This window comes from Macaca fascicularis, chromosome 11, assembly GCF_037993035.2.
Source record: "Macaca fascicularis isolate 582-1 chromosome 11, T2T-MFA8v1.1".
In the NCBI taxonomy this organism is placed as follows: domain Eukaryota; kingdom Metazoa; phylum Chordata; class Mammalia; order Primates; family Cercopithecidae; genus Macaca; species Macaca fascicularis.
Genome location: NC_088385.1, coordinates 51,883,086 through 52,171,443, shown reverse-complemented (window position 1 = coordinate 52,171,443; position 288,358 = coordinate 51,883,086). Strand labels below are relative to the sequence as shown.

Below are 288,358 nucleotides of genomic sequence, written 5' to 3'. Positions count from 1 at the left end.
ATTTCTACCAGTTCTAATTATTATAAATATCTTTATCAGTTTTTCAATAACATTCTATCATGGCTTGGCTAATAAAATTGATGGATTTTTACATATAATATTCATAGACACTAACAGAACTGTTATTATAGCCATAGTTGTGATAAATTGTTTTTGAAGATGCATATTTGAAGGGAGGCTGTATGGTTAAATACTGTTCTACAAGTCCAGATCCAGATCTGTCTGTAATACAGCCTCAGAAAATATTGATTTTAAATTAAGTATGACATTTAATCTTTTCTATCAAAACAAAAGACCATATAAAAACAAAAAGGAAGATAGAGGTTGGACTTCTGAAAACAAATGAATAAAAAAGTGACAGTAACTCTTAGACAAAATTGGGTGATATTTGGAAAGTAACTTATTCATGAATTAGTGAATTTAGGTGTCATCTTTTAAATATTAGTTTATAAATCTGACTTTTTTTGGTAAACAATCTTAGCTGATGAGACAGATTGTGAAGAAAATCAAATTGCATTTATAATGTATCATTTGTGTTTCATTGTCCTTAGACAATGCTGTGTGTGAGAGGACATCAAATTTCACTATTTTCTCTCCTACATCAAACTGATGGGATCTCAGGGTAGCCACAGACATGGCTAATGGCTGGATCCAGTAGGCCACAATTATCCCCTCAAATCCAGTTGATAGAACTTCAAATAGTAAGTTATTTTACATAAAGAAAATATTCAAGAACCATATGAAACGTTTCATTCTTTCAGTCAGACAGAGCACCTGATCACTTGCTTTTGGAAATTATAACTATTTGTCACAAGCTCTAATGTGGGGCTGTGAGGAGCCATTGTTAATAATCCGTTATTTTAATTAAGTTGTCTGTAACATATTTGAGGTTGCATGACCCTGGTACAGCATGGTTTAGGCCAAAATCCTTTGTGTTGGACTGAGGGGAGGTGGAGGTGTCCTTTTGCAACACCCTTTTTTTTCCTTTTGAGATAGAGTCTTGCTCTGTCACTGAGGCTGGAGTGTAATGGTGCAATCATAGCTCACTGCAGCCTTGAACTCCTGGGCTCAAGTGATCCTCCCGCCTCAGCTCCCTGAGTAGCTAGTACTATAGACACTCATCACCACACTCAGCTAATTATTTATTTATTTATTGTTCGAGATAAGCTTTCACTCTGTCACCCAGGCTGGAGTACAGTGGCCATGAGCACGGCCCACTGCAGCCTTTCTCTCCTGGGCTCAAGTGATCCTCCCGCTTCAGCCTCCTGAGTAGCTGATATTACCGATGTGCACCACCATACCTGGGTGAAGTTTTTTTTTTAAGTTTTTGTAGAGGTGGGGTCTTGCTATGTTGTCCAGGCTGCTCTTGAACTCCTGGGCTCAAGCAATCCTTCCACTCTGGCCTCCCAAAGTTCTGGGATTATTGGCATGAGCCACTGTGCCAACCCAACTAATTTTTAAAAGTTTTTTTTTTTGTAGAGATGGGGTCTCTTATGTTGTCCAGCCTAGTCTCAAATTCCTCCCCTCAAGTGATCCTCCTACCTCAGCCTCCCAAAACATTGGTATTACAGGTATGAGCCACTCCACCCAGCCTCATTTTCTTTCCCTGATAGAGGACATCTAAATATAAATCAGAGAACCATATACAAATCTCCAATTATCAATCTGTTAGCACTTGCCAAAAAAATCTGCCTGTTTTCTGGTCATGTTGGTTATACTTAATTAAACTTGATTAAAAAAATATTGAGCCTATTCTAAGTGTAAGGCACTATGGAGGATGCAACTATAATAAAATGTATAATATGACAATGACAACTTGATTTTTAGGTCTTTACCATTTCCAGAGTACTGGCACATTCATCATCTCCTTTGATCTTCTCAATGACTCTTACCCCTTACAGCTAGAAAACTGAGGCCCAGGGGGTCACGTGACTCACAGCAATTTACATGGGTCATTGGTGACAGAACTCACAGTAGAACCTACCTCCTGCACCTTCCTAACAGAGTTTTCTCCATTATTCTTATCTGTGCCCAACTTGCAACATAGTAATTGATTTATTGCCATCCATTCTTTATTGATGAACACTGTGTGCTGGAGAACATCAGTGTACGAAGGATTTCCTGGCTGCTGAGCCGCTCTTAATACTGGACATGAAAGATGCTACCTGCCAAGTAAACCTGACCCAGGCTGTGAGAGGTTTACGACATTAACAGGTGCACATTCAAGTCATCATCAATCACTGTAACAGTGCTGCTTTTGTGTTTTTAACCTTGCTCTGAAGTGTGATGCCTTTGTTAACACTCGATTTTGAATGGAAGGAAAAGAATATTTCCCTCCTGAAGAGCATGGTCACTTTATAAACTGCATCGTAGGACAAGACAGAACCCACTCCTTCCTTGACTTTGTGTGAAATCCCCTCCCTCAGATTAGAGAGTCTTATCTAATTGCAGCGAATCTCAACATTTGGCTTCTTTTTAGCATTTATTGTATCTGATGAATAAAAATCAAATTATTAATGAGGGACACACAGCCCAGCATTAGCGCTTGAAAAAAAATAGCCATTCTTTTCCAAGATGAGTGGTCAGGTGGATCTGTCTGACTGAAAGATTAAAAGGTTTCAAACCTTGAATTCCACAATACTCGCCTTTTTCACTCCCTTATCTAATCCATCAGTAAGTCCTCATGGCTCTATCTCCAAAATCGATCTCTTCTGCCCATTAGTGTCTCTCCCTCCCCTCACACCCGCTGAATCTAAGCTACCAATACTTCTAGCCTGCCCTTCTCTGGTAGAAGCCCATACCACCCAACAGTTTCCTATTTCTTTCTGCTCTTGTCCCTATGACTGTCCAGCCCCTACACAGTGACCAGAGAAATGTTTTTAAAATTGTACATCAGGCCACTTCCTGTTTGAAATCTCACGGTTTCCCATTGACATTAAAATAAAATCTAGACTCCTTACCTTGGCCCTGTCCGCCTCCAGCCCTCGTGGCCTTCACTTCTCCCTTGGTGCATGCTGCTGCAGCCACACACATGTGTAGAATATGTTCAGCTCCTTCCCATCTGTGGTAGGCTGAAAAAACCCACTCTTCTCCCCCACAAATATATCCATGTTCTAATCCCTGGAACTTGTGACTGTTATATGGCAAAAAAGTCTTTGCAGTATGATGACATGAAGCATCTTGAGATTGGGAGATAGATCATCCTGAATTATCTAGTGGTCCCTAAATGCCATCACAAGTATCCCTATAAGAGAGAGGCAGAGGGAGACTAGCTGGACACACAGAGGAGAAGATTTGAAAATGCTGGCTTTGAAAATCAGAGTGATGCGGCCACTAGCCAAGAAATGCTGGTGTCACCAGAAGCTGAGAGAGGCAAGGAATGAATTCTACCCCTAGAGCCTCTGGAGAAAGTGTGGCCCTGCAAACACCTTGATTTCCAACTTCTGGCCTCCAGAACTAGGATGGAATGAATTTCTGTTGTTTTAAACCACCAAGTTTGTGATAATTTGTTTCTGTAGCCACAGGAAACTATCATATCATCTTAGGATTTTTATGATTCCTCTACCTACAATATATTTCTATGAAACCTTACATCTGCATCTTGTTCTTTAGGACTTAGCTAAAACATCACCTCTTCAGGGCGAGCTCCCCTGACATTGGCACTAAGGTAGCTCACTCCACCCAGACATTCTTTATCACATTGTCTGTTTTTTTCATCATCTTCTTTTGGGAATTATTTATTTATTTTTCGACTTGCTCATTATTCCAGCATATAAAACAATGTCTAACATGTAGTAGATGCTTACTAAATATTTGTTAAGGAAAGGAAGAAAAGAAGGAAAAAGTATTACTAATTGCCTAGTGATAAAGAAAATATTTAACAGACATCTGGGCTTTTGAAAAACCTTTGGCTTTTATGATGAATGTCTTCTACTACAGATAGAGTTGCCTATATGCAATCTTAGAAAATGAAATACAAGGTTGCATTTGAATTTCAGATAAATGCAAATATTTTTACTTTGAGTATTTCCTACAGAATAAGTATGTTCCACCAAATATTGCATGGAATATACTTATACTAAAAAATATTTTTTATATGAAATTCAAATTTAGCTGGTCATCTTAGTTTGTTTCTCTTCCCCCTCCCCTTCATCTGGCAACCCTAACTGAGGATCACTATGGCTCTCTGTCATAAACAGAGATTGCTATCCTGTAAGCAGATGAAGGGATAAAGTAAACAAATCCTTCCTTTGAAAGTTTTTTCTCATGCAATTATTCTTCAAAATCTTAGAGTTATATACACATCAGTAAGTTTATCCTCCTCTCTGAAGGAGCACATCCCTGGCTGGGCACATGTTGGGGAGGAAAATAAAGTCCTGGCACCTCTGGCCAGGGCAGGCCCTGCTCACTGTGAGAGATAAGAGAAGTCACCTTGTTGCTGTGCGAGTGAGAGCCCATGCATCAGGGTTCGGTGGTGCTCAGCCTGCCAGATCCACCAATACAGAGGGTGGCCTGGTAACTGTCCTTTCTGACCAGTCAGACTTCTTCCCATGGGGAGAAGTCAGGGGTTAGAGGGGTAGGCATTCACTCTTTGGCACTGCCCTATGACAGGGAAAGTACATTGACTTCTCTTAGGGTCAAAGCAAGAATATGAAAAGGGGAGCATAATAACTTCTTTCTAAAATGCTGCTGCAGGTATTTACAGAACAAAGTTGTCAGTACTATTGATAGACGTGACCAACCTTTAAGGCTGCCAACATGAGAGATTTCCTGTAGAACCGAAGGGTTTCCACTGGGCAGCAAAAGTCTTTGAAGACCTAATAAAGCATAGTCTATGAGTTGTGTTTACCTTAAAGTCCCTTAGAAATCTAAAAATAGGAAGTTCAATGTTGAAAGCCTGCCCACCAGTAAGGAAACAGGTTGCTAGCCATCCATATGCACAGCCCCAAACTCCATGCCTCAGTTTACTTGCAGGAGTACAACAGGGGCTCAGTGCTACTCAGTTCTTACCAGTGAGTTCACCCATCACAATACAGGAAAACCTTCTAGGAGAAGAAATTCAAATAATGACTAAAAATTTAAATCCATCTCTAGGTATAATATTCCTTTCTTATTATATCACAAACAAAATTCCCCTCAATCATGCCAGGAGAAAGGGAAATAAGTGTCTTCATGAGGCCCCTCTCTCATTTTCCACAATTTTTTCTTGGAATTTTGTTTTAAATAAGACCACAGTCTTATTTAAAAAGACAGTCTCCTTTTTATTCAGCACCAACTTAGAATAAGTTTTGTGATTCTTTTGTTTTCGAAAATACATTAATTTCACATTTTAAAGAAGAGACTGAGCCCTAGTGGCTATGAATAGAATTTAAGTGTGCTTTTCAAAGACAAATTTCAAGAGCTGAGCTCGAGGTAAATTCACTCTTCTCGATCACTGTTTAATACAGTCACGTGTTTGCTTAACGACGGGCATGTGTTTTGAAGAATGTGTTTTTAGGTGATTTTGTCATCATGTGAACATCCTAGAGTGTCTTTACGCAAACCTAGATGGGATAGCCTACTGTACACCTAGGTTAGATGGTATGTATAAGCCTATTGCCCGTAGGCTATAAACCTGTATAGCAGGTTACTGTACTCAATGCTGTAGGCAGTCGTAACACCATGGGAAGTATTTGTGTATCTAAACATATCTGAACATTGAAAAGGTACAGTAAAAATACAGGATTATAATCTTATGGCATCAATATCGTATATGTGGTCCGTTATTGACGGAAACAATGATATGTGGTGCATGACTGTATTTCCAATAGGTAATTTGCCCAAATCTATCCGATGCCTTACAGAAATAAATGTAAATATAGTGGATAAATCTGTGCAATTGGGTTATTTCATTTGCTTTTAAAAGCCATAAGATCTGGATCAACTTGTGTGCAAGAAGATTCTCAAGTTTAGCTTCACAATGCCTATTATGTGCTTCCCTTTTGTAAATTTCTAGCAATATTTAAGACCCTTTAGAGTTGCATACATTTGAAAACTCTCTTTGATGTATAATCAATAAATTAAAAGATGGGTGAGGCCAAGCATGGTGACTCACACCTGTAATCCCAGCACTTTGGGAGGCTGAAGTGGGAGGATGGCTTGAGGCCAGGAGTTTGAGGTTATGGTGAGCTATGATCACCCCACTGCACTCCATCCTGGATAGCAGAGCAACACCCTGTCTCTGAAAAAAAAAAAAAAAAAAAAAAAGAATTAATTGTAAAAAGGTAATCTCATACATTTAAGATTTTTATTATTAAAAATACATATGTTCATTGTAAAAATTTCAAAGTGTATCAAGTAAAATATAGAAATTTTCTTTTCTTTTATTCACTCCAATTCTGCACTCCAAAGATACGCATGATTAACAATTTGATGAATGTCCTTTCAGATTTGTTTTGCTATGCACATAGAAACATATATGCAACTATATTTTAATTTACTTTAATCTTTATTATGAAACATTTCAAACTTTAAGAAATAGAATAATATAATGAGCCAGTATATACGTATCACCCAACTTCCACTGTAATCAAATCATGGTCAATCATGCGTCATCCACATTCCCACCCATTTTCTTCCATCCCTCACTGGATTATTTGTAAGGAAATCTAAGACATAATAACATTTCATTAGTAAATACTTTAGTATTTGTGTTTAAAAGATAAAAACTTTTAAAAATCATTATCACACTTAAATTTTTAAAAATTACTCTTAAATAACCTCAAATACTCAGTGTTCAAATTTTTCCTATATATAGATATATTTTTTACAAAAATGGAACTATACTAGACATGGTACTATATAACTTGCAGAAAAATTTAAACTTTACAAAAATATTAGGCCAAAGAAATTGTTGGGATCCAATGAGACTCTTAAGCTTATGTTTTATACCCCTCCTATTAATTGATAAAATCTTTTATCTGAGGCCTGGCTTAAGACTTCCTTTGTAAACAGCTAATAATATTGAACATCTTTTCATGTGCTTACTTACCATCTGTATCTTATAAATGAAATGTCTGTTTATGTCTTTGCCTGTTTTCTAATTAGATTGTTTGGGTTTATTTATTTATTTTTTCTTTCTGCTGTGGAATTTTGAGAGTTCTTTATATATTCTAGATATGAGTCCTTTGTCAGATATGTGGTTTGCAAATATTTTCTCCCAGGCTGGAGCTTGCCTTTTCATTCTTTTAACAGGCTCATTGCCTAAAAACATAGCAAATATTTTTAACTTTGATAAACTCTAATTTATTAATTTTTTTTTTTTTTTTTTTGAGACAGAGTCTTGCTCTGTCACACAGGCTGGAGTGCAGTAGTGCAATCTTGGCTCACTGCAAGCTCTGCCTCCCAGGTTCACATCATTCTCCTGCCTCAGCCTCCCAAGCAGCTGGGACTATAGGTGCCCGCCACTAAGCCCAGCTAATTTTCTGTATTTTTAGTAGAAATGGTGTTTCACCATGTTAGCCAGGATGGTCTTGATCTCCTGACCTCGTGATCTGCCCGCCTCGGCCTCCCAAAGTGCTGGGATTACAGGCGTGAGCCACCACGCCCGGCCTAATTTATTAATGTTTCCTTTTATAGATCATGCTTTTGATGTCATGTCTAAAAAATCATCATGACATATTCGATCCCAAAGATTTCTCCTATGTTGTCTTCTAAAAGTTTTACAGTTTTATGTTTTCATTTAAATTTATGATTCATTTTAAGTTTTGCATAAAGCATGAGACTTAGGTCGAAGTTCATTTTTGCTATGCATATCCATTTGCCTCAGTAGCATTGGTTGAAGAGACTACCTATTCTTTTGTTTGAGACACAGTCTTGTTCTGTTGACCAGGCTGGAGTGCAGTGGCATGACCTCAGCTCACTGCAACCTCCGTCTCCCAGGCTCAAACAATTCTCCTGCCTCAGCCTCCCTAGTAGCTGGGATTACAGGTATGTGCCACCACACCCAGCTACTTTTTGTATTTTTAGTAGAGATGGGGTTTCACTATGTTGGCCAGGCTGGTCTTGAACTCCTGACCTCAGGTAATCCGCCCGCCTCAGCCTCCCAAAGTGCTGGGATTACAGGCATGAGCCACCGCACCTGGCCAAGACTACCTATTCTTCATTGAATTGCTTTTGAACCTTTGTCTAAAATCAGTTGGCTGTTTCAGTACGCAGTTATTTCCTGGTTCTCTATTTGGTCCCACTTGTTTATGCTTCTATCCCTCCACCGATATCACATAGCCTTGGTTACTGTAGCTATATAGTATATCTTGAAATTGGGTAGATTTATTATTCTAGTTTCGTCTTATTTTGAAATCATTGTAACTATTCCATTTCCTTTGCCTCTCTGTATACATTTTTAAATAATCTGGTTTACAGCTGTAAAAAATCCTGCAGGAATTTTGATAGGAATTGTGTTAAACCTGTGTGATAGATAATTTTTTGTGCAACATGACTAGGTCATAGGATGCCCAGAAATCTGATTAAACATTATTTCTTGGTGTGTCTGTGGGGATTTTTCCATGAGAGATTAGCATTTGAGTCAGCAGACAGAGTAAAGCGTATAGCCCTCCCTAATGTGAGTGGGCGTCATCCATTATTGAGGGGCTGAATAGAACAAAAAGGTGGAGGAGGGGAGAATTCTCTCTGCTTGACTGCTTAAGCTGGGACATCAGTCTTTTCTGGGTCTGGAAATTATACCATTGGCCTTCCAGTTCTCAGGCCTTCAAACTTGGCTTAAAACTTCCACAATCAACCCTCCAAGTTCTCAGGCTTTTGGACTCTACCTGAACTAAACTAGAGCATTGGCTTCCCTGAGTCTCTAGCTTGCTGATGACAGATCATAGAGCTTGCCATCCTCTGTAATCACCTGAGACAATTACTCATAATAAATCCACATATATATATATACATACATATATATATCTCAGAGAGATTGCAGATTTAGTTCCAGACTATCATAATAGAGCAAAAATTGCAACGAAGCAAGTCACACAAATTTTTTGGTTTCCCAGTGCATATAAAATTATGTTTATACTATATCATAATCTGTTAAGTGTGTGATAACATTACGTCAAAATCATGTACATGCCTTAACTTAAAAATACTTCATTGCTAAAAATTGCTCACAATTATGTGAGCCTTCAGTGAGCCCTTCGTTGCCATTTGAACAGTGTTCACAGCATCTTCACCAGGAATAGATTCCATCTCAAGAAACCACTTTCTTCACTCATCCATAAGAAACAACTTCTCATTCATTCTAATTTGATCATGAAATTGTAGCAATTCAGTCACATCTTCGGGCTTCACTTTTAATTCAATTTCTCTTGTTCTTTCTACCACATCTGCAGTTACTTCCTCCATTGATGTCTTGAACCTCTCAAAGTCATCCATGAGGTTGGAATCAACTTCTTATAAACTCCTTTTCGTGATGATATTTTGACGTCCTCTCATAAATCATGGATATTCTTAGTGGTATCTAGAATAGTGAATCCTTTCCAGAAGGTTTTCAATTTACTTTGCCCAGATTCATCTAAGGAATCACTAGCTATGACAGCTATAGCATTAGAGAATGTATTTCTTAAATAATAAGACTTGAAGGTTGAAATGACTCCTTGATCCATGGGCTGCAGAAAAGATGTGTTTACAGGCTTAAAAACAACATTCATCTCTGTGTTACATCTCCATCAGAGGTCTTGAGTGAAAACTGCATTGACAATGAGCAATAATATATTGAAAACAATCTTTTTCTGAGCAGTAGGTTTCAACAGTAAGCTTAAAACATTCAGTAAAACCATTCTATAAACAGAAGTGCTGTCATCCAGGCTTTGTTCTTCCATTTATACAGCATAGACAGAGTAGATTTAGCATAATTATTAAGGGCTCTTGGATTTTCAAAATGGCCAATGAATATTGGTTTCAACTTAAAGTCACCAGCTGCATTAGGCCCTAACAAGAGAGTCAGCCTGTCTTTGGAAGCTTTGAAGCCAGGCATTGATTTCTCTTCTCTAGCTATGAAAGTCCTAGATGAAATCTTCTAACATAGGGCTGGTTCAGCTTCCTTGAAAATCCATTGCATGTTGCTTATCTGAAATGCTTGAGACCAGAAGTGTTTTGGATTTTGATTTTTTTGGATTTTTTGAATATTGTATTTACGTAACTGAAAATCCATTGTTCAGTATAGCCACCTTCATCAATGATCATAGCTAGATTTTCTGAATAACTTGATGCAGTTTCTCCATTAGCACTTGCTGCTTCACCTTGTACTTTTACATTAAGAAGATGGCTTCTTTCCTTAAACTGCATGAGTCAACCTCTGCTACCTTCCAACTTTTCTTCTGCCACTTCCTCACCTCCCTCACCCTTCACAGAATTGAGGAGAGTTAGTCCTTGCTCTGGACTAGAGTTTGGCTTAAGGGAATGTTGTGGCTGGTGTGATCTTCTGTCCAGATCACTGAAGCTTTCTCCCTATCAGCAATAAGACTGTTTGACTTTCTTCTCATTTGTGAGTTCACTGGAGTAGCACTTTTAATTTCCTTTCATAACTTTTCCTTTGCTCTCACAACTTGGCTGTTTGGCAAAGAGGCCGAGCTTTTGGCCAGTCTCAGCTTTCTACATGCCTTCCTCACTAAGCTTAGTCATTTCTAACTTTTGATTTAAAGTAAGAGACACGCAACACTTCCTTTCACTTGAATACTTAGAGGCCATTGTAGGGTTATTAATTGGCCTAATGTCAATATTGTTGTGTGTCAGGAAACAGGGAGGCCTGAGGAGAGGGAGAGGGCTAAGGGAACAGCTGGTTGGTGGAGCAGTCAGGACATACACAGCATGTATCAATTAAGTTCCCTGTCTTATATGGGTGTGCCTTGTGGCACCCCAAAACAATTACAATAGTAACATCAAAGATTGCGGATCACAGATCATCATAACAGGTATAATAATAATGAAAAAGTTTAAAATATTGTGAGAATTACCAAAAGTAACACAGAGACATGATGTGAGTACATGCTGTTGAAAAAATTATGCTGATAGACTTGCTCAATGCAGCATTGCCACAAACCTTCAGTTTGTAAAAAACACAATATCTGCTAAGCACAATAAAGTGAAGTGCAATAAAATAAAAATAAAAAGATGGATGCCTGTAGGTAATATATACATATGTGTGTAATATATTTTATTATATATAAAGGGACTTATGGGAAATAGACTCATATAAGCATCTGTAATATATAATAAACACAAATATATATTTATGTATAATATGCATATTATATGTATGCAACTTCTATATGTTACACGACCTACATAATAGTTTGGGGAGAATTGAAATTTTTGCAATGTTGAGTATTTCAGTGTATAAGCAAGATATGTCACTCCATTTATTTTGGTCTTTGATTTCTTTCATGAGCATTTTAAAATTTTCATAATACAAGTACTGGGCATGTGTGGCTACATTTACACCTGTCATTTTTTTTTTAGTGCTTTTTTATTTTCACATGCTACCTGCTTGCCATAACACCAAAGTGTCATTTCTTGAGCATCTGTAAGTGATAGTATATTTTAAATTTTGGTTTTTGTGTGTTCATTGCCAGTTTGTGGAAACACAGGTTGCATATTGCTTATCTGAAATGCTTGAGACCAGAAGTGTTTTGGATTTTGATTGTTTTGGATTTTTTTAATGTTACATTTACATAATGAGATATCTTAGGGATGGAACCCAAGTCTGAAAATAAAATTTATTTATGTCTCTTATACATGTAGCCTGAAGGTAATTTTATACATTAATTTTAATAATTTTGTGAACGAAACAAAGTTTGTGTTAGGTACTTATATGTTAGATACTTATATATGGAATTTTCCACATGTAAGTGGCATCATATCGGTGCTCAAAAAGTTTTGGATTTGGAGCATTTCTGATTTCAGATTTTCAGATTAGGAATCCTCAACCTGTCTACTCTCAAGAAATCTCAATACAACATCTTAGAACTAATAAATGAGTTCAGCAAGGTTTTAGGATACAAGATCAACATGCAAAATACTGTATTGTATTTTTTTACAGGTTATCTACATGCAAAAAAAGAAATTGGACTTTACTTTGCACCATTTCAAAGATTAAGTCAAAATGAATCAAAGACCTAAATATAAGAGATAAAACTATAAAACCATTAGAAACTCTTAGGAAAAATAGGAAAAAGTCTTCATGATATGGCATTTATTTGACAAAGATTTCTTGTATATGACACCAGCTGCACAGCTCATGAAATTTTAAAAAGATAAACTGGACTTCAGGAAAATTAAAAATTTCCATGCATCAACAGAGTGAAAAGATAATCCATGGAATGGGAGAAAATATTTGCAAATCATATATCTGAACAAGGGTTAACATCTAAAATGTATAAAGAATTCCTACAATTCAACAACAAAAATACCCAAACAACTTTTTAAAAAATAGGCAAAGGACTTGCTATGATTTGGATATGGTTTGTTTGGTCCTGCCAAGTCTCATGTTGAAATTTCATCCCCAATACTGGAGGTGGGCCCAGTGGGAGGTGTTTGGATCATGGGAGAAGATTCCTCATGAATGGCTTGGTGCCATTCTCACGGGAGTGAGTGAGTTCTCATTCTTATTTTCCACAAGCACTGGTTGTTAAAAAGAGCCTGCACCTTCTCCTTTCTACTTTCTCCATGTGACCTCTGCATGCTGGCTCCCCTTCGCCTTCCACCATGAGTGAAAGCAGCATGAGACGCCCACCAGAAGCTGAGCAGATGCTGGCACCTTGCTTCTTACATAGCCTTCGAAACCATAAGACAAATAAACCTCCTTTTGAAATAATTTGTCAAGCCTGAATTTATAAAGAAAAAAGGTTTATTTGGATTATGGTTCTGAAGGCTATATAAGCAGCATCAATATATGTTCTCTTGTCCCTCTGAAGATATTAATATGAAAATTTAAAAGGCTCTTTATGCCCTATTAGCTATATTTGCATAAGTGATGACTTTTGAGTTTATTTGCTATATATGTGTGTGCATCTATATATATATATATATATATATATATATACTTTTGAGTTTTATATATATACATATATAAAACAGGGTTTCACTATGTTGCCCAGGCTGATCTTGAACTCCTGGGCTCAAGGGATCCTCCCACTTCAGCCTCCCAAATTGCTGACATTATAGGTGTGAGCCACCCCTCCTGGCCTGCAACTGTTCAACTTAATGATTTTTTTTTACTTTATGGTGGTGCAAAAGCAATATGGTTTCTACGGACTGTATATTCAATGCATACTATTTATGTCAAATGTTTGCACAGGCTGTTGAAGTGACTGAATCTGGCCAAACATTCTGAGCATTCTGGAGGAATTTTTAACAGTCTAAATGCTATCTGGAACATCGATGCAGCATGGGAAGAAGTCACACAGCAATGCATGAACAGCATTTGGAAGAAAGTTTTGAAGACATATGTGAACACATTCAAAGTGTTAACAGAGATCCTGCTGTATTCATAAGCTTGTTGGCACTGAGGCTGAAGAACTTTCCAATGAGAAGCTGGAGAAAGAAAGAAGTAAAAAAGTTGAGGCAGAGATAGAAGAAATTGTACCTGAGGCACCAAGAAAGTTCACAGCAAAGAAATTGGCAGAGGTGTTTTCTACTATCAGCAGTGGTGTGTGAATGTTAGGACAAATGGGCGACAATTACAATTGCTATCACACACATATTGTTCCATCGTCTCTCCTGTTCTTTGCCAACTTTATTACCTTGTCTGTTTTCCCTATTAATCCAGGAGCCCCATGGGAGTAAAAAGGATGCTCTGGCTTGCAATGAAGAAATACATAATGAAAAGAAAAAACGTATTGTCAAAACTTGGTATCTGCCTGAAGAACACTTTGCCTTCTAAACCATAAACAGGTGTCAGTGTCCCAGTGCCTTCTGCCAGCTATTCTCAAGACTCACCAGAAGAGAGAAATTGATGACTCTGTAGCTATAGCATTCCCATTATCAGCAATTAATTTTAGTTTAATGCTTCGAACATTCTTCAGGCTCAGTGTGCTTTCATCTATACACATTAATGGTGAGTATCCTAACAATAATTCTGTTTTCACTTTCAGTATAGTATTCAATAAATTACATGAGATATGTAAAGTGTCATACTTTATTATAAAATAGGTTTTGTGGAGGCCATTATCCTTAGCAAACTAAGGCAGGAACAGAAAACCAAATACAGCATGTTCTCACTTATAAGTGGGAGCTAAATGATGAGAACTCATGGACACAAAGACGGGAACAACAGACACTGGGGCCCACTTGAGGATGGAGGGTGGGAGGAAGGAGAGGATCAGAAAAAAATAACAATTGCGTACTTAATACCTGGGTGATAAAATAATCTGTACAACAAACCCCCATAACACGAGTTTACTTATAAAATAGGCTTTGTGTTAAATGATTTTGCCCAACTGTAGACTAATGTAAGTATTCTGAGAACATTTCAGGTAGACTAGGCTAAGCTATGAAGGTCAGTAGGTGTGTTACTGGACATTATGCTAAATGAAATAAGCCATTTACAAAAATATAAATACTATATGATTTCTTTTATGCAAAGTACCTAGAGTAGTCAAAATCAGAGAGACAGAAACTATCATGTTTGTTGCAGGGGCTGGGAGGAGGGAAAATGGGGTCTTTTGTTGTGGGTATGATTTTCAATTTTACAAGAAAATAGTCCTGGAGATTGGTTGCTCAAGGATGTGAAAGTATTTAACACTATTTTGAAAGGTACATTTAAAAATTAAGATAGTAAATACTATGCTATATGTATTTTGCCACAATTTAAAAATTTTAAAGAAATACTTATATGCTAGTTAAATATACAAAATAATTGACAACTAGGAATGGGAAATAAAAATCGTATATTTTAGCATGTTAGTTAACGTGGCTCCAGTGCTTAAACATCATAGCTTCCTGTCATCCAGGTCAAAAAAGGAAATATGATAGGTTTCATAACCGTCTTACTAGAAGGGGAAAAGAATGTAGTTATTTGCAAGAGGTATGCTTTTCCTCAGCATGAAGTCCTTATTACTCATTCCCTTGTAGGTGGCATCAGTTATTTTGTTTGTTTAATATTGTTTGTTGTACTGTTCACTGAAAACTTTTAGGATTTTTCTGCTTATCTTTGATACACAAATTTTTACTATGATGTATCTAGTTTGGGTCTTTTTTCATTTACCCAGGCTCTGGTAGACACTATCAATCTGAAACTATATGATTCAGGGGGAATTTTCTTCTATTATTCTTTTGATTATTTCCTCTTCTTGATTCTTTCCGTTCTCCTATTTTTCCACTCCTGCTTTTCTGCAATGTCTACCATACTTATATTGGAGTTTCTTGAGTTTTTTTGCCACATCTCTTTACTGTCTTCCTTTTGCTTTATAAGCTGAAAAATTTCTTAATAATTTTCAATATTCCCACTTTTTAATTGGGTCTTTAGTTATCTCATTTTTCTGTGAACAATTTAGATGTTATTTATCTATTTACCTTGATGGTTCAATTTTTATATTTATGTTTATATTTGTAAGATGCCCAAGTGGTTATTTTTTATATCAAAGTCTTCTCATTTTGTGAACATAATGTCTTATCTTGTCCCTCAGAAGATATTAATCTGACATTTTGAAAGACTCTTTGTGACCTATTAACTCTATTTTTATAGGTGTTGACTTTGGAGTTTATTTGATGTGCCTCTTTGAAGGTGTTGCTTTTCTTAAATGTTTAGTGATTCTTAGTTGTGTGTACATCTTTGGGCTTGAGGTTCCTTGTTCTCCTTTTTTTGGCTACTACTTTATATATTGTGTACCATTAGTATAGATTTATAGTTGTTTTTTATGCTTTTAAGTCTTGTAGAAGAATAAAAATGGAGTTGTGAACCAAATTGTGATAATACTGGTTTTTGTATTTTTTGATGTATTCACCTTTACCAAAGAACTGTATATTTTTATATGGTTTTTTTGTAACTGTCTAGCATGCTTTTATTTCAACTTGAAGGAATCACTTTAGTATTTCTTTTAGGGCAGTTCTGGTGGAAATGAGCTTCCTCATTTGTTTATCTGGAAATGTCTCAATTTCTCCCACATTTTTGAAGAATAGTTTTGCAAGATGTAAAATTATTGGTTGACAGTTTTTTTCCTCTCAGTACTTTAAATACATCATCCTGTTGCTCTTTGGGTTGCATGGTTTCTGCCAAGAAATCTACTGATAATCTTATTGTGGATACCTTGTGTGTGACAAGTTGCTTTTTTCTTGATGCTTTCAAGAATCTCTCTGTCTTTGTCTTTTGACAGCTTGATTATAATGTGTCTTGGTGAGCTTACACTACTTGGAGTTTGTTCAGCTTCTTGTATTTGTATATCTATTTATTTCTTCAAATGTGGAGAACTTTTGGCCATTATTTCTTCAAATAAGCTTTCTGTCTCTTTCTGTCTCTTCACCTTCTGAGATTCTCATAGTGTATATTTTGGTTGGCTTGATGGTTCATAATCGTTTAGGCTCTGTTCACTTTTCTTCTTCTTCTTTTTTTTTTTTTCTTTTTGCTTCTCAGACCTGATAATTTCAAATGACTTGTCTTTGAGTTCACTGATTTTTTTTTCTTCTGCCTGAGTCTTCCATTGAAGCCTTTTCGTGAATTTTTAAATTCAGGTATTGTGTTTATCAGGTATTGTGATTTCTGTTTTGTTCTTTTAAAATAATTTTTATCTTTATGTTGAAATTCTTACTTTGTTCCTGTGTCATTTTCCTGATTTTGTTTAGTTTTCTATTTATGTTCATTGGCCACATGTAGGTTGTTTTAAAATTTTCGTCAAGTAAGTCTGAGGCCTATGATTCTTCAGGGACTGTTTTTGGAGATTTATTATTTTTCTTTTGAATTGGCCGTATTCACCTGTTTCTTTGTATGCATTGTAATCTTCTATTGAAAATTGGGGATTTGAGAAGACAGCACCTCTCCCAGTCTTTGCAGATTGGCTCCAGGCAAGGGGAAGCCCTTCATTAATTGGTCCAGTATGAAGGCTCTGAATCTTTTCTGGGAATTCCTTCCCTGGTCTTCCATGTGTGCTTTCTCCTCCAATTCCCCCATCTGCGTGGCTGCTTTTATTTTATTTTATTTATTTATTTATTTATTTTTTGAGACAGAGTCTTGCTCTGTCACCAGACTGGAGTGCAGTGGCGAGATGTCGGCTCACTGCAGCCTCCGCCTCCCAGGTTCAAGTGATTCTCCTGCCTCAGCCTTCCGAGTAGCTGGGACTACAGATGTGTGCCACCATGCCTGGCTATTTTTTTGTATTTTAGTAGAGACGGGGTTTCACCATGTTGGTCAGACTGGTCTCAAACTCCTGACCTCAGGTGATCCACCCACCTCGCCCTTCCAAAGTGCTGGGATTACAGGTGTGAGCCACTGTGCTTGGCTGGCTGCTTTTAAATGTCTTAATTTCTCTGAGTCTCAACTCTGCTTCTCAGGGCCTTAGACGTTCTGTTGTATTTCCTTGCCCATCATCTCTTGCCCCAGGTACCTGTAGGTCTGTAGTCCTCCTGCAGTTATCACATGCCAAAGTGCCCATTCCTGCTTCCAGGATCCTCCAAGCTGATATCTAAACTATGACACCGTTTTCATTCACTCTCCAAGTCACACAAGACATAAACCAGTCACCCATGCATCCCTCAGACAAGCCAGAATGTTGTAATCAAGTTCCACCCATTTTCTTTGGTCCCAAGGGAGGAAGAACCAGGAGTTGAGTGGTTTCCTCCTAAGCAAGCTACATTGCATGAGGGAGAGCATAGGGAGAGGGAGAGCATAGGGAAAGGGTGAGCAAAAATGCCATGAAATTTCTTACCCTTTTGAGTGTGGCTTTTTCTTGGCTTAGTATTTCCTTGTTTTCTACAACTTCTTAACTAGTTTCCCAAAGCTATTTTTGTCTATATGTTATTTGATGTCTCCAGGGAGGAACAAGGACCTAGAGCTTACTAGTCCACTATCTTGTGGATCTCCTGTATAGCTCTCCTGTCTTTTGATCTAGGTAAAATTCCACCTAAGACATATAGCTTCAGATTGATAGTGCCCACCAAATATCTTTTCTGGAAATATGCCACAAAAATTGAATAAATAAATTCATATAACTTAAAAGGAAAGTAGATAGATTATGGAAAATGATGTATTTATCCTTCAAAGAGTTGAATGAAAGAAATTAAGATTTTCTTGAAGACAGTGCTCAGAGTAAGTGCAAAGAGGTGCTAAAGAAACGGTGAATGGTAGTGGTTTAAGTAGCTAGATACCTGGGGGAATAAACATTTTAAAAGGACCCCCAAATAACCTTTAGTTAAACAGAAAATAGTAAGATAATATTTAGTGACTGTGTTGTAACATTTGGAGATTAAAATAATTAATTGGCACTTAGGAGTTTTTATTTTGCAAAATAGGCTTTTCAGCCATTAGAAGTATGCTCATTTGCAAGAAAAAGAGTATCATCTAACAGTGGCTTAAATAAAAATGGTTACCTTTTCTCATACAAGAAATCTGGAGATAGAAAGATTCGGGTATTGGTTCAGCAGTTCAGTGATGCCAGGGCCAGTGTGTTGGCATTCTTCTGGCCTTATCCTCATGGTTGCAAATTGGTTCCTGCTGTCCCCAGTCAAAGCAGGAAGAAGAGGGATTTGGCAGCAGTTATGAGCCTTTATCAGAAAAGCGTGGATTTCCCAGGAATCCCCAGGAGACTTCTGGTTACAGTCCATTGGCTGTAGAGTGGTCACATGGGCTTCTCTATCTACAAGGGAGACTGAGAAGGTGAGTTTTTATATTTTTCAGCTTGTTCTGTGGAAGGTGGCAAGAGAAGAGGGTGGGAATTGCTTCAGCTAAGCAGATCCAATAGTGTTTGCCACAGGGGTATTTAATGACTAAAATCCCACTTGGTTCTCAGGTAAGTACGCAAGAAATTCTATGCTTTAACCTTATCACAGCCTTCCTTAGTCTCCAGAGTATTCTGAGAGATAGGCACATATACAAAGTGTGCTCCTTGGTGTATATTTTAAGATAATGTTTTGTATTTTGCAAAAGAAGCAAATATAACCTCTACCATATTATAGTTTTAATAAGTTTATGGCCTTGTCATTAACTCATTCAACCAATATTTATTAGACTTTATCTCTATGATAGTAATCGTAGTTGATACTGAGATTTCAGAGATGAAAAAGATCCCTAGCTTCAAGTAGTTCATAGCCCAAGAGTGAAATACTTTGATATAAATAGTCATATACATATAATTATAATTTATCAAAAGAGCACTGAAGAGCATATATAGTGATATGTATCTTCAGCTCTCTATACATATCCTTAGTCTGGGGACAATCATTCGAGATTGTGGATCTTGATAGGAGATCCAGGAAGATCCGTTTAGAGATAATTCAAAGCTTCTTAAGCAAATGTCACTTTGTAATGACACTACCTTTATTTGATCTCTATATTGTCCCTGCAGTAGTTGAAGCCTGTAGTTTTTTTTGTTTTGTTTTTGTTTTTGTTTTTGTTTTTGAGACACAGTCTCGCTCTGTTGCCCAGGCTGGAGTGCAGTGGCGCGATCTCGGCTCACTGCAAGCTCCGCCTCCCGGGTTCAAGCCATTCTCCTGCCTCAGGCCTGTATATGGTTAATATATGGTTAATATATGGTTAGCTTACTCAGCTTGAAAATAATACAGCAGTTTGAGTTTAGGCATGGGTATTATTCTTGAAAGCTAAGAATGTGATCAGCATTTAGCTTTACATCTTAAAGGGATTGTTGAGTTTCTGCACCTGGTTCACTTGACATGCCTGAGCTCTGAGTAAGAATAAGAATCAGAATGCACCTGGCTTCCATAATAAAGAAAGCAGTAAGAGGTACCCTATTTTAAGGCCACTGAGATGAGCTGTTCCCAACCAGATGACATAGAGTGATTTCCTCTTCACTTTTCTGCTTTCAGCAGGTTCAAAACTGTCTGGAATCATGAAAATCTTTAATTCCTCTTCTTAGCTAGGAATCTTCTCCTATTTTCTCCATTGGATTACACAAACCAGGACATGGCACTAAAGCTTGCTTTTCTTTACCTATATGTTGTGACTCCATGTCTCTGAGGAAAGCTCCCTCATTTAGGACTGAAGTCCACACATTCAAACACATGTAGTTGTACGGTCTGTGAGCTAAGAATGGTGTTTTACATTTTTCACTGGTTGAAAAGAACAAAAGGAGGATATTATTTTTTGACCTGTGAAAATGTTATGAAATTCAGATTTCAGTGTCTGTAACTAAACATTTATCGAGGTATAGTATGCTAGGTTGTTCTTGTATCACTATCAAGAACTATCTCAGACTGTGTGATTTATAAGAAAAGAGACTTAATGAGCTCCCAGTTCTGCAGGGTGCACAGGGAGCATGGTAGCATCTGCTTGTGGGGAGGCCTCAGGAAGCTCCCAATAGTGGCAGAAGGCAAAGGGAAGCAGGCATATCACATGGTGAGAAGAAAGAAAGAGAGAAAGTAGGGGTAGAGTGGGGAGGTGCCACTCTTCACTTTTCTGCTTTCAGCAGCTTACAAAACTGCCTAGAATCATGAGAATCACTTTTAAATGACCAGAATCTCATGTGAACTCAGTGGGAGGTCACTTACCACCAAGTGGGTGGTCACTTATCACCAAGAGGATGGCCCAAGCCATTTCCTGAGGGATCCACTCCTATGATCCAAACACCTTCCACCAGGCCTCACCTCTAACACTGAGGATTACATTTCAACATGAGATCTGGGCAGGGACAAATATCCAAACTGCATCATTTTGTCCCTGGGCCCTCCCAAAGCTCATGTCTTTCTCACATTGCAAAATAAATCGTGCCTTCTTAACAGTCCCCACAAAGTCTTATTTCAGCATTAACTCAAAAGTCCAGCGTCCCATCTGAGACAAGGCAAATCCCTTCTACCTATGAGTCTGTAAGATCAAAAACAAGTTAGTTACTCCCAAGATACAATGGGGGGATAGGCATTGCATAAACATTCCCATTCCAAAAGGGAGAAATTGGCCAAAAGAAAGGGGCTACAGGCCCGTCAAAGTTCGAAACCCAGCAGGGCAGTCACTAAATCTTAAAGCTCCAAAATCTCCTTTGACCCCATGTCCCACATCCAGGACGCACTGATGCAAGGGGTGGGCTCCCAAGTCCTCTGGCAGCTCTGCCCCTGTGACTTTGCAGAGTTTAGCCTCCAAGGCTGCGCTCATGGGCTGGGGTTGAATACAATGCCCGTACCTTTTCCAGGCTCAGGGTGCAAGCAGCTGGTGGATCTACCGTTCTCAGGTCTGGAGGATGGTGGACCCCTTCTCACAGCTCCACTAGAAATGCCCCAGTGGGGACTCTGCGTGGGGCCTCCAATCCACGTTTCCCCTTGGCATTGCCCTAGTAGAGTTCTCTGTGAAGGTTCTGCCCCTGTAGCAGGCTTCTGCATGGACACCGAAGCTTTTCCATTTATCCTCTGAAATCTGGGCAGAGGCTCCCAAGCCTCAACTCTTGTACTCTGTGCACCCACTGGCTTAACACCACATGGAAGCCTTATGGTTTTACCCTCTGGAGCAGCTGATCTGCATCTGGGGCCCTTTGAGCCAAGGCTGGAGCTGGAGCATCCAGGATGCAGTGAACAATGTCCCAAGGCTGCGCAGGGCGGTAAGGCCCTTGGCCTGGACCCTGACGCCATTCAGTTCTCCTAAGCCTCAGGGCCTGAGATGGGAGGGGCTGCCTCAAAGATCTTCGAAATGCCTTTGAAGCCTTTTTTCCCATTGTCTTGGCTATTAACATGTGATTCCTTTTCAGTTGTGCAAATTTCTCCAGCAAGTAATTGCTTCACAGCCTGCTTGAAATTCTCTCCAGAAAAAGCTTTTTCTTTCTTTATCACATGGTTAGGCAGCAATTTTCCCAAACATTTATGTTCTTCTTCCTGTTTAAATATAAGTTCTAACTTGAAGTCATTCTTTTGTTCCCACATCAGAGAGTAGGTTGTCAGAAGCAGCCAGGCCACCTCTTGAAGGCTTTGCTGTTTATAAATTTCTTCCACCAGATATCCTAAATCATCATTATGAAGTTTAAACTTCCGTGGATCCCTAGGGCATGAACAGAATGCAACCAAGTTTTTTGTTAAGGCATAACATGTGTGATCTTTGCTCCAGTTCCCAATAAATTCCTAATTTCCATCTGAGACTTCAGCAGCCTAGATTTCACTGTCCACATCACTATCAGCAATTTGGTCACAACCATTTGGCTAGTCTCAAAGAAGTTTCAAACTTTCCCTCCTCTTCCTGTCTTCTGAGCCCTACAAACACTTCCAACCTCTGTTATCCATTTCCAAAGTTGCTTCCACATTTTCAGGTATCTTTATAGCAGTGTCCCACTCCTTGGTACCAATTTTCTGTATTAGTCCATTCTTGCATTCCCATAAGGAAATATCTGAGACTGGGTAATTTGTAAGAAAAGAGGTTTAATCGACTCATGGTTCTGCAGGCTCTACAGGAAGCAGCAGCATCTGCTTCTGGGGGCGGGGTGGGGCAGGGCTCAAAAAACTTTCAATCATGGCAGAAAGCTAAGGGGGAGTAGGCACATCACATAGGAAGAACAGAGAAAAAGAGAGAGAAAGTGGGTGGGGGGAGGTGCCACACACTTTCAAACAACCCAAATCTCATGTGTATTCAGAGAGCTCGCCTATCACCAAGAGAATGACCCAAGCCATTTCCTGAGGGATCCACTCCCATGATCCAAACACCTCCCACCAGGCCCCACCTCCAACACTGGAGATTACATTTCAACATGAGATTTGGGTGGGGACAAATATCCAAACTATATTACATAGCCATGTTCATTGATTTACATACCATCTATGGCTGAGAGTTGAGTAGCTGCAACAGAGGCTGTAGCATCTACAAAGCCTAAAATATTTACTATCTGGCCCTTTACAGAAAAATTTTGCCATCTTCTGATTTAGAAGAAAAGTTACCACCTCTAGATATAGAAAAAAAATCTAGGCTGGGCACGGTGGCTCATGCCTGTAATCCCAGCACTTTGGGAGGCCAAGGTGGGTGGATCATGAGGTCAGGAGATCGAGACCATCCTGCCTAACAAAGTGAAACCCCGTCTCTATTAAAAATACAAAAAAAAAAAAAATAGCCAGGCATGGCGGCAGGCACCTGTAGTCCCAGCTACTCGGGAGGCTGAGGCAGGAGGCAGGAGAATGGTGTGAACCCGGGAGGTGGAGCTTGCAGTGAGCCGAGATCATGCCACTGCACTCCAGCCTGGGCGACAGAGTGAGACTCTGTCTCAAAAAAATAAAAAAATAAATAAATCTATAACTGCACTAATATTCTGCAGCAACAAAATTGGGATTGCATATCACCTGTCAATCTACTAATGTATGGGGGAATTGACACCATCACACAGCACAGTGGTGATCAAACATTTTTAGCAGTGGGAGCCGTTTTTCAAAGAATTTTACTATTTTATCCATCCAGTATGAATTGTATGTATATGTAAAATATATGTACACACATATTCTGGACTGGTTTCTAGGGTCCCTCTGGGGGTCTCTAAAGTCCTGTGGCTGTGGGATTGTCTCTGCAGTCTCAGCCCCTTACAGTCTATGTTCTTAGTTAGAAGTACTCTGTCATTGCAAGGAGGAGCACTACAGGGTCCAGCAGGCATCGTTCCCACCTCCATAAATGGCACTGATTATCCCCACAAACCAATAATATCCAGGTCAATCTTGACAACTATTCTTCTCCTTTATTCTCACATTCAATTCACCACCAAGTTCCATTAGTTCTGTCTCCTAAGTATCCCACCTAAGTGTCCTTATCTTTCTCTTCCCATGGCCACCTCCCTGCTCAATGTTCCTAGCACCTGAACTCTTGGAAAAGTCTTTCAATGATATCATTAGTCACTCTTGATCCTCCTGAAACACTGTTTGTAAAGCAACCAGAGTAGGCCTTTTAAAAAGGTCTGCTGTGAGATTCCCTGGTTCCAAACTCTTAGTATCTTCCCAATGACTGTCTCTTCAGGCCCATCTCTTATGTCTGTCTCTGCCATACCCAACCATGCTGGGCTCCTTTCAGTTCTACCTCAGGGACTTTATGCATGCTATTCCTTCCCTTCATACCCGACTTGCCTTTTTATTCTTTGGGTCTTGGTTTCCATTTATGAAATGAAATACTGAGTACATATTGTGTTCCAGATACTGCATTAAGAGCTCAGAATACAGATACGGAGAAGAGAGACATAGTCCTTCCCATGAACCTTATGATCTAATAGGGGATACAGGCATTAAACAAATAATCCTCAACTAAGGAATTAATAAGCATTGTGATAAGTACTAGGAAGCTGAAATACAGGGAGATTTCAGAGAGTGAAACAGGGTTATGACCTAATCTTGGGGGCATAGGGAAACCTCTGTGGAAGCTGTTTAAGCTGAACTACTAGAATTCCAAGCCAAGGGTAAACCATGCACAAAGGTCCTGAGGCTGGAAAAAATGGAAGGAAGCCCAGCTCTAGAATATGAAGAGTGAGAGAGATAATGGTTTATAATAAGTTGAAGACCAAAGGAGGGCCCAGATCACATGCCCTGTTAAACATTTTGGCCCTTAAGAATTTAGGCTTAAGTATCCCTTCCTCCAGGAAGCCTCCCTTCACTGTCCTAACTAGAAGAGGCAACCAGGCCCATCCCCAGTTCTGCCATCACACACATATTGTTCCATTGTCTCTCCTCCTTTGCTGGCCTTATTGCCTTGTCTGTTTTCCCTGCTAGTCCAAGAGCTCCATGAGAGTAAGAACGTGTCTGTCCCCTTCCTCTCTATTTCCTCTGTGCCTAGCATGGTGCCTGGAATATAATAGGAACTCAGTAAATACATGTTAAATTAACGAATGAACCTTCTTTTCTGTCCAAGGATGGACTCTTCTTGTGCTCCGCAGAAGAGGCCTTCCTCATGGATTATTCTCCTCAGTCATTGCCATAGCCTCCCCACTACTCTCCTGACTTTCCATTCTCCTGTCTCTCAGTTCATCCTCCTCCCCGCTGCCTGAACTACTATCTTAAAGTAAACTTAGTAAAAAACCTCTGTATCCTCAAATATCATTGCTCTTCAGTGCCCATAGAATAAAATACAAATTCCTCTGCTGCCAAGCCCAGACTTCTTCCCCACCATCAATTGGACCTGGCCTATCTTTCTAGCCTCATCTGCTCCTCATTTCACATATCCTGAGCTCCAGTCATAGTAGACTTCCCATAGATCTTCAAATGTACCCCACTCTGGTTATTGTGCCAACTGATAATGCACTTCTTGCTCTTCTCTGCTTGTCAACTTCTGGCTCATTCTGTGTCCCCCATCTGAGTCCCAGAATTCTGCTCTTTATTCTGTTTCCATCACCCTGTGGTTCTCAAAGTGTGAGAGAAAACTTGTTAGATGTGGGGATTCTCAGCCCCACAGACTTGCTCAAAAACTCCAGGGCTGGGGTGATCTGTGGTTGAACAAGCCTTGTAGGTGGTTCCAGTCCACACTAAAGTTTGAAAGTCACTGCCATACCTTATTGTTGTATTTTTTGTTTAGGATTTTAGACCACATTAAGTACTAGTGTTACAGGATCTCTAGGGTGTCGATCTTTCTGGCCAGAAACCTCTGTGGCTGCGGCGCCTTTCCCCAAGTTCTTGTCTTGTGTCCAGGAAGAATGAGGTACAGACAAATGAAGAGAGAAGAAGAAGAAGAGGAAGAGGAAGAGGAGGAGGAGGAGAAGGAGGAGGAAGAGGAGTTTTGTTTAGTGTTAGAGCAGCTCAGAGGAGTGGGTCGCTCCTCTCTATAGGCAGGTCATTCCCTTGAGTGTTCTGCTCTCAGCGGAGAGGAGACCCTGCAGAGCGTGGCTCCTGTCTGCAGGAAAGTCATTTGGATATCTCTGCAGGTCTCTGAAGCTCACCGCTGCTTACAGTGGAGACGGTACTCCTCTCTGCAGCTGATTGTCTCCTTGTCTTTCTGTCCTTTGCTCTCTTCATCCTCTCTGACCATCCTCTGTTCTGCTCTGCTTGAGCCCAGGGTTTTTGTGGACTTCAGAGGGGAGGAAGTGTGTGCCAATTGGTCCATGGGCAGCCATGGGCGGGAAGGAAGAGTCATCATGAGTGCTCACTCTGGTCTGCAGGATTGGCAGCCCAGCCCCATACCTTCAGGCCCCCCTAGCCCAGAGGTGGGGCCTTACTGGGGACCTTCCCTCTTCCGCCCAGGAATCAATCTGCCTCCCATTGCCATACATGGCCCCTGGGTTCGGTCCCAACACCTACTCAGAGGTTGGAGCAGGTGTCAGGAGCAGAGAGAGGCCAGGCAGTGGGAGCAGACACCCCCGAGCATGCATGGATGGGGGGGTCCTTCCTGGGGCCCCCAGGGGTGCAGACTGCATAGAGGCCTGGGTCCTGTGCCTAGAAGGGCAGCCGCAGCTGCACCCGGGAAGGCAGATCCTGCCTGCTCCCGGTCCTACCCCAAGAGCACAGGGAGGCTCAGATCCACAGCTGCAGTTTGGGCGGCTGTAGCCCTGCTGAGGAAGGCGAGGCTCCTGCCTCCTCCATAGAGCAGGAGGCCCGGGTCTGCAGCCTCAGTTTGGGCAGCTGCAGTGGCACCCAATGAGCTCCCACTCCAACTCAGAAGGGGCAGGGCTCCCACAGGCTCCGTGGAGTGTGCCTCCGGAGCTGTGCCTCCCTGCTGTAGCCAGCGTGATCGCAGCAGCCACTGCCATCACTAGGTATTTGTTTTTGTCAGTATCTTTTATTTAGAATGTAAGTAGCCTGAAGGCAAGAGCCAGATCTTAATCCGTTTTGTTTTGACCACAGCGCAATAAAGTGACACACTAGTGTGTGCTGGGTGGCTGATGCCACCCTTTCTAACATAATTTAACGTTCCCTCCTCTCCAGTTAATTTCTTTTATTTCTTTGGAAAGGAAGAGATATAATATGATATACATCAACAGTAACTCATCTGCAACATGATCGATGATGAATCCTGGACTCGAATCTTAAGAACCTGAGAAGATGTGTACTGGCAGAGACTGAATTGTGGAACTGCTTGCCCTGTTGGACTTCGGATTTATCACAGTGCTTTTTGGACTTTCATGTAGATATAAATCACCTGGGGATCTGTTTAAAATGTCGTTTCCTGGCCCAGCAGGGCTTGTGAAGGGGCCTGAGAGTCTGCATTTCTCACAAGCTCCCAGGTACTGGGAGGTCTGATTGGGCCCTGAAGACATTTTATAAATGACCTATCTTCTTGCGAACTAATGTTGCAGCTTCTTCTGGCACAGGGAGAGTTAGTGTGTGGTAAACTTCTTTGTTGTATTTGTATTCGTGCATGGATCGGAGGTCCTAGACAATAGTTCTCAGTCCTGGGCGCACATCTGAATCATCTGTACGTGCTCTAAAGAAACAGCACTTGCCTGGGCTCGGCTCTCTGAAAGTTGGGTTTAATGAACTACTGCTGTAGGCAATAAAGTAAAACAGGTGCAGAAATCGCTGTTATATTCTACACAGCAGATCTATGACAAGGGTGAAATTTATAATCTAAATGATACAATGATAAAATGCATATGAAGAAGGACTTAAAATTAAAATGATTAAAAGGAAATAAGCAAATCTTGATTTTGATATAAAATATGAAGAGCTACCTTCTCAAGATGAAATCAAAGAGTAGGGTTGCTCTGAATGCACCTTTCTCTAGAAACACTCGTGTGTCTAAGTAAGTTGTTACTTGGAAGGAGAGTAGAAACTTGTGCCTAGTTACCTGGATGATTAGGTTGGCCATCTTTATTCCTGTAGTAACGGCACATTTTCCAAAATTAAGCCATAGTTGATTGGATTATTGTTCCAATTTTTTATTCTCTCCTGTGTTATAGAATTGCAGGACAACCATGTCCTGGCAAAGTGACTTTGCAGTGCCTCCCACAACGTGGGGAGAGTAGATTTCCTTATCTGATTGATGTTGGGCTGAGCCAATGGAATATCATAATGCAAGGAGAGACTTTAAATGTTCTCGAGTGGTTTTGTTTGGCTTCTAGTACTGTTGCCATTTTACAATAAAATTATACCCAGGGTAGCAGAGGTTCTGATTCAGAAGTTCTGGGGTGCAGCTCAGGTATCTGCACTTGTTAAATATTTAACATAGGTAATTCGCTGACCGCTTGGTTTAAAGGACTAGAAAGTAAAACAGATAACATAGATGCATTTTGTCCAATACGTTTACATTCTCTTAATCAACTAAACATCTCGAATACATCATCTTATCTATAATTGCTATGATGGAGTCGACACCATTTAATTGTGGAATGACATTGTGGTTAGTTTTTCATAAAGTCACAGTATTCCATTGAAAGCTTTTTTTTAATTTTGAGAATGTAATATTTTCTTTTGCTTTTTTGTTGTTTGAATTGTTGTTTCTTTCATGGAATGGTGGTGATAGTGGGTTAGCTACTTTTTTTAACTTGGGAAAATTAAAAGTTGGAAATCTTATGTCTGTGTCCAATTTTGATGGGATGTAGGAGTAAGTGCAGAATTTTTATAGTACAAGAACCCAAAACTAGGGAACCACCTTTACAATCTATTAACTTCATTCAGTGTGGATCAATCAAACATAGAAAAAGATTAGCTGATGATTAAACTAACTTGCATGTAAGGATCTTTCCTAGTGTCTGGTAGCATAAGTGAAATATGCCTGAAAGGAAATCCATACTAATTAGGTCCTATACATTAGGACCATATTTTCCTATCAGTTTTTGTTGTGAACTACATCTTAAGTCGGTGAAATTTCTCTGCAGAAATCAAAGATGGAGAAATAGATTTTAGCTAAGCAAATGTAATGTTTACAGCAGATTCCACCTAATTACATAAAAATGTCAAAAACATTTCTCCAAATAGTGTTAGGAGATGTTCGAAAGTAATAAGTTGTTAATTCCTTTTTCTGGGGTTTCTAGCTGACTGTTAAAATAGTGGTAATATCACTGATATATTTTCAATGTTAAAAAAAGATTGGCAACATCTTCACAAATATGCAGTACTGCAAAATGGAGACAAATTATACCAGCTGGCCATGAATAGGTTGTCCTGTTTATTGTGTGGAGGGGCATTCACTCGCTCAAACCCAGGAGGCAGCTGTGGTGTGGCAGAAAGCACACTGCACAGGGCCCAGTCCTGGCTTTGTCTGTGGCCACCTGTGTGACCTTGAACAATTTGTTTAATGTTTCTGGGCCTCAGTTTATCAGTGAAAGGAAGGGTTTAGATTAGGTGGTTTTTCAGCATTTTACCAGATCAGAAATTCTGTAATTTTTTTTTACATTCATATAAAAACATCTTGAGATAAAGGGGAAAAAATAAGGTGAGTTTGGCTGAGTTATTGCTCACCACTTCCTCTGTAAGAGAGTGCGTTTGGGATGATGGAACATAGCCACAGGAGGGTTAATTCACTTTCCCCAAATCATACATCTATTTAGTGGAAATGTATTTATTTAGTGTAAGGACTTATTGAAATTATTTTTACCCTTTTCACATGGATTATGACATTCAGGAGAATTTTTTTGATTTACAATTAAAATGAGCCGTAGCTAAACACTAAGTGCCCTGGCTTTAAACACTAAGTGCCCTGACTTTAAAAAGTATTTAAATCCTCCCTTTAAAAGATAAACAAAGACCAGAAAGTTGGGAAGCTGCACCCCTTGTGTTTTCTCCATTCCTACTCTACCTGCACTTGAGTATATGTGGGATTGAGTAGAAAAGGCACATCATCTTTTCTCCCATCACTTTTTACTCACATTCATTATAATACAGGAATTCTCTCAGACCTGTACAACATTGCCCAGATGAAACCTTGCTATTCTCAGTTTTCAGATCAGGAGAATGAAGTACAGAAGTGTTAATTAACGTTCTCAAGGACACACAGAAAATTACAATTAAGGCCAGGATTAGACTCTAGGCTTCCTGACTTCCATGCCTTTCTTTCATTAGGCTGTTTTTCTTTCATGGTGTCAGTTTAGATTACCCATTCTTTTGAAGGACTTGGGGACTCTTAGGAAATGCGTCATTAATAATCACAGCATCCCTGGACGTGGGCACAGGTGGCATTCCCAGGTAACAGATGAAGGGTTTTGAGCAGGATGTTGGGGAGGTTAAAGCATAAATTAATAGGACAATAAATGAAGGTGTGAGGACAGCCTGGGCTGTTACCCACAATCTAGCCAGCACTTTAGCACTGGGATTCCCTTTTCCCCCTGAGCTGCCTACTCCAGATGACCACCAAGCATTTGTTTTTAATCTAGTGCTGTCCCTGGGACTAATTTTCAAGGACATAAAGAATTTGTCGCTTGTTTTGATTTTTTTTTTTTTTTTTTTTTTTTTTTTTTGCTTAGAAACAGCAGATTTCAGTGTAGTTTGTAAGAGTTTCTTTGAACGGTACTGCACAGATAGTATTTAAATGTTTCCCCAACACTAATTGAAATAATGTTTTATTACACTGCACATTTTCTAAATCTCACACTAATTAAATGTATATTGTATTTCATTATTACCAACAAAAACTATCTGTGCTCAAGATTTATGGTTATGTACTGCAGTGGATGACGACTGTATTAGCATTTCAATTGCAAATACATTTCAGAGGCTTAGAGCTTATCTTGAAATTTAATTGCATCTGAAAACCTGGCGCAGCCTGTTCTTACACAGACCAGCCTGGGTCCCCCACTGTGGCTCCCGGCTCCTTTTTCTGGAACAGTTGCCAGGAGAGTGGAGTGAGGAGTGGAAGTCAGTAAAAGGAGGTAAGTAAAAGGAGGATGGATGGGGGAGAGTGGAATGCCATCCTTTTCTCGGAGCCTGTCCACCAATCATTGGAATCTATCTGAAAATTTCTCTCTGCCTAATGAATACAGTGAGTGGACAGAGGCTTGGTTCCCAGCACTCCATTAGCAAGCCAGCCAGGTACTGGCTGCTATCAAAACTGGCATCCTCTTTCTTTTTTTTTTTTTTTTTTTTTTTTTTTTAAGTTTTTAAAGCAAAGATTTTTAGCATTTGGTTTGTTTTTAGTTGATCTCAGCTGTGGAGTTTCAAGATATGCAGGTATTTGTTGACTTAGAAGTAGACGGATGACCCTTGAAGGTAACTGGACTTTTCCTGCCGGCTTGTCCGCTCAGCTTTCCAAAGGGAAGGCAGGGAACATTAATTGACAGCTACTCTGGCTAGTGGCCTGACAACTCAGGTAGGTGACATTTCTGCTTTGTGAGTTTTTATTGAACTCTGCCCAGGAGCATGAAAGAGCAGTTTTCCAAAGAAAAAAAAACAAGAGAATTTACCTTTTTAATTTTAATTTTAATTTTACTAGGAAGGACTTGGTAATAGACTAGGAATTCTTTTGTCTTATTCTGAACATTAAAAAGCAAAGAATATTGAAAGAAAACCTTAGTCTATATGAAACTAACCGAAAGAATTGCTTTGAAAATAGCCCTGTTGAATTCAGGAAACCAACACACACCTCCTTAAGTAAATGGAACCTAAGAGCTGGTACATAATGTGAGTTTGTGATTGTAAACTGAGAAGTCTTCAGGAACCAAGATTCCTGTTCTTTTCATCTCTCATCCACACTAGGCTTCGTCTCTGTCTCTCCACAGCGGATTTCATTTCTACATCATTTAGGGCATCTGCTTTACCCTCTGCTTCTCACTGTGGCCTGGTCCTCTCTGCCCGCCCATTCATCCACACAGTCTCCAAACAATCCCAGCCTTGACAGTCTAGATGGCTACTCAGTTCCAGTGACCACTACCAACTACTACAGTTTTATGGTCTCAGTTTGAATTAATAACAGAGACTCTAATTGACTCACTTGGGTCAGATTTCCAGCCCAAGTCAAATCAGTTTTGATGGCTGTGGTAGCACCAGGACCACTAGATACATTACTCATTTTTGCAGAGTCTATGAGAGTGGCATTGCCAAAGAAGAGAGTGTTGGCTGGGCACCAAGGCACCCATCCCAACTGTGATGCAGTAGGACCCAAGGCTTTACATATATACATATGTATGTGTATATATGTGTTTATATACATGGAAATGGCTTATTGACAAGCATTATCATTTGTGAAAGATGGCTGATATAAAATAGTTGAATTCAATTGTTCTTAAGCATTAGAAGATATAAATATCCTTGGAAAGCCTATTACAAATGCAGATGCCAGGGCTCCCGTCAGAGATCCTGATTGAGTAGTATGGCATGCAGGAATCTGTACTGCTTAATAAGCCCTTCAGGTGAATCTGATGAAAATGATCTACCTACCGCCTTTTGAGAAGCACAGGTTTCTCAGCTATTCTTAACATGCATTCAGGTATAATAAGTGATCAGTGGTGAAGAATTTCTTTGATGATACTTATGGTAGCCAACAAGGACTTCTGACTCCCCCATAGCACTGGAACAGGTTAGGGAGCAACAATGAACTGCTTCCTACATCTAAGCTTCAACTGGGATTTAGTAATATGCATGTATAAACAGTTCAGGAGCCTATTCAGAGAACCCCCAAGTGTTTTCGTTTCACTAGATCTAGTTTCTGTCTGAAAAATAAAAGGTAAGTTAATTATGAAATAACACGGTCGTACTAATAATGCCATAGCAGTCAGCATTACAGTGAAACATGCCAGAATTGATTACATTAGCTTGCCTGGGAGGATTGATACTAAACTGTCAGGAGTGACATGAAAGAAGTTTCTGTGCTATTAGTCCCACCTCACAGGAGCATTATTACAGAAGATAATTTAATTTCTTTCATCTTTGTTTCCAGGGTTTCATACCTTGCTGGAAATGCTAATTTTAAAGAGCACAGATTTGTAGTTTTTCATCCCCAAAGTTAAAAATACACTTCACATTTGCAAGCTTGCTGTTTCACGTGTGTTTCAGAAACCAGCAAACCAGCAAAGTTTCAGGTTTGCTGTTGGGGCAAATATCTACTTCACAGAGCTCAGGGTTCAGCATGTTTTATTCGGTGGGAAAAACAAAGCAGCTCAGGAAGAATGAAATTAAAAAGAAATTGAAGGCAGGGCACCATGGCTTATGCCTGTAATCCCAGCCCTTTGGGAGGGTGAGGTGGGCGAATCACTTGAGGTCAGGAGTTCGAGACCAGCCTGGCCAACATGGTGAAACCCTGTCTCTATTAACAATACAAAAATTTGGCCAGGCACGGTGGCACATGCCTGTAATCCCAGCTACTCAGGGGGCTGAGGCACAACAATCTCTTGAACACAGGAGGCAGAGGTTGCAGTGAGCCAAGATTGCGCCACTTCACTTCAGACTCCATCTCAAAAAAAAAAAAAAGAGAGATAGAAAAGAAAAGAAAATTAAGATATGAGGTTTGTACAGCCCGTACATCATCATCTTTCCACATGAAGCACAGAGGGTGGTTTTCCAGGCACACACAGGCACGTGGCACCTGTGTTCATTTAAATGATTACACATTCAACCAAATTTGAATGTGTGATGTGCAATCATTTGAATCGCTCATTATACATTAAAATAAACTAACACAAACACAACTTCGTTCTCTGCTGCTTTTGAGAAACTAAGTAAATTAAATGAAATGAAGGTGATGCTAGGCTGCAAGATTTGACATACAAAAGAATCAGAAAATTCAGAATTATGTCTGACCACCATCAGATAACTTTCAGCCCTGGTGTGTAATTAGAAAAGCAGCAAAAGGAAGGACTGTATCTACTCCCTGCCTTGGATCACCATGCCTCAGACCCCCAGACCACTTGTTTCACACTGGGCTTTGGGTGCTAGTCAAGGGATCATGTAGCATAAAGGGAAAGAGGAGAGAAAAGCAATTAAAAAGGCAAGTGAAAGGAGAGAATGTAGTCCTCAGGGAAGTGCTTACATTTCCCCCAGTTCTCCCGTTATGATTGCCTATAGTCACTCTCTGCTCCTTTTAAAAAAAATTTTATGGTCAATGTTTAAGCCACTTGTGTGGGCTCTGATTGCTCAATCCACTAAAACTGTTTTCACAGTTTAATCATCTTGCTAAATCCAAATGTCCTGTCTTTGTTGACCTGTCAGCATTTGAAGTGGTTGACCTCCCCACTCCTTCCTGAAACGCCTTCTTCTCTTGGCTTCCAAGATAACACACTCTTCTAGCTTTCCTCCTCCTTTTCTCATAACCATTCCTTCTGAGTCCCCTCCTCCCGCTCCTCCCCTGATCAATATCTAATGACTGGCAAATGTGAGAGCTTGGTTTTGGATGGGCTGCTTTTCTCTCTTTCAGTGATCATGTCTAGGCTTACACATGCATACAGATGAATCAAAATGTATATGTCTGGGTCTAAAAGCAGCCCTAAACTCCACATTTATATATTTAATGCTTACTTGATGTCCTCATCTGGGAGTCTTACAAACATCTGAAACTTAAATGTTTTTTGTTTTTAATTTTTGTGGGTACATAGTAGTTGTATATATTTATGGTGTACATGAGATGTTTTGATACTGGCATTCAATGTGAAATAAGCACATCATGGAGAATGGGGTATCCATCCTCTCAAGCATTATTTTTTGAGTTAAAAAGAATCCAATTACACTCTTTATGTAATTTTAAAATGTGCAGTTATTTACTACAATGTAACTCTGTTGTGCTATCAAATAGTAAGTCTTGTTTTTTGTGTGTCCATTAACGATCCCCATCTTCCCTCTTCTCTAATCCCCCACTACCCTTGCCCTAGTAACCATCCTTCTACTCTTTATGTCCATGAATTCAGTTGTCTTTATTTTTAGATCCCACAGATAAATGAGAACATGCAATGTTTGTCTTCCTGTACCTGGCTTATTTCACTTAACCTAATAATCTTCAGTTCCATCCATGTTGTTGCAAAAGACTGGATCTCATTTATTTTTATGGCTGAAGAGTACTCTATGTACCACATTTTCTTTATCCATTCATCTGTTGATGGACACAGGTTGCTTCCAAATCTCAGCTATTGTGAACAGTACTGCAACCAACACAGGAGTGCAGATCTCTCTTCCATGTGCTGATTTCCTTTCTTTTGAGTATACACTCAGCAGTGGGATTGCTGGATCATATGGTAGCTCAAGTTTTATTTTTTTGAGGAAACTCCAAACTGTTCTCTGTAGTGTTTCTACTAATTTACATTCTCACCAGCAGTGTAAAAAGTTCCCTTTTCTTCACATCCTCTCCAGCATTTGTTATTGCCTGCCTTTTGAATATAAGCCATTTTAACTAGGGTTAGATGATGTCTCATTGCAGTTTTGATTTGCATTTCTCTGAAGAGAGATCTGAAATATAACATGGTGAAAACAGAACTCTGCATTCTTAATTTTTTTTAACACTGACCTCTTCTACTTAATATCATCTCCATCTCCCTGGTTGCTCAGGCAAACAAAAAAAAAGTAAGTTATTCTCACTCCCCATCTTTTTCTTGATTTACCCTGCATCCAATTCACTGGCAAGTCCACTGAAGACTGCTATGTCCAAAATGTTTCCCAAATCTATCAGGTACCAACCACCACTATTCCTCTCCTTGATTAGTTTGATAACAGGCTTCTCTGCATCTCAGTAGCCAGAATGTTCTTTTCCCCCAATTTTCTCTATCTTCACCCTTGTCAATCTACCATCATATTTTTTCTGGCTACTACAGTTGTCTCTTAACTGATCTCCTAACTCAGCAACCTAAGGTGTTCTCTAAGAATACAAATCAGATTTGATACTTCTTGAAGGAAATTCCTATTACATTTAGAATAAAATTCAAAATTATGACCTACAAAGCCTTAAAAAACCTATTCCTAATTTCTATGACCACATTTCTATAATTCCTAATCTCATAGAATGTTCTTTTAAAAACTTAAATCAGATTTTGTTGTTCCTCAGATTAAAAACTGCCAAAGTCTAGTAATCCTTACCACATTGTACAATGTAATGTCTGTTAAAGTTTTTTGGCTCCAAGTAATGGAAAAACTGACTAATAATGCCTTGAACAAAAAGGGATTTATTTTTCTCACAGAACAAGAAATCCTGAGTAAGCAATTAGTGGTATTGGTGCAGCTGTGTAATGATTCCATGAAGTACTCAGATGGTTTCTTTTTTCTCCCAGCATGTTCGCATTTCACCTTATGTTTGTTGCCTCATGGTCCCAAGACAGTTTTTACAGCTCCAGACATCACATCTACATCATCCATGTTTAAGATAAGAAAAAGGTGGAGGAGATAAGTGCTGTACCAGCAAACTCATTTCTGTTCCAGGCCTTTTTCATTTATCATTTCTTTAAGCTGGAATGTGCTTTCCCCAGATTTTCCTATGATTTTCTTCTTGTAACTATTTAGGTCATGGCACAAATGTCATCTCAAATAAATGAGTTACTAATCCAAAGTAGCACCTCCTTGTTCCATGTCACTATCTGTTTTTCATTTTTGGTTGTTTTTCTTATAGAAATCTGTATATTAGTTTGCTAGGGCAGTTGTAACAAAGTATCACAGGCTGAGTGGCTGAAACAATTGAAATTTATCGTTTCACAGTTCTGGAGCCTAGAAGTCTGAGATCAAGAGGTTGGCAGGGTTGGTACCTTATGAGGGCTGTGGAGGAAAGATCTGTTCCAGGCCTCTCTCTTTGGCTTATAGATAGCTGTTTCCTCCTTCTGTAAGTTTATCTTCCCTTTGTTGAGTTTCTGTGTCCAAATTCCTTCCTCTTATAATAATACCAGTCTTACTAGACTCCACCAAATGACTTCATTTTAACTCGATGTCCTCTGTGAAGACCCTACATCCAAATAACGTCACAATCTGAGGTACTGTGGTTAGCATTTCCAAAAGTGAATTTAGGGGGAGGGTACAATTCAACCCATAAAAAACACAGTAAATATGTGCTGAATGAATGAATGGATTTTAATAATAGCCACCATTTACTGAGTGTTCACAGAGTGCAAAGCACTACATGAAGTGCTTTATCCTATCTCCTTTAATTCTCACAATGACCTAATGAAGTAGGTACTGTATTTCCTTTTACTAATGAAATCTTAACCAGAGATAATAGTGAGTAGTGTATAGAGAGAGCAGGAAGGTAGCATACTGCAGGCGGAAAGATCATAAAGGTGGGATGTCTGCAGCAAAATGGTGATGAAAATGTCCTTTGAGACATCTTCATTATCTTTGGTCATACTGAATCATGACTAGACAGGAAGACTAAAATAGAGAGTTTTGACAGGGGTTGGCAAACTCTTTTCTGTAAAGGGCCAGATGGTACATATTTTAGGCATCCAAGTCATGTGGTCTGCCATGGCTACTCAACTCTGCCACTGTAGTGTGGCAGCAGCCATAGATAATAATGACTGTGGCTGTGTTCCAATAAAACTTAAAGCCATACCACAGATATGTTGCAGGTTTGGTTTTAGACCACCACAATAAACAAATATTGCAAACAAGCAAGTTACACACACTTTTGGGTTCCCAGTGCATATAAAGTTCTGTTTATTCTATACTGTAATCTACTAATTGTGCAATAGCATTATGTCTAAACATTGTAAAAACCTTAAATTAAAAATACTTTATTGCTTAAATATTGCTAACAATCATCTGTGTCTTCAGAAAGTCATAATCTTTTTGCTGCGGAAGTTCTCACCTCAGTATAGAGGGCTGCTGAGTGACCAGGGCAGTAGTTGCTGAAGGTTGGGGTAGTTGTGGCAAGTTCTTAGAACGAGACAACAATGAACTTTGTTGCCATCAATGGATTCTTTCTTTCACGAATGATTTCTCTGTAGCATGCGATGCTGTTTCACAGCATTTTACCCATAGTAGAACTTCTTTGAAAATTGGGGTCAATCCTCTCAAACACTGCTGCTGCTTTATTCACTAACTTGTGTAATATTCTAAATTCTTTGTGGTCATTTCAACAATGCTGACAGTATCTTCATCAGGAGTAGATTCCATTCCAAGAAACACTTTCTTTGCAGGTCCATAAGAAGCAACTTAAGATGAGTTGAATGTGGGCTCATAAGGACACTGCCTAAGGGGAAGAGGATGGGGCTGATGGGAAGCTCCATCTCATTCGGAGTCCAGACCTGAAGAAAGAAGAATCCCAGACTACGGTGGGGCAAGAAGATAGTGAGAATGGGGGGAAAAAAAATCAGAATGAGTCCTTAAGGTCTGTAATCAGGAGGAAATACAAGAAACTCATCAAAGGCTAATAAAAGCAAAGCAACTCATTCCTTCAAGTTTGATCATGAGACTAGAGCAATTCAGTCACATCTTTAGGCTCCAATTTGAATTCTAGTTCCTTTGCTATTTCTACCATGTCTGCAATTACCTACTCCACTGAGATCCTGAATCCCGCAAAGTCATCAATAAGAGTTGGAATCAACTTTTTCCAAACTTCTTTACTTCTCTCACTCTTCACAGAATTGAAGAGATTTAGGGCCTTGCTCTGGGTTAGGCTTTGTCTTAAGGAAATGTTGTGACTAGTTTGGTCTTCTTTTGAGACCATTAAGACTTTCTCCATATCAGCAATAAGACTGTTTAGCTTTCTTATTATTCATGTGTTTGCTGGAGTAGCACTTTCAGTCTCCTTCCAGAACTTTTCCTTTGCATCTGCAACTTGGCCGTTTGGCACAAGAGGCCTAGTTTTTGTTGTTTCTTGGCTCTTGATATGCCTTCTTCACTAAGCTCATTTCTAACTTTTGATTTTAAGTGTGAGATATGTGACTGTCATTCATTTGAACATCTAGAGGCCACTGTAGGGTTAATTGGCCTAACTTTAATATTTTTGTAATTCAGGAAATAGGCCCCAAAAGAGGGAGAGAGATGAGAGAACAGCCAGTCACTGGAGCAATCATAAGACACACACACTTACAATGAAGATTGCCATCTTCTATGGGTGTGGCTTGTAGTGACCCCAAAATAATAACATCAAATTATTAAATAGTAGCATCAACAATCACTGATCTTTGATCACTGAATGAAAAAGTTTGAAATATTATGAAGATTATCAAAATGTGACACAGACACACAAAGTGAACACATGCTTTTGGAAAAATGGAAAAATGGCTCCAACAAGACTTGCTCAATGCAGGCTTGCCATAAATTTGTTAAAAATGCAATATCTGTAAAGTGCAATAAAGCGAGGCACAATAAAGTGTGTCCCTGTATTTCCAAAAGTTGGTGGTTAGCTGGATTTGGCTTATGGGATGTAGTTTTCTGAAGCCTGAAAAGTCCTATGGACATTTTCACTTTGATATTCTTTCCTTTCATTTTCCTAAAAGTAAATTGATTTTGTTGATTTAGAAAAGTCATGCTGACCTGCTGTCTTTTTGATGGGCAGCATTTGCTTCCCTGTTTTGGATAAGGTTGTGCTAAACTCAAAGACTAATAGAGATGGTTAGGACATCCACATATGTCCTCCAGAATGTTCTGTCCTCTGGGAAATTCTGCTTTGTCACCTAGTGTTAAAGCAGGAGCTCATTTCTTCAGTGACAAGGGAGAAGAGCTGCAGGGGTAGAAGAGAGATCAATGGGACAGGAGTGCACAACCTGTCAATCCTGAGTTTCTTTCCTGGCTCAGGGATGGACAAACATGTGGCTTTGGTGCCAGCTATTCCAATTCTCTGTGACTTGTTTTCTTCCTGATGATGTAGAAAAACATATTTTATTTAAAGACATAATTCACCTTATAGGTAATCTAGATAAAAATACTTGCTAAGTAAACCAGGAAAAAGTGGCCTAATTTAGGGGTGCTAAAGAATTCACTCTTGTTGCCTAAACATTTATATTTTCAATTTGTGAGTCCCTTTGCTTTTATCAGCCTTTGATGAGTTTCTTGTATTTCCTCCTGATTACAGACCTTAAGGACTCATTCTGATTTTTTTTTCCCTTCTCACTATCTTCTTGCCCCACCGTAGTCTGGGGATTCTTCTTTCTTCAAGTCTGGACTCAGAATGAGATGGAGTTTCCCATCAGCCCCACCCTCTACCCCTTAGGCATGTCCTTATGAGCCCACATTCAACTCATCTTAAGTAGTTTACTACCAGAGCAATCTGTGAACAAAGAAGGGATAACAGAAGTGAACATGGGAGTTATCTGAGGTTTGATACTCCTCTGTGTCTTCATTTTCTAAGTACGAAAACATTTTTTTTAATTACAAGAGTAAGAAATGAACCTCTGTTTTTGGTACTTTGGTAGACTAGCTATCCTGAAAAGCCACCTAATACAGAACTCCTAGGAATGCTAGGTAAAATACAACAAACATCCTTTCAATACATAGCTGAAATTGTAGGACTATAAGAGAAATCTCCAGGAGACCAAAACAAAGAAGGAACTGGAAACCTGTGTAGCAATTTCATCCTGAAGCACTGGCTTCTGAGGGACGTTTGTCAGTTTTAATAACCAAGTGGGCTCCCTTACAATTGCTGAACAGTAGGAAAGAGGTGGGCTTTAGATGCACTGAGGGTAGAAGGTTGGTTCTCTAAAGCCAGGACCTCAAGGGATACATCTGAAATAAAAGTGTGGAGTAGAAAAAAAATGCAGCAGTCTGCAAAGGGAAATAACAAAGACACTTGTTATTTGCTCTAGGTTGGGGGGAAAAATGTCTTCTCTGATGTAATCAGGGCCTTCCCATATGTGGGTTTGGGGTTGGATTTACACTACCTGAATGTCTAGGAAATCCTAGTTGGGGAATCAAAGTGGTTCTTGTTTGGGGGACCCCAGGGTACCAGGCAAAAGCAAATACACATCCTCCATGCAGGCTTGTTCCCACACTCAGTCTCTGCAGCATTCTTATAGGTTAAATCCCTAATGTGACTTCTGAGTCCAAAATTTCAAAACACAGAGGACATGAACAATTTTGTGTAAAAATGTTAGCAGAAACAAGCAAAAGCAAAAGTAGATCCCCAATACTTGATATTGGAGTTATTAGATACAGAATATAACCATCATTAGTGGTATAGTGTGTTGTTATTCATACATATGATGGAAGGTTCTGTTAATTAGGAAGGTGTAATTCTAAACTCATGAACCTAATATACTAGGTCAAAAGCATAAAGCAAAATTTTATAAAACTCAGGTAGAAAGTGTAAACCCACCACCAAAGTGAAAGAAGACTTTCACACAAATCTCTTGTTAGATCATATACCCCCAAATTTAGTAAGATCATGAGTTAAACTGCAAAATAAGTAAGATCGAGCTGTTGCACATATGTGGAAGCCTGTACCCAGCAATTAGGGAAATACATTACTTTTTATTTTGGTAAAATATACACATAAGGCCAGGCGCGGTGGCTTACGCCTGTAATCCCAGCACTTTGGGAGGCCAAGGCAGGCGGATCATGAGGTCAGGAGATCGAGACCATCCTGGCTAACACAGTGAAACCCGATCTCTACTAAAAATACAAAAAAAAAATTAGCCGGGTGTGGTGGCAGGCACCTGTAGTCCTAGCTACTCAGGAGGCTGAGGCAGGAGAATGATGTAACCCAGGAGGCGGAGCTTGCAGTGAGCTGAGATCGTGCCACTGCACTCCAGCCTGGGCAACAGAGCAAGACTCTGTCTCAAAAAAAAAAAAAAGAAAAATATATATATATATACACACACACACAGACACATAAAATTTACCATCTATATTATTATTATTATTATTATTATCATCATTATTTTAGACAGAGTCTCATTCTGTCACCCAGGTTGGAGTACAGTGACATGTTCACAGCTCACTGCAACCTCTGCCTCCCGGGTTCAAGCCGTTCTCATGCTTTACCTTCCCAAGTAGCTGGGATTACAGGCACACCACCATGCTCAGTTAATTTTTTTGGATTTTTAATAGAAATAGGGTTTCACCATGTCGGCCAGGCTAGTCTCGAACTCCTGACCTCAGGTGATCCACCTGCCTAGGCTTCCCTAAGTGCTGGTATTATAGGCATGAGCCACCGTGCCTGGCCTATCTTAATTATTTTTAAATGTACTGTTTCAGTTGTGTAAAGTACATTCACATTGTTGTACAGCCAGTCTCCAGAACTCTTCTCATCTTGCAAAATGTAAACTCTTATACCCATTAAGAAAATAACTCCATGTTGGGCTCAGTGGTGCATGCCTATTGTCGCAGCTTTGAGTCCAAAGTTTGAGGTCAGCCTGGATGACATAGACTCATCCCTAAAAAAAAAAACCGAGGGGCACACCCAAGATGGACGAATAGGAACAGCTCCAGCTCCCAGCGTGAGTAACACAGAAGACAGGTGATTTCTGCATTTTCAACTGAGGTACCGGGTTCATCTCACTGGGGTGTGTCAGACAGTTGGCGCTGGTCCGTGGGTGCAGCCCAACCAGCGAGAGTTGAAGCAGGGCGAGGCAGCGCCTCACCTGGGAAACACAAGGGGGAAGGGAATTCTTTTTTCTAGCCAAAGGAAATCGAGACACACAACACCTGGAAAATCGGAAAACTCCCACCCTAATACTGCGCTTTACTAAGGGTCTTAGCAAACGGCACACTAGAAGATTATATCCCACACCTGGCCTGGAGGGTCCCATGCCCATGGAGCCTCCCTTATTGCTAGCACAGCAGTCTAAGATCTAACTGCAAAATGGCAGCGAGGCTGGGGGAGGGGTGCCCGCCATTGCTGAGGCTTCAGTAGGTAAACAAAGCCCCCAAGAAGCTCGAAATGGGTGGAGCCCACCACAGCTCAAGGAGGCTGGCCTGCCTCTGTAGACTCCTCCTCTGGGGACAGGGCATAGCTAAACAAAAAGCAGCAGAAACCTCGGCAGAGGTAAATGCCCCTGTCTGATGGTTTTGAAGAGAGCAGTGGCTCTCCCAGCATGGAGGTTGAAATCTGAGAATGGACAGAGTGCCTGCTCAAGTGGGTCCCTGACCCCTGAGTAGCCTAACTGGGAGACATCCCCAACTAGGTGCAGACCGACAGCTCACATCTCACACGGCTGGGTACACCCCTGAGACGAAGCTTCCAGAACAAGAATCAGACAGCAACACTTGCTGTTTAGCAATATTCTATCTTCTGCAGCCTCCACTGCTGATACCCAGGCAAACAGGGTCTGCAGTGGGCCTCAAGCAAACTCCAACAGACCTACAGCTGAGGGTCCTGACTGTTAGAAGGAAAACTAACAAACAGAAGGACACCCACACCAAAACCCCATCAGTATGTCACCATCATCAAAGACCAAAGGCAGATAAAACCACAAAGATGGGGAAAAAGCAGTGCAGAAAAGATGGAAATTCAGAAAATCAGAGTGCATCTCTCCCTCCAAAGGAATGCAGCTCATCACCAGCAATGGAACAAAGTTGGATGGAGAATGACTTTGACGAGCTGAGAGAAGAAGGCTTCAGTCGATCAAACTTCTCAGAGCTAAAGGAGGAACTATGTAACCAGTGCAAAGAAACTAAAAACCTTGAAGAAAGAATGGATGAATGGATAACTAGAATAATCAACGCAGAGAAGACCTTAAAAGAACTGATAGAGATGAAAACCATAACACGAGAACTACGTGACAAATGCACAAGCTTCAGTAACCAACCCGATCAAATGGAAGAGTATCAGCGATTGAAGATCAAATGCATGAAATGAAGCGAGAAGTGTAGACAAAAAAGAGTAAAAAGAAATGAACAAAGCCTCTAAGAAATGCGGGATTATGTGAAAAGACCAAATCTATGTCTGATTGGTGTGTCTGAAAGTGACGGGGAAAACGGAACCAAGTTGGAAAACACTCTGCAGGATATCATCCAAGAGAACTTCCCCAACCTAGTAAGGCAGGCCAACATCTAAATTTAGGAAATACAGATAATGCTACAAAAATTCTCCTCGAGAAGAGCAACTCCAAGACACATAATTGTCAGATTCACCAAAGTTGAAATGAAGGAAAAAATGTTAAGGGCAGCTAGAGAGAAAGGTTGGGTTACCCACAAAGGGGAGCCTATCAGACTAACAGCAGATCTCTCAGCAGAAACCCTCCAAGCCAGAAGAGACTAGGGGCCAGTATTCAACATTCTTAAAGAAAAAGAATTTTCAACCCAGAATTTCATATCCAGCCAAACTAAGTTTCATAAGTGAAGGAGAAATAAAATCCTTTACAGACAAGCAAATGCTTAGAGATTTTGTCACCACCAGGCCTGCCCTACAAGAGATCCTGAAGGAAGCACTAAACATGGAAAGGAACAACAGGTACCAGCCATTGCAAAAACATGCCAAAATGTAAAGTCCATCGATGATAGGAAGAAACTGCATCAACTAACAAGCAAAATAACTAGCTAATATCATCATGACAGGATCAAGTTCACACATAACAATATTAACCTTAAATGTAAATGGACTAAATGGTCCAATTAAAAGACACAGACTGGCAAATTGGATAAAGAGTCAAGACTCATCAGTTTGCTATGTTCAGGAGACCGATCTCACATGCAGAGACACACATAGGCTCAAAACGAAGGGATGGAGGAAGATCTACCAAGTAAATGGAAACCAAAACAAAGCAGGGGTTGCAATCCTACTCTCTATAAAACAGACTTTAAACCATCAAAGATAAAAAGAGACAAAGAAGGCCATTACATAATAGTAAAGGGATCAATTCATCAGGAAGAGCTAACTATCCTAAATACATATGCACCCAATACAGGAGCACCCAGATTCATAAAGCAAGTCCTTAGAGACTTACAGAGAGACTTAGACTCCCACACAATAATAATGGGAGACTTTAACACCCCACTGTCAACATTAGACAGATCAACGAGACAGAAAGTTAACAAGGATATCCAGGAATTGAACTCAACTCTGCACCAAGTGGACCTAATAGACATCTACAGAACTCTCCACCCCAAATCAACAGAATATACATTCTTCTCAGCACCACATCACACTTATTCCAAAATTGACCACATAGTTGGAAGTAAAGCACTCCTCAGCAAATGTAAAAGAACAGAAATTATAACAAACTGTCTCTCAGACCAGAGTGCAATCAAACTAGAACTCAGGACTAAGAAACTCAATCAAAACCACTCAACTACATGGAAACTGAACAACCTGCTCCTGAATGACTACTGGGTACATAACGAAATGAAGGCAGAATAAAGATGTTCTTTGAAACTAATGAGAACAAAGATACAACATACCAGAATCTCTGGGACACATTTAAGCAGTGTGTAGAGGGAAATTTATAGCACTAAATGCCCACAAGAGAAAGCAGGAAAGATCTAAAATTGACACCCTAACATCACAATTAAAAGAACTAGAGAAGCAAGAGCAAACACATTCAAAAGCTAGCAGAAGGCAAGAAATAACTAAGATCAGAGCAGAACTGAAGGAGATAGAGACACAAAACACCCTCCAAAAAATCAATGAATCCAGGAGCTGGTTTTTTGAAAAGATCAACAAAATTGATAGACCGCTAGCAAGACTAATAAAGAAGAGAAGAGAGAAAAATCAAATAGATGCAATAAAAAATTGATAAAGGGGATATCACCACTGACCCCACAGAAATACAAACTACCATCATAGAATACTAGAAACACCTCTACACAAATAAACTAGAAAACCTAGAAGAAATGGAGAATTTCCTGGACACTTACACTCTCCCAAGACTAAACCAGGAAGAAGTTCAATCCCTGAATAGACCAATAGCAGGCTCTGAAATGGAGACAATAATTAATAGCCTACCAACCAAAAAAAGTCCAGGACCAGACGGATTCACAGCCGAATTCTGCCAGAGGTATAAGGAGGAGTTGGTACCATTCCTTCTGAAACTATTCCAATCAATAGAAAAAGAGGGAATCCTCCCCAACTCATTTTACGAGGCCAACATCATTCTGATACCAAAGCCTGACAGAGATACAACAAAAAAAGAGAATTTTAGACCAATATCCCTGATGAACATTGATGCAAAAATCCTCAGTAAAATACTGGCAAACCGAATACAGCAGCACATCCAAAAGCTTATGCACCATGATCAAGTGGGCTTCATCCCTGGGATGCAAAGCTGGTTCAACATACACAAATCAATAAACATAATCCAGCATATAAACAGAACCAAAGACAAAAACCACATGATTATCTCAATAGATGCAGAAAAGGTCTTTGACAAAATTCAACAGCCCTTCATGCTAAAAACTCTCAATAAATTGGGTATTGATGGAACGTATCTCAAAAGAGTAAGAGGTATTTATGAAAAACCCACAGCCAATATCATCCTGAATGGGCAAAAACTGGAAGCGTTCCCTTTGAAAACTGGCACAAGACAGGGATGCCCTCTCTCACCACTCCTATTCAACATAGTGTTGGAAGTTCTGGCTAGGGCAATCAGGCAAGAGAAAGAAATCAAGAGTATTGAGTTAGGAAAAGAAGAAGTCAAATTGTCCCTCTTTGCAGATGACATGATTGTATATTTAGAAAACCCTATAGTCTCAGCCCAAAATCTCCTTAAGCTGATAAGCAATTTCAACAAAGTCTCAGGATACAAAATCAATGTGTAAAAATCACAAGCATTCTTATACACCAGTAACAGACAAACAGAGAGCCAAATCATGAATGAACTCCCATTCACAATAACTTCAAGGAGAGTAAAATACCTAGGAATCCAACTTACAAGGGATGTAAAGGACCTCTTCAAGGAGAACTACAAACCACTGCTCAGTGAAATCAAAGAGGACACAAACAAATGGAAGAACATACCATGCTCATGGATAGGAAGAATCAATGTCGTGAAAACGGCCATACTGCCCAAGGTAATTTATAGATTCAATGCCATCCCCATCAAGCTACCAATGACTTTCTTCACAGAATTGGAAAAAAACTGCTTTAAAGTTCATATGGAACCAAAAAAGAGCCTGCATTGCCAAGACAATATTAAGTCAAAAGAACAAAGCTGGAGGCATCACACCACCTGACTTCAAACTATACTACAAGGCTACAGTAACCAAAACAGCATGGTACTGGTACCAAAAGAGAGATATAGACTGATGGAACAGAACAGAGTCCTCAGAAATAATACCACACATCTACAGCCATCTGATCTTTGACAAACCTCAGAAAAACAAGAAATGGGGAAAGGATTCCCTATTTAATAAATGGTGCTGGGAAAATTGGCTAGCCATAAGTAGAAAGCTGAAACTGGATCCTTTCTTTACTCCTTATACGAAAATTAATTCAAGATGGACTAGAGACTTAAATGTTAGACCTAATACCATAAAAACCATACAAGAAAACCTAGGTAATACTATTCAGGACATAGGCATGGGCAAGGATTTCATGTCTAAAACACCAAACGCAATGGCAACAAAAGCCAAAATTGACAAATGGGATCTAATTAAACTAAAGAGCTTCTGCACAGCAAAAGAAACTACCATCAGAGTGAACAGGCAACCTACAGAATGGGAGAAAATTTTTGCAATCTACTCATCTGACAAAGGGCTAATATCTAGAACTTATAAAGAACTCAATCAAATTTACAAGAAAAAAGCAAACAACCCCATCAAAAAGTGGGCAAAAGATATGAAAGACACTTCTCAAAAGAAGACATTCATACAGCCAACAGACACATGAAAAAATGCTCATCATCACTGGCCATCAGAGAAATGCAGATCAAAACCACAATGAGATACCATCTCACACCAGTTAGAATGGCAATCATTAAAAAATCAGGAAACAACAGGTGCTGGAGAGGATGTGGAGAAATAGGAACACTATTACACTGTTGATGGGACTGTAAACTAGTTCAACCATTGTGGAAAACAGTGTGGCGATTCCTCAAGGATCTAGAACTAGAAATACCATTTGACCCAGCCATCCCATTACTGGGTATATACTCAAAGGATTATAAGTCATGGTGCTATACAGACACATGCACATGTATGTTTATTGCGGCACTATTCACAATAGCAAAGACTTGGAATCAACCCAAATGTCCATCAGTGACAGATTGGATTAAGAAAATGTGGCATATATACACTGTGGAATACCATGCAGCCATAAAAAAGGATGAGTTTGTGTCCTTTGTAGGGACATGGATGCAGCTGGAAACCATCATTCTCAGCAAACTATCACAAGAACAGAAAACCAAAGATCGCATGTTCTCACTCATAGGTGGGAACTGAACAATGAGATCACTTGCACACAGGAAGGGGATCATCACACACCGGGTCCTATTGTGGGGAGGGGTGGGGAAGGGATAGCGTTAGGAGATATACCTAATGTAAATGATGAGTTAATGGGGGCAGCACACCAACATGGCACATGTATACATATGTAACAAACCTGCACATTGTGCACATGTATCCTAGAACTTAAAGTATAATTTAAAAAAACCCCACCAAAACAATCTCCCATTCCCGCTTCCCCGAGCTTCTGTTAACACACTTCTTTCTGTCTCTATGATTTTGATGACTCTTGGAGCCTCATTTGAGTGGAATCATATCCCTGTGTGATTTGTACTTTTATGACTGGCTTATTTCACTTAGGTTCATCCATGTGGTAGCATGTGTCAGAATTTCCTTCCTTTCTAAGGCTGAATATTCCATTATGTATATTTACCACATTTTTTTATCCATTTACCATTGATGGACAGTTGTGTTGCTTCCACATTTGACTGTTATGAATAATGTTGCTATGAACACGGGTGTACAACATGTATTTGAGTCCCTACTGTCAGTTCTTTTGGGTATATACCTAGAAGTGAAATTGGTGGATCATATGTTCATTCTATTTTTAATTTTTTGAGGAATGGCCGTACTGTTTTCTACAGTGGCTGTGCCATCTTACATTCCCACCAGCAATACCCAAGGGTTCCTATTTCTTCGCATCCTTAACAATATTTATTATTTTTGTTATTTGTTTTTTTAATGGTAGCTATCCTAATGGGTGTTGGGTAGTATCCCATTGTGGTTTTGATTTGCATTTCTCCAATGATTAGTGATGATGAGCATTTAAAAAATGTATTTATTGGACATTTTGTATATTTTTAAGAGAAATAGCTAGTCAAGTCTTTTGTCTATTTAAAATTGTTTCGTGGGTTATTTTTCTGTTGTAAACTTGTAGGAGTTATTTATATATTCTGGATATTACTCTCTTATCAGGCATATGATTTGCAAATATTTTCTCCATCATGTGGGTTGCCTTTTTATGCTGTTAATACTGTCCTTTGGTGTACAAAAGTTTTAAATTTTGATGTAATCCATTTAGTCTTTTTTCTTTTGTTGTCTGTGCCTTTTGGTGTCATATGTAATAAATCATTGTCAGACTCAATGTCATGAGACTTTTTTCCTATGTTTTCTTCTAAGAGTTTATTGTTTTAGCTCTTACACTTAAGTCTTTGATCCGTTGTGAGTTAATCTTTGTGTAGGGTGTTATTTAAGGATCCAACTTCATTATTTTCTTGTAGATACTCAGTTTTCACAATTACTCTTTGTTGAAAAGCCTGTCTTTTCCCCCCATTTAATCAGGAATTGATACCCTTGTTGAAAATCATTTGACCATTCATAAGAAGGTTTATTTCTGGCTCTTTCTATTCCATTGGTCTATATGTCTATTTTGATTAATTACTGTAAGCTTGTGGTATTTTGAAATCAGGAAGTGTGAGACCTCCAACTTTGTTCTTTTTCAAGGCTGTCTTGGTTATTTGTGGTCCACTGAAGTTTTATATGAATTTTAGGATGGATTTTTCTATGTCTGCAAAAATTGTTGGGATTTTAATAGAAGTTGCATTGAATTTATAGGTTTCTTTAGGTTATAGTGACATCTTTACAAACTTAAGCCTTCCACTCCATGAGCATGAGATGTCTTTCCACTTATTGGTGTCTTTTTTAGTTCAGTAACATTTTATAGTTTTTCAATGTATAATATTTTGCCTATTTGGTTACATTTATTCCTAGGTATTTTATTCTTTTTAATGTTATTGTAAGTGGAATTGTTTTCTTAATTCTGCTTTAGATTTTTCTTTGTGTGTAGAAACACAACTGATTTTTGTGTTTTGATTTGTGTATCTGCAACTTTGCTGAATTCATTTATTGGTTCTAACATTTTGGGGTGTGTGGAATCCTTAGGAATTTTTACATATAAGATCATATTGTCTGTGAAGAGAGATAATTTGGCTTCCTCCTTTCCAACTTGGATGCCTTTTATTTCTCTCTCTTTTTTTTTCCTAATTGCTCTATCTAGGACTTCTAGTGTTATGTTGACTAGAAGTGGCAATGTGAGCATCCTTCTCTTGTTCCCGAACTTAGAGGAAAAGCTTTTAATCTTTTACTATAGACTATGATGCAGCCATAGGCTTTCAATATATGACCTTCATTATGCTGAGGTAGCTTCCTTCTATTCCTAGTTTGTTGAGTATTTACATCATGAAGCAGTAATGAATTTTGTCAAATGCTTTTTCTATATCAATTGAGATGATCATATGGTTGGTTTGTTTTTTTCATCTTTGTTCTCTTAATGTGTTGCATTACATTGACTGATTTTCATATGATAAGATATCCTTTGCATTCCAGGAATAAAACCCACTTGATCATGATGTACAGTCTTTTTAATGTGCTGCTGAATTCTGTTTGCTAGTATTTTGAGGATTTTTGCATCATTATTAATTAAAGATATTGGTCTGTAGTTCTTTTCTTGTAGTGCCTTTGGATTTTGTATCAGGTTGATGTTGGGCTCATAGAATGAGTTTGGAAGTATTCCCTCCTCTTTAATTTTTGGAAGAGTTTGAGGAAGATTGGCATTAGTTTTTCTTCAAATGTATTGTAGAATGAACCGGTAAAATTTCCTGGTCCTGGGCTTTTCTTAGATGAGAGGTTTTTCATTACTGAGTCAATCTCCTTACTAGTTATAGATATGTTAATATTTTCTATTTCCTCACAATTCTGTCTTGTTAGGTTGTGTGTTTCTAAAATTTGTCCATTTCATCTATGATATTCAATCTGTTGGCATATAATTGTTCATAGTATTCTCATTATCTTTTTATTCTGTCTGTAAAAATTGGTAGGAATGTCCCCTTTTTCATTTCTGATTTTACTTATTTGAGTCTTTATTATTTCTTCTGCTAGTTTTGGGTTTAGTTTGGTCTTTTTTCTGGTTCCTCATTAAGGCATAAATTTAGGTTGTTCATTTAAATCTTTTTTTTCTATGTAAGATGATTTTAAAGTAAACATGAATTTGTCAGAGTTCAATATAATTAGAAAATCTTTGTCTTATTTGAAGGCTTTTTTATTTAAAAAATTTTTAGTTGACACAAAATTGTACAATTTATGAGATACAAAGTGATATTTTGATACATGTATACCGTGTGTAATCATCAAATCAGGGTAATTAGCATATCCATTACTTCAAACATTTATGTTTACTGTTTTATACTTTCTAATTCTCTGTCACAATTCTCTACCTTGTTATTTTTTAAAACATTAATTGCAGTTGTTTCAGGGTCTATATCTGTTAATTTCATTATTTAGATCTCCTCTAAGTCTGTTTCTATTGTCTTTTTTGGTTGGAATTTGGTCAATTCTCATCTTTTTTTAACTCTTATTTTAAAAAAGTTATTTCAATAGTTTTGGGGGAACAGGTAGTATTTGGATACAGGGATAAATTCTTTAGTGTTGATTTATGAGGTTTTGGTGCACCAGACATCCAAACAGTGTACATTGTACCCAATGTGTAGTCTTTTATCCCTCACCCCCAGCTTCCACCCTTCCCCTTGAGTCCCCAGAGTCCATTATACCATTCTTACGCCTTTGCATCCTCAGAGCTTAGCTCCTGCTTATAAGTGAGAATATTCAATATCTGGTTTTTCATTCCTGAGTTATTCAACTTAGAATAATGGTCTCCAACTCCATGCAGGTTGCTGTGAATGCCATTATTTTGTCATTTTATGGATGAGTATTATTCTATGGTGTATATATACTGTGTTTTCTTTATCCACTCACTGATTGATGGCATTTAGGCTGGTTCCATATTTTGGAAATTGCAAATAGTATTGCTATAAACATGCATGTGCAAGTGTCTTTTTCATATAATGACTCCTTTTCCTCTGGGGGTATACACAGTAGTGGGATTGCCAGATCAAATGGTAGTTCTACCTTTAGTTCTTTAAGGAGTCTCTACGCTATGTTCTATAGTGGTTGTACTAGTTTATGTTTCCACCAGCAGTTTAAAAGTGTTCCCTTTTCACCAAATCCCTGCCAAAATCTATTAATTTTTATATTATGGCGATTCTTGCAGGAGTAAGGTGGTACTGCATTGTGGTTTAGATTTGCATTTCCCTGATCATTGGTGATGTTGAGCATTTTTTCTTATGTTTGTTGGTCACTTTTATATCTTCTTTTGAGAATTGTCTATTCATGTCCTTATCCCACTTTTTGATGGGATTATTTTTTTTTTATGATTTGTTTGAGTTCCTTGTAGATTCTGGATATTAGTCCTTCGTTGGATGCACAGTTTGTGAATATTTTCTCCTACTCAGCAGGTTGTCTGTTTGCTGATTATTTCTTTTGCTGTGCAGAACCTTTTTAGTTTAACTATGTCCTATCTATTTGTCTTTGTTTTTGTCCCATTTGCTTCTGGGTTCTTGGTCATGAAGTCTTTGTCTAAGCCAGTGTCTAGAAGAGTTTTTTCTGACGTTAACTTCTAGAATTTTTATGATTTCAGGTCTTAGATTTAAGTCTTTGATCCATCTTGAGTTGATTTTTGTATAAGGTGAGAGATGGGATCCAGTTTCATTTTTCTATATGTGGCTTGCTAATTTTCCCAGCACCATTTGTTGAACAGTGTGTCCTTTTCCCGCTTCATGTTTTTGTTTGGTTTGTTGAAGATCAGCTGACTATAAGTATTTGACTTTGTTTCTGGGTTCTCTATTCTGTTCCATTGGTTTATGTGCCTATTTTTATACCAGTACCATACTGTTTTGGTGCTTCCCATTTCATTTCTAATTGAACTTATTTGGTTCTTCTCTCTTAGTTTCTTGGTTAATCTCACTAGTGGCTTATCAATTTTGTTTATCTTTTCAAAGAACCAGCTTTTTGTTTCATCTATCTTTTGTATTTTTTTTTTGTTTCAATTTCATTTAATTCTGCTCTGATCTTGGTTATTTCTTTTCTTCTCTTGGTTTGGGTTTCATTTGTTCTTGTTTCTCTAGTTCCTTGAGGTGTGACCTTAGATTGTCTGTGCTTGCTCTTTCAGACTTTTTGATGTAGGCATTTAAGGCTATGAACTTTCCTCTTAGCACCACTTTTGCAGTATCTCAGAGGTTTTGATAGGTTGTGTTACTATTATTGTTCAGTTCAAAGAATCTTTTAATTTTCATCTTGACTGTATTGTTGACCCAAAGATCATTGAGGAGCACATTATTTAATTTCCATGTATTTGTGTAGTTTTGAGGGTACCTTTGGAGTTAATTTGAAATTTTATTTCATTGTGATCTGAGAAAGTACTTGATATAATTTTTATTTTCTTAAATTTATTGAGATTTGTTTTGTGATATAAGAATAACAACTCCTGCATACTTTTGGTTTCCATCTGCATGGAATATCTTTTTCCACCCCTTTACTTTAAGTTTATGTGTGTCCTTACATGTTAGGTGAGTCTCTTGAAGATAGCAGATACTTGGTTGGTGGATTTTTACCCATTCTGCCATTCTGTATTTTTTAAGTGGAGCATTTAGGCCACTTACATCATGCTAATTGTTGCCTGAATACCTTGTGTTTTTTCATTGTGTTGTTGTTTTATAGGCCCTGTGAGATATATGCTTTAAAGAGGTTGTATATTGGTGTATTTCAAGGTTTTGTTTCAAGATTTAGATTTCCTTTTAGCATTTCTTGTAGTGCTCACTTGATAGCAGTGAATTCTCTCAGCATTTGTTCGTCTGAAAAAGACTTTATCTCCCCTTCATTTATGAAGCTTAGTTTTGCTGGATACAAAATTTTGGGGTTGATAATTATTTTGTTTAAAGAGGCTAAAGATAGGACCCTTTGAGCTTGTAGGCTTTCTGCTGAGAAAACTTCTGTTTATCTGATAGGTTTTCCTTTATGTTACCTGGATGCTTTTGCCTCACAGCTCTTAAGATCTTTCCCTTTTTATTGATTTTAGATAATCTGATGACTATGTGCCTAGGTGATGATCTTTTTGCAATAAATTTCCCAGGTGTTCATTGAGCTTCTTGTATTTAGATGTCTAGATCTCTAGCAAGGTCAGAGAAGTTTTCCTCGATTATTACCTCAAATAAGTTTTCCAGACTTTTAGATTTCTCTTCCTTCTCAGAAACAGCAATTAATCTTATGTTTGGTTGCTTAACATAATGGCAAATTTCTTGGAGGCTTTGTTCATCTAAAACAATTTTTTTCTTTGTTTTTGTCAGATTGGGTCAATTCAAAAGCCTTGTCTTCAAGTTCTGGAGTTCTTTTACTTGTTCTAGTCTATTGTTGAAATTTTCCAGGTGTATTTTGTATTTCTCTAAGTGTGTCTTTCATTTCCAGAAATTGTGATTGTTTTTTCTTTATGATATCTATTTGTCTGGGGAGTGTTTTATTCAAAGCCTGTATTTTTAAAAAAAATTGTTTAAGTTGTTTTTCACAATTCTCTGGTACCTCCTTGAGTAGTTTAATAATCAACCTTTTGAATTCTTTATCTGGCAATTAAGATTTCTTCTTGGTTTGGATTCATTGCTGGAGAGCTAGTGTGATCTTTTGGGGGGTGTTATAGAAACTTGTTTTGCCATATTACCAGAATTACTTTTATGGTTCCTTGTCATTTGGGTAGACTGTTTCAGTGGAAATATCTAGAACTCAAGGACTGCTGTTCAGATTCTTTTGTCCCATGGGGTGGTCCCTTGATGTGGTGCTCTCCCCTTTCCCCTAGGGATGGGCTTCCTGAGAGCAAGACTGCAGTGATTGTTATTGCTCTTCTGAGTCTAGCAACCCAGTGGGGCTACTGGGCTCTGGGCTGAGGCTGGGGAATATCTGCAAAGAATCTTGTGATGTGATCTGTCTTCAGGTCTACCAGCCATGGATACTAGCACGTGCTCTGGTGGAGGTGGCAGGGGAGTGAAGTGTGAAATGGATTCTGTGAGTCCTTGTTTGTAGTTTTGTTTCATGCATTGGTTTTCTTACATGCTGGTTATGCTGGCAGTGACATAATTACATGGACAGACTCAGAACCTCTGGTTAGCCAGGATGTTGCAGGCAGTGGAATTAGCTGTTGTTTTCTCCTTCTTTGGAGCATCCCCATTGTTCTGTTAAGAGTTGCTGTAATGTCTTGAGTTGGTTGGCCTCCAGTCAGGAGGTGGTGCTTTCAAGAGAGTATCAGCTGCAGTAGTAGAAGGGGGATGTAAGTTTGCCCTAAGTTGTCCAGGATAAGTATTCAGGTTTGCCAGGCAATGGGAGGGGCCATAGAGCTTCCAAGAGTTTGTCTTTTGTCTTTGGCTACCAGGGCAGGTAGAGAAAAACCATCAGGTGGAGGCAAGGTTAGGTGGTTCCGAGCTCAGACTCTCCTTGGGCCAGGGTTGCTGCAGCCATTGTGTGAGATGGAGGGGTGGTTCTCAGGTCAATGGAGTTATGTTCCAAGGGGGATTATAGCTGCCCTTCCTGCATCATACAGGTTGCGAGGGAAGTGAGGGAAGCTGGCAGTGACAGGCCTGACCCAGCTCCCACACAGCCAGCAAGGCCAGTCTTACTCCCACCATGCCCTGCCAACAGTGCTGAGTTTATATCCAGGTAGCTGGTGGATAGGGCTGAGATCTTGCCCCAGGCTACAAGCCTCCTAACTGAGAAAGCAAGCAGGCCTTTCAGACCATGACCCTACCTGCCTACCTCCACCATCAGTTGCAGCTTCTGTGCTTGTACCTGCACTTGATTCATCCCCTGGATTCTGCTCAGGAAAACTAGTGCTCAGTTGAAATTATTACAAAGTTCAGCAAGAAGCTTCTTTCACCCTGTGGCCTCTCCCTAATTTTCTGGCTACCTTCCCCAAGGATCCCTGTGAGATAAAGTCAGGGATGGCTTCCTTAGGCTCAAGCTAGGGACTGGGAGTGCCTACAGAGCTCTTCTCACGGCTTCTTCTACCTTTAAATTTCACTCGGTTCCCTAAATCTATTTCAGCTCTAGGTGAGGTTAAATCCTTCTCCCTTGATCTGGATTTTCTGGTTCCCCAGTAGGGGACGTGTGTTTGAAGGCAGACTTATCCCCTCTCATGCTTTGAGAACTCACAGTTTTTCAGCTGTCTCATGGAGTTTACAGTGGCATGCCACTTTTTTCAAAGGGCCTATTTGAAGCCTTTTAAACAGTAATTCTTACACTGACCACAAAACTTGTCATGTGGCAGACTCTTTCTAGAAGAAACTAGAATGTCATCCTGTGTGCAGTTTCCTGCACCAGCCCAAACCACATGAGCCCAGGTAGGAGCTCTCTGTGTCCATCTGCTTTTCTGCAGACCCCTGTGGCTGCCCTGTTACAGGTCTTCTCTGCTGTTTCCAGCTTGTTTTCATTGAAAGCCCAAGATTTTGGATCTCTTTTCTTCTTTTCAGTGTTGTCTTGCTTTATTTTTAATCTTTGCTTCCTTCTCCTTTGCCAGGGAACACCTGTCCCTCCAGAGTTGCATCAGCACACTTGTCTTCACTGACAAAAGAGTTCTCGATCTCGCACGCATATTTTCCATCATGAATTATGAAGATAGTATGGTCTGATCCCACAGTGAACCTCTGGACATTTCATTAGCATTGAGAAGACTGCCCTGACCGAGGCTCATGATTTCCTCTCTCTTTCTCAGTGGGGCTTCCTGATACAGTGACAAACATATAAGAATCTTCCCTTTTTTTCATCATTTTCAATGTGCTTTCAGGTTTGCCCAGGTCTATATATAAGAAGTTGACAGGTTTTAGGGTCTCTTGTGCTCTCGAAGATCTTCTTTTATGTTATCATCCTTCTCCCACTCTACCAGAAAACATGCCATGTCTATATCACAGTAATTATGAATATCCTCCTCCTTTTGAGGAAGTGAGATAGCCTTACTGGGTGTCCTGACTGGGCCCTTGGCTGCACAAGTCCCAGGTAGCTGCAGCAGCAGCAGCAGGCCAGAGGCATGAATCAGGACCATTTCTAGGCACCTAGCTGGAGGTTGCCATTTTCTCTTTCTTCATTTTGAGTATATATTTTTGAATCTACAAATTTCCCTAGTAACACTGCTTTTGCTGCCTCCCATAGATTTTGGTATGTTGTGTTTTCATTTTCATTTGTCTCAAGATATTTTCTAATTTCACCTTTATTTTTTGACCCAATAGTTGTATAAGAAAGTATTGTTTAATTTCTGCATATTTGTAAATTTCCCCCTTTTTTTTTCTGCTATTGATTTCTAGTTTCATTCCAGAGTGGTTGGAAGAGATAACCTGTATGATTGCTGTCTTTTTAAATTTATTAAGGCTTATTTCATGCCCTAACATGTCATTTATTCTGGATAATGTTCCAAATATGCTTGAGAAAAAAATGTGGTTTTTTGCTTTGCTGGATAAAATATTCTATGTATGTTTGTTAGGTCCAGTTGGTCTTTCATGTTGTTCAATACCTCTGTGTCCTTATATTCTGTCATACATGCTGTCTAGCTCTTCTATCATTAATAAAAAGTGGGATATTAAAGTGTCATACTATAATTATAGAGCTATTTCTCCTTTTAATTCTGTCAATGTTTACTTAATATATTTAGGACCTCTGAAGTTTGCTATATATATGTTTATAATTGTTATATCTTCTAGATGAATCAACCCTTTTATCATTACATAATATCAACCTTTGTGTCTTGTAACAGTTTTTGGCTTAAAGCCTATTTTGTCTGATATTAGTTTAGCCATCCTTTCTTTGGTTATTATTTTTATAGTGTATCTTTTTCCATCTTTCAACCTAAGCATGTCCTTAGATCTAAAGTGAGTCTCTTGTGGACAGTATATAGTAGAATCATGTTTTTAAAAATTTAATTGGCCAATCTGTGTCTTTCGATTGGGAAGTTTAACCTATTTACATTTAAAGTTATTGCTGATAGGGCAAGACTCACTATTGGTATTTTGTTTTCTTTCTGTGAGTCTTATAGTTTTTCTTTGTCCCTCATTTCCTTCCTTCTTGCCTTAATTTATGTTTAATTATTTTTGTAGTGACATATTTTTGATTACCTTCTCATTTCACTTTGTGTATATTCTATAGATATTTTCTTTCTGGTAACCATGGGGATTCCCTAAAATATTCTAAAATTGTACTAAGTTTAAAACTGATACCAACTTAAGTTGCATATAAAAATGTTACTCTTTTAGAGCTATACCTCCTTTATGTTATTAACATAACACATTACATTTTAATTTTTTTTTTTTGAGATAGTCTCTCTCTGCTGCCCAGGCTGGAGTGAAGGGGTTAGATCTTGGCTCAGTGTAACCTCCACCTCCCAGGCTCAAGCAATCCCCCCTCCTCAGTCTCCACATCTAGCTGATGATGATGATGATGATTATTATTATTTTTGTATTTAGAGACAGAGTTTCACTGTGTTGTCCAGGCTGGTCTCAAACTCCTGGACTCAAGTGATTCATCTGCCTTGGCTTCCCAAAGTGCTGGGATTACAGGTGTGGGCCACCGTGCCCAGACCTATTGTGTAGCATTAATGTAGATTTATTTTTTATGCTTTTGCTTTTATATCCTGTAAAGGAAGAAAAAGTAAAATTATAAACCAAAATTACAATACTGGTTTTGGTATTTGTTCATGTGTTTGCCAAGGAAATTTATATTTTTATGTGGTTTTGAATTACTGTCTAGTATGCTTTCATTTAAACTAGAAGAAATCACTGTAGCATTTCTTGTGGGGCAGGTCTGGTGGAAATAAATTTCCTTATTTGCTTTTCTGGAAATTTCTTAATTTCTCTCACATTTTTTGAAGAATAGTTTTGTCAGATATAGAATTATTGGTGAAGTTTTTTTCTCTTTCAACACTTTAAATATACCATCCTACTGCCTTTTGGCTTGCATGGTTTCTGCTGAGAAATCTGATAATCTTATTGAGGATCCCTTGTATATGACAATTTGCTTTTTTCTTGCTTCTTTCAAGAATCTCTTTTAAACATTTTCTTTTAAAATTTTTGTGAGTACATAGTAGATATATATATATATATATATGTGTGTGTGTGTGTGTGTGTGTGTGTGTGCGTGATATATGGGATATTTGGGCATTTGGGGATATTTTGATACAGGTATACAGCGTGTGATAATCACATCAGGGCAAAAGGGGGATCTGTCACTTCAAGCATTTATCCTTTGTATTACAAACAATCAAATTATACTCTTAGTTATTTTTAAATGTACAATTATTGACTATAGCCAACCGATTGTGCTATCAAATGCTAGGTCTTATTCATTCTTTCTAAGTACTTTTGTACTCATTAACCATCCCCACTTCTCCCCCCTCCCTACCTCCTTTCCCAGCTTCTGGTAGTCATTCTTCAAGAATCTGTCTTTGTCTTTTGATAGCTTGATTATAATGTGTCTCAGTGTTGTTTTCTTTGGTTTTATTCTACTTGGAGCTTGTTCAGCTTCTTGTATATCTATGTATTTCCTCAAATTTGGGAAGTTTTTGGCCATTATTTCTTCAAATAAACTCCCTACCTCATTCTTTCTATTCTCCTGAGATTCCTTTAATGTATATTTTGGTTGGCTTGATGGTAGCCCATAGTCCCTTAGGCTCCATTCACTTTCTTCTTTTTTCTTTTGCTACTCAGGCTTCATAATTTCAAATAACCTGTCTTCAGGTTTGCTGATTCTTTCTTCTTCCTGTTTTTATTTGCTGATGAACCCTTCTAATATATTTTCTCAATTCAGTGTTTGTCTTGCAGCTCCAGAATTTGTTTGGTTATTTAAAAAATTTCTATTTGAATTTATTTGTGACAGTTGTTTTAAAGTCGTTGTCTAGCAAGTCCAAAGCCTGTATTTCTTTAGGGTTGGTTTTGGAAATTTCTTTTCCTTTGAATGAGTCATATTTCTGTTTCTCTGTATGACTTGTGCTTTTGCTTTTGTTGAAAATTAGACATTTGAAAAACGGCCACCTTTCCTAGTCTTTGCTGACTGCCTCTGTGAGGGAGATGGTATACCTTCTCATAAGGCCAGTGTGAAGGCCTAAGTTCTCAGATCTTTCGTCAGCGAGCATATTCTCTGGGTCTGTTTGCATGCTTGCCTCCCACCCCAACTTCATTCTCCTGTATATACAGCTGCTTTTAACTGTCTTAATTTCCTTAAAAATCTCATCCCTGCTTCTTCTCAGGGCCGGGAACTCTTGCATTATTCTTTCTGCAATCTCTTATCTCCAGATGTTTCATGAGTCACAAGTCTCCCTGCAGTCTTCACATGCCATGGTACCCACCACTGCCATCAATGTCTTCCAACCTGGTATCCAAATGATGCTGAAATTTCTGTCTGAACTCTGGGTTAGATTATACAGAAATCATTTCCATGGTCAGCCCACAGAGAGGTCAGAATATTTCAAACAAGTTTCACAATTTTCCTTTCATCCTGCAAGAGGGAACCAGAAAATGGGCCACTTCTTCCCAACAATGCCATGCCAGAGAGAGGGTAGGGCCACGTTGAGCTAAAATGCCACAATATTACTGCCATTTTGAGTATGGCTTTTTTTTTTCTTTTTTCTTTTTTTTTTTTTTGATTGGGCATTTACTTGTTTGCTGCAGATCTTCGGTCTCCAGGGCTCCTATAAAGCTATTTTAGTCATTAGTTGTTTATTATATATTTCCTTGGAAGAATGAGAGTCTGGCCATGTGCAGTGGCTCACGCCTGCAATACTAGCACTTTGCGAGGCCAAGCCAGGCAGATCATCTGAGGTCAGGAGTTTGAGACCAGCCTGGCCAACATGGTGAAACCCTGTCTCTACTAAAAATACAAAAAAAAAAAAAAAAAAAAAAATAGCCCGGCATGGTGGCACATGCCTGTAATCCCAGCTACTCAGGAGGCTGAGGGAGGAGAATTGCTTGAACCTGGGAGGTGGAGGTTCAGTGAGCTGAGATCGTGCCATTGCACTTCAGCCTGGGTGACAGAGTAAGACTCTGTCTCAAAAAGTAAGTAAGTAAGTAAGTAAGTAAATAAATAAATGCCTGGGACTTCCTATCCTATCATCTTGCCGATGTCCTCAGGAAACATATTCTTAAGCACACACGAAATCTTTACAAAAACAGATTATATGGCAGTTCAAAACTCAAGCCTCAATAAATGTCAAAAAATCAGTGTTACAGTATACAGAAACTTTTCTTGCTTTAATGCATTTAAGGTTAGACTTGATAATATAAGGACTGTCCTACAAAATTCAAATCACACAACAAAGCAACTATTAGGTAAAAAAGAAATTAGGCTCAATTAAATTACCTTTAAAAAATTAAAATGGCATGAAGACATTGCATATTGAAAAGCAAAAGAAGGAAAATTCTAAAATACTTTTAATAATAGCAACAACAAAAAACTCTACATATAAAAGCTTATAGGTTGCAGCTAAAATAGGATTTAGAGGAAAATTAATGGTCTTAAATGTCAACATTGGAAAATTAATGAGCCAAACAATACTACCTATCTTGAGCACATAAAACAATGCTGGCCACATAATAGACACACAAATATTTGTTGAATGAATTATTGAATAAATCTAACTTAAGAAATTCGATAAAGGAAAACATGGAGTTGGCCCCAAAGAAAGTAGAAGGAAAAAGAAAGTAACAGAAAATAAAAAAGATATTATTGAAATATAAAATATATAATGGAGTCAGTAAAGTCAGAAGTTAGTTGTTCCAAAAATCTAATTTCATAGATAAACTTATAACACATATAGCAGTCAACTGGGAGGCAGAGATTGCAGTGAGCCAAGATCATGCCACTGTGCCCCAGCCTGGGCAACAGAACAAGACACTGTCACAAAAAAAAAAAAAAAAAAAAAAAAAAAAAAGCAATTAAATCATATCTTGAATACTCTGGTAATTATTGTCTTCAGGTAAGCTGAATGAAAATGAGAGTCAGTATTTATCTTTTGAGAATTTGTTTAAAGGACCAAATTCAAATGCCCTCATGTCCAGATAGACTCCCTTTTACCATTCTCCCATGGACAAGGAGTAACAGGGCATCAATATGATAGCCTTGTTTGAATTGCCTCCTGCTTAGGTTTGTCTCCAATTGGACAGACCAGATGGGAATTAGTCCATGAGAACCACACCGCAGATGAGTTTGGGAGTTTGTTCAATGTAGTGTTTTGATATGGGGATTGAGAAATTCAGAGTCCCAGATCCATTTCATTGGCCTTTTGCATTGGCCTCTGTGTGACCTGTGATTAAGCACTGGCATCAGCCCACTCTAGTAGGCTATTTAACTGCATCCTGGACTGTGACTCACTTCAGTGGTGGGCTGGCAGCTGGAGAAGTAGCAGCATCTATACTCAAGACACACTGGTGATGCTTCCTCACAGTCCTCACAGCTCACCATCAGGACTTCTGACTACTCAGCCATTGTTCCAAACCAAGTTTACCCATCTTGATTTGGTGTCTTGAGCAATCAACTGTCATTCTTATTTTAACATTATGCTACTTTCCTGGATATGCTTCCTAAATCTTTTGGCTAGAAAATCTATTATCAGGGTAGATGAGGCATTTATTCATTAATTCAACAAGTATTTATTGAACATCTCTCTTCCAGGTGTGCTATAAATACTGAATAAATACACAATGTTCCCTGTTCGAAAGACATATCTTTAATAGAATTACTCCCTGCATATGGCTTACAGGATCAATATGGGTCATGTTTTTGCAATGGGCCTCTAGATGACACCAGGATTTATAGTTGTAATCACTTTTTGCACACTAGTCACACTACTACAAGTTGAATATCCCTTATTTGATATCCTTGGGACCAGAAGTGTTAAAAATTACAGATTTTTTTTGAATTTTGAAATATTTACGTATACATAATGGGATATCTTGGGGATGGGGTCCAGGTCTAAACACAAAATTTGTATTTCACATACAATTGATACACATAGCCTGAAGGTAATTTTATTTTCTTTTGGGGATGCTGAACAAAGTGTGTATATGGTGCCTGCATTTTGTCTGTGACCTGCCACATCAAGTCAGATGTGGAATTTTCCATTCATGGCATCACATTGGTGCTCAAAAAGTTTCTGATTTTGGAGCATTTTGGATTTCAGATTTTTGGATTAGGGATGCTCAATCTGTATTGCTGATCACATTTCCTTTTCGGGGACTCCAGGATTTCCAGGAGAAACAGCTTGGAATGAAATATATACATGTGTGTATATATTTTACACACACACACACACACACACACACACGTGCTGAATGTGGTAGGATACACAAAAGAAACCACAGCAGGCCTTATCACACTATGTAGCCCAGGACGGACAACTGGGAAATGAGGAAGACCGAGAGCTCAGTGGGCATTGGGCAGGATGAGGCAGCTTGCCTGAGCAGAAGCACCAGCACAGATCTTACATCAGAGACAGAGCTTTACTAGAGTTTGGCATTGACCAGAAAATGGATTTCACGTGCATAGAGAGTGGAAAGACTGCATTGGTCTTTTTTGCTACCCTCATGCTGGAAGTTTTACTAGCCAACTTAAATGTAAATGCCATGATTGGCTCTGGCCCAAATTTTTATAAAGCAGTAGTTCTCAGAACTATTTTACACTCTTAAAAAGTTTTGAGGTTGGGTGCCGTGGCTCACACCTGTAATTCTAATACTTTGGGAGGCCAAGGCGGGTGGATTGCCTGAGCTCAGAAGTTTGAGACCAGCCTGGGCAACATGGTAAACCCCGTCTCTACCAAAAATATAAAACATTAGCTAGGTGTGGCGGTGTACACCTGTAATCCCAGCTACTAGGGAGGCTGAGGCAGGAGAATTGCTAGAACCCGGGAGGCAGAGGTTGCAGTGAGCCTAGATTACGCCACTGCACTCCAGTCTGGGCGACAGAGCGAGACTCCGTCTCTTAAAAAAAAAAAAAAGTTTTGAGAGCCCACAAAAACCTTTGTTTGTGTGAATCATACTTAGGAATATTTACTGTATTAGAAATGAAAACAGAACGTTAAAAATTAATTTTAAAATAAGAATAAGTCCATTGCATGTAAAACATAAAATGTAATGAAAAAGAATGTACTTTTCAAAATAATCTAGTGAGAAGAGTGGCATTGTTTTATATTTTTAATGTCTGGCTTAATAGCAAGCAGTTAGATGCTCACACCTGCTCCTGCATTCAGTCTTTGCCCATGTTCCACGTCATGGAGCATCTGGAAACTCCACTCTATGCTGTTGAGAGAATGACAGTGAAAAAGGCAAATCTTGTCTTTGTGTTATTAGGAAAATAGTTTTGCCTTTGTGGACCTCTTGAAAAGGCCTTAGACCCTCCCAGGGGAATCTAGACCACACTTTGAGAACACTGTTCTAGAATCTCATGGCTGACAAGGTGCTTTCAACATATGTCAACCTTGTCAGTCTTTTCCACACAGGTTTCACTGAAGACAGAGGAAGGTAAAGGTATAACCCTGGGGCCTAGATGAAGCAGCTTACTCTAAGTGTGGAATTTCTTTTCTTTTCTTTTTTTTTTTTGGACAGAGTTTCACTCTTGTGGCGCAATCTCAGCTCACAGCAACCTCTGCCTCCCAGGTTCAAGCGATTCTCCTGCCTCAGCCGCCCTAGTAGCCGAGATTACAGGTGCCCGCCACTACACGTGGCTAATTTTTTGTAATTTTAGTAGAGACAGGGTTTCATCATTTTGGCCAGGCTGGTCATTAGCTCCTGACCTCAGATGATCCACCAGCCTCAGCCTCCCAAAGTGCTGGGATTACAGATGTGAGCCACGATGCCCAGCCAGAATTTATTTAAAGGTTGTTATTTTATATTAAACATTCATCTGGATTTTGCATGCAATTTCAAAATATATCTGTGTTTGTTTTAATATGACCATTTCTCCTTTAATCATTGAAACACTCACCTCCAAGAGGATTGCTCATGTTGATCCTGTGGTTTCTTATACGTCCTGAATCCAGCGTGAGAAGCATAGACATTAGGGACTTCATAATGACGCCAAGTAGTGGAAACTAGCCCCATTGTTATGGATTAGGAAGTTAGAGGCTAGAGAGGTTAAATACCTTTGTGGAAATAAAGATCAGCCAAATGAGAACAAGCAAAGGCTATTCAGAGCTTGCTATCGCAAGGGAGTCAGCTACTGTCACTTGTGTTTTGACAGAGACTCAAAGGCAGGCAGGGGAGTAGGAAGGCTTCAGCTATGCCCCGATTGGTGGCTGCTGGCATGGGGAAGCTATAGGCAGCTAAGCAGAAGTGGGCATTCTATGTTATGGTTAGGGGAGCATATTTGGCTTTCTCTGGTTGGTCCTAGGGTGCAAGCAGGAACCGGAATTAGGGAAGCTGTTATTCATCAATTCCTGGTCATATTGCACCAGTTGTTACAGAGGTGTTTAGCTTCCTGGATGGTCACTAGACATAGCATTCTGACCTCCTACAAGTCTGACGTGCAGTAGGCTGGCTTTCTGGGCTGATTGTAGATAAAGGGGTTAGTTTTCTGGGCAGGTTGCTGCAGGCTGAGGATCGGTGTTCTGTTTTTATATATGCTCTGGCCATTGTCCATTTATATATTCAGTTTCTTAACTTGCTAAAATTTATGAAGCTGGCAAGTGGCAGATCCAGGACTTGAATCAAGGTCCTCTATTTCTAAATCTTATGTCCTTTCCTGTATCACAGGCAGGCTGCCTTGAACCTTGAACCAGGTAAAACAACCATCAATGCTGTCTTTGCCCCAGACCTTGCCTTCATCATTTTTTTTCTTTTCAGTGAGTTTGTGTTGTACTCTAAATGTACTTGTCCACCCTATTTAAAACATGGCATATTTTTGGTGATGCTAACTATATTCTTAAGATTCTTAGAAGATTAAAACCTTCAGTTTTTATCCCAAAGTTTCCTTTCCTCCTCATCATTTACAATATGCAGGGTAGGTGGGAAAGAAGGGGAGTACATTTGCCCCAGGCTCTGGTTCACAGATGACAAAGATGTGGTTTAGTTTGGGTAGCATGGCCTGGTCAAAGAGTTCCTAAGAAACTGTTTGGAGGACTGACACCAAGATATATGTTTGTAACAGACTGGTCATCCAGGCAGAAACTGGGCTGCACTGAGGGGTGGTTTATGAGCAGGACACTGGTATGCCCTCTTTTTTACTATTAGGTGCAGCAGCTAAAGTGGGGGAATTCATAGTAAGCAATTAGTTGCCCATGACTGGATATGTTAAGAAAGACAAGCTTTGGAAGACAGTAATATAATATTGTGGAATTATCCAGGCTGACAAACTGCCAAGGGTTGGAGCCCTGAATACAATAGGAAAACCTAGGGAAAAAGCTCTGAAGAGACATCCAGGGATCCATTCCTTTTATAATAGGGAGTGCCATAATCATGTATTAGGAATTACACTGTTCACATTGAACAGGTAATAGAGCTTTAAGAGATGATATGGAAGAATATTGTCTGGGAAAAAAAGTTCTATTCTAGGCTTTCAGTGCATTTTCCAAATCAAAACGAGGAAGGTAATGCAATGATTTAACCTTATGAAGGAGACTGAAGAAGAGGTTTCAAGAACGCATTAACCTGCCTCATTATTAATGAAGGGTGAGTGTGAATGTGATAGTTCTCTCTGGGGTTCCATGAGAGCTCCTGGGGTTGTATTTGCCCCACCATCACCAATAGAAAAGAGCAATTTAAACAATTTCCTGGGAGCTGCTCCTTACATATGTTTGCTTTTCAGTCTTTTGGGGAGCAATCGAAATGCAATGTTTTTTCTTAGTTATACCCAGAGGTTTTCCACAGAGCCAGAAGTGAGGGCCAAGGAGCCTTCTGTTAATTGTTGGAGTCTCCAGAGAGATTTCCCCCTTTGTTTAATTGACTTTTATTTCCCTGGATTCTTTGCACTGCCTCCCTCCTTCCTCTTCTATTCCAGTCCTGGGAAAAGGGTTGCTGTAAGATTGTGATCTTGAAGCTAGAGCCCTGCAATAGTGAATATTGATTGTCCCAAAGGAACCAAAATATGTGAAGGTAAAATTTGATTTGATTTAAAGACAAAGTAGGGGAGAAAAGGCCCAGCGGTGGGGTCAGTCCGGGAATTTTGTTGCGGCCAGTGCTATCGCTTGTTCCCAGGGCTGTAGCTTGTTCTGTACCACAGAGCAGGGCCTCTTACCTGCAGCTTCCTCTTAGGTGACTGACAGCGATTTATCACTCTGACTCACCTCAAGCGACAATGACAAGAAAGTAATGGCAGGGTATTTTGTAACATAAATGTGCGTATCCACCCTGAACAATATTAGGAATCATGGTCTACTTGCTTGAGTTGGGGTGTGAAGTGGTTCTAATTAGAAGAACTAGGTTTGATTATGGCCAAAAACAGGTGAAATGATGAGAAATGAAGGGTAGGACCGATCTCAGGGGTATCTTCCAGTAGGTAAAGTGACAAAAATCATTCCAGCATTGCAAAGGATCCCACGTGCTGAACTGTTTTCGGGAATGAGGCAAGGGGTTTAAAGGGCCACCTGCCTTATGTGTGTTTTCGGCTGGGAAATGGAAATGCTGTTAAGAGCATTTGTAAAATCTGTTTCATAACCAAAGGAAAACATCTCCCCAAGTGAAATGAAACTGTCACAGCCACAGCAGGTTTTTCTAGGATTTCCCCTTCATTTATGCTTGAATGCTCCATGGAATCTGAAGGCTCAGGGTGGGGTCCATTCTTCTTCTCCCCTCAGGAATGCTGCAAGGCAGCCTCCCTATTGTGAGAACTGCCGCCAAACTCCTTGAATCTTAAGGTGAGGAGGCTCAAAGAGCACATCAGAAAAGAGAGCTTAGGAGAGAAGGCAGATGAGTCCTCACCAGGGACAAAGATCACATTCTTGCCTATAGCATTCCGTTCTGAAGTTCTCCACAGGTTCCCCATTGCTTATCAATGGCAAAACTCATCGTGTTGGGTTCACAGCTTAATTCCCAGTGATCCAATCTACATTTCTCCAGGATTTATCTGTCGTCATGACCAACCTCCCTCCTGACCAACCCCAGTATGATCCAAGGGCAGGAGTTTGCCAAAGTAATGCACTCGAGTATTTGTCCGACTGCCCAGCAAACATCCACTGCCATTGTATTGATCATAATGTGGAAATAAGCAAAGACCATCCACATTAGAAGGAAAGGCTATTTATTCAGAGTATGCTATAGCAAAGGGAGTCATCCACTGTCACTCATGTTTTGACAAAGACTCAAAGGCAGGCAGAAAGAGTGGGAAGGCTTCTGCTACGCCTGATTGGAGGCCGCTGATGTGGGAAGCTGTAGGTAGCTAACTAGAAGCGGATATCCTATGTGATGATTAGCAGGGCATATTTGGCTTTCTCTGGTTGGTCCTAAGGTATGAGCAGGGACCAAAATTAGGGAAGCTGTCAGTTATTCATCAGGTCCTGGTAATATTGGGCCAATTGTTACAGAAGTTATTCTTTAGTTTCCTGGATTGTAACTGGAGAGAGCACTCTGACTTTCTGTTAGTATAACCTACTGCAGGCTGGCTCCCTGGGGTGACTATTGCAGATAGCAGGGGCAGGGTGTAGGTAGAGTTCTGCTTCTACATATGGTCTGGCCATCGTCCATTTACATATTGTCTCAGTAATGAAGGGGTGACAGGGAACACAACCTAAACGGTCCTGGGAAAGGTGTCCTACAGAGAGAAGGCAGCAAGAGAAAGAGGTTTCTAGTTTTGCCAGTTACGTGCTCTGGGTCACTATTGGTCATATAACAACTATTTTAGAAAGGAAATGAATGGAATATGCTACATTTATAAATGCTATGGCAGATATTTTAACACATTTCATTAACCTAGTAGGTGAAACCGAACATTATTCAAAAGTCTGGTAAAAAGTGGTAAAATTTGCTAGATTGACAAAAAGAATAGGATTTGGCTGAGTTTAATAACTACCTTTTCTAACCTGTAACCTTAATACACTGAATATAATTTTTAAAAATCCAAAGCAAATCTCTGAAGTGAAGCCTGTGAAAAACCGACATAAAAGCATACATTTATCTAAGGGATACACAACTGGCCACTAGTAAATAGCAGATATATATTTGTTCTCTTCCTTAAAAACATTAAGACAATATAGAATAGACCATACTATTGTTTGTAAAAATGAATTTATTAAAATGCTCATAATTATAAAAGAATATTAAAATGCACAGAAATGAACATTAATTACAAACTTTACATCTTATGCCACAATGTATGAAAAGCATCATGAATAGTTCTACTTCACTTAAGCTGCTCATACATTTTTACCTCCTCAAACATAATTATGAACATAAAATGGTACAAGAAGTGTTTCAACAAGAGTACATTCTGACCCCCTATTGTGAATTAATGTTTTATGAAATTCAAGACACACATGCAATAAAAAAGGGAAGACTTTGGTGACAGTTTACAAGATGGCCTTGTTTATTTTTAAAATAAAAATGATAGCTTTCCCTTTCTAACGACATACAGCTAAATTATCTGAGGGATGTTTAATGAAAAATCCCCTGAGTATTTGGCCTAATGTTTCAATATGCTAAAATTCACAGGCAATACAAAAGGATATAAAGCTCAGTTTCTCTAGTGGTTAACACTGGACAGGCTGAGGGCCAGATTCTCCCTCTTCACAGGTCCACTGCCACACCCATCAATTTCCCCAGGGCTGCTGCCTCTGAAGCCACTTACAGATGCAGCCACCATTGTCGGCAGACACAGCTCCCTGCTTTTCTTCATCACTGCAAGTCAGCCCTGGACTCACTAACACTGTGGATGGCATGGGGAAACGACCCTGCATCTCCACTACAACTTTGCTCTTTTGGGCATCTTAACAGTGTCAGATATTACATTTGGTGCTTTTAAATATGTAGAGGGTTTTGTTCCCTCCTGTCCACAGCAGCGCATGTAATCTATGAAGAGGATTTTCTCTGCTGGGGCTATGAAAACAAATGCACATTTCTTTTAAGTTCTATCATACATACAGGAGATAAGGTAAAAACATTTCCTTTTCTATGCTGACATACATGGCGAGTAACTGCCAAATTTAAACACAAGGAGATAGCCACACACTTCAGAGAAGAGGTAATAGAGAGGAAGTGACACCCGCTTCTAGAAGCAGTATCTCAGAAGTGAAGAGAGGAACAGTGGCACTCCCATCTTGGCTGCGAATGAGAAAGAGTTTCCTTCAGTGGGAAGAAATTCATTTCTCCATCTCTGTGCAGTCAGACCTCATGTGGCCTGTTTTGAACTCTGACTACATCATTAACATGATCAAGAGAGACAGTGAAATGGTGTCCCTGATCCATTAAGACAATTCAAAAGCTGAGAATACTGCTTTGATGGATCCTACATAAATACTTAAAAATCATTCATGGCAGGTATTTGAAATCAGGACCTAGAGTTAAGCTGCTTTTTTGTAAAAAGCCTCTAAAATCTGAGTTTCCTGTTGCTGCTAGGATTCTGATAGGTTGGCTCCTCTGGCATTTAACAGCATCCCAGTGAGGCCCATGCAGCATGACCACGATGCAAATCACCTCCCTCTCCTGCACCCAGCACTGACCTGTTACCAGTAGGGGTGAGAGGGCCTGGCTCCCTGTCTTTTCCAGAGTGCCCAGGAGGCCCGACACTTACAAGGCAATAACGTGAAGTAGACTGCTAGGCTGAACAAAAGTGAGGGGGCAAGACGTGCATGGCAGGACAGGAGTGCAGCAGGAAGTAATCTCCAGATAATGGTAGGGTTTGTGACCAAACCATTTTCCTTTATTACTCTTAACTGCCTGATTGACTCTAGAGGAGGCCAAAAAATCAGATCTAATCTAGAGTCTCTTTACTTGATGATGAATAATCTTGGTATATTCCTGTCTCTAGTACAATCGGACAGTTACACCAAATTACTGGGCCCAGAATAACAGGATGGAGGATGCAAGGAAGCCACATTCTTTATGGCAGAGACTTTGGTGTGTTGATCACTTTGGCATATAGAAATAAGCCAAGTCCTACAGACTCCTTGACAAAAGGCACTCCCCACCCAGTGACCACAATGGGGGCACTTGCTGTTTCTGCCCATGCACACAGTCATGCCACAATGGCTGTGTAGTGAGCCATTCGCAAAGGCAGCTGGTGATGTGTAATACTGCACCTTCTGTATCTAATGAATAAAAGTCAACTGGTAGAAAATTGATGGGCTTATCTTTTCCAGACAATTACGTTGATAAAAATGTAATTTTAATCATGTGATATCACTGTTTTCCAAGAAACTACACATCTTTAGAAAAGATAAATTAATTATGCAGATCAACATGAGTTAAAATGCTGTTTGAATCTGTAACTTTCCCTACTTTTGTCATTTTATTCCCTTGAGATCTGCAAAGCAGTCAACATTGATTAGGCACGGGACCTCCTAGAAGGGCTCCTGGAAGATAAAAAGTGTCATTGTGGATTAGGACAAATACGCTTCAAAACCTTGCTATCTTCATTCCAACGTACTACAAGTATTTTTTTGAGATGGAAAGACATGTTCAAATGAAGACTGAAACTATTTCCTCTGATTAACTGAGGTTTCCTTTCTGGAGGTATTGATAATACACCTAACTATTGTGAATCCTTGAGTCTAGTTAGCTATTTTTAATCACAGGAAAGCTATTAAATCTATAATGATGGTACTGCAAGGAAAAGATGACCCTGGAACAGTTCTAGCAAAGTGAAGAAATAAAACATGGCCTGAAAATAAAGGAGATCATGCGCCTGAGATCATGCGCCTGAGAATAGAAATCAAAGTAATCAAATAGAAAAAAAAGAATCCATTCTACTTTAGAAGGGGTGGTTTTTAAGCACACTAAGGGACTTTTTCTGTAAAATTCCAATTTATCAGAAAAAGGTAACATTTAGGTTTTCCAGGTGATAAGTTTTATGCCCTTCATGATCTAAGTTTTACATTTTCCAGTTTCTGCATCGCTAGCTGAAACTGAAAAATAATACAGGTGGAAATGGCAATAGTTAAGACTCGTATTTGCCAAAGTGATTTAACTTAAACATTCTCATTAGTGATTCCTAATATATTTTGACAGAGCTAAATTCCTTAAAGTGCTTCTCAGAACATAAAGCTCTTATTCTAATTTTGGTCGTAAATTGTTATCTACTGCTTCTATCATCCGTTCAGCTATCACCCCCATATTTTTCGTCATATCTTTGAGGTGATTCTCATGAAGAAGCTTTTGGGTTAGGTATTTTTCTCTCTGGATCTTGCTCTTCGTGCGTTTTGATACATCGGGAATTGCATATGAAATGAAAAATTTCACAGAGTAGATGACGTGCTGGGGGAGAGAAGAAGAAAAATATCACTCACAAAGAAATGGAGGAGAACACCGAGTTCCTTTCATTCTTGCTTCTCATTATGGCAGTTTAACTGGACAAGGCAGTGGATATTTTACACACACATCCAACCACTAATGCCATCGTGTCTAATCAATAGTGTGGCTCTGTCTAGCAGTTACTGTTACTTTCTACAGATAAATAATACTATGTGATATGTAGAAAAGTGTATACACACACATATAATGGTTATAAAGGATAAAGAAAAAATAAATACCCCAAAAAACCACCATTAAACTTAAAAACTAGAATGTTGATAATGCTGTTGTATTTTGTGTCTCTTTTTCTAATGGCCCTGCACTTCTGCTAAAGTCAATGCTATCATATCTGTACAAGTGTATGTGTATCATTCTCATTTATTTTTTAAAAAGTTTGACAAAATATGTATATAGACCCCCAAAATATAGTCTTGCTTGACTTCACCTTTATGATCTGCATGCAGTCTTTTGGAAATTATTTTCTTTTGTTTTGGATCAGGTTCTCACTCTGTCACCCAGGCTGGAGTGCAGTGGCGTGATCATAGCTCACTGAAGCCTCCTACTCCTGGGTTCAAGTGATCCATGTGCATGCCACCATGCCTGGCTACTTTTAAAATTTCTTTGTAGAGACAGGGTCCCGCTATGTTGCCCAGGCTGGTCTCAAACTCCTGTCCTCAAGCAATCCTCCCAACTTGGCCTTCCAAAGCACTAGGATTACAGGCTTGGGCCACCACACCAGGCTGCTTTTTGTTCAAAAGTATTGCCTAAAATTCATCAATGTTGGCCGGGCGCGGTGGCTCACGCCTGTAATCCCAGCACTTTGGGAGGCTGAGGAGGGTGGATCACCTGAGGTCGGGAGTTCAAGACCAGCCTGACCAACATGGAGAAACCCCATCTCTACTAAAAATACAAAAATTAGCCAGGCATGGTGGCGCATGCCTGTAATCCCAGCTACTCGAGAGGCTGAGGCAGGAGAATCACTTGAACCTGGGAGGCGGAGGTTGCAGTGAGCTGAGATCGCGCCATTGCACTCCAGCCTGGGCAAAAAGAGTGAAACTCCGTCTCAAAAAAAAAAAAAAAAAAAAAAAGATTTATCAATGTTATTCTATAAAACTTATAAAACTAGTCCATTAATTTTCACTGCTGTGTAATATTCTTCTGTGTGAATACACTATAATTTATTTGTTCCCCTATGAACAGGCATTGAGATTGTTTCCAGTTTTCGTTTTAGGAACAAGGCTGCTGTGAACATTACTGTGCTGGAATCCTAGAGCATTATCTGCAAATTTCTCAAGAGTGTGGACCTAAGAGTGGGACTGCTGAGACTCTTGTCATGTGAATGTTCCATTTTATAAGAGGATATCAAAACATTTTCCAAAGCAGGTATACCAACTTACACTCCCACAGCAGTGACAGTTTCAGTTGCTCTACATCCTTGCCAGCACTTGGTATCATCAAACTTTTTTTTTTTTCTTTTTTTGAGACAGAGTCTCACTGTCATCCAGGCTTGAATGCAGTGGTGCGATCTTGGCCCACTGCAGCCTCCATCTCCCGGGTTCAAGCGATTCTCCTGCCTCAGCCACCTGAGTAGCTGGGATTACAGGTACCTGCCACCACGCCCAGCTAATTAGCTAATTTTGGGTTTTGCCATGTTGCTCAGGCTGGATCAGACTTTTTTTTTTTTTTAAAAATCAACTTAGTGATTATGAAATGGACTTTCCCTTTGGTCTTACTCTGCATTTCCCTGATTACCAATGAGGCTAAATACCTTTTCATTTTTTAATTTATCAATAAAAAATCTCTGACCTAGCAAGGGGAGAGAGATAATATAAGCATAATTAAAAACAAATTATTCATGGTGTTAAAAAGTGATGAGTACTATGAAGAGATTCTTCTGCAGATTAGTCTGGATATGCCTAAGTGAGCAAACACTTTGAGGTGAGGGAACAAGCCCTGCAGATACCAGAAGGAAAGACATTCTAGGCAAAGGGAATAGCTAATGCAGAGCTGGTTTGGAGGAAACCTCCAGAGTGCATTCAAGAAAAGGCAAAGATGGTGCGGAGTAGGTGAGGAGGAGAGAAATGATGTCTGAGGGGCACTGGGGCATGGCTGGATCCATGAGGCCTTGTGTGCCACTGTGAGGACTCTGGCTCTGACTCTGAGTAAGAGAGGAAGACAAGAGCAAGCCCAGCTAGGAGACTCTGGTCCTAATCCAGGCAAAAAAATGACAGTGGCTCTGACCTGGTGGTAGCAGCATAGTTGGTCTGAAGTGCTCACTGATATATTTTCAAAGGAAAAGCCAACCAGATTGGATATAGCATAAGGGTTCCAAGGACTCTAACCTGAGCAGTATTGAGATGGAGTTGCCATAATCAAGAGGGAAATACTGTGGATGGGAGAGATTTTGGGCTGGGTTGGGAGAACATTTGGAGTGAATGGAGGAAAATATAGGCATGTGGGGCAGTAGATGTGAGACATCTCTGTTAGGCATTCAAGCAGACAGAAAGAAAGAATCCAGGTAGGCCATTGGATTCATGGGTGGAGTTCAGGAGAGGTGTGCTCTGGAAACAACCATTTTAAGGTCCTTTTAGCATACAGATGGTATTTAGAGCCAACAGACTCCAGGAGATCATCAAGAGGCCAAGGAGAGAGAAAAGAAGACAACCAAGGGATGAGTCCCAGGATCACTAAAGAATAAAGTACTGGCATAGAACCTGAGGTGGAATGGCCAGGGATGCAGGAGGAAAGCGTATTTTCCTAGGAGCCCAGTGAGGAGGAGTTTCCAGGGGTAAGTGATGAGGAAAATCTGAAGTCAGATTTTCTGTGAAATTTTGACTCAGATTTTTGCTGAGTCAAAAGTTGCTAAGTCAGGTGAGGGGAGGGTGGAGAAGTGGTGGCTGCTGGTAACTGGCAAGAGCAGCTTCAGTGAAGTGGAGGGGGTGAAAGCATGACAGAAAGACAGAGGAATCAAGGACAGCATGAGTATTGGCAACTCATTCAACGGCGCTGGCCACAAAGAGGAGAAGAGAAGTGAAGCAGGACTGGCGAGGTAAGGACGGAGAGAATTTTGAGATGTGAGAGATATTAGTGTGTTTAGTGATAATGGAAATTATATAGCAAAGGGACAAAGGTTGATGCTGTAGGAAAGAGTTCTTTCATCTGTTTCTGAGGTAGGGAATATTTATAGATATGTGGAATTTCTCTGTTATGTCACCCTTGCATTTCCAGGTTAAAGCCTGGTGGTGTGATGTTATCTTTTTAAAATATATCTCTAGATTCAGATTTGTACATTTTTAAAAAATTTTGCATAAAGGTATACAACATGATGTTGTAAGACACATGTACGTAGTGAGTCCTCAACATCATCGACAGGTTCTTGGAAACTGCAACTCCAGGTCCTCGAACAACATCATTTCCTTCAATGTTGTTTCATTACAGCATTGATGAGGAAAAACACTGGTTTTGGTAGATGTTGTTATCTTAAAGTCATGGTTTCCAAGAGCCTAATGAGGATGTTAAGTGAGGACTTACTCTATAGTGGAACAAATTAACATGTCCATCATCTCACTTTACACATCTTAGATCTTTGCATCTATGTAATGAACAGGGTTGGCTTTATTTTCCTTTCTCTCTTCTTGTCTGATTTTAGGATTTAGGCTACTCTTAGCCTCACCAAATGAGTTGGAGAGTATTTCCTCTTTCTGATACTGAAGGCATTTGTATAGGATTGAAATGATCTGTTTTAAAAAGTTTCGTATCACTCTCCAATAAAAACCACACGGTCTGGTGTTTTCATTGCAGAAAGATTTCAAACTTCTGCTGTAATTTAAGGTTTATAGCTACCTTCTTTAGCATTCTGGAGATAGACTACTCTCTTGGCTTCCGTTGTTACTGTTAAAAAGTCTACTCCCATTCTCGCTTTAGTTTTCTCTGTTAGTCATCAGTTTTTTTCCTCTGGTTACTTCCAAGGTTGTATTTTTGGTGTGCTGCATTTTCCTTCTAATATGTGTAAGTGGATTTCTTTATTCTGCTTGATACATGTCATGCTTTCTGATCTGTGAACTCTTTCATCTCTTTAATCCATTTTCTGCTTCTTTCATTTTTTTAAGTTAGTATTTCTCATTCTTCCATATCACTTAGCATTTTTTTTTCATATTTTCTATTTTCTTATCTCCCTGCGATGTGTCAGGAGTAATTTTTTCAGACCTATCTTCCAATTCACAAATTCTTTCTTCAGAGTTGCCTAAACTTCTGTTTCATCCATGTTATTTCTTTTTTTCATTTCACCAAAGATTTAATTTCTAGAAGTTCCATTTAGTTTTTTCAAAATTGCCTTATAATTTTTTTTTTAGTTTCTTGCTCTTTTAAAATTCTACCCAAAATTATTTAAATATTTTCACATACAGTTAATTTATATTCCTTATCTGACAGTTCAAACAAACCCTTGAGGTTACTGAGAGTCCAAATCAGTTGTTTCTCACACGTTTTTTTTTTTTTTTTTAATCACCTCTTGTTATTGACCATCTTTGTTTGTGTGCTCATATTTGATTAGCTTGATCTGAGAAAAACCTGGGGTCTAAACTGAGGACACTTTTCTCCAGAAAAGAAACACACTTCTTTCTACTGAGACAAATGCAGCCCTGTTTTGGGTCTCTGGCTTATCCAGGAATCTCAAGCTCAGTTTTTCCACTTCCCTTCTGAACCAAAGCATGATCTCCTTGAGCTTCAGATGGAGGCACTGATGTGTACCAGCTTGCTCTCTGAGCCCTCCAGCACTACAGGGAATTTCTGTTATATCACCCTTGCATAACATAACCCTGCTCACTGCCCTATTACAGCCCATCATTTAGGCTGGGTGCAGTGGCTCATGCCTGTAATCCCAGCACTTTGGGAGGCCGAGGAGGGCGGACCACTTGAGGTCAGGAGTTCAAGACCAGCCTGGCCAATATGGTGAAACCCCGTCTCTACTAAAAATATACAATTAGCCAGGCATGGTAGCATGCACCTGTAGTCCCAGGTACTTGGGAGGCTGAGGCAGGAGAATCGGTTAAACCCGGGTGGCAGAAGTTGCAGTGAGCTAAGATCATGGCACCGCACTCCAGCCTGTGTGACAGAGTGAGACTCCGTCTCTTAAAAAAAAAAGAAAAGCCCATCACCTAATTTTCCCTCTCTCTGTAGATTCTCTTCCCTTCCAGTGAGCTCAGAAATGCAAAGGAATTATCAAGCTGGCTCTAGAAGTTTTGCAGTGGGGATGGGCCACTGCATATGTAAAGACAATTAAATGATCTACCACAATATCAAAAGCAGAGGGCCAATCACTTCATCAACTACATGTTTGAATAGAAGCTTGTGACTCCTGCTGATATATCACATACTGTACTTGAGAAAGCCACTTACGATGGTGAACTAACCATGAGTTACTTGTCTTCCCTGTTTAATGTTTGGTAGCTACTTGAAAAAAAAAAAAAAAAAAAAAACTAGTATAAGTACCAAAAAGCCAGGGAGTCTACCCCACTTCTTCTCTGCTGAGTGGTTTTATTCAGAGCAAATGAAATCCACCTGCCTCAGCCCCTCTTGCTGCTAAGAAAACCACATGCTATAGTTCTGGTCAATGAGATGTAGGTGGAAGTCCATGGTAGGGGCTTCTGGCAAAGCATTCTTTCCTGACAAAAAGGACTGGATATGGTTAGCATTGCCCTTCTTCCTGCTTTGCATGTAATTTGTTATCTGGAATTTCAGCAGCCATAAGGGGACACATATATGAGAGCAAATCCAAGAACTGGATATACTGCTTCCATCAGTGAACTGGTATTGACTGATTCAGGAGCAACCACATACTTTCGTGAGCTCTGTTATGTGGGTTGGAGGGAGGGGAATCAACCTTATTTAAGCCACCATAGACTGCGTTTTCTGTTTCTTGCAGCTTAAATACAATCCTATCGACCATACCAATTAAGTAACCTCTGATACTTTATAATTTGGCAGTAGTTAATTCACTCTGCATAGGAAGCATAGTTGGCTACATCAATTACAAATTTATAGTTGCCTTAGTCATTTTTCAGAGCTGGTCAATTTCAAACTCTCCCAGCAGTAAAAGTTTCTCACAGGCAGAGATCACATCATCTTACTCATCTTGAATAAGCCCTTTCACAGCCCAACATGCTGCCCAGTGCCCTAAATTTTAAAAAGTTAGTAAAGAATGATATTGAATCCCTTTTGCATATAACATGCTTTTAAAGTTTAAAAGCAGATAATGCTCTCGTTAATGAAGTTGTTTGAATATTTTCAGGTCAAAACCGATTAACATATTTCCTAAAATATTAGCAAGTGATAAGAAGGTATCATACATGTTAAGTATGGAGTTGGCAACATTTAATGGAAGGTCTGCAAAGACACATCCTTATAAACTGTTTGAAAGCATACTTTTCCTACCTCCATGACAATGATGAAAGCCAGCTTGGCTGCAATCACATGCCAATAGTAGATGTTGTGTTTATACTCCTGGGGGTGTCCAGGTGGGTATCGGAAATCACGATACCTGAAAACGAAATGGAGACATATTGGGAGACAAATCTTTTTGACTGAATACTGTCAACAAAGGCCCCATTTAGAAAGAAGTCATGGCCAGGTGCAGTGGCTCATGCCTGTAATCCTAGCACTTTGGGAGGCCGAGGCATGTGGATCGCACAGAAGTGCGAGACCAGCCTGGCCAATGTGGCGAAACCCCATCTCTACTAAAAATACAAAAATTAGCCAGGCGTGGTGGCACGCGCTTGTAATCCCAGCTATTCCGGTGGCTGAGGCATGAGAATTGCTTGAACCCAGGAGGTGGAGGTTGCAGGGAGCTGATATGGCGTCACTGCACTCCTGTCTGGGCAACAGAGCAGGACTCTGTCTCAAAAAATTAAAAAAAAAAAAAGTAGAGGTCATATTTGATTCAATGCTCTTTTAAACTGGACATCACATACATTTTCTCTTAAAGCTCAATTTGGTAACAAAGCCCCAAAATAACTACAGTTATATCTCATTTAATATTTAATCAGAGAATGATGGTAATAACAGGGTCCATCTTTGTAGAAAATAACCCATCTTTATAAAAGAACTAAAGTTTTAAATTTTTTCTCCCAACATTTATCCCTGTTTTCTCAAAACAATTCCTGTTTAAGGGATCATGTTTATAAATTTATTTATATAATGGTATCATCAAGGTTCATTCAGCTATGGGACTCTCTCTCCTCATACAGAGTACTATCTGCTTGCTATAATTTTTTACTTAATTCTTGTCAGATATCAACTGTTAACTGCTGTTGGTGTATCTTCCTCAGGTAGTACATATCTAATTTTATGCCTGTAAGCTATTAAACCTAGAAGAGTTTAATTTCTGATTAGAATTGTGGAAAGTAAGAATAAGGAGATTCAATACAGAATTGTAAAGAGGCTCCACTAGGTGTAACACAAACATTTATTTTGGGCTTATTTCTGGTTTCCTGGTTGCATTATTGAGAATTTGAGTTAGTGAGGGCTTTGAGGAGTTGGACTAAATAAACTTTAAAGCCTCTTGTTTTAGGTGAAACTCTATGATCCAGGAAAAAAGGTCAATGACCTACGGTTCACAAACTATCAATTGGTAATTTACCTGGTACATACTGTCCACTGTTGAACTCACCAGCCATTAAAATCGATGGAGAGAGTTTTGGAATATTTTTAGATAATACTGTTCAGCTGAGTATTTACATCTCTTCTCTCTGTATGCCCCTGTTATGTGAGGTGCTAGTTTGCCATCATTCAATATCTTCAGATTGTGCTTGAATAACACAACAGTATTAACAACTGAATTATCTTTGTTCTGGGACCTCTTGAAGTTTCTCTATTTCTATGACTTTTCTTTGGAATCAATCTCCCTGTAATCCTTTGAAACTCTCATCTTTAAATCTTTATGGTTTGGTCTGAAAGTTCTACCCCTAGTCTTCATTAACTTTTTAATAAATATACATACATATACATTTTCTGAGTTTCACTCAAGAGAAAGCTATGGGGAAAAAATGTCTCTAGCAGCTTGATTTAAATGACACCAAAGCACCCAGTTGATCCTGAAGTTATAAAGAAATAAAAATTAAATAATTAAAAAATGACACCAAACAGAATTAAGTCACAAGAAAACCCCTTTTAAAGATGAAGTGCGTTTTTAAACAAGTAAAGCAGAACTTGCCTGCATGTGGTATGGTTACCCAGCTCAGAGTATGGGTTTCCCTTGCTTTTGTTTTTGAAGTCTGCAACTTTGAAGATGGAGAGAGTGTTGTTGATGTACCCTTCCATGGTGTAGGAAGTGTGGTCCCCATAGGGAGGGACGGAGAAGGACCAGTAGTACACTAGGCGGGGGATCATGTCCGATGTGAAAGCAATGATCATGGCCTATTTTGGGAGAAAAACAACAAAAAGTGAAAATGAAGTTATGGTTTTTTGTTTGTTTTTTGCTTTTGAGATGGAGTCTTGCTCTTGTTGCTCAGGCTGGAGTGCAATGGCACGATCTTGGCTCACTGCAACGGCACAATCTTGGCTCACTGCAACCTCCGCCTCCTGGGTTCAAGCAATTCTCCTGCCTCAGCCTTCTGAGTAGCTGGGATTACAGGCACATGCCAACAAGCCCGGCTAAGTTTTATACTTTTAGTAGAGACAGAGTTTTGTCATGTTGGCCAGGCCAGTCTTGAACTCCTGGCCTCAGGTGATCCGCTTGCCTCAGCCTCCCAAAGTGCTGGGATTACAGGCATGAGCCACCCCCTCCGGCCGAAGTTACAGTTTTTATAGGTCAGGTTAACAAATATGGCAGATTTACTATTTTCATCATGTTGATTTTTTTTTTTTAAAGATTCAGAAATCTTAGTTCTTTCTTAACTGCAAAATATATGCAGATAGTGAGATAGGATCTTGCTCTGTTGTCCAGGCTGGAGTGCACTGGCATGATCATAGCTCACTGTAACCTCAAACTCCTTGGCTCAAGTGATCCTCCTGAGTAGTTAGAATTACAGGTGCACTCCACTCTGCCTGGCTAATCTTTAAACATTTTTTGTAGAGATGGGTTCTTACTATGTTGTCTAGCCTAGTCTGGAACTCCTGGCCTCAAGCAATTCTCTCAGCCTCTCTGAGTGCTGGCATTATAGGCATGAGCCACTGACCTCAGCCTAGAAGACTTGCACAGGTAATCAGAGTCAATGTTATGAAAATAATCCAGCTTTATATAATTGATTTTAGCACTTGCTTTTCATAAACACAATGTAAACTGCATGTTTTCCTGGATCTAAATTTAAATAATGACCTCTAAAGTTCACTTTTTTCCTGTATAGTATTTTGACTTGTTTAGATAAGTCAAACCATGACCTGATTTGCTTTAAACCCTCGGTACATGGTTATGTTCGTTGCTTCATTAGAGTGCGAGCATTTATTAATTTTAGCAAAATTTGGGTAGCAGAAAGAATTATACTGGGGTTGTCCCATTCATAGTCAAATAATAATGTCTGTTTAGTTTGATCTAGTATCTAAGTCTCTCAACTTCAAAAAGATTAAGTGGATGAAGTTATGAAAATTATAAATTAAACAACAACATACAGAAAATTTAGTATGTTCCTAGATAAAAGGAGTAAATATGGGCCAATCATAAACCTGTGTGTCAGAGAGACATGTATTAGGAGGTAAAGCTATTATGAATTACATGAATTTTCTCTAAAATTCTTTAATTTGGGCTTTAAACTCTCCAGTTTGTAAAACTGGTTTGAACGAAGGAGAAAGGATTTGACTTTAAACCAAATTCTATGTGAATAAAATAGCTAAATGATTGTCATTGATGAGGCAGAAAAGCAGACGTGTTTTTGGCTTAACATGATTTTTAATAGTATTCATTTGAACGTATGGTTTAGACACAGTGAGACCACAAACCAAATCTCAGGCAAAGCAAGAAAAAACAATTAAGGGGCTTTTCTATTGTAAAATTTCCCTCACTAGAACCAGCTTTGTCATTTCCTCTGATGTGAAAAATGCATATATATGAGTGTGTTTCTGCCTGTCAGTACTGGGGAGCCACAAGAATATTTTACCTTTTTTCCCTCAGATTTCAATAGATTAAATTTTGCTATTATCATTTAACTCAACTATATCTTTTTATAGAATCACTGGCAGATGTGCATCAGGAAGCTACAAAAAATTCCAACACAAAAGATAATTTTATTGTCTTCTGACAAGATACTTTTCTTCCTGAATTGAGCTGCTCTGAGACACATGCTGCAAGAGTACAAATAAATGCAGTGTGCTTCATTTCCCATGCTGTTCTGCACACAGTTTTCCATTTATATAAAAATAAATTAAAATTGGTCTTCAATAACAGATGCTCTGGCATGATACAACAATGTCAATTCAGCTTATTTATTGAACCAGCAGCTTTAAAATGAATGATTTTATACCAAATTCCTGCTTGATGCCCATTCTCATCCTGGTGGTTATTCTCTTTTGGTAGACAGTAGGTTGTGAGATACACACTGGGTGTTTGAGGGAATAAGACACACATTTAATACTTGCACACACATAAACAGATGCCTATGTATGTGGATGTATAACTGCTATCTTGGAAGCATAACAAATCCTAATATGGAAAAAGGGATTGCCCATAGTTTAATCAATGTCACAAATCTCATAAGCAGTTTTCCTAGGTTAAGTGATAAGAAAAAGCCATTATTGGATAAGAACCAATAGCACCAATTAGCCGGCATGAGTGTCTATACACACACACAAACTGAGTCGCCTTGGAAACAGCCAATCCTCCATCTGTGCTCATGGAGTGGAGCCATGGCATGGATGCTGGGAAAAGGTACCTAATACAATCAATCCAGAATGCTTGAGGAATAGGGAGAGTTTGAGTCAACTGAATTTTCTGGTTGGTTGAAGGTCAAATAAAAACCCTTTTAGTTTCAAACTTTGTTGCTGAAAATTTTCTTAAAGCACACAAGTCCACGTTCTTGCCCAGCTCAGTGTACTAGAGCATACTGAACATGACAGATTCATTGTTTTATGACCGAGGAACTTGAAAGGCATCACGGCCATTTTTCTAAACATCAGTCTTCATTTTGCAGCACCGTAGATGTTGAAGGTGTGGGGTACCTGGGTGAAAGGAAACTGACATACTCTGGTAGTTGGTTTTTGTGTGCGATTTGCAACTTTCTCCAAATAGTACAGATAGCATGCAATTCAGATATATTTAAGGTTCTGCGGTAGGGATGACAGCTAGGTTCCAGATAACTTGTTTTATTGTATAAAACTGTAACCATATCCAGACAGTGACTACTTTTGGAATTCTTTTGCCTCCAATTGGGGTACCTGTCAGAGTCCTCAGAGTCACTGTTAATAACAATGATGAGTAATGAAGATGATAAAATAACAGCAGCTAACATTCAATAGAAATGAGGCTTCATGCATTAACTCAACGAATTCCCTAATATTGTGGTTGGTATGTACTATTCTTATGATATGCGGTAGGGAAGTAATAATTTTACAAATAATAAAATGGGGCTCTGGAGTGGTAAGGCCTGGCTCAAGATCATGCAGCTACAGTACTGGAAACTGGAGCTCGAGTCTACCTGACTCTAGAGCCCACAATGCTCAGTAACTTCCCTCATCCAGAGCCTAACCTACAGGCACTGCCAACGTCTCCTACAGGCACTGCCAACTTCTGTTGTTTTGGCTGGGGACTCAGGGAAGATGTGGCTTAAGAAAACAAAACTGGGGAATCACTTTGTTAGGGAGGTTCACCTGGGAGTGAGACTGTCAGTGAAATATGGGAGGAAATGGCCCTAGTTTTGGGACACTTCTTGGGAAGGTGTTCCGCTAATGGGATGGCATGAAAATTGCATTGCCTGAGAACTCCCTTGTGGCTGTACATAAAAATGACATGTTCAGATGGCCCATAATCAATGAATACAGGCTGTAAACAACTGAGTTCTGTCCCCTCACAGCTGTGATATATACAGGGCACGAGGCTGCTTCAGCCAATGATCAGAGCATGGCGAGCAAAGACCTAAGGGTGGGATGGGAAAGGTGATGAAACCTACCCACCTCCCTCCTTTAAGAATTGCTGCTCTGGAGTCAAGGAAGGTAATCAGGAGTGCACACACTGTTTATACTTCACCATCAGAGTTAATATTTTAGGTTGATGCTTTGGAATATGTAGTAAAACAAGGTAGAATGATCTTATTTTAGGGTCCTCAAACTCTAAATGAACAGATTTCTATCCACATTATAAAAAAGCATTTTCTGATAACTCTTTTTATAGTTATGTGAGGATTAAAAGTGTTAGTACTTATCATTACCATATTTCATATTGAATAAAAACTTTAGCAAATGAGCAATAACAGTACCTGTGTAGGCGGTCTTGACAGTTAAAAATAATTATATACAAAATGAAAATACATTTAACAAGTGGTTATATAGAGCAACTATATCGTTTATGTGGATGACAGACTTAGCATCTTCCTCCCATTTTAAAAAACACTAAACATTTGATTCCTTAGGTAGCAAATCTAATGCATCTTCAAGGTCTTTACCCTGTAAAGCTTAGGTCTACTCACATTGGTCACCACAGCCAGAATTGCTATTCCTTGCATGATGGGCTGCCATGCTCCAATGTCCTGGGCTTTCTCTGGTACCAGGCGTCTAAACTGGGTGGTCAGTTTCCATGCGTCCACTCTTATTTCCAATATATTGTTCACGAGAGCCAACAGAGGGGCCAGTGGAAAAGAGGCCACAAATAAGGTGACGAACCCAAACTGAATAACTGTCAATGGAATGGACACACATCATGGAGTGGTGGTGGATGGAAGGACAACATATTTTTCTTTACTCTTGAAAGAGAAAGGCAAACGAACTAAATCCCAGAGAGAAAACACATCTGTGGTAAATAATAATTTAGTGTTCAACAGTGAAAGAATTCAAACAAAACACAAATATAAAATCTCTGGAAAGAAGACTAATTATAGCCTGTTTCTTTCACATGTATACACTTAATAGGACCAATATATTTAGACATCTTTAGTCAACCAGAATTATTTGCTGGTAATAAACTTGAGACATCATAAGCATATTATTCATTCTCAGTGTTGAAATAGAATGTTGGAAGATGATTTGTGGTTTAGGATTTTTTTTTTTTTTTTAAGAAAAAAGAAATATTGTGGCATTATCTAACAAGTTAAAGAGAAAAAGAAATGGACCCATGGGAAGGCTATGCTTAGAGAATGTTGGAAGAAATATGCTGAGAACAAGCAAATGAGTGAGCTCCCCTGAGTCGCAAATGCAAGTGCAGTGCATTCAGAGAATTTGATAGTATTAGAAATATATGTGATAAAAGTGTCTTAAGTTATAATATCCTCAAGATTCTTGATCTTGAAGTTAGTTGTGGTCCTTGTGGTCATAATAAGTCAAAATTTGAGTGGTGGCTTAGAAGTTCTTTTCTCCTTGTTTGTTGACACGGCCTTATTATAAATGGGGCAGCAGAGATTTTTGGGGTGATACCATGGAGGGGAAGAAGAAAATATCCAAAAAAGGAAACTCAGTTTTAGACCCTGCCCGCCTAACTGGCAGACCTTCAGAGGAAACATATACAGAAATGTAACTAAGACTGTGGATGGGAGGAAAACGGAGAGCCCCATTAGGCCTCGTGCTCAGACAGGGGGCAGGGACGACTCTGGTCAGGAAGGGCGAGGATGTCGAGGGTGTGGCGAGGCAAGCAGAACTGGCATTTGCTTCTGGTCTGACAGGCAAAGGGCATGTTGCAGAAGAGCAGACAGGGCTAGAAGGATCCAGTAAGTCCCACAGGCCAGGCAGGAGCACTCTCATGCAGAGAAGTGAGCCAGGCAAGGACCAGAGTTAGTGATGCTACAGAGTCATGAGCAGCAGCAATAAGCAATGGTATCAACATCTCTGTCTATGACTCACCCAATCCTAAATAACTCATCAGCCCTCAGGGCATGCAAGTAATAGCCATGTGTGGAGTCAGCCAGTCAACTGTGGTAAACTAGCAGGTGTGTGTCCTACGGAAAGGGACAGCTCATAGCTGCCATGTTGGAATGAGGGCTCCATGTTGCCAGATCTCCTGATTGTTCAAGAGAAGCCAGAGATTAGGATTATGTTATCAGTAAACCTAGTTAAAAATCCAAAAGAGAAAAGATACCACTTATAATGACAACAAAAGCATAGACTATTTAGAAATAAATTAATGAGAAATGTAAGACTACTATGATAATTGACTTAAGAAAAAACAAATAATGATGAATGAATGAATGGTAGGATGTGCCATACTCTTGATTGGGCAAACTTGAATGCAGGGATGTATCAAAAATTTTCCACAAAATAATTTAGAATTCTAATATAAATTCTGTTAATAATCCCAAATGGATTTAACAAAAAAAGCTGACAGGTCAGCCGGGTGTGGCAGCTAATCCCTGTAATCCTAGCACTTTGGGAGGCTGAGGAGGGAGGATTATTTGAGCCCAGGAGTTTGAGACCAGCCTAGGCAACATAGCAAGACCCTGTCTCTACAAGAAATACAAAAATTAGCTGGGCATGGTGGTACAAGCCTGTAGTCTCAGCTACCCAGGAGGCTGAGGTGGGAAGATTGCTTTAGTTGAGGGGGCGGAGGTTGCAGTGAGCCCAGATTGTGCCACTGCACTCCAGCCTGGGCAACAGGGCGAGACTCTGTCTTTCAAAGAAAGATAAGAAAAAAAGCTGAAAAGTGATACTGAAGTTCTTCAAGAAATATAAACAGGTAAAATAATGAACAGGGATGTTTGCATAGACAGGAACATTCTGAAAAAATAAAATGGGATAGCTCTGGGAGATATTAAAGTATATTATAATGCTGTGGTAATTGAAACAGTTTAGAACTAGTACATGAGTAGATAGTATGAATTAAATAGGGTGAATTTTAAGAGGAGATGCAAATATTCATGGGTTTTAATATATTATAAAGTGATGCTTTGAAGCAGTGGATGCAAGTATTGGCACAGCTAGCTAAGTCATGGGAAAAATTGGTATGGGGCCATCACTTTTGACACCAAAATAAATTCCACATGGATTAAAAACAAAACACCAGAAAAAGCCCATGTAATTTGTTCTGATATTCAAGTGAGAAAAATTTTATAAGCAACTTTTGAAACCAAGAATAACAACAACAAAAAGTCAATGCAAAACACCCACTATGAAAACAAAACAACCCTGCCTGCAACTTTTTCAGAATCCTATACTGCTCTCTAATGCTTTCTCTGCTTGCTTCTACATGTTACAGTTGAGTTTTCTGAAGGAAGTATCCATCTTCACAACAAGTGGCAGAGTAACTAGTCCCTGAAGGCCCGCACCCTGCTGAGGCCCTCACCACTGCACTGGACCTACTCTTGCTAACTTTGCCGGTGGCTGCATGTTCATAAGCTAAGGCTCCTTTTTGGTCCTGATTTTTGTGATTTCTTGTGACATGGTCATAAGAAATTTATGGCCAAGATTTATGTGACATGGCCAAACAGTCACCCTGCTGTGGAATATTTATTTCCCCTTGATTTCCTTTTTACTTAATTTTAAAAAGTCAAAATATATATTGAAAAACAAAAAAACTAAAAAAACCCTGCCTAGCTATAGCACTGCTTCCACTTCCTGCCCCAGGTCTAGCAATTAGGAGTGTGTGGGTGCTGGCTCTCTTCCTTTCTTCCCCCTCTGGATTTTCCATTATGCCCCTTTTCCTTCATGACCAAATTCCTCTGAAGCAACATTATCTCCCAAGCCTTCTCTGGGTTGACACAACCCTGCTGGATTTCTTCCCACTGCTCTGCTCTTCTTTTCCCCTGTGGGCCTCCCTCCCTCTTCACTCTTCAAATGTCCCTTTCCCCCAGGGCCTCTTCATCAATTCTCTGTCCATCTCTCTTTATATTCCTGCTAGGCATGCCTGATTCACCCTCATGGCCTCACCCATGGCTCATCTGAGCTCCTGACTGTGGTGTCCAACTTTCTAATAGACATTGCCTTTCAGATGTTTTCACGCTAAAAATATCCAACACTGAGCCATTTCCTAGAGAACAGCTCCTCTCCTTATGTTCTGCCCTGCATATATGGTCTCCTGGAAGTTATCTTAATTTAATTCCTCATCTGCTATGCAATTCACCTCTTTAACACTTACCTAACTCCATCTCCCTCTCTCTACTCCTATGCCCACTATTTAGGCACCTGTCACTTGTTGTCCGGGTTACCTGCTGTAGCCTCCTAAATCATCTCCCTCCCACCACAAGTCTCATCCAAAATATTATCTTCCATTCTGCTGCCTGATTCATCATATTCCACATAAATGTTATGCAGTTCTCTTGTTTACAAATATTCCAGTGGATCCCAATTTCTTTAAGAATAAAGTTCAAGTCCCCTGGCTAAGCACACCAGACCCATCATGACATGGCCCCTGCCTACCTGATATTCCCACTTGTCAATCCTTTGTTCACTTGCCATTCTTTGACCAAGCTGTTGTACTTTTAAATATGTCCACCTTTCCACACAAAATGTCCATTCTCTTCACCATACTTCAGATAACTAACTTCCATTCACCCTTCAAAATCCAGTTCAAATATCACCTGCTCAAGGAAGTCTGATTAGCATTCTCCTTCCTAACCATGTGCCAAGTGCTGAGCTCCATGAGGGGAGGGACCAGATGCCCTGGTATGCCCAGCGGCTGAGAGTGTTTGGCACAGCAGGTGCTCAATGTTTAATGAATGAATGAGTGAATGAATGAATGAACAAATGAAGAGCTGGAGGCCTGCAAATCCTCCCAATTACCTAGTTGCCCTTTTGGAAAGCTCATCCTGCAAAGGTTAGGAGACTTCATGGCAGGTGATGGGCTCGAACCAAGCAGAGATGAGAGCATGAAGGGAAGAAGGCCTGAGTCCTGGAGAGTGCAGCGGAGGCATCGGTGGGTTCAGCACAGGAGGGAGAAAAAGAAAGGGGCACAAGGAGCTGCTGAAGAATAGCTGATATTCATTACAGTACAATTACATGGAGAAAATAATATATGAAGGTCATTGTTTTAGCAGATTTTAAAACATTAACTTGGAGACAGATGAAAGTGAGATCAAGGCACCATGGCAAGGGTGGAAGAGACAGTGCCAGACACAAACAGGGCCCACTCATCACTTCACTGCACTCCGTTTATGGCACCTGCCTACCAGGAAGGCCTTATCAAGTTCTCAGGACACCTGTGTCTGCAGTACATTACTGAGTACAAAACAGTATTTATGGCTTCCAGGTTTGAATACAGACGACTACGTTTATGTTGTGTGTACTCGGAGTCAGCAACACTCTTAGAGAAGCAATTTGGGTTAACAGCTCACAGTTACTCCAATAATCTCAAAGGATGGTGGGAAATTCACTAAATAAAAAACGTTTCACTCAAACAGGTCATACAGAACTTGGTGAGAAGTGAGTGAGGAATGTTAATGTGAAATCAACTAAAAGTTAGATATGTGTGTCGGAGCTCCAAGTTCAAGTTGCTTAAATGTTTATAAGTACAAGGTTCCAGGCACTGGCGCTCTAGCAGAGGACGTGGCAGCTGCCTCCATCAGGCTCAGTGCAACGGGGACAGAGGCAGGACAGAGTGCATACCGCCACAGCAGGTAGCAGGCACTGGTAACGCCTAGAAGTAAAGAGCAGCAAAGCTGCCTGAAAAGTTCAGGGGCCCGGCTGAGGCTCAGCAGGACTTGTCAGGTAGGAAAGAAGGAAAGAGAGTTGAGGCTGGGTGCCAGGCCAAGCAAGGGTGGAGGCTCCAGGCTGGCTTTCTGGAATATGTTTCCCTTAAGCAGTAAGAGCCACAATTTAAAAGGTAGATGGTGGTGTCATTAAGGAATATGGGGAAATGGGAAGGAGGGGATTGTGTAGTGGTGAGACCAATACCAAAGGCGCTCAATGTTTATTTTTAGAGAAATGAAAACAATTCAAAAGGCACTTGGAAATTCTGTCTCTCACAGACTAGAAGGACAAAACACAGATTTCACTCTCCTGTTGCCCACACAGTAACAGACTGCCTACTCCCAGAAATTCAGAAATCAAGTTTTCTAAGTCATTAGGTGCTATTTAGATAACAGGAAAACAACCTAATAAACTTAAAAATCTGTCTATAATAGCTGTTATTCTATACTTTCTTGTAGGGCAGGATGAGGCAGAATTATTTAGTTGATAACTATTTTAAAGAGCCTATGAAACTTTAAAAGTCCTATCAACTTCTCCCCAAAGCACATGACCATATAACTTTCTCTTCTGATGTCATTTATTTGACTATCAACTAAAGAAAAAACACTTTTTAAAAATAACAAATGACATTCTACCCCAGGATTCTTTTTAATGCTGTTAATAGTTCCAATAAGAAACATTTACAATTACGACTCATTTTTGAATAACAGGTCTTACAGTCCTTCTGAAAATAAGCAGAATAATAACTCAGGACAGCTTCCACATATGTACTGCAGCTACACCCTTAATAAAACCTGGTCAGAAAACATAACAAAGCAAAAATGAAATTCAAATCAGGCTCTGGGCTGCTGCAAAGTACTGCTGACTAAAGAAGCCACAAGATGAACCTTTTGCTCATTGAAGGAAGCAGATGTGTTTCCATGTATAATGTGTATTTTTAAAAGCAATTATTTTATATAGAGAATGTGATTTAATAAAAACCACCTTCTAACTGCAGACTTGTAAACAGGAACCACAAAGCGGTGTCTTTGCCAATATGCAAAGCCCTATGCATAAATGCAAAGCCTGTCAACAAAAATGATGCGTTTCTTTTTCTATTCCCCTAAGCTTAAAAAAATTGTAATTCAGTGTAATGGTTAGCTGAAAGGGCACAGATACAAAACATGTAAATTGTTAGCCATCTATTAGATATAAGCGTGTCATGCATAATACAAAAGGTGATGTTTCCTATGGAAATCTATTTTGAGATGCTTCCGTTTAAAGGCAACCGAGAGGTCAAAATCAAGTTCCACTGGAAAGAATTAAGAGCCCAAGCAAATAATATAAAAATGGACCAAGGCATTTAGGAAAGAGAGGACCTGTACTAAATCTTAATTCCAGACCAGCACAATGGTTTCAAATTCAGGCCAGTTATGAGTCATGAAGTCACTCAAGGAACCAAGTAGAAACCACTGGCGAGAAGAAATAGATAGGCTGTCAAAGGCAGGCATGAGATGTGAAAGTGGGCATCCTGGGACCATTCCTGCCATGAAGCTGCATGCTCCTGCAGGCTTGCTTAAATGACTCAGTTCAGAAGTGTACTGGCCAACAGCTGTGCCTGCATGGACTGAATCACACCTAATTATAGTTGCTGAGTTCATTCTCAGACAACATGATTAGAATGCTTTAAGAATTCATGGTAAAGATGGCTGGGCCCAGTGGCTCATGTGTGTAATCCCAGCACTTTGGGAGGCTGAGGTGGGTGGATCATTTGAGCCCAGGAGTTTGAGACCAGCCTGGCCAACATGGTGAAACCCTGTCAGTACTAAAAGTCCAAAAATTAGCTGGGTGTGGCGGACTGTAATCCCGGTTACTCGGGAGGCTGAGGCAGGAGAATCGCTTGAACCTGGGAGGCGGAGGTTGCAGTGAGCCACGATTGTACCACTGCACTCCAGCCTGGGCTACAGAGCGAGACTCTGTCTCAAAAAAAAAAAAAAAAAAAAAAAACCAAAAAAAAAGAATTAATGGTAAAGATGTACCTCAATGAATATTGCATTCCACTGCCCACTAATAAATTTCTAGCTTTGTACAATATAAATATTGACAAAGACACACATGACCACCCTATCTGAAAGCCTGATTGTATAATTTTGTCTAGTGGAGAAAAACATACTCTTCAATATGCTAAATGTTAATATGGCTCCATAACAGATGCTTTTGGGATCCACAACATACTCCAACATATTTTATATCACTAAAAACTTCACTAAGAACTTACTCATTTCAAGATATTCATAAAATAATCCCAGTTTGCCCATAGGCTGCAGATGGTAGTCCTGTTCCCATCGTGGGGTTATCTTTTCTGATCCAGAAACTCTGTGAAATCGCCCAATTAGATTCATGATCCAGCTGCCAAAAAAAAAAAAATTTTATAAATTAGAATGAATATTATCAGGCCAAGGTCATAAAAATATTTTGCTGCTATCTTAAAGCTGCACCAGTAATCTTCCCAATAAACTATTTTTTGTTTGCATGCTAAATTTGTTTCTATTTCTGCCTCCTTATTCCAAAATATTTTGAAAAATAGGACTACATACCTAGGTTTATCAAAGCTGCTGCTGCTACTATTTTTTTCTCCTACCTTTTTCCTATGGGCGGCTTAATTTTTAAAAGGCAGGTTCCTACATTTGATGAACTTCAGTTGTTTGTTTTTGCATTTCCCCCTTATCATTCAAAATGGCCTTGCCAGTATGAAAATCACCAGAGAAAACAAGATATAGTATGCGAGCTGGTGGTAAGTGCTGTGGAGAAAACTAAGTAGGGCAGGGAATGCTTGCATTTGTGTCTAGGGAGGTGGCCGGTGAAGGCCTCCTTCAGAATGATGTGTGATTAAGGATTTGAAGGAGACAAAGGAAGGGGAAACCTGGGGGAAGAAGTCCCAGGCAGAGGGAATGGTGATGACAGAGATCCTGAGGCAGGAGCAGGCCTCCATGATTCACAGACAGCACACAGGGTAGGGATAAGAGACCACTGTCAGGATCTGGGCGTTTTTTTTCCTCCGAGGGAAGTGAGGAGCCACTGGAGGGCACCAAGTAGGAAAGTGACATAATCTGACTTTAGATAAAATAGGTCCAATTCCTATTTTAAGCTGAATCATTTAAGGACCAGAGGAGTGAAATGCCTCCTTCAGGTCATAGTGCAGAGCTAGGAGAAAACAGCCTGGACTGCGTCCCAGCGCTTTGTCCACCCCTGGATTCTGCCCGCTGAGCTGCCCACTGTCTCTTTTTTATGTCATGTGTTTTCCCTCTCTCAAAAGCCTTGTGGCTGAGATAAGTGCTTCTCCCCTTTTATGGCAATTTGTCTGGAAAAGAAATCTGAGTTGGCAGTAAAATGAGGTGTGCACCTGTGGCATAAAGAACTGCTGTCCCCTCAAGCAACTGCCGGCTTGTGGTTTACCTGTGGAGTCATCAAAAGAAGCATGACAACAACTCCAAATACAGATCTAACATCTGGATACACTGGGTGATTAAACATGTGGGTGTGGCCTTCAAACTCTGATAATGGGAAGGCATCCCATGATGGTTAAGGACAGTTACTTCAAGAAAACCAGGCAGACCCTCATCCTCTCCATCATGTGTGCACACGTGCACACCCAGCCAGCATAAGACAGACAGTACAAATGGCTCACTCTGCTGGGTTTCCCACTGCTACTGATCTCAGGGCTCACTTCTCACTGACTGCTACTGAAGCTTTACTCAGGGCAAATTATCTCTACTACAGGAGACATCTCTGACCTCACAATCTTTCCCCACTTCTTTCTCTTCGATGATGTTAGACAGGCAGCAGGAGGCTGTGGAAAGTGGAGGAGATATGAGTTCAGACACCCCTGAATCTGAATCCAAACTCTATTTCTTAGCTGGTTAACTTTGGTAAAAAATAAATAAATAAATAAAATGGGGTGATAAAACCTACACTGCCCAGGGCTGCTGTCAGGATTAAATGATTCAAAATAGGTAATGGATGTAGCATGTTTCCTAACACATCAAAACCTGCTGTATGGGATTTTCTGTTGAGCAATACAGGCTGCACTGGCTGAGGCCAAGTGTAAATAAGGACTATGTTACGTAGACTCTTGGCTCAGTTATCCAGGCCACCTGGATCAGTGGTTCCCCATTCAGCACATACAAGCACGGCGTGGAATGCTTATGAGTAGTGCAGCTTCCTATGCTCCCAACCAAAAGGTCTGAGATAAGCTCCAGAATCTGCAGTTTTATAGTCATTCCAAGGGGGGTGTGACTCAGGTAGCACCAAGGACCACACATGTCCATCACCCTTCATGACACCTAACTCTAAGGTCACTGGGTGTGGTTTCTATTGGTTTATCCTTTGCTCTGCCTCCCACACTTCTAGTCTCAGGCTTTTGCTGAATCCTTTCCATGCCCTCAAAGAAGCAGGTCTTTTTCTATCTGGGCTCTAAATCACATCAAAATTCAGATTCAGGATGAAACTTCTGTCCTGGCAACTACTTGTGTCATCTGGCACTTCCTTCTCATATCAGGTCATCTTAGAAGTCTTTCTTACTAGCTTTCATTTCTGACTTACAGACGCTGAGCCTCTTGTTTGGTTTCCCTGAGTTTAACCACTCATGTTTGGGTTTTCTATAGGTCTGTGTTTCTAGTGCAGGGACCTCAATCTTGACTTCACATGAGAATCACCCACAGAACTTTTAGAAAAATATACACACCACATATTTTTTCCCTGGCGAAGGCTAGAAGCAGGTGTTACAAAATAATTTCCATAGGAATTTACCATGTGTATTGTCATAGCCACATCATCAGTTGTGCTTTACTAGGTCCTTATTTTGTGCAAAACATGGTGAGAAGCATTTTACATCTCACTTCCTCTTCACCTCCATTATCACATTTAATCTACATGCTGGAGATAATCATTTCTGTTTCAGACATTCTACAGTATTCCCACTTGCTAATTTTGAAATACAAGCATCCTTTACTATCTGAATCTATTTTATGTGTGAGTTTACTGTTTCTGAACTTAGAGAGTAAGTGTAGATAGTGAGGGACACCTATATTTAGGACTCTGATTGCCTATAGCTCATCTTCTCTCCAAATCCTATCTTCAGAAGGGACATTTTCTCCTAAAACAGTTCTTTTTTCTTATTATACAAATAAGTATACTTATTAAAATAAAAAGAGGTATTTAAGTTACAATATACATGTATAAATGTATATAAAGGAAAATTATAGCCATCTACTATTTAAATACCAAAAAATGATGCTCTGGGCATTTTGCATCCTTAATTCTATTATCTCTGACATTTTATTATAAAAATTTCTCCAGAGTGAGCTATTTAACACAGGAATTATACTAGTCTTTTATTAATAACAGAATAAAATCCCCAAGAATGCCTTAAATATCAAAACACTAAGTGGAGCTGGGAAGGCCAAAGGGCTCTGAGCCTGCTCTCTGGGTCTCACTGACAACTCTGTAATTTACTGATGTGATGTATCTGAAGCATATAAGGCATTCATTCATTCACTCAGCTGCTTCACTGGGTCCCTGTCACATGCCAGGTACCGGGGAGGCCCCAAAAGGAACCTAGATCCCTAAGCCAGATACGCTCCTTTCCTTGTTCCAAGAATCCTAGTCAAGGGGTAGGGGCCCAAAGGCGGGCGGGGGAGGAAGGAAGAGGGTACATGTGTGGTAAAATACATTACTCCAGGTTTCTCTTGACTACTTACATGATGTGAAAACAACTGCTGACTTATAAGGCTTTTCTCTACTTTTGGTATAGTTTTGGATAGAAAAGATAACTGGTATCGTTTTTTTTTTTTTTTGAGATGGAGTTTCGCTCTTGTTGCCTAGGCTGGAGTGCAATGGTGCAACCTCGGCTCACCACAACCTCCGCCTCCAGGTTCAAGTGATTCTCCTGCCTCAGTCTCCCGAGTAACTGGGATTATAGGCATGCACCAACATGCCTGGCTAATTTTGTATTTTTAGCAGAGACAGGGTTTCTCCATGTTGGTCAGGCTGGTCTTGAACTCCCGACCTCGGGTGATCTGCCCACCTCGGCCTCCCAAAGTGCTGGGATTACAGATCTGAACCATGGCGCGTGGCTGATATATCTTTGATAAATTAGGATTTTGTATAACAAAGGTAATAAAACCGGCACCTATACAAAGAGAAGCAGCACAGTCACTCTCTAATTTGGCTAACACTCAGTATTCCCAGTTTCCAAACAAGAAAACATAGGAGGAGAAATTTGAGGCAAAGTTCATATCACTAATTTTCAACAATGAGCTTACTTGAAGTGAAAGTATAAACCACGGATAGTATAATTGATCCTTTAAAATATTTCATGTGAACAAATTTCATTTCATATGAATTTCTCAATACCAGCTTAGGAAATAGCTGCTAAAAACCAATGTTACCGAAACACAGTGTTAAATAATTAACCTACTTTTTTCAGAAAACACTTTTTAATCTCAGAATGAAGACTTTCCTCAATTTTATAATTTGTTTTCATTTAGAAACACAGTACTATTTATGCATGACCTACTTTTACTTATCTGGAAAAATCTGAATATGAGCTCAATGAAAGTGAGGGTTGTTTTCTGTAGAGAAGGATAAAAAAAAAAAAAAAAAGAATTTCACAGCTAAAACCAGAATCCCTTTCTGGGTGGAGGAAGAGGAAGGAGAGAGATCTTTGTTTAGAGAAAGACCCTGAAAGTTTCCATTGAAGATAGAGAATAAGACCTGGTAAAGAAATCTGGAAGGATGCACTGAAACCCAGAGTGAGTTAACTGCTCAACAAAGAGAATGAACAGAAACTTGGTGACTGGGGAGAAAAACGCCAGGAGTAGGAGAAGAAAGAGAGAGAAGTTGTATGTGATGGAGGGGAGAGGGCAACACGGCAGGAGGTGAGAGCCTATAAAGAGGGTGATAAATTTTAAAAAATTCCCAGGTATATAGTGGGATAAACGACTTCTTATAAAGGTGGAGGCTTTTTGTTTCTAAACAAAAGAAAGGAAGAGGTGGTAGGGGAGATGAGGAGAGGAGGGGGACAGGGGGTAGAAGACAGGAGGTGGGAGAGGTGACTACAGAAGACAGTCACAAACATGAAACTTTGCTGGCTTTGAGATGGAGAAGAGGTCACAAGGAGGTCACAAGGCAGGGAGCATAGATGGTGGCCTCCAGAAGCCAGGAAAGGCAAAGAGATTCACCTCAGAGTCCTTGGAAAGGAACACAACCCCACCAACACCTTGATTTTAGTCCAGTGAGACTTCTGACCCCCAGGACCATAAGATATTACATGTTGTTTTTACCCCATTAATCTTGGGGTAATTTGTTATTGCAGCAATAGAAGACCAAAACAAAAAGCTCCCTGAAATTTGCAGAAATTGCAGATGGTGTTGGACTTTACACTTTGATAGCGGAGGGGGCCTAAGTGAAAGTTGTAAACGGCAATGAAATCTTAGTTAACATCTTAAGTAAAACTATTCTGTTGTGCTCATTTTTAGGAAAACAGTAAGTCAAAACCTTTGTGGTTATTATTCTAGACAATTATTTCTTAAAACATTATGTATCCCAGTGCCTTAGGATCATGAGAGAACCTCTGTTCTTAAAAGTCTGGACTCATGGGATCCTGGATTTGAATCCCACAGTAGCCTCTTAATGCTAATGTGAAACTGGGTAAATCATTTAACCTCTTTAAACCACAGATCTTCATTAGCAGAAAGGAGAAAAAAATAAGAATAGTTTGGTAGATGAAATGATATATATATATATATATCATTTTTTTAATATATATGTAGCACTTAATATAGTGACTGGAATTCACACTGACTTTTAAATGCATAATATATAGGAAAGAGAGAAGGATGTGAGAAATTGTGGAAATACACAGGTCACAGCTCTAGCCAGTGCTGTCGCTCAAAGGGCTGCTATTAGTCAGTAACCAACAATAGCCCAGTAGGTATAAACTGCAGCAGATGGGGATTTACATTAAATATAAAGAAGGTTTTAAAATACAATTATTAGATCCTGGATACATTTACACTGTTGGTTGGACTATGTTGTCTGGAGACCCTTAACGACAGTAGCTTCTGATCCATTTAGAGGTGGACATGCAGCTATGTGGCTATGGAGGCAAATGATTTGTGTGGCTGGGCTGTTCTATTCCTCGTCCTTTTACCCATGGCTATACAAGTTAACACTCACGGCAATAATACTTCTTGTATGTTATTCCAGATTGCTTTTCCTCCCATGATTATTGTCAGCTGAGTTGTCAGTTCAAGAAGACAGCCACCTGGGTCACACTGGAAGGTTAAAAAGAAAATACCATTTAAATATTCAATGGATCTAACTTGAAATATAGGCATCCTATTTTTCTGATATTTGTTCTGCTTAGGCTAAAAAATAAATCTAGGAATTTACAACAAAGAACTATTCATTTGGGGAACTGAGAGAAAACTCAGCTTAAATTGGCAAGATAATACAATTCTATATTCATACCTCTTCATTTCTGTATTTTCCCAACCAATAAACTGGGTCTCCTGGATAGCCTACAAATTTGCCCTTAAAGAATGCTATGTAGAAGCATGAAGAGTAGTAGTTGACAAACTGGAATAAGAACATCTTCATGGTGAGGCTGTTCTCATAATCAGTCTGGGTCCTTGGGAGTTCTGTAGTTAAAAGAAAGAAAAATAAGATTTTAAAACTGTGAAGAGCTTTGAGACTCTAATAAAAAATACTGATACATGAGTTAACACGTTAAAAAAATACAATTCACACTGTTTCCATTTAAGCTGTTTTGAATACCTTAATACAGCCACTGCGTTAATTCCAAGTTTGCACAGTGTTATGAGTTCTCCCTCACAGTAGGAATACAATAGCCCACATGTTCCCCTCCCCCACAAAAAAATCAACTGCTCCTTAAAATTTACAAGTACAGTGTTATCAACTAAGAACTGCCATAGGTATAATTGACAGAAAATTAGTTTTGAACTGCCTGCTAAATGATATTCTCTTGTTTTCCTGAATTGCAATAAGGTGTGTCTGTTGAAGAAAACAAGCAAACCAAGGTACAACTTGCTAGAGGCATTTGGGAAAGACAAAATAGGTCATCCTCCTAGTGTGGAGTTTGAATCAGTTCGATCATTTTAGATGACCACCGAGCAGGCCATTCAGAGAACGACTCAGACGTATGCAGTATGGCAAGCACTTAACTTGGCCACTAAGCAGCTGCCTGGGATACAAGCCAGAGAGAAGAAACACATTAAAAAATCAAGGCCTGATGAGAATTATATTAATATGAACAGCACGGGGGAAGACACGTAGCAGTGTGATAGCTTGTCCTCTCAGCAACAGAGGAACATATTTGTCACTGCAACCATGACCCTATTCCACTTATTTGCAATAAAGAGACTATTTACTTTCAACAATAGAGTACATGATCTAATGTAATTGAAAATATTATTCAGCACTGATCTGTTTACACAGAGTTTGGACATTATAATGATTGTCTTTGCTTTGTCCCTTTTACTAATGGAAAGCTGTAGCTAATTTATTTCCATACATGCTAGAGAAAATATGTTTACACTCGAAAATTTCTAAAAATTGTAACCTACTGGAATTGAAAAGCCTAAAAGATAACAGTCTCTATTTTTGGCAGGTTCTAAAAATATGTCAGCAGTTACCTAAGCTATAGTAGGACCTTACCGAAGTTAGTAATCATAATTGCCACTTTTTCATATATAGTGTTCAGAATCATGATAATTATAAAGCTGATGATGGAGGCCGTGATGGACGTGGCTGTCTGTGGAGTCAGGTACTTCTGGATTGGGTCTGTTCCATTAATGTTCTTGGGAAGTTTTGCAGAAAATACAATGAACACTGAGAGCCTATAGACAATTATCCCAATAACTGAAGCGATGATCAATAGGATCTGAAAGCACAATAAACACAGTAGCATGAGACTCACCAATAACTGCACTTGTACTGTTAAAAACTGACCTCACACTTTGCGTGTGTAAAGTGATGTAAATCTCAAATAAGTGATACCAAGTGATGTAAACCTCAAATAAGTGATACCAAGGGGGTAGAAAGTCTGGCATGTTAAATTTTTAAAAAAGAAAAAAGAATGATGGAAGTGAAAAGAAGGCGCATACACATATGTAAAACGTTAACAAGAGGAGAAACTGGGTGCAGGGGGTGGTGACAGGGAACTGGAAACTATTTTCTGTGCAATTTTTTTGTAAACCTAAAATCACTCCAAAAAAAGTCTATTTTAAAAAGAGTATCTTCACACAGCATAAAAATGGAACAACTAGTAGCATAATCTGGTAGAAGAAAAAAATGTCTGAGTGTAGAACCAGAGAAAACATCCCCTCTACAATTACTATTTAGGTTGTAAGTTAACGTTTTTTGGTCACTCATACTCCATTAAGGAGATACATTTCCTTGCAACAGAGAAGCTATCACCAATTGAAGTGTCAGCAGGTGCTAGCGTTTGTCTTAATCACTGTAGCAGGGGAGAGTCTGAGCACAGCCAGTGAAGCTGGCACAGAGGTGCCCTGAGCTAACTGTTGCTACTGGCAGCAGGTCTCTGCTGATAAAAGCTTCACACACTTTTCACTCTCAGATCTCATGACCTTAAACTGGCAGTCATTTGTACTTGCATTTCCACAAGATTCACGCCACTAGACCACTGTATTTTTGCATAATCCCCAGTAAGAGAGATTTTCACTTTCTCAGTAAGCAGATTTCCCACCACTGAACGATGCACATTGAAGGTCCCATGAATTTTCCTTACTTGATACACGGTACTAGACACTATTGGAGAGGCATCTTTAAACCGTTTTCCCTACATCTACTTTCTCCAGAACCATGCACTCAAGGTGTATGACTGCTCATGATGACAGAAAAGTTTCAGAGAAGGGAAACTGAGGACCAAGCAAACCATATCTTGTTGACAGTAACAGAGGCCAGCTGTCACTTGTGGAGAGCAGTAAAGGGAGTGATTACAGGATGGTCCTGGGGCTAGACTCCTCTATTTGAATACTAGCTCTACTGGGGCTTCAATATCCTCTCCTGTGTATTAGGAATACTGTGGCACCTAACTTATGGAATTGTTGAGGATTCAATGAGTTACTTCAGGTAAAAACAGAGTATTAAGCTCAGGTACATGAAAAGCACTATATAAGTATTAGCTATGATTATGGCAACCAAAATTAAGTGTTTAAAAAGATGTTTTTCTTGCTCTTTAAGAAATCTGCTTGTAGAGAAGGCATTACATTTCTCCTGTGATCTATTTCCTTTCACAACACTTGTGAGATGAATAAGATTTGTGTGTGTGTATATCTAAAGATTAGTTAAGGCTGAGAAAAAAATTAAAAAGATGAATCAAGTCATCCTCTCAGCACAATATATACAGGGTGTTTAAATATTATGTATTTTTAAAAATTACCTCCATAATTTTTATTATTAAGTAATGATAAAGATAACATGCTTTAAGTGCTTTCTGTTCACCTTAGCACATGTATATTTGTTTAATCTCATAACAGGCTTGTGAGGAAGGTAGTATATTCTCTCTCTCTTACTGATGAGAAAACAGAGGCTCAAAGACATTAAGCAATTTGTCCAAGATTAGATAACTAGTAAGTAAAAGAACTGGGGTCTCCTAAGATTCCATAGACACTCACCTCTCCACGGCACTGCCTCCCACACAGTTTATGAAATGAATTCTAATTCATCCCAGAGCTTTTACAAACTTGTTAAGTTCCCATATTTCTTTGGGGTGCTTCCCATACTTCAGTGTTTCTTCATAGGGGCAGGAAGCTTTTTATTCTTTTTCCTCAAGTTTATAACTTACTTCTGATTCTAACATTAATACTTTTCTGACCATAACTTTAGTATATATGGTCACTGTGGACAATCTGAAAGTCTCTTGTAGTGGACACTGATTGCTTTTGCTAGCCTGGGTCTGTTCCCCATCCTAGAAGAGAACCCAGATTTTGCTTCAGGGGAAATAACTCCTCTGTTTTTAGCCCTGGGGTTTCGGTGGGCTTGCCCTAATGTGCTCCAGAGGTACAACCTGATTGCTTGAGACAAACAGGTAACATCCCACTGGCCTCAGCAGTTGATCCAGGGATTGACACATAACTCAGTAACAGCCACTGAGACGTGAGGAGACATCTGTTAGTGCCCATGGGAAAGAGAAGCTTCACCTATCAATAGAGAAAGCCACTAAAAAAAGACCTCTCGGCTGGGCGCGGTGGCTCACGCCTGTAATCACAGCACTTCGGGGGGCTGAGGCGGGCCAATCATGATGTCAGGAGTTCCAGGTCAGTTTGGCCAACATGGTGAAACCCCGTCTCTACTAAAAACACAAAAATTAGCTGGGCGTGGTGGCAGGTGCCTGTAATCCCAGCTACTCGGGAGGCTGAGGCAGGAGAACCGCTTGAACACGGGAGGCGGAGGTTGTGGTGAGCTGAGACGGCGGCATTGCACTCCAACCTGGGCGACAGAGCGAGAATCCGTCTCAAACAAACAAAGAACCTCTCTTTGCTTGGAAGATGTGACATTTGAAATGCTGCAGCCATTCTGCTACCACAAGGAAGTGTCCAGACCCACCAAGCCCAGGAGGCCAGTTGACACAGGATGAAGGGAACAAAACACAGCCCTTGATAATATCTGGTCTGCAGTATCTGGATTTGACTGGAGCCAAACCTCAGGCTTGGAATTTTCAGTTTCAGAAAATAAATAGCTGGAAAGAAAAAAATCCCACTTTCCCCTCTTTTGCTGTTGTTTAAACCAACTGAAGACCGATTTTCTGCCAACCGTAACTGAAAGATTCCTAACAAAAATGACATTAAATAGGAAAAAATTTATCTACTATCTACATGTGGGCACAGTTCCTTCAGGATTATGTATGCATTGTATGCATATTTAAAACCACTTTACATATTTATCCTTCCCTTAAACGTATCATAAACCATAAGCATTTTTATATGCCTTAAAATATTTTCATGACCGTACTTTCTCATGGCCGCACAACATTCCACTGTTTGAAGGGTGAGAAGTAGAATATTTTGGTTGATATATATGTTTATGTGTATATAAATACATACATAAAATATTATAAGTATGTGAAAAAACCTTACTGACCTTTACTGACCATTTTCAAACATTTCCTGATTGAAAGTCCTAAGAGCTAAATTAGTGGATTAAAGCATATGAATATTCTCGAAACTTGAAACACAACTGCTAAGCTGCCTTCTAGGAAGCTGGAGCAGTACAGAATTACAATAGTCTTGTATCGGAGTAGCTGACTGTTGCACTTCATCGTCACACTGAGGGCCCTATCATTCAAGAGGTGAAAAATCATATCTCATTTTAATGTGAATGGATTTAATCACTATTAAGATTTGGCATTTTGTAATGCTCACTGGTCATTATATTTTTTTTCTTTTGTAAATGCATATTTATGTTCTGTCTCTTTAGCCGCTGAGATCTTTGGGGTTATGTTCTAGGTGATCTGGCCTCTATGTATTAAAGGTAGTGACCTCTTGTTTGCCCTATTGTTAACAAATATATCTTCTGGTATTTTGTTTACATTTAGGATACTTTTGATGTATGGAAATATTTAAATGTTTTCCTCTGAAACTTTTTCTATTGCTAGTAAGTTTAGAAAATCTTTTTACATCTAAAGCTCATATATTCATCAAATTTATTTGTAGTTTTAAACTTTTTTTTTTAAGTACTTTAATTTCTAGGGTACATGTGCACAACGTGCAGGTTTGTTACATAGGTATACATGTGCCATGTTGGTGTGCTGCACCCATCAACTCATCATTCACATTAGGTATTTCTCCTAATGCTATGCCTCCCCCAGCCCCCAACCGCCTGACAGGCCCCAGTGTGTGATGTTCCCCACCCTGTGTCCAAGTGATCTCATTGTTCAATTCCCACCTATGAGTGCGAACATGTGGTGTTTCATTTTCTGTCCTTGTGATAGTTTGCTCAGAATGATGGTTTCCAGCTTCATCCACGTCCCTGCAAATGACGTGAACTCATCCTTTTTTATGGCTGCCTACTATTCCATGGTGTTTATGTGCCCCATTTTCTTAATCCAGTCTATCATTGATGGACATTTGGGTTGGTTCCAAGTCTTACTATTGTGAATAGTGCCACAATAAACGTGTGCATATTTTTATAGTCGTATGATTTATAATCCTTTGGGTATATATCCAGTAACAGGACTGCTGGGTCAAATGGTAATTCTAGTTCTAGATCCTTGAGGAATCGCCACACTGTCTTCCACAATGGTTGAACCAATTTACACTCCCACCAACAGTGTAAAAGCGTTCCTATTTCTCCACATCCTCTCCAGCATCTGTTGTTTCCTGACTTTTCAATGATTGCCATTGTAACTGGTATCTCATTGTGGTTTTGATTTGCATTTCTCTGATGACCAATGATGATGAACATTTTTTCATGTGTCTGTTGGCTGCATAGATGTTTTCTTTTGAAAAGTGTGTGTTCGTGTGCTTTGCCCACTTTTTGATGGGGTTTTTTCTTGTAAATTTGTTTGAGTTCTTTGTAGATTCTGGATATTAGCCCTTTGTCAGATGGGTAGATTGCAAAAATTTTCTTCAATTCTGTAGGCTTCCTGTTCACTCTGATGGTAGTTTATTTTGCTGTGCAGAAGTTTGTTAGTTTAATTAAATCCCATTTGTCTATTTTGGCTTTTGTTGCCATTGTTTTTGGTGTTTTAGTCACGAAGTCCTTGGCCATGCCTATGTTCTGAGTGGTATTGCCTAGGTTTTCTTCTAGGGTTTTTATGGTTTAGGTCTAACATTTAAGTCTTTAATCCATTTTGAATTAATTTTTGTATAAGGTGTAAGGAAGGGATCCAGTTTCAGCTTTCTACATATGGCTAGCCAATTTTCCCAGCACCAGTTATTAAATAGGGAATCCTTTCTCCATTTCTTGTTTTTGTCAGGTTTGTCAAAGATCAGATGGTTGTAGATGTGTTGCATTACTTCTGAGGCCTCTGTTTTGTTCCATTGGTCTATATATCTATTTTGGTAACAGTACCATGCTATTTTGGTTACTGTAGCCTTGTAGTATAGTTTGAAGTCAGGTAGCGTGATGCCTCCAGCTTTGTTCTTTTGGCTTAGGATTGTCTTGGCAATGCGGGCTCTTTTTTGGTTCCATATGAACTTTAAAGTTTTTTCCAATTCTGTGAAGAAAGTCATTGGTAGCTTAATGGGGATGGCATTGAATCTATAAATTATCTTGGGCAGTATGGCCATTTTCAGGATATTAATTCTTCCTATCCGTGAGCATAGAATATTCTTCCATTTGTTTGTGTTCTCTTTTATTTTGGGCAGTGGTTTGTAGTTCTCCTTGAAGTGGTCCTTTACATCCCTTGTAAATTGAATTCCTAGGTATTTTATTCTCTTTGTAGCAATTGTGAATGGGAGTTCACTCATTATTTAGCTGTTTTGTCTGTTAATGGTGTATAGGAATGCTTGTGATTTTTGCACATTGATTTTGTGTCCTGAGACTTTGCTGACGTTGCTTATCAGCTTAAGGAGATTTTGGGCTGAGATAATGGGGTTTTCTAAAAATATATAATCATGTCATCTGCAAACAGGGACAATTTGGCTTCCTCTTTTCCTAACTGAATAACCTGTATTTCTTTCTCTTACTGGACTACCGTGACCAGAACTTCCAACGCTATGTTGAATGGGAGTGGTGAGACAGGGTATCCTTGTCTTGTGCTGGTTTTCAAAGGGAATGCTTCCAGTTTTTGCCCATTCAGTATGACATTGGCTGTGTGTTTGTCATAAATAGCTCTTATTGGGAAATGTTCCATAAATACCTAGTTTATTGAGAATTTTTAGCACGAAGGGCTGTTGAATTTTGTTGAAGGTGTTTTCTGTATCTATTGAGATAATCATGTGGTTTTTGTCATTGGTTCTGTTTATGTGATGGATTACGTTTATTGATTTGCATATGTTGAACAAGCCTTGCATCCCAGGGATGAAGCCAACTTGATTATGGTGGATAAGCTTTTTGATGTGCTGCTGGATTCGGTTTGCCAGTATTTTATTGAGGATTTTTGCATTGATGTTCATCAGGGATATTGGTCTAAAATTCTCTTTTCTTGGTTGTGTCTCTGCCAGGCTTTGGTATCAGACTGATGTTGGCCTCATAAAATGAGTTAGGGAGGATTCCCTTTTCTTCTATTGATTGGAATAGTTTCAGAAGGAATGGTACCAGCTCCTCTTTGTTCCTCTGGTAGAATTCGGCTGTGAATCCGTCTGGTCCTGGACTTTTTTTGGTTGTTAGGCTATTAATTATTGTCTCAATTTCAGAGCCTGTGATTGGTCTATTCAGAGATTCAATTTCTTCCTGGTTTAGTCTTGGGAGAGTGTTTGTGTCCAGGAATTTATTCATTTCTTCTAGATTTTCTAGTTTATTTACACAGAGGTTTTTATAGTATTCTCGGATGGTAGTTTGTATTTCTGTGGGATTGGTGGTGATATCCCCTTTATCATTTTTTTATTGCATCTATTTGATTCTTCTCTCTTTTCTTATTAGTCTTGCTAGAGGTCTATCAATTTTGTTGATCTTTTCAAAAAATCAGCTCCTGGATTCACTGATTTTTTGAAGGGTTTTTTGTGTCTCTATCTCTTTCAGTTCTGCTCTGATCTTAGTTATTTCTTGCCTTCTGCTAGCTTTTGAATTTGTTTGCTCTTGCTTCTCTAGTTCTTTTGTGATGTTAGGATGTTGATTTTAGATCTTTCCTGCTTTCTCTTGTGGGCATTTAGTGCTATAAATTTCCCTCTACACACTGCTTTAAATGTGTCCCAGAGATTCTGGTATATTGTGTCTTTGTTCTCACTGGTTTCAAAGAACATCTTTATTTCTGCCTTCATTTGTTATTTACTCAGTAGTCATTCAGGAGCAAGTTGGTCAGTTTCCATGTAGTTGAGCAGTTTTGAGTAAGTTTCTTAATCCTGAGTTCTAATTTGATTGCACTGTGCTCTGAGAGACTGTTTGTCGTGATTTCTGTTCTTTTACATTTGCTGAGGAATGCTTACTTCCAATTAAGTGGTCAATTTTAAAATAAGTGTGATGTGGTGCTAAGAAGAATGTATATTCTGTTGATTTGGGGGTGGAGAGTTCTGTAGATGTCTATTAGGTCTGCTTGTTGCAGAGCTGAGTTCAGATCCTGGATATCCTTGTTAACCTTCTGTCTCATTGATCTAATATTGACAGTGGGGTGTTAAAGTCTCCCATTATTATTGTGTGGGAGTCTAAATCGCTTTATAGGTCTGTAAGGACTGGCTTTATGAACCTGGGTGCTCCTGTGTTGGGTGCATATATATTTAGGATAGTTAGCTCTTCTTGCTGAATTGATCCCTTTACCATTATGTAATGGCCTATTTTGTCTTTCTTTTCATCGTTATTGGTTTAAAGTCTGTTTTATCAGAGACTAGGATTGCAATCCCTGCTTTTTTTTGCTTTCCATTTGCTTGATAGATCTTCCTCCATCCCTTATTTTGGGCCTACGTGCATCTTTGCAAGTGAGATGGGTCTCCTGAATTCAGCACATTGATGGGTCTTGACTGTTTATCAAATTTGCCAGTCTGTGTCTTTTAATTGGAGCATTTAGCCCATTTACATTTAAGGTTAATATTGTTATGTGTGAATTTGATACTGTCATTATGACGTTCCCTGGTTATTTTGCCCATTAATTAATGCAGTTTCTTCATAGCATCGATGGTCTTTACAATTTGGCATGTTTTTGCAGTGGCTAGTACTGGTCGTTCATATTTAGTGCTTCCTTCAGGAGCTCTTGTAAGGCAGGTCTGGTGGTGACAAAATCTCTCAGCATTTGCTTGTCTGTAAAGGATTTTATTTCTCCTTCACTTATGAAGCTTAGTTTGGCTGGATAGGAAATTCTGAGTTGAAAATTCTTTTCTTTAAGAATGTTGAATATTGGCCCCCTAGGGTTTCTGCCAAGAGATGTGCTGTTAGTTTGATGGGCTTCCCTTTGTGGGTAACTCAACCTTTCTCTCTGGCTGCCCTTAACACTTTTTCCTTCATTTCAACCTTGGTGAATCTGAAAATTATGTGTCTTGAGGTTGCTCTTCTCGAGGAGTATCTTTGTGGAGTTCTCTGTATTTCCTGAATTTGAATGTTGGCCTGCCTTGCTAGTTGGGGAATTTCTCCTGGATAACATCCTGAAGAGTATTTTCCAACTTGGTTCCATTCTCTCCATCACTTTCAGGTACACCTGTCAAACGTAGATTTGGTCTTTTCACATAGACCCATCTTTCTTGGAGGCTTTGTTTCTAAAACTCTTTTTCCTCTAACCTTGTTTTCTTGTTTTATTTCATTAATTTGATCTTCAATCACTGATACCCTTTCTTCCACCTTATCGAATCAGCTATTGAAGCTTGTGCATGCGTCACAAAGTTCTCATGCCATGGTTTTCAGCTCCATCAGGTCATTTAGGTTTTCTCTACACAGTTTATTCTAGTTAGCCATTTGTCTCACTTTTTTTCAAGGTTTTTAGCTTCCTTGCGATGGGTTAGAACATTATCTTTTAGCTCACAGAAGTTTGTTATTACTGACCTTCTGAAGCCTACTTCCGTCAACTCGTCAAAGTCATTCTCCTTCCAGCTTTGTTCTGTTGCTGGCGAGGAGCTGCAATCCTTTGGAGGAGAAGAGGCGTTCTGGTTTTTAGAATTTTCAGCTTTTCTGCTCTGGTTTCTCCCCATCTTTGTGGTTTTATCTACCTTTGGTCTTTGATGTTGGTGACCTACAGATGAGATTTTGGTGTAGGTGACGTTTTTGTTGATGTTGATGCTGTTCCTTTCTGTTTGTTAGTTTTCCTTCTAACAGTAAGGTCCCTCAGCTGCAGGTCTGTTGGAGTTTGCTGGAGTTCCACTCCAGACCCCGTTTGCCTGGGTATCACCAGCAGAGGCTGCAGAACAGCAAATACTGCTGCCTGATCCTTCCTCTGGAAGCTTCGTCCCAGAGGGGCAACTGCCTATGTGAGGTGTCTGTCGCCCCAACTGGTAGCTGTCTCCCAGTTAGGCTCCACGGGGGTCAGGGACCCACTTGAGGAGGCAGTCTGTCCATTCTCAGAGCTCAAACACCGTGCTGGGAGAACCACTGCTCTCTTCAGAGCTGTCAGACAGGGATGTTTAAGTCTGCAGAAGTTGTCTGCTGCCTTTTGTTCAGCTATGCCCTGTCCACAGAGGTGGAGCCTAGAGGCATTAGGTCTTGTTGAGCTGCAGTTGGCTCCGCCCAGTTTGAGCTTCCTGGCCACTTTGTTTACCTACTAAAGCCTCAGCAATGGCGGATGCCCCTCCCCCAGCCAGGCTGCCACCTTCCAGATGGATCTCAGACTGCTGTGCTAGCAGTAGGCAAGGTTCCGTGGGCGTGGGACCCACCAAGCCAGGCAGGGGAGAGAATCACTTTGTCTGCAGGTTGCTAAGACCTTGGGAAAAGTGCAGTATTTGGGTGGGGGGTGTCCTGTTCGTCCAGGTAATCTGTCACAGCTTCCCTTGGCTAGGAAAGGGAAATCCCCTGACCCCTTGCACTTCCCAGGTGAGGTGATGCCCTGCCCTGCTTCAGCTCCCCCTCTGTGGGCTGCACCCACTGTCCAACCAAATCCAATGAGATGAACAAGGTACCTCAGTTGGAAATGCAGATATCACCGGTCTTCTGCGTCGATCAAGCTGGGAGCTGCAGACCCAAGCTGTTCCTATTCAGCCATCTTGGCAACTCCCTTTTTAACTTTTTTTTTGAGATGAGTCTTGCTCTGTCACCCAGGCTGGAGCACAGTGGTGCAATCTCGGCTCCCTGCAACCTCCACCTCCTGGACTCAAGCAATTTGCCTGGCTTCAGTCTCCCAAGAAGCTGAGATTATAGGTGCACGCCTGGCTAATTTTTGCATTTTTAGTAAAGAGGAGGTTTCGCCATGTTGGCCAGGCTGATCTCGAACTCCTGAGCTCAGGTGATCTGCTGCCTTGGCCTCCCAAAGTGCTGGGATTACAGGCATGAGCCACCGCTCCTGGCCTTTAATTTTTTTAAATGTTTTTGAAATTTATTATAGTGTATGTTTTAAAGTAAGACTTTAATGTTTACTGTCTCCCCAAATTGCTAACAAGTATTCCATTACCATTTATTGCATAATCTCCACTAGTCTGATGGATTTATAATGCCTCTTTTCTGACATATTACATTTTTATTGCTATCAAGGGCTATTTCTAGGCTTCATGTGCTATTCTTGAATCTGGCTGTTCTTGAGCCAATTAAAACTCACACTAAATTATTACTTCACTAATATGATTCCATCAATAAGCCCAAAAGTAACTTAATAAGTACTGATACTTTACCAAAAATGTGTTTCTATCTAGAATCATTCATTTAATCATTCATTCAGATTCTTTACAACTTTCAATAGTTTTTATGTTTTCTTTGATAGTTCCTATTATCTTTTTGTTAAGGGTATTCCTAGACATTTTATTTTCTTTGCGATGGAGTCTTGCTCTGTCACCCAGTCGAGTGCAGTGGCATGATTTTTGCTCATTGCAACCTCCGTCTTCTGGGTTCAAGTGATTCTCATGCCTCAGCCTCCCGAGTAGCTGGGACTACAGGTGTGTGCCAACACACCTGGCTAATTTTTGTATTTTTAGTAGTGACAAAGTTTCATCATGTTAGCCAGGCTGGTTTTGACTCCTGACCTCAGGTGATCTGCCCGCCTCGGCCTCCCAAAGTGCTGGGATTAGAGGCGTGAGCCACCCTCCTCGGCCAACATTTTGATTGTTGCTGTTGGAAAATTTTAGAATTCTTAATGCTTTCCATTTGGTCTTTACCAGAAACTGGAAAATCCGGAATCACTGATTTAAACAGATGAGGTGAAAAGAACTAGAAGAACCACTGTGAACAGATAAGGTATCTTGAACCTTGGGAGTTGCTCCATGTGACGGCTAAAATAGTTCTCTGGAAACATCTGTCTATCTGTCTCTCTCTCTGAGACCATACAGTTTCTAGGTTCAGCACTTAGTTTCCTCAACATTTAAAATTAGATATTAAAAAATCTGTTACATAATGAAAACATTTTTAATCATTCAAAACATTTTTGTGATAGAATTACCCAGAAAAAGACAGCACTTGCACAGAGGGTTATCCGTATACATTTTCCCCAGGCAGTAAAGGGAATACGTTCTTCTTCCTAATTACAAAAACAAAAAAGTTTAGTCAATCAAGGGATTACGGTAATAAAATTATTTTTCTCCTGACTGGCCAATAAATCTTAGACTTAATTTTAAAAAATTAGTTTGCAAGCATAGTCTCCTTACTCATAATTGCACTTTTTTGTTAATAATTTCAAAGTCATACATCACAAAACACGTGCAGTGTTCATTTTAATAAGTTTTTGGAACATGCAAGCATGAATAAACTGTTTATTGGCCATGACCCGAGCTCAGGAATCTGGGTGTCTGATGGTGCCACGCTGCAAAGCTAAATTCTGGGCTTGTCTTAGGTTTTAGAAATCGCTGATGATAGCGCAGAGCCCAGGCAGGACAAAAAGTTTACTAGATGTCTGTAATACTAGGTATCCCCTATGTGTTTCTTGGTTGGGCTTTATATATTAATTTTGAATGATAAATTTTTAGAGGATTTCCATTTTATAGTTCATAAAAATATATTTAAGTTCTTAAGAGTAGAAATCAACCCTCTACATGATTTACCTGTATTGTAAGAGCAGCCTAATAATAGCTGCAAATACTTACAGAGTATTTAACTCTGTGCCACGCACTATTCTAAGTAGCTTCCATACATTAACTCAATCCTTAGCTGCAATCATGAGGAAACAACTGTATTATTCCCATTTTATAGATGAGGTCACTGAGGCACAGAGAAGTTAACTAATTTGTCCAACATCACCCAACTAGTAAGTTGCTATGTTCAGACATGAACTCTGGCATCAGAGACTTCACCATCACCCTACAGGCCTCTCTAAACAAAGGGAGGGTATGTGGGCAACAAAAGTGAAATGAGGAACAACCATAAAGAAAAAGGGACCTTCACTTGCAACGTTTTAGCAAGCAATATTTCAAGGGAAATTTAACTTATAAGCTGGCAATTTTAACTATAAAACTGGCAGGTTTAAATGACCAAATTATCTTTTCTTCAGTATTTTTCCCATGTTGCTGGTATTATAAGATTTTTTAGTGCTCAAATGACTTCATAAACATCTAATTTTGTTTAAGTTTTGGCTTTCATTTCTGAATATACAATCTTTCAACAACATATGCTTTGACCCCGTTCTCTCTAGTAAACAGCAGGAACTATTCATAATGGGGATTCTTTGGAGCTTGTTACACTGTGAAAGACAAATGTCACTTTCTACTGGTAATTGAACCTCGTTTTTTTCCCATTTGCAAAAGGAAGAGATTGAACTGTTCCCTCTGGTTCCTTTTAGTGCCAACATTTTGTAAATCTGTGATTCAATTTATAAAACCTATAGTTGGGAACATTTTCAGACATTCTTGGTAAAAGCATTTTCTTTCCAAGAGCTATTCGTATTCAGAACCTACTGTTCTTATGCTGATGACTGCAAGTACAATCAGCTCAAAGTTTTCTGCCTTGATGGAAAAGAGCAAGAATGCAGATGATTTAAAAATCATCTTTCAGGGACTTTGGAATATTTATACGGACAGAATACAGTATTTTATTTTTGGAGCAGTGATAGCAGCAGCAAATCTACCTTTCCATTGACATAAAATACCTAGCACAGTACCTGAACAGAGTTGGACCTCACAAAATACTTTCCTTCTTCCTCCATCCTTTCTCCAACTTTAGGATAAAGGCCACACTACTTTCTGCACATCCCAACCAGAAGGTGGAGCAGTGACTGAGGCTCACTGCAAGATAAAGGGGCAGCTGGTCTAGGATGAATAAGGGGCTGGAATAATGAAAGTATATGTGAAAAATTGAGAATCAACTATAAAAACCAATGCCTCTTTCCTTATGTCACAGTAAAAATTATTTTTTTGTATTTTTACTGTTTTTATGAAAGAATGGGCCCCATTTATCTCCTGTGGCTACTGTTCTAAGCAGTGCTTCCTCACCTTGGCTGCACATCAGAATCACCAAAAGAGCTTTAAAAAAATCCCTGTGCTCAGAATACCCCCAGGTTACCAAGTACCAGAGTATGTAGTGATGGAACTCAGGCATCAATAGTTTTTAAGCTCCCCCAAGTGATTCTAATGTGCGGCCAAGGAGGAGAACCACAGCACTAAGTAGATTAAATTGCACCTAAATACGACCCTCCTTACCTGAGTAATCTCATTTATCACTACGTGAGTACATCGTGCTTCATATTCTGGTCGGGCTTGTTCTTCCTGCTGTAACTCAACAGTATCCCATTCATACTCAAGTTCTGCCTGGCGTCGCTTCCAAAACTCCAAAAACAAGGTAACTAACAGAGAGACAGAACAGCTCGTGTGGATTTTCGATGATGATTAATGTTTCAGAAATCTGTACTGAATAATATTAATTATCTATTATACTGGCCTGCTTTCACACTGCTATAAAGAACTACCTGGACTGGGTAATATATAAAGGAAAGCAGTTTAATTGACTTACAGTTCTGCATGGCTGGGGAGGCCTCAGGAAACGTACAATCATGGTGTAAGACAAAGGGGAAGCAAAACACATCTTACATGGCAATAGGAGAGAGAGAGCAAGGCGGAAAGTGCCACAGCTTTAAACCATCAGATATCATGAGAACTCACTCACTATCATGAGAACAGGATGCGGGAAATCCACCCCCATGATCCAATCACCTCCTACCAGGCCCCTCCCGTGACACGTGGGGATTACAATTTGACATGAGATTTGGGTGGGGACGCAGAGCCAAATCATATCATCCATAATACTTCTGTATATGGCAAATCAAATCTAAATTATAGGAGATACTACTATTTAAAAGGGAAAAACATGATTTTAAAGAAAATGTTGGTAATTTACAACATTATGAAATAGACTATAGATTCCGGGAAAGGCAATGTGATGGTCAGAAGACATGTGAGTATGTCTGACACTGAAGCATATGTTCCAGCACCTTATTGCCAACTAAAACACAAAAAATGGTCACAGTTCCAAAGGAGCTCATGGTCCATCCTTAATCTGCTTTTCCCCACACCCTCCTTCTTGTACTCTCCTTTCCTTCCTAAGGGCCTAAAAAAGAAGAGGATTTATATGGGATGTCCCAAATAAATTAATATTCACTCATACGGAAAACTGATGTTTTTCTCAATCTTATGTAAAGTATGACTAAAATAATTTTTTTAGGAATCAGAATTTTTAACTTTAAATACTAAATAAAACATTAAATGTTAATTGAAAAATGCAGTTTCAGGGTAAATACCCTATGCCCTTCTTTTAATCAGACTGCTAACCCTAAGTCCTTCCTATAAAGAAATTCTGTAATTACCACTCTTCTATTTACAAACATTCGTTGAGTGTCTACTATCAGCTGGGAATAAAGAGAAAACAAGACACAGTCCCTGCTTCAAGGAGCTCCTAGGCGTTTGGGAATTATACTGTCCTTGAAGTGACAGGTATAGTTGCTTATTAAGAGGGATATGATAAAGGTAAGCACGGGTTGCTCTGGGCACATAGAGCCAGAACATTTAACTGGGTGTTTCCGGGAAAGACATCCCAGAGGAGGGGACCACTGTGATGAGTCCTGAGATGCCTCAGAGCTGATTAGGTGAAAGCGGTGGTGGGTGGAACACTAAGGCCACCTGCGAGCTGCACATGCAAAGGCAAGGTGGCCAGAGAGCCAGGTACTTTCCCAAAACTGCAAATAATCTGGTAGTAAGCGAAAGGTGTGATGGAGGTGGGGCAGCCAGGTAAGAGCTCTGCAGGGGCACATCACAAAGGGTTTGCTGTGCTTTGAAAGGAGTTTAGAGAGTTTAACGTACAGGTGGAGAAGCCTTTGAAGGTAGTCTAGAGTGAGACTAGGGGCAGGGAGACCTACTGGCAGGTACCTGATGTGGCAGGATCCCTGAGGGATGTTGAGCAGGTAGACAGATGAATGCTGGTATGACAGAAGGATGCTATCCAGGTTTCTGGCTCAGACAATATCCTAAATTCTAGTGGCATTCCTTGGAAATAGGAAGTGTGTTAAGAAGGTCAAGTGTGTGGTTTGGTTATGATCAGATGCAATGCGTGTGGACTACTCAAGAAGAAATGTCCAGTAGACAGGTAAAAGTCTACAACGTAGGAGGAAGATCTGGGTTGAGCTGGACTTTCACTGTTTTAAGTGGCAACTGGGGCCATGAGAGAAGGAGATTATTAAATGAGGGGCAGGGTAATCACACCCTGGCTGCATGTAAGAAGGACCAGGGAGCTTTTACAGAATACCGAGCTCAGGTGCCACCCTGTAAATTATGATTTTTGGTCTGGAATGGGGCCTGAACACAGTTGCTTTGCTTTTTGTTTTGTTTTGTTTTTAAGGTTTAATACGCAGTCAGGGTGGAGACTCACTGAAGTAGAGAGTGAAGAGAGCCAGAATGAAATCCTGCAGACCCTGCAGCGGGCAGCCTGAAATGCAGGAGGCAGTCTTGGGATGCACCTGTAAGGAGCAAGAATCCAACACCCCCCAATGGCAAAGACAACTGAACATGTTTAAAAGCACTCACTTCCCAGCAGTGTTTGTTTTGACTACTACTTTTCCAGTAAGTTAGAGTAGAAATAACCTGGATGTTGGAATCAGGATCAAACTGTTGAGTGTTTTATACAGAGGGTGATGGCTACTGAGAAACAACCCAGACATTTGTGCTTCTGTACCTGCCCAAGGGGAAATGAAGTGAGTATTGGCTTCTTTGTCAATGGGATGGAACTCTAGAGGGCACCATGTTCTTTTGTGGACTGAGCTGTGACTGGGTGGTCTTGCTGCCCAACTGAGCCATGCTGGTCTCAGGTGGCAGATTCTCCCCAAAGAGACCCTGTTGGGAGGAAGGAGCCACCCATGAACCAACCCTCCTTAGGCTGCATATGAAGCAGTATAACATACACCACCCACTTACTAAAGCCCCCCAAGGTTCTGCATCTCCTTGATAAAACTCCCATACACCTCAATCAACAGAGGACCCTACTTTTTAATCTACCAAGAATCCTACTGCCAGCATTGCATATGCCCCCACCCCTGAAGCTCCCTCCACTCTGTCTCCCTTTCTGTAACTTTGAAATCATTCCAGTGGTCATGTGCATTCTCTCAGAAAGAGCACACTTTATTCCCTATGTCAACCCTTCTTCTGCCCTTGAAAATATTAATACATAGCACTCATGCATCCCGACCTGTATCTGCTTCAAGGTCTACTGTCTATCATACCCACTGGAATGTCACCTTCACATGTGCAGGGATTTAGTTTTCTTCATAGCAGAAGCGCTGGGACATAGTAGGCATGTAATGAATGAATGCACTGAATGGACAAACTGAAGGAAACCAGCGAGAAACTGGAGGACCCCCCGACCTGGGGAATCATCCACTCAGAGGTCCCAGCTGACTCCAACTGCTCACCTCTACACATAACCATCCACTCTCCTTATATCCTGCTACGCTAGTCTATTTGGGCCTTCAGTACCTCCTGCACAGATGTACCTTGATTTATTATGCTTTACGGATAGTGTTTTTATCTTCTTATGAATTGATGGTTTGTGGCAACCCCACATTGAGCCTGTATCAATGCCATTTTTCCAACAACATGTACCCACTTTGTGTCACAGTTTAGTAATTCTCACATTTCAAATTTTTCATGATTACTGTATCTTTTATAGTGGTCTGTGATAAGTGCTCTTTGATGTTACTATTGTAATTGTTTTGGGGCAACATGAAGTGCACCTATATAAGATAGCAAAATTAACAAATGTGTGTGTTCTGACTATTCCACTGATTGGCTGCTCCCCCATCTCTCTGCCTCTCTTCTGGCCTCTCTATTCCTTGAGATGCAACAATAGTTGCATCTAACTGCTAACCCAACAATAGTTCCATCTGATGCCACAGTGAAATTAGGCCAATTAATACCCCTACAATGGCTTCAAGGTGTTCAAGTGAAACAAGACTCACACATCTCTCACTTTAAGTAAAAACTAGAAATTATTAAGTTTAGTGAGGAAGGCGTATCGAAAGCTAGGCCTCTTGTGCCAGTTTGCCAAGCTGTGAGTGCAAAGGAAAAGTTCTTGAGGGATATGAAAAGTGCTACTCCAGTGAACACACAAATGATAAAAAAGTGAAACAACCTTATTGCTGATAAGGAGAGAGTTTTAATGATCTGGATAGAAGACCAAACCAGCCACAATATTCCCTTCAACCACAGCCTAATTCAGAGCAAGGCCGGAACTCTCTTCCATTCTGTGAAGGCTGAGAGAGGTGAGGAAGCTGCAGAAGAAAAGTTTGAAGCTAGCAGAGGTTGGCTCATGAGGTTTAAGGAAAGAAATCATCTCCATAGCATAGAAGTGCAAGGTGAAGTAGCAAGTGCTAACATGCAAGCAGAACAAGTTATCCAGAAGATCTAGCTAAGATCCTTGATGAAGGTGGCTACACAACAGACTTTCAAGGTAGATGAAATAGCCTCCCACTGAAGAAGATGTCATCTGGGACTTTCACAGCTAGAGCGGAGAAGTCAATGCCTGGCTTCAGAACTTCCAAGGACAGGCTCACTCTCTCGTTAGGGGCTAATGCAGTTGGTGACTTCATGTTGAAGCCAATGCTCATAGATCATTCCAAAAACCCTAGGGCCTCTAAGAATTATGTGAAATCTACTCTGCCTGTACTCTAAATGGAACAACAGAGCCTAGATGACAGCACATCTGTTTATAACATGGTGTGCTGAATTATTTCAAGCCCGTTGTTCACAAAAAATTACCTTTAAAAAAATTACTGCTCATTGGCAATGTATCCACTCACCCAAGAACTCTGATGGAGATGTACAGAGATTAATATGGTTTTCATGGCTATGAACACAGCACCCATTCTGCAGCCCATAGATCAAGGAGTCATTTCAACTTTCATATTTTATTATTTAAGAAATACATTTAGTAAGGCTACAGCTGCCATAGATAGTAATTATTTGGCTAGACATTGGCAAAATAAACAGAAATCTTCTGGAAAAGATTCAGCATTCTTGATGCCATTTAAGAGCATTCATAATTCATGGGAGGAGGTCAAGATGTCAACATTAACAGGAGTTTAGGAGAAGTTGATTCTAACCCTCATGGATGACTTTGAGAAGTTCAAAACTTCAGTGGAGGAAGTCATTGCAGATGTGGTAGAAAGAGCAAGAGGAACTAGAAATGGAGTCTGAAGATGTGACTGAACTGCTGTAGTCTCATGATCAGACTTGAAGGAATGAGAAGTTGCTTTTTATGCAAAGAAAGTGGTTTCCTGAGATGGAATCTACTCCTGGGAAGATGTTGTCATTACTGAAATGACAACAAAGGATTTAGAATATTATACAAACTTAGCTGATAAAGCTGCAGCAGGGTTTGAGAGGACTGACTCCAATTTTCAAAGAAGTTCTACTATGGGTAAAATACTACCATACAGCATCACATGCTAGATAACTCTTTTGTGAAAAAAGAGTGCACTAATGTGGCAAACTTTATTGTTGTCTTATTTTAAGAAATTGGCATAGCCACCTAAACCTTCAGCAACCACCCTGCTAATCAGTGAGCAGCCATCAACACCGAGACAAGACCTCCCCCAGCAAAAAGATGAACATTCTCTAAAGGCTCAGATGATTGTCAGCATTTTAGTAACAAAGTATTTTTAAAGTATGTACATTTTTTGACAATGCTATGCACACTCACTAGACTACAGTATGGTAAAACCGTAACTTTGATATGCACTGAGAAACAAACAATTTGTGTGGCTCCCTTTACTGTGATATTCACTTTCTTGTGGTGGTCTGGAACCTAACCCACAGTATCTCTGAGGTATTCCTGTACCCAGCAAGAGGCCAGGATAACCCCAGATGGAGAATATACCATGAAGCATTGACAGTTTACTGGTGAGATCAAGCTTGAGCACCCTGACTGTGGGGAGGGGTGCAGGGTCAACAGCTGAAGGAATTATCATGTGTACTCTTCTACCTTACAGACTGCAAACATACTCTTCCAGCAGAACCATTTTTTAAGGATGCTGTGACTAAGCACATTAAAATCTTGTTGCACTTTGACACTTACAGGCATAAATGAAAAACTGGTACTTATAAGCCTGTTAAAATTAGGCTGGAAGACTGGTGGTTTCTTATTTCTGTGCTAGAAAGAAGGGTCTGCACCTGTGTCACATGAGGTAGAACCAATGAGACTAAACTGACAGTTTCTAACCCATTCTCATTTTTTTTTTCACAGCATCAAACAAAATAATGCAATTATATCAGTAAAAACCAAATTTCTGCATCTTTCTAAAAGCTTGCTGCAACTTCATTAATATACACTGTATTTTGTCATCAATCTAAAGACTAATAGCCAAATTATTGGCAGAACTCTTCATGCTTGTCACTTTCTGTCTATGGGGCTTTAGATAATTGGCCCCTGAGTGTCATCTTTAGATAGCTCACTCCCTGAATGTAATCTTCTTCATCTTTAAAACTGGAGTGTGATAGCCACTCATTTACTCAGTACCTATCTAGCATCTATCTCACATCTATCCTATATCAACTAGGAGATAATTCATGAACACATTCTTAACTTTTCTCACAAAGAGCAACATAAGCAATTCTAGTCGGTGCTATAAGGGAAGAACAGTGGATGCCCTCTTCTCTCCTCCCTGAACTTGAACATATGCTTCTGTTTACCAAATTCTGAACTATAGGAAGCAGTTCTGCCTGGGAAGTGATAGGATTGCAATGCAAGCAAGACATAGCCTGGTGAGAAATAATGAGCTGTTAGCAAATCTTCAGCCTTGAAGGAAAACCCCTGGGAGTTGCAGCAATGGGAGAGTGTTTTAGTTCCTTATTTCACTCAGCCTCAGATTCTGCGGGGTCTATGGAAGGCACTGCTAACCTAATAGTCACCCAGTGTTTTGGAGTACTCCTGGGCCACATCAGTGCTGACTCACAATGCTGTGTGTCCCAGATTGAGGGCACCAGGTCCTGGGGTGACCGTGCATGATCACAGACAGAAATTTCTGTTCTGTATCTTTTGCTCTCTCCCCCTGCAATAAGACATCTGACAGAACTCCAGCAGGGAGCACTGCACTTCTGTTCTCTGGCAAACCAGAGGTGCTGATTAGACACAGTTAAAACTCTTACATCAATATATAATGAGAAAAGAGAAAGGTTGTCTGGAACTTGGAGATCAGTAACAGCTCTTCCTTTTAATCGGGATATTATTATATCTAAACAAAATATGCATCAGATGAAGAAGATGTCCATATACCCAAAAAGATTTCAGAGCAGTAAAGTGTTAGTGGTGTTATATCCTGCATTGTCTAAGGACAAGACACATTCTGGTAGATGGAAATGTTCTGGTTGCTGTAAGGGTTTGCTGCTGAAGGTCTAGGATGTTTTAACAGGCCTCGAAACTATTTAGGCCTCATAACCCACAGAGGCACAGGAGTTAGATTAACTCGCTCAGCTTTTATTGCAACTTTTTTTCTTTTAGATGGAGTCTCACTCTGTCGCCCAGGCTGCAGTGCAGTAGTGATCTTGGCTCACTGTAACTTCTGTCTCCCGGATTCAAGAAATTCTCGTGCCTCAGCCTCCAGCTGGGATTACAGGTGTGCACCATCACACCTGTCTAATTTTTGTATTTTTAGTAGAGGCGGGGTTTCACCATGTTGGCCAGGCTGGTCTCAAACTCCTGACCTCAGTGATCCACCTGCCTCAGCTTCCCAAAGTGCTGAGATTGCAGGCGTGAGCCACCACACCCAGTCGTTTATTCCAACTTCCTAATTCAAAGGCTAGAAACTCTCTTGCAGCTAGGGTTCCAGATCTGATTTTTAAAAATGCCTGTCAGAAGCATCTGCATGTCACTTAAGTCAGAAACTGGGCTGAATGGAGTCAGGGTGGTGGTAGCAGGAGCTGCATTATTTTGCTGGTGTGGACCCAGCAGAAGCAGCACAGGTCTGAAAGTAACAGTCACAGCAGCTGTTTTCTGATCCCCAAGTGCAGCTAGTTAGGCTTCCTGATTCCCCAGGTCCTTAGTGAGCCAGATGACTGGTGGTTTTCTGGAAATAACTAGGCCTAGTTTAGAACTCACCCCTCAAAGGTGAAAATTAAACATTGCAGTCATGCAGCCAAGAGTCTGATCCAGGGAGAATCAGGTATAAGTAGGCAAGATGCAACAAGGAAGGGAGTGGGCAGGATGCGTTTAGAACTTTTAACTTCAACCATGGGTTGGTGTTTAGGACTCTATGAATCAGTATGAACAGGTGGGCTGCCTTGTCCTAAAAGGATGGACATTTTTAAGGTAAGTATATGATTTATATTATATTGATTACAAAAGGTTTTCTACTCTCAACTTTTATAATTTCTAGGGAGCAGAAAAATACTCTAAGTGCCATATGCATCTGGGCACAAAAGAGATGCTGCAGGAACATAATGGTGGTGATATGAATAACTTCATATGAGGCTATAGCCTGTTTGGTTCTGCAATTTCAGAATTTCTGTAAAGTGGTTCACAGCAGTAGTTCTCAAAGCAGAAGTAACACAAAGGAAAGCCACACAAAGCACTTAAAAAGTTTATCATATATATCCTTAAAGATACACATATGATGCTACAGGCAGTGCTGAAATACTTTCTGCGTTCTAAAATCAGATAAAATAAAATCAGCACTAATGTGTACGTCAGTTCTATAACCATGGTGTAGTTAATGATCAGAGAAGGGAAAGTTAGCTAGGAAATTTGAGGTTTGTCTTTCTAGTGTCAAAGTTAACATTTTTTGTTTTATTTCAAATGTCTTCTTTAACTGGGGCTATCAGCATCCATTAGTATATGGAGTTCAGTAGATGTGTTAGTATGTTATACATTATGATTCAATGCTGAGAGTACAGTTAATAGTTAAAAGTGCTGACCCACGTGTTCAGTACCTAAAGCTCTTACTGGGGAGGGGCGGAGGGTAGGCAGGGGGCGTATTACAGTGCAGGAGCACAGAGGATCTTAATACATAAATTCAATCTTTATTCTTCTATGTGTCAAATATTAGCCAGAGTTTGGTCTCCAGCCAAAACATGCTAAATGGCCAAATGCCAGTGTAACTGATTGGGACGTCTGGTCACCTTACAGTGCACTTTATCTGTTGAGTGGCAACGAGTGTCTCTAAAAAGTGAGCAAAATAATCGGATTGTCCGTTCTGTGACCCATTTGGTAATTCTTCATAGGTACAATCACTACCAAAGAGAAATACTGCTGAGGACACTGTAAATAACTGATTCTGTGAGATACATACGTTGATGTGTCGTCCTTTAAAGAATAAGAAACTTGGTTCAGTTTTTTCCTCCGCCTTCCTATAACCTGAATTCTGCTGTTTCTCATACTTACACAATGAAATTGGAAATGCATCTAATTTTGAAAATGGATATTTTTCTTCTATGTTAGAACATTTAGATCAATTAAACATTTAAAGTTTGCATTTAAAGAAAATAACTGCCTCATTGTATTAATGATGCTATGCCAAAGTAAATAATATAGTGTTAAAGTTACCATATGGGAATTAGATCCTGTAGAATTATATCTGTTCTAGTTAGTAAGTAGAGTTTCTTATTATTATACAAGTAGCAGATACTCATTAAATATCTGCTCACACAGAAGTGTATGAGGAAGAAAGCTCACCCATAATCACTGTGTTGCTGCCTCCTCCTGACCTCCACTCCCATAAAAGTTAGGTTGTATCACACTGTGAGGGCTGTTGCAATAATGGCTTCCAACAAATCATGCCTCCTACATCCAAGCCACTGAGTAGTACTCCCACCGTTCCACATTGATGCTGGTTTGGCCATACGACTTACTTTGGCTGATGGGACATTAGCTAACTTGGTGCAACAATAGGCTTAAAAATGCATATGCACTGAAGCTTGTCCTCTCTTCTCTTTGGAACCCTGACACCAAGAATCCTGGGCTAGCCTATTTGAAGATGAGACACCATGTAGAGTAGAGAAACCTTCCCAGCTGAGCCCCACAGACCAAACGAGGTTTCTAGTTGCAAGATTGTCTATCCCAGTGGAGCTGCCAGCTTACTAGAGTCAGCTGAGCCAGCCCGTGCCTAAAGAACCTCTCAGCTGACCCAGAGAATGATGAGAAATAATAAACATGGGAAATAAGGTTTGTTGTTTTAAGCTGATATATTTTCATGCAGATTTTAATATAGTAAAAGCTAACTGATACAATGTCCTCAGTTATAAATGGAATTCTAGGGGAGTTGAAGCCTGGGCAATACAAGGTCCTAAAATTGGGTTACTTTGATAGCCTACATAAAACTGGATAATACTATCAAATTGAGTGCATGAAAAAAATAATAACTTACCCCATACTCCCATAAATACTGCAAAGACCAGGGTTCCAAAACTGTCAAAGATGCACAATTTCTGGAAAATATAAATGACATAGAAATGAGTCATATCCTCCACTTATTAGATTCAGTAAATATGAAATGCTTTGTCTATTCTACAGTCTTTAAGTTCTTTTCAAAGTTGATGCCTAGTTTAACAATCATCTATGATCATACCCATTCAATGTATCTATTACATACTTATAGTGAAATTTGATTCTTTTAAAAGCAAACAATCTTTGCTGTATTAACCAGTGTCTTTTCCAATGAAACTTTGCATATCCCAAAAAGGAAATAGATATAGTTCCTAGAATTCCACTGAGTTGAAAGCCTCTATTGGGCTTGAATAACAGCCTCTTATGAGCTGTCATAATGGATTTGAGGAAGTAGTATGGCTGTACGAATACAATGACCCCTAAGCAACTTTTAGATTTATGATTTGTATCTTATCATCATCCCAGCCTGGTCAGAGGGTAAGTTTCAGAATTCCTGTTTTTCCTGTTAAGAGACATACAAAGCTGAGGTTTATCTCGAGGTGGCTCTCCTCCAGGAGAGCTCTGTTTTCTTAAACCCAATGATAGCTTTTCTACCATCATTGACAGATGCTTCTAGTGGAATAAAGGATGCACAGGTGCTTTTGCTAACATTACAGTGAATACAATGATCATGAATGATCATAACATATCTGGCCAAAGAAGGCTTTATTCACTAGTTCTGCTAAGTTTTATCTCTTTGCTAGTATATAAGTAGCCTATCTCCCTCTATGAGTTCCTGGAAAATATTTTAATTAGTTACTAATTTTTCATTAATGAGCAATTTTACATTTCCTAAAAAAATACTATAAAGATAATGGAAAAAGTGACAAGCATATTATATTTACTTTATGACAGATCATATAAAAGGACAGGGACTGGGTAGAAAAAGAAGCTATAGGTAAAAAAAAAAAAAAAAAAAGCCTTTTCAAATGTTAAAGAAGACTCAAAGCTGCTTTGAAGTAGAAAGTCTACTTTGTTTTAGGTGATTTTTTTTGGTTGCTCTTTATACTCAAATAAAGTGGATAAAACTTCATCTACGTAAAAACATTACTTTTGTTATTTTCATAAAAGAACAGCTACATTCTCATCCATCTGATTTTCAAGGCCCCCTCAATCATCCACACTGATTGTGATGAGAAAAAGCAAGCATAATCCTTAATTGTCTGTCATCCAATTATTCTTCTACAAAACCTCAAGGAAGACAGAATAAATGCATGCCTGCTCTGGGGAACAATGCTTTCCACTTACTCCTCTAGTCCAGGTATTCCACAGACCACATATTTCAAATCTTTTACCTTTGACTCTCATGGAACCATCTTCTCCAAGTTAATTTTTAATGCTATGCCTTATCCTTTATTGTAAAACTGTAAGAAAGGTCCCATAAAAAACAGTTCTGCATGTTGTAATGCTATTATTGAAGATTCTGTCCAATGCTACTTCCATTTTAGGAATCAAGGCAATCTTCTAAGTATTTGACAACACTCTACTTGCCTTGACACTTCTGCTCACCTACTCCAAAAAGAAAATCCCATCTGTGAATTCTTAGCCCTACTCTTTTGAGAAAACGTCAATGGAAACACTTCTGTCAGTGCTAGAGGGAAAAATGGGAGCATTACGAAAGAGGAAGTGTACTGCCAATGTCAAGATCACTCCAGCTGCCTTGCTGAAGGTGAGGGACATGCCTAGCACTCCTATGCGGGAATTAGGCCTGAATGAAGTTAGTATTTTTGCCACATGTGTGAGAATCCTGGACCCTTGAGAAAGAATAAGATAGCTGACTTCTTTGCTCTGTCTTCCATGAACTATGTGGAAGCAGGAAGTAAGGGAAAAAGGAAGCAAGGAGCTTATTTGGTAAGAAGCCTAGCTTAGCTTGCTAGGCAGGATGGCACAGAGAGGGCAAGACAGCTGTGCTGAGAGCAGTCTGAATCAGCATACTGCTTTACTCACATAGAGCAGGAAAGAAAAGAAAGAGCTGCATATGTAGGCATGATGATTTTAAGCAGAGAAACCAATTAGAATCTTGGGGGGAAGAATGACAATTTGTTATGCTTTCTTCCTGGAAAGAAGCAAAGTCAAAATTTTATAACTAAATGTGTTTTTATGAACAAAATATTAGAACTTACCATGTTTCCCCTTTATCCTACCAGCTAGAAAGCTAAGAATCTTATTTAATAATAATAAAAAAAAACAGTATGAATCCTTATTATCTGCATAATTGTTTCCTGATTTCTTTGGTCCTGATTTTATATTTCTATTTTTAATTTGCTAAAAGGTAAGCATATCTGTAAATTAGTACTCTCTTTCCAAAAGAAAGACATATAAATACATAAATATATGAAGGAAAAAACAATTCACAAACAGAGAAGCCAGAAAAAGTGCTCTTTTTCTTTTTCAAACCCTTTTTTTTTCCATTTCGTCCTCTTACTTGTATTATGTTTCCTTCCCTTTGTAAATCATTCTGACCAGACTCAAGGGATCCTTGAGGAAACTGGAATAGAATTAAAGATTCATTTCTTTTTTTCAAAACAATAAAAAATGCACACGGGGCATATTTGAAAGTCATGTGCTTAAGGATGGGTAGTTGGAGCAGAAGAAAGAAGAAGAGGTGGGTGTGGGGAGTGTGAAGGAGAGAACTTCTTAAGGAAAATGAAACTTCCACTTGCATCTTTGTAGATGACAATCTGCCTCTGGTATTATCATTGGCATCTGCCTTAAAGCCAGTACTTCGGGATGCAGTTAACTAGTGCCCTTTAGCCTATGAGTCAGCATCACTGGAAGCAGCTTCCTTCTTACTAGCTTCAAGTCTTTTACTCTATGTGATCTACAACACATATTTATAGTCTAGAGTTTGTGTTGGTTTGGAAGAGGGGGCTTAATTTCTAAATTAAGTATAAAAATCCATCTGTTGACAACACCCTGCAATCAGCTTAACTAAGTAGTGAAACAATTTTTCAAACATAGAGCTGGATCTGAGTAAAGTGCCTGCAATGTCAGCTGGCAAAGAATATGGTAATGATGAGAAATGCAGATTTGTTATAAATTTCTGACTCTGCAGTTACTAGGTGGGTGACTTTGGGTAGATTATTTGATCTCCCACATCCCCAGTATTTTACACTGTAAAATGGAGATAATGCCTGTTCCACCTATCTCACAGGGTTGTTGTGTATGTTAAAAGTGGTAAGTATAAAAACTATGCAAAGTCTGATATAGAAAGTGGCATCAGTATAACAGTAATACATTCTGCAAAAATCTGACTTACATGGAGTAGGCCACAATGTTCTAGGGCCACTAATGATTCCTAAACTCTCATGGCAGAACAAGGGGATAAAGAGAAGATCATCAGAGGAAAGCGTAGGTCAGAATTGTAAGGAAAATGCTCTGAAGTAAGCTGACCATCTTTCTTTCTGTCCAGATTTCCAGCCTGCTTTCAGTAAGCTCCCTCCACTCTTGATGCTTGTCCTAAACCTCAGGACCATCTGCATGTATAAGGAGAGCCAGATGTGTTTTCTGGCAATGTTTTAAGACAAATACCTTTTATCACATGTAAAACCTTTCTCATGCATAGTTATAGTCTAAGTCTGACCATCAGGGTGTTTACAATCTAAGCACAGTTTTGGCATATGTTGAAAGGGGGAAAACAGAAGTACAGATTTCAGGTTTCCACTTACTTGAATTAAGGAAAATACTTATAAAGGTTGAGTATCCCAAATCCAAAGCTTTTTGAGTACTGACACAATGTTCAAAGGAAATGTTCAAGGCAGCATTTCAGATTTTGGATTTTTGGATTAGGGATGCTCAACGAGTAAGTCTAAGGCAAATATTCCAAAATCCAAAACACTTTGGATCCCAAGCATTTCAGATAACAAATACTCAACCTGTAGTAAATCTATTAAAAAGTATTTATATGATAAAATGGGTTTGAGATTTCTGCTTTGATTACTTGAAATACTCAAATAGTTTAGATTCCATCATTATCTCACTGACACTCTATGAGATTTTATCTAAGGTCTTAAATCACAATTTTATTATTTGTAAAAGAGGAATAAAGCATTGTATATTAATGTACAAAATGTTTGAAAGGTTAGTTGAAAAATATCTGTCTGAATTCCTAAGAGGAAAAAAGATATAATATCTAAATTTTATCTAAATTATCATTAGAAAAAAAAAATCTTTCATTAGGTGTAAATATTGGGAATAGCAAAATTACCTTTGAGGACTCGCAAGTAATATTGAGTTTCCAGAATGGACAAAGCCTATCACACTGAGGACACATTATGATCTTGCCGCCAATATCAGGATGACAAACTTCTTTGCTAAAAAGAGAGAAATAAAACTTAATTTTAAAAAATTTAATCAATTTAAGGGAGCATGGTAAAATCCAATATCCATTCACAATAAGAAACAAAACTAAACCAGTCTTGTAAAACTAGAAACAGAAGTGAACTTCATTAACCCGATAAAGGCTTGTTACATAAAACTCATTAAAAATTATAGTAAGTGGTAAAATGCTGAAAGTATTTCCTTTAGATCAGGAATAAAGCAAAAGATTCTTCTATCACTGTTTCTTTTCAGTTGGAGGTCTCTGCCAGCATCGTATGTCAAGTAAAATAAGGCCACAAGGATAAGCCAGGAAGAAAGAGAACTGTTATTACTAACAGATTACATGACTATCTATATGGATGACTCAATAGACCCTAAAGATAAATTATTAGAATTAATAAGTTGAGTAAAGGCCGGGTGCAGTGGCTCATACCTGTAATCCCAGCACTTTGGGAGGCTGAGGCGGGTGGATCACCTGAGGTCAGGAGTTCAAGACCAGCCTGGCCAACATGGTGAAACCCTGTCTCTACTAAAAATATAAAAATCAGCACAGCATGGTGGTGCATGCCTGTAATCCCAGCTACTAGAGAGGCTGAGGCAGGAGAATGGCTTGAACCCAGGAGGTGAGCTGAGATCATGCCACTGCACTCCAGCCTGGGTAACAGAGTGAGATTCTGTCTCAGAAAACAAAGCAAAAATAAGTTGAGTAAAATTTGCTGGATGCAAAATCAATATACAAAATACAGGGACACAAAAAGGAATTATGTCCCCATACACCTGTAATTATTAGGAAATAATTCTTTAAAAATACCATTTTAATAGTGTAAAAAATATAAAGTGTTCAGGAATAAATCTAATTCAAAATACGTTAAGATTTATAGGGAGAAAATAGAATTTTTATGAAATGCATTAAAGAAGGCCTACACTATCATATTCACAATTTGAATAATCAATTTGTAATAATCAATTTGTAATTTGTAATAATCAATGTTTGTAATTTGTAATAATCAATATTTAAAGATATTAGTTCTCTCCCATTTAAGCTATAAATTCACTGGAAGAGCAGAGACTCAGAACAGTCAAAATACTTCTGAAGACAAAGGCATTATGGGAGAGGTTAAGAAAAACTGACCAACAGAAGAAAATAAAGAGGTCAGAAACAGACCTCTTGCCTATATAAAAACTGATATATACCAGAGCTGGCCAAGCAAATTAGTAAAGTGAGAACTGACATTTCAATAAAACGGGTCTGGTACAACAGGATGTCCGTATGAATAAACATAAAATTGAACCCCTAATGGTATTTTATATACATCAATCCAGGTAGAAAATGAGAATGCCAACGTACCAACTTACTAGGAAAAAAAAAAATCTAGATAACCTCAGAGTAAGGAGAATCTCATAAACAAGAAACCAAAAAGCATAAACCACAAAGAAAAATATTGATACATTCAAGATATTTTCAAAGAATGTAATTAAAAAAATAACATTAAAGGGAGAAAAATATAAGCCACAAATTGGTAAAAGTTTTGCAGATATAAAAATGACAAACGATTATTTGTCAGAGTATTTAAAGAACTCCTATAAATTAATACAAAAACAAAACAAAACAAAAACAAAAACAAAAAAACAACCCAAGTAACAATGCGTGCTGCTCCCTCTAGGAGAAGCCATTCAGATAGGCTAGACTTGTATGTGACGAGGACTGGGGTTGTGCAGTTAGGTGGTCTTGCAAATAACTAAGGAAAAACAAACAGGAATGGGAAGTTTTCCTAGAATAGCTGAGTAAAGATCTTGGAAAACCCTCTCCCTCCATAAAAGCAATGAGAACACAGGCAAAAATTGTCAAAATCAGCCTTTGCTGAACTCTGGAAATTAACCAACTGCTGATGTCATCTGAGGAGCATTTATTTGAGGAAAACTGGCTAAATCTCTATAAGGATGAGGCCTGTGGCATTTTAACCTGACTGATTCCCATCCCCATCTCCCTAGCTTCATGGTAGCCTTAAAAACCAACAGGCTTGTAACTACAGACTGTGAAAAACAGCAGCCTAGCAGCCACTGAAGAGGGAAGAAGTAGTCTAAAGCTACCCAAAAAAACCCATCCTCAGAGAAGTCTTACTATCTGACCTGTCTAGCAGCTCCCCTGAGAAGCTCCATGCTCAGGATTTCTCATTCTTTTTTTTTTTCTTTTTTATTATACTTTAAGTTCTGGGGTACATGTGCACAACGTACAGGTTTATTACATATGTATACATGAGCCATGTTGGTGTGCTGCTCCCACTAACTCGTCATTGACATTAGGTATTTCTCCTAATGCTATCCCTCCCCGCTCCCCCGACCCCACAACAGGCCCTGGTGTGTGATGTTCCCCTTCCTGTGTCCAAGTGTTCTCATTGTTCAGTTCCCACCTATGAGTGAGAACATGAGGTGTTTCGTTTTCTGTTCTACAAAGGACATGAACTCATCCTTTTTTATGGCTGCATAGTATTCCATGGTGTATATGGGCCACATTTTCTTAATCCAGTCTGTCGCTGATGGACATTTGGGTTGGTTCCAAGTCTTTGCTATTGTGAATAGTGCCGCAATAAACATACGTGTGCATGTGTCTTTATAGCAGCATGGTTTATAATCCTTTGGGTATATACCCAGTAATGGGATGGCTGGGTCAAATGGTATTTCCAGTTCTAGATCCTTGAGGAATCGCCACACTGTCTTCCACAATGGTTGAACTAGTTTACAGTCCCACCAACAGTGTAAAAGTGTTCCTATTTCTCCACATCCTCTCCAGCACCTGTTGTTTCCTGACTTTTTAATGATTGCCATTCTAACTGGTGTGAGATGATATCTCATGGTGGTTTTGATCTGCATTTCTCTGATGGCTAGTGATGATGAGCATTTTTTCATGTGTCTGCTGGCTGCATAAATGTCTTCTTTTGAGAAGTGTGTGTTCATATCCTTTGCCCACTTTTTGATGGGGTTATTTTTTTCTCGTAAATTTTTTTGAGTTCTTTGTAGGTTCTGGATATTAGCCCTTTGTCAGATGAGTAGATTGCAAAAATTTTCTCCCATTCTGTAGGTTGCCTGTTCACTCTGATGGTAGTTTCTTTTGCTGTGCAGAAACTCTTTAGTTTAATTAGATCCCATTTGTCAATTTCGGCTTTTGTTGCCATTGCTTTTGGTGTTTTAGACATAAAGTCCTTGCCCATGCCTATGTACTGAATGGTATTGCCTAGGTTTTCTTCTAGGGTTTTTATGGTTTTAGGTCTAACATTTAAGTCTCTAATCCATCTTGAATTAATTTTTCTATAAGGTGTAAGGAAGGGATCCAGTTGCAGCTTTCTACTTATGGCTAGCCAGTTTTCCCAGCACCATTTATTAAATAGGGAATCCTTTCCCCATTTCTTGTTTTTGTCAGGTTTCCATTTCTTGTTTTTGTCAGGTTTGTCAAAGATCTGTTCTGTTCCATTGGTCTATATCTCTGTTTTGGTACCAGTACCATGCTGTTTTGGTTACTGTAGCCTTGTAGTATAGTTTGAAGTCAGGTAGCGTGATGCTTCCAGCTTTGTTCTTTTGGCTTAGGACTGTTTTGGCAATGCAGGCTCTTTTTTGGTTCCATATGAACTTTAAAGCAGTTTTTTCCAATTCTGTGAAGAAAGTCATTGGTAGCTTAATGGGGATGGCATTGAATCTATAAATTACCTTGGGCAGTATGGCCATTTTCACGATATTGATTATTCCTATCCATAAGCATGGAACGCTCTTCCATTTGTTTGTGTCCTCGTTTATTTCATTGAGCAGTGGTTTGTAGTTCTCCTTGAAGAGGTCCTTCACATGCCTTGTAAGTTGGATTCCTAGGTATTTTATTCTCTTTGAAGCAATTGTGAATGGGATTTCACTCATGATTTGGCTCTCTGTTATTGGGGTATATGAATGTTTTGTCATTCTTTTCAAACCTCATACTCAGAGCTCATATTGTGAACAGCACTATCACCAAAGTGTCTGTTGAAAGCGATTGGCAAGAATTATTTCACATTGTAGCTGCCTGAGGCAGTGATACCAGTAGAGGTTAACAAGTGGTCAACGAAAGAACTTAAAAGGAAAAATTAGGAAATGAGATGTGCACAGCGGGCTCTAGAAAGTTCCAACATATTTCTGAGATTGCAGAAGGCCATGCACATGTGTAGGATAGTGCACATGGCCAAGAAAGACCTGAGAAAACCTTAATCCCTCACCTCTGACTGACTTTGAGGTTCTGCATTGGCAAGAAGGAAAAGCTAAGGAAGAACTGAAAACTACCTGCTAGAGCATTAAACACATTCCTCAATACACATGCACACAGAGCCATGAGGCAAAGGCAGAGAAACGAAAATTACTGGTAGTAGGCATTTAATGCAATTACTAGCTAATCCAATCATTAGCTAACAACAAATCTTATTGAACACAGACTGCAATGGTCACACATGACAAAGACAAGTAGTTCAGGAAAGTAACTAAACAAAGGGAAGCAGCAGTAGCAGTGATAATAATAAACAGAAGCAACAACAAACTCTGAAGAGGGAAAATATCTGATTTCCAGATTTGCTACATTATAATACTTAAAATGCCCAGTTCTCAACGTAAAATTACAAGACACACCAAGAAACTGAAAAGTATGGTCCTAACACAGGAAAAAGCAGCAGGTAAAACTGTCCCTGAGGACACCCAGATATTGCATTTATTACATGAAGACTTTTTATATTTAGCAATTATACGTATTTGGAGAACTAAAGGAAATCTTGCCTAAATAATTAAAGGAAGCATGACAAAAAGAATATCAATAGAGATAGGAATTACTAAAAATAACCAATTAGTGGCTCAAGCCTGTAATCCCAGCACTTCGGGAGGCTGAGACGGGCGGATCACGAGGTCAGGAGATCGAGACCATCCGTGCTAACACGGTGAAACCCCGTCTCTACTAAAAAAAAAAATACAAAAAACTAGCCGGGTGAGGTGGTGGGCGCCTGTAGTCCCAGCTACTCAGGAGGCTGAGGCAGGAGAATGGCGTGAACCCGGGAGGCGGAGCTTGCAGTGAGCTAAGATCCGGCCACTGCACTCCAGCCTGGGCGACAGAGCGAGACTCTGTCTCAAAAAAAAAAAAAAAAAAAAAAAAAAAAAACAATTAGCAAAGTACAATAACTAAAATAAAAAACTCATTAGAAGGGCTCCTCGGCAGATATGAAATAGCAGAAGAATCAGCAAACTGAAAGCTAGGTCTATTAAGATTATCCAGTCTGAGAAATGGAACAAAAAAGGAAAGAGGACAAAGGAACACAGTCTCAGAAATTAGTGGGACACCATCAAATATACCAACACATACATTATAGAAGTCCCAGAGAAAAAAGGAGAGAAACAGAAATAATAATCAGTGGCTGAAAACTTCCCACATTTAATGAAAACACTATTTTGCACATCCAGCAAACTCAACAAATTCCATGTAGGATAAACTCAAAGAGATCTAAACCGAGGAGTATCATATTCAAAGTGTCTAAAGACAAAGACAAAGAAAACATGGCAAAGAATGGTGACAGCAGAAAGAGAAAAGTGATTCATCACATATAAAGGGTCCTCAGTAAGATTAACAGCTAACTTTTCACAGAAACCACGGAGGCCAGAGGCAGTGGGATGATACATTCAAAGTGCTTAAAGAATGACTGTCAACCGAGTATTCTATTTCCAGCAAACCCATCCTTCAAAAATGGAGAAATTAAGACATTCCCAGATAAAATCTGAAAGAATCTGTTGTTGGCACAGACTTGCTGTATTAGTCCATTTTCACACTGCTGATAAAGACATACCTGAGACTGGTTCATCTAAAAATAAAAAGAGGTTTAACAGACTCACAGTTCCACATGGCCGGGAAGGCCTCACAATCATGTAAGAGGGCAAAAGGCATGTCTTATATGGAGGCAGGCAAGAAAGAATGAGAGCCAAGTGAAATGGGTTTCCCATTATAAAACCATCAGATCTTGTGAAACTTATTCACTACCATGAGAACAATATGGGGAAAACCACACCCATGATTCAATTATCTCCCACCAGGTCACTCCTACAATATGTGGGAATTACAGGAGCTACAATTTGAGATGAGATTTGAGTGAGGACACAGCCAAACCATATCACCTGCCCTAGACAGATTACACCTTATTTATTTTATTTTTTTTGAGACACAGTCTCATGCTCTGTCACCCAGGCTAGAGTGCAGTGGCCTGACTTCAGCTCATTGCAACCTCTGCCTCCTGGGTTCAAGCAATTCCCCTGCCTCAGCCTCCTGAGTAGTTGGGACCACAGGCATGTGCCACCACACCTGGCTAATTTTTTGTATTTTTAGTAGAGATGGGGTTTTACTGTGTTAGCTAAGATGGTCTTGAACTCCTGACCTCATGATCCACTGGCCTCAGCCTCCCAAAGTGCTGGGATTACAGGCATGAGCCACTGTGCCCAGCCCAGGTTAAACACCTTTAAGCCCAAAACCTGAATTTGAAATGCTCCAAAATCCAAAACTTTTCAAGTGCTGACATAATACTCAAGGAAAATCTTCACTGGAGCATTTTGGATTTGGGATACTCAAATGGTAAGTATAATGCAAATTTTCCAAAATCTGAAAAAAAATCTGAAATCTGAAACGCTTCTGGTCCTAAGCATTACGGACAAGAAACACTTAACATATACTAAGAGAGTCCTTCAGGCTTAAATAGACACTTGACAGTAACTCAAATCCACCTCAAGAAATAAAAAGCAGTAATAGAGCTAACTACATATATAAATATAAAAAGCAGTGTAAGCATATTTTTATATGTCACTATTTTCTTCTATCTTATTTAAAAGACACAAAGCAACAATTATGAAACTGTTGGTGAGCTTATAATGCATTGAGTTGTAATTTGCATGATGATAATACCACAAAGGAGTAGAGAAGGAACAGATCTATACCAAAGTAAAGTTTTTGTATACTATTTGAAATTAAAATTTCAAATAATATTTAACTATATTATTTTAAATTGTTGTTAATTATAATCCCCAGAGAAGCCACTAAAAAACAATAAAGAAACAACAATGGAATTAGAATGACATACTAGAAATATTTAACACACAAAAAAGTAGTAATGAAGGAATAGAAAAACAAGGGACAAAAGACACATGAAAAACAAATAGCAAAATCGCAGATGTAACTCCTACTTCATGAGTAATTACATTAAATATACATGAACTAAATATTAAAATCAAAAGCCAACAAATGGAAATAAATGAAACAGAGGACAGAAAAGTTAAAAAAAACAACAAAACAAAGTTGGTTCCTTGAAAAGATAACAAAATTGGCAAACTTAGCTAGGCCGATAAAGATAAAAGAGAAGACTCAAATGGTTAAAATCAGAAATGAAAGGGGAAACATTACTGTTACTCCTACAAAAACAAAAAGGATTATAAGGGGATACTATGCATAATTATAAGCCAACAAATTAGACAACCTAGATAAAATGGATGAATTCCTAGAAAAATATGAACTACTTAAGCTAGCTCAAGCAACAATAGAAAACTTGAATAGACCTATTTTCAACAAATAAAGAGAATGGACTAGCAGAAAAAAAAAATTCCTGCAAAGAAAAGCCCAGTCTCAGATGGCTTCACTGATGAGAAGAATTAACACCAATGTTTCATAATCTCTTTTAAAAGCAAAGAGGGAACACTTCTCAACTCATGCTATGTGACTAGTATTGTGATGATACCAAAACCAAAGACAACATAAGAAAACTAGAGACCTAATATCTCTTGCAAATATAGATGGAAAATCTCCAATAAAATACTAAAAAACCAAATCCTGCAACATATAATAAGTACCACATACTATGACCAGGTGGGATCTATCCAGGAATGCAAGGAGGATTCAAAGTACAAAAATCATCAATTCTTGTAACATACCATATTAATAGAATAATGAACAAAAACTACACACAAGATAATGTCAATAGACACAGAAAGAGCATCTGGCAAAATCCAACACCCTTCCATGATTAAAAACACTCAAAAACTAGGAATAGAATTTTCCTAACCTGATAAAGAGTATCAACAAAAAAACTCACAGCTAATATCATACTTAATGGTCAAAGACTGAATGCTTTCCTCTTAAGATCATTATATAGGAGGATCTAGTCAGGACAACTAAGTAAGAAAAAATAAAGGCCTCCAAATTGGAAAGGAAGAAGTAAAACTACCTCTGTTCACAGACAGCATAACATTGTATATAAAAATCCTAAGGAATCCACCCAAAATACTATTAGAGCAAATAAGCCAGTTTAGCAAGGTTGCAGGACACACATAAAAATCAGTATATTAAAAAAAGCAATTACATTTCTATACACTACAATAGGTAATCCAAAAATTAAGGAAACAATTTATAATACCATCAAAAGAACAATGTTCTTAGAATAAATTTAAGAGAAAAAAGAAGTATGAGACTTATACACTGAAACTATAAAATATTGTTGACAGAAATGAAAGACCTAAATAAATGAAAAGACATCCTGTGTTCATGGATTAAAAGACTTAATATTATTAAGACGGCAATACTCTCCAAACTGACCTATGGAATCAACATTATTCTTATCAAAATTCCAGGTGGATTTTTTTTTTTTTTTCAGAAATAGAGAAGCTGATCCTAAAATTCACATGGAAATGCAAAAGACCCAGAATAGCCAAAACAATCTTGAAAAAGAAAAATGAAAATGTGAAGTTTCCAATTTCAAAACTGACTACAAAGTTACAGTGATCAATAAAGTGTAGTACTTGCATCAAATGCAGACATGTAGATCAACGGAAAACAACTGAGAGTCTATAAACAAACTCTTAAATTTTTGGCCAACTGCTTTTCAACAAGGGTGCCAAGATAATTCAACAGAGAACAGTCTTTTCAAAAATGGTGCTGGTATACCAGATATACACATAGAAAATGACAGAGTAGGACTCTATCTCATACCAGGTACAAAAATTAAAATAAATCATAGACCTACATCCATAAAACTCTTAGAAGATAAATGTTAAAAAAAACTTCATGACTTTGGATTCCGAATGGTTTCTAAGACATGACACCAAGAGCACAAATAACAGAATAAAAGGTAAACTAGAGGTCATCAAAATTAAACATAATTTTGTTTCAAAGAATACTATTAAGAAAGTGAAAACACAATCCACAGAATAGGAGAAAATATTTTCAATGTATCTGCTGTGGTTTGAATATGTCTCTTCCAATTTAGGTATTGCCAGTGTGGTAGTATTAACTGGTGGAGACTTTAACAAGCGATTAGGCCATGAGGGCTTGTACCTCATGAATGGTATTAAGTGCCCTTATAAAAAGAGTTGATGAAAGAAGTTCTCCCCACTTGCCCTTATGCCTTCTGCTATGTGAAGACGCAGCATTCCTCTCCTCCAGAGGATGCAGCCCTCACCAGACACCACATGCTGGCAACTTGATTTTGGAATTTCCAGTCTCTGTAACTATGAAAAATAAATTTCTATTCTTTAAAAATTACCTGGTCTGTGGTCCTGCGTTACAGCGGCACAAAACAGACTAAGACAATATACAATAAGGGACTTCTATCCCAAATATATAAAAAATGCTTACAACTCAACAATAGAAAGACAACACAATTAAAATAGGCAAAGGATTTGAACGAACATTTCTCCAAAGAAGCTATACAAATGACAAACACATGAGAAGATGCTCACCATCAGTAGGCATTAGAGAAAACAAAGTCAAAACTGCAATGACATACCACTTCATAACAACTAGAATGGCTTTTTTTTTTTTTTAAGTGCTGATGAGGATGTGAAGACATTAGTATCCTCATACACTGCAGTCAGAATATGCAGTCACTTTGGAAAATACTATGGCAGCTCCTCAAAATGTTAAACCTACAGTTACTGTATATTCCAACAATTCCATTCTTCGTTATATTCTCAAGAGATATGAAACCATGTGTCCCCACCAACACTTGTCCATGAATGTTCATAGCAGAATTATTCATAATAGCCAATGAGTAGAAACAACCAAAATGTCTATCAATGAATAAACAATGCAGTTTATACATATAATGGGATGTTATTTGGCCACAAAAAAGGAATGAAGTACTGATACATGCTACAACATGGATGAACCTCAAAGAGTAGGTGAAATGAAAGAAGACAGTCACAAAAGGCCTTATACTGTATAGTTCCACTTTTATGAAATGTTCAGAACAGGCAAATCCATAGAAACAGGAAGTAGATTGGTGGTTGCCAGGGGCCAAGGGAAAGGGTTTAGGGAGTGAGTGCTAATGGGCACTGGTTTCTTTTGAGGGCAATAAAAATGTTCTAGAATTAGATGGTGGTGATCACAACTTGGTGAATGCACTTAAAATACCTGAATTGTTTACAAATTTTTAATATTTTATTACATACTGAGTAGATTCACAAGAATAGAAAACATTTAAAATATTTAAATGCTTTTATGAAATGTCCAGAATAGGTAAATCCCTAGAAACAGAAAACAAATAGATTAGTGGTTGCCAGGGGCTAAGGGAAAGGGGCACACCTGAATTGTGCACTTTAAAAAGGGCATTTTATGGTATATAAATAATATCTGTATATAGCTGTTATTTTTAAAAGGGGCATAAGGGCTGGGCACAGTGGCTCACACCTGTAATCTCAGCACTTTGGGAGGTCGAGGCAGGCGGATCACTTGAGGTCAGGAGTTTGAGACCAGCCTGGCCAACATGGTGAAACCCTGTCTCTACTAAAAATACAAAAATTAGCTGGGTTTGGTGGCAGGCGCCTGTAATCCCAGCTACTTAGGAGGCTGAGGCAGGAGCATCGCTTGAACCCGGGAGGTGGAGGTTGCAGTGAGCTGAGATCATGCCACTGCACGCCAGCCTGGGTGACACAGCAAGACTCTGCCTCAAAAAAAAAAGAAAAAAAAAAAAAAAGAGGGGCATCAGCTTCAAATGGGCATTTGATAGAAACTATAAAAGTAACTGAAAATATTTATAATGTATATATTTTACAGATATCTCATAAATAATTAAAGTCAAATAGTTTTGAGCACAGGCAGTATATCCCCAAGAACTTCCCTCCATTTTCTGCAAATTAATCTGTGTGAAATGCTAGGAAATATGTGGTGTAACTATCACGGTGATTTCGTAAAACGAGTTTTAACAAGAACAACCCATGAGGACCTTATAAAAATGCAACTTTTGCACTTTGAAATGTATTTTTGAGATTTTTTTTTTTTAAAACTAGAACAATGTACAAACCAACAGAGAAGTTGAAGACGAATTTAGAGAAAAGGTAACAACATTCGGCCTTTGGCCCAAAACACTTTTTCAGTGAGGAGGGAAGAGTACTTTAAAGCCATCTGCAGCTTTTGAGCTACGAAGCCATAATGGGTACAACACGCTCAGAATCCTCTGTTAAATCGAAGGGTTATTATGTCTATTCATCAGGGCTGCCACGTAAGCAACCTACCTCAGGAGCACGCTGACATGCTTGGGGCTTGTAAAATTTGGTTATCAGCTCATTGCCGGTGCCCAGAAATTTTGATCTGGCTGGCACACCTGGATAGCGGCCAGATGATCAAGAGAAAATGCCTGGTTCCCTGCTACATCCCTGCTGGAAGTTGAGACCACCAAAAGCAGAGGTCTAATAATACCATTCAGAACAGTGATGGTGAAATTCAGAGTGCTCTGGCACCCACATATATCCCTTTAAACAGTGCAACTGGTGTCTGAATTTCAACCTCAGCACAAATTAATTTTTGATTACATTTTTTAAAACATTGTATGAACTATTTTTTTAACGTAAAAACCGAAACAACTACTGAGTTTTTAAGCAAGCACTTTTTAGTATATATTAAGAAGTCATTTCTAAAAGTAAAACAAAACAAAAAACAAAAACCCCACTAATTTTCCCAGTGGAACCCTGAAGAAATCAGAGCTGCTTTTGGCTCACATCTGCAGGGCTGAGTGTACATTCCTCTGGGGGCCAAAAGTTCAAGGGCAATCCTCCAGCCTCCAGTCCTCCTTCCTTTTTCAAACAAAATATTGTCTTAAAATATTGGAGTGTTTCCTAGGAGTAACATTCCTGTCAGAAACTGGGTTGGATTATCTAAGAAAAAAATTTTTCCATTTCACTTAGTTATTATGCTCAGAACAAAAGGGATATATCATCCAAGCAATGAGTGTTCTCCAGTCAGTCTTGTCTTACCAAAACAGTTTAAGATCATGAAAATAATTTTATGTCTAACAAACTTTTCAGCATGGCAACAAGGAATAAACAGAGGTTACCTCCATGTACAGTTATCTTGATTAAGATATCCATAGAGAAAGCAAGCCACTCCTACGACTGCGGCCAGGAGAAGCATCTGAGTGTAATAGCCCAGCCAAGCAAAGTAGATTCCAATCTTCTCTCCATAATATTTCCTGAAGAAAGACAGAAATTATTTTTAGAAGATACAAATAATTACTCTGCAGCTTCATCCTAATATTAATTTCTGATTTTAAATAAAGGAGGCTTTAAGCTTAAACCTGACTCGATTCACCCTTAAAACATTCATTTTCATAACAGACCCTGAATTCTATGAAACAAAAAGTGTATTACACATTATAGAAGAACTGATCACTATCGCTGGTTTGCCTGGTGAAAGTATATTAAAATACAGCAAGGAAGAGAAAAATGCTGATTATGGAATACATACAGAGTATTACTATCATTCTTTGTAAAGATCAGCACTATTTTACACACTCTCCAAAAGACTGTTCTTCATATGCATGAGACAAATGAACATGAACAATCTGCTCAGTTATTTGCTTTTACTTAACTAGGGAAGTTCCTTGGAGGAAATGTAACATAAATCACAAATACAGTTGAGCCTTAAACAACACAGGTTTGAACTGCATGGGTCCACTTAGATGTGGATTTTTTTTTTTCAATAAAAGATAAAGCTAGTGTGCCTGCCTCTCCTGCCTCCCCTTCCACTTCCTCCACCTCTTCCCACTCTGTCACCCCTGAGACAGCAAGAATAACCCTCCTCTTTTTCCTCCTCCTCAGCGTACTCAATGTGAAGACAAGGATGAAGACCTTTATGATGATCTATTTCCATTTAGTGAATGGTAAATATACTCTTATGATTTCTTAACAACATTCTTTTCTCTAGCTTTATTGCAAGAATATAGTATATGATACATGTAACATTCAAAATATGTGTTAACTGATCGTTCATGTTATTGGTAAGACTTCCAGTCAACAGCAGACCATTAAAAGTTTAAGGGGAGTCAAAATTTATATGCAGGTTTTCGACTGTATGTGTGTGGGGGTGCCAGTGCCCTACCCCTGCGTTGTTCAAGGGGCAACTGCAATAATAATAGGAAAAATAATAATACTAATCTGTAGTGGTAGTCTCTCTGACCAAAATTTTTGCAAAACTGATGTATGAATGAAAGAAGGCAGGATGCATATGACTGAGAAACCCATCACCCTGTATTCCTTATATCTAGCTCTTCTATTTTTTCCTAATTTTTAAAAACTGGTTAATGGTATACTCTGGGGTAAAGGGAGGCCAGGTAGGCAAGATTAAAGAGTGCAGGCTGACCAAGAAGCAGTGCCAGAATTGTTCCTGAAAGGAATGTCAAGTACAGTCAGGCAGAGTTTAGGAATGAAGAGACGGTTCAGGTGACTGCTGCTGTTGCTGATATTCCCCAAGACTGACTCATTTCTGCCTTCATCTTGATCTGTAGAACACTCTGAGGCCTGCGTGAGACTTCAGGCTCAGTATGGAGCTGGGCTGAACTCCTTGGTCTTAGCCTTGTGGGGACTCAGCTCTGAGCAAAACCTGGAGTCCTGGGAGACTTCAGACAGGAACATCCCTGGGCTGGACCAGCACTCACAGGGAAGGTCTGAGACCAGCTCCATGGGTCACAGGCCTGGGTGTAGGTCACATTCACAGGGAAAAAGGAAGAGCTGAGACAGACCTGAGGGTGGAATCGGGAGATGGGAGGAACACAGTGTGGTGATTTTCACATGACCGGAGCTTTGCTGTCTAGCTCACGGAAGGCAGGCAAATGGCAGGCTCAGGATAGAGCCCGGAAGAGAAGTCTGGCCGTGGATTCGAGATGCCTTGGCCTCTTTTTGGTTATGCTCTCCGTAATAAGTTTTCATCAGCCATCCATCCTGGAAATGCCATATTTAAATTGGAAAGAATCTTAGAAGTTGCCTGGTCCAACCTCCCAATAATAAAAAATACCCTGCTGTGTTTAAAGAGCTGGTCAGGCAGTCTCTGCTTGGTTATTTACTGTGACAAGGAGTTCAATACTTTCTAAGGCATGCCTGTTACATTGTAAGCAAGGCCAGAAAGATTTTTCAAATCTTAAAAGGAAATCTGTCTCTTAGTTCTTGCTGAAAAGCTGGAAATAATGAGGATTCCTTCAAATGTAATATTTTCTGATCATTGTCCCTCTCTGCCAAATAAGTCCCAACTCTTAAAATCCATTTAACAAAATTCAGCTTTGATTTTTAAAATCAAAATTACAAGTATATAGTCATTAAACAGTCTAATAGCTCTAGAAGGCTGGTTATAAAAAGGAGCAGTCCCTTACCCCCTCACCTATTTCCTGCTGCCCAGAAGCAGTCACTTTAAACTCCTATAGTTGATGCTTAGAATATTTACTTCCCTATCTCTAAATAACATGCAAGAAGTGCTGCTTATTGATTTTTCAGTTTGGTGCATCACCTATTGACTTTCTATTCTGGACGATGTGGATTAAGCTCTCTTGCAACCCCTCGCCTCATCTAAATATCCACATCTCTATTCCTGCCATCCTCACATAGTTACAATATAACTTTTGGTTAGATTAATATTCTTGCTTTACATTATTATGATTCTATAAACACTATTCACAGCTGAATCAAGTCATTGCTATAATTACTTTTTCCTCCCTGCTCAGTATCTTGTTCTCCCTAGAGTTAATAACTGTCTTGATGGCTCATTGCTTAGTTTTGTGTACTTATCAACAATTCAACCCCAGACTCTCCCCTAATGTGTCACTTTCTCAATAGTTTCAAACACATGAGATCATCTATCAGTTTCAACTCCTTGAATAAATGCCCTCAGACCTCCTCCAACCTTGACTAATGACTCTCCAAGCCCCGCCACAGAACTGTGTCACCTGGGATCTCTCTGTCCCTCTCTCTTGTGCTGGCATTTCCTGTTAACTAACTCTTAGGTCTTCTTTCTTGGTGGAGCACCTCCTCCATTACCTTGCACATCTAAACTGTGAAAATTCCTCATACTTAACAGTTTGAGCATACATAGAGTTACACAGATATGATCAAACTTTCCTTAGACATGTGAAGTCACTGCTGTCTTTTAGTGTGTAGTGTCATTGAGAAGCACAATGCTTTTGCGTCTTGATCCTTTGTATGACTTTCTTTTCATTTTGCTTTCTAAAGGCTAGCAGGATCTTCTTTGTCCCCAGTGTTCTGAGCCATCGTGTTGGAGTGACTCAGTGGCTCTATTTTCATCCTCTAGGCTGGGTACTCAGCAGGCTCTTTCCACCTAGAGACTCATGATGTTCAGTTCTTCAGATACTTCTCTGGAAGTACTTCTCAGATTTCTTCCCTACATTTTTTATCCTCTGGTTTCTCACACTCCTATTATTTATACATTGTACCTCCTGGACTGATCTAATTTTTTATCCTTTCCCCCTTTTCTATCCCTTTATAAATTTTGCTCTATGCTCTGCACAATTTCTTCAACTTCATTTTCTAATGGCTTCTATTGGTGTTTTTCTGTCTAATCACATTTTCAGTTTCCAAGAGCTAGATTTTATTCTCACAACAATCCTTTCTTATAGGATCCTGCCCTTGTCTGGTGAATACCCTATTTTCTTTTATTACTCTGGGGGTAAAAAATGGGAGTTTGGAGGGAAACTTTTCTTTTTCACCTGTGCAAAGTCTGGTTCCCATAGGTTGCTGTTTCCAGTTTGGTTTGCTTTTTGGGAAACCAAATGGAAAGAGCCCATTTTCCCTTCAGTAATCCCCGGGAACCACAGATGAGGTTTAATAGCCTGAATGTTCAAGGGGTTACTAGTTGAGAAGCAATGAAGGGAAAGAACATGTGCACCAGGGACGGGGGACAGTTAAATGCATTTCCCCTAGCAAAATATATTTAAAATAGTCGCGAAATTTTCTTTACTGAAGCAAAAATAAATAAATAAATAAAAAATCGAGCACATAAAAAATGATTAAGAACCCATCACTCTGCCATCAGATGCTATTGGCTTAACATAAAAGGAAATTAATAAAACGGAAACTTCACATGAATGTCAACCTCAAATATTTACATATGTACAAACATCTTTTAAAATCTTATTTTACAGGGTAAACAGAGTTAATGAAAGTGCCTCTTCATGACTGTAATCTCGGTGATTGAATGACAAGGGAATCCAAGTGTGATCACATAAAATAAAGAAATCTCTTATGAAACAATGAATCTAAGCAATGATTGTTGATAGATGCTATCATCACAAAAAAGAGAGACAAATGGACATTATATACCTTCTGATATAAGTACCTAACTCCACGTATAACGTATTCTTGTATAAAATCTAACCTCAATCAGATTAAGCTTCTAGATGAGGATCCAATTACTTAGCTAATGCAAATACACAAATTATGTAGTCATAGCAAATACAGAGGAACATGTTCAACAACACCACAGGAGAGAATGAAATCAGCAAAACAGGGAATGCAAGGCATTCTTTCAACAACAGCAAGGAAAACAAGAAATAAACAGTGAAACTGAGACCAGAAGAAATTTGAGAGATTGTATTAACTGCAACCTCTGGACCATGTTTGGATCCTGCTTTGAACTAAAAAACCATTAAGTTGTTTTCGGGACAATAAGGGAAATCTGAATCCTGATTATCTGATGATATTAATTTTTTTTTTTTTTTTTTGGAGACAGGGTCTTACTCTGTTGCCCTAGAATGCAGTGGCACAATCATAGCTTACTGCAGCCTCAAACTCCTGGGCTCGAGCAATTCTCCCATCTCAGTCTCCTGAGTAGCTGGGACTACAGGTGTAAGCCATCATGCCTGGCTTTTTTTTTTTTTTTAAGACTAGATCTCACTATGTTGCTCAGTCTGGCCTCAAGTGATCCTCCTGCCATAGCTTCCTAAAGTGCTGGGATTAGAGGAATGAGTCACCTCACCTAGCCTTCCTTTTCAAAAGGGGGTATTCTGGTTATGTTTAAAAGACACCTTATTTAGAAATAGATGCTAATGAAATGATATGACATTTGGAGTCTGCTTCAAAATGATCCAGTGGAGTAGGGAGGGAAAGAAGTGGGAGTAAAAGTGAAACAAGATTAGCTATGAGTTTATACTTTTTGGAGCTGGGTGACAGATGAATGCAGGCTCGCTATGATACTCTATTTCTGTATATATTTGAAATTTCCCATGGAAAATGTAAAACAAAACAAATATTCATTTGTTTAAAACTTTCACTTTTAAGGTCTAGTAGTTTTCTCAAGTAGGTGGCAAGTGCACGGGGCACTGAGACACCATAAAAAAACAGGTACGTGACCCAGGCAGTCATGAAGTTAATTCTCCTCTCCTCTTCACTCTCCACATGCAATCCATAAACAAGTCCTGTTGACTCGACTCCCCAAACACGTCCCAAATCTGCTCCCACAGTCTCTTGCCTGGCTCACTCAAACAGCCTCCTACCTAGTGGTCTCCCTGCTTCCTGTACCCCTTATAATCCATGCTCCACATTATCTTTGCAAACTGTGAATAGGATACAATGACTTAAACATTTAAAATATTACAACTGCTTCTCACTGCAATTAAAGTCTAAACTCTTTTCGGCACTCCTGCCACCCCTCTAACTTCATGTCTTATCATTCTCTTTCTCACTAGCACTGGTCTTTGATGTTTCCTCAAACTTGCCAAATGTGTGTGCATCTCAGAGCCACTGTACAAGCTGCTCCTATTCCTAGAAGGACTTCTCCCAAGTCCTCAAAGTACTGACTTCTCTTCACAATCCGGTCTCAGCTTAAATGTCACCTCCTCAAAGATGACTCCCTAAACTCACTTCCCACTCTGCCCTCCCATCCTATTGCTCTATTTTCTTCACTTCAATTAGAAATTCTGTTTATTTATTTTCATATTTTATTGGTGTTCTTGGTCTATCTCCCACAAGCCAGTATCCTCAGCACTGCCCAAACAATGTAAGCTTCTGGAGGAAAACCAACAGCGTACTTTGGGAAGAAAAACTCTTGAGCTAGTCATTGTATCTTGTGGGATACAATGAAATAGAACCTAGCAGCAGACACAAGAAAAGAGTAAAAATGCATATGTCTTACCATACAATAGAGGCTACATCTAACATTTACTTCTGTGCAATATGGAATTTGGTGGGTCTGCATCCCAGTTCCTGGGTAGGAGGTAACCTCTAAACCCTTGGAACTTCCTGAGAGACAGGAGTGCCTTTTTATTCACGGTGGGACCCTAGGACTATGCCTGATAGTTTATGCCAGTGAAGTGGCTCATGGTGGGCCTCTAGAGAGTTTGTGCTAATGAGATGACTCAGGGTGGAGGCTGGCCATGCTAGAAAGATCAACCATACAATTGGAGAACTGGAGCTTTGAGCCACATATTACTGGCCATCTTCCAGGGAGAGGATGGTACTGGAGATTGAGCCACATGGGTAATGATTCAATTAATCACGCCCACACAATTAAGCCTCAGTAAAAACCCTGGCCAACGCAGCCCAGCACTCTGGGTCAGCTCCCTTAGCTGGCAAGAGTCTTGATGAGTACTGTCACATTCAGATGCTGTGGGGTAACACACTGAGTGCCTCCCCCTGGAGTACTCCCTACAACCCCTCACCTGATAAGATCCAAGGGCTGCTTTTTGTATATGCTTCGAGGATGAGCCCATTCTCTGTACAGAAGGTACCGTTCATTAGGGCAGCTGGGATCCTCTGACTGACGGCGGAATTTGCACTGTGACGCAGAAGGGAACAGGTGAGCACCATAATCATCATGTTTTCACAAATCTGTTTCTTAAATGTGATACAAATATTTGATAGTCAGTTGTGAATAAGGGGTCCTCACCTGCTGGAAGGGGTGGAAATACCATCTAATTTTTAGTGATTCTTAACCAGGCATGGTACTAGCCTCCTTGGGGGTCATTTGTGAATGTGGGCAGGATGAATGACTCGGTGTTACAATCCTGGGGAGCACTGCAGGGACTCTGTGAGGGCCCCAGAGATGCTTAAAATGCTTTCAGTGGGGGCAGTCCTACACAATGAAAAATTGGGCCACCCAAGTGCCCAAATCACTGCACCAGAGGAACACGGGATAGCCCACCCCTCTCCACGGACAATGGGGAAACCAGGGCCTTGGCTGGTTAACAGCAGGGTCAATTCTAAAACCTAGGCTTCTTTGCCCCCAGTTCAGCAGTTATTCTGTGATAACAGATAGAAAAAAAAAAAAAAATAACAAAGCTTGATATCATGTTATACACTTAGCTTATTCAAGAAACAAAACTTCCTGCTTAAATCCAGTTGTCTTTTTTCCTAACTCATTTTTCTTCTTCTGGCACTAGAACCAGATTACCACCCAGCCAAATCAGGGCATAGGCCCTGACCTTCACACATCTCCCTCTCAAATACCACATGGGACCATCTGTTAGCCTGAATATAGGACCACTGCAATTAGAAGAGGCTTTAGTGGAAAAGACCTGACCAAAAGCAAATGTCAACTGCTATAGAACCTTGGCACCCCAAATTAATATTCGTGACAGCTATTTGCAAGCAGCCTCAAAATTCATGTCCTGCTATTCGCTATTAGCTAAATTCAGTGGGGTACAAAAGTAAAACACATGGACTCTCAGGCTGGATGGCTACATTGGGTCTCTTAGGATCAGTATTTACTTCACCCAGCTCCCTGTTCTCTACTTTTCCATGTGTGTCAAGCTGCTGTTTAGTGTCCTAGTTTTATTATGTTATTTAGTACATTTCAATATTGTCTATCCACAAATACATGTACTATACAGTAGCAATTACCAGTATCAGTCTTTGCTTTCTTTGGTCTTACAGAGTCAGATGAATTGATAGTGAATATAACAAAGTAATAATGCAATATAATATAGTATTTATTTCAATGATGGAGTTGTAAATGTCCCTGCATTTACAGTGGTCACATTTTAAAAATTTCATTTCACGAGAGATGTTCTCGGCTAGAGAAGTACTCTTGAATTTGAGGGGTTGCCGTAATCTCAGAATATAGTCCTTAAAAAATGTCAACAATCTGGGGTACTGCCATTGTCACAACCACCCTGACAGATGCCTTTTTAAAAGCCCAGGGATATTCCAGGGGACAGTTTGAAAATCATATTCCAAATGAGGAAGTAAAGTCTATGTTACAGAAAATGATAAATAAGAAGGTCTAACATGTATTTTGCTGACAAAGAACTAATTTTTTTTGGTTGATAATAACATCTGTTAGTAATTATGAAAATAGCTAACACTTATAATAGTATTTATTATATGCTAGGGACTAACATTTGGATTAATTTAATGGATTAATTTAAAGCTCTTAACAACTCTAGGAGGTAGGTTATAATTTATTCCCAGCTTATTGATGAAGAAATGGAGAAGAAAGGCTAAATGACTTTCACAAGGTCATCTAGCTAGAAAGTGGCAGGGCAGGCATTTTGGTCCCAGAAATGCTAACACGGATTAACTGCTAATCTATACTGCTTTACACATTAACTGTGAGAGAGGTACTGTCCATTCATTCATTTGCTCCTTTAAAACTGAGTATCTTTATGACTGGGATCCATCTGTGAACAAAAGACCTGGTTCTTACCCTAAATGAGCTTGTAATCTTGCAGTATGTTCCCTTCATTTTATTGAGGAAGAAACTTACAGTCAGGAAAGTTAGCCCTTTGCTATTGTCAACACCAGAGTATACAGAAGGTCTTTTAGTTTATTTTTGCCTTTTAACTTACATCATGGAGTGGGAAAGCTGCCTTGTAGATCCCAGAGTTTACAAGTCTGTTGATCCCAAACTTGCTAACATTGTTTATCAGTTGATACTTGACCCGAGAGAGGATGAAGTAAACCTAAAAAGATTCCAAAATAGAGTATGTGGTTTATACAGTGTAACTAGCCAATCCAATCATTGTTTACTACTGTAACATGAATCTGCTGGCATATTTCTTTTCTTTTTGTGCAGTTTTTAAAAATAAAACCAAACCAACCAAACCACAAAACAGCAGGTTCCAAATTACCCCAAGACAGCAACTAAATGTGGTTTAGACTTACAATGCGGCTTCTGGTGGCTGGATTGAAGAAAGCATCTCTATCAACAATGTAAAAATCATTCATCCGGTTCTTCTCAAATGGGGCAGTGAAAAACTCTTGCTCTGGCTTGATGATGCTTTCATCTACACTGAGGACTTTGGTAAACCAGTTGAGTGTACCAAAGGCCGAGGACCGGTTTTTCAGATCATTGGGTTTCAGAGGCAATTTGATATGCATTATCTCAGCATAAGTACATAACACCTCCCACGGTGCATGTACTTTTACAAATACAAGCTTGTCATCCAAAACCTATATTGAAAAAATAAAAACACAGAACAAGAAACCAAACCAACTATTTTCACAATTTTAAAACACACAGATTTTTCTTATGTTGTTGGTAGCTTAAAAAAAAAAATACAGAGAACACCACTAAAAGTGAAGATAACAATAAAAATAGATTTGCAAACCATCAAAAATTTTTGCTTTAAAGACAATTTCTTGGTTTGAATCATTAAGAAATTCAAATAATCAGTTTATAAAACTATGAAAATAATTTATAAAATGAAGAAAACCAAACTTATTTGTCCATCACTCTACCCAAATAATTGACAAAGTAAAAACACTAGAATATTCATTGTAGTGCTATCATAATGAAAAATTTTTAATTTTCTAAACTTTGAACTGTCTATTGTCTATCTGTTCAATATCATATTATGTGGCTATTAAAAATGTCAAAGAATTATGTTTATTGCCATAAATCCATTTGCTACATATTAAAGGGAAAAAGCAAATTATAAAACTGTGAAGTGGTAATTTTCTCCTTTTTGAAAGATAAAAAATGTGTATATATATATATTTTTGAGGAAAACAGCTCAGAAGGACTGCAAAATTATTTATGGATCATTAAGATACAGATTATTTTCCTTATTCTTATGTTTCCTAATATTTACCATAAACTATTTTTTGTATAACAGAAAAGCTTTTAAAAGTTTCTTAAAGGCAGAAATAATCATTCATACATGCATTCATTGTAAAATTCGTTGGCTATTAAAAAAGATCTGCTGGTTTTGATCAGAAAAAAAGAATACATTCTATACAATGCAGATTTTGATTGACTCCTCTCCCAGTCTATGACTAAGATGTGGCCAGGGCTGCGTGTTTCCAATGTCACCCCAGTATTCCAAGTGGCACGAAGCTGCCCAAGAACAGTGGTCAGCCAAGGGCTGAAAAGGGACCAATACTTACTGATCTTGTTGCTTCTAACTGCAGGCCATGACAGATAAGGTTAGATTCGTATGCTTGTCTTTTCCTCTGTCAAAAGAAATTGGAATATGTTAGACCTTTAGTTTACCAAAGGCAGAAAAAGGCATTTTTTAAAACGATATTAATAACAAAACCAAACTAGCGTGGACCTGAAAAAGAAATTCATCAGCTCCAATGGAACAGAAGCAATGAAGCAGCTCTTGCTGCTGGTGACGTGTGAGTGTTGGATCCCCAAGAGAATGCCGTGGAGGGTAGTTCGATGCCCTGGCACCCTCGCAGGCTCTGGGCTGTCCTGGTGGGGTTTCAATCATCTGAGGTAAATAACAATATCCTGCTTTGACACAATCCCATGTACTTTTTGGCTCACAAAAGCATACAAATTGAGCTTTCTGAGTCCTATTCACTGATACGAGTTTTCAGAGTTGAAGATCCCAGATTTTAAAAATTTGATTTCCATACCATTCAAATGGTTCACTTACTGGATGTGTATGCGTCATCCCTGCATATCTTGACCAAATTAAATAAAACAACACAGGCAATTTTGGCAAAATTCAGAGAATTTTTTTCTGTCTGCAAGACTGAGATGTTTGTGAAGCTATAAATGTCTAAATCTATAAAAATAGTGAACTAAATCTATATTACATAGCCATTTCAAAAGATACAGAATTTACTACACTTATCGATATTAAATTTTAGATGCCTAGGCTTTTGCCATGCTGCGCCCAAAGTTGTAAGGGAAGCATGCAAAGATGGAGACTTGTTTGACCTTTTAAAAATAATGTTTTTCATGACAAAATAGTTTATACTGCTTTGTGAAATGAAGAAAATGAGTAGACACAGAGGTTAAGAACACAAGCTTTGCTATGGTTTAAATATGTCCCCTCAAAATCATGTTAGAAACTGAATCCCCCATGCAACAGTGTTGAGAGGTAGGGCCCACTGAGGGGTGATCAGGTCACAAGGGCAGACTTAACAAATTAATGACATTATCACAGGAGGGGTTTCATTAGCATGGAATGGGCCCCTTATAAAAGTTTGGCCCCTTTTTGTTTCTAACCCCCTGCCCCATTTTTGTTTCTCCCCACCACCTCTCTCTCCCCCACCACTGTGGGGGTGACACTGCAAGAAAGTCCTCACCAGATGCCAGCCCCCTTGATCTCAGACTTCTCAGCCTACAGAACTGTGAGCCAATCAATTTCTGTTCTTTATAAATTAGTCTGTGGAATTCTGTTGCAGCAGCACAAAATGGACTAAGATGAGCTCTGTAACCACACTTCCTGGGTTCGAAATCTGAATTTATTATTTGTCAGCTCCATGACCCATGACAAGAAAATTAAACTCTTCATGCTTCATTTTCTTCATCTGTAGAATTAAGAAAACCCACTTGTTTCCTTTTTAGGGTCTTGTGAAGATATGATTTAAACTACGTAAAGCACATGAAGTAGAATTTTCATTTACAATAGTGACGAAAGGTAACTTGGAGCAAGCCTTACACTGAAGACAGCTGAAAAAGCTGGGTGGAGTATTTAGCACAGCAGTTACCAAGATAGAGAGGAACTGCTAGGTCCAGGTCGAGATCATCTAGTGGATCTGGCAGTCAGGCATTTTACCCAGGGAGCAGTACTCATGATCTGCCCACTCTAAAGGGACAAAGTGGGGATGAGCTGCTGTGCTATGCACAGGGCCTAGAACATAATAAACATCCCATTAACTAGAAGTAGGTGAAGCTGCAGGAAAAAGATCAAAGGTCAAAAATTAAAAGAATATACTTGGTATTTGGCTAAATTTGAGTCCAAGTGGAATCCCTGATGTATTGTGTAGAAGTATCAGAAAAAGGATATTGCTTTGTTTTTATATCATTAATAAATGGTTGTACAGTACTTAAAACATGCCAGACACTGTTCTAAGAGTTGTACAGATATAGTACATTTAATTGTTTGCTGCAATTTGAATGTACAATAGAGTAGCAGAGGAAACCAGCAAGTGGTATAACTTCCCTAAAAACAAGCAAGTGGCCTAGAAATGCCCCACTCAGATAGTGGTTCAGGAGAGTTTCAGGTACAGCTCTCCTACTCTGCTCCCCGCAAATGACTGTTCCCTCTGGGTGTCCCCATCCCCGCCATCTCTGCAATTCATCCTGAGAAGTTCTTCAGCACTTTCTACCTCTGACCCACCATATTCCCAACTTGAACTTGAAAGTTGACTCAGATTCATTCTACTTCTTATCTAAGCAGTACTTCTTCCCTCTAAATCCTAATACTCACACTGTGATTCTCATATAGGAGCCCAGTCCTTATTTCTGATTGATTACCTCTTTATTACTGGGTAAAGCATTTTGATCCCACAGACAGTGTTCATCAGTATATGCCTGACATGGTTTCGATTTGTGTCTTTGTCCAAATGTCATGTCGAACTGTAATCCCCAGTGTTAGGAGAGGGGCCTGATGGGGGGTGACTGGACCATGGGGGCGGATTTCCCCCCTTGCTGTTCTCGTGATAGTGAGTTCTCACGAGATCTGGCTATTTAAAAGTGTGTAGCATCTCCCCTTTGCTCTTATCCTCCCGCTCCAGACATATAAGATGTGCCTTCCTCCTCTGCCATGATTGGAAGTTTCCTGAGGCCTCCCCAGCCATGCTTCCTGTACAGCCTGCAGAAGTGAGCCAATGAAACCTCCTTTCTTTATAAATTACCCAGTCTCGGGTAGTTCCTTATAGCAATGTAAGAACTAATACAATACCTAACACATATTTGTTGAAAGAATATACTCAACAAGCATTAGTTCATTTACAAACATTTGAGTGCATTCTATTTTGCAAGCATCCTGCAAAGTGCTGGAGACTGAAAGAAGAATTTAAATTAGTCTGTTACAAAGGAATTATAGAGAAACTTAGTGTCCAGTGACCTAAGACTTTCTCCCAATACAGAATGACTGAAACATTTATTCATGTGCTTCCTGGCACTGTAATGGACATCTGTCATTCTTTATGGCCACTCATTATAAACTCCTACCAGAGCCCACATCCACTATAGCAGATAAAAACACAGACACTCCTTTTCCTGGTCTCCCATGAAATTCAGCTCCTGGCACTTGAGCTAGGCCCTGCCAACTAGACTACCTGGCTCCAGGCTCCAAACTGAATGCTAGTGATGCAAAGCAGCCAGGCCCAGCAGAATACATTCTGGGGTGGCTAAGAGAGCAAATGCCAGTTCCAGAAATGGTAGAGGTTATGGCAGGAGCTTCCCATAGCCACTGCTAGTCAGTGATACCAGCGGTGCTGGCAGCAGCCCTGTGCTCAGGACGGCAACTGTGCTTTTTCTCCTGCAGCAGAATTTAAGGTACTGCTTCTGGCTGTGTATCTCTAAGCTTATTTATCTAACCCTTCAGGAGAATCTGTGAGTTCTCTAACATTTTTCTGATAAACTCTTGATATGCTTAAATTACAGTTCATTTCTGATACCGGTAAGCAAGAATCCTGACTAACAGAGAGGCCACAAACTAGGGAAAACATGTTAGCCCAAAACCTAAAACATGGTACAGTAGAGGGAGGGAAAAGGACCGGCACCGTGACATTCTTTCCTTCAGGGGAGATGACTCACTCTGAGGCTGTACAAAGGGTAACCCAGATGGTCTCACTAGCAGGTCATAGCAGGATCCATGCCTGTGTCTTTGGTATCTAAAATTCAGTCATGAATTTCAGTTAGCATGTGAAAGCTCAGGCCCAAGAATTTTAGCTCTTGGAGACAAATGTCTTCATTAGAAGAGTAGGAGAATCAGTCAGAAGAGGGTCTTCTCCAGTGGCTTGATGGGTGCTTTAACAATTAAGTGCTGGTAGGAAAAAAAAACCATGTAACTCTGTTCAATGGCCTTATTATAAATTCATGATTCCCATCGCAGTTGGCCTGTCTCCTTCCTGGCCCCTAGCTATCCACTAGGGAGCTGTTCCTAACATTTAAGGTGCTCCTTGCACTCATTACCTAACTTCCAGCCCAGCATGCTCTGCAGGTGACCTCACCTCCTTTCTTACACAGAAAAGGGCAGCCACCCACTGGAAACTCCTGCCAGTCTCTTTCTTTCTACCTATCAACAGCTGGGCACCACCTCTCTTCTTGGTGTTAGAAGTCCATCCTTTCATCTCTCTTCTTGAGCTTACTTTGGCAATACCTCCCATTTTTCTCTTCATTGCTTTTACTCCTCTGCCAAAAAACACCTTAAATGTTTCCCAGTCTTAAGAATATTAAATCCTCCCATGGTCCTGCCTGCTCTTCAATTACTGCCCTCACTTCAGAGATGTCTTTTAATCTTGATATCATTAAGACTTAAAACAAGCCTATAACAGAGTAAGCATGCAATAAATGTCTAATGAATGAATAAACTGAGTGAATGGTGGATCGATGACTGCCTGTTAACGCCAGAATGAACTAGGGAGTATAAATTGCTGCAGTGCAGCAACTGGGCTCCTTTGTTCTGAGCCCCCCATATTTTCCATGTTCTTTTACTTATGGGTATTACAGGACATGGTGTAGAAAGAGAAATGCAGCTTAATTCTGAAGTACACCAACACCAGATAGATAGCACAGGGACATCCACAGCATGAAGTGATTCCTGGACGCTTCAGAATTTGAATTACCAGATGACAAAAGAAATGAGGCTTAGAGAGCCCAGAATGAGCCAGCCCCACATGAGGGCAGTTATGTCAGACATACCAAACACAAAATATTTCTGTCTGGGTTGTATCAGCTGTATCAGCTATGAATGCAACATGCTTAATAGTGCAAGTCAGACATGTACCTTCTTGGTGGAGTTTCTAAACTGAGGCTACAACTCATCACCTTCAAGGGACTCTCTCTTCTTGGATTTTGTTCTAATAGCCCCTGTAGTTCTTGCAGTTTTGGTTTTCCTGTTACTCCTGGGCATAGTGGTTAGATTCTGAGTCAAAATTGAAATCCTGGCTCTGCCATTTACTAGCTCTGTGATGTCTGGGCAAATAATCAGCTCTATAAGCATCAGCAGTTTCATCTAAAAAACAGAAGGGAAGAAATAGCTTCATTTTGGGATTGTTTTAAGGATTAAGAGTGATCATGGGCATAAAGCACTCAGCATGATGCTTGGCATACGATAAGCACTGTAGATATGTCAGCCATCACCATTACCTTCTCTCTGCCTTTCAACTTGCTCGACTTCCCTTATTCCTTTAAAAAAAAAAAAAAAAGAAAAAAAAAAAAAAGAAATTCTCTCTATTCCGCAGGGCTTAGAGGCTCATCTCTGTTTTAAACATCAAATATCTAACAAAACAGGCAACCCCACTCACTCTGCCTCTACACCATGCACCCAGTGACCCTTCATCCCTGCAGTGGGACACCAGTACACCATTTTATGGGAACTCATATGGGAACTCATTTTATGGGAACTCATAAAATTAATGAATATGGGAACCCTGCAGTGGGACACCAGTACACCATTTTATGAGAGTCACCTAGACTCCCCCTTCTTGACTCTTCTACACCACTTGGCTATCCTGATCTTCAGGCTACCTTCTTTGATATCTGATGGCTATCTATCTTTTCATTCTCTGAAGGCTGTGAACATATCTTTTTATCTCTTCTGCCTCATTTCTATATATAAGGTTGCTGGTGAGAATGCATAGCACATATAATATCATAGATGCAGAAAACATTAGAAATACTTCCCTTCAATCTCATTTTAAGAGCTTGATAATATTCTCTCAGAGAGGTGTACCATTATTTATTTAATTTCAAATGGCTGGATATTTAGGTGGTTTCTACCTTTTTGCTATTGTGAAAAATCTTTGTGCATCCATTATTATTTCCTCAGGATAAGGTCCTAAAAGTAAAATTGTTAAAGAGTGTATTCAATTTTAAGTTCTTTAATATATATTGCTGTACTGCCCTCCAGAAAGGTTGCATTCTATTTTAGCTCTTTATAAAAAACTCCGGAGATATTTACCTGATTTCTCTCAGGATAATTGGTAGACCTTGGAGTTGGTTTATAATGCCCTCTTTTTACCACCAACTATAAATACTTAAACAGTTGAATCAAGGATAGGACATTTTTATTTGCTTAAACATATTACTATATCACCTTCGTGTTACTTTAAGAAGACAGTTCTTGTTATTTTCCTTTGGCATGGCAATTCACAAATAACTAGTGGAATATTTAAAAAATTGATCAAACGAGTTTTCTTGGTTTGTTGGGTAGCTAAAGTAAATTAGCATATGTGCTATATTTGTCAAACAGGCACATATCAGGAAAGGACTGCTTACTTAAGGAGAGACTGCTTAATATGAAATCATCTTTACTTCACTGTAGAATTTACACTTGGATAAGTAACAGTGTTCTTGACATTTAAAAAATTAGGGTAGAGCTGTCTTCCATGTTAAAAATGAAAGATAATTAATATTGCATATTGGCTGACATAGCCATTGCTCAATAAATATTTGCTGAATAAATGAATATCTGAGGCCACACAATTTTAAAGTAAAAATTATCTGTGTCTCTTACTGGAAACCTTATATATAAGAACCTAAACTGATAGTCTATGATCTCTATTTGGCAGTACAAAATGTTTAAACTAGGCTCATGACTTTAAAAACAAAAAGGCTAGTCATAAATTAAACTGTGTTGTAAATGTCTATATCTCTAGGGGAGCAAATTCATTTGCATTGGAACCAAATTTTATTTTTTAACCTACTAGAATTCTAGTAAAGCCAAAGTGACTGCAATCACTGAGGACCTATGTACATCACAAAAAGATGCATGTGATTCTATTACTGATGGTGGAGAATGGTACTGGCGGTTCAACGTGAAAAAGGACAAAAGCACCTGCCACACTCCAGAAATGGGTATCTTATGCATACCTCTTTTGAGAGGTTAATAAAGCTGTCAGGGAAATAAAGAATAAAGCAATCAAAATCACAAAGGACAGACTGGCATAATTAAGGAAGCTTTCTATCCCTACGCACCCTGGATTACACATTACACATCTCATTTGGCTTAGTAAAGTCATTGTTGTGAAGGACTTACTTGTGAATTACACAGTAATAGTACTGAGTGTAAACACAAATATCTACCATTTTCTTTCTATTACCCACCATTTTCAGTGTAAAAAGCAGAGATTGCAATGTCTAAGTAGTAAAATTAATGAATATACTGTGATGATAAAGTAGAAATCAGTTGGGATTAATGAAATATATGAATAGATTGATTTCAAATATTCTTAGAGCTTTGTCAGGCAAAGTATTGATGGTGCTGTCATTGTATTTTCAACTTGCCAATCTTTTTTTAACCTACAAAGATGCAAGAGAAATAAGTCATAGGTACTTAATTTGTGAAAAAAAAAATTAGTCTGATTACTGTAAGTGCCAGTTATTAGTTATATGTCATGTTCTCCAGAAGGTTTGGTAAGTAGAATACATTATTTAATTGGAACTTAATTTAAATTCACGTGTTGGCGATAAAAACATTTAATGTTAGTGGACTGATCTGATGAATTTACTCAACTGAGTAATGTATGTTCATTAGGGGACAAAAAACAGACGAGCATTTTAAATGATAAAAATAGGATGGAGTGAATATTTAGCTGAAGTTCACTTCCAAATATGACTTTTAAATCAATATCACAAAAGAAAGAAATGCTCATTCTGAGTAACACAGAAAACAAATTTTCAGAGAAGAAAAAATAAACACCCATAATTCACTGCCAAGATAACTATTGTATTAGTTAAGTGTACAATAAAGGTTTTCAGTAAAGTGTTTTCCAAACTTATCTGCTTACAGGAACAACTTTGGAGAGCTTATTTAAAATGCAGATTCTTGAGCCCCTCTCCTGGAGGTAGGTTCTGACTCAGCATGTATGGGATAGGGCCTGGACAATCTATTTTTAACAAGCAACCCAGGTGACTTCTCACAGGACAGGTTTAGGAAACCCTGTTTTCTAGGACACACCTTTTCTGTGCATATATGCATGCACAGGTGCACACAGCTATTCTTTTGTGATTATTTATCCCTGTCAAGCTTGTTTTATGAGAGAAATTGGTATAGCTGATTTTTGCCAATCCTGCTGTACTCCTTTACAGATGATCTTTTAAAAAGGTGACACATTTGCCCTGCTGGTACCAGGTAAATGACAGCCTCTTCATTCAGCTTACAGCCAGACCTCAGGAGGGGCAATCAGAAAAAGGGTTTTCTCCTCTCTATGTCTTTGTGAACGTGTTAACTCCTCGGTAGGATAAAATAGAATAATCAGGTCTTACTTTTAGAATTTCATTGTCCTCTCTGTTTTTAAGGTTTCAGCCCAGAGATACTTCCCATTTTGGAAATGAGAAGCAAGAATTGAATTCATTGCTCTTGGTGATGATACTCAAAAATAAAACCAAATGTGCTTATACCAGCAACACATTTCGTAGATGTAATTTGAAACTGCTGATTCTAATTTAATTTATCCCTTCTTACCTACAATCTTAGTATAAACAAGTAGGCTGTAAAGCAAGGGAAAAGATAAAAATATAAAGACCTCCCCACTTTAGTCTAAAATATTTAGGAGCTAAAGACAGATCTGACTTCACTCCCTAAAACAAAAGACAGAACACCTGCCAAAAGTTAGCTGGGAAGTAAAACCACCCAGCACTGGCTGCCTATCTCTTACTGAGCCTATCCTAACATGAGGCTCATGTTTCCAATTCATCAACTACCTGTTGCAAATGTCATTCCCAGGCAAACTTTCCATGCTGTTCTGATTCCTCATAGTGCCCCCCACATTCTGCTATCCCTTTATTTCTTCAATTTGAAGAAGGTAAGCCAATTTTTAGTCTATGCAATCATGCTTTCTTCTTTATGAGGATCCATGAGACAAATTTTTCTCAGGAGGATCTTTCCTACCAGAATACTATGTTACTTTGGAACAACCAGTTTTGTTTTTATTGTGTTGAAACTTTATGTTATTAATAAAATCCTCTTGTATTCTTTGGCAACTAGGAAGTTGAGAGGCAAATTTGCAGCTGATCTCTAACTTTTGAACAAGAACTTATGGTTGATAATAAATCATTTTATTACTCTGACACATGGCTTCATTTTATTTTTCTGGCTTTTATCTCTCTTTTACCCTGATTTAGTCTTTAATTACTTTCATTCTTGATATATTTCCACAGGTGACCTTAAATACTTTTTTTCACTTCCCTCCTAACATTTATATTTATTTTAATTGATAAATAAAAATTGTGTATCATGTACAACATGTTGTTTTAAAATATGAATATATAATGAAGCCAATATCAAGCTGATTAACATATGCATTTACACGTCACAAACTTTTGTGGTAAAAACACTTAAAATCTACTCCTTAGCAATTTTCAAGAATATATTATCAACTAGAATCAGCTGTACAATAGTTCTCCTAATCTTATCCCTCGTATCTAACTAAAATTTTGTATCCTTTGACCAACATCTCCCCAACATCCTCTCACCTCCAGCCCCTGATAATCACTATTCTACTATCTACTTCATGAATTCAACTTTTTTTTACACTCAATATGTAAGCATCGAATACTATTTAATAAATTATAAATTCATTCATGCATTGCTTAACAACAGGATACGTTCTGAGAATGTGATTTCATCTTTGTATGAACACCATAGAGTGTACATATGAACATACACAAACCTAGAAGGTGTAGCCTACCATACACCTAGGGTATATGGAATGGCCTGCCGCTCTTAGGCTACAAACCTGCACTGCATGCGACTAAGCTGAATACTGTAGGCAGCTGTAACACCATGGTAAGTATTTGTGTATTTAAATATAGAAAAGCTACGGTAAAACTACTGTATAAAACATTTTAAAGATGGTATACCAGTTTAGGGCACTTATCAGGAATGGAGCTTGCAGGCCTGGAAGTTGCTGTGGGTGAGTTAGCGAGTGAGTGGTGACTGAACCTGAAGGCCTAAGACATTATGTGCACCACTGTAGACCTTATAACACTGCTCATTTAGCTTAAAACACAAACACACTATAGCTGTACACAAATTTTCTTTATATCCTTATTCTATCTCAAATATTTTTCTATCTTTAATTTTTAACTTTTTAAACTTTTTTGTTGAACACTAAGACATCAATACACACATTAGCCAGGCCTACACAGGGTCAGGATCATCAGTATCACTGTCTTCCACCTCCACATCTCATCTCAATGGAAGGTCTTCAGGGGCAGTAGCAGAAATAGAGCTGTCATCTCCTGTGATAACAGTGCCTTCTTTTGGAATACCTCCTGAAGTACCTGCCTGAGGCTGTTTTATAGTTAACTTTCTTTTTTAATTTATTTTTTATAAGTAGGAATATACTCTAAAATAATTATAAAAAGTATACTTTTAAAATATACTATAGTTATAGTAAACACATAAACCAGTAACATAGTCATTTATTACCATTAACAAGTATTCTGTACTATACATGATTGTATGTGCTATGTTTTTATATGACTAGCAGCCCAGCCCAATAGGTTTGTTTGTACCAGCATCACCACAGACATGGGAGTAATGCATTGCACTACACTATTAAGACAGCTATGATGTCACTAGGCAACAGGAATTTTTCAGCTGTGTTATAATCTTAAGGGACATTATGGTATATGTGGTATATTGTTGACTGAAACACCATTAAGCAACTTGTGACCATAGACAGAAAATTTTAATGTAGTATTAACATAAATAAGTAGGGTGCTAATAACTATAAAAAGTACACATTGCATATTAAAGCTAATAAATGAATGCCTTGAGTTATACTATCAGTTAGAATACTATCTTATTAGGCAAAAGTAACCAAATACTTAATATGCATAAGACTTAATGAGGAATCAAGTCATATGATCACCTCAATAGATACAAGAAAAAGCATTTGATAAACTTTAGAACCCAGTTATTATAAAAATGCTTAGCAATCTAGGACTAAAGGGGAACTCCTTTAACTTTTTAAAAGAAGTCTATCAAAAATGTATGGCAAGTGTAATATTTAATAGTGAAATTTTAGAAACATTCCCATTAAAATCAGGAACAATACAATCGTGACTACTATGTGTATTGGTTTTGTTCAAGAGGCAATAGCCACTGCACTCACACAAGAAAAAGAATAAATATGGCAAAGAAAGACCAAAACTGTCATCATTTGTAGACAATATGGTCTTCATTTGAGAAAATAGTATTAGAAACTACTAAACTAAAAAGAGCTTATCAAGGTTCTTGGCACTTATAAAAATCAATAGACTTCTTTAACACACAGTAAATCATAACTGCATTTAAAATGCCTCTGACAATAGTAACAAAATTTTTAAATAATTGGGAAAAGTTAATAAAAATGTACAAGATCTTCATGGACATTACAGGTTGAATATCTCTTATCTGAAATGTTTGGAACTAGAAGCATTTCTAAGTTTGGACTTTTTAAGAAATTAGAATATTTGCATTATACTTACCACCTGAGCATCCCACATCTGAAAATCCAAAATGATCCACTAAGCATTTCTTTGAACGTCAAGTCAGCACTCAAAAGCTTTGCATTTTGGTGCATTTTGGATTTAGGATGCTCAACCTGTATTATAAAGCTTTATTTAAAGAATAGTAGATCTCAATAAAAGGAGTGATATATCATGTTCACCATAGTAAAACTTTTTGGTAAGCTTTTAAACATTTCCCAAGAGATCTCGTCCAGACTCTAGGAAAACTGTTTTGGTCTCATGATGATTCATCCAAAATAATGGGTAACAGTTTTTAGAAGCTCACAGGCTCTATAACCAATTAGTCAGTTGTCTCACAGTATTTGAAAGTTTGAATTGAATTATAATTATATAACTGTAACTTTGTTCACTCATTTTTAAAAAGTTCTTTATCCTACAGTCTCTATTGGCCAGATCCTTTTGCCACACACTAAAGAATTCTTAAGGTCAGATATGAAATACAAATATATACTTCCATATATAAACTTTTCAACTTCAAGGACATAAATTTTCCATTAACTTTTAGGAATGGATAACTAATTATTTAAAAAGTAAATAAAAAAATCAAATTCAGGATTGCTCCCACTGTTTTTGTGCTACCTAGACCTCTTCCCCATCTTCACCCTCATCTGAATTGTACCATTACTTGGTCACTAACACATCAGTTTGAAGGCAAGCATCAGACAAAACAAAATTCAAAAGATCAGTTCTGCCAATTGTTAGCCGTTCTGGAAGAATGCAGCAATTACTAACAAAACTGAGCAAGAGGAGTTGGAGAAATATATGGGAATTTGTTTTATGTAAAACTTCTTTGCTCTTTACAATATGGATCAAACATATTTAGATATATTTAATCATCTACTGTGCCAGATACTGCTGGCTGCCTATGGAACAGCCATTCTTCCCTCTTTATTACTAAGAAAAGCCTGCTTGTTCTTTAGGTATTCTGTGATCAGGTGACTCAAGAGACGAAATACCAATCTTGTTTAGTCTATGCTAATGACGATAATTCCATTCATGTTGCCAGTAGTTGATTTAGGAAGAGACTTGTAACAGACAATGAATTGTGAAAGGAAATCTGCAAAGGGCCCTTCTAGAGGAGCTTTCTTCCCTCTTAAAAAACAGCCCTGAGAAAGGGCATTCCTTCTCTCTGCCTCTGGCTACCTGGAGTTGCAGCAGCCATCTTGAAATCAAGGGAAGACAATTTAAGAGCCAACATATTCAGGATGGCAGAGCAGGAGGACGGAATAACTTCATTAAGCCAATAAACGAATCCAGAAATGGCTGTATCTCCAGACTACTTAAAAGAGAAAATAATTATTTCCTTTTAGCATTTAAGCCATTTTGAGTTTGGTTTTCCTGTTATTTGTGATTTAAAACATTCAAACATTCTGTGTCAAGCCCAGTACAGGGTAAATGACTGTTTGTTGCTGAAGCAACTTATAATCATCCTCAGGTAAAATCTAAATGTAAATGGTTTATGCTTTTTAAAGGAAGGTGTTGCGTTTAAGTGTTTTTGGTAATAAGAGTGGCCCAGGTTACATGATATTTGAAGGTTTGGCTAGAAGACTATTTTCTTTTTGTTCAAAGGATGATATATCCTTTTAAATACTCTATGTTTTTGGTGTTTGTAGCCCCATCACTTCTATCTTTCTCCAGCCCTACAAAGTGTTTAACAATATCCTTTAGATAAACTCTGGTGGAGTCAACCTTGAGGTTGCTTTAGGAAATCAATATGGTTTATATATACATTTTTTTCTTTCAAAGAAAACAGGATTTTGAATGGCCTTTCCTTGGTATTGTCCTAAATCCTCAATAAGGCCTGACAAGGAGTACAATGGAACTCACAAACATTTTTCCAATGAAGAAAAACGTGATTCCAAAGTTAAGCTTTGAATTTCGGTGAAGTATATATAAACTAAGTAGTATGTGCAAATACAGTCTGAAAACACTTCAAAGCACAGCTTATAAAAATGAACATCAAGGTATATCAATCCATGAGTTCAAGGATTGCCAAAATTAATGATGATTTTTTTCCTCCTGATTTACGAGAGTTACCTTGGGACCTATGTTTCTGTCTCAAGCAAATGCAGAACTGATTAATAATGTAAGCAGCTCTAGGGCCCTTCACCATGGCAGTAAAGCTCCTGTCTAAAACGAGAACTGTTTCTTTTATACTTTAATGGATTAGATCTGTTTAACTTACTTTATATAGTGCTCAATCCAGATCCATTGGCATATGGATGCTTAATGAATATTTGATGATGGTGACTATGACTGCATAGAATATATCTTAGTGTCCACAGGAAAATGAAAGTACCCTAAGCTGCTTTACTTTAGTGATAAAATTGTATAATAACAGAAAAGTCATGCCTTCTCATATCAGGGCATTATTTTAAGAAAATCCCAAATAAAAAGGGAAGATACAAGAATTAAAATTTATGATCTAACAATGCTAAAAAATTATGTAACATCTATATATGTTATTTTATTTAATCTTAACCATAATTATATAAACTAAGTATTAGGATCCTATTTTCCTGAATCTAAGATGCCATTGACTGTATGGTGAGCCAATATTTTATGTATTAATAAGAAAAAATTCAACAATGAAATTATGATACAGCATTTGTAAGATCCAACTGATTTTAGAGATGGCAAATGTAAAAAAGAAAAAAAAAGTTTATTTGAAAATTTGCCTAAGTCACATAGCTACCCAGCCAGAAACGACACTTTCCACTCTCTGAGTTCTGACCAGTAGCATGTGAGCGCAACTGATGTAGTTACTTTGAGGCCAAAGTGGTAAAGAAGCATGAGTACTTTCTTCATCTTATCTACCATTTATCTAAGTTGATGCTCAGGATGACCCAGGAGTCTACCTATGGAATATGGCAGAGCTTCTGTCAGGCTTGGGTTTCTTGACAACTGCAAAGGACAGAGGACCAACCCCAAACTATGTGCCAAACAGGGATGCTACATTTGACTTTGATGTGAACAATAAACACTCTGTTTTTGTGTTAATCCCCTGTCATCTGGGGGCTTGTTTGTTACAACTAGAATTACTCCCATAGAGTGGCAGAATTATAACTTGAAGGTCAGGTTCCAAAGTCTGGGCTCATTCTATTCCACCATGCAAATATAAAATGCCAAACATAACCCCCTCTGAAACAAACAGATGAATTAAACAGTACTGATTACTTCATTTTTTAAAAGGTTTTATCATTTGATTTGAAAGACTGGGCAAAAATCAATAGATTTAAAGTTGGCATATTTCAAGGAGACAGTCTAGACAGGGACAATTAAATTTGTGTGTGTGTGTGTCAGTGATAGCATGTATGTGAAGAACAGGGGAGGAAAAAAAGGATGAGGAATGATTTCTCAAGTGGGTGAAAGTAATATACATATGCACTCCTTTTCGGTCTGTTTTAGTTTAAAGCAGTTTGGGTACAAGTAAAAAAGTTCCAGGGAGTTGTTTATCACCCTGCCCAACTGTTTAACATCCTGAGATAAAGAGGCCCTTTACCTTAAAAAGCTTGGTGCAAAGGAAAGGAAGAAGAGAGCAGCTTGACTGGCAATGCAATGAATGAAAGGGAGGGAAGGGAGGTAACAGAAAAAAATGTGGGGTCAAGAGCACAGTTTCCACATTCAAGACAGTTTGAACCATGGCTACAACACTTGCCAGACCAGAGTCCATGACCTTGTATACTCATCTAACCTAAGGGTCATCTCTATCATCCATAAAATGGTGTGATTATAGAACCCACTTCATACTGTATGAAAGGAGAACGTGTATGCAAAATGCATGTACAATACCTGAGTGAGCACACATTGAAAGCTAGTTGTTATTACACTAGTCATTATTAATCATTAGCTTCCTATCCCACCTAGTTGAACAGCCAGGCATGCTTAAGGTAAATCTCTTCTGTACAATAGAAAGTCCAATTCCTCGAAAGAAAGTCTGCTTTCAGCTGTGAAACCAAATGAGGTTAAGAGCCTGAGAAAGTCTGATTCAAATTTAAAAAACATTTCGTTAATATGCTTTGAGAGAACATGAGCAGAGAAAATATGAAACTATGTTTTGTGTATGATATTTCAACACCAGTTTCACTTTATTATACAAAATAGCAGTTTTTTCATTTTACAATATAAGAAATAAAAAGAAAGGAAAATAGCATTAAAACTTACCCTTTGTTTTTCATTTGTACCCTTTTTACTGGTCTCTTTTCTACTTTCATCCTCATACACTAGAACAAAGTCAATTCTTCGCTGACCATCATTAAAAAAGAGGGAGTCAGATTTTCCATTAAATTCTTCCTGTGTAAAACAGAAAAACAAATTGTAATATATACTTTTTTGAAAAAGTGCTGATTTGTAAGTGTTAATTTTCAGGCTTTAATAGGTTTATTGTGAAAGAGAAATACATCCACTACTAGTCAGCTTACCAAGCAGTCATGGCCACTATGACTATGACATGGCAAACATGGTGTATTCTTGGTGAACGAAGTCTTTGAATTGAACAGTACAATATTATTCTATAAACTCATGAGAGCATATCAATATTACGTATGTAACACAATCATCCCAGAATTATTTCCACATTAAGCAGCAAAGGCATATCAAGGTCAAAAACGAACATAGTAAACAAAACTGCCTATCCAAGGGAGTGAAGTTTATTTAACAAGACGAAAAATCTAAGATAAAAAAACTGTTGATGAAAATCTCATCCTTCTTAGGTCTTATTTTCTAAACTTTTACCATTTTTCATGATTTCTTTTTGGACCTACCTCACCGCTTTATAGAAGATATCATGGGATAACTTCAAACAAATGCCAAAAGATACTTCCATATAAACAAAAGCTGCACTAGTCATTGGTGTTTGTCCCCTAATCTACAAATGATGTCCCTCATTCCTAGCAAACAAATTTTTAAAAACCAAAAGAACCAGCAACAACAAAACACAGATGCCTTTAGTTTAGAGCTTAAAATCCTTATGGTTTAAAAAGAAATGATGGCAGAACAGAAACCAAACACAAAAATACCTATTAGCATATGGAGTTGGATAGAATTGTTCCAATTTACTCCAAGGAATGATTTGAATTTGTGTTCTCACACAGCTTGTCAGAATGCTCATGTTAATTTTGTTAAGAATCGACTGCTTTTTAACTAAGTGATACTGAAAAGTTTTCTATGATTCATTAAAAACTAATAAGACGACTTCATTTTGCAATCATTTGGTGTATAACTTGTACATTATGTTCATTAATGTGATTAATTCTCCTCTGCATTCAGTATCAATTAGCACAGAAGCTACGCAATTTTACCACACCACTTTCTCCTTTTCTTCACACTTTTGAGAACATATACTTTTTGATACTTACATGAAATGTGATATTTATCATTCCTTTCCCCTTTTCCACTGTTGTACATATGAAGGTTTATTACCAGTATTTGAAGTTCCTAATTAGCAGGTATTTCACCAGCAGACTGAATGCTGCTGATGTAACCCATCTCAATGCACCTTCATCCAGTGCATATAACCTGGAATTCTAAGCACAAACAGTGTGACTCTGCCATGAGACCTTTCCTATCCAGGGCAACAAAGGGCTAGGAAAACAAAGACACATCGATGTCTTAGGCTGATACCACTATCCAATTCTTATATTTGCAATTTCAGTTATTTCAAACCAATAAACTTCAAGAGTATTTAAAACTATATGAAAATGCTGAGCCCTGTCTTTTTCATTTCAGCCACAGAGTCCTTTAGGTCCATTCAATTTCTCTTACTTTTTTTTTTTTTTTTTGAGACGGAGTCTCGCTCTGTCGCCCAGGCTGGAGTGCAGGGGCCGGATCTCAGCTCACTGCAAGCTCCGCCTCCCGGGTTTGCGCCATTCTCTTGCCTCAGCCTCCCGAGTAGCTGGGACTACATTAGCTGGGACTACAGGCGCCCGCCACCTCGCCCGACTAGTTTTTTGTATTTTTTAGTAGAGAGGGGGTTTCACCGTGTTAGCCAGGATGGTCTTGATCTCCTGACCTCGTGATCCGCCCATCTCGGCCTCCCAAAGTGCTGGGATTACAGGCTTGAGGCACCGCGCCCAGCCCAATTTCTCTTACTTTCAATGAGGACTGTACTATGGGTGACAACCAAGGCTATTGCTAGAGGAACGTTGTGCATGGAGAAAAACTATCTATCTATAATTCTCAGAAGAACAAAGGGGAAGTGGGGTCCAGTGGAATATAGTCAGGAAAACCTGGTCATCATTGCAACATCTGAAAAGTATACAAAAAGCAACTTGTTCTCTGTAGCCCACATTCTGTTGCCTCTGGGAGTCCAGCATGAGCTCACTGAAGTTCTGAAGAATTAGGCCTGGAATGAGAACCACATCTGTACATGGCTCCAGGCACTCTTCCCTTGCACAGTGGAACAGGCTGGCAGTTAGCACGCAGATAATCTGGTTTGCATATGCAAACCTCCCATGTGTGATGCAAGACCATGGCCCTTTATTTGGAGGAAAACCCCACTAACTAGGCAACATTTGCCTGTGTGAAATAAATATGTCAAACTCCAATATGGTACTATTAGAATGCAATACCAGAGAAAAGAATGCCAGTCTCTACTGCTGTGAAATCCAGGTTTCCTATCTCTTGGCAGAAGACATTCTACTACACAACGGAGAAAAGGGAGAAACTAATCACTAGCATGGAAAGAATATGTAATAAATAAGGGAACTGGCCTAAATAAAAACAGATAGTTAAAATGCTGAAGTTAAATTATTTGTCCAAGATCTGAATAAAGATAAAGATAAAAATAAAGATAGTTAAAAATGCTGAAGTTAATTTATTTGTCTAAGATCTGAATAAAAGCAGTCAGATTAGGATCTTTGCTCAAATTCTTGTTTATGTGTAAGGGTGTTTGAAACTTGCCTTGGACAGCAAGTGAGATTGTCTTACTGTATCGGAATTTCCAAATAGCCTATGATATGGTTGTCATTTACTATGAGATTGGAGAGTATTCCAGGTTCATTTGGGTTAATAGTCTCTCAAACTTTATGCCCAGCAGGATGCAAGAAAGGTTTACTGTCTAACAATAAAGTTGAAGGGTTACGCTACAAAAAATAAATATCAAAACATTCACATAATTTGAAGTGTAACTGATGTGCAAATATGGAAAAAACACATGGCTCTCTACAATTTTTAAGAGAAGAAAAAGTAGTTAATTCCAAGAAGAACACAAAGGGAAAAAAACTATAATAATAGACAACTACTAAAGTAAAAATATGGGATCTTCTATTTTTCAGTAAATTGTGAATCCAGGTACATGGTAAGTTCTAGGGAAACAAAATATTAGAAGCAGAAGCCTTTATGTAAATTTAGATTTCACAAAATACGAAACATAAAAAATTTTATTTACATGCCATGCAGTTATGAATGATACATATTCCTAAGTGTTTTTCCTAACTGTAGCAGAGTTCAGGCATCAGAGTCAAGGTATGAGTAATAAATAGAACGTTCCTCCCCCCACCAACAAAATGGTGCAAAAATATTGCAGAGATAGAAGACACTAGGTCAAATTTTCTTCATTTTGATCAAAATGCAAACTGCAAAGTTCAAGAAAAACACAGTAATAATTGAGCCAAAAAAGTGCCAAGAACTGCACGTATGGAAGGCTGACTTCTGAAGGTGGAAAGACAAGTACTGCGGAAGCCGGGGTGGGAAGGAAAGGAAGTAACATATTAGTAACTCTGGACACACAGGGGAGCCACACAGGAAGTCAGCTCAGTAAATGGTGTGTACTGTAGGGAGTAAGTGAGCTTGTTTTTGACCAGACCAGGCATTCAGGAATGTGTTGACAGCAAAGCAGCACAGTGGAAAAGGAGCCTATTCAAGGAGGAAAATACATCCTGAAGCTTGGACTCCAAGTCTGTTTTAGAGTCAAATGTGTCAGGATGTTCCAAGAACATCCTTTGGTTGTGACTCTCTGACGATCAAGGTGTACTCAGGAATGGCCCAGAATGATTTTTGTACAAATCACACGGTCTGCTTCCTGCCCTGTTAACCACACTATTAGCTTCTGAAGGTTAGTGGCCAGGTCTTGCTTGTTCACCTTGAGTTCTCTGCTGAGAACTCAGGGGCTCAGATTTATTTTTTTCTTAGAATAAAATTTTTTTTCTGATAAAATATATCCTCAACACAAAAAAATTCTGAAGATACAAAAAAATACAGAAAAAAATAAAAGTCATCTGTAATCCCATCTCCTAGACATGAGCTAAGTTTCTTAAAATTTTGGATTACATCCTTTCACTGTTAGATGGACATACATGCATGCAAGAGCACACAAATACACTAACCAAAATGATACCATATTATACATACTGTTTTATAAACATCTATTATAGACACTTGCTAGCTTTATAGAAAGCTCTACAACATGTGTAATAGCTGCAATATAATTTAGTAAAACAGTTCCTCCACTGATGAGCGCAGTAGTTTCCAATTTTCTGCCTTTATAAACACTGCTGCAATGAGCATCTTTGTACATATGTATCTGTGCACATGTTCAATTACTAAATTCCAGAAGCAGATTTTAAGTGGCACAGTCTTTTTAAAAGCTTTTGATACATAGGTTGCTAAACTGTCATCCAAAATATTTATAAAATCAACATATCCACCAGAGGGTATGAGTGCTTTGCTCCACCCTCATTTGACTTCAGTGTTTTCTACTTTTCCCATTATGATAGTCAAAATATGTATTTTTTTTCTTGTACACCTTTTAACTAGAGAGCTCTAACTTTGTTATGGATACCGCCCAAATGAAATGCTCTTTTTTTGGGGGAGTGCTTATTACTATCTTTCACTTAATTGAACAATCTTATTAAATACTTTTCAGTAGATTGTCTTGGGTCTTCTTACTGATGAAATCCTAAAAACCACACAGGTAACTGAACAGGTGGGGGTAAAGGGCAATACAGACTAGGCCTATATGATTCCATGTGGCTCAGTCTGGGACTCCTGTCTGCTAAGAGAAGACCGCTAAGTGGGGGAGGGCACCAAATATCTCTTCAAATGTAAGCACTCAACATGAGTTATGGAGAGACTGGTTATGAGGGGTTCCTATGTATCCCTGGATGGTGCTTGCACCAAGCAATCCAAACACAGAAATGGTGTGATTTATAGCCACTCTGAACCCTGGTATCCCTTTGAACAGGTGGCTGAATAAGACAGCTTCAGAAGGGGCAGCAGCTGCTAGGAGTGGATGGTGTCCCAGCACAATCTGGGGTTGTGGTCATGAAAAAGAAAATAGGGAATGATGTATATAGTGACCTTAAAAGAGTTCATTTTTACTAAATTAGTCCTGAAAGGAAGAGGGAGAAATATTTCAGGGCACCGTCAGGCAGCCCTGGGTTTAGCAAGGTGAACATGTTTTCTGTAATGTGGACACTCAACTGGAATGTGGCATGCTAATTTTAGAAGGGCACCAACCCGCCGACTGACTTTCCATTATAATTTACATGCCGCCTGAATAACTACCAAGTTATCAATTGTGTATTTTGACTCATACATTTCTTTAGATTCAAAACATACTACTTATTTGGTATACAAATAATTTCTGTTGCAAGTTAAAACTGATGTAGAGGCTGGGCGCGGTGGCTCAAGCCTGTAATCCCAGCACTTTGGGAGGCCGAGACGGGCGGATCATGAGGTCAGCAGATCGAGACCACCCTGGCTAACCCGGTGAAACCCCGTCTCTACCAAAAAATACAAAAAACTAGCCGGGCGACGTGGCAGGCGCCTGTAGTCCCAGCTACTCGGGAGGCTGAGGCAGGAGAATGGCGTAAAACCCGGGAGGCGGAGCTTGCAGTGAGCTGAGATCCGGCCACTGCACTCCAGCCTGGGCGACAGAGCCAGACTCCGTCTCAAAAAAAAAAAAAAAAAAAAAAAAAAAAAAAAAAAAAACTGATGTAGAAATTCTTAAAAAATAGTCTTGTGTTTTATATAAGTAAATGGCTATAACTAGTTCTGAAACAGCTGAACTTGTTATTTTTAGTCATTTCTCATCAAGGATAGACATAGTTCACTTATAAACACCATTAGATTGTGCCATGAAATGCTTTGTATGCAAGGGAATGTTCACATATCAATGGCTTCCTGATTTTACCTTTGTTTCCGTTTGCCTGTGTTAAACTCTAGAGTTCTATCATTAGAATAGAACATTTTAGACCCTTGTGAGGATGAAGGCGCAATGCCTTGAGCATAATGAGTATTAAATATTTCCCTCTAGTTCATGCCAAGGAAGCAGTACTTTTATCAAATGGAGTTCTCATAGGATTTTCAGTATTGTTAAAATTTCTGAAAAAGGGTAGAGGAAATATGAAAACAACTTTGAAATGACATTTAAAATAAAACTTCCTTAAACATCATTAATTAACAAGGGTAGAAGATGCTGAGTTAGCAGCCTTCTTATGGGGTAGAGTACTCTTACTGAATCTTTTTCTTAAACCCAGAGTTATAATTGTAATTTTCATTAGCATGACTATATATATATATATATATATATATATATATATAAAACTTTCCTGTTTTCCCAGACTTTTGACCATTTTAAAAATCTCAATTTAGCCTTCCTTAAAGGTGATCTGCAGAAAAGGAGAACAATAAATAGTCAATAAACAGAAACAAAAAAATGTGAAAATGCCTATAGTGGTTGTTTTTACACTCCCCTTTTCTAGAAGAAACCATCATCCATTTGCACTGTTCTCATCTGGAAGTGGTAATGCTGGTAAAAGAAAGATTTTTCTTAGGAGAGGTCTCTTAAGAGAGATCAAACTTTAAGATATTCCCAATAAAGCATTTCAACAGATAGATATAATAAGACAGGTGGTAAAAGAGGACATTTGTGAGAGTGAATGATTATCCTCCTAGAGGTTAACCTCTTAAGGTTCCAATATCCTCAAGGCATCTTGCTTTAATATCCACTGTGGATTTAATATCCAGCCATGCTTACTTCAAGCTTTTTTGACCCTGTGAACATTTTCAGTTTGTACCATCTCCTAAGGAAGAATGATCTGTAGGTTTTCCACGTAGACAAGACAGTTGTCCTGAATTACATTTCTGAACTTTTAAAGAAATATCTCCAATCTTATATTCTGGAATCAGTTGAAACCAAAATAATATTGCTACAACCAGATTCTTTATGATTTAATCAACTTTCACAATGTTCTGTCCACAAACTTGAAGATCCTTAGTTTTATGGAACAACAAATGTAGCTTGACTTTGTAACTGTATGTTCCCTTCCACCCATCCTGAGTCTTCTTAATTAACTGTACTTCAACTATCTTTAGCTTATCTATGTTTTGTTCTTAGACCACAAAACTGGTCACAACTCACAAATACTGGTGGTTCCCAGTCACAAAATCGATAGTTGTGAATTGCCCCCCTTATCTAAGTCACCTGTGTCACAGGTGACTTGTGTCAAGTTAGTAGACAGCTGTGTCAGGTTAGCAGTCCCTCAAATTTTAAGTTATAGCTACCCAGACTGAAGCTGAGATGAAGAAGATAAATAAGGTGTAACTGGGGGCACAACCAAAGTAGGAAGTCTTGGGTTCTTTACTAGGTTCTCAGATAATTCTTCTGCAGCTTCCCTTAATGTTACAATCTGTGACTCACATAGTGACATGTGTTTGAAAGTCATCTAAGGGTTTCTCCTGATACAATTTCTTTGGTGAACTCATCTTTTACAGTAGGTTTCCATTTCCAGTCTTGGAACTGCCCTGGGCTATTTTTAGCTTTTCAGCTACACAAGAGTGCTGTCATCATCTGTAACTCCCTCATCAACCGGTTATGTCACATGTACCCCTGGGCCATGATCTCAGATGACTGCTCTGGAAATCAATGTTTCCAACTTCATTCAAAGCTAGAGGAAGAAAAACAAATCAGAGTACCTAGTGCCCAGCAAAGCAAAGGATTGTAACAATTCCTACCAGTTGATTCATGTTTTATGTAGCTATTACTTTTCTTCCTTTAACTCAAAAAGCAGTTTACAAGAATGGCTGTTCTTTGTGGTGTGGAAACAGGCATGCACAGATGTTTCCAAAACACAATTTTAAAAAATAAATGTCTCATTTAAAACAGTGGTGCAGGCTGGGCACGGTGGCTCACGCTTGTAATCCCAGCACTTTGGGAGGCCAAGGTGGGTGGATCACCTGAGGTCAGGAGTTCGAGACCAGCCTCAACATGGAGAAACCCCATCTCTACTATAAGTACAAAATTAGCCGGCTGTGCTGGCGCATGCCTGTAATCGCAGATACTTGGGAGGCTGATGCAGGAGAATTGCTTGAACCTGGGAGGCAGAGGTTGTGGTGAGCTGAGATCACACCGTTGCACTCCAGCCTGGGCAACGAGAGCGAAACTCCGTCTCAAAAAAAACAAAAACAAAAACACAGTGGGGCAAAAATGTTTTCAGCTGACTACAGATAGTAAATAAATAAAACCTTACAAAACTCTCTTAAAAGAGGATATTGAATATAAGCTATTATTATTTAGCAGGTAAATGAAGAGAGTCCAAAATGAGAATAAAGAACACAGACTTTGGTATCTGGCACAGCTACTAGCTTCAAATCTTAACTGTGCCCACGTACAACTAGCCACGTGCCTTTGTGTGTATATTGTATCTCTTTAAAACTAAATTGACTCATTTGTAAAACGGGAAAATCATAGAAAGGCAGGGTTATTGTGAAGATTAAGTGAGATGATACATGCAAGGCAATGGCACAAAACCTGGAATATAGTCAAAGCTCAATAAATGTGAGCTTTCACAATGGTATTCTCTACCTTAACAGGTAGCAGTTTTTTATTGATTACTACCTGTGTTGGGTGCATTCACATAGCTTATAATCATCAGAAACTACCACCCGCATCTTGCTTCTTCTCTCTATTGTTACTCAGATGATCAGGGATGACTTCTTTTAGCTATCAGTTGACCTGTCTTTAATAGGTGTTGTATTACCCTGTTACCTGCTGCTTCTGACATGCTTTGGATTGGGCAACCAGATTAACTGAATCTGTTGAAATTCTCTCAAATTACGGAGTAGTGCTTTGGTTTTGGACATAAGAGGCTTTTAGTCTTTCTTCAGGTTCCGAGTGAAGTGTGATAAAGAGGAGGGCCTTATTCCACAAAAGAATAAAATATGTTAAGGGCTGTTAAATTGTATTCTACCTCTTCTCCTAGCCTCTTTCAAAAGAAGAGGTAAAACATCTGGCGTCAAGAAGAACAAATGCAATACCATTAAAGAATGATAAACAGAATCAGAGCCAGAGAAGGTAGGAGGAAGATAATGTACTAACCACTGAGACAATTGTAGTTGTTGTGATCTTAACATGCAAACTGGCACAAAGCCTCTTGGCAGCAAGGCAAAAGGAAAATATGTTCAATGATATAGTCCTGCTATCGGAAAAAAAGGAAGCACTCTGATTTTTTGGAAGGATAAAGCTTTATGTGGGACCATATATAAAAGCACCCAATTTTTTTGCATTTCCCTAATAGACAATGTCCTTGGCAAGCAATTGGGGTTATGCAATATAAAATATAGGTGACCTTTGACTTTTTCATCTTTAGTTCTCATATTGCCTCCACCTCTGAGGCAGTTAGTTTAGCTTTCAATCTGTTCCATCTATTGCCATCGTTCTAGTCCGTGCTCTTGACCCCTACTAATGAGGTTACAATTAACACCCCATTGGTCTCCTTGCATCTGTTTCTCCTGTTCACCAATTTACCTTTTACATTGCCACCAGAAGGATGTTCCTAAACCAATATGCTCAGCAAATCACAGAAGAGTTCAAAAACCATTAGCTACTCCCAGCAACCTCTAGAGGAAGTCCAAACTTTTCAGATGCCTTATAATCTGATTATATGCCACATTTTATAAACAATTACTCCCCATTCCTAACCTTCCAACCCAACTATCTTTCTCATCAGTCTCTTGACGACGTCACGGTCCTTCCTCTTTCTACTCCTTTGCTCCCATGGTTTCTCTGTCCTGAAATCCCCTCCCCCTCTCCTAACCACCAACTCCTTACCACCTATCCAAATCTTAACTCTCCTTTAAGGTCCAGCTCAGTTCTTCCTTGGAAGCCTTCCTACCAACTTGGGTTCATGTTTCTCTCTCTCTTCTTGTACCACCCTCTGTGCCAATGGATGTGTGTTCCATAGACCTCTGAGGGTTCCTGACCCTTTTGGGGGACCTGCAGGGTCAAAACCATTTTTATAATACTAAGATGCTATTTGCCTTTCTAACTGCATTATCATATGCAGTGATGGTGCAAAAGTCATGGTGGGTAAAACTGCCAGCACCTTAGCACAATTCCACATTGGCACCAGACTGGACGAGCAGGCATTCTTCACCACCACATGCTCACAGTGAAAAAAACAAGTTGTCACTTCCCTTAAGAATGTTCTTGATGGAGCAGTAGTAAGTACTAACTTTACTAAATCTTGAGTGTTGAGTAAACGTCTTTTTAATATTCTGTGGGAAGAAATGGAAGTACCCATTCAGCACTTCCGTTGCACACAGAAGTATGATGATTGTCTCAAGGGAAAGGGATTGCAGGATTTTTAAGTATGTGCATTAAAACTGCCTTTTTTTTTTTTTTTTTTCTCACAGAATACCATTTTTACTTGACAGATGACTGACACAAGATTTGGTTGCACAGACGAATATTTAGCAGATACTTTCCCGAAAATGAACAACATGCAACTGTCATTTCAAGGAAAACAACTGACAACATTTACTGTTAGTGACAAAATACAAGTTTTCAACCAAATATTAGAATTTAGGACAATTAAATTCACCACTGTGAATCTGACAGCTTCCTAATAGTCAATGACTTTTCTGTTGAGACTGAAGGTAATGTTAACAAATGTGATTTTTTCATATCCTATAATGAAATGAGTAAACATTTGTAAAATCTACTTAACTTAGTGAATCGATACCTCCCAACTGACCTAAGCATGGTGGCAAAAATCATGCTTGGGTGAAGGTCCTTTCAAAACGCAAGGCAAGTTTTTCATGTAGGGAAAATTCATTAATACAGTTTCAACATTCCACATTGCAACCAACCTTTATAAACTACCACTTGTTGAGTTTTATTGTGGAATCCAAGAACATCCTCAATTATCTGAAAAGGCTTTAAAATACGCTTCCTTTTTCTGACTACTTGTCTATGTAAGACTGAATCATCTTCGTGTACTTCAACCAAAACAATATATTGCAACTTTTAAGTGCAGAAGCAGATATAAGAATCCAGCTCTCTTTTCCTAAAGAGATCTGCAAAATGTACAAAAAATGACACCCTTCTATTTTGTAAGAGTTATTCTGCATATTTATATTAATGTGTATTGGTTGTATTTACATGAATACATATTTTTTAAATTTCTCAGTTTTAAGTTCTAATTAGTAGATATCAACAGATAAATCCACATTAAAAAGAAAACTCTGAGATTGATACTTTTCTATTTAGAGTGTGAAGTGTAAGAATATTAAAAATTTAGAACTGGTTTTTTATACCACTTTGACTCTTAATTTTACATCATGTTATAATAGTATAATACATATATGTCATGTATTTTTACGTACATATAGCATCATCTTAATGGGAATATAACACTGAAGGAAAAAATACTTACTTTTAATCTACAACACCTAAGAAAGTGAGCCAACAGATTATTGAATTGACTTGAGGTAACAGGTAAAAGTATTTAAAAAAACCATTTTATTCAAGTTTTATAATTAGGTGGTAACAGACTAAGTCTGTTTCAGAAAATTCACGACTCCATTCCATCCAAATGCAGTTGTCAGTTTCTATATTCTATTAACATTTTAAATTGTATTCTATTGAAGAAAAGTATTTCCCTCCTATCTTTGTACATGCAGTTCCCTCTTCCTAGAATCTCCTTTGCTCCCTTTCTTCTTCATAGAGATTTTCCCTCGCAGCTAGCTTAGGTTTACTCCTTATATGCTCACAGCACACCTTGTACTTCTCCTTAAATGTCACTTCTCACAACTTTAATTGTCGAGTTATTTGTGTAATTATTTGATTAATGTCTGTCTTTCTCACTGGAATATATGCCTCAAAGGGATATAGACTGTGCCATCCTTTTAGTGATATTTCCCAACAGTATCTGCTCAACAGGGCTATGGGAACATTAAATGGATAAATATTATTAAATAAACTGAAATTAATTAACCCTTTATCCTGTGACATTCTGTAACGTGGCAGATAAATTAACAGGGGAAGAAAATTCCATTACACATCACAGAAGAAATAAATCTGATTTTTATTTTTAAAGGAATTATTTAGAGAACAGCTCAGTGGGTGGCAAAAGTGGTAATGGGAAGACTATGGGTCCAGGGAAGAAAGGTGGAGCCTACCTGAGGAGGTTAGCAATGGAGATGAGAAGTAAGTGACAGATTGAAGCTATAATTTATACTTAGAATCAGCAGACCCTGTTAATTAACTGGATGGGGCTGAGAGAGCCTCAGTTATCAACAGGGTGTCAAAGAGCCTCAGGTTTCTGGCTTGAGCAGCTGAAAGGATGATGATTACATTTATCAACATTCAGAGAACTGAAAGAGAAAAAAGACTAGGAGGGAAAGACTAAGTCCCCGAGGTTTCTATGTGGCAGTATCAGCATGCAGGGCTGAGAGGAAAGATTTAAGAAAAGGATAAACTTGGGAGTTGTCAACATAGAGCTCGTCATGGAAGCTGAGGAAGTGAGTGTGAGAAGGAGAGAGAGTGAGTGAGAAAAGATGAGTGGGACTCAGCTCTGAGGAATCTAAGGGATAGGAAGTGCTTGGGTGACATAGGGCAGGAAGTGAAACAGCGGAGAAGTGGCCAGAAAGAGAAACGGGCAATGTAAGATTATCTTTGATTCGCTTCTCCCTCACCTCCAACTCTCCTTTCCATATTCCCTGCTTCTGCCCAGTCCCCACTGGGACTATTATGGTCATCTCCTAACTGGACTGCCTGCACGTTGCTTCTCCCCCAGTTCATCATACGTCCTCCCACCAGAATACTCTCTCTGCAGTGGTGCTTTCCAACACAGTAGTCATGAGCCACACATGGCTACTGAAATTATATGAATAAGAATTAATAGAATTCAGTTCTTTGGCCTCAATAGCTGCATCACAAGTTGTCTCCATACCCAAGGGTGGTCAGTGGCTATCGTGTTAGCACAGAGACAGAACATTTCCACCGTGAGATAAAGTTCTGTTGGACAGCACTGCTACATCGCTGCTTTCTCTCTTCAGCTCAAAAGCCCAAACTCTTTAGTCCAACATCTCTACATTCCACATTATCTTTCCAACATCCTCTCCTCTCACTTCCCAAGATCAGCTCTAGGCTCAATGCAAACTGGGTACACCCCACTCATTTCCATCTTCATTGATACGTTCATGTAATGCTATTTGGACACCCTCCTGTAATACATCCACTGTGATAGTTATGTATCAGCTTGGCTAGGCTATCGTACTCATTTATTATTCAGTGAAACACTAATCGAGGTGTTGCTGTAAAGGTATTTTGTAGATGTGGTTAACATCCAGAATCAGGTGACTTTCAAGTAAAGGAGATTATTCTCCATTATCTGTGTGGGCGTTATCCAGAGGTCAGTCAAAAGAACTGGTAAAATCCCGATTGATCTAGATTCTGGCACAGATTTCAGTATCTACCAAAATGTAGTCTTCAAGGTTGAGCTACATACCATTTCCTTCAAAAATACAAACCTGATTTTATATATATACACACACACATATATGTATATGTACACATATGTGTGTATATGTACACATATATGTGTATATATGTATTTTTTGTAGATAAATATGTATATGTACACGTATATGTGTGTGTATATGTATATATGTGTGTGGTGTGTGTGTGTATACATGTATTTATAATTTTTTTTTTTGGTAGAGATAAGGTCTCATTATGTTGCCCAGGCTGGTTTTGAACTCCTGAGCTCAAGCAATTCTCTTATCTAGCCCTCCCAAAATGCTAGGATTATAGGCATCCAGCCCAGACCTGATTTTTCTAAGGCAATGATTCTTAAACCCGGGTGTACATTATAGTCATCTTTTAAATGTTATATAAATACAGTCAGGTTCTACTAAGACCAAGATAAGCACATGAAAGTGGAGCTTGGGCCTTCATATCTCAAAAGCACGATCTAGGTAATTCTGATGCACAGCCAGGGTTGAGAACTACAGCCCTAACTGAATTCCTCTAGCACTTCCTAAGTGCCTAACAGAGCTCATCAAACACTACACACTGCCTTATAGTCTTTCATTCAATCAACCAACCAGCATCAACTGCACAACTAACATTTGTCAGACAATAAGACAATGCAGGAGACTGAGGTGAACAGTATGCCCACTCTTGGCCCTGTGGGTAAATGCTGAGATAGACTGCTTTGTATTTCTCTAAGCGTATTGATTAATATATACTGAATGAAAATTTTACTCCAAAATTTAGTGAAGCTAATAGTGGCTTATTCAGAATAGTACATAACTTAAATAGTCTATTTCTAGTTCACTGAAAATTATATAACATGTGTAAGTGCTCAACATATTTATTGATAGGTTGTGCTGTCGGTATTTTATAATATTGCTGGGTATGATTAATTCTCAACCTGTTGATAATTTGGTAGGTACTGAAGTGTCTGTAACTGTACTTTCTCAGGGGCACAAGTCATCAAGGCTCTTGCCTGATCTTCTAAGAAGAATAGAACTAATTCCTGATGCCAAAACACTCTGATTTCATTTGAAAGGCAATGATACAGGGTATGGCAGGGCTGAGTAATGTAGGGCTGTGGCCTTTTCAATCCTAGCTAGCCCTTTCCCTGTAATGTGCTTAGCCAACTACAAGCATCCATAAGTGTTAGATAAGACTATTCAGTATATTATTATGAACATCATTTTAAGATAGCTAAAATGTTTCTCAGTCACCATGCAGTCGCTGAACAACACCCCAGTGAGGACATCTACTGCTGATCTTTCTGCTTTTTATATATGAGGAAACAGGTTCTAAAAGGAAAAGTGACTTGTCCACAGGTGCCTGAGAGCAGGGTTGCATGGAAAGATAGGGCTTCTAATTCCCTGAAGTCCATCTTATGTTCAACTTCCTAGGAGGGGAACCTTTAAAATGGCTTTCACCTACAAAAAAGGAAAATTCAAAATAAGTTAAAACACTTCCAAAGTCTCAGAAGTCCCTCATCTAATTCACCTCTTTTTAACCTTCTTCCTTCATATTTCACAGATAGTATATTTGCTTTTTAAAAAAACTTAAGGCAGACGAAAGTACATGAAATGGTAGTGACACCATTAGCATCACTGAATGATCTGTCAAAATTTTCATTATTTGTTTTTATTTTAAGGAAGTCAGGGAAAAAATCTACAATTTTTTTCCACACATCCTGCTAAAATCAAAACACACAAATCTGCAATCAAATTTTATTCCAGCTACAAGTATGGTCTTGACTTGATATATTATAATACATGCTAATATCCTAAAGATCCATATTATTGGTTTGCCCATTATAATTAATGAAGATGCTGTTCGGGAGTTATTATAATCCGTCCGGTCATATTATTCCACATTTCGAAGAGTGACTCGGAAGAAGGAGCTGTAAATGCTTTTTCCTTTTCAAGGAGCCATTAAGAGTTTTCTGGGTAAAAGCATATTTATAGTTTCTTACCAGAGACAGACTTGAGGAATACATTTGAGACTCATAGTAAAAATGCACTTTATTATTATTTATTAAAATAAGGAAAGCTACAGTTAACTAATGAGACCTCAGAAATAAAAAGATTTCAAATCATCTTTCCAAAGCCCTTCAGTCTTCCAAATTAATCAAGAGTTCAAAATACGGGAGGGATGGCAGAGGCTGAAATCCCACTGGTCTCTCCTTTTCAATATTCTGGGAATCTTGTGAATTCACATCGTGTGTACATTCCCACCAAGTTCTGTCTTTCTCTTTAAATTTTTATTACAACATTTTACATCCATGCTGCTTTTTAGGTCATGAGACAATGAGGTTATTTGCCAGCAAACTCTCAACTTTAACTCAATTATTTTGCTTCTGTGGCTTTCCTGGCCATTATTGTGATTATGCTTCTAGATGACTTATAATCAAATGAGTTCCATGGTAAATACTGATATTACATCTTTGTTCAGAATGCCCAGACCTCCCTGCTTTCCTCACCCATGTTTTTGTCAAATTAATTTTGACATTCCCCAGATAACAGATAGCTTGCTGAATTTCAAATGTGATACTTTGTGGGGTGGGAATTCACAAGACATTTTACAGCTAAGGATTTCTGGAAATCCTGGAATAAAACCAGGTAGAATAAATACTGTTATATGGAGAAAGGAATTACATCATTTGGCTGCTGATAATATGTTACATGAGGAAAAAAACAAAAAAGGAGCAATGCAGACACATGAACGAACTGCATAAAACTCAGTGGGGTCAGACGTCACAGAAACCTCCTTTTCCCTCATTCCCCACTTTCTATCAGTTACCAAGTCAATCAATTAGAAACTGCCAATTGCCATGTCCCACTGACATGGCCTGGTTCAGGCATTCATCATCTCCATGCTAGATTGTTATCCATTTCATCTGTTTTCATCTCCTCCAAGGTGTGAGGTATTTTAATTATGAGAACGTCCTTCTACTGAAATGAAATCTAGTTGCTCATATATACCTCATGGGTCTTAATGCTACATTTTGCAATGCTATCCACCAATTACTCTTGATAAATATTGAAATGTTGCTGTCATGTTCTTGCCTAAATATCACGATCTTCCACCATGCTGATCATTCCCTCTCAACATGCTTCCCTTTAAAGTCAGCACTCAGAACGGGAGGTAGCTTTACCACTACTGAGCAGGAAAAGCCGAGTATTTCCTTTATTCTGGACACAGGTACAAACGCAACCTAGATTTTCATTAACCTTTTGACATTGTTATCACATGCTCAATTCACATGGAGCTTCATTAACCAAATACCCAGTCATTTCATGTGATCCATCATTATTCTCTGCTCTTATGCTCTTTACTTAAAAAGCTGATTAAACAGCTGATATTTATTAATTAGGGGCAGGCATTTACTTTAATTCATATTGATTTTTGTCTCCTCTAGAAATTGATTTTCATCCATTATTCCACAGTTTTAAGAACAATTGCCCAGATAAGCATGCTGTCACCAGGCACACATTTCTTCATTTTGTACTTAAATACATTTTTTTCCACACATCTTGCTAAAATCAAAACACACAAAAATATCTGTGGTGCTCTCCTATTCTGTCAGTCTAATAACCTCCATTAAAAAAAAGTAATGTATTCATTTTGGGATGACTTATTTTATTGAACTCATCATGTTGGCTCCTAATGACCTTTTTTCTAATATTCATCTTAAACATCTCATTCTGGAATATGGAGATTAGTGCTCCAGCTCCAGTGTCTCCATTTATGAGAATTTAGCCTATGCCCAACTTCTACCCTAACGTCACCCCTTTTTGAGAACTGTCACATTTGCCCCACTAGGTTCTGGCAGCTGTCCCAGTCCCTGTATCACCTCGAGACGACCGCTGCACTTCCCAAAGCAAATCGACAAGTGCTTTTAATGCCCTGGTTAACTCATTTGGAACAATTATACTCCTTTCTAAAATATTCTTGGGCAGCATTAGCTTCTGTAGATTTCACCAGACCTTTTAACCATTATCAATCTAAAGTTCACTTTCAGAAAAGACAAAAGTAATATAGAAGCTAGTAAGCTGTTTTCTCATTCATCTCATACAGTTAAATTGACTTCCTTAAACTGTGGGCCAACCACTGCTTCTTCATCATCTCACATAACTCAAAAATCAATCAATCTCTCTGATCATGCTAAGCATTTTTTCACAAGTCTGGACTCACTGAGGACTTTCATTTTACACTCACATTTTTATGCTAAGAATGGAAAAAATAAAAGATTAGAGTGTTCAAGAGGATTATTAGTACAGAATGATCATTTGTTAGCCTTCTGAGTTAAATTGGCTTTAGCAGGTCTTGTCTGACCGGGCCCAGCAACTTAATCACCATTTATGACTGTTTCTCTGAGAAAATAACATTCTATATTCCAAAGAAGTGACTCTGAAAAAATTTCTAAATGACATCTTTGCATGTTGAACTGCTTCACTTTTGCTCATACTCCCCAATCCTAACAAATCCATGAATTTAGCTTTTGAATCAGCCACATAGAGCAAATAAATATTCCTCCATATTCAGACAAAAATGCACATTCCATCACCTTCTGTTCTTGAATGCACAAAAAGCTTTCAACCTTGAAATGCCATGTGAATTCCTACCACAGCAAATGGGCCAATTTAGCAATTCTTACTAGTCAGTTTATCTCTGATCTCATTTCCCCCTTTTCAGAGTCCTTTTGCCAAATTAATGTTCCTTTGTTTGGTTTTATTTTTTGGTTGAGTTTCTTTTCTTTTTTAGTTTGGCAAGCTTAGGGCCAAAGACACAAGGCAAAGTCATCATATTTCTTTGTTTATAGAAGGCAAAAGAGTGTAAGTTCAAGTGAAAAAATGCTTGACTTATTAAAATGCCTTATTCCCAGACTTTCTGATCCTGAAGATCTGGAAGTCTGTGGGCAGACCTTGGGACTTTAGTTGGGTTTCTGGAATTAGCCAGACAGGTCTTGGATTGAGCATAAAATAGACCAAAATATTTCTCAGTAGCCCCAACACCAATTCAGTTGCTTCAGAAATAACCAAAACTAAGTCTGGACTACTCAGGGGGGGAAAAAAAAAGGTGAAAATAGATCTTTGAACCCACTTTGAGACAAAAGCTGCAAGCAAAAATTTGTAGACCTGTGGGCAGCTGGCTCTGATTCTCTCATACCTTTCACACCTCAGGGCAAAGAAGATTAATGTTCTTTTCCCAAGCGCCACTTCCAGACCATTACTCCTCAATGTTCTTGGAAGAAAATTCATTTCAGGTCCATGTGAATAGAATACAACCCCAAAGCTTCCTCAAGTCTATCATTTCCAAACTCCCAGCTGCTGCTCCTGGTTCGCTGAAATTCTGATTCCGGGCTCACATGTTCTTCTTCACTGTGTGTCCTTCATCAGACCAGGACCTATGCATCCAGAGACACGACATGACCAATGCACTCTGGTCCCTCAGTAGCCTCACTTCTTACTGCCAATCACCTTCTCCCTTTCATGCAGTAATGCCATAGTCCTACCCTGGCCCTTGCCATCCTGAAAAATTCAAGAAGCATTTATTTAAGAAATATTCAAAAAGCACTTATTTAAGAATCCCTCTTTCTAACCACAACTCTATCACCTATTCATTTCACAAGACCCCAGGGGCCCCTTGACTTCTTCTAATCAATCTGCCAACCCTCTTCTTTCTTCCCTTCCTTCCATCTTTAGGGCCACATTCCAGAGCTCACTGTTTCAGTGACATCTTGCCAATACTGTACTCTCCATAATGCCCATCTACAAAGCCCCAACTCTGGCTGAAGGCTGCTATCTGCATTCTCGTTGTCTGAATGATGTTGGAGAAAGCCACACAGCAGGGCAGTGCGGTAGGACTATAAATTCAGGATCGTCAGCCCCACACAGGCCCTGGCCCCAGCTCAGAAAGCCTAGAACTTTTTCCAGGTTTCTCCAGTTAGCCTGCTCTCTCTCTCTCCACATTGGTTAAATCAAACTGTATCTATTCCACACTTGCTCCCTGAAGCTGGACTTGAATGGGAAAAACACACAACCACCCAACCTTGACCATGATCACTACCCTTGAGTAGGTTTTCATCACTGGAAGCAATGACATTCCATTTCCCCAGTGCATTCACTTTCCCACTCTTCCAGATGAGTGTCTCATCCCTTTCTTCTCTCTTCAGATCCCCTTTCCCTCAATCTTAGCTAATGCCTTGCTTTCCATTTCACTGGTAAATGAAAACCAATTAAGAAAAAGATTCAGCAATCTTCCACTATCAAATCTATTGAACTAATTTCACCTGTGTCCCAATATGCTGGCTTCCCTCTTCCTTCTAAGAAGGAACAGACCCTACAGTTATGGCCAATCCCTCCACTTGCAGATGGCATTCCCTTCTCACCCTCTCAGGGACATTATTCCAGTAATTCTTCCCTCTCACTCTTGTGTCATCAGATTTTCTCTCCCTACTGAACTGCTCCCACTACCTGACAAACAGTAATTCCTGCCATCTTAAAACTCTCTTCACAGTAATCACCCTTCCAAGTACTACCCCCTTTCTCTGTATTCTTGCTTGGCAAAAAAAAAAAAAAAAAATATATATATATATATTTATACACACACACACACACACACACACACACACACACACACACAAGTGTTACCTAAATTCTCTGTATCCAGTTCCTCTTCTTCCATTCTGTTTTGAATCCTTTCTAATAAGGTTTGGATTCTACCACTCAACCCAAACCCTTCCTGTCATGGTCTTTTCCCTGTTGTTAAATACAATGGTCAATTATGCATCACCATCAGAATTTGGTCATTCCTTTCTACTTTATACTTTCTTCACCTGGCTTCCAAAGCACTTCACTTTCCTCCCACCTCACTGGCTCCTCCTGGCTCAGCCTGTCCTGCTGATTTTTCCTCATCTCCGTGACCTGTAAACACTGGTGCCCCCGGGCTCAGTCCAGTATCTCCTCTCTATTCTATCTCACTGCTTTCCTTGCTGCTCTCATTCAGTCCCATGGCTTTAAACATCACCTGTGTGCTGACAACTCTCAGATCGGGAGTTGGGTCCCCCTCTTTAACTCTTACTCCAGGTTCATATATCCCACTGTAAACTGACATCTCCACCTGAATGTCTCAAACTTTACATATCCAAAACAGAATTTTGATTTTTCTCCTGTATATCCTATCCTTAAACTGCTCCTTCCACAGTCTTCTGGATCAAAACCTTGGAGTCATTCCTTGATTGCTCTTTCTCACATTTGATCTATCAACAAATTCTATTGCTTCTACCCTCAGAATGTATTCAGAATTTGAGTATGTCTCTCTACCACCATAATAACACTCAGGACCAACCCACCACCATCTCTCCCTTGGATACCTGAGATAGTCTAATAGGTCTCTCTGCCCCTGCTGTGCTCCTCCATAATCTATTCTCAGGACAGTCCAAGGGATCCTATGAAAACAGGTCAGTTCAGGTTGCTCCTCTGCTCAAAATCTGCTAGTTTACTCTCCAAAGGCTCACCCTCAAATGACTTCCCAACTCAGAGTAAAACCAAAGTCTTTACAATGGGCTATGAAGTCCTCATATCTATTATTCTCTTGATCTTTCTACTCCAGCCAGTGTTCTTCCATTTCCTTAAATGTATCTAACCAACTCTCCTACCTTGAGGCCTCTGCTTATGCTACTCCTTCTGCTGGGAAAGCTCTTCCTACAGATTTCCAAAGCGCTTGCTCCAGCAGCACCTTGAGGTTTTTTCACTTGGCAACTTCTCAGTGAGATATTCCCTAAATACCCTACTTAAAACTGTCACCCCCCACTCCACATACACACACATAATCCCTACTTTTTCTCTAAAGGATTATCTCATGTTTATTTTGTGTTTTATGTCTCCCCCATCAAAATGTTAGCTCCACAAGTGCAGGGATTTTTTTTTCTGTTTCTTCACCTAAAATAGTAGATATCGAATGAATATTTTAGTAAACTAATATTTTAACTCTTCCTTGGGATCACATGTGTTTTCATATGGTTGAAGATAATCAAACTGAATTTCAGGGAATCAAAAATATTTTTCTATAAAGTAGTATCTTCCCTCAAAGAGTCAGTTACACAAAATCTCAAAGGGGGATAATTACTCTTCAGACTTCCTTCTCTCTGTGTATCTATGATGCTTAATTAATGGGACATATATTTGTCTCCTTTAATCTTCATCTTCCTGAGTCTATTTTTCTATTTAGCCTTTCTAAATCCTGTGGTTGCTCATCATCATCCCTAATTTATCCTATTATAAACCTAATACTCTTTTGCCATCCCAAATTCTTATTACTTATTCCAAATTTCGTAGAGACTAAGCAATGAAAAACATCCTCGGTTGGCAAGAGATCAGAGGCAGTGGGAATCTTCCAGCTTCTCAAAAGTCAGTAGGGTTATATATAAACCTTGAGTTCTAGAAAGGCTGGAAAATGGGGGTATTACTAGTCAGTCTCAGATCATAAAACATAATTCCTTGGCTTTCTCTTTTCTTCCTTGTGTTTTCATGTTGACCACAACCTGATTTCTATCCATGGCAGTATCTTTGCTTGCTGCAAGCAGATTCACCACTGCTAGATCAGAATCTTTCCCCACGTCCCATCCCTCAGCCCATGTGTACTCAGGCAACTGGCCCATCTGAGTTCCTGGGTCAGTGTCAGCTGAGTCAGGGTTTCTAGAAATAGCCTTGACCATTACTCCTCCTCCTACATCTCCAGTTATTTTTTTTCAACTCCTTGGGGCTTGGAATCAACCTGGGGTCTAACGGGCCCGCCATGACTGCCCTTTAGATCTCCTTTGCTCTTAACCAGACCTGGGATTGGGCAAACTGGGGGGAAGTGTGGGATATCCTGCATGCAACTACGTTGCAGAACAACATTTATCTGCTCCATCACCATGTGGACACCTCCCCATCCTCAGTTTGAATCACATGGCCTATTTCTGCACTCTCTACTTTTAAGACTGAACTCTACAAGGTTATCTGAGTCTCTGGTACTCAGTTACCAGCCTCACTTTAACCGATTCCCTTCCCCAGAGTAATCACGTACCTAATCTATTTTCTTCCATGTACCCAAATGATAGTCACCATTCACATAGTTCCAGAACATCTGGCTATGCCACCATTTTCCTGACTACATCCTCCTTGAACTAACTGCTTTCAAGGTAACAATGGATGAGTTATGCTTATCAATATATTGAACAAATAATGTCAGAGACAGTAACAATGTTGGAAAAAACAAAACAGTGTGGGAAAATGTTCATGATAAAATGTTAATGAAACAAGTTATCAAACAGATTTCATTGTGCTTAAACAAAAAACTGAACCAGGATTGAGACAGTTTCCCACCACAGCAAGATCATCAAGTTACTTTCTAATGCTAGTATTTGCCGGGTCCCTTTTACCTGGACTCTCACTCACACACCCACCTTACCTTGGAGTGTGTCTATGTCAGTTTCTAGTTTCAACACATTCCCAGCTCCTCATAAGCTTTGGGGTAGCAATAACACACGCACCTTATGTTCACATCTCTGTTTACCACTCACCATTTTTGCATAGTTTGGCTAAACTTATTTGCCTCAGTCTGCAAAGTGGAGCAGGAGCTGGAGAAGACAACACAAATATGCAGGTGACAGGTAATCAATGGACAAACTCTGCAGCAAGCGAGAGAAGAAGCCAGTGAAGATGCTGCCAAGAGCAAGGTAGGCTGTGGCCTCCAGGCCATGTGGGAGGTTCACAGCAGCATTTATTTCACTGTGATTTACGCACACTATATATACAGCAGTGCTGGCTTTACCCAACTAGTCACATTAGAGACACCTGAGCTGTGAAGGAAAACTTGAATGTGCTTATGATGCCAGCAACCTAGACTATTCAACTGGCAATGTTCTCTCAGGCCTCATTTCAAAGGAAAGAAAAACATAAATTCTGAAGGAAATGAACTAATAATGATAAGCATTTTAGTCTCCCTGTCAGCCAAACTCTATAAATACACCCCATTGTATAAAAACACTAGGCTCTTGATCCTTCTAAAATCTGAACTATTTGAGGATAAGGCCCGAGTAAACATGAACTAGGCTTTGCTTTCTTTCGGTTCAACTCCGCAAACTGCAGTTGGACCTTCCAAAATGCCAGATGGAGAAAAATAGAATATTGATTTTTCAGCTCCCTTTATTCCTCTTTTCAGTCTTTTTTCAATTTTGCTTTGCCTTTGGATTCTTTCTGCTCCAAGGTGTGTACTGTGACGCCCATTTCTGATTTTAAAATGTGGCTTGAATCAACTTACCTGATTTTGTCCTGGCATTTGCCTGCCTATACAATGGGAGCCACCCATTTTCATTGACGCTGTAAGCTTCTGTCTACAAAAAGAGCTGACCTTAAATATAATGCTTGATTCCCCTGGGCACCCTATTCTCAAGGCACCACTTCTACACCTTCTGTTTGTTTACCATGGAGACAGCAGTTTATGTTTACTGTGGAACTGGGAGTATGCTGGTTAAGCTGATGCTAAGGAGAAAACACAAGCAGTTACGCAAAGAAGTGGCCTTAATGAGCATCAGATGTGTGAAAATCTATGAAGCACAAGAAAATCCCAGATTCTCTCCTGAACATGTTATGAACCCATAACTAGAGAAAGATAATAGCCAGGATATAGAAATCTGGTATCAACCACACATACAGGACTATGTGATTAACAGTTTCCAATGCCATCACTGCAATCTAACAATATGACTCAACGGTAATTCTGTAAGCATGAGAGTGAAAAATAAAATAGTGGGGATTTAGTCTAAGAATCTCCTTCCAGCTTGGGTGTTCTCAGATTCACTGTGAAAACAAGTCTTTCAATAAGGTAAATGTATTCTGTGAGCCTGGAGTTCCACCCCTGGTCATTCTAGCTTAGACTAGCTGTCTTCTTCCACTTTGAAAAGGAAAATGTGGTACTCAAGAAGTTAATGTTGAAGGTGGAGGAAGATTATCGGTGTATCTGCCTCATCTGTGGCAACAACACAGCAGAGACTTGCCGCTCTGCAACACTGCAATACACTCAAGGTTGTTCCTGAGGAAAATACTTTTATTTTCACATAGGAAATTGGTGTGAGCTATGTATAGGTTTACCAGGCGCACCAACACCTTGTTGCACACATTTTTTTTTAGATTAGAAATGTTGCTTTAAGAGTATCAACAAAAGGAGACAAAAACAAAACAACAAAAAAAGGCAGCTTCATGAGTGTCTACCAGTATTATACTCAAATGTGAAATGTCTGTGTCAATTCTGCTTTCGGTCTCTAACTGCAAAAGTCAGAAAAACCACGAAATTGCTCTGGTACTTTAAGATGCAGGAATATTGGTGGGCATTCACAGTTTCCCTTTACCAGAAATCTTATTGAATATAATAGGAAAGTTGTTGAATACTATGTCTTTCTATTATATCCAGGTGATTTTCACAATAGGCAATCTGCTAGTACACCACAGGAGTCCCACACTTTGAAATAAAACTGCATTGTGGATACAGTTTTATGTGCCATCCCTTTTCAGTCCAGAGCACTCTGGTTTCTTTACTCTTGGTTGAATTGACTAGGCAATCCATAAAGAGTGAGCAAGAACAGAAAAAGCACATAATGAGGTTTTTTCGGGTCTTTATCAATAATACAATCGTGCTCTGCCAATTACTGGAGTGGTGATTGTATATCACACTTTGAAGATAAATAAAACAAGATTTATGCATTCCTGAAGTGGTAGGCCATTTGCAACAGGGACAAAAATCAGGAAATGTAAGTGGATCCTGGCATGTTTCTCCTACACATCTGGTGCAATAATATGGTACATGAGTCATAGAAACACTTGTTCCCATCCCCTCCTCCAAATGAGCCTAATGTAAAAATCTATTCAGTAGTAAGGATATTTTGCACAAGGCATTCTATGTGCTTAATTTTCTTTAAACAAGGCATTAATAAAATCACAGTAGCATCTAATAAGATTTTTAATTCCTTAAGGGTAGGAACCATGGCTAATCTTTAATCAGTCGAATTTAGTGGGAGCATTTAGCTCCCTTCCTGGTAGAAACAACCAACAGAATATTCCTAGCCCTACGAGATACATGTAGGTTGTATCACTGAAAGCTCCAGGATGAAAGGGAAAGTAGACTATGTTCGCTACCAGTGACTGGCCCTGGTCAATGTACCTGTATATGCTTAGAGACTGCTTTCCAGAGTTACTAACAACAGATACTGATAGCAATGGTATCAATGAATGGAACAGGAGTTTCAGAAACAAGATGCTATTTTATTACAAAATGAATTCCCATTTAAAATTACATGAACAATATGAAGAACAAACCTATAGAGCATGATGCTGAGACAATCAAGTTTAGCAACCTATTCCCGAGAGACACCAGAGCTCTGAACGCACAGTCCCTGCCATAAGATCTATGCAGGATCTATAGCCACTGAAGGAATGCATTCATAAAAAAACTTTTATGAAAAAGTTTTTCGTAAAATTTTTTGTGAAAAATCTCTTAGCTAGCAAATACAAATTTAAGATAAAGGAGTAGTACTCACAAACTCCGGGGTTCGAAAATCATGCTGACTTTCCAGTGATCCCAAATCGGGGATAATTGTCTGTCCAAGGTTTTCCAACACTAAAAACAAATGAATGAATACATAAACAAATGAAGCACGAACTTGCACTGGCTCACATAGTTCTTTACTTTTAAATCAGCAGCACCAGGTTATTAGCATTTGTAGCGCATTGACAGGTTTATATTATTTAACCCTTTCAGCTATCAAGATATTTAAAAATCTGTAGCAGCTGTTTCATCTATTGGATCTACCAGACGATGCCAGGATTGTAGAACACTAGGTCTTAAAATTCTCTAGGCAAGGTCTACCACTGAAAATTATTTAGCTGGTACACAGCAACCAAATGTTACAAAAGTCTAGCTAAGGAACCCTTTAGTATACTGATGTTCTTTGTGCTATTATACGTCAGGGTACTGCTGTGGAGTCCCTTGGTGGGTAGCAATTTTTTCTTTCTTATTTTTTTGAGACAAGGTCTCACTCTGTCACCCAGGCTGGAGTATGTGGCACAATCACAGCTCACTGCAGCCTCGACCTCCTGGGCTCAAGTGATCCTCCCACCTCAGTCTCCCAAGTAGCTGAGACCACAGGTGTGTATTACCATGCCTGGCTAATTTAAAAACATTAAAAAACTTTTTTTTTTTTGGGTAGAGTTGGGGTATCCCTATGTTACCCAGGCTAATCAGTCTCGAACTCCTGGCCTCAAGCGATCCTCCTGTCTCAGCCTCTCAAAGTGCTGAGATGACAGGCATGAGCTACCATGCCTGGCTATTTTAAATCTGATAGAAATATAATGGGAGCCAGATAGAATTTACTTGGAGATACATTTAAAAAAAAAAAAAAAAAAGGAACAGGTGAAATTAATTTTAATAACATAATTTAACCCATACTACCCTAATTATCATTTGAACATGTAATCAATGTAGAAAACTATTCATAAAATATTTTACCTTTTTTGTATTAAGTCTAGAAATCCAGTGTCTATTTTATACTCACAGCACATCTCAGTTCAGACTAGGCACATTTCAAAAGCCCAATAGCCATTTGTGATTAGTGGCTACCATATTGGACAAGTGCAGTGTTAGAGGGATAGAGAACCAAATCCAGAAGGGAGGTCATTCTGCAAGATGCTATAGTTCCATCTTGTCAACAAGTTACTGACATGAATAAAACAAATTGTTCCAGGATAACAATCATTTGCAGCATGTGGTTCTGGACTGGATCCTGGTTTAAACCAACAAGATGTAAATAACTTTTTTTTTTTTTAACGTGGAAAAATTTGAATAGAATTTTTGCTATGTAACAATGTTCTGAATAAATGTAAAGAGATATTCTTAAATATTTAAGTAAACTAAAAGATTTAATGTTTAAGTTTAAATAAATATTCTCATTTATCAATAGGTTCAGCCTCTTTAACAAGTCAATGACATTAACAAGGGAGATCAAATTTAAAGAGCTCTAAAGGACATAACCACTAGCAATACAGGGTCCTCAATTGGATCCTAACTTGGACAAACCAGCTATAAAGGACTTATTTTTCAAAACTGGAGAGTTTGAGTATGGAATAAGTATAGAACTATAAAAAATTACTTTTGGCTGGGCATGATGACTAACACTTGTAAACCTAGCACTTTGGATGCCAAGGCAGGAGGAGTGCTTAAGCCCAGGAGTTTGAGACCAGCCTGGGCAATGTGGTGAGACATCTTTACAAAAACCTTCTTTATTAGCCGGACGTGCTGGTTTGCACCTGTAGTCCCAGCTACTCAGGAGGCTGAGGTGGGAAGATTGCTTGAGCCTGGGAGGTTGAGGCTGCAGTGAGCTGTGATCATGCTGCTGCACTCTAGCCTTGGTGACAGAGTAAGATTCTGTCTCAAAAAGAAAAAATACATAATGCTTTTAATTTTATTGTGTGTGATTTATCTTGGCCTTGTAGTGACTTTTAAAAATGCATACTATATTTTCCCTTAATCCATTAAAAGCTTTTACAGAAGAGAAGGCTGGGTTCCTACTGATCTAGAAAAATTCAGTGACCCAAAAGAAGAAATCTCAACATATATATAGGGCAGAATCAAAAGAGATCTCTACGTGATTGTTTACAAAACCAAAGTATCAGTCAATAATTCAGCCAATTCAGTTACCAAACACTTAAGTTTGGCACCTCACTAAGAAATCTAATATTTGGATTCATTTTTTTTTTTTTTTTGAGATGGAGTCTTCCTCTATTGCCCAGGCTGGAGTGCAGTGGCACAATCTGAGCTCACTGCAACCTCCACCTCCCGGGTTTAAGCAATTCTCCTGCCTTAGCCTCCCAAGTAGCTGGGACTACAGGTGCGTGCCACCACACTTGGCTAGTTTTTTTTGTATTTTTAGTAGAGAAGGGGTTTCACCATATTGGCCAGGCTGGTCTTGAACTCCTGACCTCATTATCTGCCTGCCTCGGCCTCCCAAAGTGCTGGGATTACAGATGAGAGTCACTGTTCCTGGCCTGGATTCAATTTTAGGTTCACACAGAATCTGGGGGAAAAAATACCTCACATCTTTGTATACTTAAGAACTGAAAAGAAATGCCAGTAGAAATGACAGTACAATCAAGTGATTCTAACTCTTCTGAAAAACTGAGTTCATTAGAGGACACCCTATGTGTGAACCAAAGCAGAAACAGAAAACAGATGAGATGAGCAAAGGCTTGAAGAGCTGCAACCATTGCCAAAATTAAGGTGCTTGCCTCTGAGAACTCCTGGAGGGCTATAGTAATCACTGCATAGTCTGTTACACCAAGAGAGTTGTAACATACTAAACTGGTTATTCTAGTGTAACAGTTGTCCAAGATAATTACACTCCTACAGACCATCTTTAAAACTTGCTAAAATGTGCTTATATGCTAGGCTATGATAAGTGTGTTCTTAAGTTGGTGTTGGGCAGCTTGCTTTACATTTGGAAGAAAAGACCTAATCTTTTTATAGTATTAAGACAGATGTTAAAGAAATTATATCCATGGTATTTATGATATTTTGGTTTTTGGCAGAACCAGCAAACAAGGAAACATAATACTGTGGGTTGGGTTTTTTTTTTTTTTTTTTTTTTTTTACACCAGTATTATAAATCTGATGGAGTGACTTGGCACCTTATCTAGATTCCTAGATGATTAGATGCCCAATTTATCTGTTATCTAAGGTCAACATACAGAGCTGCTAAAGTTGATTTTTTTTTCTTTTTTCTAAATGAAAGGACAAGCTTAAGAAAGTATACACTTTGCCTAAAGACAGAGGAGAAATAAGATTACCCAGATGTTCTACCCAATAAACGGTATCTATGGATTTGTGATAGAAATTAGAACTATTTATAGTTTTAGTTATTCTGCTGGTAATGGAAACAAATAGATTCACTGGTTAATGTCAATACAAAGAAAAAACTGTAAATCTGAGTGAATAAAAACAGAAATGGCTTTATTGAAACATCATCTAGGTAGAACAAAGCCACAGCTATTGCTCTCATGACCCGATAGAGTGCTGGGAAGCAAATGATTTATGAGGCCACTATGATAATTATACTCCCACTACTGAGGGGCTCTAGTTACTGTTTGATATTCTCATTTATGGTAATCTAACACAAATGAAAAAGTTCATTTCTCAGCAAAAATAAAATAGTCAAAATCAAGGTGACTCTGAGGGCCTGTATTAAAATGAGCAGAATCAGGACAAAAGTCTAAAAAGGCAAATATGTTAATTTCATTTCTTTCCTTATATAAATCATGTTTTTCTTAACGTAATATGTTGACATGTATTTTTAGTACTGTCACTATGCCTCAGCCTTATACAGCACAAGTACTATCTTCAGTGGCATCATGATTAGTTCATTTAATTTCGGCACTTGGAACAACAGTATTCGGGACCTCTATGTTATCTGTTCATCAAAAGGCTGACTAGAAAACTAAAAACTAGTTATTCTAATATGACAAAAACCTTGGTCTTGATATGTTAGTGGGATTTTGCATGGATGTACAATGAAAGTGCAGTTCAAAATCAGGTTCAACAAACATCAAAATCTACTTTATATTTTTGCAGACACTGTTGTAAGGCCCTAGGGAAGCCAAAAAGAACCAGACAAGGTTCCGTTTTCTTGAAGAAAGAAACCTGAGACATAATTAATGTTAATTTTAGTGTCATTTCTAAGTGCCACACTAGACAGATTTATGAAGTACTGTAAGAATACTATCAACTGGATTACTATAGGTAAACATTGAATAATTGATGATTTGGGTCAAAAACAAAACACACTAAATAGCTACCTTTCCTAAATCAATAGAATTAATTACATTAACACTTAGTGAAAAAATAAAGAGCATACTTTAAAAATTTTTATCAATGCAATTAGTACAGTGAAATTGAAGCAATAAAGTCCTTGGTGGTACCACTTCTGACTTACTTGATAATCCAAAATGAAGGGTCCAAAAGAAATTTCTAGAGGCCCAGTCATATTAATAACACAACACTGGAAGCCTCAGCAGAAAGTTGCAGTTCACATGATTACTTGTCTACCAATTAGAAATGGAATAACTAACATCCATTGTCCCAATTGCAATATAAAGAGAAAATCTGTACAGCAAAGTTGTTTGAGACTTATATAAACTGGCCAATAAAAAGAGCCATTGTCTACAATTTTATAACTTAGACAATCCATTATCTATGAGAAAACACAAAATGATCTCAGGAAACTCATGATTAAAACCCCAAATACCTAATATGTAGTGTCCTAGGAATAAAGATAATCAGAATTAGTCATCCACAATTTATCCAACTTAGCACTAAGCATGGCAGGTGGCTGGGTCCAACAACTCATCTGTTATGGGGATTGGTTGCCATTAAAATTATCAGAGAGATAGTGAATATATACATAGAGAGCAAGTAAAAGTATACCAGGGCCTGGCACAAAGGGCACTGGGTATAGACTAAGGGGATTGATTGGGTTCAAGTTCTGATTCTGTAATTTCTTAGCTGCATGATCCCTGGCAATGCTTATTCTCAAGTTTATTTATCTAAAGCTAGTGATAACATTACTTTCCCTGGTTACCTCACAAAGTTGGGCAAAGATACAAATGACAATTCACAAGCATGTCGTAAAAAAAAAAAAAATAAAGCACTATATAAATACAAATTAAGTTCATGTAACAGACTCAATGATATGAAGAAACGTAAACAGAAATGTACCTAGTATTTTGTGCCTGGTACTTCTAAATATCTTATTTTATTTAATCCTATTTTTGTCCCCGTTTTCACAGATGAATAATAATTAAGGTTATTAGCTAAATGAAGTTAACCACGCAAAGTGACACAATGGGAATCTAAACCTGTCTGATTCCAAAATTGCACATCCTTTAAAATACATTAATTTGTCTCCTGAGCTGCTGTGAATAATCCAAGGAACTCCTGATGTTAGATATAAGTTGATAAGAAATTAAAATAGTATTGTATGTATAAATTTTAAAAATCAGCAAATAACTGCTTCAATATAGCCAGATAGAGATATAACAGACTAATACAATTTGGAAAAAAGAAAAAAAAGAAAAAAACAATGTAGTGAAACTTATTTATATAGCATTCACAATTAGAACTAATGGGAAAGCTCCACAGGGTAAACAGATAGAATATTCTGGCAAGTGGCTAAAGACATTCGTATGCCAGGGATTGAGCTAGATGATATAAGTACAGATACGAAGATAAGGAGGGTACAGAATCGAACCTCAGGAATTCTGTGATCTAGTCAATGTATACAACTAAAGAAATGTCAAAGGAATGGCCCGTATCACCTTGTGAATGAGGATATGTTCACATATCCAGATTGGGCAGGATGTCTAGAGATCTGCCACACTGTCTTGTACCTGAAACTCTTCTTCCATTTGATAGCTACTTCTGAAAACCGGATCTCAGCATACATCTGATATTTGACCTGAATGCCAGCACTCACCAGTCATTATTCTAAAAGCAACCACATGGCTGGATCATCTGAAACCAGGAGTTCGAGACCAGCCTGGGCAATGTAGTGAAACCCTGTCTCTACAAAAAATGCAAAAATTAGCTGGGCATGGTGGCGCATGCCTGTAATCCCAGCTGCTCAGGAGGCTGAGGCACAAGAATCACTTGAACCAGAAGGCGGAGGTTGCAGTGAGCTGAGACCGCGCCACTGCACTCCAGCCTTCTGAGTGACAGAGACTCTGTTTCAAAAAATAAAAATAAAAATAAATTTAAAAAGCGCCTGTAATCACAGCACTTTGGGAAGCCAGGTGGACGGATCACTTGAGGTAAGAAGTTCGACACCAGCCTGGCTAAAGTGGTGAAACCCCATTTCTATTAAAAATAAGAAAATTAGCCAGCCGTGGTGGTACATGCCTGTAATGCTAGCTACTCTGGAGGCTGAGGCAGGATAATTGCTTGACCCAGGAAGCAGAGGTTGCAGTGAGCCAAAATTGGGCCCCTGCACTCCTGCACTCTAGCCTGGGCAACCCAGTAAGACTCTATCTCAAAAACAAAACAAAATAAACAAATAAAAAAAGAGAGTAAAAGCAACCACATACAGGGCCCACCATTTCTCGTCACTTCGTGCTTTCCAGATTGCTGGGCCTGTCCAGTCTCACTCCCCACATCACTTCAGCTGAGTCTATTCCTGCCCGCCTGCTCCTCCTGCATCATTCTCTGGTAGTCATAATTGTTCTAAGGGGTTCCAATCTCTCTCTGGTCTCAGTTTAACAGGATTTGCTATATTTTGGTAAACAATGAGGTGAGAGAAATTCTACTTCCTATATTAGCAAGAGGTTGTAGGCTTGTAGAGTATAGGCCTTGTGATATTACAACAAGATTTTAAAATAGAGCCACTCAGTCATTATTAATGCAAAGAATGTTAGTAATAAAACATAAAACACAAAGACAGAAGCGTCGCCTTCAAGAGCATGCTGGCTGTGTATTGCTACACAGGACAATGGACTTGAATCCTAAGAGTGCTACATGGTCTAGCCCTGAGGCTCAGGCACATCACTTAACGCTAAGTCTGTTTCCTCAGCAATAAAATGCAGATTATAATGCCTACATCAGAAGGTCACTGTGGAGAATAAGCTAACTGACATATATATGAAACTGACTTGAAGACTCTTAAGTACTATATAAATATTGGCTATCACTATTTTTCACTTCAATATTTAATACGTTTTACCATCCTTTGCCTCATTAGGCACCAATTTTTCCTTCTGACTTCCACCTTGACAATCCCTGTTCTTCATTCCCTTTTAAAATATTAAAATAAATTTAAGCATAGAAGGGGATAACATTAATTCAGCAAACATTTTTGAATAACTACAACGTTCTGGGCAATGTTGGTTACTTGTTTCTAATGAAAAGAAATGTCAATCAGGAAATATCTGAATCTGGATAGATCAGTCTCTTACCCCAGTTTGTTACTGGCAAGTAAACTCAATGACTTAATATTTACATTAACAAAAAAAGTGGCAGTCTCTTCTAATCATTTCTAGAATGCAAATTCCAAATTCGAATTGATAGTTTTTGTTACAGTTCTGTCTTTCCCATCTATCTCAAGGCAGAAGTTTTCCCTCCCTCCCTGCACCTAGCCCCCTTCTCAACAAAGATATTTCTACAATTATTCCCACTTCGGCTACTGTTTCTTAAAAAAAGAAGGAAAAAAAAGTCATTCATGAATATGTAAACTTTGTCAGGGTAAGAACATTTTTTTACTCATGGCCAGGGTCCAGTACTATACATTTGGCAATTCAGAAAATTAATAAATATTCTCTCTGCATTCCAGTAAAAACTGCTTTTCCTCAAAGGTTCCCCTTCGCTGTGCTACCCTTCTTGAATAATGTATTATCATCAGTTCAATTCCCCAATCCAAAAGGGGGAGCCATTCTTAACCTTTCTCTTTCCTTCAAAACCAGTATTTTGGTAAGTCACTAAATTATAACCTTCTTAATTTCAACCTCATCTTAAGTATTTTCTACCTATCTGGAATGCATACTCCCATATCCCGTGTTACTCTTTCTTCAAATTTTTATTTCAATGTTACTGCTTATGTGCCAGGTTAAGTTACTTGCCTCCACTTCATGCTCCTATAGCACTAATTTGGATGTCTAGTAAAACCTGCCATATTATTATAGGTGGAGCCAAAAACTCAAGCATTGCATTATCGGCTATTAAAATACAGTATTCTGGTCGGGTGCAGTAGCTCACGCCTGTAATTCCAGAACTTTGGGAGGCCGAGATGGGTGGATCACAAGGTCAGGAGATCGAGACCATCCTGGCTAACATGGTGAAACCCCATCTCTACTAAAAATACAAAAAAAAAAAAAAAATTAGCCAGGTATGGTGGTGGGCACCTGTAGTCCCAGCTACTCAGCAGGCTGAGGCAGGAGAATGGTGTGAACCCAGGAGGTGGAGCTTACAGTGAGCTGAGATCGTGCCACTGCACTCCAGCCTGGCGACAGAGACGCTGTCTCAAAAAACTAAACTAAACTAAACTAAACTATAGTATTTTTTCAGTTGGACATCCAGTTACAGGACATCCAGTTATAGGAAAAAGGTTTTTTTTTTTTAAAGAGTGATTTTTATAAGCAAAATTTGCAGCTCACATTGAACAGAATTCAAAATTATCACATGGTTACTTTTTGACAATTGCCCACCACTACAGAAGATAAAATCTGGGGAAAAGATAGGTGTTGATCCTTCTTATCACACTGTATGGTCATTGTTTTTCTTCTCCACTAGTCCATGAGCTCCTAGAGGGCAAGCCATTGTCTTATTCAACTCTATATTCCGAGAACCTGAAACAATACCTTGCATATAATAGATGCTCAATAAATGAGAAAATAAACAAATGATGAAATTAATTATAAATTTGTCACTCCAGTACAGTTACTAGTGCTCTTCAATTCCTCAAAATGTAATTGCTTAGATAATAAGAGAGTGCTTCTATTTCCAGAACCATATTGCATTGCACTATACTGTGACACACACACAAAGCAGACTAATAACATAGTTTCCTTTCAAGACCAAATACTCATCAAATATTTGGACAATATTTATGAAAAAGGAGCCTCCCCTTCATTCTGCCCACGGCTCACTGTTCCAGCAACTCACCAAATAGGAACATGTTCTTACCAGCAGCACAAAACATTCCACAGCAGAACAAAAGGGGGAATGGACAATTCAGTGAGTTCTTGACGCTTCTCACCCTCCTACCTCTACCTTTAGTGACAACTCTGAAGATTTCTATCATCCACAAACAGCAATATTTCTGAGAAGAGTTTCAGTAAGCACAATTTCTCCACCTTGTAACATTTCCATGTTTGGTGTTGTTTCAGCTCAGCTTATGAACTCTTCCCCTATTCCCACAAGCCTCCTCTGCCCCAACAGTACGGCTCTAAAAATACATCTAGAAGTTAAACATGCGTCCTTCGGAAGAGCTGGAAACAACTATCACATCATTGATTCTCACACACAACTGCTTAATGCTTTAACCTAATGCTTTTATAGAAAAACTCGACATACACTGCAAACCTACGAGATTCACCGTTAATTCATTAGTTCTCTTACCATCTTAAAAAATATTTATTGCAGTAACATAACATATAAGCATAAAGTTTGCCCCTTTAGCCATTTTAAACACATAATTTAGTGGCAATAATTACATTCACAATGTTGCACAGCCATCACCACTATTTCTAAAACATTTCTGATCACCCCAGAAACTCTAACCATTAAGCATGAATTCCCCATTTCTCCTACTCCTTTTCCCCCATCCCTAGTTATCTCTAATCTTTTTTCTATCTCTATGAATTTGCCTATTTAATATATTTCATATAAACAGAGTTATACAATATTTGTCCTTTTGTTTCTGGCTTATTTCACTTAGTATAATGTTTTCAAGGTATATCTAAGTTGCAGCATATATCAGAACTTTGTTCCTTTTTATGACGGAATAGTATTTCATTGTACAGATATACTACACTGTGTTTACCCCATTCATCTGTAGATGGACACCGAGATTGTTTCCACCTTTTGGCTATTGTGAATGATGCTGCAACGGGTACTGTTATACAAGTATCTGAGTCCCTGTTTTCAATTCTTTTGGGTGTATATCTAGGATTTGGAATTGTGGATGATACAGTAATTATGTTTGCTTTTTAAGGAATTGCCAAATTGTTTTCACAATGCCTGCACCATTTTACAGTTCCATCAGCAATGTATGAGGGTTCTAATTTCTCTACATATTCACCAACACTTATTATTTTGTGTGTTCTTATTTGATTTTTTAAAAAAATAGCAGCCATCCCGGTAGGTGTAAAGTGGTATTGTGGTTTTGATTTTCACTTCCCTAATGGTGAATGCTGTTGGGCATTCCCTCATGTGCTATTAGATACCTGTACATATTCTTTGGAAAAACGTCAAAAATGCTCAAGTCCTTTGCCCGTTTTCCAACTGAGTCTGTCTTTTTGTTGTACTCAGGAGTTATTTATATATTCTGGACATTAAAGACTTATCAGGCCTTTTCCGGTTGCAGCGCCGCGCGGTTAGGTTCTCTCGTCCTCGGTCGCAGCCGAGTGAATTCTGTTCAATGTGAGCTGCAAATTTTGCTTATAAAAATCACCGCTGCAGTCGGTGCAGGTCTTCGGACGCAAGAACACAGCCACAGCTGTGGCGCACTGCAAACGCGGCAATGGTCTCTTCAAGGTGAACTGGCGGCCCCTGGAGATGACTGAGCCGCGCACGCTACAATACAAGCTGCTGGAGCCAGTTCTGCTTCTCGGCGAGGAGCGATTTGCTGGTGTGGACATCCGTGTCCGTGTGAAGGGTGGTGGTCACGTGGCCCAGATTTATGCTATCCGTCAGTCCATCTCCAAAGCCCTGGTGGCCTATTACCAGAAATATGTGGATGAGGCTTCCAAGAAGGAGATCAAAGACATCCTCATCCAGTATGACCGGACCCTGCTGGTAGCTGATCCCCGTTGCTGAGAGTCCAAAAAGTTTGGAGGCCCTGGTGCCCGTGCTCGCTACCAGAAATCCTACCGATAAGCCCATCATGACTATCAAAATTCACCTGTATAATAAACAGTTTTTGAGGAAAAAAAACAAAAAGACTTATCAGATACCTGATTCCCAAATATTTCTCCCATTCTGAAGCTGCCGTCACTTTAATATCCCTTGATGCCCCCAAATTTTTAATTTTGTCAAGTCCTGTTATCTATTTTTAATTTTTTGTATATGTTTTTGATGTTATATCTAAGAATCCACTGCCAAATCCAAGGTCATAAAGATTTTCCTTTATGTTTTCTTTTGTTTGTTTATTTTTGAGATGGAGTTTCACTCTTGTTGCCCAGGCTGGAGTGCAATGGTGCGACTTCGGCTCACTACAACCTCCGCTTCCCAGGTTCAAATGATTCTCCTGCCTCAGCCTCCTAAGTAGCTGGGATTACAGGCATGCACCACCATGCCTGGCTATTCTTTTATGTTTTCTTCATGAATTTAGCTCTTGTATTTGGGTTAAACCATTTTGAGTTAATTTCTGTGCATGACGTGAGGTGGGATTGAACTTTGTTCTTTTCGCATGTGGAAATCCAGTTGTCGCAGCATCATTTATTGAAGTGACTCTTCTTCCCTCATTGAGTGTATTTGGCATCCTTTCCAAAAAGCAGTTGGGCCATAAACATGTGAGTTTATTTCTGGACTCTTGATTCTATTCCATTGGTCTATATATCTAGCTGTACCCAAGACCACACTATTTCGATTAGTATAGCTTTGTCATTAAGTTTTGAAATCAGAACGCATGAATCCTCTGACTTTATTCTTTTTCAGAATTGTTTTGGCTATCTGGACCACTTGCAATCTCATATGAAATTGTGGATCTGCTTTTTCATTTCTGCAACTTTTAGCATTTAATAAACAGATTTTTTAAAACTTAGATTTACCATTAAAAATATATAGCTGAAGAGCAATGTTTTTGCCAATTTGGTATTTTAAAAGCCTGGCTTAGACAGCTAATATTCTATAAAGGACAAACAGTATTAACTGTAGAAATATGTTCCAATAACATCTTGGAACGCTACTACTGTTGCTTCACAGTCTAACTGGTTCAGGTCTCCTAAGACCCTCAGGGCTCGCAGTTCAACATTATCCTGGGTTTGCAACTGGTTATGGCTTAGCTGAAACTTGGTTCTAGTCACTGACCTGTCAGTTCCCAGATTATAGTGATTGCACATGTCCTGGGGATGAAAGAAGACACCACTTTTAAATTCCTATTGTCTTTCAGCTCAAAGCACATTTGAGTCATAACTTCATGCTTAACTTATCAGAGTAGGCCTGATTTCAAAACCAGTTTTTGCTGCCCAGAAGGAACGAGAACATAAAAATGAAAGAAAAATAAAAAACCGCTATAGGTTCACATGACCTTATCCAAAATCTGTGATGTCAAAACCTAGTGTTTCAGAATTCAGAATTTTTCAGAATTAAAAAAAAAAAAACAAACTTTTACATGTATATATTGTCTCCACTACTAATGCATTCCCAGTGAAGTCTGGAACAGCACATCTTACCCAAACACATTCATATTTTGCAGCCAGATAATATAAATATTCATGTGAGGGGGAAGACACTAAAAATGTACATAGTCTTGTGCTGGCTGAGGTCAGATATCTACATCAAATGAATTCAGCTCTGTCAAATTTTATAACCAAATGAATTGCCAGAAAATTTTTTTCAGCACTTTATGGATGTTTGAATTCTAAGGAATTGTGAACCTGTAACAACTAAGAATATATTCAGCATCCAATAACAGATTACACAAAACCTCAGTATAGCTGCTTGTCATATACACACAGAGCAAAAGGTTGGCCAATTACCTTCGAAGGAAAAACTAACTGGCTGGAAAAGGGAAAGACCCCACAGGGTCTCATTTCCTCTAATCATCTCACAAATTGAGTATTTACCAAATCAGTATTTCCCCCAGTGATCAGCTACAAATAAACTCTAACCCAGAAAGTAAACCCTAAATTTGGATAAAAGGAAAATCAGAATTGATATACCACTTTTAATTATCCAAATGAACAGAAAATAGTCATTAATAGCTAATATTAGCAAAGGTGCTGGGAATAAACACATATTGGCAGTGTGGGGTGGTATAAGCTTTCTGGGTAGCAATTTGGTGAGTATAGCAAAAGCTTTAAAATTATTCATACCCAGCCGGGCGTGGTGGCTCACACCTGTAATCCCAGCACTTTGGGAGGCCGAGGCGGGTGGATCACCTGAGGTCAAGAGTTTGAGACCAGCCTGACCAACATGGTGAAACCCTGTCTCTACCGGAAAAAATACAAAAATTAGCTGGGTGTGGTGGCAGGCACCTGTAATCTGAGCTACTCAGGAAGGTAAGGCAGGAGCATAGCTTGAAAACCTGGGAGGTGAAGGTTGCAGTGAGCTGAGATTGCACCACTGCACTCTAGTCTGGGAGACAGAGTGAGACCATGTCTCAAAAAAATAAATAAATAAATAAATAATATAAAATAATTCATATCCTTTGATCTTATAATTCTACTTCTAGGAAATACTTGATTGCTTAAATCAGTTAGGATACAGCTATATGATTATATATAATACAATTATTTAAAATAATTTATAGAAGACTATTCACAACAGAAAATTTCAGCAATATATCTCTATATGAAAAAGTAGATTATAAAATGTTATACATTATAATATATACCCAAAAGAATTAAAAGTAGGAGTTCAAACAGATATTTCGACACCCATGTTCATAGCAACATTTATAATAGCAATTCGAGTGTCCACTGACTGATGAATGGGTAACAAAACATATAATGGAGTATTATTCAGCTTTAAAAAGGAAGAAAATTCAAACATATGCTACAACATAGGTTAATCTTGAGGACATCAGGTTAAGTAACATAAACCAGTCACAAAAGGACAAAGAATGTAGGATTCCACATATATGAGGTACTTAGAATAGGCATCTTCACAGAGACAGAAAACAGAATGGAGGCTGCCAGGACAAGGGGAAATGGGGAGTTATTGTTTAATTGGTAGTTTCAGTAACAACCTTTTGCAATATGAAAATGATTCTGGTGATGGTTGCACAAAAACGTGAATGTACTTAATGCTTTTAAGAGCTGAACTATACACTTAATAATTAAAATGGTAAGTTTTAGATTATGTGTATTTTAGTACCACACACAAAAAAGTGTAGCTTTAAAAAAATAATCTTTTAGCTGTTGTAGGCTAGGCTGTACCAGGCGATAGGTGTTTTCTTAGATGGGTGAGCAGGAATGAGATCTGCTACATGCTCTCTGTCCTTACGGAGAGCTCTTGTGAGGCTTCAGTCCATAATGACCATTTGACAGGGGGAGGGGCCTCTTGTGGTACTGGGGCTTTGATCATCTTACCTATACTTTAACTCTCCCCCTTGCCATGAACCATTTTCCAATAAACTGAAGGGTATATAATTTTAAAAACTGTTATGTATTATATGATCTAAGACTTGTATGGGGGAAAAAATGTAAGCAAAAGGATAAGTAGTGGGATGTCAGGTGATCTTTATTATCTTAATACTTGATGTTTTCCAAATGTTCTACAATGAACAACAAAAGACAAACATATCAAGAAGCATCCCAGTTTTAACATATCTACCCTCCACTGTGTCTTCCCCTCAAAAGAGGTTTGCTATACCTTGCCTTTCCCACTCAGTAAATGCCCCCAAATTCACCAAATTAACCAGACCAAAATTACTGACGTCATCCGTGACTCCTTTTCTTTATTCTCCCACATCCAATTTCTCAGTAAATCCTGTCCGCCAAATTTTCAAAACCTACCCAGAAGCCAGCTACTTTTCACCATTCCCACAGGGCTTCTATAGATAATACAGCTCACATTTAAGAGTGTGCAATAGATTCCAGTGTCTATTCTACAGCTAAGTCCTTTTCATATACAAACGCATTTCATTCTCACAACAATTCTGCAAGGTAAGAAAAGTACAAGTTACCTTCATATCACTGATGAAGAGGCATGGAGAAGTCAGGTATTTTGCATAAGATCACACAGCTAATGAACAGTGGAATCAAAATTTGAACCCAGGAGCTCACAGGTTATGCTTTTAACTGCTATATTACACTGCCCCCTCAGTCTTAGGTAGCGTTCTCTCCCACATTATTCAGCTCTCTGTTCAATATCCCCATCTCAGAGAGGTTGTCCCTGAAATCCTAATTTAAGCAGCCCCAGAGTAGAGCCACCATTCTGTTACCTTGCCCTGCTGTACTTTCCTTTAGCACTTCATTAGTAATTACATATTAGGTATGTAAGCTCCATAAGAGTAGAGATCTCACCTTGTTCACGGCTGAATCCCAACCACCTAGGATAGTTCCGGGCCATGTTAGGTGCTCCACCATTAATCTGTTGAATGACTGACCAAATGAATGCATAACTAATATAAGGCTGGCTGCTGCAGTAAGACAGACCTGAATGCAAATCCCAGACCTACCACTTCCTAACCACGGGAGCTCAGATCATTCAACCTTCCATCCCCCTCAGTGTCTGCACCTGGAAAATGGGAATCGTATTTCTCCCTCAGGGTTGTCTTGAGGATAAAATGAGTTGTGACACATAAAGTGTTTAGTCTGGTTACTTACACATAATAAACATTTGACAAACATTAGCTACTTGTATTGCAAATGAGAGGGGAAAAAAATGTCATGCTTAAGCCTGCCTGACATTCTTTTCATTTTTAAAAGAGGGGTATACAGCTTTAGGAAGATAGCTGTTAAGAAATAAAGTTGCTGATGATAGCTTATTAAATATTACGTCACACTGAAGATACGGAAAACCGTATGTAAATTTGGTCTAATACTGAAAGTGGGGAGAACTCAAACACATTAGCTCTATCTAAATTCCATTTTTATGCATTCTGTTATATTTCTAAATCATACCCCCTACTTAAATCTTGAATGTATGGATATTTTTTAAGTCATCGGTTAAATAATGGACTGAAACAATAAAAATTCCTTCTGGATGGATGTTTTATTAGTTCAGGGTATTATTTTAGACCAAATATAACTGAATGCCTTTACGGTTAAGATTATTTTAATTCATATTCAAGTTGGGTGTGGTGATACGCACCTATAGTCCCAGCTACTCAGGAGGCTGAGACGGGAGGATTGCTTGAGCCCAGGAGTTCAAGTCCAGCCTAGGCAACACGATGAGATCTCTCTTAAAAAAAGTATAAATAAATTCATACCCAGCCACTGCCCACCGTGCTGCCACTGCTCAGAGGTAAAACGATGAAAGGAGTCAAGAACAACCCTATCAGTAGAAGCCTTATTCTTGTTCAGCCTTCCACAGCCCAGTAGCCTCAGGTAACTTTTCAGAAGCAGGACATCCAGATCGGCCCCCAGCCATTCTCTTACTGCTGAAGGGGTAGCAGCTGTGATGGCTTTTTTTTTTTTTTTTTTAGACTGAGTCTTGCTCTGTTGCCAGGCTGGAGTGCAGTGACGTGATCCTGGCTTACTGCAACCTACGCCTCCTGGGTTCAAGCAATTCCCCTGCCTCAGCCTCCCAAGTAGCTCCTCAGCCTCCCAAGTAGCTGAGACTACAGGTGCGTAATACAATGCCTGGCAAATTTTTTGTATTTTAGTGGAGATGGGGTTTCACCATGTTGGTGATCTCCTGACCTTGTGATTCGCCTGCCTCAGCCTCCCAAAGTGCTGGGATTACAGGCGTGAGCCACCGCACCTGGCCTTGGTAGCCTTTTTACTGCAGTATTTCTCAACTCTGAATATACAACTTTTATAAGGGGCTTGAATCTATGCTGCTTTCTCCACAAATAATCAACTCCTCATGTCTCTTCTTTCATTATACTTCGATAGTTGATTCTGTAACTTGAAATTATACTCAGTTGCTAGTTGGTAACTACTTCCTACTACTCTCCCCAGTAGATGGGGTGGGGTGTGGTGATGGATGGCAGGCAGGAACACTGCCTCCAAACTGGGAAGTTTTGTATTTAATAGGTCTGTGAAGGCCATTTCTTCTAGAATCCCAATGCAGACCTCAATCATGTGATTATATTCTCCAGGTGGCCAGGCGTAGCTAAGGAAATTCAAGCATTTTTACTCTAGAAAATATCACAATTTAGTTCTTTAGTTGAGATCTTACAAAATAAACAGATTATCTGAATATAGATAAATCATCTTAGAGATTCAAACTACTTGAAATTTCTTAAATATGCACTTAACATGTTAATTATAGAAATAATAGAAAGGACATATAACTCAGATTGCCCCTCCCTAGGGAGTAATAATCCTGAGGCTTGTTCCAGGATTAAATGTCTTAAATTACGGGTCCTTTGTGGTTTCATCTGAGGCCTGCTTCTGTCCTTGTCCTTTCATGTGCCAAATTTATACAGGCATCAGACATTCACACATAATAACTATCATTTACTTAGCATGCAGGATGAGCTAAACATTCAGTAGGTCTTAGATACATGAAAACAGTCACTAAGGTATTTATGTGTGAAGGCTTTAGGTAAATAAAACATACCAGTGACCATCTGGGGAGAACAGATGCCTGCACAGGGCTGGGGAAGCCCAAGAAGAGACTCCTAAAGCAGCCTGGCTGGGAGGTGGAGGAGGTAGCCGCTGTTGGACATCAGCAACAACACCCCTTTTAAAATAAAGGCCTTAGCAGCAGCCTCAGAAGCAAAAGTTTTTCTCTGACCTTCTCCTGCCCGCCTGTCTCTCAATTCCATTCTCCTCTGAGGCTGGCCACAGAAACTAGAAGGTGGGTCTAGAAGCCAGAATTCCTTTTGAGGGATTTTTTACAAAATTATAAAGAAAGGTAGAGATAAAGAAATTCTGGGCCGGGCGCGGTGGCTCAAGCCTGTAATCCCAGCACTTTGGGAGGCCGAGACGGGCGGATCACGAGGTCAGGAGATCGAGATCATCCTGGCTAAAACGGTGAAACCCCGTCTCTACTAAAAAAAAAATACAAAAAACTAGCTGGGCAAGGTGGCGGGTGCCTGTAGTCCCAGCTACTCGGGAGGCTGAGGCAGGAGAATGGCGTGAACCCGGGAGGCGGAGCTTGCAGTGAGCTGAGATACGGCCACTGCACTCCAGCCTGGGCGACAGAGCGAGACTCTGTCTCAAAAAAAAAAAAAAAAAGAAATTCTGGCCAGAAGAATCTGGCCACAAAGTACTTATCTGTTCTCCATTGTTTGACTGTAGGTCATAAAATCCACATTCCAGAAAGTCTTACCCAGAAGGAAGGAATGCTGCTCAGAGAGGTCAAGCAGCATCTTGAGGCCCTGCTGGGTTTCCTCACTCTGCCTATTCACATTAGATTAGACCCTTTTATCCAATTGTGTTTCTACATGGCTGTCTATACTTTGTTGAATCTAAGCATAAAAATGGACAATTTCCCCTGTATCTTCGGGTCTTCATTCTGAAGCTTTCCATATCATCTAAAACCATGATCAAATAAATGTGTATGCCTTTTCTATTAATCTGCCTCTTGTCAGTAATTTTCAGCAAACCTTCAGAAAGCCAAGGGGAAGTTTTCCTTCGGCCTTGACACCCCTAAACCACGTCCTGACAGATGCATAAGAGGAAGTAAGAGACAATCTAAAAGGTTGTTGTGATAGGAAAACCCAGCCTGGAATAACAGTGATGGTGGGAGTGGGGACAAACAGAAATAGATGGATTCCAGTGACATTAAGGTATTAGAATCAACAGGCCCTGCAGGCTGATTGGAAAGGAAGATGAGAAACGCTTAGACTGTAAGTCCTGTCTGACTTTACCAGCTGGGTTCACTAAGTAAGAAGGGCCTTTTAAATCTAACTCTTCCTTCAGTAGTTTCAGTAGGAAATCTTAGCTCCCATTATATAGACAGAGTAGAAAAAATAGATGCTATTACATGGAAACATTATATAACTGAATCAACCAAATTATATTTATTCCTTCAACCAATACATGTTTGTGGCACTCTTGCTAAACAAGTTAGCAATGGGCAAGCTCTGGAAATATAGCAGTAACTGAGGACCTTGCCTTTCCCCACTCTGTCCTATCTACCCACTCCTCTTCATGGGAGAGGTGGCGTATCCCCTCTGATCATAGCCCAAAGCCTCCTCCTAAGCCATGGCTCCCATTCCCACAAGACTTCTTGCTATAGATTACACAGCACTTTTTACTGTGACTTCAACTTACGTTTCATTTTCACCTTTGTCAACATTTTTCATGTTCAGATTTACTCCATCTTAAAAAAGTAAAAAGCCCCTCCTTAGGAAATGTAGCACTGTCAAAATGTTACATGTGCCTACAATTTGACCTTGCAAATTCTACTTAATTCCCGTACACATTTGGAAAGATATAAATATGCATAAGCACATTAAGATGTTGAGTGTAACATTATGAGAGACACCAAAATTTCTAAGTAAAACTAAAATATCCAGACAACACTACAGCACAATAGAATAGTATGTGTTTACTTTAGGGAGTAACATGTCTATAATGTACAGAACAAAAACACAAACTTTGGCAGACTACATAGCAATAAAGCCAATTTTTGTAATGTAAGTGTGTATGAGAGAGCGAGTGATAGCACATGTACAGAAAAATCTTGAAGGATACACCTCAAACTATTAACAGTGGCTATATATGAGAGAATGCAAATATGGAGATGATTCTCAGTTGTACTTTTTAATGTTTAGAACATTTACAACGACTCATCGTAAAATATATTGCTTTGTAATCAGAATAAAACAATAAAGATAAAAGGTTATCAAAAAAGTTAAAACAACCTTAATCAGCCTTTCCACTGCACCTATTGCATTATAACATAGTCCTTACTACTACTGGTAAGAGTCAAAGTACGCTGGCACTCCTCTACTATGGACTCAGCCTCCATCAGTCACCAGCCGGCTCTAAGGTCCATAGTGACTTGCATGCTGCTGTTAAACCTAATGCCTGCTTTACATTTTTGCCTTACTTGACATCTCAATGAGCTTTGACATGGCTGTCCATGACTTCTTTTCAAAGACTCTCTCCTCTTGGTTTCATTCTCTTAGAGGGTCTTCCATTTCTCTGATTTCCTCCATTGGTGCCTCCTCCCTGACTGTGCCCTGACTTCTGAAACTATGCAGGGTTCCATCCAAGCCCTGCTCCTCTTTAATTTGTCTGCTGGCAACTGTTAACACATGCAGACTAAAGGTTCCAAATGCATTGCTCTATTTCAGCCATCTCTTCTGAGCCACAGATGCATGTATCCAACTGCCTATGCAACATCTTCTCTTGGAAATGTCCCAGGCATCTTAGACTCTGTATTCACACAGGACTTATGCTTTCCCCTCAACCACAAACACAATCAAAGCTGTTCTTCAGTATTTCCTGTCTGCATAAATGGCACTCCCTCTTATTTGGATGGTCAAGCCATCCTTGACTAGCCTCCCTTCATCCTTGACTAGCCTCCCTTCTGCATCCCCCATAGCCAAACATTCACTCTCCTATGGTGCTGAAGAGTTCTTGACTGTCTTCCTCTCTTCATCTCATCCTGCCAAGCTCCTCTCATCTGTTATTGAGACTGTTGCACCAACCTCCTGACCGCCCACCTGCCAGCAACTTTCATCCCCTTTTAATCAGTTACCTTTTCAGCAGCCAAAGTAACCTTTGAAAATAAAATTCTGACCCAGTACTTTAATGCTTTAAATACTTTAATAGCTTCCCATTAGGAAACCACTTTCAAATTTAAGATAACAAACAGATGTTATTTCTGTAATGGGGAATGATATGGTTTGGCTGTTTGTCTCCTTCAAATCTCATGTCGAAATGTAATCCTGAAGGTTGGATGCAGCATCTAGTGGGAGGTAATGGATCATGGGGGTAGATCTCTCATGAATGGCTTAGCACCATCCCCATGCTTATGAGCTCTTGCTCAGTTCACATGAGATCTGGCTGTTTTAAAAGAGTGTGGTATTCTCCTCTCTTGCTCCTCCCTTTTGCTATGTGACACGCTGCTTCCCCTTCCGCCATGATTGTAAGATCCCTGAGGCCCTCCTAGAAGCTGATGCCAACAGTGCACTTCCTGTATAGCCTGCAGAACTGTCAGCCAAAATAACCTTATTTTCTTTATAAATTACCCAGTCAGAGGTATTCCTTTATAGCAACACAAAAATGGAATAATATGGGAAAAAATAAGATAAGACCAATGATTTTTAAAGAAGCCTGGTTAAAAAGAGACTACAAGCATCATGAGAACAGGAGCTGTACCTATTTAGTCTGCTGTAGAACCTCAGTAGTTAGCCAGACTCTTTGCACACAGTTGACCCTAATACATATTTACTGAATGAATAAATACGGTAGGGTTGAGGAAGGTATATTTTTGTTCATCTTTTGGGCCTTGTTTTATAAGATTAAACTTGTATTCATATTACCTATTCACTCACACATACACATACACACATGTTAATGGAAAAGAGTGAAAGAAAAACACAGGAGGATCACTGATGGAGAGAGGCATAGGTGAAGGCATTAACATTTATCAGAAAGATGACAGATGGGAGAAGCAAAGATGAATGTAAACATGCGTTTATATATGCATTACATATAAAATATAATACATATATTTGTTATATTATATATATAAAACACATATATAATACAACTTACACGCACACAATGTATATGTACTTTTGGAGGGAGGGAGATAAAAGACGTTGAGGCAGTAGCCCCTGCAGGTTTCCTTTCCTTTCTGATTTAAGAAAATGATCACGCCGGGCGCGGTGGCTCACGCCTGTAATCCCAGCACTTTGGGAGGCCGAGGCGGGCGGATCACAAGGTCAGGAGATCGAGACCACGGTGAAACCCCGTCTCTACTAAAAATACAAAAAATTAGCCGGGCGCGGTTGTGGGCGCCTGTAGTCCCAGCTACTCGGGAGGCTGAGGCAGGAGAATGGCGTGAACCCGGGAGGCGGAGCTTGCAGTGAGCTGAGATCGCGCCACTGCACTCCAGCCTGGGCGATAGAGCGAGACTCCGTCTCAAAAAAAAAAAAAAAAAAAAGAAAATTATCTACTGAGAGGCCAAGAGGGTGTGGAGTAGAGGAAGGCAGTGAGAGCCTGAAACAGTTTCTACGATTGATAGGACAGCATCCGCTGACTCGGTGTGCCAGGCTCAGTTTCCATTCTGCTGGGTTTTTCTTCTGAGCTCTGTAAATATTCAAGACTCCAATTTTCTTTTTGGCTTTCTGTCCCTAAGGCAATGGTTTCCCAGAATCAGTGCAAGAATCAAATGTATAACAATAACTGGGGGAACTATGCAAAATGATTCCTACACCTTGACTGATGGAGATTCGGTGCTGGAATTGGTGAGGGGTTGGGTCCCATGTATGCGGCAATTTGTGAAGCACTGCCCTTTGGTCTGTAGGCCACAGGGTCACTGACCTCACAACCACATTTTCTCCTCAGTCATTGTACTGACCACAGCTGAGCACACTGGGTTAGCGATCACACTCATCACTCAAAGTCATGGTGACAAGCCATGTCTACTTTGTCTTTCCATCCAGCTGAGAAGCAGCAACTTAGAAAAGAGAAAAAAATATACAGAGATGGGCGTATTATCTCTTCAAACATGGCTTTGATGGAAAGGAAACATTTCCTGAAGGGTGCTCCCAGGATGGCCATTCCCTGCCAGAGGGCAAAAGGGGAAAAAATAGACCTCTTTCTCTATTAATCTTTCCTGTTCTTCTGTTCAAAACTAACATTTTATCTGGCTATTGAGAACATGAATCCAAGTGTGCTTTGGAGCTGAACTCTTATCAGCTGAAAATAGCCCAGAGGAAAAAAATTCACAATTTTTAACCTTTTAACAGCTCTTGTTCAGGAAATGTGGGTTGCAATTTTACTTGACTTTGAAAATGTCAGAATTACTGAGACTGACTAAAAAAATACAAGGAGAAACTTAACTTCACATTTCTTCAATTGGCTGCCACAACTCTGTTTCCTATTCTGGTGTGCAGTTACACGCAATTATCTCAGCCCCTTGGAAATAAATCTATGGGTAAAAAGAGATCTTAAAATCATTTTTCAATTCCCTAGTCTTATAGAACGGAAATAATGACAAGGCAGGATGCCCAGGATTAACGAGTCTGCAGCAAATCTGGGAATGGAACCCAAGTGTCCTAACCACTGATCCAGGGGCTTTCCACGTACTCGCCCCACAATGTAACAAATGAATTACGGTGAAATGGGGACTCACAGATCACACGGATATTTGTTTCACAACTGTGATCAAATGCCTTGTAAGCAATTAAAAACTCATGTCGGTGAAACTTTATTTAAAGATGGAAGATTGAATATATGCATTTAGCTCTGTCCCCTCCTCAAGTACTACCAGAACATAAACCAATAAAGACAAAGAAAAAAGAGGAGGAGAGACAGTAACACAGTTTTGGGAGACATTGTGTTAGGCAAGCGGCAACTGACTTAGCCAACTGGAGAAAGCTCAGTACTAAAATAGGAAAGCCTCAAAGCAATTTCATTTAAATTATCAGCCCTCAAGAGGCTGGCAGCACAGGCTCCTCTGAAAGTGGGACTGAAGGTAGGGCAGGAAAATGGTCAAAAGTCTGTTTATTAAGGAGTTTATTAAAAGTCTGTTTATAAAAGTCTGTTTATTAAAAGTCTGTTTCTTAAGGGCTGAAGGTAGGGCAGGAGAATGGTCAAAAGTCCGTTTATCAAGATTCCCTTCCTCATGGCTTGAAGACAAGTGGTTGCCTCCCAACCCCATCCTACCCAGGAAAAGACCTGAAATGTATTCTCTGGAAAGAGTGAACAGAGGCTCTTCAGACAGGAGGATACCAGGCACGGTTAAGGATGGGGATCCCATACTGAAAAGACGGATTACACAAACGATTACTGCTGAATGTTGAGACTTCCAGACTTCTACTTAGCTTTCTGACTGGTTATATATTTTCTCTTGGTCTGATTAACTTGGGGGTGGGTGGGCGGGTAGAGGGATGGCCTAAAATTACTAACGGAGTTTCCTAAACAGCCAGACATGTCACCCTAAAGTGAAGTGCATAATTGCCAAATGCCATCCACTACTACAGAACTTCCAGCTATCTTTCTAGATAGCTACTCAAAAATCAGAAGGGACAAGACTTTCCAGACACTAAGAGGGCATCTAACAGAGAAACAGCAAAGCAACTTGGTGAAGAGGGAAAAATCACATGAAAAAGAAGCTTAAAACAAACAACAAAAACCTCCTGCATCATCAGAGATCTGAGAAAAGTGCATACATGAAATAAGGACAAGATGTTACCAGCGAGAGAGAGGGAGAAAGAGAAAAATAGTCAAAGAGTAAAAAAACAGCTTTTGGAAATTAAAATGATGGCAGAAATTGAAAACTCAACAGAAGGCTTGAAAGATAAAATTCAGGAAATGTTCAATAAAGTTAAGCAAAAAGAGGTGAAAATAGGAAACATGGAAAATTGGAGAACCAATTCAGGGTAGTCAATATCCAAATAACAGATGTATTCATGGATTAGAGAAAATGGAAGGCACATAACTGTCAAACAAATTTCCCCAAATTGAAAAGGATTAGGAATTAAAGAACACCTTTCTCCCACAACTGAAAACAAACTGAAGGACACTTTTTTCCCTAAATAAGTGGAGTTGGGGGCTGGGCACGGTGGCTCACACCTGTAATTCCAGCATTCTGGGGGCTAAGTGGGGAGGATCACTTAAGGCCTAGAGTTCCAGACCGGCCTGGGCAACAAAGAGACCCTCTCTCTACAAAAAAATTTAAAAATTAGCCAGGTGTGGTGCATGCATATAGTCTTAGCTACAAGGTGGAGGGTGGTTTGAGTGGGAAGGATAGCTTGAGCCAGGAGTTTGAGGATGGAACGAGCTATGATTGTGCCGCCTACTCCAACCTGGGCAACAGAGCGAGACCCTATCTCTAAAAAATACATATAATAATTTTTTTTTTTATTTTAAAACAATGAATTGGGTGGGGCTTGCCATAGTGAAAGGGTCTACTGAGTTTCCACTATACTAATCATTATGGAATTTCTAACTACTGAGTTCAAAGAAAAAAGTCCACAAAATTTCAGAGTGGAAAAGTTTTTCATACAAAGAATCATAAGTCAGAATAGCAGGAACTTTTCAAGAACAACTATTGAAAGTAGAAGGCTTCAAAATTCTGAGAGCAGATAATTTCCACCTTTGAATTATATACTTAGTCAAGCTATCAACTGAAAGCCAGAGAAAAATACAAGCATTGTCAGACCTGCAAGTTTCAAAAAAAATTACCTGCCTTTAACCCTTTCTACGTAAGACACTGGAAAATGTGCTCCACCAAAATAAAAGAGTAAACCAACAAAAATAAGACACAAATGTAGGGCTCCAATACAAGAGAGGCAAAAGGAATCCTCAGAATGGTGGTGAAAAGGAATTCCTTGCTTGGCCAAGGTCTAAAGACCAACCTGGGCAGGGTGGAGGAGATCAGAAGGCTGTGGGAGGAATCTGCCCCAAAGGATGAATTTGACAGGATTCCATGCATGACTGATTACATTGAGAGGAGATTTACAATTGGGTAAAAGTGTGAGGTTGAATTATTCATAACTATATGAAAAACTAATAAAATCAGTATCTGCTGTATAGTCTCCAGAGGAAAAGTAATCAAACTATATTATATAGCTCATCTGTGAAAAAGTATTACATAGTTATAATAAACACTGCATATTGATCTTACCAAAATTAGAACACAATACAATTGAGGGAATGGGGTTGGGAAAGTTTGTAACAGAAGGGAAGGGGGTGCAGTAGGTGAAAAAGAGCTAAATACTTCTGCACCAATATATAATGCCTAAAACTGAAAAACAGATAAATTATAATTTAAGTATGTTAACTAGAGATATAGAGGTAATTACTAAAAGAATCAGCTACAGTTAAAAGTCCTGGCCTCTGGGGAACAGAGAACACAAAAGGAGATGCAGCTGGTTTTCATAACAAAACCTGCAACATTATTTAATTTTCAAGTTATGTAAACATTCTAACTATGCAAAACTTTGACAAAAATAAAAACTTTTTTTTTTTTTTTGCCCTTAAAAAAGGCGGGGAGCTCATGGCATGAACACATATAAACATAAGAATCACTGTTCTGGCACCTACTGTATGCCAGGCACGTGCTAGATGCAGATTAAAAAAAAAACAAAAAACAAAAAACAAAACAAAAAATCAAAACAAAACAAAAAAACAGAAAATGTCCCTTTTTAGGAAGCTTATATTCCACAATGAAAACTAAATATAAGTACTTTTAAAATAACTGACTCTGCTTGGAGATATGAAGGAAATAAACAAGTTGATATAGCAGAGATTAAGAGATGGAAGTATTTCGGGTAGGGTGGGTCAGAGGAGCCTCCCTGAGGGGTGATATTTGAGACCCGAAGTATGAGAAGGAGTTGGCTATGCAGGGCTAAAAAAAGAGCATGCAAGGAAAAAGAAAAAGCAAGACAATGGTTCTGAAGCAGAAAGTATCCTGGTGTGCGCCAAGATATGATCAAAGATCAGTGTGACTGCAGGGCGGTGAAGACAGGAGAGGCTGGGGAACAAGTGAGGCTGACCAGGAGGCAGGAGCCATCATACCATGCACTGACAGGTAAACAATGGGACGGCACCACAGCATCACAGAGCATACTTCTGTGGCAGGAGTGGAAACAACAGACCCAGTCATTAGACTAATGTTGAAGTCCAGGTGATGAAGTTGGCCTAAGACGACAGTAGTAGAGACAGAGAAGATATTCAAAATCGTTTTGAAGGCAGAAGTACTGGCAGGAGAGGAAGAACAATAGAAGAGAAACCAAGGATGATATGCAGGTTTCTGACTTTGTAAATTGAAGGATGGTGGTACCATTTACTGAGATGGTGAAGACACAGAGTGGAGAGGCAGGATGGGGTAGATGGGACATGGAAGCAAATCAAGAGTTCCTCCCTGAACACGAGACTCCATCCAGGAGTGCTGTCAAGGAGGGAGGAGGGTACGGTGTCTAGAACTCAGAAGAGCTCAGTGTTGGAGATATATACCTTGGAGAGTCAACAAATTAACGGTATTTAAAGCCCCTGGAATAGATGAGCATGTAGACAGAAGAGGTATTGCTTAAACCACAACATGAAGAATTCTCAACATTCCCAGGTGGCCAAGTAATGAAAGAAATGCCAGTAAAGGATCAAGAAATGGCCAGTAGCGAAAGGGGAAGGCCAAGTTAGAAGGTAATTTCAAGAAGGCAATAGAAAACTGCTTAAAGCCACTCAGAGATCCAGTAAGATAGAAATGTATCTATTGGAAGCAGCAACACACAGATCTTGAATGACTCTGCCAAAATCAATTTCAGAAGAGTGATGGGAAAAGACACCACACTGTAACAGATTGAAAAATAAATGAGTAATGAAGAGGCTGTAGTACATGTAGGCAACATTTCAGAAGTTTCGCTTTAAAAGGAGACAGAGGCTGGGAATGGTGGCTCATGCCTGTAATCCCAGTACTTTGGGAGGCCGAGGCGGGTGGATCACAAGGTCAGGAGTTCAAGACCAGCCTGGCCAATGTGGTGAAACTCCATCTCTACTAAAAACACAAAAAGTAGCCAGTCATGGGGGTGGGCGCCTGTAATCCCAGCTACTGGGAGGCCTAGGCAGGGAACTGCTTGAACTCAGGAGTCAGAAGCTGCAGTGAGCCGAGATGGCGCCACTGTACCCCAGCCTGGGTGACACAGCAAGACTCTGTCTCCACAAAAAAAAAAAAAAAAAAAAGAAAGAAAAAAAAAAATTTAAAAAAAAAATAAAAATAAAAGGAGACAGAAAAACAGGCTAAGAGATGGAGAGGGATCTAAAGGTCTAGAGAAAGGTGTTTGGTTCTTTAGTATTTTTAACACAGGGATTCCAGAGTATTAATTTACTAACTCCTTCAGTTGTACAACTTAACAAGCACCAGATCAGTGTCCTTACAGAGCTTACAATCTATTGGGATAGAGACAACAAACAAATATACTAATTTCAGGTGGAGATAAATGTTTTGAAGACAAAGCAGGTTAAGAGGATACAGAGTAACAGTGACATTTTAGATAGATAAGTCAGGGGTGACAGCTCTGAGTAGGTGACATTCAAGTGAGAACTGAATGAAGTACAGCAGCAGGCACCCTAGATGAGAAAGGAGTTAGGAGGTGAGAGAGGGTGGAGAGGACGATGAGAACAGTGGCCAGGCAAGGGGTGACATGTCAAGGGACAGGTGTGGCTAGAGCACCGTAAGAGACAGGCAGAGCAGGAAGAGAAGAGGATGGAGAGGTAGTAGAGACTTTACAGTACATGGTCAAGAGTTTGGATTTTATACTGTTTGTAGAGAAGCCACTACAGACAGTACAAAAGTGTAAAAGAGAAGGATCATTGTGACTGTTCTGTGAACTCAGACCAAGAGGTGCATGAATGGTGGCAGGAAGCGACTACAGGAGGCCTTGCGAAACTTAGTAGTGGCCTGGGCTCAGATTTAGGTGTGGGAGCAGGGGATTATAGGTGCTTGAATTTGAGAATATGAGGTGTCACAGAAAGAGAGGAATCAAGGCTGACTTCAGCTTTGGGGCCTGAGTGACTAGGTGGTATCACTGCAGAGGTTACAACAATGGAGGAAGTATAGGCTCATGAAACAAATCAAGAATTTGGTTTTGGAAATGTTAAGTTCAACTCATCTACTAAACAACTAAGTGAAGAAGTAAAGCAGACAGCTGTAAAGCAAGGGAGAGGTAGGGAGTATACATAAGTATGTGGAAGTCATCCACATACAGATGTCATTCAGGACCTTGCAAATGAATGAGATCACCTATGGAGTGGAGACCAGAAAGAGGGTCAGAGCACTAAGCCCTGGGTGCTCCAAAGTTTAGGGGCAAGAAGAGAAGGATCCAGCAGGAGAGACTGGGAAAGAACAAGTGAGCAGTGAGCAGAATCAAGATAAAGTAGCATCACGAAACCAAATAAAAAAAGAATTTCAGGAAGCAGGGATGGTCAACTGTGCCCCATGCTGCTGAGATAAGCATGAGCTCCAAGAGAAATTCTGGGAGACTCTGTGACTCATGATGAATGAACAATGCTCTGTGATAACATTCCTTACCCATAAGTGTATTCAGACCACTTAGTCACCCTCAGTTCATTTAGAACACTGTGCCTCTGTTTCCAAGGAAGCCTCACCCCATGGCAAGCCTCTTTCAGGATTCTCCCAGGAAGCAACAGAAGAGATCCCTGTGCCTGTGAAATAGAAATGGCTCTAATGGGGAGGCATAAATAGGAAGCAGACCAATGCTCACAGCAAAGAACCCAATTTGTTGGGGCAGAATAGAACCATTCTATAAATTCCTACATTTTTCTGACTCACAGCATGTAAGAGGAAAATCAACAGCAATAAAGTTATTATAACTCCCATTCTACCGATGAGGAAACTAAGGCACGAAGAGGTTAAGTGACTTGCCCAAAATCACACAGCTAGTAGGTAGGAAAGCCAAGATTCTCAAACCTAGGAATCAAAGGAAAAGAGCAAATTGTCAACTATTTTGCTTGGCTGCCTTCCCCAAATCAAATGTGTAGTTTCTGGGAGTCAGATCACAAAATTCTATCTGACACTATGACTTCTGATCAAAATTGGCCATCCTTTCTTCCATTTTAAAATATTTAATTGACAAAGATTGAATATATTCAAGGTGTACAATGTGATTTGATATACACTGTGTAACAATTACCACAATCAAATTAACACACCGCATCACCATTTATACTGTACATTAGATCCCCAGAACTTAGTCATCTTTTTTTTTTTTTTTTTTTTTTGTTGAGACAGAGTCTCCCTGTGTCGCCCAGACTGGAGTGCAGTGGCACTTAGTCATCTTTAACTTAAACTCTCTACCCTTTGACCAACATCTCCCATTTCCCACAACTCCCCGGCAATCACTGTTCTTTTTTTTTTTTTTTTTTTGAGACGGAGTCTTGCTCTGTCACTCAGGTTGGAGTGCAGTGGTGCGATCTTGGCTCACTGCAAGCTCTGCCTTCCGGGTTCACACCATTCTCCTGCTTCAGCCTCCCAAGTAGCTGGGACTACAGGTGCCCGCCACCACACCCAGGTAATTTTTTTTTATTTTTAGTAGAGACAGGGTTTCACCGTGTTAGCCAGGATGGTCTCGATCTCCTGACCTAGTGATCTGCCCGCCTCAGCCTCCCAAAGTGCTGGGATTACAGGCGTGAGCCACGGCGCCCAGCCAATCACTGTTCTACTCTCTGCTTTTATGACCTTTTTAGATTTCACATGTAAGTGAGATCAAACAGTATTTTTCTTTCTGTGTCTGGCTTATTTCACTTAGCATAACGTCCCCCAGGTTCATCCATGTTGTCACAAATGGCAGGATTTCCTTCTTTTTTATGGCTGAATAACATTCTGCTGTATATATGCACCAAAATTTCTTTATCCATTCATCCATCAATGGATACTTAGGCTGTTTCCATATCTTGGCTATTGTGAATAATGCTGCAATGAACACAGAAGTGGGAATGTCTCTTCAAGATACTAAGATCATTCCCTTTGGGTATATACTCAGAAGTGGGACTGCAGGATTATGTGGTAGTTCTATTTTTTATTTTTTGTTTTTAGAATTGTCATACTGTTTTCCATAATGGCTGTGCAATTTATATTCCCAACGGTTTACAATGATTCCCTTTTTTCCATACCATTGCCAACACTTTTTCTCATCGACTTATTGGTGTTTATTAAGAACTCTAAGGGAAGCTAAGGCCAGTCCTCTTCCACCAGCATGGTAAACGTTCATAGTTAATAATGTTTCTTCTGGAGAATTCTCTACTTTTATGACATGAGAGGCCACATTCAGTGGAAAAACACAAGGACATCAGACACACTTGGATTTAAATTTTGGCTCCTCTCTCTAGTGAATGGGTAAATGTAAAAATCTGGTGAGAAAAAATCCTAATTTGCAGGGTAGTTATAAAAGTCTGTGACAGGACATAGATGAAACACTGAAAATGGAGTCTTACATATTTAAAAAACCCTTTTTTCTCTCCTGCCCCTTCTCTTCCAGAATGCACTGCTGAGCCTCTGAAGTTAGTGTAATAGAAGTTGGTTACTCATTAATAGTTTTTGTTAAACTTTTCACCTACATAGCAGCAAAAAAAAAAAAAAAGAAAAGAAAAAAACCCAAAAAGGTGGTTCTTCAAATCTTCATGTTTTACTGTCACAAAAAATTTGCATCTTTAAACAAAAAAAGTTATTTAATATAAAAATGTTTTATATTTACCTCCAACTAAATTGCTTTGCTTTCTCTTGAAAATTTCAGGAATATTTGTTTTAGGAAGCTTTTCCATGATATATGGTGACTTGACTTCCACACTGCCACATTACCACTTGCTCTCCAATATGAAGGCTCTTAAAAAGAATGCATGAAAGTATGACGACTTAAGATTTCAAAGAGGTTCTTCATATTTCAATTATTATTCTGTCCTGTTTGCACCATCTTAACATCTTGGGGTCTACTCTACAATGTGGCCCAGTTGCAGTTTTAGTTCCAAAAAATTTTAACTGTATTTTCCACCCAAGAAAATTATTACTTTCCAGCATTTCAACAGTGAATTCCTGGCCACTTGTAGGCTAAGCAGATACTAGCTGTGAGCTTGCTTTTAGAGAAAAGTCTCTGGAACAGCTATAAGGGTAAATGTAAACAGTATAAATCTGAAAATATTTTTCCAGTAAAAACAGAACACTCGCCAAGGATGATCCTAAGTAAACTGCAATGACAGAAGATAGAGTTTTAAAAAATCATTTGAAAAGACAAAACATATTAATCCAAAGAAGCCAAAGGATTTAATTCAGCTATACTAACAGAATGTGGCTGCTTTAAAATATTACAGATTGGTGCAAAATTGCACTTTTTGCTATTAAAAGTAATGACAATTACTTTTACTTTTGCACCAAATAATCCAACCTTAAAATGTATATTTATAAAATAGCATCATTTACTTTTGCACCAAATAATAATTCAGTCCTTAAAATGTATTTTTATAAAATAGCATCATTTACTTCAGAAACTTTTTGTTGTTAGGTAATGCCACATACTCCCTTTTGTTATGCTATACACACTTGTATATTATTCGAAGGCCCCTGGATGTTGTACATACCCTGAGTAACATGTAAGATCACTGAAATCTTGTTTTCATTATTTTGTCATCAAAATATCCTTGCCAAACTTTTTTTGCTAAAACTCTTTCTCCTGGAAGGCAGCGTAAGAAGTCCTTCTTCCTTATAAGATCCTGGCCCACAGTACGGTGAGCCACAGACAGGTAAGAAATAACTTTTGCAGCCGGGCATGGTGGCTCACACCTGTAATCCCCACACTTTGGGAGGCTGAAGCGGGTGGATCACTTGAGGTCAAGAGTTTGAGACCAGCCTGGCCAACATAGTGAAACCCCATCTCTACTAAAAATATAAAAATTAGCAGGTTATGGTAGCATGCACCTGTAATTCCAGCTACTTGGGAGGCGGAGGTTGCAGTGAGCTGAGATTGCACCACTGCACTCCAGCATGGGTGATGGAGTGAGACTGCCTCAACCAAAAAAAAAAGAAATAACTTTTGCTTTCTGAAGTTGTTTTCTGAAGCATGCATACAGGAATGGATTATTTTCAGCAATCCATGTGGACTGAGGAATAAAAAGTTACAGAACTTCAACAAATAATATCTGAAACCCCACTACTGTTAACAGAAATAACAAAAAAGACACAGGCCTGTTCTCCCGGAACTGACAGTCGGAGGGGAAAGGGAAGGAAGGATGCTGTTCAAATACGAAGGAAGGGGATCTTACCCAGGCTGGATGGGAGGTGAGTGTGAGGAGTCAGAAAAGGCCTCCTGGAGGCAGGAACATCACCTGAAGGATGAGGAGGCATCAATAAATACAATAGGCCAATATAAGGGTTGGTGTTAGGCTGCAGACAGAGCAGAAGGCGACATCAGACCTGCCTCTGTAACAACAAGGACCTGACCTTGTGTAAGCCATTTGACCTTTTTTGCTCTCATTTTCCTTATCTATAATACGGGTTGTCCAGGATGTCAGTTAACCTTAACTCTTGCTGTGCATGAAAATCACCTGAGCGCCTTCTAAAAAGAATGGCCCCTTCCTCTGAAAGGTCGTTTCAGGTGGTGGGGCATCAGTGTTTCTTTCACGAGCTCTCCAGATGATGCTAATCTGCAGCCAGGGCTGAGAACCACTGGATGAGATGAGCTCTCAAGGCCCTGACATCTTAGGTCTGTGGTTCACAACCCCTGGGGCACAATAACATCTTCTGGGAGCTTTTAGAAATCCCACTGGAGGCTGCATTCCAGATAATTAAACCAGATCTTTGGAGGTGGCCTCAGGCATCCGTAATTTTAAAGTTCCCAGACTGATGCCAAGCTACAACCAAGGTTGACAACCATTGTTCTAGGCCCTCCTAATACTTCAGTTCCCTATTATGGTCAATGAAGGATGGGAAAATTAAAAAGAAAACTACATCGAATTAAAAAGAAAACTAAAAGCCAAAGGCCACCGAAGGATCTTAAACGAGACTGTACCACACGTGGATGTGTGCATCATTCATGTTTATGCATGACAGGTGGGAAATGCCCAATCCAAAATGCTCTCAGTTCTAAATTTAAGATTCAATGGAATACTTCTATAAAATGGCTCCATGGTGTGTTCTCCGCAATACTTAGTTAGAATTTGATTTGCATGGTTGACTGTAATATGAACATTACATTCCCTACCCACGAGGTTACTTAAATCCACTTATTAGGCAATGGTGAACTAAACAAACAGTAATTAGAAACACTCCAGACTACCTTTTAAATCTGTTGCTAAATTATGTTTTTCCTGCACCAAAGCCCATACACACAGCATGTCCACAAGCATCACAAAACCAAAGCCTCAGAAATATTTACACTAATAAGGGCATAAGCTACCTTTAGGCCTTCACACTGGATTCTGCAGGGAAGTAAGGGTTGCTTTAGAAGAAGACTATTCATTACTGTTATTTCTCACATCTGGGTAAATAAAGCACTGCCCGCATGCGGTTGGAAATCCCAGGTGAAAATGAACTCTCTGGGGGTCTGGAAATGAAGAATACCTCTGATAGACTGTCTCATTTCCTGAAATGAGTCAGAAGTGAAAGTAATTCTTCAGAAAAGAACATCTGCACTATGGCACAGCTTATAAAATAATGCCAGATGATACCTGTGGCTATGAAGTTGGCCTCAGAGAAGAAGGGAGGGTCTGGGAACAGCACCAGAGCCTCTGCATTGCACTTAATCTCAGGGCTGCCGCTGTTAGCTTGGAGGGCCTGCAAATCCAATGAGCGGCTAGGCATCCTGGTCTCCACCATAAATCTTGACTAGCAGTCAGACTGCTCACATTCCATTAGAGAGCTGGCCCCTCGCCAATGGGTGGAAGCAGCCAGAAAGGATGCATGTGCTGCCCTGAGCACGGAAATAGCAATTCTTACAAGAAAAACTGTTTTCCTTAACTAAAAATAGTCTATACCCGTTAATGATTCAGACAGACCTTTCTTCCTGGGGAGGACTATGACCTAATGCTGCCAAGGAAAGCCCTTCCCCTCCTATTATGCAGGAAGAAGAGGTATTGGCATGTGGTCAGGTACTGGAGGACAGGAAAGAATGAAATGTCTTTCACACAACTCTAGTAAAGACCAATAAACAGGAAGGTGAAAAACAAAGACAGTTTTCACCAAGATCACAGGCTTGGTTATTCTTCTTAGATAGCTCTTCATTATTCTTTTCATCCTGGTTAAGTATATATGTCATATTTTATTTATTTAATGTTTGAGACAGGGTCTCACTCTGTCACCCAGACTGGAGTGCAGTGGTACAATCTCGGCTCAGTGCAGCCTCCACCTCTCAGGTCCAAGCAATTCTCCTGCCTCAGCCTCTCGGGTAGCTGGCATTACAGGCATGTACCACCACACCTGGCTAATTGTTGTATTTTTGTAGAGACAGGGTTTCACCATGTTGGCCAGGCTGGTCTTGGACTCCTAACCTCAAGTGATCTGCCTGCCTTGGCCTCCCAAAGTGCTGGGATTACAGGCATGAGCCACTGTGCCCAGACCAGGGTTTTTAAAAGGAATCCAGCACTGCTGTTTGTAATGGAGTGGTGGGGGAACTGGAAACAATCTACATGCCCGTTAATAGATGATCAGGTAAATTATAGTACATAAACAATGGAATACTATGTAGTTATTTAAAAGTCCAATCTGTGTGCAGATATAGAGATATCTGTACTATGACACATTAATACATTAAAAAATGCACCTGGCTTTTGTATAGTAAACATTTGTGTAAATGTTTTTAAAGAAGTTGCCTAAAATAGGAGAGGGTTGGGAGAGAGTGTTATTTTTCTTTTATACCCTTCAATATAGTTTTGACTTTTCATATACCTGTACCCTTCCCCTTTTAAAAATAGGCACTAAGTAACCGGAGGGCTATTTCTGGTTTCTTCTTTATGCTAGCCTCTTCATACATAATTTAAAACAAGTGCTATTTTATTTTTTTGAGACAGGAGTCTTGCTCTGTTGCCCAGACTGGAGCACAGTGGCACGATCTTGGCTCACTGCAACCTCTGCCTCCCTGGTTCAAGCAATTCTCCTGCCTCACCCTCCCCAAGTAGCTGGGATTACAGGTGCCCGCTACCACACCTGGCTACTTTTTACATTTTTAGTAGAGATGGAGTTTCACCACACTGGCCAGGCTGGTCTCAAACTCCTGACCTCAAGTGATCCGCCTGCCTTGGCCTCCCAAAGTGCTGGGATTACAGGTGTGAGCCACCATGCCTGGCTAGTAAGTGCTATTTTAAATAGATGTTATGGAATCGTAACTCCCCAAAAATCAGATGTCAAAGCCCTAACACACAGTATCTCAAAATGTGGATTTGGAAAAGACAGGGTCTTTAAAGAGGTGATTAAGTTGAAAATGAGACTAAGCATGTGCCCTAATCCAATTAGACTGGTGTCCTTAAAAGAGGAATAAATTTGGACACAGGAAGATACCGGAGTGCATGCATGCAGGGGAAAGACCATGTGAGGACGCAGAAAAGGTAGTCGTAGGCAAGCCTCAGGAGAAACCAAATGTACTGACACCTTGACGTTGGGCTTCCTAGCCTCCAGAACTGTGAGAAAATAATGTCTGTTGTTTAATAACCCAGTCTAAAGTATTATGTCATGGCAGCCCCAGCAAACTAATATAACAGATAAACAGATGGATGATTCAATTCAACTAGCACAACATGGATACAGTCAACCATAAGAGTCTTCAACAGGTGAAAAGCCCACTAAGTCTACCATGATGCTGACGGTCTAATCTGCCTTTGAAGACACAGGAGTTGATGGAGCTTCTGACTAAACCATGTTTACCCTGTTAAGTGGTTCAAGCTGGGACTTGAATGGGTTTCCCACCTCGTCATTTTTAACCAACTCCATAACTCAAAGAACTAGAGCCTCAGATACACACACACACACATTTGTTTTTTCAGACAGGATCTTGCTCTGTCACCCAGGCTGGAGTGCAGCAGCACAATCTTGAGTCACGGCAACCTTCACTTCCTGGGCTCAAGCAATCCTCCTGCCTTAGCCTTTCAAGTAGCTCAAACTACAGGTGCATGCTACGATGCTCAGCTAATTTTTTAACGTTTTTGTAGAGATGAGGTCTCACTATACTACCAGGCTAAGCCTCACATATTTTATTAGTGACTTTTAAAAGGTTGGCTTATAGTCAAAAGGCTGATAACTAATGAAAGGGAAAGTGTCACAGTAATATTAATTCAATTTTTTTAAAAAAGACTTGGCACCAGTGTTTAAAACAAGTATGGAAAAACAAATGATATGCCATATTTATGGGCCAACTTAATCTTTTATGCTTTAATACCTATGGTCCCAGACCACAATGCAATATAGTTTTAAAAGTATGGTAATCCAGGGCTAAAATTTCTTTATGAAACCTTACAGATTTTTACAAATTTATTAATCTTTTTAAAAACTGGAGTTTAGAGATCAGTGACACAGAACCACAGACTTTGCCTACAGAATCTTTAGGCTATAAAGGCTTTACCTACAAAACTATAGTCTTTAACTTGCAAAGATTTGTAAGTGGGTTAAGATGCAGACACCTGAAAAGATCACGACCCAAAGATAAATATGTGGTACAGTCAGTTCAGGCTACAGACATTCAGAGGAAGGTGGAATCAGTTCCTCTGAATGGCCGGGGGAAGTTTCACCAACGGTATAAGGTCTAAGTCAATCTGGGATTAGAAATAAAAGTTAAGGAGAAGTGATTTATGTTCAGGTCTGCCTTACCCGAGTATATTGTTCTAAAGGCGAGAACTGTGTCCCTAAAATCCTAACAGTGCCTGGCAAGTAATAGGCATCTGCCAGCTGGGGCAAGGAAACAGGTGAACACACAGCATGCTCATGTTAGGGTAGGTCTATACTGCAGGATTTTTGTAAGGAAGTTGCAGGACATAAGATTTAAAATGTTGGAACCAACCTGTAGGTACACTGAGGTTTGGGCTTTATCCCTACACAGTGTAGAGTCTACGAAGATGTTTCTGAAGGAGAAAAGCACATGATGGGGCCAGCAGTGTTGTGCAGAATGGACTGGAGGTGGTAGAGAAATGACAAGAATCGGGAAGGTTAACTGGATGATCAGCTGGGTAAAGTCTCAGCTTCCTAATCTATAAAATGGGCATCATACTACCTCTGTTCATAGGGCTGCTGTGCATATTAAATGGAATAAGGATGGTAAGGTACATAACACGAGGTCTGACAGTAAGCACTCAAGACATAATTGCTATCATTATTATTTACTATCTTTACTGTTATTATCATTATTTATTATTGTTCCACACTATAAGATATAGAAGCAAACAAGCAAGAACAAATGTGAGGTGTGGAGCCAGGGGATGTAGGTCACCTCAGGGTCTCAAGTCCCTTACACAGAATGGTAAGGCTGTCTTTTCGGAAATGGAATGTGCTATATTTATTCCTTAGTTCTCCATAACTTCGTATTTCAATACAGTAGATCCAACACGGAAGGAACAGATGTCTGAAATGATCTTCAAAATTGAGACTACAAAATCAACTTTACGTTGCTTTTATATAAAAGTCACTATACAGACTAATGCCAATCAGTTTTGAAACACAAAATGGACTCAGCTATAAATCCAAGAAAATCATTTTCATAATGAAAATGCCAATGCCTTAATTTAAGAATGGAATTGCCAACATAAAAGACTTACAGTCAGTGAGGAATTGCTCCTTTCACTCATAAATGAAAGAGCCTGACAACTCTGAATTGTTTCTGAAACTCTGATTATCAGAAATTGTTGAGAATATAAGCTACAGGATTTTTCCAACTGCACAATTACCACTTGATATTGGAGCTCACAGCTTCAGACCAAATTTGGTGTGCTGGCTTTGTACATTCCTTTCTCTAAGTCTTATTAGCAGGGACCCAAGGTCTTATATTTAGTGTCATGATATAGCTATGAAGTTCAACTGAAGATAATAGCACTTTGTCTAATACAAAACAATGCTAACTTTTTTTTGTAGATTTGATCTTAGAAGATTTACTGTACCACAAAATAATTTTTTTAATATTTACATCAATACGTATGTATCCACAATAAAGTTTCACCAACTAACCATTGGTAAAATTAATGTATCAGACGTCTGTGCGAGTCTTATGCTCAATATTAAACATCTATTTTAAAACTTTACTCTTTGGTCCATGATAGGTTGCCATTACTATATCATTGGTGGGTGTATTACTTCTTAAAATTAATAAAAGCCAACCCCAAAAAAATTATACAAAGGGACTAAATAAGACATAACTTATTACTTTTACCAGAGTCAACAGAAACTTTCCAAGAATCAAAGAGGACAAGATGAAGAGAACAGTCAGCTGTCAAACCAATTAACAGGCCAAGGACAGAGAAAGATAAGGAATGCAAACTTGCCAGCATAATTTCCAGTTGACAGGCATTAGCGAAGACATACACGTATTCAACATTTGAATAACATCTTAAAAGGAAAGAGTAGAGCACAAAATCAGGAATCAAGATGTGGGAAGAAGAAAAAATTCCTTTAAGGAGAGAATAAAGCCTGAAGACAACATGTAGCAGGTAATGGGGCGACCAGCAGCTAAATCAAAAGACATGAGCTGTAACCCTGCTTTACACCTACCAAACTGGTTTCCTAGGTTTCCTTCCTAATGTTCCTTAACTTTTTTAAGTCTTAGAATCTTTAGCTGTAGTTTGAACAGGGAAGATGATATGATATCCAAAGGTCTCCTCCAGCTCTGATAATAGACTGGGAGTTTGTTTAGATGATGAACAGATACTTTTAAGTGGGGAAAATATAGGCTACTTTTATTTCACAGTGACTTCAAGTTCACAAGAATGAAATTTCACGGAAGGAAGCCAAGCTGTCAGCACTCACAGTGAACACAGCCCTAAAGCATTTGTCAAATCAAGGCCTCTGAAATGAGTACGAACACCTGGATGGTGTGCATGTTACCTGCCACATAACCTCAGCCTCAGTCACAATCCCTTTGCCTCTGACCCTCCTTGGCTCTTCCCAGTTGGATACACTTACTTCTCAGCCCCCATTCTTCATGTAATCCTGCCAGAGGCAAGTTGTACACACATCTATAAAAAGTTAGGAGAGGTTTAAGGTGAAACAGGCAATGGAAATCCTTGGTGCAGCTCCTAACCTTGAGAATAGCACAGTATGTAACAATTACCAGTGTTCTAAAAGGACATTTTAGGCCAGGTAGGGTGGCTCACAACTGTAATCCCAGCATTTTGGAAGGCCAAGGTGAGAAGAATGCTTGAGGCCAGGAGTTTAAGACTAACCCAGGCAACAAAATGAGATCCCATCTCTCCAAAAAAAAAAAAAGGCCAGGCCAAGCCAGGCCAGGCCAGGCATGATGGTTGTAGTCCCAGCTATTCAGGAGGCTGAGGGGGAGAAAACCACTTGAGCCCAGGAATTCAAAGTTGCAGTGATCACACCACTGCACTCCAGCCTGGGTGACAGAGCAAGACCCTGTCTCTCAAAATAAAAATAAAAAGAGAACATCTTGTACTGGCCCCTGTTAGAATGCGTTCCCCAGTAATTTCACTTCTCAAGAACTTCACAAAATAATGTGAAATATAGAAAAATATTCATACCTACAAATCTCTCTCAATATTATTTATAACAGCCAAAAAATCTGATGCATGCTAGACATGCAACAATCAAGTAAAAATTATGCAAATTATACCTCAAGTTAAGTTCCCTTTCTACATGATCCCACAGACCATGTGCTTGCCCCTCTATGGGACTCAACTTGCCTACTAATTGACCATTTCCTCCAGCAGGTCCTGAAGGACAAACACCACAGTTTGTTCACTACTTTCACCACAAAGTGTAACTTATAGTAAGCACAAACTAAATATCTGTTGAACATCTTCTGGAAAACGCGTTTAAGTAAATTTTATGTGATAGAATGTTATTCAGCCATTAAATGTGGTTTGTGAAGCCTTCTTAAACATAGGGAGTGCTGATGATGAAAAGCTCTGGAAATGGATAGTGGTGGTGATTGCACGACACTGAATATACTTAATGCCACTGAATTGTACACTTAAAAATGGTTAAAATGGTTAATTTTATGTTATGTATACTTTACTCCAATAAAGGAGATAAACAGAGAGTGCTTATGAGGCAAGTTAAGTGAAAAGGCAGGATACCATATGTCTAAACCATATAAAACTACATTTGCATTTTTTTTAAAGGTGGGAAAGCAGCATACTAAAATATTCATGGTGGTTTATCTTTGAGGGGTAGTGTTGGGGTGATTTTTGGTTTATTTGCAGTTTTTTGTATTGCCCAAAATTTCTACAGTGGCTCACATATAATATGTATAATCAGAAAAAGACATCAAGCAGCGGAAGCCAGGGATAGAAAGGTTTCCTTATCAGCAGGTTAAACCTTGCTGTGATCCTTGATGCATTATACTTGTATAGTGCATATCATTTGTGCTTGCCTTCACTGTATAGTCCATAAAACATGCCATTTAAGTGAAAATTGTACCTTTTAAAATTGAAATGTATTACTTAGCTTTTGCTCTGCCAGAAAGTATGCCTTTCAGATGTGACGTACCGTAAGTATGCTTTGCCCAGGCTGAGAAGCAGCAACTGATGGTTGTTTTAGACATACAAGTGACCAGCTGGATCAAATACACAGTTGTGCTCAGAGGTGAAAGACTTTCAGAACCTGTGATGAGCCAGTCTGCAACACCTCAGAGACCGACATCCAAATGGCCTCAATAAACACTAAACTTGACACAGTTACAAACAAATTAGAAGCAAGCCCTTTGGAGTTACACAAACTCAGGACTGAAGTAACAGAGCCAGGACTGCCACTTACCATGCATACCACTGTGAGTGTTCCTGGCCTCAGTTGTCCCACAAATAACAGGGGATAAAAACGCTTCCCTCTTGGTTAAACAAGATGATGTTTGCAAATCAGAGCTGGAGGAAACCCTGAGCGTGCTAACAGCAGTTGTCCAACCCATATCATTAATTTCCTTCCTTTCCCCTCTTCAGATCAAGTGTCCAATCCAGGATAGCAAGTGAAATGCTAAAAATGGCCCTCTAGGTATTTTATTCTCTTTGAAGCTATTGTGAATGGGAGTTCATTCATTATTTGGCTCTCTGTTTGTCTGTTACTGGTGTATAAGAATGCTTGTGATTTTTGCACACTGATTTTGTATCCTGAGACTTTGCTGCAGGTGCTTATCAGCTTATTGGAAAAAACTGCTCTAAAGTTCATATGGAACCAAAAAAGGGCACGCATTGCCAAGACAATCCTAAGCCAAAAGAACAAAGCTGGAGGCATCACGCTACCTGACTTCAAACTATACTACAAGGCTACAGTAACCAAAACAGCATGGTACTGGTACCAAAACAGAGATATAGACCAATGGATCAAAACAGAGCCCTCAAAAATAATACCACACATCTATAGCCATCTGATCTTTGACAAACCTGACAAATATAAGAAATGGGGAAAGGATTCCCTATTTAATAAATGGTGCTGGGGAAATTGGCTAGCCATAAGTAGAAAGCTGAAACTGGATCCTTTCCTTACTCCTTATACGAAAATTAATTCAAGATGGATTAGAGACTTAAATGTTAGACCTAAAACCATAAAAACCCTAGAAGAAAACCCAGGTAATACCATTCAGGACATAGGCATGGGCAAGGACTTCATCTCTAAAACACCAAAAGCAACGGCAACAAAAGCCAAAATTAACAAATGGGATCTAATTAAACTAAAGAGCTTCTGCATAGCAAAAGAAACTACCATCAGAGTGAACAGGCAACCTACAGAATGGGAGAAAATTTTTGCAATCTACTCATCTGACAAAGGGCTAATATCCAGAACCTATGAAGAACTCAAACAAATTTACAAGAAAAAAACAAACAACCCCATCAAAAAGTGGGCAAAGGATATGAACAGACACTTCTCAAAAGAAGACATTCATACAGCCAACAGACACATGAAAAAATGCTCATCATCACTGGCCATCAGAGAAATGCAAATCAAAACCACAATGAGATATCATCTCACATCAGTTACAATGGCGATCATTAAAAAGTCAGGAAATAACAGGTGCTGGAGAGGATGTGGAGAAATAGGAACACTTTTACACTGTTGGTGGAATTGTAAACTAGTTCAACCATTATGGAAGACAATGTGGCGATTCCTCAAGAATCTAGAACTGGAAACACCATTTGACCCAGCCATCCCATTACTGGGTATATACTCAAAGGATTATAAACCGTGCTGCTATAAAGACACATGCACATGTATGTTTACTGTGGCACTATTCACAATAGCAAAGACTTGGAATCAACCCAAATGTCCATCAGTGACAGACTGGATTAAGAAAATGTGGCACATATACACCATGGAATACTATGCAGTCATAAAAAAGGATGAGTTCGTGTCCTTTGTAGGGACATGGATGCAGCTAAAAATCATCATTCTGAGCAAACTATCACAAGAACAGAAAACCAAACACTGCATGTTCTCACTCATAGGTGGGAATTGAACAATGAGATCACTTGGACACAGGAAGGGGAACATCACACACCAGGGCCTATTGTGGGGAGAGGGGAGGGAGGAGGGATAGCATTAGGAGATATACCTAATGTAAATGACGAGTTAATGGGTGCAGCACACCAACATGGCACATGTATACATATGTAACAAACCTGCACATTGTGAACACGTACCCTAGAACTTAAAGTATAATTAAAAAATAAATAAATAAAAATAAAAATAAAAATGGCTCTCTACCTAGAACTAATAAAGTTAACATCATAGGAGAATGGAAAGATGTTCTGAATCCTTTTCGAGTTTCAGTCCTCTGAAGCCCTCATCAGATGCAAACCAATTTTCCTATTCTTTGTTCCTCGATAATAGGAAAATATTCTCTGTGTCCTTCACATACCTGGAAGCCTGATTATCACCCTTAGGTTTCTTCTTCAAACCTTTCATTCACACCTGGCATGGTGGCTCACGCCTGTAATCATAACATTTTGGGAGGCCAAGGCTGGGGGATCACTGAAGGCCAGGATTTCAAGACCAGCCTGGGCAACACAGCAAGACACCCACATCTCTACAAAAAACAAACAAACAAACAAAAACAGCCGGCTGCAGTAGCACATGCCTGCAGTCCTAGTTACGCAAGAAGCTGAAGCAAGAGGACTGCTTGAGCCCAAGAGTTTGAGGCTGCAGTCAGCCAAGATGGCACCACTGCACTCCAGCCTGGGTGACAGAGCAAGAAACCTTCTCTCTAACAGAAAAAAAAAAAAAAAAAAAAAAACTAAACTAAAAACTAAACACAAATGATAAAATCTTTCATTCCTTTAAACATATCAGTGGTTCCTCTCAGTCTTCTCTGCAAGCTCTCCCTACGTTGTTAGCTGGATGGCCTCTGAATCCCTCTGAGCAGGACTTGGCATAGCACAAGACTAGCACCTAATCCATGCATCCCAGAGAGCTTTGAAAAATACAACAAATTATTATGCTTCGGAAGGTTACTTGACTCTGACTGATGAGGGTGTGCAATGCCCCTGAAACAAATCCAAGTGTGACCCACAGTGCCCTCCAATTTGCTCCCATAACCTTTGTCCTTTGCTTTGCCTTGCAATTGCGAACATTGTTCAGTAAGCTGATCGAGTCTGAGATTGCATCAGATTCAACACTGCACCAAATCCCTCCCTTCAAAAGAGCAGCCCGTATCTTTGCAAAAGATCTGCCTGCTTACTTCCTTGATTAGCTCTTACTTGAGTGCCTCACTGGGCAGAGGAGGAAAGGAGCTGACAAAGCAAGGATAATGGAAATCTTCAGCTGTTTAAGGTTACCTTTGTGTAGGATGAAATGCACAAACTGACTTCACTACCTTTGGGCTACAGAACTCAAGCTCTTTCTTCCAGTAAACATGTACTGAGCCCTGCGCCAAGTGCTTGGCATTCAAAAATCAGCCATTTTTTCCTTATGGAAGAAAAGAATATCAACAATTCTGCCACAGTGCAATACGTTCTAGAATAAAAGTATATACAAGGTTATTACAGCTTAACAGAGGGCAAAGAAGGACACTGAATCTGCCTGGGCAGGATTTGAGGAGTTGGAAAATTCACACATCTCTTTCTTTACTCGCCACGGAGGAATGAATGAGCTGACCTACAGTGCCTGTGGGAGGCTAGTGCTGTTGCAGCCTTTTAATGCAGTCTATTTAATGCCATTGCCACTGAATTGCTTTGGTTGCTGTACATGCTTTCCTGTTCTCACATATTCACCTCTTACTTTACTTTCAGAATAGAACATATGGTGTTTCCATTCTCTCTCCAGTCTTTCAACCCCTTCATGTTTCCTGCCCTGGAGAGTTGCTTTGACTATCAGAGAAGGAATACTATAATGGCTTAGCTGGAGCAAATAAAGAGGCAGGAATAAGCCTGTTTGCTGAAAGGAGCTGGAAAAGCGAGTGCAGAGCCATTATCATAAGTACCCATTGCAACCAGGCCCTCCATGGCTCCAGCAGGTGAGTACCTGCCCTGTGAATGCCCAGGGACATCCCTGCCAATTGCAGCTGGAGATTATTTGTCTTCACATTAGTTTCTATCCTCTACATCTCACCTCATCCCTTTCCAGGGTGTATTTGTTAAAATCGTGGTTCTTAACCTTTTATAGCTCATGAAATCCTCTGAGAGAATCTAGTGAAATCCAATGACTCACTCCCCTGAAAAATTTTCAAAAGCACATAAATGTAAAATATTACATTCAACTTCTAGGGATACACAAACCCCTAAACCCTATACACAGAAACCAGGAAAAAGCATACTGTTTAGTTCAAAATCCTTGAGCTTGTACTATGTGCCAAGCACCACCGGGACACCACCTCAAACTTAATGCTTCACCATTCTGAATGTAGGACTGTCCTCAAACATCCTGCCTTTGTTCCACGTAACGTTTCTGCCTGGAACACTTGTCCCCATGTTCTCTGCCCAGGAAACATCTATTCAGTAGTTTAAGCATCACCTCTTAAATGAAAATAGAAACTTTATGAACCCATCACCCCAATCCACCCCTCCCCCAAGAAAGGCAAATTACTGCCCTCTTCCTGTCCCACCATTTTCTGAAGATATGTGAATCAGAGATCCTACAATATTTATTACTTTAATGCAGTCATATCCCTTTCTCTATCAGACTGTCAGCAACCTGAGGGCATGGACTATAACTTAATCATCTCTTATTTTCAGCTCCTAGTATAAAGTCTCTATTCTAGAGGAAAACATTCCTTTGGGGGAAACAAACACAAAATCAGTTAATTTTAATATGAGTGTCCTAATGCTCAAACCTGATGAGTGATTTTTAAGCAAAATCTTAGGGGAGGAGTGGCAATAAACTAGACAAAATTGGTGCATTTGGGGGCACATTATTGGCAGGGGGACAGCAAGGCATGCAGCAGAATCACAGTGTACAGAGAAGGCAGTAATTCTGGATTCATGGTGACTAAATAGGGAGACAGCAAACAGGTGTAAGAGGTGAGGAGAGAGGAGTATGAGGATAGAGGGCACCAAATGAGGTACAGGGAGCTTGGATATATCCCAGAGGTAGAAATCACTGAAGGATTTTTTTTCTCCCTTTTCTACTTAGCAAAGTAATGTGATTACTGTTAAAAATGGAGAAAAGGCAAGAAGACAACAAACTCGTAACTCCATCATATAAAGACAACCATTATTGCTATTCTGTCATCCTTATGTGTTATGTTAATATGTATGCATGTGTATGTAACTGTGGTTTGTATTTTACTTCGATTTTGCTAAAATTAAGTATTTACTAGTAGCAGGCACTATACTGAATACACTACATGCATTATATCATTTCATCCTCAAAATAGTTCCTAGTAATTCACAATTATTCATTGTAATCCATTTTAAGGAGGACAAAGTTGGGGGAAGGGTGTCCAACACCACATGACTAATATGTATTTAATAGCAGAACTGAGAGATTCCACACCAAGTTTTCTTCAAATACTTCAGTTTTTTTCTTTATTCTCACGTGTTTAACTTGTAAGTGAATTATTTCTTCCAATTTTCTCAGAAAAATCCCTTTGGGAATTTGATAAGCATTGTGATAAACCTAAAAATAAACCTGGAAAAAAACCCCGAACCCATTACTATAGTATTTTCCCATATAGAGAGCATATAAAACTCCTGGCATTCATTTCAACCTTTTTATAATCTTCGCAAAGTTTGCAGTTTCCTTCATTGAAGGCTTGTAGGTTTAGGAGGGTGGCACATTCAGATATATGCTTTGAACAGATAAATCTGGCAACAGTATGAAGGAAGACAGATTTGAGGAGACGAGATTGGAAGGCTGAAACACAAACTAAGAGATGGCCACAGTCCAGGTGAGACACAAGAGCCTAGAACCAAGGCAGTGATGTGTGGTGGGAAGGGCAGGGAACTGCCTCAGGAAACATGGAAGGCAGAATTTAAAGGACATGGAGTAAAAAGAGGAAGCAGAGTGGTAGAGGAAAGAGAGGAAGTCAGGGAGAGTGGATGAACTGGGGATGCCATTCACAGAGAGGACACAGAAGGGATGCAATTTGTGGTGTGGGGTAGCAAGTAACAAGTTCAACTGTGAACTAAATCACCGAAACCATCCCAAGTGCCTACTCTATGCTGAATGCCTTGCTGAGTGCTGGAGAGTCTGCGGCACATCAGACTGGGGTGGCCCAAGGACGGGCACACTGGGGTTAACAATGAGCAAGGAGACCAGGCTGGGCAGAGGGGTGCAGCCTGGTGGAGATGGCCTGGATGGGGCACTTAAGCTCTAGGAACAGATCTGAAACTGCAAGTGTGAATGAGACTGCCCTCAGAAAACATGCAAGCAATGTGAGAACAGAAGCCAACCAAGGTTGGAGCTTGAATTAAAACAGTGTTTCAAGTTGAACAGAGGAAGCAGGCACGCCAAGAGAAGAACAGAAGTTATAATAACCCAATCCTGAGCCCATACTGCCCCTGGACTTCTTGGAAAGAATGATTTTTTTTTTTAAATTCAAAGGTCACTCAGTCGATTTTAAACATTAAACAAAATTACACAAGAAGTCCATGATGAGGGCAAGAATTTGCATCTCCTGGCTGCCTCTCAGAGCTTTATCCACCAGCCATATGGAATTGATGATTAATATTCAGTAGGAAGTGAATGTATAATCATGTGCCTGCCATTCAAATGTGAAAAGAAATGTTTTCTGCTCAGTATACCCAATAATACATTAATATATCTTCAGTTTTAAATACATTTATGAATAATTTTATACATTTTATAAATTTCCTGGCAAGGATGATAATAGAACAATCTATTTTCACTGCTACATGAAACAAAAAAGAGGAATGAAAGGTTCAGTTAATCAAGGAATTTAATGTGCTTTACAATAAATATCAAACAGTCATTACTTGGGCTATACAAAGGGTGGCTGAGGTCATAACGTGATTATAATAGCAAGAGTTTGTGTCCATATATATTCTGTCAGTTACTTAAATTTGCATAAGAAGTTTCCTCTATGAATTTTTTTTACCACATTAGAAAGCTAGAAATCAAATTTGCTTGTCCTGATTTATATATGAGCAGCAATAATAAGATTTTGTAATGATTAACAGTAGTAACAATCAAATAAATGGAAAACACTAACCTTTCCAAGGTACCGATGCAATGACAAACAGACGGATATGAAAATAAATTACCTGCACTGCCATATGTAGATGTTGTTTAGAATACCAGGAAAGCACCAGAATCTGAAATGATTACTGTGGCAGTGTTTGACGAGGCCAGGAAAAAAAAAATGCTGTGAATTCTTCATCTTTTGTCATCTTTGTCAACAGTGTGTACCCATGTGTGGTGTATACACATGTGCATGTTCAATTTTGTGGCATCCTGATCATAAGGAGAGATGCAGTTACTTCAAGATCATAGGGAGAGGCTGGGTGTGGTGGATCACATGCCTGTAATCCCAGCACCTTGGGAGGCTGAGGCGGGCAGATCACCTGAGGTCAGGAGTTCGAGACCAGCCTGGCCACCATGGCAAAACCCTGTCTCTACTAAAAACACAAAAATTGGGTGGGGGTGGTGGTACACGCCTGTAATCCCAGCTACTCGGGAGGGAGGCTGAGGCAGAATTGCTTGAACCGAGGAAGCAGAGGTTGTGTGAACAGAGATCCCACCACTGCACTCTGGCCTGTGCGAATGGGCAAGATTCAGTCTCAAAAAAAAAAAAAAAAAAAAAGTCACAGGGAGAAACCTGGGGCCAGACGGAAATGTACAATCCATCCAGGAGGAGCTGATGGATTCAGTTTCCCCTCTTAACAACCACTGCCACTAAAATATGTATTCCAGGGTTATTGCATTAACTCTGTCATAGTCCACTAGTTGTAACTCCCAGGGTTCTCAGTGAGCAAAAAGTTTTGTTTAAAAATGGCTTTGGGATGATTCTTGATAAATTAAGAACCTATGATTCCATGATGCTTCCTTTAGGAATAATATCCAAGGAGTAATGTCCACTACAATCTCCTTCAGCAACATTCTTGTTTTTTATTTTTTTGAGATGTAGTCTCACTCTGTCGCTAGGCTGGAGTGCAGTGGCACAATCTCAGCTCACTGCAACCTCTGCCTCCCGGGTTCAAGCAATTCTCCTGCCTCAGCCTCCCGAGTAGCTGGGACTACAGGTCTGCGCCACCGTGGTCAGCTAATTTTTTGTTGTATTTTTAGTAGAGACGGGGTTTCACCATGTTGGCCAGGATGACATTCTTGCTTTTACTGAGGAAAAAAATTCCAAGACAGAGGGAGAATGCTCTAATGATGGCTAATCTATTATTCTAAGTATTCAAAGGTGACGAAGATTAAGGGCCTCAAACATATTAAACACTTAACAAATGTCAAAATAATAAAAGGGAAAAAAGGGGAGAGTATAAATGAATAAATGATAACAAGATGCTATAAAATTAAGAACATTCTAGTAAACAGAAATAAAGTTGTGTTCAGTTTGATAATCTAGACATGCAAAAATTATGAATTTTTTAGCATTTATAATGTAAGAGATATATGGAAAGTTTGTTAAAAACTAGCTTATTCTCAATCATAAAATATGAGGTAAAATTTTGAATCAAAGCTTGATGAGGGTTATTTAAAAATGTGATTTTGTTCGTGTCTTGACAGTAAAATGAAAGTATACAATTAAACAATAGAGCCAGGAAACTGCTCTTTTATTCATTCAAATATGTTGAATCTGTTTATGGAACTTAGCCATAATGCATATTTCTACTTCATTTTTAACAAACTAGGTATAATCTTATATATTTGTAATTTGGGAAATTTTCAGAATCCATTTAATCACAAGTATCCATCCAATGAAAAAGTTTACTGTCACCATTTTATGTTCACTCCAAAGTGTGATAAACATTTGATTAGCTAAATTTTTAAAAATCCAACCAAATTACCAAAACTAAATCGCACTTAACTGATTTTCCAAACAAACTTAGAATGTGACAAAGAGTTGGTCCTGTAAGTACAAGTGAAGCCTTCAACAAACTGTCTGGTGCTCTGCAGTCCTATCTTCTGGGAGACAGAAAACAGGACTTTCTGTTTCTGTTTTGAAAAATTACCTTCACTGGGCCAAAGTTATGGATCTGGCAGACACTGCCTCCCCACACAACGATGACCCACAACATCCCCATCCTCCTCGCCCCCTATTCCTTGGCCCACCTTCAGGAGGTATGGACAACTGGGTTACAAAGTTGGGCTTCAGAATCCTGGAGTAAGCTTCCTCTGGCCCTCCAACTCAATTCATACTCTTTCTCTACTGCCTTCTCTCTGCAATCCAGCATCCACCAACCTCTTCATTCGTATGAATGGCAAACTTTTTTTTTTTTTTTTTTTTTTGAGACGGAGTCTCGCTCTGTCGCTAGGCTGGAGTGCAGTGGCGCAATCTTGGCTCACTGCAACCTCCGCCTCTCGGGTTCAAGTGATTCTTCTGCCTCGGCCTCCCAAGTAGCTGGGACTACAGACACATGCCACCACACCCAGCTAATTTTTGCATTTTTAATAGAGACGGGGTTTCACCGTGTTGGCCAGGATGCTCTCAATCTCTTGACCTCGTGATCTGCCCACTTTGCCCTCCCAAAGTGCTGGGATTACGGGTGTGAGCCACCACACTCAGCGGTGAACTTTCTTGATGAATGGTGAATTCAATGGTGATTTATAACATGGAGAGTTCTGAGGAGCTTTTGTAAACCTAAAGCATAAACCAAACACTTTCTAGCCTTGTTATAGCAATTATTAATACACAATCATGACATCAGCAAGCTGGGAAGAATATTGGATGTAATCTAAGCCTAAACTCCTCATTTTATAGATAGTGAACTATAATACTAGTGATCGCCTACAACCAAAATAATAACTGACTCAAAGTAACCTGCACATTCATGTAACGTCAGTGGAACATCTCAATTACACATTTTCATGTTTTGAGGCCTTAAATCCTTGCTGTAAGAGGTTGTTCATTTGAACCCAGGTTCTTAATGTTTGCATGTATCTTTTAATTTACAATCATGTGCAGATTTAGAAATATTTAAAAATTTCAAATCCTGTACTTCTTCCATAAACCCTGAATTCACATTTCATTGTTATTAATGGCATCAACGTGCCTCTCATAAACTATTTAAAACAAGGAATAACTTTATACATTTAAGAATTCTGAATTCTATTTTCTGTTCTTTGCAACTGGATCAGCGGCAGGGAGCTTGGAGGGAGATGAGAAAAACAAGCTCTGGACTCCCACAGACTGCAGACATTATTAGGTGCTGTCATTTTCTCCATATATTCTCATTTTCTTCCAGGGACAATGTAATGCTTATGCAATTAAACAAACATGATATTAAATAGCCTGAATTACAGAATGTTCCCTGCTCCCTGCAAAGATCGTGATATACATCTCACTATTAACAAATTTCTCAGGAGAACAAGGGTGGACGGTTTAAAATGTAGACATGATAAGCTTTTAATAAAACAATGTTATACCAGTATCTACATAGAGTAAGCAAGAAAAATTCAGTGATGATTTTTCTCCCCAAGGAAGTCTCAAAAGAAAGATATCCACATCCAGGTAAGTTGGGAACCATGACAATTCCCTGTAGTGTGAAGGTTTCCACAAATCTTTAAAGCTGACTTAGAGAAAGACATTAATACAAGATTATATCCTTACCATAATTTGTCCCTTGGAGCCAATACATTTACATTTTGACTTAAAGTATGTTGATGACCAAAACCATTGTATACAAAATGTAAAGAAATGCAATACAAAAATTAAAATAAATGCTGTTCTCCCTAATACCTTCATACTGTTAACTTTGAGCCTTAGAAAAATGTGAGAACTGTTTTGGCTCAGTAGAAGGGTGCTCTGCTCCAACACTACAATGCTTTACAGACCCCGGGTAACAAAACTCCTTTACAGGGGTGAAATGAGTATTTAATGAGAACACTGATTGTCAGCCAAATTTCAGCATGTGCCCTAAGAAACAACGGAGATACATCATTTCTTACAACAGTAGCTGATAAAAACAGTAGTTGAAAACAACAACAAAAACACAACAAAACACAACAAAAACACCTAGACTTTTAAAAAAATGATTATGCTTCTTTGGGGATGCAGATATGTCTGCGTTTGGAGTTTTCTGGCCACTTTCCTGTAATATTTGCTTTAATAATTTCTTTCAACCCTTTACAACACCAGCTGTTACACTGAGGATAAATACAGGTCTCCAGGAGAGATGCTTCAAAGTATCTCACTTTATGGAAACACAAAAGCATCAAATCAGGCAGTTTGGTTGTTTAATCATAAATTGCTATTTTCCAACTGCTAAATTTTTGTGTGTGTGTGAGATGGAGTGTTCTGCCAGGTGAAACTGGCACTGTCACGAGTTTCTCTGTGTCACATAACTATTTATTGGAAATGAAAAGGCTGAAAAACATCCTGTGCCCTTCATTCTATGTTAAATTCATGGAAGATGTTCTCAAAGTCTACTTTTCAAGATCACAGTATTCTTTATATTAAATAACAATAACAAAGCCTAAGAGTCACGAGGTGTTAGTTGAACAAGTAAAACGTCTGTTTGCAAATACTATATTGGAGAATGAACAGGTAAGAAGGAATAGAGTATAGGGTGTTATTTTTGATCATCAATATTCTCTCAGAGGGCAGAAGGCTGTCTTTTCAACTTGTCAAGGGTTCAAGAAGGCTAAGTTTAAAACAGTAAGTTTTACCACAATTGAACAAACTCTACCACACACAGTGAATGGGACTATATCAACTTAAAAACATAGCCTTTAAAATTCCTCTCATTAGATGATGGAGGCTATGGACCCTCCCCCCTAAATCTAGGCAGCCTTTTGACTGCCTCATCCAAGGGTGCATGATGAGAAAGGTACTTGTGACTTGGAACGCTAAGTCTTTAAAGACCATGCATCTTCTGTCTTGTCCACTGGAATATTAGTCTCTGGGTCTGTAGTAAGTCCTCCTACAGAAGCTGCCATGATGGAGGGATCACAAGTAGGCACGCCGATGCACAGCCCTATCTGAACTCAGCCTTCCAAATTCTTACCAAGGTCAGAGAAACATGCCTGATGCCATCTTGAATCAGACCGTCTGCCAGCTAAACACCACTCAGCTGCGCCCTGGCTGAATCTCTGTGCAAAAACTATGAGATATAATAAAATGGCTGTTGCCTTAATTTGCTAAGCTCTGGTATAGTTTGCCACGTAGCAACAGAGAATTAAGAATTTGGAAGAGACTTTGAAGATCTGCTAGTCCCATTGTTTGCTTCTAAGGAAACTAAGACCCAGACCGGTGAAGTGTGTATCCAAGGACACTACTTAGTAATCGGGTTAAATCTAGAATCCAAGTCTCTAGGATCTCAGCTCTGTTCTTTCAAAGAGCTCATCTTGGTTTCCTCATATCCCGCTTCCACTTTTACTCTTTTGGTTTTTTTGTGGGTTTTTTCCTTTTTTTTGAGACAAGGTCTCACTCTGTTGCCCAGGTTGAAGTGCCATCAGGGCTCACTGTGGCCTTGACCTTCAGGGTTCAAGAGATCCTCCCACCTCAGCCTCTCAAAGTGCTGAGATTATAGGCATGAGCCATCATGCCCAGTCTATTTTGTTATCATGTGAACTCAAAAAGTACCAGGGCCAGGTGTGGTGACACATGCCTGTAGTTCCAGCTACTCAGGAGACCAAGGATTGCTTGATCCCAGGAGTTTGACACCAGTCTGGACAACACAGTGAGACTCTGTCTCTTTTTTTTTTTTAAAGTAACCAGAGCATGCCCATAAAGGCCATATCTCCTCCCTCTTTTTAAAAGTTAAGGCTGGGCAGGCACAGTGGCTCATGCCTGCAATCCCAGTGCTTTCAGAGGCAGAAGTGGGAGGGTCACTTGAGGTCAGAAATTTGAGACCAGCCTAGGCAACATAGCAAGACAACCCCTCGACAAAAATAATAAATAAATAAATAAATAAATAAATAAATAAATAAATAATTTCATTAGCTGGGCATGGTGGCATACACCTATACTCCTAGCTACTCAGGAGGCTGAGGCAAGAGGAATGCTTGTGCCCAGGAGTTCGAGGCTGCAATGAGCTGTAATTGTGCCACTGTACTCCAGTCTGGGTGACAGAGCTAGACCCCATCTTGATAAATAAATAATAAAGTTAAGAATAATTCTGACATAGTTTCTTCTGTCTTTATCTTAAACATTTTCCTTAGATGAAATTGGGAAAGAATTACTATTTACAGAGCATGGAATAAAACTTCTGATCCAAGTTTGTTTCAGCAATGCAGACATTAGTATTAGCCTCAAAAACCTGCCTGACATTTCATCTCTTCATTCCCATTTCATGTGAAACATCTTCAGGTAAACATTGCTGTTACTTTTTTAGTACTTATACAGTCAATGTTTTGCTCCAACTAGTTAAGACAACCTATGACCGTTTATTATCTCTAGTAACATAGTTCTTGGTTTTATTTCTTTAATCAGCTGGCATACTTATTAAAAGGCAATACTGAGCTTCCCAAGGTTAGCCTTTTGTGTGAGCAGTTTACAGGAAACGTTTCAGGTGATCTTTAGGCTCTGTATGAACCTGAAATTGAAGATTAATGATCTGCTCAGTAAGAAGCATTCTCATTAAGCACGTTAGTCTTTAGGATACTGTGTTCATTAAACTGTTAATGAATAAAGAAAAGACCATTTCAAAGATAAACAAGTTCTGGCAGCTGTTTTAAAAGGAAAAGTTCACAAGATACTGGCATACGCAGGGACTAGCGCATTGTAAGTAACTAGAGGTCACAGGCTCATAAATGGTTGAATGATTTTTGGGGATTCATCAATGTCTCTAACATTTTCATCCAGAAGTTGTTTCTCTATATTTACATGAAATATTATTTTTGAAAACCACGCCTACTATCTGATGGCTCTCTCTTCCCTTAATAAACCTGTATCCTCTATCTCCTATCCTGAACATGAGATGCCTTAAAATGGGAATACCTTGCCCTACAAATGAATTAGTTCTCAGTAAAACACTAATTTTCAAATGCATGACAGCACCTTCCAGAATCAGAAGAATTCTATTACACCAAAAGGATTTTTTGAATTTATAAGCCTTTATAAACTTTCAGAATATTTAATACACCAAATTTTAAAAGGCAGTAATCTAAAGAATAAATATCTCAGAATTACTCAAGATGAAATGCTAATCACAACCTTAAAAATATTTGCAAACATTTCATGAACATGATACAATTAGGTAAATTTCCTGTGTAACACACTATTTCCTAGACAATAGTTTTTTAGTCATGTATTTTGTAATTCTGTTTCTTTAACATGGAAGCTGCAGTTTCAGTTCAAACTAAGTTGCTGTATTTATATGGCATTCTAGGCCCAGGATATTACAGCAGTTGGGATAATGCTTTCCGTCAGCTTGTAATTTAAGATCTTTCAAAGCAGCTTAACATTTGTGTTATTTCATCCTCACAAAAAGTCCTATGTGGTGCCAATACATATTATGATGATTTTAAGACAACCTGAGGACCAGAGAGACTGGGTAACGTGCTACACCACCAGACTACACCATCCTGACGCAGGAAGCAGCTTCCATTTCCACAGCAGATTCATCCAAAAATAAAGTACTATATAAATGGCAGTCTTACTTTCGACTAAGGCTGGCCAAATGGGCCCAGACCAGGTATCTCTGAATTGGAGAATTCTAAGACTGACTAAATGAGGACCCACATCTACTACTTAGTAGCACAACCCTTTGTTAAAATGATTCTGCCAGGATCTTCCTCCATATTTCTTCAGGCCAGTTGACTCCAAATTCTTGTTTTTGTTTTGTTTTTCTAAAAAGTCTACTTTTTGTGCCAGGCGCAGAGGCTCACACCTGTAATCCCAGCACTTTGGGAAGTTGAGGCGGGCGGGTCATGAGACCAGTCTGACCAACGTGGTGAAACCCCGTCTCTACTACAAATACAAAAATTAACCGGGCGTGGTGGTGTGCGCCTGTAATCCTAGCTACTCAGGAGGCTGAGGCAGGAGAACTGCTTGAACCTGGGAGGCGGAGGTTGCAGTGAACCAAGATGGCACCACTGCACTCCAGCCTGGGCAACAGGGCGCAACTCTTATCTTACTGCTCCCCTACCCCGCCAAAAAAGTCTACTTTTTGTAAAATACATTTTCTTTACTACCTCATCTGTTGTCCTTATGGACTCAGAAGAAAATTCAACTGTGCTACTTGGCAGAAAGCTTAACTGAGTAGTGGGGCAGGGTAATGGAAGTACAGGCTGACTCTGCATATCAGTTTCCTCATCCATAAAATGGATGTTTTTATATGACTCTTGTAAGAATCAAGTGAGACACGAGTGTTTTGTTAACCGTAAAGTGCTACAGCTACACAAAATGAAGCTATTACTGTTACACATGCGTGTCAGGAAAAGAAATTAATTTTATAGTACTATTTATGAAATTTTTCTTTCCATTAACTCATTGTCATATCCAAGTCAGTCTTCTATCTGTGGTGATATTAGCAGAATTTTCAAGTGAATGAAACAAAACTCACAGAAATGAGACAATATAGATTATAAAATTCATAATCTCCCAATACATTAGCAAATCGAATATTTATACTATCCATATTGTATCTGTTCATGCTTTTATCTATAACTAGATGCTATGAACTGAACTGTGTCCTCCCAAATGTATATGTTGAAGCTCTAATCCCCAGTACGATGGTATGGAGAGATGGGGCCTTTGGAAGGTCATTGAGATTAGATGAGGTCATGAGGGTGGGGCCCTCATGAGGGGATTAGTTCCCTCATAAGTGACAGGGGAGTTCACACAGTCATGCACACATTCTCTCTCTTCATCATGTGGAAATAGAGAGAGACAGTGGTCATCTGCAAGCCAGGAAGAGTGCCCTTGCCAGAAACTGACCACAGTGGCACTCTAATCCCAGACTCCCAACCTCCAGAATCATAAGAATATTTCTGTTTAAGCCATGGAGACTGTGGTACATTATTATGGCAGACATAGCTGATTAAGACAGTAGACTGACCAGGAACCACCTCAGTGATTCAGCCTAAGTTCCAATCCCGGCATAACCATCTGCTTGCTACATAACATTAGGCAAATTACTTAACTTTTCTGATCCTTAATTTTAGCATCCAAAAATGGGTAATATAATAGCACTGACCTAATAGCATTACTATGACTATTAAATGTGTTAATATACATTTATAATTATGCCTGGCACTTAATATATGTTGCTTTCTTTATGCACCTTCTTAGTTTTTTTAATAGGCACAGAGTAGACAATAAATTCTGAAGTGATTAATTTCATTATAAAGTAGGATGGAACTGCCAGCTGTGGTGGCTCACGCCTGTAATCCTGGCACTTTGGGAGGCTCAGGTGGGCAGATCACTTGAAGTCAGGAGTTCAAGACCAGCCTGGCCAACATGGTGAAATTCCATCTCTACTAAAAATACAAAAATTAGCCAGTCGTGGTGCCGAATGTCTGTAGTCCCAGCTACTCGGGAGGGTGAGGCAGGAGAATCGTTTGAACCCAGGAGGCGGAGGGTGCAGTGAGCCGAGATCACATCACTGCACTCCAGCCTGGGCAACAGAGCAAAACTCTGTCTCAAAAAAAAATAAAAATAATGAGCTGTGCATAGTGGCACACACCTGTAATCCCAGCTACTCGAGAGGCTGAGGCACGATAATCGCTGGAACCCAGGAGGCGGAGGTTGCAGTGAGCAGAGACAGAGCCACTGCGCCCCAACCTGGGAACACAGTGAGACTGTCAGAGAAAGGAAAGGAAAGGAAAGGGGAGGGGAGGGGAGGGGAGGATGAAAGAAAGAAAGAAAGACAAAGAAAGACAAAGAAAGACAAAGAAAGACAAAGAAAGAAAGAAAGAAAGAAAGAAAGAAAGAAAGAAAGAAAGAAAGAAAGAAAGAAAGAAAGAAAGAAAGAAAGAAAGAAAGAAAGAAAGAAAGAAAGAAAGAGAAAGAGAAAGAAAGAAAGAAAGAAAGAAAGAAAGAAAGAAGGAAAGAAAGAAAGAAGGAAACAAAGAAAGAAAAAGAGAAAGAGAAAGAGAGAAAGAGAAAGAAAGAAAGAAAGAAAGAAAGAAAGAAAGAAAGAAAGAAAGAAAGAAAGAGAAAAACAAAGGAAAGGAAAGGAAAGGAAAGGAAAGGAGAGGAGAGGAGAGGAGAGGAGAAGAGAAGAGAAAAAGAAAAGAAGAAAGAAACTAGCCCATGTGAAGTCATCTGGTCTACCCCCATTGGAAGCAGGGACACATCGAAACGATCAGACACTGATCACTCCTTGTTTACTTGCAAACATTTTCAGGGAAACAAGTCTACATTCGGACCACATGAAGTGTTTAACAATCTATACCATTAGGTTAGTTACAGGAATGAATTCCCTAAATCTGACAGGATTCTCTCTATATTCACTTCCACAGCTGGTGTCCCTATATTATCACAGGCTGCTAGTCAACTTTCTCTTTCAAAGCCCAGCAACTTCAGCTCCATTGCTCTATCCTTGCAGTTAGCAATGTTTACTCTGACTTTAATTCTCAAATGTAGAAATATTTCCGGCACTTTATTGACCCAGGTTAAAAAAATCCTGAAGAACTCAAAAAGGATTACACTGGGAAGTGCAAGAAAACCAAAAACCACAAAATAAACTTTCACCAAGTTTCAGTCTTTACTCATTGGCTCCAAACTGTGGCTGATGAATGATTCTAATCAGAACTATTTATCATAGAAGGTAAATGAATATATTCATTTTTATTCATTCCTATTATAATATTATGAAAAGTGAGTCCCAGTATAAACTGAATAAAGTCACCAGAGGAATAAAATCAATTAAAGACATACCGTGTACTTACACTCAGGCAGACTTGGCAATTCAGTGCTTTAAGCTAATTTCTCTCTTGATATTTTCAGAATCTAATTCAGTAACACAAGTAATGCTTATTAGTAATATTAATGTACCACATGCTATCTCTGTCAACTTAATAATCTTGGGTTTTGTTTTTTTTTTTTTACTAAAATGTCAATCTAATGTGTGGAATCCTACCCCAAGAGAATCTATGCAAAATTACAATTAACAGATTCATTCTATAGACATAGTAATTAGCCATGGGACCATTCATGAATGCCTGTAATTAAGTTATTTTACACATTACAATAATTTTACTTGAAATCATAAGATTTGCATTAACCACTATAAACAGCTACTAGCACCACACACTGCACCAAGCCCTTTAATTGCATTATTGCATTTCAACTTTACAATGAGAAAAACGCTCAGAGACCATCAACAATTAAGGTTGTACAACCAGTAAGCAGTGGAGTAATGATTTTAATTCAGGCATTCTAATATCAGAAAATAAGCCTTTTCTACTGCTTTGTACTGGGCATAGATGGAAAAAAATGCCAGTAAAACAGTGAAAAAGCAGATTCAGGTGAGCAAATACGTTTTCTATAAAGAGCCATAGACACTACTAATCCAAGGAAAGGAAAGAGTCTATTGAAGGTCTCAAAAAAAAAATCAGTTTTAATATTGATTTTTAAGACAGAAAAACAGAAAAAAATGTACCCATTTCCCATTTTCATTTATGTGGCTTACAGAACTCCACTACTAGCCGGTGCTGATCAGCATACCAGGCAACTTCAGCCCACAAGCGTGGTTTCAGGAACTGGCACATACATAATTTCATCAGAGCCACTTGTTGAGATTTCTAGGCAAGAGAAGCTATCAGAACTTTTTCTTCCTGAAGGCTGGAGGAGGCAGTTCTTAGTTGAGAAACTACCACTGCCACTCTACTGCAAGGAGAGAGCTGAAGTTAAGGGGTCCTTTCCATGGCACCTAAGAACAATCCTGGCTCTTGAAGCTAGAGATTCCGCTGAACCTTTTTGTTACTGCATTAATTAATTCCCTTTATTGTTTCGGTCATTTGATGTAAGCTCTCCATCCCTGCTATGACCAAAGATTCCTAATAGAAGTCAAAAGTCAAGAAATGTTTAAACACGCACACATTCTCTATTCCTTCTTTTGTCTTAACGCCAGTACCCAAGGGAAGCCATTGTAATGCACCCATTTTAAAGCAGGCAAACCTTATGAAACCTCAATATGGGACCCGATGATGACAGCACAGGAAAACTGAGCCTTTCAGTCTCAAAAGGCAGCAGTGTCAGTCAAGATTTCTATGGCACCATGCAGTTAACAAATCTTGACTCACGAGTTCTGTACCATAATTATCCCGATTTTACAGAACTGACAAACCAGTCCCCTTTTGGATCAAGGATCCCCTTAAGAATCTAATGAAAACTATAGATTCCTCTCACCAGAGACCTGCATGTACATAAATAAACATATTTTCCATACAGTTGAGGGGATTCAAGAACACCCCTCCTCCAGGCCCACCGATGCAGATCCACCAACCTCCAAATTAAGAACCCCTATGTAGTAACCACTGCTTGGGCAGTAAGAAAAACACTAATGGGACAACCAGCATCTACTTGTCCAGTTTCTCAAAAAGGTTATCCACTATGCCTGAGACTTCTACAAGTCTCCTCAGAGATACCTAACAGATACCCTCCTTTTAAAAGCCTGATTCCCAAACTGAAAACTTTCTTATTCATCTTCTTTTGGTTACAATAAAAATAAGGCGGCAATAACAAGAACATGAATAGAAACTTACATATTCTGTCACCAGAAGTCAAATATGATTTTAAATTATTACTATATTTTCTGGTTCAACAATTCAAGTTATTGGGAAAAACTCTGTATAGCATTTATATTTATTCTTAATCATTTCTATAAAACAAGGTAAACAGCCCTTAGTATAATTTCCCTTTGTACACTGTTAACACAAGAAAATGAGTTTTAATTTATTTTCTCAAGCTGCATAGTACCAGGCAAGTTGCTATAAATGAGAAGGCAATCTATACTATGCTGAATCTGTTAATTTGCAGTAATTAACTACACTAAAAATTTATTCAGGCTGGGCACGGAGGCTCACGCCTATAATTCCAGCACTTTGGGAGGCTGAGGTGGGCAGATCACCTGAGGTCAGGAGTTCAAGACCAGCCGGGCCAACATGGCAAAACCCCGTCTCTACTAAAAATACAAAAATTAGCCAGGCATGGTGGCAGGCGCCTGTAATCCCAGCTACTGGGGACGTTGAGGCAGGAGAATCACTTGAACCTGGGAGGTTTGCAGTGAGCAAACCTGCAGTTAGGCTGCAGTGAGCTGAGATTATGCCACTGCACTCCAGCCTGGGTGACAAGCGCAAAACTCCATCTCAAAAAATGTTTTAAAAAAATTCATAAAACATCTCTCAGAAGACAAACAGGTAAATTCAATCACTGCTTTATGTATCTGGAAAGATATATAGAAAAATTAAATGTTTTATTCCAGGTTATCATGGGTGCACAATATTAAGAAAGTGGTACTTTTAAAAGTCTAGAATGCATGGCCAAGGTGACTCCTAAGTAAGTTCATTTGGACTTCAAAAAGCTATTAAACAACTTATGACAATTACTTTTTTCAGAGAGGGTCTCACTCTGGAGCCCAAGCTGGAGTGCCATGGCACAATCATGGCTCACTGCAGCCTCAACCTCCTAGGCTCAAACGATCCTTCTGCCTCAGCTGCCCGAGTGGCTGAGACTACAGGTGCACACCACCACACCTGGCTAATTTCTTTATATTTTTAGTAGAGATGAGGTCTCACTACATTGCCTAGGCTGGTCTTGAACTTGGCTAGGCTCAAGCAATCCTCCCACTTCAGTATCCCAAAGTGCTTGGATTACAGGTGTGAGCCACTGTGTGTGACCACGATTACCATCTTATTATCCAAATAATTTCTCATTACTCATAGAAAATAAAGTAACAAGTGTAAAGGGTTACAGCAGAAATCACAGATAGATTTTCTATACATGATTGCAAAATATTAATTATTGTATACTTTTCTATTCCAGTTGCAGGTTAAAAGTCAGTAGTCATGATCACCTTTTCTACCCAAAGGTATGTGAAAAATTGTAAACTTTTCTATTAAAAAAAAACACTCAGAGGGGAACTTTTCTCAATCCATTTTGAAATTTTTATGTGAGAGTTCATAAAAATTAACAACGACAGGTTCCGATCCAAGAAAGCTGAATAGCAACAGCTCCGGTCTGCAGCTCCCAGTGTGATCAACACAGAAGACAGGTGATTTCTGCATTTCCAACTGAGGTACCTGGTTCATCTCATTGGGACTGGTTGGACAGTGGGTGCAGCCCATGGAAGGTGAGCCGAAGCTGGATGGGGCGTTGCCTCACCCAGGAAGCACAAGGGGTTGGGGGATTTCCCTTTCCTAGTCAAGGGAAGCCACGACAGTCTGTACCTGGAAAAAGGGACACACTTGCCCAACTACTGTGCTTTTCCCATGGTCTTAGCAACCAGCAGACCAAGAGATTCTCTTCCGTACCTGGCTTGGTGGGTCCCACGCCTACAGAGCCTTGCTCACTGCTAGTGCAGCAGCCTGAGATCCACCTGCGAGGCTGCAGCCTGGTAGGGGAAGAGGCATCCACCATTGCTGAGGCTTGAGTAGGTAAACAAAGCAGCTGGGAGTCTCAAACTGGGCGGGACCCACCACAGCACAGCACAGCAAAGGCTACTACCTCAATAGACTCCACCTCAGTGGGCAGAGCATAGCTGAACAAAAGGCAGCAGAAACTTCTGCAGACTTAAATGTCTGACAACTCTGAAGAGAGCAGTGGTTCTCCCAGCACAGCATTTGAGCACTGAGAATGGACAGACTGCCTCCTCAAGTGAGTCACTGACCCCCGTGTAGCCTAACTGGGAGATGTCTCCCATTAGGGGCAGAAAGACACCTCATACACACAGGTACCCCTCTGGGACGAAGCTTCCAGAGGAAGGATCAGGCAACAACATTTGCTGTTCTGTAATATCTGCAGTTCTGCAGCCTCCCCTGGTGATACCCAGGCAAACAGGGTCTGGAGTGGAACTCCAGCAAACTCCAACAGACCTGCAGCTGAAGGGCCTGACTGTTAGAAGGAAAACTGACAAACAGAAAGGAATAGCATTAACATCAATGAAAAGGACATCCACACCAAAAACCCTATCTGTAGGTCACCAACATCAAAGACCAAAGGTAGATAAAACCACAAAGATGGGAAGAAACCAGAGCAGAAAAGCTGAAAATTCTAAAAACCAGAGCGCCTCCTCTCCTCCAAAGGAGTGCAGCTCCTCACCACCAAAGGAACAAAGTTGGACAGAGAATGACTTTGATGAGTTGACAGAAGTAGGCTTCAGAAGGTTGGTAATAACAAACTTCCCTGAGCTAAAAGATTATGTTCTAACCCATCTCAAGGAAGCTAAAAACCTTGAAAAAAGGTTAGATGAATGGCTAACTAGAATAAACAGTGTAGAGAAGACTTTAAATGACCTGATGGAGCTGAAAACCACGGTATGAGAACTTCGTGACGCATGCAGAATCTTCAATAGCCGATTCGATCAAGTGTAAGAAATGATATCAGTGATTGAAGATGAAATTAATGAAATAAAACAAGAAGACAAGATTAGAGAAAAAAGAGGAAAAAGAAACTAACAGTCTCCAAGAAATATGGGACTATGTGAAAAGACCAAATCTACGTTTGATTGGTGTACCTGAAAGTGACAGGGAGAATTGAAACAAGTTGGAAAAGACTCTTCAGGATATTATCCAGGAGAACTTCCCCAACCTAGCAAGACAAGCCGACATTCAAATTCAGGAAATACAGAGAACACCACAAAGATACTCCTTGAGAAGAGCAACCTCAAGACACATAATTGTCAGATTCACCAATGTTGAAGGAAAAAATATTAAGGGCAGCCAGAGAGAAAGGTCAGGTTACCCACAAAGCGAAGCCCATCAGACTAACAGCGCATCTCTCGGCAGAAACCCTACAGCCAGAAAAGAGTGGGGGCCAATATTCAACATTCTTAAAGAATTTTCAACCCAGAATCTCATACCCAGCCAAACTAAGCTTCAGAAGTGAAGGAGAAATAAGATCCTTTATAGACAAGCAAATGCTGAGAGATTCTGTCATCATCAGGCCTGCCTTACAAGAGCTCCTGAAGGAAGCACTAAACATGGAGAGGAACAACCGGTACCAGCCAATGCAAAAATATGCCAAATTGTAAAGACCATCAATGCTATGAAGAAACTGCATGAATTAATGGGCAAAATAACCAGCAAACATCATAATGACAGGATCAAATTCACATATAACAATATTACCCTTCAATGTAAATGGGCTAAATGTCCCAATTAAAAGACGAAGACTGTCAAACTGGATAGAGTCAAGACCCATCAGTGTGCTGAATTCAGGAGACCCATCTCACGTGCAGAGACACACATAGGCTCAAAATAAAGGGATAGAGGAAGATCTACCAAGCAAATGGAAAAGAAAAAAAGGCAAGGGTTGCAATCCTAGTCTCTGATAAAACAGACTTTAAACCAACAGAGATCAAAAGAGACGAAGAAGGCCATTACATAATGGTAAAGGGATCAATTCAACAAGAAGAGCTAACTATCCTAAATATATATTCACCAATACAGAAGCACCCCAGATTTATAAAGCAAGTCCTTAGACACCTATAAAGAGACTCAGACTCCCACACAATAATAATGGGAGGCTTTAATACTCCACTGTCAATATTAGACGGATCAACGAGACGGAAGGTTAACAAGGATATCCAGTACTTGAACTCAGCTCTGCACTAAGCAGACCTAATAGACATTTACAGAACTCTCCATCCTAAATCAACAGAATATATATTCTTCTCAGCACCACATAGCACTTATTCTAAAATTGACCACATAGTTGGAAGTAAAGCACTCCTCAGCAAATGTAAAAAAACAGAAATCACAACAAACCGTCTCTCAGACCACAGTGCAATCAAATTAGAACTCAGGATTAAGAAACTCACTCAAAACCGCAAACTACATGGAAACTGAACAATCTGCTCCTGAATGACTACTGGGTACATAATGAAATGAAGGCAGAAATACAGATATTCTTTGATACCAATGAGAACAAAGACACAACATACCAGAATCTCTGGGACACATTTAAAGTAGTGTGCAGAGGGAAATTTATAGCACTAAATGCCCACAAGAGAAACCAGGAAAGATCTTAAATCAACACCTAACATCACAATTAAAAGAACTAGAGAAGCAAGAGCAAACAAATTCAAAAGCTAGCATAAGAAATAACTAAGATCAGAGCAGAACTGAAGGAGACAGAAACACAAAAAACCCTTAAAAAAAAAAAAAAAAATCAATGGATCCAGAAGCTGGTTTTTTGAAAAGAGCAACAAAAGTGACCACTAGCAAGACTAATAAAGAAGAAAAGGGAGAAGAATCAAATACACACAATAAAAAATGATAAAAGTAGACATCACCACCAATCCCACAGGAATACAAACTACCATCAGAGAATACTACAAACACATCTACACAAATAAACTAGAAAACCTAGAAGAAATGCATAAATTCCTGGACACATACACCCTCCCAAGACTAAACTAGGAAGAAGTTGAATCTCTGAGTAGACCAATAACAAGCTCTGAAATTGAGGCAATAATTAATAGCTACCAACCAAAAAAAGTCCAGGACCAGATGGATTCACAGGCAAATTCTACCAGAGGGGCAAAGAGGAGCTTGTGTCATTCTTTCTGAAACTATTCCAATCAATAGAAAAAGAAGGAATCCGGCCGGGCACGGTGGCTCAAGCCTGTAATCCCAGCACTTTGGGAGGCTGAGACGGGCGGATCACGAGGTCAGGAGATCGAGACCATCCTGGCTAACACGGTGAAACCCCGTCTCTACTAAAAAAATACAAAAAACTAGCCGGGCGAGGTGGCGGGCACCTGTAGTCCCAGCTACTCGGGAGGCTGAGGCAGGAGAATGGCGTAAACCCAGGAGGCGGAGCTTGCAATGAGCTGAGATCCGGCCACTGCACTCCAGTCTGGGCGACAGAGCGAGACTCCGTCTCAAAAAAAAAAAAAAAAAAAAAAAGAAGAAGAAATCCTCCCTAACTCATTTGATGAGGCCAGCATCATCCTGATACCAAAGCCTGGCAGACACACAACACAAAAAGAGAATTTTAGACCAATATCCCTGATGAACATCGATGCAAAAATCCTCAATAAAATACTGGCAAACCGAATCCAGCAGCACATCAAAAAGCTTATCCAAAAGGATCAAGTGGGCTTCATCCCCAGGATGCAAGGCTGGTTCAACATATGCAAATCAATAAACGTAATCCATCACATCAACAAAACCAATGACAAAACCACATGATTATCTCAATAGATGCAGAAAAGGCCTTTGACAAAATTCAACAGCCCTTCATGTTAAAACTCTCAATAAACTAGGTATTGATGGGACGTATCTCAAAATAATACGAACTATGACAGACCCACAGCCAGTATCATACTGAATGGGCAAAAACTGGAAGCATTCCCTTTGAAAACTGGCACAAGACAAAGATGCCCTCTCTCACCACTCCTATTCAACACAGTGTTGGAAGTTCTGGTCAGGGCAATCAGGCAAAAGAAAGGAATAAAGAGTATTAAATTAGGAAAAGAGGAAGTCAAATTGTCCCTGTTTGTAGATGACACGATTGTATATTTAAAAAATCCCACTGTCAGCCAGGCACAGTGGCTCACGCCTCTAATCCCAGAACTTTGGGAGGACGAGGCATGCGAATCACCTAAGGTTGGGAGTTCGAGACCAGCCTGGCCAATATGGTGAAACCTCGTCTCCACTAAAAACAGAAAAATTAGCCGGGAGTGCTGGCGGGTACCTGTAATCCCAGCTACTCAGGAGGTTGAGGCAGGAGAATCACTTGAACCTAGGACGCAGAGCTTGCAGTGAGCCAAGATCACGCCACTGCACTCCAGCCTGAGTGACAGAGCGAGACTCTGTCTCAAAAAAGAAAAAAAAAAGAAAACCCCATCGTCTCAGCCCAAAATCTCCTTAAGCTGATAAGCAACTTCAGCAAAGTCTCAGGATACAAAATCAATATGCAAAAATCACAACCATTCTTATACACCAATAACAGACAAACAGAGAACCAAATCATGAGTGATCTCCCATTCACAATGGCTACAAAGAGAATAAAATGCCTAGGAATCCAACTTACAAGAGATGTGAAGGACCTCTTCAAGGAGAACGACAAATCACTGCTCAGTGAAATAAAAGAGGACACAAACAAATGGAAGAACATTCCATGCTCACGAATAGGAAGAATCAATATTGTGAAAATGGCCATACTGCCCAAAGTAATTTATGGATTCAATGCCATCCCCATCAAGCTACCAATGAGTTTCTTCACAGAATTGGAAAAAATTACTTTAAAGTTCATATGGAACCAAAAAAGAGCTCACATTGCCAAGACAATCCTAAGCCAAAAGAACAAAGCTGGAGGCATCACGCTACCTGACTTCAAACTATACTACAAGGCTACAGTAACCAAAACAGTATGGTACTGGTACCAAAACAGAAATACAGACCAATGGAACAGAACAGATGCCTCAGAAATGACAACACACATCTACAACCATCCGATCTTTGACAAAGCTGACAAAAACAAGAAATGGGGAAAGGATTCCCTATTTAATAAATGGTGCTGGGAAAACTGACTAGCCATATGTAGAAAGCTGAAACTGGATCCCTTCCTTACACCTTATGCAAAAATTAATTCAAGATGGATTAAAGACTTAAATGTAGACCTAAAATCATAAAAACTCTAGAAGAAAACCTAGGCAATACCATTCAGGACATAGGCATGGGCAAGGACTTCATGACTAAAACACCACAAGCAATACCAACAAAAGCCAAAATAGACAAATGGGATCTAATTAAACTAAAGAGCTTCTGTACAACAAAAGAAACTATCAGAGTGAAAAGGCAACCTACAGAATGGGAGAAAATTTTTGCAATCTACCCATCTGACAAAGGGCTAGTATCCAGAATCTACAAAGAACTCAAATTTACAAGAAAGAAACAAACAACCCCATCAAAAAGTGAGCAAAGGATATGAACAGACACCTCTCAAAAGAAGACATTTATGTAGCTAACAGACACATGAAAAAATGCTCATCATCACTGGTCATCAGAGAAATGCAAATAAAAACCACAATGAGACATCTCATGCCAGTTAGAATGGCGAACATAGTCAGGAAAGAACAGATGCTAGAGAAGATGTGGAGAAATAGGAATACTTTTACACTGTTTGTGGGAGTGAAAATTAGTTCAACCATTGTGGAAGACAGTGTAGCGATTCATCAAGGATCTAGAACTAGAAATACCATTTGACCCAGCCATTCCATTACTGGGTATATACCCAAAGGATTATAAATCATGCTACTATGAAGACACATGCACACGTATGTTTATTGCAGCACTATTCACAATAGCAAAGACTTGGAACCAACCCAAATGTCCCTCAGTGATAGACTGGATTAAGAAAATGTAGCACATAAACACCATGGAATACTATGCAGCCATAAAAAAGGATAAGTTCCTGTCCTTTGCAGGGACATGGATGAAGCTGGAAACCATCATTCTGAGCAAATTATCACAAGGACAGAAAACCAAACACCACATGTTCTCACTCATAGTTGGGAAGTGAAGAATGAGAACACTTGGACATAGGGTAGGGAACAGCACACACCGGGGCCTATGGGGGGTGGAGGCTGGGGGAGGGATAGCATCAGGAGAAATACCTTATGTAAATGACAAGTTGATGGGTGCAGCAAACCAACATGGCACATGTATATCTATGTAACAAACCTACATGTTGTGCATATATACCCTAGAACTTAAAAAAAAAAAAAAAAAACTGACAGTGGCACACACACACAGTAGCTCTACCATTAGTTTGACAATAAACTCTACAAGTTACCTCTTCACAGAATTTATCACTTTTTTAAAATTAAAATTTGAGCCAGATGTCTTCTAAGTTCTATCATATCACAACAGGATTAGGGTTGTTTTGCCTATGCCTGTGCCTGTAACTAATTTCCCTCTCCTGAGGCAGACAGGACCCTTCTGCCCTTCATATGTAGCTTCTTTCACTTCCAAGGACAGTCAGCCTGACCCAGCCAGGATCCAGGAAGAGGCACTGGAGGCTGCCCCAGGACCTGCCCCAAGGGTGAATTAAACACCTGGAAACAAACCCAGCTCACAGCTGAAGGAAGGCCACCTGGGAGGACGCAGTCACCCAGAAGCGTAGAGACAGGCAGGCATGCTAGTTCAGGAGTGCCATCAGTGTGTGGGCGGGGAGGAAAAAGCCAGGAGTGGTTCTCAACTTTTTGGATTCCTGGTACCTTTCCAAATACTGGAATTTTTGACTAGGGGACTTTTATTGAAGCTGTATTTACACAAGACTGAGAAAATATCCATTTTCCACACGGAAGAATGAGGAGAGCGCTCAAGAGCCACAGGTGCTGGAGTTAAAAGGCGGCACACCACCAAGCCATCAGCTCTCCTTGCTAGCTCTGCTCAGATACCATGCCACTCAACTAGGTCATTCCTCAGCCCGGAGAAGCTGCTTTTGAATAGAACTGTAGTTACTGCCAGGCCTGGATTTCTATTATGCCCAGGAGGTGGTTTTCCCACATTGCAGTAAACACTTGATCTTTCTTACATGCCAGCTGAAGTTAAGCCTCCCATCTCTTATTGCAGGAAACTGTACCCTACTCTTACTCACAGCCCTACTTAGGACAGCCAGCACAATATGACTAAGGAAGTCTTGTGAAAATACGACAGTTTAGTCACAATTTAGGACTAAGATGTAAGATACCACCAGTATGATAGCTAAAGAAGAGAACAGAAAAGTACAGCTCCTGTTACTAAATCTGCGGGCACAGACAGGCCACAACCAGAGTCTGCTACAGGAAGGAGTAGAAGTACCACCACATTGGAGAGAACTTTATTTCCAGGGCAACAGGGTGATTAGGAAACACTGACAAGAGCAACACAGAATCCAAAGAACTAAAGAGACTGAGGTCCCAGGCATGTTTCTGAGAAATGAGTTTGAACAACTGAGGAGGAAAAGGACAAGTCAAATTATTAGAACTGAAAGGTTACTGCAGGACTGATAGTAAATGCTGAATTGTTTCATCTCGCCTGCCTGGAGTAAGAATTGGCTCCCGAGACTGGAATGTGGCTGAGTTAGGAAGTGGGAATCAAGAGCCCAGGGGTGGGGGTGGGGGGTTCTGTCAAGGCTGGAATTCAGGGACAGCCTAAAGCCTGTTTTAACTCAGGCAGGGAAGATAACTAAGAGTAGAAACCAGGCTCAAGAAATCATGAGTCATTCTTAAAAGAAACCAACATCAGTGTCAGTAACTTCCCTGGGAACTTGGAAAAGGGGCCTGAACAAATACTTTGGAATCTAATATCCTGCACCAACACTGAACTGCTCCTTCATTTGGATAGGTCACTCTAACTTTTCCATTCTCAGAGCTCTTTCAGTTACCAAACAAGACGAACAGTATCTGTTTACAATATTTTTACCAGTAAAAAAACATCAGTAGGAAAAAAGGTGACTTTCTGGAGAAATGAATCATTACACGTGAACTCCTTATACACAGGGAGAGTCTGCAAACAGTTCCCTCAGAACCAGTGTCACACTCATCAGTAAACTCATCAGTGGAATAATTCTCAGAATGAATGTGCAGTTCAGTTTCACAATCACAGCAGGGCAATTAAAATCTGAATTTCTATAAAATGAGATAGGAGTGAATTTTCCTCACACATTCTCCTCCAACTTAAGAATACATTTGCTAATTTCCTGTAATAGGCAAGGCATTATGTGAGCTGCTTAAAGAGATTACGAAAATAACTAAGGCCAAAAGCTACTTGACTTTAAAGGAAAAACAGAATTAGAAGGTTAAGGATTGTTAGTCCGCTGCCTATCAGAAAGGAATACTTCAAGATTTAACTCAAAATACTTTTTCCAGATATTCCTATAGTTCCAACACACTGGATTATTACTGAAACCTATAACATGGATGAATCCCCAGAAATATTGTGCTAAGTGAAGCCAGGCACAAAAACTACATTCTACATGATTTCTTTAGAACGAAGCTCAAGAATGGGCAAAATCAATTTATAGAGGAAGTCTTTAAGTGCTTGCAGGGACCATGGGGCGGGAGGTTGACATGAAAGGGGTACAAGGGTGCTGGAAGTGTCCTCCATCTCTTGTTCTGAGTGGTGGCTATACAACTGTCAGAACTTAAACAGTTAACAGTACATTTTACTATATGTAAAATATGCTTTTACAATGTTAACCAAAAAGATCACTGGACTAAATAAGCAGTACCAGGAATAGAGGGTTCAGACAAGAGCATGGCAAAAGATAATGTTAGTATTTCTTATATTTGATCTCAATGGCATTTATAGAGAAAAGATTCTCAATTTGAAAGGAATTCGAGGTATTAGATATAACAATGATACAGGTATATTACCTGCTAGATTTCAATCATGTATGAAAGATCCTTACATAGAAAAATAAGTCACAGGACTGTTTAACAGCAAATGAAAACAGAATTTGCATCCATTTCTTTTTGCCCTATGAACCGAAAACAAAGCAAGCTTTAATTTGCATCTTTTTTTAAAAATTTAATTATTATTATTATACTTTAAGTTCTAGGGTACATGTTTCGTATCACTCTATTACTAGAGTGCTTTGGCTATTCACAGGGGAGGAATTCCCCGGTGTGATTCCCTAATGTTAAGATTTTTCACAGGCAACAAATCTTGAGAGAAGCATATCAGAGTCATCAGTAGTTATTTTCCACCCTCACAGATTCTGATTCATGCCTTTGGTGCTTGGTTGTGACTCCTAGCCGAAGTCAGGTTAAACTCTTCCTCCAGACAGGAATAAGTCACATCCCTCAGCCAGCAGAGCAGAAGTCTGGAGAGCCATTTCTGGCTGAGAATCCAGAGATCCGTTCTCTTCTAGCTCCCTGCCTCTCCCTTCCTTGAGAGGAAAAGACGGAGTGCAGGGAACAGATGTACCTGCTCCCTTTCTTTCTTCCTCCTTTGAAAACTTCGAGAAGCTATACAGAATTGCTGCGATCCAAGCTCTCCATGGCCTCTCCTTTAGCACAAGGAAGGAAGATAATAATGCTACACAGCAATGCAAAGACAGAATGAAGAGAACTGGGGTGACTGACCAAGTTTTGTTGCCTCCCAACCCAGGGCTATTATTTCAGCAAGAAGCAAAGGGGCACTGGAACCACTAGCAACGTTATTACTTTGCAAGGTGCATTAACAGTTGTAGAAATCATTATAAACAAAACCTCTGCATGATGAATTCCCTGAGTACGACTGGACTTATGAGCCTGAAAGCGTTTGTGGTGTTTTACACATTAATCTAATGTATATCTTGAGCCTTCTCATAGACCTGTTTTGTAAAGAGTTGATAATCTAAGGTCATGTTATTTTTAGAATTATAAAAATAACAGGTGCACTTGTCAGCCATCTCCCAGTGAGAGCCCATCCCCTTGAACTAGTTTTGGATACGTCCAAGTTCTGTTCTCAGCTATCCTGGTTCAGTCTCTTTTTTCACAATCTTTAAATATAATCTGCTGTCATTCTGTTGGTATGTTTGTCTTCCTGCTAGCCTGCCTACTTTGAGAACAGGGGTCACTTCAGTCCTCTTTGTTGCTCAGTTTCTAGTACCTAGCACAATAAGGTGCTGAACAGATAGGTAAATGAATGCATTTCTGTGTATATTTTTAGTTATTTTATCACTTATTAGAATATAAGCTCCACTGAGGATGGGATTCTATCTGCTTCCTTATCTCTACACCTTAAATATACCGCACATGTTTACTGAATAAAGACTGCGAGACAAGATAAATCCAGTGCTCTAAGCTAAATGAAATCTCTATGCACATGACTTTTTCCAAAAGTAGTGGGCTTGATTTATGAAGATGACTCATTGCTAGCAAATTCCAGTCAGCTTTCAGAGGATTTTTTTCTTTGCCAAATAACTTAGTCAAGATGGTGACTGAACTCTTCAAAATAAGTATTTTGAAGTATAAAACAGGCCACTAGCCACAGTAAAGGCAACTGTAACTCTCAAGAAAACCATGATTACCCATGGCTCAAAAGCCTTTTGCTGTGTTTGCTTACCCTTAGAGCAGATAAAAGGCCTGTTTGGAAATGTTCATGTCTCCACTATGATTTGTAGGCTGTGATATGCCCGTTATAGAAGCATGTACCCAGTGGGCACTAAGTACTATTTAAATTTAAATGGAGGCAGAAAATATGAGCTGGTCTGGCAACCTTCCAAATAGAGTACAGCCTGAGATCCAGTGGACAATGAGAATTGCAATTCTAAATGCAATAAGAGAAAGATGGAATTTTGGCTTTCATAGTAAAAGTAACTCCTATGAAAGGCTTAAATATAAAGCAAATAAATCTTAAACTCTACTTCATTTGGGGATAAAAGCAGGCTTCTTCCTTTCATTTTGCTCTCACCTAACCAAATGAAACAGAATGTCGAAACTTTTCTTAGGTCTGATAACGCTGAAGGGGGCCTGCCGTGTTTAAGTTCTAACATTTGGTTACAGGTTGAGTCGCCCCCAACTTTCAAGCATACAAAACGACCAGCATTAATTCATGTGCCTATTTTGCAAATTAGGTAGAGATTATTTCATTTTTTTATCAGTAAATCTGAAATGACTCAAACTACCAGGGTAATAACTTGTGTGTTCATTTTCCCTGGTATTATATTCATCTCTTTTAACAAGTTATATTTGATATCAAACTTTAACAATACTCAATGAATAGAAATTCTACTTTTGTAGGAAAATTAAACATTTTAGAATTTTTCCTTCTTTTATTGAGACAGAATCTTGTTTTGCGGCCTGGGCTGGAGTGCAGTGGTGTGATGTTGGTTCACTGCAACCTCTGCCCCTGGGATCAAGCAGTCCTCCCACCTCAACCTCCCAAGTAGCTGGGACTACAGGCATGCACCACCACTCTTGGCTAATTTTTTTATTTTTGTAGAGATGGGGTTTTGTCATGTTGCCCAGGCTGGTCTTGAACTCCTGGGGAACTACAGGTGTAAGCCACCGCTCCCAGCCCAAAATTTTTCCTTTAAAAATAACCATTGAAATAAGTAAAAACTACAAATATTCCTTTATTAAAAATTCACAAGATCATTATCAAGAACACTACTTTTTAGACCTTAATACAAGACACTTTAAAATCTTAAATTTGCTAAATTAAGAAATACTCTATTCCTTAGATATTTCTTTAGTAGAAAGACTATCAAAATGTCATCTGATATTCTATTATGAACCTTACCTTTCACGCTAAAATTATATATTCAAAGTGATGATACAATTCTGTTGTGAAATGCATCTACTGGAAAATACAATTTTATTTAAATGACCTCACTTATATTTCTCCATTTAGTTGTTTTACAATGACTATGCAAGGAACCATCCCTTGTATATTTTATATATATTATATATTTTGCATATGTCATTTATATTTTGTATATATGTTAAATATTTTGTATTTGTTAATATTATAATAGTCCAGTAGAGTACCACTACCCCTTCTGTATTATCTCTACATTTTTCTGACACGGAAACCAAGACCCCAAAGTTGTAAGAAGCTGCTCAAGACGAGGTTCTTTTCAGTCATATCACACAGCTCTTCAATAATCAATATCTTTCATTCATTTACCCATTGATTCAACAAAAACTTACTGATTGCCTACTACGCGTCAGGCACTATGCTGCTCACTGAGGTGAAAGTTTTCCTCAAGGTACTCCCAGTTTAACACAAAAGACAAAACGTGACAATGAGCTGTATGAGTGGAAGGAACAGCCTTGGGGGAAAAGCGAAATCTCTAATAAAAAACAAAAGAGGTAAGACTGGGTTAAGACTTAGGTAAAAGCAGTTACCCATAATATTAATAACTTTACCTTATAATTATTGGAAGGCTTTTAGTGTATCCGGCACCACCATCCTGCAAAGTGAGATTTTTAAATGGCATTCTTCATTTGATACAACCATTTCGTATGAAGTAGGTTCTAATATTAGTTCTATCTTACAGAGGAGGGGGAGGTTGTGTTAATTATTCAGGGTCACATGCCTGATGAATGTCTAGGCCAGAATTTGAACTCACATCTGTCTAAAACTAAAGCTTAAGTAGTGGCAGGTCTCCATCTCTGTGCAGAGTCAGGCTAAAGCTGTCTGATGAAAATAATGAAACAGAGGTAGAATTTAAAAATACAAAAATAAAAAAAAACTGAGGAGATTGATAGGCAGCCCAAGAATAAGGAAAGAAGCTGACATGGGAACATTAAAAGGATCACAGGCCAGCATGGTGGCCCATTTCTTCCTCACCATAGCTCGCCACAGTACAGCAGGGTGCCTGTCCACACCCTTGGCCAAAGTAAGGTGAGGATATCTATATCTGTAGCAGAGAGCAGAAATAATCTTTCACCACAGAGAAGAGTATCCTTTTCTTTTAATCTGCATAATAAGTACTTATAATCTAATTCAGGTTTTCAGCTTCAAATCCCAGACCCTGAGAAAAGATCACCTTCACCTCATCTCTAATACCCACACTTAGCCGGGGGCTTGGAAGGTGGATCTGCTCCAGTACATGGCCTGGTCTCTCCTTCTCCCCTCCAGATCCAAGTGGCTATAGATTACCACAGCATTACCACAGTCCTGAGAGCATGCAGGGATATTAGGGTGGCTGAGAAGGTCCTCTCAGAAACTCAAGATAATCTCCAATTTTAGAAGAGTCTTAGAGAAATGAGGGGCAGAAACTGATGCTGCCTGCATACACAACAGTTGAAAACTGGCAAGGTGGAATGTGAGTGGGAAGGATGAAGAGGTCAAACAGGTTTTAAACAAGATCCTTCCCCCCAGGTGCTACCTGACTGTCCTACTTCCACCAAACACTGCCCTCCCACTAGTGAACAGTGAGCTCTGAAAGACTCCTCCGTATTTCTACGTCTCCAGTCCTAAGAACAGAATCATGTAGAACCCTAACCACGAGAATCTCACCATTAATCTTCCCTCCTCTGTTCTCCTGTGATATTCTAAAGACTTGAACTGTAATAAAAGCTAGTAACTTCTTAAATGTTTCCTTCCGCGCTTTTTGTGCATACAACTATACAATGACACAAAGGAGCATGCATACTTTAATTAGAACCGCTTGGGCAGGTGCAGTGGCTCACACCTGTAATCTCAGCACTTTGAGGGGCTGAGGCGGGAAGACTGCTTGAGCCCAAGAGTTTGGGACCAGCTGGGGAACATAGTGAGACCAAACTCTAACAAAAATAACTAACTAACTAACTAACTAACTAACTAACTAACTAAATAAATAAATAAATAAAATAAAAACAAAATAAATAAATACATAAGGGAGGCCTGGTGCACACCTGTGGTCCCAGCTACTCAGGAGGTTGAGGTAAGAGGATCACTTGAGTCTGGGAGTCAATGCTATAGTGAGCCATGATTGTACCACTGCACTTCAGCCCCGGCAACAGAAAGAGACTCTGTCAAAAAAAAAAAAAAAATCTGGGAGAATAGGATAGGCCACAGGGACCACTGATGGAACTATAATCCCTACATTCATGAGCCATTTATTGGGAGTCACTGTGTGTCAGCCCCTAGGATCTTTTGCTAAGATTCCCTGAAAGGGATTCCCCCTGAAATAGGTTTCTCGGCATCAGGAGAATATTGTTAGTCTGCCCAAAGATCTGCAAGATAGGAAAACACACACACAATAATTATCTCTTTGCTCTTTGCAGAAACCACATGCAATTCTTCAACTACCTTTATCTTGAAATGCATGTGTCTGCAGCACAGCCACCGTCATTACCCTTAATCTGACACTTACACTTGTTGAGCAGTTCCTACAGGCATAATACCACTATTCAGCAGTTCCTACATGCATAACATGATAGAGAGCAACAAAAATGGACAGCAATGTTTGAGGGGAAAAGACTAAGTAATCAGAAGTTAAAAGTAGCAGTTTCCATGACAGCTTTATCTAAAAAAAAAAAGAATTTATTATGAGGGTGATAATGTAACTGCCACTCCTAAGTGTCTAAGTGAAAAGGCCCCTGCCCAGCACTGTGCATACCACCTTGCATCCTCCCAGCAACCACACAGGACTGAAGAAACAGGCTCAGAGAGGCTGAGAAGCGTGTGTCATTCAATCAATTCTAGGAGACATGGCACAAGGTGCTAGGTGACCATAAACTGAGGTCATCTGACCGTAAGACTTTCCTCTTCACTCCTTACCACTCTACATCAACAGCAGCCCAATTACCTATATAAGCTCATCTTTCCTCCTTAAAATTTTACTTTTCTTTCTTCTTAAGCAGCATCTAAGAATAGTAAACGGTTTCTTTACTATGGGTATCACTTTGGGAGGCCAAGGCGGGTGGATCAATTGAGGTCAGGAGTTCAAGATCAGCCTGGCCAACATGGTGAAACCTTGTCTCTACTAAAAATACAAAAAATTAGCCGGGCATAGTGGCATGCACCTGTAATCCCAGTTACTCAGGAGCCTGAGGCAGGAGAATAGCTTGAACCCAGGGGGCAGAGGTTTCAGTGAGCCGAGATCATGCCACAGGACTCCAGTCTGGGCAACAGAGCAAGACTCCAACTAAAAGAAAAAAAGAAAAAAAAAAGACAATCATTTTTGTTAGTTTTTTAAAAGAAAGAATATCTTATGTTTTATGCAATTTAGGCATTCATGACTTGTTTAATAGGAAGAAACAATGCAACTGTTTCAAATCATAATTATAATAAAAATTTTTAAATAACGTTAAGGATCTTACTGAGTTTCATATGCAGAGACAATGTATTATCTTTCTTTAGAATTTAGTGGGAAATACATTTTTCTTAAAAATTTAGTACAAATCAGAAAAAAAAGCACGTATAAGACTGTGTCTATGTGACGCCACAAAACTTTAGCCATCATTTTGTCTGCGCAAAGCCAAAGATTATTTTTCAAACATCTAGATAGAATGTCTAGAGAAATCATGAAAAATTAAATTATATAAACAAAATATTGGTTTAGATAAAACAAGCTTTATAAACAAGCCTGTAATTTGCATAATTGTACTCCATAAAAGAACATCTATTTGCATGGCTTTGACCTAAGGCTAAAGTTCTGCCAAAGTTATAATAAATATTAGAAAAGAGAACTTTAAGCCAATGTCCCTTTTTTTTCAAGTATTTGTACTTTAAAATAGTGCGGGAAATAGTAGAATTCCAATGTTCTATTATGAAAGCATTAAATATAAAAGCAACATCTGGACTTCAAAAAAGAATATATTTTCTTTCATTTATATTTCTGGCTGGTGAATAACTTACTGCAGCAAGATCTTGCAATTAGTATTCAAACATGTAGCCAGGGCAATAATAATTACCATGGCAGAGAAAGTTGCCTATTAACCCTTCAACTTGTCTTCTATGCAAGCATTCCATCTGATGTGTTTTGGCTGAATAGTATTTGAATTGCTCTTTGGTCCATGTCCAAAATATTCTATTGTTGACATACTCATCTACTAGTATTCTTCAAACTGTCTGCTTTTTTGGGTGGATGCTAATTAATTTTAGTTGCGATGCCCAAAAGACAAAACTAAAGAAAAATAAAAATAATGTCATAAGGCAATCATTTGGCTGAATAAAATTCCCTCAATCTGTATCTTTACATATGATTTACCAATCAGTCAAGCAGTACATTTTGTTGGCTAAAGGTAATTGGAAATATTTTCTGTTCTAAAATTGACCACTCTTGCAGACCCAGCCCTGAATTCATTATAATCAGGCAGCTTCATATGGCATGCAAAGCTTCCATTAAAATCTAAAAATGTCTCATGCTTGTAATCCCAGCACTTTGGGAGGCTGAGGCGGGTGGATCACGAAGTCAGGAGATCGAGACCATCCTGGCTAACACGGTGAAATCCCGTCTCTACTAAAAACACAAAAAATTAGCTGGGCGTGGTGGCGGGCTCCTGTAGTCCCAGCTACTCCAGAGGCTGAGGCAGGAGAATGGCGTGAACACCGGAGGCGGAGCCTGCAGTGAGCAGTGATCGCGCCACTGCACTCCAGCCTGGGCGACAGAGCGAGACTCCGTCTCAAAAAAAAAAAAAAAAATCTAAAAATTTCCCAAAACATATGTTTTGTTGAATATCTACTACGTGAAAAACATTACGATATTCAGGCTGTGAGATACAAAGATGAATAAGAGAAATCTCCCTTCAAGACGAGTGTTTTTGGTTAAGACATACAGCTAAAATACAAAATACACACCAAGTAAAGTATAACAGAAGAAACCCTAAAGGATTAAAGTGAAAACTTATTAGAATACAATCATTTTAATCATCTGTTACAGATATCACTGAGAGATCAACATCATCCTTTAATTTAAAGCCAAATTGTGAGTTGTTTTTTTTTTTTTTTCTTGAGACAGGGTCTCACTCTGTTGCCCAGGCTGGAGTGCAGTGGCACAATGACAGCTCACTGCAGCTTGGCTTCCTGGGTTCAATCGAATCTTCCACCTCAGCCTCCCAAGCAGCTGGCACCACGGGCGTGTGCCATGCCCAACTTATTTTTACAGTTTTTGTAGAGACTGTGTCTTGGTATGTTGCCCAAGCTGGTTTCAAACTCTTTGGCTCAAGCAATCTTCCCACCTTGGCATCCCAAAGTGCTGAGATAACAGGCATGAGCCATCATGTCCGGCCCTTTACTTCCAGTATTCTTAATCCTTTATAATTTCCCTTCAAGAATATCAGAATTGGCTGGGCGTGGTGGCTCACGCCTGTAATCCCAGCACTTTGGGAGGCCGAGGCAGGCGAATCACGAGGTCAGGAGATCGAAACCATCCTGGCTGACACGGTGAAACCCCGTCTCTACTAAAAACACAAAAAATTAGCTGGGCGTGGTGGCGGGCGCCTACAGTCCCAGCTACTCGGGAGGCTGAGGCAGGAGAATGGTGTGAACCCGGGAAGCGGAGCCTGCAGTGAGCTGAGATCCCGCCACTGCACTCCAGCCTGGGCGAGAGAGCTAGATTCTGTATCAAAAAAAGAATATCAGAATTAAAATCCTATATAACTGATGGAAATCTTCATAGGAGCATTTGGCCTAAATTTCTAGGTTTCTAAAAGAAAAAATAATAAATGTAGAACAATCAACATATGTGACTGCTGCAACCCCTTGAGAAAAAAGGAGTGTGTATAGCTAAAACACAAATTAAGAGTAACTCTTATTCTTTTAGAGCTGTGTTTGTCTCAGATCCAAATAAAATATTTTAAAAGGATACTGGAGAACCTTTTGGAAAGCTATTATTTGACTTGAAAGAATGTGCAAGATAAATTATGTCTGTGGATTTGAAATTGAAAATAATAAAAGATTTATAAAAAGAAGCAAGACTATTCTAAAAGAGAGTTTGAAGATAGTTTGCTTTATTAGCTGCCATCTCCTTGGTAGAGGGTGTGCATACACACACACACACGTATATATAATGTATACATATATATTTATACGTGTATATATTTATGATATATATATAACATGATCCCCTTGCCATAGTGAATAAGGCCAGGGTAGTATCAAGGTTTAATTTCTGAGAAATCATCATGCCTTTAGGAACACTCAGGATGCTCTGCTGTCCTAGCCCCATGACCTCACCTGTCTTCTCATCCCAACAGGGCTGGCTCAGGTGCTGCCCCAGTAGAGTTGCCCTGGATTCCCCTAGGCAAGGTCACATGCTTTCTCCTTGGTATCACCACTGAACCTGGTACAGATCTTGATTACAGTATTAATCACAAGTTACTGAAATTATCTGTTTCCTTTCTAGATAGTGAGGTACTGGAGAACAGTGAACCTGGAACCTAGCAGAGTGCCTGGTAAAATACATACACTCAGCATTTTCAGAACAGATAACTGGGGGTATCTCAAAGTGCCACAGAAGAAGAAAATTCTACTAGGGCCACGAAACCACTAGGCATTATGTTAATCAAATTACCTTAGAAGAATAAATCATCCATTCTTTCCACAATTACTTGCTAGGCTCCTACCAAGGTGCCATGAGGAACACAGCTTAAAACACAAAGCGCACAAGGTACCAGCCTTCAGGGAGCTTACATTTTAGAGGAGAATGAGGAAAAGAGGCAACTCTTAAAAATTATAGCAATGGAATATGTATAACATTTAAGATATTTTGCATGATCTCTAGAAGACTCAACCTAGGCCAGTCACCAAGAAATGTACACGCTAGTTGTGGGAATAATAAACGCAAAGGTAATGAATAACAAAGACAAAATACAGGATGAATGCTAACTGCATAGAACAAATAAATAAAAAATGAGAATTCATTGTGAGCACTTTGGGCTAGGAGGATCATTAACAACTTTCTGGGTTTGTGACAGACTTGGGAGGAGAGGGAGGCTGTGAGCAGAAAAACACAGTGTTTTTTCCATTCTCTTACTCAACAATCAACACAGAAGACTTCAGTGACCAAATGTGCAAGGATTTCTCCCCAGCAACAAGCAAGCAATCAGTTCTGCAGTGGATACCAGCTGGGTATCCTCCAAGTGAATTCTGATGCTATTTACCTGGAGATGGTGTCAGATCCCAGTTAAGGGTTCAGCCCCACAAAACTGCCCCCCACTACTTCTGATGCCAATCACAGGCCCCAGGTCATTTTACCTGTGCTTCTGATGAACCGTTTATAAACTGGGGTTCCCACGACACCCTCCTTGGGTTCCATTAATTTGCCGGAGTGGCTTGGGGAACTCAGGGAAACACTTGCATTTACCAGTTTATTATAAAAGATAAAGATGAAGAGATGCATAGAGTGAGGTATGGGGGAAAGGGCACAGAGTTTTCACGCCCTCCCAGGGCAAGCCACCTCCAGGTACCTCCACTGTTCAGCTATCCAGAAATTCCCTGAACTAGTCCGCTTGGACCTTCATGGAAACTTCATTGGATAGTCACGACTGAACCATGTTGAAAAGTGATTGGACAAAAAGCATATGATTTAATACTAATAGACTGAATGGGGAAACCCAGCAAGGCCTATCTAATCAGATTTTTCTGGCATCTCTGTGCAGTATTCCTTCCTCCAGGGTGTGGGGCAGGATCCCTTCTGAAATGGGAGGTCTTATGGCCTACATTCAGACAAGGTAGATGGGAGAATTTCTTTATGGGCAGTTCTCACACAGAAAGGTGGGGGAAGATTACAGTTTTAGTTTCTAAAATTGGAGAGACAAAGATAAAAAGAGGGCAGGTCAAAGCTGGAGACTGTTTTCTGAGGCCTGCTTCTGAGGCCTAAAGCACCCCAACATTACAGCAAGAGTTATGGTAGTTTTAAGAGAGGAACCATGGACAAAAACATATGTGTCATAATATCACAGGGAACCACTGAGAAAAAGAGGAAGTGAGGCTGAAATTACTAAGAAGGGGAATGGTCTCACCTGGCATGGTAGCTCACGCCTGCTCAGCACTTTGGGAGGCTGAGGCGGGCAGATACCCAAGGTCAGGAGTTCGAAACCAGCCTGGTCAACATGGCAAAACCCCATTTCTATTAAAAATACAAAAATTAGCTGGGCATGGTGGTGGGTGCCTGTAAACCCAGCTACTCAGGAGGCTGAGGCAGGAGAATCACTTGAACCCAGGAGGCAGAGGTTGTAGTGAGCTGAGATTGGGCCATTGCACTCCAGTCTGGGCAACAGAGTGAGACTCTGTCTCAAAAAAAAAAAAGGGGGGGCTGGGTGTGGTGGCTCACACCTGTAATTCCAGCACTTTGGGAGGCCGAGACGGGTGGATCACGAGGTCAGGAGATCCAGACCTTCCTGGTTAACATGGTGAAACCCCGTCTCTATTAAAAATACAAAAAAATTAGCCAGGCGTGGTGGTGGGCACCTGTAGTCTCAGCTGCTCGGGAGGCTGAGGCAGGAGAATGGCGTGAACCTGGGAGGCAGAGCTTGTAGTGAGCCAAGGTAGTGCCACTGCACTCCAGCCTGGGTGACAGAACGAGACTCGTCTCCAAAAAAAAAAAAAAAAAAAAAGGTGGGCGGAAATGGTCTGAGCCAATGGTCAGAGGGGAAAATTGAAAGACTTGGAACAATAGAAAATTCTCTTCTCCTGCCACCATCATCCTGGGCTCCTCTCTGCTTGCTGGAAACAATCAGCAGCTGAGAACACACAGATGCCGCCTCTTTCATAAAACTCTCAGACCCATTCTTCTCTATTCCATGACCACTGCAGGCATTTCTGACCCCAACTACTGGAAAGGCTTAGCTCTACTGTCTCCTTTCCCAACCCATTTTAGAACGTGCTACCATGGAGATCTTTCCAAAAGCAAATCCAATCCTATATTTTCATTAACATCCTTCAGGAGCTCCAAATCATATACAAAGTAAAACCCAAAATCCTTAAAGTGTATACAATTCACGGCATAGCCTCTCCCCACCTTCCCTTGCAGGCAACTATTTGGAACTCCAGACTCTCCTCAGGCCATCTCTGCACTACATTTGCCTAGTCTTTCAGCATCTGACCCAAAAATCTCTTCTGTGAAGCTCTCTCCCAGTCACTCCTTTGGTTTCATATGTACCTTTTATTGCAAATCTCTGTCTGATGATGCAGAGAAAACCAAACTCAGGTTCTTCTGTACTCTCGATACAATCAATACAGAATACGTTTATGACCAGATGTGGGAAGAGTTCTCCCCACATGACAAACAAGTAGTCTTTCAGCAATGAACACCAGCTGGGTATCCTCTAAATCAAGTCAATTCGGATACTATCCACCTGCAGTAAGCCTCAGAGCTCAGTTGAGGGCTTAGTCCTACAAGGCTGCTCCCCCAACTTCCGACAACAATCACAGGTCCCAGGTTGTTTTGCCTGGGTTTCTGACCCACCAGCTACAAATTGAGGTTCTCGCAACACCATCTTTGGGTTCCATTAGTTTCCCAGGGCAGCTCACAGAATTTTGGGGTTCTTACGGAGGCTTTATTACATAGGCATGATTGATTAAATCATTAGCCACTGGTAATCAACTTAACCTTCATTCTCGCTCTTACCCCTCTCCAGTTTGGGAGATGGGGCTGCCAGCCATCTGTCAACTTATTAGCATACAAAAAGACACTTATCACTTTGAAAATTCCAAAAGTTTTAGGAGTTGCATGCCAAGAAACTGGAAGAATACCTTATATATTTCACAATATCACAGTCTGGTTCTAAGGAACTTTTCTCCTGGAAGACACAGGTATGTCTTACTCATTTTTGGTCTCCCAACACGTGGCCCAGCACCTAATCCTGAAACTAGCACAGAATGATTGCTCAATCAATGTTTATGAAGGAAGACTGGGGTTAGTATCAGATTTACAGGTGATTAAACCTAAAGTAGGTAATTAGGAAATAGAGGTGGGTGTGGGAAGGTAAGTCTATGTAAAAATGTGACAGTTGAAAAGGGAGCAAATAGCTTGACCATTGTCTCTCAAAGGTAATGGACCATGTCCTCTGTGACATGGCCGTTAGGGATGGGGATCAGACAGTAAACTACATAAACAGATTAGAAACTCAAAGCAACCAACCAACCATCCACAAACAAAGCCTTGTTATCTGAACAGTCTGAATAGTTCCTGATAGTCTTTTTTGGAACCACTTTTCCTCCTTCAGCAAAGCTTGACCACAGAGAACAGAACTGAAGAAACAAAATAAAGCAGCATACTAATCTGATTTCTGCATTCTGGCTATAAAAGCTGTTCCTATAGCTTTCTACACGAACAGGAAGAGATACTGAATTTAATTTGCTGATTAGTGGGGGAAAGAGGGGGCGAAAAGCAGCCAAGGACACTCTTTTGCACATTTGGCAGGGTACCACACAACCTGCCTCCCAGGGGCTTGCAACAATATGTGATCTCCACCAGCGCAACAGGGGCTTCAAACACAAATTTCCCACCACTACTGCCTGGATGTGGCTTCAGTGGTTGGTTGTTGGCACCGCTTTAGAAATAAGTGGCCCATTGCAAAAATGCTCTAATGCCAACAGGTTGCCACACAAGCACACCTTTGGAAATAATTTCTGCTGGCTGTAACTTAAGCAAACAAGGAAAAGACACCCATAGTGAGATATACTATCCTTGATTCTCCAGATGAGTTCATTCTAAACTAGGAGGCAACACTGACATAAAGTACTGAACAGCCAGGCATGGTGGCTCACACCTGTAATCCCAGCACTTTGGGAGGCCGAGGTAGGAGGATCACTTAAGCTCAGGAGTTTGAAACCAGTCTGGGCAACAGTGAGACCTTGTCTCTACTAAAAGAAAAAAACCAAAAATTAGTCAGGCGGGATGTCACAGGCCTGTGGCCCCAGCTACTCGAGAGGCTAAGGTTGGAGAATTGCTTTAGCCTGGGAAGTTAACGCTGCAGTGAGCCGTGATTGCGCCACTGCACTCCAGCCTGAGAGACAGAGGGAGACCCTATCTCCAAATGAATAACTAAAAGTACAATAAAAGTACAGTGTTTCAAAAGTAAGGAGGAACCCACTGTTTAAAAGGCTCTAAATCCCAGCTACTAGAGGGCACATTTCCATATATATACATAAAGCATCTCTATGATATAATCAGGGACTTCATTCAGTTAGAAAGTTTTTTCTTTGCGGGGGGGGGGGAGGTCTCTTGCAAATTAGGCCATTATAATGTCCGATGGTATTCCCAGGAACTCGTGTCAAAATAATTCTAAGGCTGGGTACAGTGACTCATGCCTGTAATCCCAGAGCTTTGGGAAGCAGAGCTTTGGGAGACAGGAGAATGGCTACAGGCCAGGAGTTCAAGGCTGCAGTGAACTATGATCTTGTCACTGCATTCTAGCCTAAGTGATGGAGCAAGACCCTGTCTCTAAAAATAATTCTCCCACTCTGAATTATAAAGGTAGTATTAATAGAGGGATTTCACAGAAATCTTCCGTACCCAAGTGGGTTTCAAACTATTATACAGCTACTGACAGTGACAATCAAGTACTAGGAGAAATATATTAGTCAACAGCGTAAATACAGATGTGCATTGCAAAATTAAAGGCAGAGGTTAAAATTATTTTCATTTCACCAGTCTCCTCTCCCACAGTTGGAAGTAATAATTATTTTGTAAAAGGTTTTCCACCACTATCAGCCTACTCCCGGTAATCTTTAAAAAGGCGTATTCTTTTGTAAAGCATAAACTTAACATTGGCATAGTTAAATATTTTCTGATATAAAATCACTACAATCCACATTAAATTTGTACTTCCAAAAAAACAACCAACTAGGTGGACATGGTGGTGCCTAAAGTCCCAGCTACTTGGGAGGCTGAAGTGGGAGGATCGCTTAAGTACCGTAGGTCGAGGCTGTAGTAAGCCATGATCACATCACTGCACTCTAGCCTGAGTGACAGAGCGAGACCATATCTCGAAAGAAAGAAAAGAAAAGAAATCACATTTATAGATACTGGGTGTTAGAACATCAACAATATCTTTTCATTCACTGAAAGAAAAAAAAATTGCCAAGACCTGTTTTAAATGGTACCTGTTGCTACACATAAAACATGTTGAGATGATCCCTACAGTAGAGGCCCCAGGGCCCCACAGGAATAGTAGGAAATGCCCTACTAATATTAACACTAAAGTATTAATATTAGTAGTTTCTAGAGGGTGAGGAGTAGAGATATTTAACTTTTTCTTAAATATATCTACACTGTTTGATTTGACAAAACTAACATGAATGATATCTGTCATTAAAAATAAAAAGAGCTTATTGCCACACACTTATGATGAATTTATACTACGCCTCAATAGGTAAACACAGGCTAGACCAAATTACTTTCTAAACTGAGATCTATTGCTGGCACAGTAAAACAAACAAAGCTCAGAGCCTCTTGCTTACTTCAGTTTCCATTTGAGCTTCTGCCCTCATTTACTTACAATACTCATTATAAACAGTGCACCTCACCATAAGAGACAATAATACTTTCCTGGAAAACAGACTGTGCCAATTTTATTGTAACTTTTTAAACTTCGCTCCTATATTTTTGTGTAATCATCAGGCACTATGTAATCTTGCTAAACAGCAGTAACAGCCAGAGCGACCCAGTGGTAAGAGTATTAATCTTCACTGGTCTTACAAGTCAGAAAACCTGGGTTTGAGAGTGTGAGAAGCTGGGCAGATCAACCTGTGTGCTTCAGTTTTCTCTCCCATTAAAAACTACTACTATTTGCTCCCTCCTTAAGGATGAATACCTAGTAAATTGTTCTTAAATGAATGAATGAAATGTGAAACTAAATCATGGAGTGTAATCTCCTCCATTAGATTTGTCCCTGGAAAACCAAGTTACCAAATTTTTTTGATCTAAATGATCCGTGCCCAAACTGTAACAGAAATAAAAACCACACCCAACTCCTAAAATTAAGTTACTTTTAAAGTTATTAGAGAACAACAGGGCTTTAGAACATCAGCAGGATGTTCTGTTTTAAAATTGATTTGGCATCCAGGAGTCTAAGCCGAGTCGCCACAGCAGACTGGCTTAGTAATTTAATTAGAGTCTTCTGGAAGGACCCATTATATCGTCATCCCCCGACAGTGTTCTCTTTAGGGACCTGATTTTCTCTCTAGTCTTCCCATTCCTTTCTCCTTCCTCGCCTCCTCTCACTCCTTTTGTTTGCCCTTTTTTTCTTTTTTTGCTCTTAAAACAGCTTTCCCTCCGTTCAGCTTGTCATTCCCATGCATTTTTCACTCTAACAAGAAATGGGTCACCCCAGGTTTGCTCCCCAAGCCCCAGGGCCCCTCAGGACGAGTGGGAAAGGCCCTGCGGTCCACCCCGCCTGGGGGATTCCTCCTCTGATCACAGCCCCGGCAGGCTCCGCAGATGGGAAAGGATTTCCAGCGCGCGCCTAGCGGCCACAAATCACTTCCCTGGGCCACCCTGCCAGGCCTCAACCCTCCCAGAGCCGTCGGTCGGCTTTTACTTTAACGAGGATTCAGGTGGGTCACACCCTGTCCTCCAAACGCGGGCCTGCTCCCCGGACCCCGCCCAGGGGCTCGCCCCAGTGCCCAGGCTCCTCGGCATCCCTAGCACTGCGGGAGGCGGGGAAGTGACCCCAAAGTTGCTTCTGAGTGGAGACTTCCGCACGCAGAGGCGTCCCCGCAGCTGCCTGCCTTTTTCAGGGGCAGCATCCCCCGCCCGTCCGGAGCCTGATCTCGGGGCACCAACGCACCCCGCGCCTCCGCCCCGCCGGGGCCGCACCGGGGCCTCAGTCTGCAGGAAACCGGTGACAGCGGGCTTCCTCCCCTGCCCGGAGCAGCCGAGTGTCCCGGCCAACCTCCCCCGCCGAGAGCGCAGCGCCCCCGCGCAGTCCCCGAACTTCTTCCCGCGTCGGCTAGGGCTCTCGGGTGGGGACGCGGGGACCCCTCGCTCACCGATATCCCCATCGTCGTCGTCGTCCTCCTCCTCCATTTGTAGCAAAACATTCCTGCTCATCTTTTTCATGTCTCCTTCAGAAGGCGGCTCCGAACTTGGCGCGAAGTTGGGGGCTCCCGGGTTCCGGAACGGCGCGGCTCTCCCAGGGGCCGGATCGGGGACCGCGGGGCCCTTGTCACTTGGGCTCAGGGGCCGGTCTGCCCAACCTGCGCCTGGGAAAGCCGAGCCGAGGCGCCCACTGACCGGAGCCCAGAGCCGGAGGAAGCCTCTCGCCTGCCGAGCGGAGCCCGGAGACTGAGCATGCCCAGTGCGGCCGCCGCGGCTCGCTGCGGAATGATTGAACTTCCCCGGTTTTATGAGGCTTGCAGAAGGAAGTCCGGAGGCGAGACTGGAGAGGGAGTAGTCCGGTGCTGCGCGCTGGGGTACTAGCTGGAGTGAGAGGCGGGAACACGTGAGTGCGGGAGTGGACGGGGTTCCCTAAACATTGATCCCAAACAGGGCAGCTTTTCGTTCCAAGGTCGTCTGTGAACACACACTGTGGCTTGCTTTGTTTTAACGTCTGATACTGGAGAGGGGGGAAGTGCTGCTACAGCACAACTGCAGAACCCTGGAAGGCGAGCTCGTTTGAATGGCTTTTAAAGGAGACGTGGAGCTAGTAATGGGGGAATCTTAAATTACTCCGAAGTGGGAAAGTGGAATCTTATACGGGTAGGGTAAGATTACGGGGGAGTGGGGGTGGGAGGAGAGGCAAAACTCAGAGAATAAGCAAAAGAAGAAGGGGCAGGACGGAAGGGAGTGGCAGTGGAGAGAATTTTCTAAATAAACGTGTGCACAAAGGCAGGAGGATTTCCGCATACATAGCGGTCGCGGAGAGTGGAGAAGCGCCCCCTACCCCGCCCGCACGAGCACACAGGGAGTGGTCGGAAGGTAATCGCTGAAGCGTCCAGCCTATTTGTACAATGGAAACTAGTCGTCTGTGTCAAAGAGGCAGAAGAAGCCGAAGACCACTAGAGTTAGATGTAAACTCCTCTAAAACCATGTGGAAAGCTATAATAAGAGAAAAGAAAGTAGTGAAATAAAATTAAGGCAGATAGTTTTTATCTTTATTTTTAGTGCTTTCCTGGAAACCAAAGGGACCAATACGACAAATACAAAGGAATTTAGTACTTTAAAGACCCTTGGAGTTGTTTGAACGACAGGTTTTGGGGATCGCGTGTCTACAAAACTTTTTTCAAAAAAGCTGGTGCATTCAGGTGGTTCAATTTTGACTTCTCAAAAGGGCTAGAAGGTATATTTGAAATCTTGGTTATATGTGTTATTGTCTACTCCTCATTGAATTTTTTTTTTATATTTTTTTCCACTGAAGTGCTAGGGTTATCACAATAACACGAAATCTGCTGTGAATGTTTTTTCTTCCATATGCTTTTTTTGAGACGGTCTCGCTCTGTTGCTGAGGTGGGAGTTCAGTAACTCCGTGCTACAAGCGGAGCACACCACCATGTGGGGCTTATTCTTAAATTTTTTGTAGAATAGGTGTCTCACTATGTTGCCCAGGCTGATTTTGAACTCCTGGCCTCCAGCAATCCTTGCACCTCAGTTTCCTAACTTATTTTTAATGTTCTCTCTGAAAGAAATAAAATATTGAGACTAATCTTCACTGGGAAAATAGCCATGAATATATACATGAAAAGACATGATGAAATTACTTTTAAGAAAATATCTGGGAAACACTATACTTGTTTCTTGAGGTACTTTTTTTGAATAAAGAGAATTGTTTTTAGTATAAAGAGACAACAATGTAGTACTCTGAAGTTAGGATAAAAAAAATGATGAGAGAAGAAAGATGAGAAGAGATTGTTTTCTTTCACTGAACCCTCTCGCCTGAGCTTATGAAACTCACTAAAAGTAGAAACTTCAAAAGTGTTTTGGTTACATGATCAATTTTTACAATTTTCCTTTAACAAATTTTTGTGTAGTCATTTTTATGTACTAGGAAAAGTTTTACATGTTTTATAAGCATCCAGTCATTCAACCCTCATAACAACCCTAGAAATTGTTATCATTTTTCTTCAGGTGTGAGGCAACTTGAGCAACTTGTCCAAAATCACACAGGAAATAAATAGCGGAGCCAGGATTAAAACCCGAACAGCTTGTTTTAGAATCAGTGCTCATAGCCACTTCATAAACCACCTCCAGAGACATGTCCCAATCCATTTTTTTTTTCAGATCACTTTTCCCCCCAACAATTCTAAATTCAAAGTCTCATCAACTCCCTGCCGTAGTTCTTTCACCAAATGTTCTTTTTTTTTTTTTTTTTTTTTTTGAGGGGAGTCTCGCTCTGTCGCCCAGGCTGGAGTGCAGTGGCCGGATCTCGGCCCACTGCAAGTTCCGCCTCCCGGGTTTACGCCATTCTCCTGCCTCAGCCTCCCGAGTAGCTGGGACTACAGGCACCCGCCACCTTCCCCCGCTAGTTTTTTTGTATTTTTTTAGTAGAGACGGGATTTCACCGTATTAGCCAGGATGGTCTCGATTTCCTGACCTCGTGATCCGCCCGTCTCGGCCTCCCAAAGTGCTGGGATTACAGGCTTGAGCCACTGCGACCGGCCTTTTTTTTTTTTTTTTTTTTTTTTGTGACAAAGTCTCGCTGTCGCCCAGGCTGGAGTGCAGTGGCGCGATCTCGGCTCTCTGCAAGCTCCGCCTTACGCCTTACGGGTTCACGCCATTCTCCTGCCTCAGCCTGCTGAGTAGCTGGGACTACAGGCGCCCGCCACCAAACCCGACTAATTTCTTGTATTTTTAGTAGAGTCGAGGTTTCACCGTGTTAGCCTGGATCCTCTGGATCTCCTGACCTCGTGATCCGCCCGCCTCTGCCTCCCAAAATGCTGGGATTACAAGCATGAGCTACTGCGCCCGGCCTTGTTCTCATTTTTATGGACTAAGACTTTGCTCAAAGTTACTTTGTAGTTAGAAAATTATCGTAGTTGATTTTGCAACAAGTTTTAATTAGTCATTCAGAATTCTTCACAGATTTTTAAGAGTTTACATTTTTCTTCCTTGATAAATGTTGTAGTGAAACATTGTTGGCCTTATATGTAAAGGTAGCTGTTGCTAGAAGAGAACTGAATTGTTTACTTACCTTAGCTGTGAGTCTATTATTAGTAAATTACATTCTTTCCTCTAATCCATTTTATTTCCTACCACATGTGCATTTTTTTTCAATTGAGCAATATATGCCTCAAAAATAAGATAATAGGCCTATGTAAGAACCACGCACTTACCCGTGAAGAATTATCACCCATACAATAATAATTTGTGAAATAAAATATTCTTTTTTTTTTTTTTTTTTTTTTGAGACGGAGTCTCGCGCTGTCACCCAGGCTGGAGTGCAGTGGCCGGATCTCAGCTCACTGCAAGCTCCGCCTCCCGGGTTCACGCCATTCTCCTGCCTCCACCTCCCGAGTAGCTGGGACTACAGGCGTCCGCCACCTCGGCCGGCTAGTTTTTTTTGTATTTTTTAGTAGAGACGGGGTTTCACCGTGTTAACCAGGATGGTCTCGATCTCCTGACCTCGTGATCCGCCCGTCTCGGCCTCCCAAAGTGCTGGGATTACAGGCTTGAGCCACCGCGCCCGGCCTGAAATAAAATATTCTCAATATATAGCCAGGTTATTTGTATTTGCAAAGGTTTTTCAAGTCAGGGATCACAGAACAATTATTTTCTCATTCATTCGTCTGATTAACTACAATTTTTGGCCACCAGGATATTCTTTCTCTGCCCATCCCGTAAAGGTTGTTGCTTTTCTAGCTTCGGCCCGGATCTCTTTTCTTCTCATGTTTCCCCATAGAACTCATTCAGTCCTATAACTTTACTATCTAGTCCAGGCAGGGTCAGCTTCATGGGCATTCAAACAGTCTATTCACACAGAACCCTACACCCTCATGGGCCTAACACTTGGGATTTAAATGTTCTGTGGTTAATGCTCATCAATGATAGACTAGATAAAGAAAATGTGGTACATATACACCATGTAATACTGTGCAGCCACAAAAAGGAATGAGATCATGTCCTTCGTAGGGACATGGATGGGGCTGGAAACCGTTATCCTCAGCAAACTCATGCAGGAACAGAAAACCAAACACCACATGTTCTCACTCATAAGCAGGAGCTGAACAATGAGAACACATGGACACAGGGAGGGGAACAACACACACTGTTGGGGAGTGGGGTTGGGGAAGGGAAAGCTTCAGGATAAATAGCAAATTCATGTAAGGCTTAATACCTAGGTGATGGTTTGATAGGTGCAGCACACCACCATGGCACACATTTACCTATGTAACAAACCTGCTCATCCTGCACATGTATCCCAGAACTTAAAATAATTTTTTAAAAAAGGTTCTGTGGTTGCCATCCTGAAATTCTTTTCTTCTAGTTTTATTTTAGGTTCTGGGGGTACATGTACAGTTTTGTTAGAGGTAAATTGTGTGTTGCTGAGGTTTGGGGTATGAAGATCCTGGCAGCCAGGTATTGAGCATAGTACCCAGTAGATAGCTTTCCAAACACCCCACTCCCGCTATCCCCCCTAAGCAGTCTCTAGTGTCTACCATCTTTGTATCCATGTGTATTAAATGTTTAGCTCCTACTTATAAGTGGGAACGTGCAGTATTTGGTTTTTCTGTCCCTGCATTAATCTGCTTAGGATAATGGCCTCCAGCTGCATCCATGTTGCTGCAAAGGACATGATTTGGTTCTTTTCTATGGCTGCATGGTATTTCATGATATATATATATACCACATTTTCTTTATCTAGTCCACCATTGATGAGTGTCTTGGTTGATTCCATGTCTTTGCTGTTGTGAATAGTGCTGCAGTGAACATACCAGTGCATGTTCATCTTTTTAGTAGAACGATTTATTTTCTTTGGGTATATACCCAGTAGTGGGATTGCTGAGTGGAATGGTAGTTTTGAGTTCTTTGAAAAATCTCCAAACTGCTTTCCATAGTGGCTGAACTAATTTACATTCCCACCAGCAGTGTATAAGCATTACCTTTTCTCCACAACGTCAACAGCATCTGTTGTTTTTGACTTTTTAGTAACGTCCATTCTGACTGGTATGAGATGGTATCTCATTGCAGTTTTGACTTCCATATCTCTAATGATTAATGATGATGAGCATTTTTTTCATATATTTGTTGGCCACGTGTATAGCTTCTTTTGAGAAGTGTCCATTGATTTCCTTTTCCTGTGTTTTAATGAGATTGTTTCTTTTTTGTTTGTTGAATTAAGTTCCTTACAGATTCTAGATATTAGACCTTTGTCTGATGCATAGTTTGTAAATATTTTCTCCCATCCTGTAAATTGTCTATATACTCTGTTGACAGTTTCTTTTGCTGTGCCAAAGCTGTTTAGTAGGTCCCACTTGTCAATTTTTGTTTTTGTTGCCATTGCTTTCTGGGACTTAGTCATAAATACTTTGTCAAGACCAATGTGTAGTATGGTACTTTCTAGGTTTTCTTCCAGGGTTTTTATTATTTTAGGTCTTACATTTAAGTCTTGAATCCATCTTGAGTTAACTTTTTTATGTGGCGAAAGGAAATGGTCCAGTTTCAACTTTCTGCATATGACTAGCCAGTTATCCCAGCACCATTTATTGAATAGGGAGTCCTTTGCTCATTGTTTGTTATTATTCACTTTGTTAAAGATCAGGTGATTATAGATATGTGGCTTCATTTTTGGGTTCTATATCCTATTCCATTGGTCTGTAACTCTGTTTTTGTACACCTCATGCTCTTTTGGTTACTATAGCCTTTGGTTTGAAGTTGGGCAGTGTGATGTTCTTTGTTCCAGCTTTGTTATTTTATTTTATTTTATTTTGTTTTATTTTATTTGAGACAGAGCCTCACTGTGTTGCCCAGACTGGAGTGCAGTGGCCTGATCTCTACTCACTGCAACCTCCACCTCCCGGGTTCAAGCGATTCTCCTGCCTCAACCTTCCAAGTAGCTAGGACTACAGGTGCATGCCACAACGCCGAGCTAAGTTTTATATTTTTAGTAGAGACAGTGTTTCACCATGTTGGCCAGGCTAATCTCAAACTCCTGGCCTCAAGTGATCCACCTGCCCCAGCCTCCCAAAGTACTGGGATTACAGGTGTGAGCCACAGCACCCAGCCCAGCTTTGTTATTTTTGCTTAGGATTGCTTTGGTGATTCGGGCTGTTTTTGGTTTCATATGAATTTTAGAATACTTTTTTCTAATTCTGTGGAAAAATAGCTGATAGATTGACAGGAATAAGATTCAGTCTATAAATTACTTTGGGCAGTGTGGCCATTTTAACGATATTGATTATTTCTATCCCTGAACATGGAATGCTTTTCCCTGAGTTTGTGTCATCTCTGATTTCTTGCTGCAGTGTTTTGTAGTTCTTATTGCAGAGATCTTTCACCTCCTTGCTAAGCTCTATTCTTTGGTATTGTATCCTTTTCTTTTAGTGGTTACTGTAAAAGGGATTCCTTTCTCTCTTCTTTGTTCTTTTTATTTATTTATTTATTTTTTGAGATGGAGTCTCACTCTGTCACCTAGGCTGGAGTGCAGTAGCAAAATCACAGCTCAATGTAACCTTGACCTCCCAGGCTCAAGCTTTCCTCCTGTCTCAGCCTCCAGAATATCTGGGACTACAGCCACATGCCACCATGCTTTGGTAATATTTGTTTTATTTTTTAAAAAGACAGGGTGTTCCTGTGTTGCCCAGGCTGGTCTTGAACTCCTGGGCTCAAGAGATCCTCCTGCCTCAGCTCCCAAAGTGCTGGGATTTCAGCCTTGAGTC

At 39.5% G+C, this 288,358-nt stretch overlaps 2 protein-coding genes across 10 annotated transcripts; one reads left to right on the top strand and one right to left on the bottom strand.

Annotated features, from left to right (window-relative positions):
- Window positions 1-69,258: 69,258 nt before the first annotated feature.
- ANO6 (anoctamin 6) lies at window positions 69,259-281,865 on the bottom strand. 9 transcript variants are annotated; one of them, XM_074006663.1, is made up of 22 exons: window positions 281,537-281,865; window positions 225,640-225,702; window positions 224,082-224,209; window positions 192,690-192,769; window positions 166,522-166,650; window positions 150,816-150,881; window positions 149,592-149,879; window positions 149,276-149,389; window positions 147,149-147,264; window positions 140,546-140,680; window positions 128,080-128,185; window positions 123,814-123,874; window positions 113,615-113,757; window positions 111,427-111,504; window positions 99,960-100,185; window positions 98,754-98,923; window positions 98,460-98,557; window positions 92,500-92,630; window positions 85,103-85,308; window positions 80,704-80,906; window positions 78,927-79,032; window positions 69,259-72,458 (listed from the first exon to the last, which is right to left on the bottom strand). In XM_074006663.1, exons 3-22 carry the CDS (start codon window positions 224,146-224,148, stop codon window positions 72,252-72,254), a joined length of 2,730 nt encoding a protein of 909 aa, XP_073862764.1. In that variant the 5' UTR covers window positions 224,149-224,209; window positions 225,640-225,702; window positions 281,537-281,865; the 3' UTR covers window positions 69,259-72,251. The 9 variants fall into 9 exon arrangements, with proteins under 9 accessions (XP_073862764.1, XP_005570689.1, XP_005570691.1 ...); XM_005570632.4 differs by lacking the exon at window positions 224,082-224,209; XM_005570634.4 differs by lacking the exons at window positions 224,082-224,209; window positions 225,640-225,702.
- On the top strand, window positions 203,251-203,842 carry LOC102141034 (small ribosomal subunit protein uS9-like). Its single transcript, XM_045366347.2, has one exon. It carries the CDS (start codon window positions 203,459-203,461, stop codon window positions 203,717-203,719), a length of 261 nt encoding a protein of 86 aa, XP_045222282.2. The 5' UTR covers window positions 203,251-203,458; the 3' UTR covers window positions 203,720-203,842.
- Window positions 281,866-288,358: the final 6,493 nt, after the last annotated feature.

Bases quoted from the DNA above. Each gene is read 5' to 3' on its own strand.
- ANO6 (XM_065524063.1), bottom strand. From the start codon at position 201,983: ATGATAGAAATCTTCAGAGTTGTCACTAAAGGTAGAGGTAGGAGGGTG. The intron at 123,875-128,079 runs GTAATTTTGCTA...TATATTTTCCAG, and splicing joins TTACTTGCGAGTCCTCAAAG to AAATTGTGCATCTTTGACAG. The intron at 100,186-111,426 runs GTAATTCTATCA...TTGTGCTTTCAG, and splicing joins CAAGTGCTGTCTTTTTCTGG to ATCCTATTGATCATCGCTTC.
- LOC102141034 (XM_045366347.2), top strand. From the start codon at position 203,459: ATGACTGAGCCGCGCACGCTACAATACAAGCTGCTGGAGCCAGTTCTG.